Source organism: Canis lupus, chromosome 6 (assembly GCF_048164855.1).
Source record: "Canis lupus baileyi chromosome 6, mCanLup2.hap1, whole genome shotgun sequence".
Lineage (NCBI taxonomy): Eukaryota > Metazoa > Chordata > Mammalia > Carnivora > Canidae > Canis > Canis lupus.
The window spans coordinates 70,137,957-70,416,003 of NC_132843.1; the positions used below are offsets into that span (position 1 = coordinate 70,137,957).

The following is a 278,047-nucleotide window of genomic DNA, read 5'->3' on the forward strand; positions in this document are numbered from 1 at the left end:
GGTGTGTCCTAACCTCTTTTCACCTCTCTGTGCTTCTATCTGGACCTTCAACTCTCCTCTTCAGTGTAGAGCTGACTGAGAAATAACCTTTTAATATTTCATTCTATTTATAATTTTTATAGCCACATAACCAAGGGCTATGCTGCTGAGCGGGTACATGGCAACAACCCAAGGATCTGGCATTACTAGAAAAAAAAATTGTAAGAAAGCAGTTAAGAACCAATTTAAGATTTTCACTAGCCTTGTCTTCCTACAATGTTAGTTTATCAAATTAGTTCACTCTGAGAAACAGAAAGTCCATCATATACTATGGAGCTTAGAACTCACCTACTACTTCATTCTATAGGAGAGGGAATAGATCTAGAATATTGTTATTTGATTAAGGTAAAATGTAGTTACTCACAGAGCTAGGACCAGGCCACCACTCTAAGACTTTCTATTATTTTCCACAACCCTCAAAGAGCGAGCTTGAAATGCCAGTCTTCACTGTATCCAGAGCTTTAGCTATGCTAAAGGCTAAATCAACTATTCTTAAGAAGAAAAATGATCCAGCTTATGCCTTGGCCTTTGCTATAAAGCATTACCCTAAGTGAGCCCAATAAAGATGCTGTAAGGGGTCCCTTGCAAAAGCAAAACGCCTTTCAGTACTATAGTCAGATTTCTTTCTGCTTGGACTCAGAATTACATGAAACTTGAATTCAATGAAGGCTCACTATGTATGGGGTCCTAACATAGTGTTTCTGGCCATAGCATAATTATTATTATTTATAAATTTTATACTCTTCAGTACATGTATTACATGAAAGAAAAACTCGATCACAGTTGACAACAACTGAAATAAGACAGGACAGAAAAAACTTGAGGGTCAAAACACAACAGAAATTGTAGGTGTTTTAAAATGTTTAAAAGGCAGGTTTAAATATGTTATTAAGAGTTCAGTTACTATAAGCAATAAGTTGAAAATTTCTATGTCTCAAAAAGTCTTAACTCATGTAATGCTTAAATTAAAACTCATGTAATGCTTACTCTTAGGGAGTTTAAGTGTTTCTGTGAAACAGAAATAGTAGACTTTCACATCCTTTTGTTAAGATAGATGGCATTATACCACCATGTTACTGACCACCTGGTGGAAAAGCTCCCTTACAAAGAGCACCATAAAAGAACAGTCAATGACACTGGTACTTCCTATAAAAATATAAAATCACATGAGAGTAGGGACTTGAACAGATGTTTATACATCCACGTTCATAACTGCCAAAAGGTAGGAAACACCCCAAAGTCCAGTGAGAGATAAATGGCTAAACAAAATGTGGTCTCTACATACAGTGGAATATTAGTCAACCTTTAAAAAGGAATGAAATTCTGACATATGCTATAATATGGATGAACCCTGAAAACATTATGCTAAGTGAAATAAGCCAGACACAAAAGGACAAATATTATAGGATTCCACTTACATAAGAAACATAGGAGAGTCAAATTCATAGAGACAGAAAATAGAATAGTGCTTACTACGGGCTAGGGGGAAGGGGAATGGGAAGTTAATGTTTAATGGGTATAGAGTTTCAGTTTGGAATAACAAAAAGGTTTTGAGGTGTACAGTGGTGATGGTTCAATAAAAATGGGAAAGTACTTAATGCCACTATATACTTAAAAGTGGTTAAAATGGTCAATTTTATGTTATGTATGTTTTACTTCAATAAAAAAATCAAATGAAAAATGCGAAGTGGCAAGTTCTGTTTTGACTCATAGGACCCATGCTCAAAAAAATAAAAATTAAAAACAAAACAGCAGTATCACTCAGAGCATTAGAAATACTAATATTTTAATATACTTACACATCATCAAATGAAAACAGACTTGGGTTCATCATCCCAAAGCCACATCCTATGTGTTTATTACTATAATAATTCATGTCCACCATGATTGCAAATGATGTATTTACATTAAGTTCCAACCAAATAGAAAGAGGGAACTGAAGCAATGGAACTCTGTCAACACATTGACACAGCAGCCATCTGTTGACATTACTGTCCTGAATCCAAGAAACCAAAATCATGTGGCAGGGCTGGGAGCTTCACCTTAGATGTGAAGGCCCAGTTTCATGTCATAGGGCACTTCTGGAAGGAAGCTCTGCAGTGGCTAGCTCTAAGCACTTGCAGATTTCCTACTGGTCCTACACAGGAAGTCATTCTTTAGTCTCACCTGCACGAGTTCCTGTTATGAGGCCAGGGGGCTGGTGAGTTGAAATCCAGTTCCAGGGAGTGATGTCATCTTGATTGAGCTTTGATCCTGGTGACCTGCTCCCCATCCTGGTGTTGTTGCAGTCCTCCATCTGAGGTTCAGGTTATAAGGGAACCAGAAGGAAAAAGGGGAAGTAGGAAAATAGAAAGAGAAAAAATGCTTGCACATTTCCTTTGTTTCACTAAAGCATTTTCGGCTCCCATTTACTTTGATGGGAAGACCTAGCTGATGGCAGATGGAAGCTGTAAAGATGCTCTTGGAGTAGGAATGGGCTTTCACATAGATCTCAAAAACTTGAAGGATTAAAATATATGGAAAATGTTCATTTTTTCTGATGGCTCCTGACTCCAAAAAAGTGACTTACTCTTTTTTCTTTGGATAAAGTTTAAAAAACAGACATTAATGCTTTAAAAACATTTGTAAATTGTTATAAACAAGGCACAAATGCAAAAGCTATCTTGGCAGCATACAGAAATAACAAACAAACGTTTGGAGATGTGTAAAAACTCATATTCTTTCTACATAATGTCAAGTAGATTAGGAGGTCAAATCTGGAAATCCCATCACTAAGTATAAAATAGGATTGCCATTCAATTCCACTTAGATGAGAACCTTCGGTTCTTATTATACCAAACCAAAAACCTAAGATGAAGTCAAGTATAAGAAACAGCAGAAACTGCTAACATTCCAAGGTGAAAGGCCATTCTAAAACAAAGCAAAACAAAAAAACTTAAGCAATTAAATGAAGCTGAGATTTCAATTTTTATCATGTTTATTTTATAGTCATGATTTCTTAGTCCTTATTAAGTTGATACAATCTGGGGAAATAAATACTCCCTTCCCTTTTTGTTGCATATGTACTTACAAAGGAAGGGGGAAGAAGATATGAGAGAATAGGCAATGGGTGTAGGGAGCAGAAAGATGAACTTGAAGAGAGACAGGGAGTGTTTATATGAACCTTCCGTAGCAGTACCAACCAACAAAGTAGAGGAAATTGGCAACGTGTTTTCTTCTCACGTGGACCTCTGAAAGTATGAATCAACATGGAACCACATTCAACATACATCAATTACATAGCATTGTGGTACATGTTTTCTATCAGACATGATGTATATATTTTTTTCTCACTTTTTAAGCTCCAAAGATGACACGATTCATGAAGCACTTTTAGTGTATTATTCAGTAAATATTAATTATGATCATATAAACTAATCTTGCTTAGATGAAAGCACTATTAGCTGCCATGTAAAGGTCCTCCTTTCAAGTATCACTTAAATGTACAATTGGAGCTTTCAGAGGAAGTTCTTGAAACCCTCTTTCAGTTGGGTTTACAACTCATGTGCAACACTAAATGCGGATAAGATAAAGATCACCCCTTATTTAAAGGTTTGCACAGAAACACCCCTTGCAAATGTAGCCAATATCTTGTCCAGAGAATAGTGGTAAAGGAACTGTTCTCTTTCAGCCTTTTTCTTTCCACATTTTGTCTAAAGGTCTTTATCCCAATGTCTCGGTGCTCCATCGGTGAGTGTGAGGCAGGGCTGCCTCTGTGCCGGAGATGCCTGTCCCCGAGAAGATCGGAACGTGTGCAGATAACCCCATCTTATGCTCATCTCATCAGTTCTGCCCAATCCACAGGGTTAAAAAATGGGTGAGATTTGATATCTTCAACACCAGCAACTCCAGCACCAAGACGCTCCACAGGGTTGAACTGTAAGAGCTAAAAAGAAAGGATTTAGTAAGTAACAGGAATCCAAGTGATGAATCAAAGGAAATCAAAAATATATGAAAGGAAAGAACTGCTCGATTCAACCCTAGTGACAATGGATTTGATTAATAACCAACTGATGAGATGACCTTGAAAAGGGAGCTGTGGGGTGGTGGGGGTATCGGAGTTCATGGCTTTTCAACTGATTTGAAACATGACCTTGAGCAATTCACTTCGGTTCTCTCAAACTCATAGTGTAATAGGACAGTTATACCTATCCATTTCCTGTTCCAAAGCACATCATGACGTTAATTAGATATTGTGCCCAAATCTGAGAGATCCAGTTACTCCTTCATGGGTGTGCTGAAATAATGTGTCTTGAGACGTTCATGCATCCTCAAATTTTGTTTTTAACAGCTTTACTGAGGGGTAATTTATATAGCATAAAATCCATCTGTTTTAAGTATACAATTCAGTATTCTTAGTAAATTTTAAAAGTTGTGAAACCATCACACAATCCAGTCTCAGAACACTTTGATCACCCTAAAAAGTTTGCTCATGCAGTTGGTGTTAATCCTCACTTCCATCCCCAGCCCTAGGCACACACTGATCTGCTTGTTAGTCTCTGTAAAATGTGACCTTTCTGGATATTTCATGTAAATGGACTCATAAAACATGTTGCCTTTTGTAGTTGCCCTCTTTTACTTAGCACAATGTTTTTCAGATTCATCCATGTTATAGCAGGTATCAGCAGCCTGTTACCTTCTATTTCTGAATAGCATTCCATTTGTTGGATATAAAATATTTTGTTAATCTATTCACCAGTTAATAGACATGTAGCGGGCACTGAGGGGGGCACTTGACAGGATGAGCACTGGATATTATACTATATGCCGGCAAATCGAATTTCAAATAAAAAATATACAAAAAAATAAATTAAAAAAATAGACATGTAGATTTTCCAGGTTGAGGCTACAATGAGTAATATTGCTATTAACATTCACATATATGTCTTTGTGTAAGCATATGCCTTCATTTCTCTCACGGACATTCCTGGAAGTAAACTGCTGGGTCATGTGGCAAATTTATGTTTAGCTTTTTAGGAAACTGCCAAACCTTTCTAAAGTAGCTGTACCATTTTACATTCCCACCAGCAATGTAGGAGAGGTTCCAGTCTTTCTACATCCTCACCAATACTTAATACTGTCCATCTTTTGATCACAGCCCTTTTAGTGGGTTTTAGTGGCATCGTACTATGATTTTAATTTGTATTCTCTAGTGAGTAATAATGGTGAGTATCTTTTCATGGCTTTCTAATCCATTCATATAGCTTCCATAGTGAATCTTTGCCCATTTTTATACTGAATTGTTTACTTACCGAGTTATAGGAGTTTTGGTGGGTTTTTTTAGACTTTAAGTAATCCCCCACACCCAATGTGGGGCTTGAATTTACAACCCAGAGATCAAGAGTCATATGTTCTATCAACCTAGCCAGCCAGCAGCCCTGATAAGAGTTCTTTATACATTCTGAATACAAGCCCCTATTAGTTACATGATTTGAAATATTTTCTCCCACTCTGGGGCTTATCTTTTCATTTTTCTTACTGATATCTTCTTAAGTATAAAAGTTTTTATTTTATTTTTATTTTATTTTATAAAAGCCCACATTATCAATTGTTTTCTTTTATGGATGTTTTTGAAGTCATATCTAACAACTCTTTGCCTAACCTGTCATGAAGATTTTCTCCTATGGTTTCTTCTATAATTTTTAATCTCCCATCTATATAAGTCTATGAGCTATTTTGAGTTAATTTTAGGATATGGTATGAAGTAAGGGTCTTTAGTTCATTTCAGTTTTAGCATGTGACTTATTTGATTTTCCCAACACCATCTGCTGAAAAGACTGTTTTTTCACCATCAAATTCTCTCGGCACCTTTCTTGAAAATCAATTGACCATAAATGTAAGGGTTTATTTCTGGATACTCAATTCCAGTCCACTGATCTATATGCCTATCTTTGTTCTAATAACACCATAATTTTCTAGTAATTTTCTAATTTCCTAAGGTGCAAGGTGAGATTTTCATTTGAGACCTTTCTTTTCTCATATAGGTGTTTTTAAGCCATAAATTTTCTGTTATAGGTGTTTATATGCCATAAATTTTCCTCAGGAACTGATTTAGCTACATCTGATAAATTCTGATATATTCTGTGTTTTCATTCTATTAAAAACACTTTCTAGCTTCTTTTGAGATTTGTTTGACATACAGGCTTTGTAGAAACATGTTTAATTTCAAAATATTTGTGGACTTGCCAGATCGCTTTCTGATTTCTAATTAAATTGTTATATAATCAGAGTATGTTGTATGATTTCAATCTGTTTAAACACTGAAGCTTGTTTTGTGGTATAGCATACGATCTTAGAGAATGTTCCTTATATACATAAGGATAAGAATGTATTCTGCAATCATTGTTCCATATATGTCAGAGACATTGGATATTGTTGAAGTCTTCTTAATATCCTTGTTGATTTTCTATTATTTATCAAGAATGGGGTGCTGAAGCCTCCATTTATTTATTAATACTGGATTGTCTTTTTTCCCTTCAATTCAGTCAGATTTTGCATCATACATATACAGGCTGTTATTAGAGCATATACATTTATTGTTATATCTTTGTATGTACTGACCTTTTATCACTGAAATATCTTAGCCGCTCATAAGTCTCTAGGCTTCACATCTATTTTGTTAGGATTTTTTTTTTAATATTTATTTACTTAATTCATGAGAGACACAGAGAGAGAAGCAGAGACATAAGCAGAGGGAGAAGCAGGCTCCCCATGGGGAGCCCAATGCGGGAATCTATCCCAGGACCCAGGGATCATGACCTGAGCCAAAGGCAGATGCTCAACCACTGAGGCACCCAAGTGCCCCTTGTCAGGAATTTAATATAGCCACTTCAGCTCTCTTATGGTTACCATCTGCATGATTGATATTTTCCCATTCTTTTCCTTTCAACCTATTTGCGTCTTTGAATTTAAGGTGTGTCTTAGATAACTGAATCTTTTTTACCCTATTTAATATTAACTGCTTTTTGTTTGGCATGTTTAGACATCCATGTTGAATTGTAATTATTGATGTGGTGGGTTTAAATTTGCCATTTTCTACTTGTTTTCCACCTCTATTGTTTTTTTTTTGTTGTTGTTGTTATTGTTCTTCTATGGCCTTCTTTTGTGTCAATACTTTTTAATACACTACTTTAGTTTCTCTATTGATTTTTATTGTTTTTTTAGTGGTCACTGTAAGGATTACAATAGCATCTTAATTTATCATAATCTACGAGGTATGTGGGTGGCTCAGTCAGTTAAGCATCTGACTCTTGATTTCAACTCAGGTCATGATCTCAGGGTTATGGGATAGAGACCCACGTTAGGCTCTGTGCTGGGCATGGAGCTTGCTTGGGGTTCTCTTTCTCCTTCTGCCCCTGTCCCCATCCCCTTCTCTAAAAAATCAATAAAATTTATCAAAATCCACTTCAGATTAATATTAATTTAATTCCAGTGAAATGTAGAAACCGCTCCACTATAGCTCTGTATCTTCTGCCATCTATTATTGTCATATATGTAATATATTTGTATGTTATAAACTCAACAGCATGTTATAATTACTGTTTCACACAATCCTATGTCTTTTAAAAGAAGTTGAGAAAAAAAAATGAGGGGGAAAAATCTTTTGCATTACTTATATTTTTTATTATTTTTTAAATTTATTTTTTTAAATTTTTTTATTGGAGTTCAATTTGCCAACATATAGCATAATACCCAGTGCTCATCCTACCAAGTGCCCCCCTCAGTGCCCATCACCCAGTCACCCCAATCCCCCGCCCACCTCCCCTTCCACCACCTCTTGTTCATTTCCCAGAGTTAGGTGTCTTTCATGTTTTGTCACCCTCACTGATATTTTCACTTATTTTATCTCCTTTCCCTTTATTCCCTTTCACTAATTTTTATATTCCCCAAATGAATGAGACCATATAATGTTTGTCCTTTTCCGATTGACTTATTTCACTCAGCATAAAGAAGATGTGGTATTGGTATACAATGGAATATTACTCAGCCATTAGAAACAACAAATACCCACCATTTGCTTCGACGTCGATGGACCTGGAAGGTATTATGCTGAGTGCATTACTTATATTTTACCATTCCAGTACTCTTCATTTTCTCCTACAGACTCAAGTTACTAAGTGGATGGTGTCATTTCCTTTCAGGCTGAATTCCTGTATATTTCTTGTAAGGCAAATCTAGCAATGAATTCTCTCACTCTTTATTCAGGAATTTATTTCATCTTCATTTTTGAAGGATAATTTTGCTGGATATAGAATTCTTGGTTGATAGTTCACTTTAGAATTCTTGGTTGATAGTTAACTTCCTTTCAGCACTTTGACCATGTCATTTCACTGTCTTCTGTCTTCCATTGATTTTATCATCATCATCATCATCATCATCATCATCATCATCATTATTGAAGTACAGTTTCAGGTGTACAACTAATGATTCAACAATTTGTACTTTACTCAGCACTTTCCACAGTACATGTAGTCACCATTTGTCACTATACAATATTATTACAATATTACTGATTACATTCCCTACTCAGTAATTTTCATCTTCATGATGTATTTATTTTATAACTGGAAGTGTGTACTGTCTTCCATCATTTTTGATGAAAAGTCAGATATTAAGATTTCCTTGTATAAAGTGAGTGGGTTTTGTTTTGTTTTGTTTTTTGCTGCTTTCAAGATTGTCCTCTTTGTTTTTGTCTTTCAATAATTTGACTAGGTGTATTTTCCTAATTAAGGTCCATTGTGCTTCTTGGATGCTGTCAATATTTGTCATCATATTTGAGGTATTTTTAGCCATTATTTTTTAAAATACTTTTTCCTCCCCTGTTCTCTTTCCTCTCCTTCCTGGTACATTTGATGTTATCTCATAGATTTGTGTAGCCTTGTTCATTTTTAAAAAAATTTTTTTGCCTTTTATTCAGATTTGATCATTTCTATCATTCTATCTTCAAGTTCATTGATTCCTCTCGCACCTATCTCAAAATAGCTGCTGAGATGCTCTAAAGCAATTTCCCCCTAATAAATGCTTCACTTCAATTACTGTATTTTTCAACTTGAGAATTTCTATTTTTTAATATAATTTATATTTCCTTATTGAGAATTTCTACTTGTTGATTCATTATTGTCATACTTTCCTTTAATTCTTTAAACATGGTTTCCTTTAGTTCTTTGAACATATTTATAATAACCACTTTAAAGTCTGTTAAATTCAACCTGGGGACATTCAGAGTTAATTTCTACTGACTGCTTTATGAGTCATACTTTTTGTTTCTGTGTATATCATATAATATTTGCTGAAAATGGGACATTTTGGATGCTATATTTTAGCAACTCTAGCTCCCAACTTTTTTCCCAAGAAGACCATTATCATTGCTATTGGTTGGTTTGTTTTTTGTTTGGTAACTTCTTTCAGCTAGATCTGTAAGTCTGCTCCTTCCATCACTTTGTAGTAATCAGCTATTGCTATCTCTGCTCATTCTTTTTTTGTTTTTATTTTTGAGCTTCACTTCCTAGGGACCATCCTGTGTGTGTACAACTTAGTGGTCAATCTGTGATTGAAAAGAAGTTACAATACACCTCTGCCCCTAAAGCTTCTGTCCTCTGCCAAAGTGAAGGAGAACACATTAAAAATTTAGGTCACTTACAAATCTCCCCTGGTTTTTACTTTCATTTCAAATTGGGATATTTCCCTTTTCCTATATGCATGCACAAAACCTCAGGGTTGGTTCTCGTGGCCTGCTTCAATATGGAAGAAACTTCACACCTGACCAAGCAGAGAAAAGAGAATGGGAGCAGTCCAAGCAAAATTGCCACAGACTACCACTCTTCATTCCCAAAGTTTGGCTGTTTTTCAAGTATAAATACTTTACAGATTGTTGCATCCCTTTGATCAATTTCCAGCCACTGAGATGGTTGTTTTTGCCAATTCTGTCCAATGTTATAACTTCCTTTCTCAAGAAAGAATTTGCCAACTCCCTCATATGGCTATAGCCATTCAAATTTGAGAATATTCCTATAGTAAGTAACTTTTTCCACAGGATTTAGCCAATTGCAACTGAAAGATTTAAATGATTTATTTACATTAATGTTTCTATACATTTAGGAAATCCCACTATTCAAATTCAACCAAAACTTCTGTTTCTTCTCTTTTTACCTTTATTTCTATTTTTTCTTTCATTCACTATTCATTAATTCAATTATTTATATGAAAGATATCAACTGATTTCCTATTGTGTGTCAGTCCACTACTTTTTTAGGCCTTTACACCTCTATCACCAGCAGTTGCCTCACCCACTCTTACTTTAGCAGCCCTATAATTCCACACATGCTTCAGCAAATAAAAATTACTATGTACTATGAATCTTCACCATTGCCCTATCAATAATGATAGAAAACGGGATCCCTGGGTGGCGCAGTGGTTTGGCGCCTGCCTTTGGCCCAGGGGATGATCCTGGAGACCCGGGATCGAATCCCACATCGGGCTCCTGGTGCATGGAGCCTGCTTCTCCCTCTGCCTGTGTCTCTGCCTCTCTCTCTCTGTGACTATCATAAATAAATAAAAATTAAAAAAAAATAATAATAATGATAGAAAACACTGATGTGACACTATGTGCCAGGCATTATTATAGTTTAATTTAATTCACAAAAACTCTATGAATCGTTACTATTCTCTCTATAGATGAGAAAAAAGAGACTCAGAGAAATTAAGTAACTTATTTAAGATCATACAAGTAGTAAGTAGCAAAGACAAGATTTGAATTTAGGCACTGTGGCTCCAGAATCCATGCTCTTAAACATAACATGACACTGCCTTCTGAGTATGTGATCTGCAAATACCAAGAATCTACTACTTCAATATTACCAAATACACAAGGGGTGTGAAGCATATACTTCAAAAGACTGTACTCAATCTTCTCACTTGAAATTGTTATATCTAGTATTCAAAATGACCATTGTTTATTAAAGCTAATTGCTCAAAGAATTTTAATATTAGATATTGGAAAAAGGTGTTAAGTGAAAAGCTGCTATTATAAAACAAACATTGTAAGAATATCCCAAATATATCAAATTCATTTTCAAAATCCGACAATTCACGTCTAACTGATTGAAATGTGGAAGGCATCAATTTAATATAAATTTAAAATATCGAACACTTGTAAGAATTACATATAACTATAGCATATTTTTTAATATTTCAATAAACATATGAACATGTAGTTCTTTCTTTTTCACTGCAATTGGCTTTTCCACCCCTATTTTTTTCCAAAAACATGACCTCATTATGAAATTTCAATAAAGGTTCCTATTTTGACTTTTACTAAAGTCAATTTAATTAGTTCATGGACTTCACTACAAAATGTAAATATAAATCTATAGGCAAAAGTATAATTACGACTACCTTGTTTATCCTGCCATTTTAAATACTATAGCAGGCCTCAAAAAAGACCACACAAAGATTCTACTGCTTAAACAAATGTGTCAGTCAGTGGCAAAACCAAAATAGTCACTGCCAGTATCCCTTCTCCTGAAGAACACTCAGGCAATAAGCTAAACAATGAAGACCCAAAAATTTGTTCTGAAGGTCTATTTTCTCATGTAATATTTTTCAACTGACAAAACAATTGTGTCATAATTAACTAAATATACACCAAAATTAACTAAATGTACAGCATGAAGTATAAACATACATGCTCTGAGGATTTGTAAAATATAAGCATCTTTCTTTTAATTGCATTTAAAATGTAACTATGTCTACTTTAGCACCATTCACATGACTGAGATGACTGAACCGTGGGGACAGGGGATCATGAAATCTAGGAAGAAAGCAAGGAGCTGAAAGACTAAAGGGGGAAATCTTCCCAAAGCAGAATAATTATTTCCATATAAATCATTTTGTGATTTTAAAAAAATGACCCCTATGACCTGTGAGGTAGTGGAAGAGGAAAGTCAAAATGACAAATGGCTAATCATGCCAAGAGACCCCTTTTCCCTTTCCTGATGATGTTTCCTCAACATGAGTGGTAGTTTCCTTAGGCCAATGACAGAATGCTGATTTACTATATAATATATACATATCTGTACTGGAGGATTTAACATACCTTAAGCCAAGATTCCTTTATAACATAATTTCTAATAAGAACAGGAGCAGCGGATCTTTATAAATTAATGTAGGGAATTCTATTCTCAGTATTATATAATAATGACATTAAGGAGAGAAACGAACAACAAAAAAGCACTTGCTAGCCTTCCTCAAATTATTTAACAAAAAAATACTTGGAATTTATCTTGTGCCACAACAAATAAGATGAAATCAAATGACAGCTGTCCTTTTTTCCTATTAGAATGAAATGTATTCTATATCTTTGCATTACCTCTTAATCCTTTTGCAAAGTGCTCAAAGGTATTCTCATCTCATTTCCAACCTGGTTATGTTTCTTTGTTTTACATTCCCCGGGAAAATTGAATCTTCCTGAAGCACAACTCTGATCCTCTTATTTTTCTGCACAAAAACTTCAAATACATTTTTTTTTTTTTTTTTTTTTTTTTACTGAATTAAGTATGATCACTCTTCCCTGGTAATCATGATAACAAAACTCCATAAGAGAACTCCAAGTTACCTTTCCACACCCATCCATGACTATTACTCATTCCTATATCCACCCCTCCACTCCAGAGAAACCAAACTTCTCATTTCTTACTTTATAATACTAATAAATACTAATACTCCTTTCCTTGTTGAAGCTGTTCACCCCACCTAGCTATTCCCCCCAAATCCCACCTTGTCAAGCCAAAATTCTAGGGCTCCACAAAAAATAACATCCGCTACACAAAAACTTTCCTAATGCAATCACTTCATCAATTATAACCCCTCCTTACTTATCTTGACTTGCCAGAGTAGTTTTTAAACCTTTGACAGCTTTGATCAAATGCATCCATAATATAATTATTTGTGAGTCTTACCTTTGTAGCTTACAGCACTATATCTTGCATATATTTGTGCATGTATTTGAATGGAACCCAAATCACTCTTCAAGAAAATACTAGGTAATTCTCTTTTTTTTTTTTTTTTTTTTTTTTTTGGTAATTCTCTTAATATATTCTTCCCTCTCCCTTTTTATTTAAATTTTGTTTTCTCTGATTAAAGAAAATAATTCCGGTTTCATGAAACAAAAATGTTAGTTCTTGATCTTTTTCAAATAATTTTTCCCTTTATGTTTCTCATAAAACTATAAGGATTTGGGGCAGCTGGGTGGCTCAATGGTTGAGCATCTGCCTTTGGTTCAGGTTGTGATCCCAGGGTCTTGGGATTAAGTCCCACAAGGAGGCTGCTTCTCCCTCTGCCTATGTCTCTGCCTCTGTGTCTTTCATGAATAAATAAATAAAATCTTAAAAAAAAAAAAAAAACCTGTAAGGATCCTAGGCATGACAATTCTTGCTGATTTGCTGTTGAGCCTATCACACCTCATTACTGACAACCCTCAGTATACTCTCTCAAACTCACTATTCAAAACTAGAGGAGCATCTTAAATGCAAGGAATCCATTTAAGAAGCTCACTAGAGTTCCAAGCCTATGTCTGGAATACTGAACTTTAATTATCAATAGTCTCTCTAAAACTACTGAAAATGTACTAGCTGACATCAATGCCCAATTTCCATCAGTGGATGAAGCTAGGAGTAATCTAACTTGGCAAGATTTTCTAACACCACTTTTCTCCAAAGCAGCCTAAGTAGCCTATTCCTAAATTTCTAAATATGAATTAAAGATTGAAAATATGGGACCCCTGGGTGGCGCAGCAGTTTGGCGCCTGCCTTTAGCCCAGGGCGCGATCCTGGAGACCCGGGATTGAATCCCACGTCGGGCTCCCAGTACATGGAGCCTGCTTCTCCCTCTGCCTGTGTCTCTGCCTCTCTCTCTCTCTCTCTCTGTGTGTGTGTGTGACTATTATAAATAAATAAAAAATAAATTAAAAAAATGTTTAAAAAAGATTGAAAATATTCGGTCAAAAAAAAAAAAAGAAAGAAACAGTCATCATACATGGTTACAAAATGTATTAGCAGAAATTGAGCAGCTCCAGATAAGCTAAAAACAATACTTAAATCTCACACCTACACAAATACATGGAATGGACTAAACGGTAGCCTGGATTTTTTTTTGGGGAAAAAAAAAGACTTAAACACCAATAAGCTTTAACTGTTCCCTCTGACCTCACTAATACTTAAATAATAGCAGGAGCCTAACCATACACAGTAGTAGTTCTGAATTTGTAATTAGTGATGAGTCTTTCTTGCCCCAAACTAATTTCCTTAAGGTTTTATAACTATGGACTCTGCTAATTTGCATGGTTGATATAGTAGGCCAGTAGGTCAATTAAATTACCTGTTGTATGAGTGAGCGAGCCTCTTCAGAGACACATTCTGGCATGTTCAAAGTAGTATGAGTATTTATTCCTGCTGGATGGCACTCAACCAGAGTCTGAAATAATCAATCAGGTATACTTCTTATCCCAAATAACATCATATTCTGTTCTATCACAAGATTTATGGACAGCAAGACAGAAAGCTCAACAACCATCTTAACTGGAGGTATAGTAATCAACACAGTGTCAGGCTAAGGGCCATGAGACTACAGAATTCTAACTGAAATGAAGGCAATCATCAAAATCACAGCATAAACATAAGCTTAGTTATACAGGGAATGGCTCATAATAGAAAAGTTTACAGATCCTGGAGACCCGGGATCAAATCCCACGTCAGGCTCCTGGTGCATGGAGCCTGCTTCTCCCTCTGCCTATGTCTCTGCCTCTCTCTCTCTGTGTGTGACTATCATAAATAAATAAAAAATTTTTTAAAAAAAGGGGGATCCTTGGGTGGCGCAGCGGTTTAGCGCCTGCCTTTGGCCCAGGGCGCGATCCTGGAGACCCAGGATCGAATCCCACGTCAGGCTCCTAGTGCATGGAGCCTGCTTCTCCCTCTGCCTATGTCTCTGCCTCTCTCTCTCTCTGTGTGACTATCATAAATAAATAAAAAAATTTAAAAAAAAAGAAAAGTTTACACTATACACAAAAACTAAAAAAGGACTTGATACCTCTGAATTGTTTAATATTCTTAAAAATCTAAGTTTAGGATTGGTTAATAATAACACTCTATATTAATAGCACTTTATGTTTTAATTGTACTTTAAGTGGTTTGTAACAATCCACAACAACCTTAAGAGTTCAGTATTACCTACATATTCAAGGTAAATGACTACTTACAAAAGTAGGGCTGCTCATTTCCTCTCTCTTCTTTCCAGGGGGTAATGTGCACCAATAGTCTATTAAAGTCTATTAACCTCAAACATCTTACTTAAAAGTTATTGATCAGAGAGAATACAAATTCTGTCCTTAAGCTAGAACAGATAGGATAAATTTACAGTATTGAGAAAAAAGGTAATGTTACCTTTTAAATCTACATTCATTTGCTAAAATGAGAATTCCCTCCTGCTTTCAAGCAAGATGTTTAAAACATCCAGAGAATTCTAATACATCCTTATATGAACATTACAGATTTAATGCTGTTAAAACTGAATCACAGAAAATGAAGAGAAAGAATGTTTAGTCATACACAGCTAAATACTAACATTATGACATAACAGAATTTTTATTTATTCAATGTAATACAATTCTACTTTTAAAAAAATCTGGAATCTAGATAAACTTGCATTTTTCTGCCTTTTTTTAGATCAAAGATTTTCTTATTTAGTCCCTGATCTAACAACTAAAGGCAAAGGCTAAATGTTCTCAATTTGAAATCAAGGTAGCATCTGGGTAAACTTATTAAATGTCCAGGTCACTGCTTACCTTGCCAGTGAGAAGTTCAAAGAGGACAGCACCCAAACTCCACCAATCACAGGCTTCTGTTTCTTCTGTGATTGCTCCAACCTCTAAACACACCAAAAAAGGTTGATATTAAAATTCCAAAGGTCAATTCAACTTTCAAAATTAACATGTATTAGCAAGGTGACCTTTTTAATGCTGAGAGAGCATATACTAAATACTACTGGGCTTTCAAAATTCCTGAAAGTTACTTATCCTCTTTGGTCACCTACTGTGGTTGCACTTTTTTTTTTTTTGATGCAGTCATATATTAAACTGAGACATTTGTTCTTTAGTTGATAGAGGGACACCTTCAAGAAGCTACACTTAAAAGTTATATGAATCTACTAGATCAGCATTTTGCTTAATTTTTAAAATTCAAGAAAGTATAGCCAACTCTACCTCAGGGGTCATTTTTTGTTTTAGAAATAAAGACTGTAGGTTCAGAAGGAACTTCAAAAATTATTTAAACCAGTAATTATCCTTTTAATTACAGATTAGAAGCCAGAGAGGTGAAATGCCTTATCCAATGTCATATAGTAAATCAGCAGCAGAACTAAAACCTGATTTATAGTACCATCTCTCTCCTATACAATCAATTGCTTTCAAGTAAAGGAGGAGCGTGTGAAATGCAAATTTACCCATTTTGATATTTAGAAGTACAGATAGATATGTTGTTTTAAGCCCTAACTGAAACTACTGGCTAAGATAAGGGTGTTTAGGATATCTACAAATTACAGTCTTATCTGTGTTAGCCCTATCTGTCACCAGCACCAGTTCTCGAAATGCAATATGAGTTTTCAGGTGTCATCTTCCAGGTTTCTCCACAAATCAGCAACACTCATTTTACCAGTTCTTTTAGCCCTTATGTCTGTTTGATGCCTTCTTGTCCTTTCCTAATGATATTCGATTAGTCACTTAAGCCTGTCAATGTCTATCCTTTCAGGTCCATTTGGCTGACATAACACACTTAGTATTTGTGTGCAGGGTAACCCACAAATCATAAAAATAATGTTCAAAAGTTTTTAAGTAGTTAGGTTGGAAATCGGAAATAACTGAAGTGGTGCTCACAAGACCAGCCTTTTAACCAATACTTTGTAAATCTACACCACAGAGGAATTACAAAACTAAGAAAACAGCTTGAGCTTTAAGTCTTGGAGGAAAGGTCAAGTGGACCAGAGAAAGAAAACAAACCCATTCCTATGAAAATACTGAAACTCCTCCTATTCAATATCATCTTCCATATCCTGGCACCTATCCTCTTCTTTTGGAATTCAAGTGGCCTTGAATTATCTCCCTCCACACTAGCCCCTGTCCAGTCTTTCCTCCTGTAGCAGATTGTCTGAAAAACAGAACTACCTGACAAGAGATTTAATTATATATACATTGTGCATATATTTGTGTGTGTATATTTATATGTACCAGTGTGTGTGTTTGTGTGTGTATATATATATATATATATATATATGTGTATGTATATATATATATATATATACATGCCCACGCATCAATATGATGGAATATTACTACCTAAGCACTTTAATTAAAGACTTTATTTACTTATTCATAAGAGACACAGAGAGAGAGAGGCAGAGACATAGACAGAGGGAGAAAAGCAGACTCCCTGCGGGAAGCCTCATGTAGGACTCGATCCCAGGACCCTGGGATCACACCCTGAGCCAAAGGCAGACGCTCAACCACTGAGCCACCGAGGTGTCCCTACATAAGCATTTTAAATGATGTATTTATATAAAGTTTAAGTATAGAAGTAAATGGGTATATTAAAATTTTTAAAAAGCTATAAAACAATAAAATTCCAATTTTAGAAGTATGTATTTAAAAAAAGACTGGTGAGAAAAATGACAAAATATTTTAGTGATTTGCCTCTGAAGGGATGAGATGTTTATTTTCATCCCTTATACTTATGAACCTACATGAATAGCTAAGTGGGGAATTTTAAACAGAGAGTAAGAAGATATGAAACATTTGGGTGTGCTGGAGCAGGAAGATGAAGCTACACTGGCCAATCCTCCCCAAGCATCTGCCTCCATCCTTTCCCTACCAGGTAAATGTGTTACGTATGAGAGAGAGCATTGGGGACTGGAAATCAGGAGGCCTGGGTGAAGAGCCCTGAGGAAACCAGCTGACCTCATCTGTAACAGAGGGTTGTTAGAAGGTTACATCTGAGTGCCTCTTGGTTAAATTTAGCTCTAACTTCTATGATTTTGATACTCAAAGATCTCTGAATGTAGTGATTCTCTTGAAGAACAACTCATTGGCAGCTTTCACTCAAAGTACTCATGTTGCCCTTCCCAGATTCAAATTCACTGCCCCCAATCACCTTCCCCAACCTCTCCATTGAGAGGCACTGTCTCCTTTGGAAGTGTGCTTTAAAAACTTTAGGAATGGTACAAGTTCTTAGAAACTTGAGAAAAGTAAAAATATTGACCATAGTCCAGTCATCAAATGACTTCTTGCACACTTCCTTCCAGCCTAAAGCAAGCAATGGATTATATCACTTTCCTGTTCAAAATTCTGAAATGTTGGGTGCCTGGGTAGCTCAGTGGTTTAGCATCTGACTTTAGCTCAGGTTGTGATTCTGGGGTCCTGGGATCCATTCCCAAGTCAGGCTCCCTGCGTGGAGCCTGCTTCTCCCTCTGCCTATGTCTCTGCCTCTCTCTCTGTCTCTCATGAATAAATAAGTAAATAATCTTTAAAAAAAAAAAAAAAACGACTTCAGAGAAGCTTCAGGATCACATTTTTGCTTGTCCCCTAGGGTACCCATTTCATATCACCTCTACAGTCAAAAGTACTTGGGGAGAAAGTTTGAGAGGCACTTCACGAGACAGACAAGATGTATTTCTTTACTGGTTTCTGTGAACTTGCTCAACTACAGAGGCTAAGAATTAGGTTCTAGGTTCATTGGTTTTACACTGCTTTGAACGTCCTCACAATTTTCTGCCAGCGTCCTTTAACGGGTAGATAATGACCATCATACTGCTTCAAATGTGGATTGCCAGTGTCTGATGGGCCTTATTTTGAGTGAGGCAACACAGGCAATAACAAGAGAACCAAGTAGGCCCTAGAGCCAATTACTTCCCACTCCTCCCTTGGCTTGCTCTCTAGTCTAGGAGGCACCAACTGGCATCTGACATCACCGCTGATTTTCCTCTAGTACTGTTGACATTAGTCTACTTTTTGTGCTCCCCATTTCTTTTTCCATCTTTCCTTGATCTTCCCCTCTTCTTTCTTCCAGTGATAACCATCTTCTTTTCCTCTCCCCTTACTTCCTCTTCCTTCCTCTTGGATGTCAATTGGCTATGCTTTCTGATGGTATTCAGGCTGAAGGAGACTGCTGATCCTAATCTAAGAAAAACTGCTGTGTAATCTAAGAAAAAGTATGAAGGTGCCTAGGCTGAATGCCGTCTATATTCTGACTGGGCCAGTAAAGAAGGATGACAACTTTGAAAAGGTAAATTTTGTTCATGGAAATCTGGAAAAAAGCCTAAAGTTTCAGATCCATCCTCTTAGAATGTAGTTTGAAGCTTTTCAAGATGACTTTATATTAAGCAGGGATTCATTAATTAATGTGAAATTGACATCATAACCCATCGACCTTGATTTTCACAGATGACTCAAAAATACAACAAAGAGTTCTGTATTTAGGTAAGACACACAGAAAAACTTCTTAACGACTAGGAAATTTAAATATTTCAACTGGAGTAACTACTTGTGGAATTTCTTTTAGGATTTTCAAACAGAATTTTCTTTTTCTTTTAATAATCAGAATGAAAGGGAACCCCGGGTGGCTCAGCGGTTTAGCGCCACCTTCAGCCCAGGGCATGATCCTGGAGACCCGGGATCAAGTCCCACATCAGCCTCTCTGTATGGAGCCTGCTTCTCCCTCTGCCTGTGTCTCTGCCTCTCTCTCTCTCTCTCATGAATAAATAAATAAAATCTTAAAAAAAAATAATCAGAATGAAGGATTTTGGTTTTCTTTTTAACATTAAGGACCAATCATTCTTATATTAAAAAGTAATGAAACAAAAAAGTACTGATATGGGGCTAGCGAATGGGTGGCTGAGTCAATTAAGCACCTGACTCTTGATCTCAGCTCAGGTCTTGATCTCAGGGCTGTGATCAAGCCCCACATTGGGCTCCACACTGGGCTTGGAGCCTACTTTAAAAAAAAAAAGATATACTCTGAAATTACATTGCCAAAAAGAAGCCTAAGACTGTGTGGCTGTCAAAACCACTGCTCTACAACTGCTTTACTTACAAAATCTATACAAAACTTAAAGCATAAACCAAGAGTACTAATTTATATACAAAGCTACATGAGGATTGCCCCAAATACTAGGTGAATAGTCATGTATATGTATCTAATGTCAAAAGCAGAGAACATAAAGAAATACCAAATAAGTCTGTGAGACTGTTTTAAAAGTATAACACAGGGAAATTGAGAAATCCCTTTAAACTCCTACCTTGAATTTTGTTAAATCTCTAGGGGAAAAAAAATATTTTAAAGGTTAAATTGATCACTGTTCTGTCCATTTTCAAAATATTTTTCCTATAAAAACCAACGTGCAAAAGCTTCCACACATGCCCTTCCCCTGCTACTACATTCTATATTTGCAATTTCCAGGGTGGTAAAATAGTATCTTTATTCTCCACAAATGCAGCAATACTTACTATAGCATAGGCATTTAAGTGATGGGGGAGAAAAATAAACTATTCTCTAGAAAAACAAATTCTCAGATAATTCCCACAAAAAGTCAAAAAGAGATGGTGTTATCAAACCATCCTAGATTTTTGTGTTTGAATCAAAGAAATGTATTGATGGGGCTCAAGTCGTGCTACTGTTGGATTCTGGCTGAGTATGTCACACTAAGCTTATTCTGAAAATGAGGAGAGCCAGACCTCTAACATTCTTTCTACCTGTTGTTTTATGACCCTGAAAGTGTCTTCAAAAGCACTCATGAGCCTTTCTCAAAATTTCTTCTCCCTCTATTAACCTAAAATGCCCAAAGAGGGATTATGCTAAAATGACTAGCATTCCTCAAACTTCCTTCTTCTCCTTTCTATCCACAGCCACTAGTCCCTTTCCCTAAGAGACCTGGCAGCAAACGAAATGAATCAGTGTCACTCAATCTAATCATTATCATCTTTTAATGTAATAGAGACACAGAATTGGCCCCAGATTAGACTTTAAACCATCTAAAACTTTTTAAGGACATCAAATAGGTGAGAACAGTTTAGTAAAATTCTAGTATTCTCATTTTAGCACTATCAAGTCTCACATTCTAACACAATATAGAATCTTACCAATTCATACTAATGATTCAAACCATCATATTTCACAAGTGAATAAACACGTTTAAATAAAACAATAAAGATATCACAACATAAAATGTGCTTTGCCTATCTTTGTTTTACTCATGTTTAACACCTCATAGAACACATCTCAACAAGCCAAGATATTTTTCAGAAAAATAATGCTGCCTTGGTAACCCATATTGTCAAAGGGCTGACTAAAACGTAGAGTAAGAGAGTTTTACAGTCCTTATGATAATCAATTTGCTAAGTCTCCCTCTTATAGCCAAAAATGATAATGTTAACCTGACCCCAAAACTGTAGCTATAACAATCCTTACTCCTCAAAAATACAGGAGCAAAAAAACTGAAAGCTCGGGCTTAAGAAATCATAAAATGTCTATACCTGCATGAGAAGTGAAGGAAAAGAAGTATACACTTCTCCTTTCAGACAGTATTACTGAAATCATGACATATACTTAAGCACAGGCACAGGCCCTGCCTCTTAGGACTAACTACATAGTTTAAACCACATGGATTTGCCAAAGACATGACTCAAAAATAACCAAAGATAATGATAAAACTATGTTGGAAATTGTACAGAAATTTTAAAAAGCTAGAAAATGTGTGTCAAATTCATACTTTAAAGACCAACCTTTCTACCAAAGCTTTACAAAGATGAATCAACTTGCTTTTTAAGCAATTTGGTACCCTCAACATCCCAAATTCAGAATTTACTTTTCTTTAAGGGTTTGTTATTATTATACTGCTTGATAAATAAGGGCATCTGCTATTCAACATTTAGTTCTTTGATGGATTTGATAAGGCACACTTTCAGACTGATAACACCACTTGCTTCTATTCCTTGGTTTTTCACCAAGGGAGGCCCACACAGATCATCTCATCCTCCCACTTTACCCTTACTAACAGAACAGTTGCCTAGACCCATTGCAAAAATCTCCAGACAACTCCATAACCTCCCCCTGCCAGTATGTTCTGTTGTTGCTATCTTCCTTATAGGATATGGTAGGAAATATAGTAAGTTCAGAATTTTCTTAGAAGAGAATTTCACATATAGAAAAATTCTATTTTCACTTAGGAAAAGTTTTTAAATATTTCTCCCAAACTGTTTTCTACCTACACTTTTTTAAGTAAATAAAATCTTAGAAGCCTCACTTCTTTTCACTCAAAGTTTTAGTAACTGTGAAACAATTAAGAGATCATATAAAACTCAATGAAAAAGCAACAAATGTTGCAAATAAAGTATTTATAGAACAGTCAAATTAAACCAATATTTAGATGGTAGAAGAATTTGTCCCATAAATGATATAGCACTTTATCCAAATATCTGAATGATGGAACAATTTTAAAGGCACAGGTCTATGCAATAAATTAAAATGATAATCTGTAGTAAGTATACTTTGGGGGTTAAGGGGAGATATAGTTTTCTAATGCCATGGAGTTTTTTAAAAAATGATTTTAGGGAATGCGCGGGTGGCTCAGTCAGCTAAGCATCCGCCTTTGTCTCCGGTCATGATTCCAGGATCCTGAGTCCTGCATTGGGCTCCTTGCCCAGCGGGGAGCCTGCTTCCCCTTCTGTGTGCCGCTCACACTCTCTATCACTCCCTCTCTCTCTCTGACAAAATCTTTGTTTAAAAAAAAAATCTAAATATCTGACTTTAAGGATTGCAATTCTCATTTTTGGAAAAGAAACACAAGTAACACAAATATATTAGCTTTTAGAATAAGAGATCTTTGGTGAATAAAACAATATAAAATTAAGCCACAATGGCCTTCGATAGGAATAGAAAAAAGCAAAAAAGAAAAAGAAAATCTGATCTATCATTAGCAACATACTTGGACCAAGGAAAAGAACATCTTTCTTCTGCAATGAGCATTCCATGTCAGCTAGAGCATGGAAACATTAGTACTGTGTTCCTACACAGACAATCTTTCCCTGCAGCATCTGTTGCTAATTGAAAGGGACTAGAATTACAAAATTCTAGTCAATTTCTCTCACCAGCTCTTGCTGTGTATAAAGATTTTCTATGCAGGGGCTGAGCATTAGTCTTCCACTACAGCTGATGACTGAAGAACAAAGAGAAAGTAACACAGAAGAAAGCTTTTTTTTTTTTTTTTAAATCCAACAATATATGGAACTAAATGATGAGAAGAGAAACAACTAAGCACATCTTTTGTTAGTGTGGTAAATTACAATTCTAATAATACAACTATTCACCTATAAATGTCTATTAACATTCTAGGTAACCAATTGTATATACGTCTTCTGTTTGGGTAGTCTCTCTTTTTCTTTTTTAACATAAGTCTTCAAAATTAACTGTCAATACTATACCAATTATGTCTTCTATTTCTAGTTCCTGGGCACAGGGCCTGGGACACAGGAGGCACTTAATATTTGTTGAATAAATACATCCATCTTGTGTTCTGTAGCACTGTTCATTCAAGGCGTTCAAAGCATCTACAAAGGCCTCATCACATTCATTTTCCTTAAGTCCCATTGAGCATTGAGGTCTACATCAAGTCCTTTCACACTTTTATATGTTGTAGGCTAGAAAGTTTCTAACATTATCCAAAGCCCACCCTGGCTGCTGGATGAAACGCAGATTTAAGCCAGGTGAGAAAAGAGGGCAGTCAGTTGATGACTGCACTGGTCCAGGTAAGAGATGCTGGTGGCTTAAAGAGGGTGGATGCCGTCCAATGCTCCCTGCTGCAGAGCACAGTGACCAGTATGGTTTATTCCCACAGGGATGGTGTGTGGCAAGGGGAAACGCTGAACAGCCCTGGCAGCAGGAAGAAGACAGGACTGGGAGGTAACTCAAGGTCGCCTGTGCCCCTGTTCAATGTGAGGAATCCAGGTACAGGGTCGTCTATAAGGTGCTACAAGTGTGTAAGCTGCCTACCATATCCACTGTGAGTCTGGTGGAGGAGGTCATTAGCATCAGTCAGTATTCTTTTTTTTTTTTTTTTTAAGATTTTATTTATTTATTCATGAGAGACACAGAGAGAGAGAGAGGCAGAGACACAGGCAGAGGGGGAAGCAGGCTCCATGCAGGGAGCCCAACGTGGGACTCGATCCCAGGTCTCCAGGATCACGCCCAGGGCTGAAGGCAGCGCAAAACCGCTGAGCCACCCGGGCTGCCCAGTCAGTATTCTTTTAATGTCATCAGACGCAAATTCACTTAAGTACACTGCAGGACCAAATACACTAGTTTCCCAAGGGTATTATTTTAGATATAGAGACAAAATTTTTTTTAAGTTTTCACAAACAAGACACACGTTGCTACTAAATGCAAAACTACAGCCGTTATCAACTAGGAGAGTAAAGTTTCATTTTAATTCCAGGGTTGAATTGTTTCTCTAATACCTATGAACTACATTATCAAAGTTTAGGCATTTAAAGTTTAAAAGTCTGAAGGTACACAAGTGTTCAAGAGGAAGTGTATTTTAAATGAAAGAATCTGGACAGAAGAAATGTAGCTTGCCTAAGGGCTCACATCTCTTAGGCAGATCTTAATCCTCAGAGGGACAGACTGGCTAAAGCCTGAAATTTGCACTTTGTAGGCCATTATTTCAAATGAGCAATTTGCTCCCTTTTTTTTTTTTAAGATTTTATTTATTTATTTATGAGAGATACAGAGTGAGAGAGGCAGAGACACAGGCAGAGGGAGAAGCAGGCTCCATGCAGGGAGCCCGATGTGGGACTCGATCCCGGATCTCCAGGATCACACCCTGGGCCAAAGGCAGGCGCTAAACCGCTGAGCCACCCAGGCTGCCCTGCTCCCTTTTTCCCACATTTTATCCTACTTTAGAAAACGGTGGCTGCCCACTTCTCCATTCTACGTTCCATAAAGTCTTCCAACACGGTACCCAACTGATTATTCAAATACCTTATTTGTTGAGTAAGATGTATGAACTACTTAAAAGTTGCCAGTATCACACTCCTCTCGTTCACTGGAGTATCATCCAGAGAAGGCCAGTGACAGAAGCTAGCACTTTCCAGAGAGAAGAGTCTGCAGCAGCTAGAGCTCTGCTCCACACAGCACCACGAGGTGATGGGAGAACTGTGCCGCTCTACCTCCCTGACATACTTGTCTTCTTGGCTCCTCCCAGGCTTTAGCCTTGCTTCCTACCACCACCTCATTATTAATCCAGATGTTTTTCACATATTTTAATTACCTGAAACTCTGGGCCAGTTGTCTTGTGGGGACTCCAACATCACACTCAGAGAATTTAGGTTAGGCTTGACCAAATACCTAATTCTGCTTTTTTCCCATTATCCTGCTCTGAATTTCTTGTTGTGGGGGTGACCTGGCAACCATATGCTGAGCTTTCCTGCAACTATCTGCATAAGTTGTGTCAAAACTCGATTTAACTTGATTCAGCATTCCAGAGCTAAGGATTACCTGTTCAAGGGAGTTTATAGGTATCATTACTATACCATCTTCTTGTGAGATAAAATAAGAAATGGGTAACCACCATATGACTTCTGGTTGACTGATTATAATTCTGAGCTCTACACAATCTTGCTTACTCTCTCACCCTGCGTTTCTAGTAGGAAAAAAAAAAAAAAAAAACCCAACAGCATGCTCCATTTTCCATTGATCATATCACACAACTCCATTCTGAATAGCCATCGGGTGTCACAGTGTTACCCAACCAAAGCCATTAAAGTTGATTGATGAGAAAAAGGCTAACTGAAAATTGTGAAAATGATGGACGCAGTTCCCACCCCTCTCTCTCCAGTGCTGTTGCTGTGTTAGGCAAGCAGAGCTTCATGCACCACTATTAAAGGAGCTTAAGGAGTCCCATTTGCTTTGTCATCAATTTTTTAAAACCTTAGCATTTTTAAACATTTATTTGAAGGAAGCATTTGTGAATAATTGCTTGGAAGGAGAAAGCCCTGGTTACTTCATGGAGATTCAAACTGACAAGATTTTTTACATGGTATAGAAACTGATGATTTGGTCAAAGTAGCTAGCCAACAGCCCTGGAACATAATGTTTAGGACTCAGCATTACCCCTTCTGCGTTAAACATTAGAGGTAGGAGCACCTGGGTGGCTCAGTGGTTGTGTCTGCCTTTGGCTCAGGGCATGATCCCCAGGTCCTGGGATCAAGTCCCACATCAGGCTCCCTGCATGGAGCATGCTTCTCCCTCTTCCTATGTCTCTGACTCTCTCTGTCTCTCATGAATAAATAAATCTTTAAAAAAAATCAGAGGTAAGAGATAGTTTTCCTCTTTATAACAATATGGTAGTGAGGCCAAGTAATTGAACAGTTGCCAAAAATCAACTTAAGCCTGAAAATCTAGAAGCATTACAATGCAGCTATTACTTAAAACTTTAAGTTATCTAGTCTCATGTTCCTCTTTTAAAAAAGAATCTGTCCAAGATCATAAAGAAAAAAGTTTGGAGTAAATAAGAGGTTAAAACTAACTTCCTTTTAATAATCTAAAGCTTGATATATCTCCAATATATCAGTTATGAAACATACAGAGATCTTGTATTTCACCTCTTCTGCATGAAAATATTTTTAACCGGCTCTTAAAAATGCTCAGTTCTAACAGCTGAAGAATTTCTTCTCTTGAAAAGAGCTAATGTGTTATTCACTAAGATGGCAAATAACAAGGATGGAACACTTTGCTATTACTCTGCCTCATTCCCATCAGTAGGAACAAACCACATTTTGTCCTAATGAGAAGAATAATTTCAGAATGGGTCTATTTCAACATGGAGTGACCTTAATGCAGAGATGAAGATGACTGGCCCATCACTGGGGGATTTGTGAGGGATCCAAGATACATTCTATCGAGGGATGGATCCCAAGGTCCCAGACCTTCAAACTAATATAAAGCAAGTATTTCATCTTTCCATCAGGAGGGACTTGCCTGGACACGGTTATATTTGAGTTGACTTGAAGTTCTTTTTGCTTATCTTCATATAACTCTATATTCCTGGCACAAGCTTCATCAATACACAGAGGTGAAATGCATCAGGGAATTTTCCTCAGTGTAAAATTTTCACTATTCTATGGCAAACTTAATAAGTTACTGGTTCTCCCAAAGAAGATATATATTTGGTCTTTATGACAATAAGAGCTAAAGGCAGAGGATTAAAAGCACTTGCTAATCGTTTATGGAAAACGTTAAAACATCTATCATGTATACGAGAGATACTGGTGGAGTTTTGCTTTAGGATAAATTAAACAAAAGAGTTAGTGTTTGAAAGATAATGTTTAAATATTAACCACAAATATTTTACCCTTTTAAAAATTATTTCTATAGTTCCCTCTTGCCTTTTTCTTCTTTCTCCTTTGGGGAAAAAAAAAGTTTAAAGCCTACACCAGGGATATAGTCATATTTCCTGCTTATACTGTTCTTATTTCAAAATACACATCTATATTCATTTGGTTTCTCTTTGCATTCCTTCATGTTTGGTGAAGTTACCCAGGACCCAAAAATTCTCATATCCAAATGACTCTTTCTTCCTTAAACAATTTTGTTGAGGATCTTGGCAATCAAATTTCACCCTATTCAAAAGGTGTCTTGGCTTTTCCCCTCCAAATGAAAATACTATCCATAAACCCCTCATTTCTACATCATATATATTATGTAAACACTCTATAAATGAGTAAAAATATATATTTAGAAAGTCCTCAAGTGAAGTAATTATTTTCACCCCCCACTAATATTAGATAAGAAATCAGTATTTATCCTTGGGCAAAAAAAATTCTTCCTTAATAAAATGAACTTGAATTCTGACATTTTGTGTAAGAAGTGTATTAGATGACTTGATATCTGGATCTTTTTTATACTCAACAAATCTATTTTACTAGTGATAAGTTAAGGTCTAGAAAGTCTTAAATAACATGCAATGAGTTAACGTCTGATGTAGGACAAATACTAAAGGGTGGTAATTCTCAATTCCACCTTAATATTCTAAATTTTAAACTTATGATGGCCTCATATTTTAAACCATCCATGGTCTGAGTCCTAGATCTAAAGTATCAGATACATAAGTATCATATAGAGCACCACACTTAAAAAGCAACAAATAACATGTAAGACACATTTATGAAAAAGGACAGAGGAGACTACCCTCAAAAAATATATTCATGGACTATTTGATAAAGTCAGGCTAGAAGAGCAAAGAGTGGTAGTAAATAAACGTCATGCTCTAAAACTGAATTTTGCAGATAGTTTTCAGCATGATTTTTCTATGTTTCACTTTTCACTGTCAGCTGTGAGCTGTTTCCAAGTGTGAAATCGCCTAAGAGAGGAAGCAAAGCTGTCATTTGACATCTGGGAGCGTGGAGATTGGACTGCAGTAAAAAGCATTTTGGACTTCTTCAATTTACACACATATTCACCTATAAATTCTCAAGTCTGAAAAGTATTCAACGAGAAATGTCAATGTAAATTTCAAGCATTTATAAAAGGCTCATAATGGAGTGGAAAATAAAGGTGAAGGACACACACTGATAGGATACCATATCAACTTGTGAAGACCAGAATGAGAAACTTAAGTGATTATATTAGCATAATAACGAACATATAAACAATTTTACTCACTTGCCTTAGATAACGTATTAAACTTTCAAATATAGTCTTGTATTTTATATGCTTACTATTAGAGGTTCTATTTTCTAGCTGCTTTTTTATGATGAGAGTCAAGACTTAAGGAAAAAATACTGGTAAAAAAAATACTTTCTTGACACTTTATTCTTCCTTTATACTTAAAACACTGTAACAAAAATTTATTTTATGTTATGATAAATGAATAGTTATGAGACAGCACATAAAATCCTGTGTGTGTGTGCGCATGCGCAGAAATACAAAAATAAAATCAGAGTAGCTACAAGGAAGTCCTCCAGAGAAGAATAATCAAGTTACTCCAATTTTTATTCTATAACTTCTCACAACGAAAAATAGGAGAACCTGTCTCAAAGTCTCTTGATAAAGTATCTAATGGTCTCCTAATATGGAAACTAGACAGTGTTGTGTTTATGTTGTCACGCTAGACAATCTATTCCCACTTTGGAGTCTATTCTTTGCTTTTTCCCTTCCTGAACTCTGTCCTGTGTTTCTCTCGTATGAAAGGAACCCATTTACCATGAATGATGTTTATTTAAAATAAAACCTTTCTAGAGAATCATCCTATATAATCTAAGGATACAAAGTGAAGCTAAAAGGAATGGCTTCTACTTTGAAAACAGGGCTGGGTTTGATCAGTGAATTCGTATTCTCAAGACCCTCTTGATCGGCCAGCAGCTGCAGCCATTTATTTGCTGGCTTTTTCACAGATGTAGACAGAGAAAGCTCCATGGGTTTTGTCTTTTTGTTATCGGACTTGTTTTCTTTACTATAAAAAAGTGGCAACTTTTTAAGAGAGTTCTTCGTGTTGTTGTAGAAACTTGTGAACATCAGATATCCTTGGTAGTACACATTGTTGAAAGGACTGTGACTTTTTAAAATCGGAGATCGCAAAGTTGGCAGAAAGTATACTTAAATAACAGAAGGTGATCATTTGCATTTCAAAATTTATCTATCTTGCTTTTCCCCTCAATTAGACCAAAACATGTTGATTCACAGGTTTCTGTGTGTGTGTTGTTTCTTTTTTAAACTTATTTATAGAGCAGAATAATGGCCCCCCTGCTAGTTTGGCATGTGCTCAGGTTTCTGTCCATGTAAATCGAATCTGTTACTGGAAATTTTTCTCAAAATATAAAGGCACATCATCCACAAGATGAAAAGATACACTGCTGATACTATAAAGTACAGGGCAGGTGGATCATGTTTTTAGGACAAATATGTGATAAGGATTCCCAGGAGGGAGGAGGGGTCGGGGTAGAGGTTGCATGCTGTTTAAACAGAAGTGGATCGTTCTCATCACAATCTTATGACAACTTTACTTTCTAACCAAACATCAGCTGCTTACCATGCTTTAGAGTTACTTGGACAATAATACTAAGGTTAGAGTTGGAAAACGGAAAGGCAGAGGGGATGTGGGAGAGAATTACTGCAACCCTTCAGTGTTTCTAAGGGCAGACCAAAAGATGACTAAGTACTCTCTGTCTCCATGTGTTAATGGATTTGTGACTTTTAGGCAATGAAATATTAGCATATTAGCATTGCACCCACCCTTCGAATAGAAGAGGAGAGCCTACTTACAGTTTTTATCAGTAGTAGGGCTATTCGCTTTTGAAACAAATGGTAATTCACCATTTTTTTGGTCCTAGTTCCCCTTGCATGATAAGCAAGAGGAGGGAGAACATGGACTTAACTGAGTTCTGTAACTCTCTGGGTTTACGATCATCTACATAACAACACCAGCTTTACTTTTCAGTGAAGGCCATTCCTGGTTTTGTTTCTTCCCTCGTTGATAAAACAAATTAATGAGCCCAAAGAATAGAAGAAGAGACTTTCCACATTGTTCAATGCATGCCATAATGCTAGGACACTTTTGCAAATTCACAAAGCTTGAAAGTACAATTCTTTCATGCAAATAATTAAAACAAAGCCCTTCTTCAGATGACAGCTTTTTTCAAACGTTAGTGAAGGGCAACCTGGAAGAGGACAGCAAAAATCCATTAATGGTAGACTGCCACCTGCTGGTAAGGTGTGAGCATTGTGATTTCCGGGGAAAGGCTTAAAAAGGAAAATTTGGAAACTGATCTGGATTAAATTCAGTATTTCAATACACAAAATTAAAAGTATGTATTTGTTGGTGAATGTAGTATAGCTCTGGCCCACATATATTAAAATTCTCTAGATGCTATGAATGCTAAATGTGACTGTATGTTGAAGAAACAATTTGCTAGAATGGCAAAGGATGACCCTATAGTTTTCAATAAAAGAGTGAAAATAAAAATAGTAAATAAGGTGTCAGTTATAAACATTAAACAATGTCTCATAAACATTTGGTTTTGATGTGAGGTTTATATTTTACTTCACTTCTGGATTTAATAGGTTTCATTAAAAAAGAACTCCCGGACTTAATTTTGATCCTAAAACCTCCCAAATTTATTACAATTAATATATGTACTTATGTACATTGGTACCTAAAATGTTATTATCAAATTAGAAAAGGATGTGAGTAAAAAAAAAAAAAAAAAAAAAAGAACCAGATAACCATAACAAAGTGATTTCACTATGAAATGAAATTATTTTTGTTATCCCATTAACTAAATCATACTAATAAGCCTTCAAAAAACAACATAATATTATCTACTTGAGAGAAACAAAAAATGTGGGCATGCTCTATTGCCCCTAGGAAGAAATAAAATCAAATACCCCTAATTTGAGGGAAGAAGAAAGAAAGAATATAATAGTAAGAAAAAATCCAAATCGTTGGTTTCAGGAAATAGTTTTAGGATATTTGCTTCACAGGTTGAAAAACTTCGCTATTCCCCAATACAGATATAATTCTTAACAATGAAGGTTGTAACTAAAAACAATATAGCTCTTTCAATGCTAATTATAATCATTTCCCATTATGCAGGGAAACAATGTTAGCATCAATAATACACTGGTTAGCTAGGAAGCATTAAATACTGTATTAATCAACAACTAAGCAGATCATGTCAACATAATCAGCTTGAACCTCCTTTGAAAGCCAGTGGGGTGACAAGTGAAGCAACTTTGACCATCCAAAGAGGCTGAAAGCTAGGCAAAAGGTGAACGAACTTTGGATTCAAATATAGCCCCATCTGCACTGACAGAGACACTAACTCAAATCCAATTCAGACGCTTAAATGACCTGTAATTATCAGCAAAGGATCTAACACACCCCAGAAAGAAATCTCTAATTTTAAAAAAATAAAGACAATGCCGTAAGAGCAAGAGAAACCTGTTGTGTCAAATATTTGGCTAAGCTGGCTATTTTAAACCAAGAAGAACATGCTTCTTAAAATGTCTGAGATACAGAAAGGACTCTCAAATCTGCTCTACCATGCCAGCTTGACTCATCACTTAAGTCACAATATTGCATTTTTTAAAAATTCCACATTTTGCCAATTTTTATCCTTAGGGATTTTACCTCTTTCATCAACCTCTCATATCTTAATAAAACCATCCATCTAAAGAGGCTTGGGGTATTTAAAGGTCTTTCTAAACAGTAAGAAGTTAAGACATTTCTAAGAACTCACTGTCAGTTCTAAGAGAAGTACAAACCTGTTTAACAACAACAAATATACACACACACACACACACACCTCTATGGAATATATAATGGTTTTATCCCCAAATTTTCTCTTTTGAAGGATTAAAGAGATACTCAAACCCAACACATATGTGAACTGTTAGTGAAAAATACAACTTCTATAAAGAAAGGAAAGCTGCCGAACTACTTTTTCAAGTGAAACATTTTAGGAGATTGCTCTAACCTGGGGCACAGTACATTCTCTCTATGGCATCGCTGTCACAGGAATCTTCAACCTCACTCCACCTGCTAAAATACGTTAGCTGAATGTGTCCTAAAAACAAAACGACAGGAGAAATCAAAACATTTTTCTCTTCCATTTTCTGCAGAAGTGAACTGTAATTACTCCTTTTGTAGCTAAAAACAGTATCATTAAGAATAATGGCATCATTAAGTACTAGAAGCTATTACTGGGGGTGAATTTGCCGCACTGATAATGAAGCTCTAGACAGGAAATGAAGATACTAATTACAAGATAAAACGCCTACTCAGTTAATTGGAAGCAACAGCGAATAAAAAGAAATGCATTTGCAAAAGTTCCTGACCTCTATCATTCAATAAGATGTTGTTTGGGTTCAAATCGCGGCACACAATTCCCTCTCTATGTAAAGCATCAAGGGCTACCACCATTTCAGCTGCCCATCTTTGAATGCAGCCCTCGGGGATGTAAAACCTGGAGTTTAGTGCTAATTTTTTATCAAGGTCCTCAAAAAGCTGATGTATTTCCTTGTCTCCTTCTAGTGCTAATCCACTCTCCCCCTTAGTCACTGAGTCTCTCTGAAATAAAGTCAGTTCCTCTTTAGCCAAATCCTCAGTTTGATCTGTAAACAGCAATACTTCTTCAGTTTTTAAAGTGTCTGTGTTTACATTATATTCATTAGCACCTGAGAGTGGGTTAGAAATACGGAATAAGCTTTCTTCAGTGTTGTTTGCAGTCACTGCCGACTCAACCACTCCAAGTCCTTGGAAGTTAGGATCTGAGCTATGTGACAAAGACATGTCTCCTGAACTACTATGATCAACAGCTGCTACAAATAACATCCCAAGATCCCCCTGTGCATTGTGTTTCTCTGCTATACTATGGGATTTAGGCCTAGAAGGATCACTCAATTCCTCTGTGCCTTCTTCCTCACTTGCTTGGCATTGTTCAGTACTAAGCCTGAGGCATAAAACATCAGGGGCTTCCAATAGTTTACTTTCAATTATGCCTATATTAGTCTGTGTAAACTTAGTAGGTCCCACTGCTGCACCATCTTTGGTTGCCTCCAATTCACCAGGTAGATTTACAAGAAGATCAGGCCTTCCTTCATCAGTGCCAATGACATCATCAAAAGCAGCATCTTTAAAAGAAATAACTGGGACAGAGTCATCTGAGCCCCTGCTAATGGTGTCCTGAGCTATAAACTCTATCTTGCTTTCACTAGTAGTGAAACTCCTGGAAGTGCTGTCTCCATCTGGAAGAGTGAAAAATGGTTTCAAAGGCTCTGACTTTAGACTATACAATTTTTCTCCAAAATCAAGGCCTAGGAGTTCACTAGTGCTATCCTTACTATCTATCCTAAAGAATTCCATGGGACTGTTTTTAGATCTATTAAGGGAATCTGACGTTCCTGGAGAACTAATTGCTTCTACGGCATCATCTCCAGCAAAGAACTTCAGCTCGTGAGCCATCTGCTGGGTGCTGGGGCTGTCACTGTCAGCAGCAAGGTGTGTTGGGAAGCTTTCAATAACTTTGGTATCAACACCATTCCCTCCAATCTTCATGAAAGACTCTTCATTCAATGACCCTGGTTCAATCTTTTCTTGCCCATATTCATTGCATAATGTCAAATAACTAGTAGTGCATTCTTCTTCTGAACTTGAGCCCGAATCTGGCCATTTTGGAGAGCTATCTTGGCCTTCTTCATCTTGGTTGCTATCATCTTGAGAGCTTGGAGTAAGACTAGTCTTCAAAGGCAAAACTTTATGCATGGTTCCACCATCACTTCCTCTGGATTCAAAGCTGCTGCTGTCCTGAGGACTAGAAGTTGGCTGTTGCAGGTGAACTTTAGTAAGTGTAGATTTTTTCACTTCCCCGATGTCAAAGCTTTCTTCAGGGCTTCTGTTTAGAAACTTACTGATATATGACCAGAGTTTGCCACCTGTGAACAAGTATAACCAAAAAAATGTTTAAGATCCCCAAAATAATGGCTACTTATTGAAGCCCTTAGAAAAACAAAGAGTATTCTAATAATCAACCCAAAACAAGTCAATGATATCCATTAATATCAAGTATGCTCTAAAACAAGCATTTTAATGAAATGCTTTCTTGTTATTGCAGACTGGTGAGTATAGTGTTAAACATATCTCCTGATACCAATTATCTTTTAATTGACAACCTATTTCTCCCTTGGAAATTAGTTTAGCAAATACTAGAATGAAATCCCACAGCTAGCACACTGCTTTAAATATGATTTAGATGTTGAAACATCTGATTATGTTCTGGGTTGTCTATGTAATACTTTTTTCAAGCATGGCCCATTGGTCAAGTGGAAATACATAAACAAGTGCTACTTAAAATTGTATGTACTATAGTGGGGGGGAATCAACAATATTATTCCACTTTGAAAATATCCAGTTCAAAAAAAAAAAAAAAAGAAAATATCCAGTTCAAGATTAGAAGGGAGATATGGCATCTTGTTTATAATTATGTCATTGTAAATGATATATTAATAACATTTTTCCCATTTTCCCCCTCACCATACATGTTGTATACTGTATAAAACCAAGTAAAGCAATTGAGGAAAATTAATTGGGCAACCATGAAAGAGGCCAGGTACTATAATTCTGATTTTGTATTCTGATACATATGAGAAACCTATAAAAAAGTAAAATCATAAAAAGCAATTTCAAGGAAAGCATAGAAATCAATTAAACACAAAGGAATCCAATGTTTTAACAGCAATACTTGTTATTTTACCTTCTTTCTCTTTTTTTTTTTTTTTTTAGTTTAAATTCAATTAGCATGTGATGTGATGAGCACTGAGTATTATATGCAACTGAAGAATAACTGAATTCTTTATCTGGAATTAATGATGTACTAAATGTTCACCTTATCTTTCTTGTTTTATATTAACCATTAAAAATTCAACTTGGGGATCCCTGGGTGGTGCAGCGGTTTAGCGCCTGCCTTTGGCCCAGGGCGTGATCCTGGAGACCCGGGATCGAATCCCATGTCAGGCTCCCAGTGCATGGAGCCTGCTTCTCCCTCTGCCTGTGTCTCTGCCTCTCTCTCTCTCTCTGTGACTATCATAAATAAAAATTAAAAAAAAAAAGAAAAAAAAAAAGAAAAATTCAACTTGTTTCGCTCATTAGAATCTTTGAATAAATAACTATAATAAGTATCAAAAACCTACCAAAGCTTTACTGTATTACAAGAAGAATAGTTAAATTTGATCTAGAAATCCTGGAGCACCTGGGCGGCTCAGTGGTTGAGCATCTATCTGCTTTTGGCTCAGGTCATGATCCCAGAGTCCTGGAATTGAATCTGTATTGGGCTCCCTGCAGGGAGCCTGCTTCTCCCTCTGCCTATGTCTCTGCCTCTCTCTCTATGTCTCTCATGAATAAATAAGTAAAATCTTTAGAAAAAAAAAAACTTGACCTAGAAATCTTATAAACAATAATTTATAGATGCATATTTTGTGAAGATATAATAACTGTAGCTTCCAAATATGGGAAATAATGTGTTAAAAATAAATCCTTCTACTAACATGGAGAAGGCAACTTTTTTTCAGCACATTTTTAGTGTCCTTATTAAGTAAGCATCCTATACCAAGGGTAACAATCTCTGACAGTCAATTATATGTATAAAAAGGTCAGTGGATGCATCCCAAAAAATCTTCTTGTACTTTACACTTCATTTCATTTAGAGGAACTCAGTAAATACAAAAAGCACCCAGTACTGTGCCTACTATAGAGTAAGTGCATAATATGGGGTAGTTGTCATAATATTAATCCTAAGATACTCAGACAGCTCCTTTCCCCATGACCCAGTTAACAACCTTCCCCCTCTCCCTTATACTAATAATTAGTAGTATTGGACATTATGGTGTATAACTTTTTCCTCTCATTTTTTCCTAGCTAACTTTGTCCTCACTAGACTATGCCCCATATCATATTCAAATAAAATTTAAGGTTCATATATAGATTTGAAACTCACTCACAAAGGAAGCTATGCATTGATTCCATCTTTTTTTCATCTTTTGACAACAGCCACATTCCTCTTATCACAAATACCCCTGTTGTGGCATGCTAACAATAAAGCCTGAACCTGAAGCTGGAATCCTTGTATAATCCAACTAAAACAACGTGTGTTGTTTTCCATCCTCCTAGATGGGGACTACTGTGAGGACAGGACCGTCTTTTTCATCTTTCTGTATCTACTGTCTAAACAGTGTGCAGGACATGACAGGCATTCAGTCAGTGCTTCTTTAACTCAGGTGATAACTCTTCAGAATGAGATATGCCAACACAAAGTAGACAGTCTCTGCAGTTGCAAAGTTCTAATAACAGCAAGAAACAGAACCTAGAGTAAAGTGCTAAGATAAGTTTCATTCATTCTTAGGCCAATTTCACCTGGATGAACTGCTGAAATCTAAACTTCCATGTGCTTAAATTCTTTCTTTTTCCCCCCAGATCACTTCCTCCTTCTGACCTCCAAGCCATTCTAACACAAAAGCTTTAGATCAAACTTAGATTATTTTTTCTCCCTTGTTCTTTCTGGCAAGTTTCCAAGTCCTATAGGATATGCCCATAATGGTTCACACAGCTTTCCTTTTCTACTGATTCCTCTGGCCAGTCTGCTTCCTGGAATAACTTTATAGCCACAATCAGGTGCCTGCTTTAACTCCTTTCTGCATCATTCTCTCATACTAATTGCTGCCCAATTAATCTTCCATTCTAGCACAGATTTTACATTTTTTCTCCATTCAAGAACCCAATCCCCTCTAGCTACTGAATGACGTACCAGCTCCACAGAGGCATTGAACCCCTCAGGAATACAAAGTGTCAAGCTATGGTTTGGTCCTCCCCCTCCACTCACCAAATAATTCCATCTGAACTGAATGTCTCCAAATATAACCCAGTGAGGGCTTTCACTCAAACTACATCGACCACTTAAAGAATTTTATTAGTTTCTCCAATATCTGCTTGTCAAAATCCTAACCAAATCTGTACAAATATTCTGGTTCCTCAGAATTTATTCTCTCTCTCTCTCTCTCTCTAATTTTAAAAAAGAGAATTTGTTTTCTGCTACCAATTTTTTGACATCCCCCTCAGTGGATATTACTCCTATCTTCTCTGAATCTTTTCTATCACTTAGTCCCTCTTATAACATTTAAAATATTCTGTTTCAAAAAAATAAAAATAAAAATAAAATAAAATATTCTGTTTCATATTAATATTACTTTTATACTTTTATCATCTCCTCTACCAGACTGCAGGGTCTTCATATCAACAAAGGAGAGAATTCTGCCTACATATAAAATAATATGTATTAAGTAAATACTTATGAAATTGGGTTTTAAAAAGATGACATCTTTCCAAGTATTTTGAAAATCTTTTAAGAATAAGGGTCTATAAATATTAATAATGTCATTATTTTGGGTCATGCTTTCTTCCTATTTTAAAACAAATACATGGTTTCATTTAAAAAATGTAAATGCAGAAGAGAAAAATTCAAAACCTACAAATCACCTATAAACACGAATAACTAGGGGCGTCTGGATGGCTCAGTTGGTTAAGCGTCTGACTCTTGATTTTGGCTCAGGTCATGATCTCATAGGTCGTGGGATCCAGCCCTACATCAGGCCACACTCAGTGAGGCGTCTGCTTGGGATTCTCTCTCTCCCCTCTGTCTTTTCCCCTACACGTGTGTGTATACACACACACCCACACACACAAACATACACGCTTTCTTTCTCAGATAAATGGATAAATCTTTTAAAAACACCAATATCAACTATTTGTACATTACATTTATTTTCAGGCTTTTTATTTGTGACTAACATCACATCATAAACATTTTCTAATTTTTATGAGACTATGAACTTCAATGGCTATGTAGCATATCCAAGGGATAGATATTATGAGGTATTTAAATGTTCATCTATTATTACACATTTACATTATTTCCAATCTCCTACTATTAGAATTAAAATAATATGTACTTTTACATGGAAGTACTTTATAACCTTGAAAACTCCAGAAATGAAAATACTAGATCAAAAAGCATGAATATGTTTAATGCTTCTGATATGTGTTACAAAACTGCTTTACAGGAAGGCTGTACCAGAATCCACTCTTATAATCAATGTGTGTTAATGCCATCTTCATAGCAACTTGCCCATATTGGATGTTAGCAAGTTGACCAATTTGATTAATCAAATACGTCTCACTTAATTTCCATTCTTCTCATTATTACATAGAATTTTTAAATGTGATGGTTGGCACTTTCTTTATGACACTTGTTCCTGGCCAAAACAAATGAATTGTAAAAACTGTGTTTTTCACTAGAGAGAACGAAACCATTTTAGCCCTTTTCCATTCTTTGCCCAGTTAAATTTAATGTTTGATACAGAAATATGGATACAAATTTTTTTTCTATCTCATACTTTTTTTCAGTTACAAAATCATGAAAATCACAAAACCTACAAGAACACATTATTTCCTTTGAAATTTCTCACTCACAAAAGCTGAGTGTGTTTTACTTTCTATCGAATTAATATCAGGCCTAATAGACAAGCTTACACAATTACACAACATTATTATTATAACATTAAAAACATTATCCTTGGGCAGCCCCGGTGGCGCAGCAGTTTGGCGCCGCCTGCAGCCTGGGGTGTGATTCTGGAGACACGGGATCGAGTCCCACATCGGGCTCCCTGCATGGAGCCTGCTTCTCCCTCTGCCTGTGTCTCTGTCTCTCTCTGTGTTGCACATGGATAAATAAATAAATTTAAAAAAAATTATCCTTAAAAAAAGCCCATTATTGCTAAATCTGAAAATATAATGTATTTACCTAATGTGTTTACAATTTTTAACTCTTTATAAATATGAATGACATCTTTCTAAGCCCCATAAAGCATATAAAATTTGGAAATACTAGCTATTTTAAGCTATGAAATTAGCAATTCATAAAGTTTAATAAAAATTCTGTCTCTCATTAAATTTTAATTTATTGGTTTTCTGAAAGATCACAAAGAATATCTGTTAAATTTGTTTGACCAGAATTAGGATTTGACTTTAATATATATGACAAATATTGCTGGAATACAATGACCAAAATCATTTTTTGAACCAGCAATTCTATGTCAAAAAACTCATGCTATAAAATTCTTAAAAAAGAAAGCAAAAATACACAAAGATATACAGTAAAAGTACAAGAAACAATTTAAGCACTAATTAATAAGGGAGTAGTTAAATAAGTTATGGTATCTGTACAACCAAATATTCTTTATTCAAAAAAACAACAGCAATATTTGCAAATATTTACATAGTGTTTACCATATGCCAGGCACTATTCTAAGTGCTTTAGATATATCAACTACTTAATCCTCACATCACTGTATGAGGCAGGTAATTATCACCCTTATTTTACAGATAAGGAAATGGAGGCACAAAATGTTAAATACCTTGCTCAAGGTCACACAAACTAACACAGTCTGACTCCAGAATCCTTGTTTTTAATCCCTATAGTGATCTCTCTTAATGCAGACCTATACATACTGATAAGGAAAGTTGTCCAAGGCACATTGTTAAGATGGGAGAAGAAAACAAGCCATAGAACAACATATAAGATCCATTTTATTTAACCAGACAGGTCAGTAGTATATGTTTATACACGTTGGAAAATTTCTCCCTATTTCTAGAGAGAACTGGACATTAAATGACAAGAAAGGGAGAATTTTTATATTTACTTTATATGCTTCTATATATAATTCAAATATATTGCTTTATATAGTTGTTTCATAATTTTTTAAAAAAGAATTCGTTAATAAAAAGAGAATCTTTTCATCCTCTGGGTCCCTAAGTAACTTGAGGCCAAGCCCATTCTCATTCCCCACCTATTTGGTGAATCCACATTTGCAGGCTTTTCCAGTCATTTCCTTCTAATCTAGGCATTTCACCTTTTCTCTGACCTACTCCGTATTCAGTAGTTATACACTGAGCACCTTCTATGTATGAAGTATGCTGCTAAATGCTGGGTTACAGATGATGAAAATGTCATAATCCCTAAGTTTAGGAACTTAAGGTTTTAATAACACACATTGTCTTGACTGAATACAATTATTTTCTCACCTTTTCTTCTCCAGAGTTAAAATAAGGAATTCATTAAGAGGAACAATAAACATTTCAATCCCTCCCCTAAAATCCTGTTTGGTTTATCCAACTGCCTACTCAACATCACCTGGACATTTCAGTAGCATCTCAAACTTCCAAGTCCAAAACTGACCCCTGATTTTTTTCCCTCTAAATCCACCCCTCCCATAGCTTTCTGCACCTTAGTAAAGGGGAACTCCATTCTTTCAATTCTGTAAGCCAAAAACCTTGCAGGTGTATAAAGCAGAATCATGTTAGTTCCATCTTCAAAATAAATTCAAATATCTAATCTAATAACCATTTCTCATGACCTCTACCATCAATGCTTTGTGCAAGCCACAATTATTTTCACCTGGATTGCTGCAAAAACTTCCAAAATTGGTCTCCTGCTTTCGCCTTTGCCCTCCTAGACTACATTTTCCATAGAGAGGCCTCTGTTCAATATCACTCCTCTTTTCAATATCCCTCAACGACTTCCCATCTATGCAGAATAAAAAATCAAGTTCTTGGGGCACCTGGGTGACTCAGTCAGTTAAGGCCCCAATTCTTAATATCAGCTCAGGTCATGATCTCAGGGTTGTGAGATCGAGCCCCACACTGGGCTCCACTCTGGGCATGGAGCTTGTTTAAGATTCTCTCTCCCTCTCCTTCTGCCCCCCATCCCTGCTCATGCTCTCTCTCTCTCTCTCAAAAAAAAAAAAAAAAAAAAATCAAGTTCTTAAAGTGGTGTATTAATACCACAGAGGATCAGAGGATCTCACTGCATTCCACATCTAAGTTCTTCCCATCCTGCTCTAGCCACGTAACCTTGCTGCTTCTTATACCCCAAGTATACTCTTGGTTCCAAGCCTATTTGTTCTCTCTTGCTGAGATGCCCTTCCCTCACATAGTCACAATGCCCCCCCCTCACTTCCTTCAGGTCACTGGCCAAAGTCCCTTTCTTAATTAGGTGACCACTCTAGATAAAATAGTAACCCCCACATCATCCTTTTGGCATTCCCTTTTCCCTTCTTTTATTTAAATTTTCATCATAAAATTTATCTCCATCTGACATATATTTACTTACGTATTTGCTTATTGTCTGTTCTGCCTCTCAGTGTAATAAACTCCATGTAGGCAAAGTCCTCATCAGTTTTGTTCACTGCTGCATTAGAACTAAACCTGTATCCTACTAAGCACCAATATATTTCTGGCTAAATGAATTAAAAATGGAAAGAAAATGAGTCCAAGAGACTTACGTGAATCTTGAACAGTCCTGTAAGCAGAAGGGAGCTAAAGCCACAAATCATAAATATTCAAGCATTCATATTAGAGAAAACAATTGTTCAACACTTATTTTTTCAGGAATAGCTATTTATACATATGAAAGCAATGTGTTTATGATATATCCACAACCTTCTAATTCACAGAGGTAACAAACACCACTAACATGTAAAAGATAGCACACTGCCCATCAAACAGTTAACCTGATTGCCCAAGCTAAAGCCAGAAAGTTCGCCTAGATTCTTTTCTCCCTAACCCAGAATCCATCACAGATCCCATTGAGTCTACTCTTAAAGCATAGCAGCTCTAACCCCAGCGAGCCATGCCACCATCATCTCTAGTCTAGACAATTCCTGCTTGTTTACTATTCCTTGCCTGTTTATATTCCATTTCCTATAGAATAGCCAGAGTGATCTTTTTAAAATGTAAATCAGATCTTGCCACTGCTTTAGATATCCAATGGTTTCCCAATACACTTGAATAAAAGCCAAAGTCCTTACCCTGCAGTATAAAACCCCTACCTATTTCCCCTGTAGCCTCATATATCAGGACTGCCCTGACCTACTACACTTCAACCAAATGGCCTTTCTTTTCATCAGATATTGTTTTTACCTTTGATTTCTTACACTGATTCCTTTACCTAGGATGTGCTTCCTGATTACATCCAAATGGTTACTTCTTTTGTCATTCAAAATTCCTCTTCTATGTCACCTTTGTAGAACAGGCTTCTTTGACTACCTAAAGTGTCCAACCTTGTTCTTTTTTAAAGCTCACTGTGTTAGAGACCAGTGTAGTCCCCATTATTAGTCAATATTATCATACTTTTTTGGTTCTCTGTTTGACTCTTCACAAGAATGTAAGTTTCAAACGGGTAAGCTCTTTTCCTGTCTTGCTCATCTAAGAGAGAGTCTAGTACATAATACATGCTCAATAAATTTGCTGGATATTTAATGAATCTACAGTCCCTACTTGCACTATAATTTAATATCTTTGTGTTATAAAATCTTAAAATTAAGCAATAAACACCTCAAATCAACAGCCAAAAAGAGATCCTCTCCCGGCAAGTTTAAATAATCCGGGACAAATTCAGTATCATGCAGCCATTCAAAGTCAGATGTGGCCAATAATAAAGAAAAAGAAGCTTGGTAAAGATAATCTAAAACAGAGGAAAGCCACAGACATTTGGCTTTCAAACAGATTATAAAGATTTTGTCAGTATTAAAGTAAAATCAGTTGAAATAGCTGAAATAGGAGTATAAGAGAAAGTGAGAAGGTGGCAAAAGAAAAACTGAAGTGTGTTCTGGAGAAGGAAGAAAAAGAGCAAGAAGAAGCTGCAAATAGAAGCAAACTAGAATCGAAAATTTGCCACAGATAATCTCCAACATGAATAATCCACACTGGGTAATAGAATATTGACTATAATTACATTCATCCTACTGACCTTGTTCTAAATTATTATGGATTATTACTACGCAAGTTATTTTGTTCCACACCAGAGGTGGCTGTATTTCGCTATCAGATGACATGACCTCTAATTCAATAATGTCTGTAATGCACTGGTATCCTCAGATAAAAGCTGTCTATAATGTCTGAACAAAGGTGAATTAGTTATCCAATTCACACACGCAATTAACTCTCTTAATACCTGAGAGACCATGGAGCCCCTTCTGAATTTCCTATTAAGTACTACATATGGAGGTCTTCCCTCCATCTGTAGTTATCTTGTGCTGTACTTCATAATAAACAATATTAATAGTTTATTGCCCCCGTCAAAAATCTTGCATTAGTTATCATAAAAAGACCTCATTCCACAAAGCAATGACTCATTTTCCCGGGAAAATGCATTAAATTCAAATGTCATGCCTATTAGTAAAACACAACAGTTCTTTATTCTCAGTAATGTAAAAATAAAAATAACACCTTCATGAAACATGGAAAATAATTTAGATTTTTTTTTTACTATTTTAAAAACACCTCCTAAGGCCAAAAGGCAATATTTATTATGTGGATTTATATTCATATGCTGTATTCAGTCGTTCTAAATAAAAGACTATTTATTTAAATTCAGGTGTTAAAGGGCAAAAACAAATCAAAACATAGTATTTTTTTGCCACCTGTTCCCTCTACCATGAGCTGAGATTTCATAAATAGTTTGAAGGCAGAGCACTATGCCTCTGCTTTGTACCCATATGTGATGCCAATGGCTGTATTCGTAAAAACCCAGATCAGAATAACTAGGTAATGTCAAATGTTAAGCAAATACCCATGCATTCTAAAAAAGGAGGTAATTAATTAATTCTTCAGGGGATGCTTTTTATTTTTGTCATCTAACATTAATGTATCCTTTTAGTAGAGAACAAGAGAACAAAATAAAATCCCAAAAATAAAACCTAGCTCTTTTAGCACACATTCACCTTAAAGTGCTCATCACAGTAGCTCAACTCTAGGAGAAAATAAAGTAGTTATGTATATCTAAGAATGTTACTGTAGTTCAAATGAAATCTGCTGTTCACCTGGGTTTTTATTTTCCCTCACAACTCAAAGAGTGTGGAGGTATGAGGAAACAGTTTCTTACATGTGTTTCGTATGTTTTATCTGCCCATGCAATGACAGAAGTAAAAAGGACATTATAGACACTGAAAAGCTAAGGAGATGACATTCTTTGCTCTGTAAACAATTTAAACCACAAACTAACCTTCCGCGTGCTGCAGCACAAGAAATACGGACTCCTCAGAAACGATGTACTTGTGCAGACACACCATGTTGGGCACGCAGCGGGGGATGATGGTCTTTCTGTTCCTGCTGTATTCACTGCTTTTCCTTAGACCCTGACAGAGAACAAAAAGGTCAGTTGTACCCTCAGTTGCCTTTGGAGCCTGCTGTGCTCTGTGTTTATCAACCAAACTAATCTATCCGAGTTACTCTGGGCTTCAGAGAAACCACTCATCTGCTGCTCTATGCCCCTCAGTCCCTGGAGGCTCTGCTGATGGCATCTGGCGTGAATCCAGAGAACGGAAGATGCCACAAAGCTGCCATTAAAATCAATTACGTGGGTCAGTGTTTTTATTAGAGATGCTCTCAAACTAAGTCATCAGGATGACACACAGTTATTTCTCTATGACCTTTTCTTAAGTTTTATTTTATATATATATACATATACATATATATACACATATATACAGATATATGTGTGTGTGTGTATATATATATATATATATATCTTTAAAGCAGTAGACATGTGAGATCATTCAAATTTCTGAGATACAAAAGGTATTCCTGGATTAAACAGGCGATTTGAAAATTTTATGACAAAAAAATATAAAGATTAAGTCTTCTTCAAAGTAACAAGGTGTATGCAGTGCCTGGTATCATACCCCGGTTTAAAATTCTGGGTAAATGCCAGTGATAAAGTATACACAGAAAGAAATTTGTTTCAGTCTATGTCAATGTGACATACTACCATACTGCCAGTAAAAGAAAAAGTATCTGAAAAAGAAATGTTAAACTAATCTGAAATTAATTCTAGATGCTATAGAAATGATTAAATTAGAATATTTTAGAATATATACTGTCATAATCCATTTCAATTTGAAATTACAAAATCAAGGACTTTTTCTTTCCTCATTCATTTAGTTACAAATTGAGTTATACGGAGAAAAAGAATTGGGTATAGATAAAAAAGGGGACCAGGGATGTAGATTACACTCTCCCCTGAGTGTAATACCTGAAACAGATACTTTAAGGCAAAATTTTAGCTCTTTCCAGCTGTAATCATAATCAAAAGTACAATTGTGTGCAATCTTCACAAACTATACAAAATGTATTAGAGATGTGTTTAAAAGTACTCACTATATAACAGCGGGAAATGAGTCTTCAACTTATCCAAATTATCACTTCCATACTCTATAACCTAAAACTTTTTACATGTACGCTATAACATATTTATCAACTGTGATAAAGAATAGAGAGTAAAATAAATACAGACTACCACAAACATAAGAGAACATCCAAAGACCCAGGAATAAATATTAAATACTTTCTCTTTCAGAAGCATAATTTGAAAATAAGTGCCTAAATTCATTAAACATACAAATTCTACTTACTTTTAAAATGAATGTCTGTTCTGTCCTTGTATCCATTACAAGTAAAACCTACATAAAAGACATGAGTAATAATTTATTCACAGTACAATGAAACACTAACTTGTAACTTTTTGAAACTATACTTTAAGGGTTGAGGGGGGAAGTATTTTTTTCATTTATTAATTTATTTTTTTTAATTTATTTTTATTGGTGTTCAATTTGCCAACATATAGAATAACACCCACTGCTCATCCCATCAAGTGTTGAGGGGGGGAAGTGTTAGAACTGATTCCATCAAAACTGTTAATTTCCAAATAGGTTTTTTTTTTTTTAAGCCACCAAATCACAGGATTAAAACAGTCTTACCTAAAGTAGGTTTTATTATAGTTTCTTTTTCTAAAAATCCCATATTTTAGAAACATTTCTGTTTTCCTAGACTTGTTTTTAAAAATATTGCTTAAAAGGAAAAATTATTTTACACAGAGAAATTTTCCTCATGGAACATACATGGTTAAGAAGAAATTTTTAAAAATCACAAGTATTGTTGAAGTCTCAATTTTCTTCTTAATACCCCTTTATGTAGCAACATGGTATAATGTGATCTCAGTAACTCAGGCTCCAACTTAAGACCCCCTTTTGGTACTATTTCTCCATCCAAGACTCATCCTAGTTTCTCTTTTTCCATCAGTAAATCCTGTCAGCTCTTTGTTCAAAATGTATCCAAAACATGAACTCACTTGCATAGCTATTATCCTGATCCAAAGATTTACCTGGATTAAAACAATGGCGTCCCAACAGATTTCTCTGTTTCCTTATTTGCTGCTCTATGGTTTATTCTCTAAATAGCAGGCAGTGTTTTCTTTTAAAAACGTAAGTTACATCATATCACTCCTCTCATTCAGAAAAAATAAAAATAAAAACCTAAGTCCAAAAAAATCACCTCAAGACCATACATGATCTCATACATCACCCCCTCAAATTCCCCTCTCCCCACACCCATCTTGATGGATAGAATGACTAGAGATAGATATTTATTCTACCATGTTACTATTTTATTATTTTAGAGACTCTAAAGCAGAGGCTAACAAACTTTTTCTATAAAGATGCAAACAGTAAAGATTTTAGGCTTTGCGGGCCCACACAGTTTCCTCTGGAGCTCTTGATCTCCACCCTAGTAGCACAAAAGCAGCCACTACCTGAAATGGGTTCAGAGTATTTACATCACAGAGACCTGTAAACAATGCAAACAGGGCTTTGGGTTCCCCTTCCAGAGAGCTGAGAGTCAAGGATGAAAAAAAGATGTCAAGCTTGGGAAAATGAAAGAATGGTCAGGAGATGCAATACTGGCCTGAGGAGAAGATAATAAATTCCATGTTAGACATGATGAATTTGAAGTGATGGTGACCACTTCCTCTTTGAACTCTCTTACGAGTGTCTCACCTACACTATGTAAGTCTCCACTTAAATTCCATTGAATATTCTCACAGATACCTTCTGAACTTGCCCCTTCCTCTTCCCAAAGCCCTGTCCCTACTAGAAATAAAAACCAGACCGTTTCTCTTCCTGTGGTACTGCGTAACACCACTGTCCATGTACCACCACCACCCCACCAGAAAGCTCCCGTGGTCCCTATGAAGACCCCTGTCCCCTACCTTCATAGCCAGTGACCACCAGTCCACTACCTAAGTATTTCTCCTATCCACCCTCTCCTCTCTTTGCCTACATTGTACTAAGTGTTTACTATGTGCTATGCTTTTGCCATGTTAATTCTCTCAACTACCCCATATAATTTTACCCTTTCTACTCTAAAAGTGAAAACATACATACATATATACATACATAAATGTGAAAACATTAAAACTTCATCTGCAGATGCTATAATGGCAGATAACAGAATCTACCATTTGTGAGAATTTCAGTGAAGTCATCTTATAAAAGTGCTTGGGATAGCCACTTGTTACTATTATTGTTATTGCTGTTATTGCTTCTTCTCCTGACATGTGCCACCACCACCCACCACCACCCCTCATGCCCCACCCCCACTTTATCAAACAAATTCTCATCCTTCTGTATTCCACTCAGGTAACAATGATTCTCTCCGTTCTTTGTTCTTCCACTATATATAGTACCAACCCCTTCGATTTATTTGTTCACTTATGTATTTCCCAACCAGATTTCAAGTTTTTTATGGGCATATTGTAGGCAGAATAATGGTCGCCAAGGATATTCATACCTTAATCTCCAGAACCTATGAATATGTTGTGTTCCTGGCAAAAAGGACTTTGCAGATGTAATTAAGGTACAGACCTTAAAACAGATTATCTTGGATTATCTGAGTGGGCTCAATCAAATCCCATGAACCCTGAAAAGCAGAGAACTATCTCTGGCCAGAAGTGGAAACACAGAAATGATATGGCAGAAAGGGAAATCAGAGAGATTTGAAGTATGAGAGGGATAGACAGTTGCTGGCACTAAGCTACAGATGCCCACATGTCAGCACTGGAGACAGGCCTCTGGGAGCTCACAGGAAGCATAAGAAGGAGCAGACAGCTTCTAGAAGCAAAGCCCAGTCTTTGCTGATAGCCAGTAAGGAAGAGTTCAGTCCAACAACTGCAAAGAAAAGAATTCAACCTACAACCTGAATGAACCTGGACGTGGACTTTTCCCCACTGCCTCCAGTAAGGAACACAGCCCTACCAGCACCTTGATTCTAGCCCACTGCGACCCATGTCAGACCTCTGGTCCAAAGAACTTTGACACAGAGAAAGACAAAAATATCATATGATTTTACTCAGATGTGTAATTTAAAAAACAAAACTGATGAACCTAGGGGAAGGGAAGAAAAAATAAAACAACTCAAAAACAGAGGGAGGCAAACCATAAGAGACTCTTGACAATAGGGAACAAACTAAGGGTTGCCTGAGGGGATGGGAGGATAGGATAACTGGGTGATGGGCGTTAAGGAGGGTACTTGATGTAATAAGAACTGGGTGTTATATGCAACTGATGAATCACTAAATCTACCCCTGAAACTAATAATACACTATATGCTAACTTGAATTTAAATAAAATCTAACAAAACAAAACAAAAACCAAGGAACTTTGGCATAATAGAGTTGTTTTAGGATGCTAAGTTTGTGGTAATTTGTTATGACAGCAATAGAAAACTAATACAGGGCAGAAACTATATTTCCTCCAACATATAACACATCCCTCTGCCACAGTAAATGTTCATAAACACATGTGAACAAATTCAGTTATAAATGTTTAGAAGATGACTGGCAATATGCAAATAGAGCTTAGAAAATAAGTCAGGACTAAAGATTTATATTTGAGCATTCTCCATCAAGAAACAGTGAAAAATATGAGACTGTACCTCCAGTGAAGTGCTTACTTTAAACCAGGTACTAATGCTGGGTTCCAAAGAATTAAATCATATATAACGTGTTCAACAATCCAATGATTATTGGCAAATATTTTTTCCTTTGTGACTGGCTTTTTTTTTTTAATTAAAATATAGTTGACACAATATTATATTAGTTTCAGGTACACAACATAGTGACTCAACAATTATATACATTATGAAATACCACAATAAGTGTAGTTACCATCCATCACCATACAAAGTTATTACAATATTACTGGCCATATTCCCTATGCTGCCCTTTATATTTCTATAATTTATTTTATAACTGGAAGTCTGTATGTCTTAATTCCCTTCACCGATTTCACCTATACCCCCCCCATCACACCTCTTCTCTAGCAACAAGTTTGCATCTCTATAATTAGGAATCTGTTATTAATTTGTTGGTTTGTTTTTAGATTCTACATACAAGTAAATGGTATTTGTCTTTCTGTCTGATTTATTTCAATTAGCATAATATCCTCTAGATCAATCCATCCATGTTATCACAAATTGCAAGATTTCATCCTTTTTGGTGGCTAAGTAATATTCCATTGAGTACATGTACCACATCTTTATCCATTCAACTATACAGACACTTAGGCTGCTTCCATATCTTGGCTATCACAGTAATGTTGCAGCAAACATATGGGGTGCAGGTAATCTCTTCAAATTAGTGTTTCCACTTTCTTCAAGTAAATACCCAGTAATGTAATTACTGAATTGTATAGCATTTCTATTTTTAATTTTTTGAGGAGCTTCCATGCTGTTTTCCACAGATGTACCAATTTACATTCCCACAACAGTACATGAGTATTCCCTTTTCTCTACATCCTCACCAACACTTATTTCTTATCTTCTGGAGATTAGCCATTTTGACTGGTGTGAGGTGATACTTCCCTGTAGTTTTGATTTGCATTTTCATAATGATAAGAGCTGTTGAGCATGTTTTCTTATGTCTGTTGGCCACCTGTCTTCTTGGGGAAAATGTCTATTCAGATCCTCTCCCATTTCTTAATCAGATTTTTTTTTTTTTTTTTGGTGTTGAGTTGTATGAGTTCTTTATATATTTTGGATACTAACCCCTTATCAGATATATCATTTGCAAACATCTTCTTCTATTCAGTAGGCTGCCTTTTCACTGTATTCATGGTCTCCTTCTCTGTGCATAAAATTTTTAGTTTGATGTTGTCTCATTTTGTTCATTTTTACTTTTGTTTCTCTTGCCTGAGGACACAGTTCCAAAAAAATATTACTAAGGCTGATGTCCAAAAACTTATTACCTATGTTTTCTTTTATGAGTTTTATGGTTTCAGGTCTTATATTTAGGGTCTTTAGTCCATTCTGAGTTTAGTTTTCATGTATGGTGTAAAAAAGTGGTCCAGTTTCATTCTTTTGCATGCAATTGTCCAGTTTTCCCAACAGTATTTATTAAAGAGACTTTCTTTTCTCCACTGCAGAGTTTTGCCACTTGTCATAAATTCATAGACCATATAAACATGGTCTTATTTCTGGGCTCTTTATTGTGTTCTATTGATCCATTGTTCTATTGATTGTCTATTCCTTGTGCTAGTACAGCACCATTTTGATTATCACAGCTTTGTAGTATAGCTTGAAACCTGGGACTGTGATACCTCCAGTCTTATTCTTCTTTCTCAAGACTGCTTTGATTATTCAGGGTCCTCTGGGAGTCCATATGTACTTTATAATTATTTGTTCTAGTCCTGTGAAATATACTATTGGTATTTTCATAAGGACTGAATTGAAACTATAGATTTCTTTGGGTAGCATAGAAATCTTAATATTAATTATTGTAATCTTCAGGCAGGGTGTTATCTATCTTTCCATTTATTTATGTCATCTTCGATTTCTTTCATCAGTGTCTTATAGTTTCCAGAATACATGTCTTTCACTTCTTTGGTTAAATTTATCCCCAGGTATTTTATGATGCTTTTTAATGCAACTATAAACAGGATTATTTTCTTAATCTCTCTTTCTGCTAGTTATTAGTGAATAGAAACACAACATATTTCTATATATTCATTTTGTATACTGCAACTTTACTGAATTGATTAGTTCTAATAGTTTCTTGGTGGAGTTGTTAGCATTTCTTATATATAATATCATGTCATCTGCAAACAGTGATGTTTACTTACTCTACCAATTTTGATGCCTTTTATTTCTTTTTCTTGTCTGATTGCTGTGGCCATCTACTACTATGTTGAATTAAAATGGTAAGAGTGGACACCCTTGGGCAGCCCAGGTGGCTCAGCGGTTTAGCACCACCTTCAGTCCAGGGCGTGATCCCGAAGACCTGGGATCAAGTCCCACATCAGGCTCCCTGCATGGAGCCTGCTTCTCCCTCTGCCTGTGTCTCTGCCTCTGTGTGTGTGTGTGTGTGTGTGTGTGTGTGTGTGTGTCTCATGAATAAATAAAATCTTAAAAAAAAAAAAAAAAAAAGAGTGGACATCCTTGTCTTTTTCCTGACCTTAATGGAATAGCTTTTGGCTTTTTACCATTAAGTATGAGGGTAGCTTTGGGTTTTTGTCCTATACAATCTTTATTATGTTGAGGTATTTTCCCTCTAGACCCAGTATGTTGAGAGTTTTTTGATCATGAATGGATACTGAATTTTGTCAAATGATTCTTCAGAAGCATATTTTTTATTAACCAATTTTACAGATGAGGAAATAAACACAAAACTGTTAACCCGTCCATGCTTACAAAGCTAAAAAAAATAGTAGAGATGAAATTTAAACCCCAGCAGCCTATCTCCAGGTTCTTCCTCTGTAACTGCTAAACTATACTTATGTCTAAATTTGAGAATTATACATAGCTGTGATATCTACAGTATATAAGACAACAACTAAAAGTGGAGGGAAAAAAGTACAAAGAAAACCAGAAAATATAATGATTTAGGTGTCAGGGAAAGAGAATGTATAAGATGAGAGTAATCATCTATTCTAAACAACAAAGAGAAGCCACAAACAATAAGGACTGAGAATCAATTACTGCCAAAGACAGTTAGGAAATTGTTGGTAACTTTCAGTACTGCATTGTGCTGTGAAATGGTGGAAGCGAAGCCAGACTGCTCTGAGTTAATGGGTGATAAGAAAATGGAGACATTGTATATAAATTTTTCAATAGAGAAGTATGCCAAAAGAAGAAAAAATACTAAAATGAAAGAATTAATAAGATCATCAAGTTCAAACTATTTTTAGATAGAATAGATCTATCCTCCCCATAATTTCTCTTTGAGCTATACTCATCACCAATGTTGAACCTCCAAAGCATGGAAAAACATTCAAAGAACTTGAACCTTGAGATTTAAATTAACATAAGTTCAAAAATAGGCACTTTGGCCCTTTCTCTGAAAAGGAGGGTTTAATGAACCTCAGTTGAATCTGTGAAGAAAAGTAGTGTTCCTTAAATCCTCTTTTTTATATCAAGTTGTGACTCTTTTAAGCCACTCATCGGAATGCCAATCCTATTTAAATAAGATACATATATATGAAATAGAAAACATTTCACTGGGTAAAAGGTAAGGAACATGTAGAAAGGAAAGAATTTCTTTTTCCTACCACAAACCCCTTAATTGTCCTAACAGAATATACCTACACAAATCAGGAGTGATATCTCTTTGCTGATCTTACTTGGCCATGAAGCATGAAGTGGATCAGATAAAAAGGCCAAATTAAGATCGATAAACATGGCTGGGAAGTACTGCTCTGTTTACATTTACTTTCTTCTCCTACCAAGTTTGTTTGCAACTAGACAACGTTCACATTGAGGCAATAAACACAAGAACATATGTGATTTTTTTTTAAATGTGCCCTTTGACTGTCAATTTCTCCCAAACAGGTGTTGGCTAAATGATTATAAATTGGCCTCTGGATACACCTCTTCAACTGAGCCGTACAGGGCTGGTGATAATATAATTAGACCTAAAAACATCAGGCTGGTGAATGCTTTCCATCTGTTTGGCAATAATGTTTAGTTAACAATAGTCTTTAAAAGAAGCACCTTCAACTTCAGTTCTTAAAGTTATTTATAGAGCCATTCTTAACACACCAGCACTCCTGCTAACAAGAGCTTTAGCCACTTGGAAATTATTAGCCATACGGCTGTATACAAAGAGAAACGACTGCATTTAACATCTGTATCTTTCCAAATTTACACGCTTCAACCTCATTTAAAGTCATTTCTTAATGAACAGTGCTATGGCACTGCATTAATATTATAGTTGCATGCACAAAGATCATAAGGAGCCAAACATTTTTTTAATGCCAACAGTAGGCTAATCTGTAATGAAGCTGTCAGCATAAAGGACAAAATAATAGCTTCTTTAACCCTCAAACAGAATTTGTTCATTTGTGGACTAGAACACATCAATTTAAAAACTGCTCATGGGTTTGCTCACCTTTATAAAGACAAAAATCTAATTTGGTACTAATTTGATACAATTGTCTTTCCAATAAAAGGCTCCTAAAACCATCTTTTATTTCATGATAAAACAAGTACTATAACTAAAACTGTCATGAAATAATTACCTTGGATAGCATACCTTATTGAGAGAATACAATTAATGTATTTCTCCCTTTCATTTTTCACATTCACTTATCAGCACTCTATTAGCATATGGTCTAACAGAAGAGATTATTCCATCTTTGCCCATAATAATATATAGAATGACTGCCTCTAATGGGGGGTGGGGGGGATAAGCAGACAACTTATCCCTTAAGGATTAGCTCATCTGTTCTTCAATTCCACCAGCACAATGAGACTTGCCCACTCTTCTTTCCTAATGATGGTAGGGGAAAACTCCAACTGGTGAAAGTCTGTTTTTTTTTCTAATGATAGAATAAGGAAGGCCTGATATTTAACAAGGTACCACTTTTGGGAAGACAGGAGGGGTGGGGAAATATAACAAAGGCATCCAATGATTTCTTTTAAGAATATGAAGAATAAATTTGGGGAAAAGGGGAAGATGCTACTATCAAGACACTACCATCGTTATGAGGAAGAGTAAAGACTTCCTTCCGGCAGGCGAAGATTAAGTGCCACTTTTGAAACTTTTGACATATTTAAATGCCGATATTCAAAGTATATATAAGTCTCTAAAAATATCTTTTGCTCCAATTCCTTTAAAAAGAAAGATTACATGAGTAATTTGAGGGAACATCTATCTCTAATTCGGTGCCAGTTACTTCACAGGCGTCCACAACAATTAATAAAAGTTTAAAAAATGTTTTAAAAAAAAAGTCTACAGAGGTAATCATATTAGACAAGCACAGCCTTTCCCTTAATGACATCACAGTACTATTCGTGTTTGCTAGATGTAATCTGAATGAACTTCAATTGTGTAAGTTATACTACTGGGAATTCACACATAAATAAACATAAACAGAAAAAAATGGGATCAACATAATAAAGAAGCTAGAGAAAATACAGAAGCCCAATTTTGCAAGTTAGACAGTTTTTCTCAACAGAATTTCATATATTCACTGTACTCTGTTAAAAAACGAACTCACCCATTATTAAGTTATTAACTGAACTCATCTTGGCAGCATTACAGGAGCTATAATGTTACTCTTCTGCAGAAATGGTTTTAAGCAACAAACACAGAGCTCTAAATCTGTTTCCCCCCATCAATACAATATGATGATAATCAAGTTATTGATATTTACTGCTAAAAACCTATTTCATTTTGTATGCTTAATATTCAAACTGTATTTCCACTCTTATTTATTTCAATACCTTATTCTCATGAGAGACCTCTTATAAAATTTCAACTACCAGAAAACAAGGAATAGTACTAGGTGACCTTTAATACCAACAATTCCCCTCAATGGGCCCTAAGTTTCTCCTTCTTTGACACTGGAAGGCTAACAATGTTCCCTGTACCACTGTCCTGCAACTCCAAAAGCAAAAGATGTTGAGACTACAGATTTCGTCCATAAGAAGTTACAGTGTCAAGAGCATCAGCATGAACAGACTGTGTAGAGGCACTTCTCTCATGTTATGTCATTAAACCAATCTGTTCTTGATGATCATATACTCACAAAAGTATTTCACTGATGAGAATTCAAATACAAAGAGTAAAATTTGACATGGATACTTATGAGTCAGGTTTAAAAGGGTATTTTCACTTTACTACACTCAAGGATCTATGTTTAGCAAAGGATAAGAGGTACCCCTAGGATTTAAGGGAAACAAACAAACAAAAATCCTTAAGAGTCTTACCAGTGTTTTACTTGTGCTAGAACTTTCAACATGGCACATTATCATGAAGTGAGTGAACAAACAATCCAAAAAGGATATTGCTTTGTGGATGAATGGCAAAGTCAAAAAAAATCGCCAACTCAGAACACAGTGAAATCTCTTTTTGAGGCAGGCTGAGTTCTTCAGGCCTCTATATAACCTAGAAATCTCTTCAAAGGTAGGAAATGAAAGACCAAATTTACTAGAATTGTATGGAGATAGTACTGAAGATCCACATTTCTTTCTCACTATTAAAATCCAAAATACCATATTTCAAAGTATACTTGAAGTGTTTATAGAAACACATTTAACTCCTAAAAACATCTCCTGTTTCAGTTTATCTACACCCTGTCTTAACTACAGGCAAATTGGGGCAGGAAAAGGGAGAAAAGAAGCCCATTAGCAAATGCAAGCAATACAAACTAAGCTGGTAAATAACTAATTTCTCTATAAGAAAACAACTAATTTTAAATTTCTTTAAATGCCCAGACATTTGCAAAGGTTTTAGTATGCTAATTTTTTAATTAAAAGATATTTCAGCAGTGAAAGCTCTTTCATATGCACTACTGATTCTTCATCAAACGTTAACTTTCCAACTTAACACCAGTATAGCCGGTGGCAGCCTGAAGGTTTACCATCTGCTGCTACCCAAAGTCACTGTGGCCACCTTCAGAACATATGCATCAAAGCCTGAAGATAAGAGACTGCCTAATACTGCCTAAGTCAGCATAAGGGGGATGACGAACCCAGAGGCAGGCAACAGGCAAGCTACCAGAAAATACAGAACATCATGAACCATCAGTCACCCCTTAGAATACCTACCCAAGGTCACAGGGGACTCCAGTGGCTGAACAAAAAACATAAGAAATACTCCCTCTAATGGGATTTACTTAAGTAAATTAAGTCAATGTGATTATTTTTTCCCTTATAAAGGGGAGGGGTGGGTTAGTCATATTTAAAGTCACCCATAATTCTACTCAAAATAAGCATACAATGAATAAAATTAAATATAAAATCTAAAGTGTTTTAATAAGCCTATGAATGATAATAAAGGTATTTTTTTAATGCAGTCATAAAATAAGGTACTTTGTCCTGAAAGGTTGGTTTTCTAGGTACCCTCATACATACCCACAATCCAAATGTTACCCAAGGAAATGTACTTTTTGAGATGAAGTTTAATAATATCTACAAAACAGCAATTTAAAATTCTGATTTCTGGCTACTCAAAAATGTCATTTACTTAAGGTAATGATTCTATCTGCCACAGTACTTCACACGGAAACAAAATACTGTGGCATCTCTTAAAATATTAAAAACAGAATCTAAAAAAAAAAAAACAGAATCTCAAGAACCTAGGCTATATTCAACCACAATACTGGATAACTGGCATATATTAATCTTAAAAGAAATGAACTAATAGGAAGTTTTCCTGTATGTCATCTTTGCTTTCTGGGGTTTCTGGGGTTTTTTCCGTATTTTAAATGCAGTTAGGAGAAAATCAATATAGAAAATATTTTTAAAAAAAATAATACCAAAAGCATCTTTTAATTCTTGGCTTTAAAATGGCAACAAATGCATTTGGTTTATAATAATTCTAATCTTAATCCAGATTTTTAAAAATTCTTCAAAGCTTCCATAGGGAATTAGTTATAAATTAATTTAGAACTAGGGCATTATTAAGCATTTATGTACTATAAGAACTGTCATAATGAAGCCAATTTGTCCCGCTATTTAAACTGAATATAAAAGATTTTAAAAATAAATAAACAGATAAAAATAAACTGAATATAACCCTAATCTGTTGAGTGCAACCATCTCTGGTCTCCATAACCTAATACAACACTGTATTGTGCGTGTATGCCCCATGTGAACTCAATTTACACCTTTGTGTACTTCATAACTTCAATAATAATCATGGTGATTTTTTTTAAGGACCATAGTTTGTCACTGTGATAGCAAAAAATAAACACTACCACAATAACTTTATCTTTGAAGATGTTATGAATATATTATGAATTATAATATTAGAAAAAGAAAATAAGCATACTTTTGGTAGTAGTGAAACAGATTTGTAAATACAAGTAATTTACTCAAAATGTAAAGGCCATTCATTTCTACATGGTTTCATTCCTTCAGGAGGCACGAGATAAGGTTGGCAAAGCTTATTTTCTTTGACAGATCATTATCAAGATCAGAAAAGATAAAAAGGATTCAAAAAATATTTCCCCATTTCCTATCAGAAGTTACTTAGCCAAACCCCTGGATTACTCATCTTTAGGCAAATAGCTAACTCTGGTCCTGCCCAAAAGCAATGCAAAATATATGCTACTCTCTAGAAAATAATCCAGGGAGTAATTATCCCAACCACAAACATGAATTTAAAATCTTTTACATTCCTATTAGCCAAATGTCAATGAATATAAGCCATTCTTCAAAGATGTCTTCTACCAGGAATGTGAGGTTAATGACTTAATGAACAATAAAGTTATCACAAAATATCTTTTATATACATATATTAAAAAGTTTTACTTTGTATAATTTTTTAAATCCCAGGCCTACACATCTATTACTTCAGGAAACCTGGTTCCAAAGGACATGATGTGTCTTTGTAAGAAAACTGGATATAAATATAGCAGAAGACAGAATATAAAAGACAGAAAAAATTGTGTTTAAAACATACATGTTGAAGAGCTAGGAAAAACATCCACTTAGGAGGCTCTTCTCAGATCCAAATGCTTTAAAAGCTAGATCTCTACACCTTTGTCATTCTCATTGTGACTGTCTGTTTTCTGTTTTTGCGAAGCAACTTGCCCAAGGCCACAAAGAGATTATGCAAAAGAGAGGTTAAAACTCTGAAGTTCTGGGTTTTGGGGCCCAAGTTCAGCGCATGCCATTCAATTCAATAATGAAACCATTTATTCTATTTCTCTGGTTTGAATTCTAAAGTTCACTTGGGATAATGTCTTGACACTGTTAAATTTAGATGAAAATTCAATTAAAAGTATAGTCTCTTGTATTTAGCTTTAGATCCTTCTTATTTACATTTGTTAGAAAAACCTAGTACTCTAGTGCTAATATAAACTATATTCGTTCATACTCTATGTTAGTATTTCCATTCTGTTGTCAGATATGCTGGGTATATAAATATACCCAAATCAATTTATAGGCCTTGAAAATTGCAATTAAGAAAGCAAATATGTCTACATAGTTTCTACAAAAGTGTTCAGAATCAGTGCAATATGTACTCAGACTGTTAATAAATCCTATCTTATGATGATAACAGACACAGAGGTGGTGACATCTTCAAGTCAATGAATACATATCCAACTAAATTGCCAATGTCAAAGTAGCCTGATTCCTTTTTTTTTTTTTTTTTTTTTTAAGTAGCCTGATTCCAATTCAAAAGAAAATGCCTCAAGAACAAGGAAGCTTTAAATGCTATTATTTTTAAATATCTGGCGGTGGGGAACAGAGGGAGAAAGAGAATCTTAAGCAGGCTCCACGCCCAGCATTGAGTCATGACCCTGAGATCATGACTTGAGCTAAAATCAAGAGTCAGATGCTCTGACTGAGCCACCCAGACATCCCTTTAAATGTTTTAAATGAGCTGTGTACCTCTGTAGCAGATGGAGCTGAACTTCTAGTACTGATTAAAATTTAACAGTGTTTTCATGTGACCAAGAAAATTTATTTAATATCAGAATACAATGTATCCATGTTCTGAAAATTTCCAAAATATTTTACAGCACTATGAAATACAAAGACACAATACTCATTCTCAAATTGACAATTTCATGGACTGCAACAAAGTACCCTACTAATAGTCTACAGTGTACTCTGGCAGAGAAGGGAAGGGGGAGTGGAGCACGGACAGGAATGTTTTGGCCATTTTCAGCTCAAAAGAACCTGTGATCCTGCAGGTGTGCTATGTTTTGAGGTGCAGATTCACAGAGCATTTGAAATCTTAAAGCACATAAATTGTCTTTGCTCCCTTCACCACTATCCAGCAAGCATTTACTACATCCCTAGGGCATGGACAACATTGTATGTAGTTAGGCATTATCAGAGAAAACAGAGGATTAAGTTTTAGTCCCTGCACTCTAGGTCAGGTTAACAATATATTTAAGGCAACCAAAGTCATAGAGGTGAGGGGCACCTGGGTGGCTCAGTGTCTGGGGGTCTGCCTTTGGCTCAGGGTATGATCCCTGGTGGGGGGGCGGGGGGAAGAGGACTAGCTGAGGACAAGGCACATTGACAAGTCCTTGAAACAGGCACAGGGACAATTCTCTACGGACTCAACTGCCTCGATATTAATACTTTGCTAAGGGCAGAAGGCAATATTAGCCCGATCCCAGGATCCTGTAAGTCTACTTAAACAAATAAAAATTCCTTTAGAAATGTCCTTTATCTCTAAAGCCCCCAAGATGGGGCACCTGGGTGGCTCAGCGGTTTGGTGCCTGCCTTTGGCCCAGGGCGTGATCCTGGAGTCCCAGGATCGAGTCCCACATCAAGCTCCCTGCATGGAGCCTGCTTCTCCCTCTGCCTATGTCTCTGCCTCTCTGTGTGTCTCTCATGAAAAAATAGGTAGAATCTTTAAATAAATAATAAAATAAAAAAATAAATAAAATAAAATAAAATAAAATAAAATAAAATAAAATAAAATAAATAAAGCCTCCAAGATACGTGTTGGCAATCATCCCCCCAGCACATCTGAAGGGTCTCATGACCAAGGTTTTATTAGATGGTAATAAGTGACCTTTTCCCAACAATAGCTAGGCCCCTCAAGGTCCTGGAACCTTGCTTGCAAAATTCCTTAGAGAGTACACTATCCTCAAACCCCTTCCAACTCCCAGGTATATAATCAGCCACCCCTCACAGGCCCAGGGCAGCAGCTCTACCTGCCCATGGGTTCTGTCCCTGTGCTTTAATAAAACCACCATTTTGCACCAAAGATGTCTCAAGAATTCTTTCTTGGTGGTTGGCTCCGGACTTCACCTATATTCCAACACTTCATCAGTAGCATAGAGTCCCACATCAGGCTCCTCACAGGGAGCCTGCTTCTCCCTCTCTCTCTGTGTCTCTCATGAATAAAGAAATAAAATCTTAAAAAAAAAAAAAAAGTCATAGAGGTGAAAATAACATACAACTGAATGCTGAGCTTAATTCAAAGACAGAAAAGATAAGCAGAGAATTAAAGAGTAGGTAAGCTTCAGCCAAGTGTTGAAGATTGAACAAAATTTGGGGGTGGGCAAGAAGGGAAAATTGAAAGGGCTTGAAGAAACCAGAGAAAAAAACATGTTCTTGAAGACTCCCACAGCCATGGATATACTGCTCTTCCTGCAGCCTGGAACACTCCTGTGAACGAAGTCCTTCTTCTTCCTCCTGGCTTTGCTTCTTCAATTCTAAGAAGCCTACAGAGAGCCCCAGGACAGGTAGCCGTCACGTATGTTCTCACATTACCTTAGTGGACTTCCTGCACTTTTCACACTGTGTTTTAACTGCCAGTTTATTTATATTTCTCACTGGATGGTAAACTCTTGAGAGGGCGGAGATAAGGTGTGTTTTGTTAACCATTGTATCTCCGGTGGTATTAGCTAATACCAAACGTGGCACATGGGCAGAAGCTCAATAAATATTTGCTAGATGAATAAATAAGGAAACCGAAACGGGGGCGGGGGGGGGGGGGACAAGCAGAGAAATGCTGAAGAGGCAGGCCAATGAGAATAAATGGTGTCCACTTTTTTGAGATAATGTGAGCAGGGAGGTATCATTCATTCATTGATTTTTCTCAACAATTTTATATATTGAGTATTTGTTATCTGCAAGTCACTACCATATTGACCAAAAATACAAAATTAAATAAAATACAGTTACTAAGCTGATGTTTGACATGTAAGAGACTGATTCTCCAAAGACATGTATCTTGAGCACAGTACTTAAGAGTATCTTTTCTAACAAATGTCTGTAAATACTGTACCAAAATAAAAATGTTAATTTTTTAAAAAAGAAAAATGCTTGTGAGGCATATAAAGTTTTGCTGGAGGCACAGAAATAATATCAAAAGCTACCATACAATATGAATGAATGGGGCAGCCCAGGTGGCTCAGCAGTTTAGCGCCGCCTTCAGCCCAGGGCATGATCCTGGAGTCCCGGGTCAAGTCCCATGTTAGGCTCCCTGCATGGAGCCTGTTTCTCCCTCTGCCTGTATCTCTGCCTCTCTCTGTGTCTCTCGTGAATAAATAAATAAAATCTTTAAAAAAAATACAAATGAATGCTATGACAAATAAGTTCAAGACATTGAAAAGACACAGCAAAAGATATGTAAATCAGACAGTACAGGTAAGCAAAGGAGCCTTCCAAAAGAAGACAATAATCATGAGTGAGATGAAATTAAGAGGAATAAAAGCAAAATTTACTCTAGACAGACAGGTACATCATGAGTGAAACAGGATACCTTATATACCAGCAAGTTCAATAGTGCTAATAATCAGGAGAGCATGTTGTGGTGGTCTGGGGGCCAGTTAGGGGGCAGTGGTGGACAATTTGAGAATCAACAGAGAAAACAGGGGCCAAGTCACAAATGTCTTTGAAGGCTTAGCTAAGAAGTTAAAACTTTCTCCTAAAAACTATATGAAGGTATTGAAGAATTTTAAGCAAGAGGATTTTTAGTTTTAGATCATTTTTCTAAAGTATCAGTTTTATGAATTATTCTGGAAGCAGTGTTAAAGATGAGCTAGAGGAAAATTGGCCTAGAAGCAAACGATAGTACATCTTAAAAGGGTTTTAAAGAAAATAATGTATACCTTTAAACTTACAAATAATTTCGGATTTCTAAATTTTAATTTGAACCACAGCTGAAGATGAATTAGATGTAAACAGCAGTACCCAGAGGCTACAGAGGCAACCTGAAATGATTACTCTAGCTGCATGTCACCCCATGACTTTTTGTCCTATTTTGTTGAAAAAAATTGTTAACAATGTGAAAAAGGTCAACAAAAACATGTTGGTCAAAATTAAAGATGCTATGAGACTTGAGAAGGGTTACATACTGTGTTAAATGTAACTAACACTCTCTTAAATATAGATCACTATCCCCTATAAAAACATCACTAAATAACAGTAAAGAAATTTTTTAATTTTTTAAAGATTTTATTTATTTATTCATGAGAGACACAGAGAGAGAGAATGAGAGGCAGAGACACAGGCAGTGAGAGAAGCAGGCTCCATGCAGGGAACCCAATGTGGGACTCGATCGCAGGTCTCCAGGATCACACCCTAGGCTAAAGGCAGGCGCTAAACCACTGAGCCACCCAAGGATCCCAGTAAAGAAATTTTAAAAGATCCACAATGATGACTGCAAAGAAAACATGAGAGGAGACTGTAGAGGCCAGTTTTTAAAACAAGATTTTTATTTATTTATTCATGAGAGAATGAGAGAGAGAAAGGGGCGGGGGGGGAGCAGAAACAGGCAGAGGGAGAAGCAGGCTCCATGCCCGGAGCCCGACGTGGGACTTGATCCCAGGACTCTAGGAGGCAGGTATTGAACCACTGAGCCACCCAGGGATCCCCCGTAGAGGCCACTTTTATGCTGACAGGCTTAAGCAATGGAATGCAGAAAGGGCCAGAGTGACCACTTGGCTGAATACAGACAGGCCCATCAGTTGACCCACCTCAAAACAGCCGTAGGCCCTAACTAACCAATGGGCCACTTAGAACCAGGCACTGTTCCCCAAAAAGAGAGGATTCCATATGTGCCATACATCCTCATCTTCCCTCTTTAAATCCAGCCTGGCCCACTGCCTGCCTGCAGACAGCCTCTCCTAGGCTGGCCTGCCCACTGTGGTAGATTCAAGAAATTTCTATTTCCTTTGTTCTGCCTCTAGTGAATCCTTTCACCAACAGTTCCATTGGCTTCCACCTGATTATCACTCCACGTTTGGGGGCCCCCATCCCATCAAGAGACACCCCATTTAGGTACCACAGAAATGAGGACAAATGGCAGAATTTTAGATCACAAAAAAAAAAAAAAAAAAGCATGCTAAATGTCTCTACATGGAAAAAACAACAAAAAGCAAGCCAATTCTTACTGCAGAAATCCAGAAATGAGAGGTACGAGGTCTTTCCTGAAAATAAGACTGGGGAAAAGTCTACACACTCTATGTGGCTGCATACCCAGCCAGGCGGCTGCCTCCTCTCTGGCAGAAGACGAGAGGTTTATTTTCTGAAATGTGGAATCAGATACTACAGGTGCTGAAAGTGTAATCGAGGAATAGTGCTGAGAACAAGGGCATTAAGAAAACACTGAATTGGTAAGGCTATCAATCCCCCTTCCACCACTAGGCTCCCAGAATGCTGCTGGCCTTATGCCATCTCTGTCTAGGTAGGAGTTAGTTTAAGGTTCTTTTCTAAGGAAATCAATTGATCTAAAAGATACATGGATATTAACATTCATTAGATCTCCTAACAAAACATCTGGATTGTTACCTAAACTGAAGGTCATCAAATGCCCAGCTCAGCAAATGAAAAAACAAAAAAATCCCACACCAAAACATTGAAACATTGTGAAATTGTGGAATTTTAGAACAGTAGAGGCAAAGAGAAGATTCTACAGACTTCCAGGGAAAGGGGGGGGTGGTCACATACAAGGATCAGGAAGTACCATATAGAAAAATGATGAAGGGAATTCCCAGAATAACAGGAAGCAGAGGTGAGTAATGCCACAGGCCAAAAGACAAACCCTTCCAGACTTGAGCAGAGCAGTGAAGAAATCCAGTAGTCAAGGTTCAGAAAATGATGGATTCGACCGGTTACCTAAGGTGTCTGATTGTATTGAGAGATGTTTTTAAGGTGGTATCAGAGGGCTTAAAGAATAAATGATAGGTATACAGAAAAAAATTAGACAAAAAAAGGAGGTAACTGATCAACCCTAACAAAAAAACAAAAATTTGTACAAGGAAGATCCAAAGACAGAGTGCTAAAGACAGGATCTTTAGACAGGATCCTAAGTTCCTAAATGGAATTTAGGCCATATGCAAGCAAAATAAAACTAGAAGGAATAACATAAAAATAATATCAGTCAGAAAGACAACATAACTATCTTGAAATAGCTAAAAATTGGTTATTGGAGAAAGGCAGTATGAAGACCTAACACAGCCAACAGTATTTGGCTCAAGAGAAACAAGAATCATCTGAGTTTAAACTGTGTAAAATGGAATGACTGGCTTGGAATGGAATGAATAAAGCTCTGCCTTTATTCATGCTTTTTTACAGCACTTTCCATGCTGCTTTAGAATTTACAGACTGACATATCTCTCCTACTAAACCAAAGAGAAAACCCATGTCTGATACAGCATAATATTCCCAGCCTTTAATATAGTGCCTGCCAAGTGACAGCATTTAAAAGAAGTTTGTTAAATTAATAAGTAAAAGGCACATCCTGACACTAACTTCTTTGTATCATCTTCAAAGATGCATAAACTTAACGGATTAAGTAAGATTTAAAACACAATTCTTCTTAAGGTGTGGATCCAAAAAGAGGTATTTCATACTATAACTCATACCATAAGCAAACCTGGAATTGGTAAAATGTTCACAATGTCTGGCCACTATGAAAATGAGGGGTGTAGATCACTAAATGCCACAATACTTGCAAAATCAATGGACTCCTTCAAGTCTATTATAAAAAGACAACTACATTGTATTTAACAACTACATTAAAAAATTGTTGAGTAGCAAATTATGAAAAGCTTTTTCTTTACAACATTAGCAGATTTAGGCTGCTAGAAGAGAGAGTTCAAAGGTGTTTATGGGATCTATTCCAGTATATTCTAACAATGCTAAACTGGGATTACTCAGAATCACTAGCACTGAAAACTAAACTGTGACTGTTGTACCGGAAAAATACAAAGGATACAAAAAGCTCTCTAGTTATTAAAAAGAAATAAACCAACAATACTAAAGGCAAATCATAAAGAAAAAGAATGAGAAGATAACAGAAGAAAATTTACATCATACATAAAATTAAAAAAGCAAATTGATGGGCAGGGGTCTTTTCCCACCACCATCATATATTAAAATTCAACAAATTGACCTATATTTACTGAATGCCCGTTATGTGCAAGCACTGTACTAACCATGAATAAAAGCACAACGAACACACCAAATATGGTCCCTACCCTACAGGACCTTAAAGTTTCACATGGGAAAGAGGCAATTATAAACACTTTACTAAGAACTCTGCTGGAGGACTATGGGTCCAACTGGAATGAAGAACAATATCTAATTCAGACATGGAACCATCAGTAAAATCCTGGAGAATAGCAATGGTGGCAGAAGAACAGGATTTTCTAGTAGACAGATATAGACTCATTCTAAAATTCATATGAGGCAGTAAAGAATCTCAAAAATATTCCTGGGGTGGGGAAGAAAGAGAGAGAGGTCTCACTATGATGTGGGTAAGAGCTAAAAGTCAGTATAATTTAGTTTTAATGTCTTTATGACTTCATTTGAAACCATAAGCTAATGGGGCCTAGGTGTATATATAAACACACACACAAAAAGAGAGGAAGAGTATACATTAAAATATAAAAAGGATTCTCAGCAGGTGGCAGAGTTATGGGTAAACTGTATCTTCTTTATTTTAGCTTATTTATTTTCTTTCTCTACAATGAATAATGCACATGATGAGAAACTTTTTTGTGTAGAAGAAACGTGAAAAAATAACTCCTATATATGTCCAAGACAAAGATGTACAAATCCTTAAAGAAGTCTTAAAAATCACTATGAAAACATAATCTTCTAATTTAAAAAAAATGCAGAAAAAGGAAATGAAACCATTTCATAAACGGAGAAACACAAACAGCCAATAAACGTTTTTAAAAATTCATCCTCATTAGCAATTAAAATTGCATATTAAAATGATAATGAAATCCAAATTTTCATCCAGCAAATGCCATTTGTTGGTAAGGATGTTAGGAAATAAGTCTTCTTATACACTACTAGTAGGAATATATATTAGTATAATATTTCTGGATGTTAACACATACATGAATACTCTTTGACTCATGATCTCCATCTCTGAAAAAGTATACCAAGGAAATCATCATAAGAGATAATTTATCTGTAAGAATATTCATCACAGGGCAGAGAAAAACAGGAAAACAACCTGAAGAGCCAAACAATAGAGAACTGATTAAATAAATTACAGTATATGATAGAATAGTATGAAACCATTAAACAGAATAATTTAGAACAGCATTTCCCAATTGGATCACACAGAGTTTCTGAGGCTCACACTTTAAAGATGGTAATAGTGTGTATTTCAATTTCTAACGCTTTAATCAATAAATATAATAATTATTTCAATATTTTTACCTTTTAAGCTAATGCAGTTTGAAAGCATCAAAGTGTTGATAAAATAAACCATGTACGGTGGTTAGTAAGGATCAAATGAGATGCTGACTCAGACATTCAATTAGTTACAGCAAAACCCCATTAGTCATTATGGAGGTTTTTGATTGCCGTAGTTTTAAAATATGTTATTATTTATTTATATTAATAAAGTACCTTGATTTTTTTTTAAAAAGCAAAACCAAAGGAATAATGCACTGAAATTGATAAGAAGTTGCTAAGGGACATAAATGTTATAATCATCACATAAAATACCATTCTGAATAATTGCAGAGATCTCTGGTTTTGGAAAGAGATGGTCTTCGGGGTCAAACCCTAGCTCTGCTACTCAGTAGTGTCCCTAAACATGCTACTCAACCTCTCTGAGTTCAGGTTCCTTATCTGCAAGAAGTTTGAGAGCATTAAATAGTTTTTGTAGAAAGGTTAGAATAGTGTGTGGTATGGAGGTGGTATAAAATCCTAAGAGTCTGGCTTTTGGAAAACTGAAAGGAATCTAAATAGTTACAGGAATCTGAAGCACATTTGTAATAGTAAACTGGCTGTCAGGACCAGGTGGCTCACAATCACAATCTTCTCCTGTATCTTTTGCAATTTTAATCAACTATTACATAACAATTTTAGGTGAAGGCACGGTTGAAGGTTCCCATAAGCTTTCACCAGACGTGGTCATTACCATGTTGACTTTTTTTCCCTTTTAAATAGACTTCATAACCGCCTTCTTAGCGCAGTGGGCAGCGCGTCAGTCTCATAAATAGACTTCATATTTTAGAACAATTTTAGGTTCATGACGAAATTGAGTAGAAAGAAGAGCTCCCATATAATCTTCTGCCCCCAAACAACCACAGCCTCCCCTACTATGAACATCTTGCACAAGACAGTACATTTGTTGAAGTGATGAACCTACTACAGTGATACATTATTATCATTCAAACTCCACAGTTTACATTAGGGCTCAGTCATGGTGTTGTACATTCTATGGTTTTTAACAAATGTATGACATGTATCCTCCATTATAATATCAGACAAAATAGTTTCACTGCCCCCCAAATCCTGTCTCCACTATTCATCTCTCCCCTCCCAATTATAACCACTGATTTCTTTATAGTCCCATAATTTTGCCTTTCCCAGAATGTCATATAGTTAAAGTCATACAGTATGTAACCCTTTCTAATCATCTTTCACTTAGTAAAATGCATTTAAGGTTCCTCCATGTCTTTTCATGACTTGATAGCTCATTTTCTTATAATCCTGAATAACATTCCATCATCTAGATATAACCCAGTATCTCTATCCATTCACCTACAAAAGAACATCTTGGTTGCTTCCAAGTTTTGGCAATTACGAATAAAACTACTATAAACATCCATGTGCAAAGTCTGGCGTGGACATAAGCTCTGAACTCATTTAAGGCAAATGCCAAGAAGGGATTTGCTGGATCCTATGTTAGGTTAAGACTATGTTTAGTTTTGTAAAATACCACCGAACTGTAAAAAAAAAAAAAGGCAAAAGTTCTGAATAGATGTTTCTTCTTGTGTGAAGAAGAATTCTTCTTGTGTGAAAAAGAATTCTTTTGGCAGATTGTGTCTTTCAAGAAATTGGTCCATTTCACCTAGGTTATTAAATTTGTGGACGTAGAATTGTTCACAATATCCCCTTATTGCCTTTTTAATGTCTGTGTCTGTGGTGATGTCCTCTCTCTCATTTCTGATCTTAGAAATTTATGCCAGCTGTCCTTTTTTCTTACTTAGCCTGGCTAAGGGCTTATTGGTTTTATTTATCTTTTCAAAGAATCAGCTTTTGGTGTTGTTCATTTTCTCTACTGATTCCCTGTTTTCAATTCCATTAACTTCTGCTCTAATTTTTATTATTTCTTTCCTTCTGTTTATTTTAAATTTAATTTGCTCTTCTTTTTCTAGTTTCCTAAGGTCAAAACTTAGATGACTGATTTTAGATCTCTTCATTTTTAACATATCCATTCAATGCTATAAATTTCCCTCTAGTACTGCTTTTGCTGCACCTCACAAACTTTGGTAAGTTGTGTTTTCATTTTCAAAATATTTTAAAATTTCTCTTCAGATTTCTTCTTTGACCTATGTGTTACCTGTGTGTTACTTAATCCCTACATATTTGGGGATTTTCTAGTTTAATTCCACTGTGGTCTAAGAGCAGATATTCCATGATTTCCACCATTTTAAATTTGTCAAGTTGTGTTTTACGACCAAGAATGTGGTCTAATTTGGTGAATGTTCCATGAGAGCTTGAGAAGAATATATTTTCTGCTTTTGTTGGATAAAAAAGTCTACAGATGCCCAGCTATGCCCAAATATGTTGATGGTGCTGAGTTCAACTACGTCCTCAGTGATTTTCTGCCAGCTGGAACTGTCCATTTTAGATACAGAGGTGTTAAAAACTATAATAGCAGATTTACCTATTTCTTCTTCTCCCTGTAGTTTTATCAGTTTTTGCCTCATGCATTTTGATGCTCTGTTGTTAGGCATATACATTCTATAAATTGTTATATTTTCTTGGAGAATGACCCCTTTATCATTATGTAACGTCTCTTTTTATTCCTGATAATTTGCCTTGCTCTGAAGTCTGCTCTGTCTGAAATTATTATAGCTATTCCCACTTTCTTTTTTTTTTTTTTTAAGATTTATTTATTCATGAGACACACAGAGAGAGGCAGAGATACAGGCAGAGGGAGAAGCAGGCTCCATGCAGGGAGCCTGATGTGGGACTCGATCCCGGAGCCCAGGCTCACCCTGGGCCGAAGGCAGGTGCTAAAAACCGCTGAGCCACCCAGGGATCCCCTAAGTGAGTTTCTTATAGACAAATAGTTGGTTCTTGTTTTTGTTTTTATCAACTCTGACAACCTCTGTCTCTTGGTGCATTTGGAGCACTCATGTTTATGATTATTGATATAGTTGGATACTTATCACTTTTTACTGCTTTCTATTCACTGCCTGTTCTCTTTCCTATTTTTTCCTCTCATTCTTTTTCTGCCATTTGTGGCTTCGAGGATTTTATATGATGCCACTTTCTTTTCTTTTTTAGCATATTAATTATACTTTTTTTCACTTTTCTTAGTGGTTGCCCTAGAGTTTGCAGTATACATTTACAGCTAATCCAAATCCACCTTCAAATAACACTATACTGCTTCTCAGGGGGTAAGTACTTGATAATAGCAAAATATTCCTAATTCATCTCTCCTATCCCTTCTATCATTGTTCTTACTTTTTTAAAAAAGATTTTTTATTTATTCATGAGAGACAGGGAGAGAGGAAGAGAGGCAGAGACACAGGCAGAGAGAAAAGCAGACTCCATGCAGTAAGTCCGATGTGGGACTCGATTCCAGGACTCCAGGATCATGCCCTGGGCCGAAGGCAGGAGCCCAACCGCTGAGCCACCCAGGCATCCCTGTTCTTACTCACTTCACTTACACGTAAGTATGTATGAGTATATATACATATACACAACCATACACATACATAAGCATACAGAATTGAACACATTGTTACTATTATTTTAAACAGACTGTTCCTTTTTCTTTCTTCTCCTTCTTCTGGTATTCCCATTCCCAAAAGGTATGTTACACCTTTTGCAGTGATCCCACAGTTCTTGGATGTTCCATATTTTTTTAGTCTTTTTTTCTCTTTACTTTCTAGTTTTGGAAGTTTCTACTGACATATCCTCAAATTGCTAGATTCTTTCCTTAGCACTATCCAGTCTATCAATGAGCCAATCAAAAGCATTCTTCATTTGTTATAGTTTTTTTTCTCTAGCATTTTTTATTCTTTTTAGAAATTCCATCTCTATGCTTACATTACCCATCTGTTCTTACATGTTGTCTACTTTGTCTGTCATAGCACACAGCATATTAATCGTGGTTGTTTTAAATTTATGGTCTAATAATTCCAACATCCTTTCACAGCTGAGTCTGTTTCTGATTCTAGCTGTCCCTTCAAATTGTTGTTGTGGGGTTTTCTGGGGGTGGGGGAGGGTATTTGTTTTGCCATTTAGCATACCTTACAATTTTTTGCTGAAAGTTGTATGTGATGTACTAGGTAAAAGGAACTCCAATAAACAGGCCTTTAGTAATGTGGTAAGATAGATGTTGGAAGAAGGAAAAAATTCTATCGTCCTGTGATTATGTCTCAGTCTTTTAGTAAGCCTGTGGCCATTGGCTATGAACTTCACAAGTTCCTATCAGATTTTCCCCAGCTTTAGGTAGAATTAAATGGTTGAGGGGACTGGAGTTGGATATTTCTCCTTCCTCCCACTGGAAGGTCAGAGGGAGATTAGAACTGGGTATTATTTATTTAACCCAAGGTTAAAGCTGACTGGAACTGGCTATTTCCCTTCCCCAAAGCCAGTTAGGCTCTGATGAAACCTCAGTGGTTAGGCTGTGGTAAAATCATTTCTCTTCAAGACAAGTCTTGTTAAGAATAGAATGCTCTGGAAAAAAAAAAGAATAGAATGCTCTGGTATATTTCAAAATGGTATATTTCAAAATGGCTACTTCTCCCCTCTCTCTAATGAAAGCCTGATGTTTCTCCAATACTCATTAAAAGAACTACCTTGGTAGAGCTTCAAAAGGTAAAACTCAGAGAAGTATGGGGACAACCCCCAGAGTTTTTAACTCTCAGAAGTCCCATTGAGCCTCTGGCAATTTGTCAATTACAGTCTGGTTTTCTACCCAGGTACTAGTTCCCAGGTAGGTTTCTGCTCATGGCTTTCTGCTCTAGCAAGCAGTGATTCTCTGTATCTGTATGTCTGTCTCTCCAATTTTGCAGCAGCCACTTGCCCTATGACTTCACTTCTCTGACGGATCTAAGAAGAGTTGTTGATTTTTCCATTAGTTCAGTGCTTTGCTTCTTGTTAAGATAGAGTGGAAACTTCCAACTTCTTTCCATGTCAGACCAGAAACCAGAAGGTATTACACTGATTTTTAAATGTATTTTTTTTCTTACTACTTAAAAGTAGGCTCCACCATGGGAGCTTAAAGTCACAACTCTGAGATAAAGATGTGAGCTGAGATTAGGAGTGGGATGCTTAATAAACTGACCCACCCAGGTGCCCCAATTCTTAAATGTATTTTTAAGTATTTATAAACATGGGTTTTGGGCACCAAGATTATTAGTAACATGCTATGCACAAAACCACAGTAATAGATTACTTCATTTTAAATATATCTACATCTATCATACTGTTGAATATACTATATAATATATTGAAACTATGGTTATATTGTATTTGCAAGTTCTAATTTGAGAATTTTTACTGTAAACCACTATTTTTAGAATATATTTATATATTTAAGCTAAAAACTAACAATATAGTAGAAGGATATATTGTTTCCTTATTTTTATGACAAACTAATCACGGAAAGGATTTTTTTTTTAAGATTTTTTTATTTATTTATTCATGATAGACACACACACAGAGAGAGAAAGAGAGAGGCAGAGACACAGGCAAAGGGAGAAGCAGGCTCCATGCAGGGAGCCCAATGTGGGACTTGATCCCAGGACTCCAGGATCACACCCTGGGCCAAAGGCAGGCTCTAAACCGCTAAGCCACCCAGGCGTCCCAGGATTTCTTAAAGATTACAACAAAATAAAAATGTTTTTATAAAGATTTTATTTATTCGTGAGAGAGAGAAGGAGAGAGACAGACACATAGGCAGAGGGAGAAGCAGGCTCCCTGCAGGGAGCCCAAAGCAGTGCTCAATCCCAGGACCCCGGGATTACAACCTAAGTCGAAGGCAGACGCTCAACTGCTGAGCCACCCAGGCGCCCAAAATAAAATTTTTCCAAAACTATGGAACATGTTAAATCAGCTCACTCTCACTTTAAATATGTAATCAATAAATTACAGTAATAATTAATCCATATCTACTTTATTAGAATTTCTTTTATGGAGTGCCTGGGTGGCTCAGTCTGCCTTTGGCTTGGGTCATGATCCCAGGGTCCTGGAATCGAGCCCTGCCATCAGGCTCCCTGCTCTGTGGAGAGCCTGCTTCTCCCTCTCCCTCTGCTGCTCTCCCTGCTTGTGCTCTCTCTCATTCTCTGTCAAATAAATAAATAAAATATTTTTTAAAAAGATGTTTTTATATGTCTTCGTCCTATACTACCTCAATTCTTAAATAGAATGAACTATGGGAAATGAAGGAAGAGAAATATTAGTTTGGTCATTTTGAAAATGGTATATATAAATGAAATCATACAGTATATAATTATTAGAGAGTGCCTTTTTTTCCACTCAGAATAATGACCTTCATGCATTCATCCCAGCAGATGCATGCTTCAACAATTCATTCCTTTTTATTGATGAATAATATCACATAGTATATTAATGTACTACAGCTTAACTCTTCATTTATTGTAAGATATTTTGGTTGTTTCCATATTGGGGCTATTACAAAGAAAGTTTTCTAATAGGTGTATAGTGATATCTCTGTGATCTTATTTTGTATTTCTCTAATGACTAGTGATGTTGAACATCTTTTAATGTGCTACTTTGCCATAATTTCATTTGGTAAAATGGTTTTTTGTATCTTTTGGTAATTTTCTAGTTGGATTATTTGGGTTTTTAATGTCAAGTTTCATGAATTCTATATAAATTCTAAATGAGTTTTTTGTAATATACGCAATTTGCAAATAATTTCTCCCAGTCTGTGGCTTTTCAGCCTCTTAATGGGTTTCTTGCAGATCAAAACTTTTTAATCTTGATAGTCTAATATGTCAATTTTTCCTTTTATGGATCACACTATCAGCATCACGTCTAAAATCTCTAAACCCAAGGCTCTAGGTCCTGAAGATTTTCCTATGTTTACTTCTAAAAGTTTTATGTTTTGTATTTAAATGTGTGATCCATTTTGAGCTAATTTGTGTATATGTGTGAGATATAGACCAAAGGTTTAGGTTTTTTAAGGTTTTTATTTTGGGGGGGGGTGGTTCTTGGCAATGGATATCCAATTGCTCTAACACTATTTGTTAAAAAAGACTATCCTTCCTACATTGAACTGCTTTTGTACCTTTGTCAAAAGTCAGCTGGCCATACTTGTAAGCTATTTCTACATTCTATTCTGTCCCAACAGATTTATGTGTCTCTCTACACACCAATACCACTCATTTTTGACTGTTATAGCTATGCAACTCTTGAAATCAAGGAAAATGATTATACCTAGTTTATTTACTCTTTTTACAAAATTGTTTTAGCTATGTTCCTATGGTTTCCCCATATAAATTTATTAATAATCTTGCCTACATCAACACACACAAAAAAACCTTCCTGAGAATCTGATAGGAATTATGTTAAAACTGTGTATCGGTTATGACTATGAAGGGTACTGTATTTTTAATTTCAGTTTCTAGGGACACCTGGGTGGCTCAGTGGTTGAACGTCTGCCTTCAGCCCAGAGCATGATCCTGGAGTCCCAGGATCGAGTCCCACATTGGGCTCCCCGCATGGAGCCTGCTTCTCCCTCTGCCTGTATCTCTACTTCTTTCTCTATGTCTCTCAGGAATAAATAAATAAAATCTTAAAAAAAAAATTCCAGTCTCTATGTGTTCAAGATTAGTATGCAGAAATATAACATTTTGTATGCTGATTTTGTATCTTGCAACCTTGTTGAATTCACTATTTCTGATTTTTTTGTAGATTCCACGGTTTTATATGCGTAAACCATCATGTCCTCTTCAAATACAGACAACTACATTTCTTCCTTTCCAATCCATATGCCTTTTATTTCCTTTTCTTGTTGAATAGCACTTTCTAGAACTTCTATGTTTAATAGAAGTGCTAAGAATCTGCCTTATTCCCGATCTTAAGGGGTAAAGCATCATTCACCATGAAGTATGCTATTAGTTGTTTTTTGTAGCTATTCCTTATCAAGTTGACGAAGTTCCCCTCTATTCCTAGTTTGTTTTTTGTTTTCTGTGTTTTTTTTTTTAGATACAGATTTCTATTTGCTGTATTTTATGAGGATTTCTGTATCTATATTCATGAGAAACATTGTCCTGTAATTTTCTTTTTTATGCTGTTTTTGTTATTAAGGGCAACACTGACCTCATAAAATGAACTAGAAACGATCTCACCTTCTTCTATTTTCTAGAAAAGAATATAGAGAATTGGTGTTAATTCCTTAAAAATTTGGTAGAATTCTCCAGTAAAATCATTTAGGCCTCAAGATTTCATTTTAGGAGTATTTCAGTGATATCTGGGGGAGGAAAATGGGACTCCTAGTTACTGCTGGGTAGGGGTAGGAGCTCAGGCTTCTGCTTGATACCACCCTGCCTGGGAAGAACAGAGGTGCTTCATTAACTGCTCCTCATGTAGCCTTCACTTTACACCATGTGGGAGGTGGCCTCATTGCCACTCGGTAGTGGTCAAAAATCCTGAATATCTACCAGGCCTCTTCTAACACTACCTCAGTGAGGAAAAGTCGAGGAGCCTCTTTACCACCAGCTGGGGCTACAAGTCCAGGCTCCCAAGTAGTCACAACTAATATGTGTCATTTTTGCCCACTAGGGATACAAGTTCCAGATCCCCCCTCTTGGCCATTCCTGATACCACCATGATAGGAGGAATGAACCCCCTCATTGCAGTCTTGCAAGGATGAAAGTACAGGCAACTCACATGGCCTTGCTAGTGGTAGTGGGGTAGTACCAAAGTTCTTCTGTGGTGTTGGATGGAGTAGAGTGGTTATTGTCTAAAAGTTTTCTTACTAATAAGCTGCCCATTTCATAGTCCTTTGGCTAGAAAGAATAGGCTTTTGTTTCTTTGTTTTTGTCTGTTCCTATTAGAGCTTTGCTTCAAGTTGCTCATTTCTTCAACATCCAGTCTGGAATATGTGAGGGGAAAAAACTATAGGGAGTTTACCAGTACGTAGTCATTGGATCCCATGATCATTAGCCAGTCTTCCATCTACTCTCTATTTTCCAGTCTTCTCTTTTTTTTGTTTTCTGTATAATATTCAGAGTTTCAGTTATACTTAGCAGAAAAAATATGGAAAAAGGATCTCTTTTTACAAGAAATTCCATCTTTCTACAAGCCACAGTGCAACAGTTGTAATTTGATATCATTTAGGTAACAGTTTTGCCACACTGTTTAAATAAAGGACAAATTCCTATTAATCCAGTTTAACCCAAACTTCTTTCAATCAATACCCAAATATTGATGCTTCTGTTCCCAATAAGGACATTTTATCTGTATATCATCATAGAAAATATTTAGAAAACTTAGAGGGATGCCTGGGTGGCTCAGTAGTTGAGCATCTGCCTTCAGCTCAGGGTGTGATCCTGGGGTCCTGGGATTGAGTCCTGCATCAGGCCCCCTGTAGGAAGCCTGCTTCTCCCTCTGCCTGTGTCTCTGCCTCTCTCTGTGTGTCTCTCATGAATAAATAAGTAAAATCTTAAAAAGAAAACTTATAAAAAATAAGTACTTATTTTGTACTTTTTTTTTTTTTTTTTTTTTGAGAGAGATAAAGAGAATGGGGTTGGGGGGCAGGGAGGCAGAAGGAAAGAGAGAATCCTAAGCAGGCGCCATGCCCAGCAGAGCCCAAAGGGCAGCTGGATCTCACAACTCCGAGGTCATGACCGGAGCTGAAATTAAGAGTTGGACGCTTAACCAACTGAGCCATCGAGGCACCCCTATACTTATTTTTTAAGGTTCTCTCAATATCTACTCAATTTGAACAATCTATACAAATTTTCTCAAAAATATATTAGCTAAAATTGTATTTTTCCAATGGCAAACCAAACTAAGAATTCTGCCTGGCAAGCCTGAGGTAAAGTTGAGAAGCTACCTTAACTACAAAATGCCAAGGCATTTGATGTAACAAACAGTGATTAGTTTTACAAAGTATGTGGCATCTCATTATCAAGCACCCTACTGAAGTTGTTTTTTAAGGAGAGTGAATTTGAGCAATCCATTCATACTATCTTCAGTCGCTGACCTTGCGAATACTAGACACATACCTACATGCGGGACAACTCTGGCTACACACAACCCTGGACATAAAAGGATCATATCTTGGTATTATTACTCTGCTGTTCAAGTCAGTGTCCTCTAAATCTTTTTTTTTTTTTAACTCTTTTTTAAATGCACAGGAAGTTGCAAAACTAGTGGAGTCCCATGTACCCTTCACCCAGTTTCTCCCAATGGTGATATCTTATATAGCTATAGCACAATATCAAGACCAGGAAACTGCCATTAGTATATTACTATTTATTTTTTTAAGATTTTTATTTATTTATTCATGAGAGACACAGAAAGAGAGAGAGAGAGAGAGAGAATCATGCCAAAGGCAGGCGCTAAACCGCTCAGCCACCCAGGCGTCTCAGTATATTACTATTTATTAGACTATAGACTCCTTTATCCTTTTTGTGTAGGTAAGTTATACAGCAGTGAACTTTTAAAGAAACTCTTCCTACATTTGGGCATTCCACTACCAAATAACCAATCCCAACTTCTAACTCAATTGCAAATTACCTATATATAAACAATCCTTACACACACAATCATATACACACCCTATATATACATACTTCATGCACACAAACACAAAAGTTTGCATGCACATATGTACAAACTTATGTGAAAACAACAGCAATCCATCCTTCTCATTGAAGTATTGGTTTTCTGCTAATTTCTACTTTCCTTTCTTTGCTAATACTACATGAAGACTATGTGTAAGTGAATCTGAGGGCTAAAAGAAATCTTTAGAAGTTATCTAATGTAAAAATCCATCCAGCGCTTGAATTCTTTCAACAATATCTCCACCAATGACCCCTCAGCCTTGAATAACTGATTTGTCTTTGCCTGCCCTTGGTCAATCCTAATTTTTAAAAGGTATCTTTAATCATCAGCTAAAATTTGAAAATTTGTACTCACTTAGTTCTGGCTGTATCCTATGGGGATGTTAATAAGCAAGTCTTATCCTTCACTACCTTTTTTCCAGGAAAATCATACATCCTGGTTGGCCTAAGGTGATTGTAGTTTACACCTCTTGATCTGGGCATAATATTCCCTTCCATCCTCAGGATTTGAACAAAACATCATTTAATCACGTTATCCTGGGTAGCCCTCAAAAATATGTTTTTATCGGGTACATCATAACTCATTGTTTCAGCTATTCTTTGTATATGATTTTGAGGGCCTTCACTAGCCTTATCATTCTTGCTTCTAAATGTACACAAATTTATTTACATTCCAAGAGCCCCAATGCTTAAATTCCTTGCTGCATATATTCTAATGAAGGATTTTGTAACCACAGTTAAAGAAGAAAAAGTCATTTATTTCCCTTTGAAAACAAGACCAAGATATAGCTATGGAATTATTACCTCTCTGGGTACAGATATCTGAGTGTCTTGAACAATGGTACTAGGGAGCAGTCTCACATTATACCAGTAGGTGTCACTCTATATATGATACATTTAAAATTATTTAAGTTTCAATTTATTCCCTCAACAAATATTTATTAGGCACCCATTATGTGCCAAGCATGATTCTAGGCACTGAGATAAAAGAGAACAAGAAAGACAAGACTTGTTCTCATGGAGCTTACAGTCTAGATAATGATGAACAAATTTGTTTTTATTTACTTTCTATTTAAAAGTCTGTAAAAATCTTATTCCTAGGGACATTTTATTTTCCTAAGTTAACAGATAATAACACTCAAAATAACCCATAAAGAACAAATACTGCAATGACACAGAATTAGAGAAACTGTGCTCTGTACAGGCTAAATTAACACATCCTGTGTATTCTCTAGCCATTTTAATGTATTCAACACTGTTCCTCCAAACTTCAAGTTTCCAAAACCCGAATGGAAAAGAATTTCTCTTAAAATAATTCAATTTTTAAAAATCTATTCATGTTTTCACATAGAGCAACTGTTATAATAAATTTTAAAAGATTATTTGCCAAGTTTATTAATTCCCAAATGCATATATCCTTATCTCTACTTAGAAAGTTAAATGTCACCTTCTCAACACCAACACACTTGCCAGGTTAACAAAATAAAGACAGTGGCAAATTGTGCCTCAGCACAGAATTTAAGAATTCCTCCACTGCTGAAAATGGTTGTTTGGATAAACCTATGAGACTCACAGATATTACCAGGACTTCATGGTGACTCACTCATGATTAGAGCATATAGCAATGAAAGGTCATACTTTATCAAAATAAATACATCAAAGAGAAGGAACAGACACTGTACATCAACAAAGCATTTTTGCTTGCACAGAAATCCAAGAACCTAGGAACTATTCAGTTTGTATTTTGCTTCTCTGAACTCTCAAATAGAATGTTTTCAAACTGGAAAAGCTACAGAAAACATGGTTAAAGAAATATTTCAAGCTGAAAAGTACTACTGCTTAGAATTCTTTAAGTCAAAATTCAGTTATATGAATTTGAATTTGAGAAAAATGATGCTTAAAGATTTAATAAGACACTGAGAGCTTCATGTAATATCCAACCTAATGCTCCCTTTGGAATACCTCAAACTATTAGTTCCTATCTAAGTTACTTAAGATATACTGCTTCTTGTTCCGTTTTAGCAACAAATCATATGCATACTTTAGAACACCAGAAGTACTCAATGAACAGTAAGTTACAAATTAACATTAAGGTGCTTCATAAAAGTTAATATTTTAAAAAGCCTAATTTTATAACTTAATATTAAATAAAGCATTTTCTTTTACTCTGAAAGGTAAGGTGGTGGTTGATAAATATATTTAAAACACAGTTTACTCTGTATAGTTTTTAAATTATACTAAGCTCTTGGCCAGTACTGTGAATTTTTGGCATATCTGAGATGTCACCAAATGTGGGGAAACTCAATAGCAGGTATCTCTGTTATCTCTTTATTTTTATTCCAGATACAAAATGTGTCTGTATAAAAGTGCCCCAGGATGCGGGGTGTTGGTGTACTAGGGAAAAAAAATGTTTTGGAGTCACAAAATCTAGGTTTGAATTCCAGTACTACCCTAAATTAGCTATGTGACTTCTGGGCAAGTTACTTATTACCCTGTTCTATCACTTTCCCACCATGATGGAAAAAGCAGGATTGTGGAAAGGACTAAGCAGGTTGTTTTACATGAAATGCCTATTAGATGGCCTGACACATAGTAGGTACTCGGTAAATGGTAGTTCTTAGGAAAGTGCCATTTTTCTTTTGATCATTAGACTGACTCTACCAGTTAATGTTGAAAACTACCAACTAAAAGTCTTTGTAACTAACAAAAAGTGTATCTTTACCCTGCTCCAACAGGTTTATAAAACCAAACCCTGACTCAACTTGAATGCCAACAAATACGCACCTTCTCCTTTAGCGCAAATATATTTTGCATGACCTTACATGAATTGCTTAGATAAAAGCTTTTTCTTTTCTGCTTTTGTTATTTTAAAGTGCAGATGCATTTGAGTCATTTTCTCCTTTTGTTTCATATCCTTAAGATCCAAAGCTTCAAAGACATAATGTCAGCATGCAGTCGATTTATGACTGAACTCTTGAAGAGACGCTGAAGAATTACCTTGTCAATCACCCCAAGGACTCTAAAGGCCTTCAGCTCCTCGGCAGGACTCCTTAGGTTCCAAGGGGGCCTTGAACTTCGTGATCCTGGAGGCTAATGGAAGATATCAAAGATTATACATCAATCAGGGAGGTACTTGAAGGAAGGCTGCCTGCTGAAGCAAATGCCAGGCCAAAGGAAACTAAATTTATCATAAATCAGAGAATGGAAAGATGAAAGGAGGAAGTTTCTGTTTGTCTGTAATGTAAAATAAAAATAAAAAAAAAAGAAAATCAAAAAGAAAGAAAATCAAAAAGAAAAAGCAAGAAAAAAGTTGCAAGTAAATAAATCATGATAACATTGAAAACAAAATTTAAATAGAAAAAATAATGAGCTGGTATAGTTTCTAGAACAATAATTCAATTCAGAACTGTACAGCTATAATGAAACTTTGTAACAAATGGAAAACTGAGCCAACCATCAATCACAGCCTTATATTTACCCCCAGATGGCTCTTGAGTAATTTAGAAGAGGGAGTACTAAAAAACAACGTAATAATCGATAAACTTGGGGAGAGAGGCAACACAAGGCATTCTCTCTCATCATGAAACTACAGTCCTTTAAAGTTACTTTATAAATATATACTATGTATTTTAAGAGGACTGGTAGATTCAAGTTTAACTGAAAGAATTGTCAATAACAGTGAAAAATTAAGAAATTCCATCATATAACCAATAATTGTTACAAGTGAGGTTGTTTAAGCCTAGAAAAGAGATGATTTACAGGAGAAAACAATTTTTTAAAAAATATTTGAACATGGGTGATGTGGAAAACTAGGTCTGTTGACTACAAAAAAGATCAGTAAAAACGGGAGGGATATTTCAGGACCAAACACAATAAAAGAATAACCCTAACTCCCCATCCATCAGTCTTAGTTTTTCCCTATCAGTAAAGTATGACATTAAACTAAATAAACTCCAAAGACACCTCCACTTGGCATTTACAACCAGAAAGCAATGTTCTATTAATCCCCATAGTGAAATGGTAATGCTGCAAAGGATGACAGGAGACACAAAAGTCTTTAATGTATCCTCAAAGCAGACTTGTTGTCAGACATCTATCAGAATATACAGGAAACACTATTCTCCTTGTGGATGGAAGATAAATATTCTGATTAATAAAATGTCACGATTAATAGTTACTGAGATACCACTTTTGATACTTCAAGTCCTTCTGCAGACCAGTATCACTAGACAGGGAGCTCCCTGAGAACAGGAAATACACCTATTCATCTTCATACTCACAATGCCTAGCATGTTAGTTGGAACTAGAGAGGAAAAGAGCGGAAGGAGGAAGAGAGGAGGAATACAAGAGAAAGAGGTAACATAGATAAATAAGCTGTCATTTACAACTAGGAAAACCATCGTTTATGAGATTTTCTAACATCAGCAATTCTAATCGCTTTCAAATTTTTGTTTGTTAGTTTTTAGGTTTAGCAAGCAAAGACTAACTTAAGTGTGCCCCAACTTCTTACTGGATTGCCTGCAGTCTTTCTACTCCATAACACATTGTGATAATTAAAAATTCATCTCCCCTTATGCTATTATGAAGGAAGAGTAAGAGCTGCTTGTGATTTTTGGTAAGAGAAATGTTGAGGAAAAGTTACAGGGGAAAAAAATACCGTAAATGATAATTTATCCATTATATTTCTCTTTTAAAATATGGCCAAATGGGTCTAACATCCCTATCTCCTATCTATCTATCTATCTATCTATCTATCATCTATCTATCTATAAGTAGGCTCCAAGCCCAGCACGGAGCCTGACACAGGGCTTGAATGCATGACCCAGAGGTCATAACCTAAGCTGAGATTAAGAATCAGACGCTTAACTGACAGCCACCCAGGTGCCCCCCATCTCCTACTTCTACCTTATACCTTCATATTCACTGATGTCATTGGATCTTTCAGTTTCCAAAGAAACATTTTGGTTCACTGTAGCAATCTCAACAACAAAGATAACAAACTATGAAATCTCTCTACTGTGAAAATCTCTCTACCTTTCAGTGAATAATGGCTGTGTGCCCATTATGTGCATTTTAACTGAAGAGAACAGAAACCACCAAAAGGCATGATCCCTAGCTTGATGAAGTTTATAATTTACTTGAGGAGGTAAGACAAATACATAAGAAACTAAGTAACAACAAAAGAGTTTTTAAAAGTACAAGACAATAGAGATAAGCCAGAAGTCCATATATGATAAATCATAGTCTCAGAAAGAAGTGGAACTACATATGATTTTAAATGCTTTGTTGAAATCAGGTTAGAAAACGGATATTAAATATAGGATTGGAAGGAAACTAGCCTGGTGGGAAAAAAACTGTTCACGTTGTAGAACAAAGGAAAATAAAATTACAAACTTAGGGTCAGTGAGTTTTCACAGGCCTTGAATGCCAGCTCTGGACCATATTCTCCAGAGTCTAGGAAACAAGTTTTTGTATGAGAAACAATCCAATGAAAACAGTGATTTAGTAAGGTTACTTCTGCAAAGATGGGAATGGTGAAATTGTAATGGGGAAAGACCAAAGGCAAAGTGATCATTAAAGTTCTCTTTCCACTTTAACCATCTATAAAAGTTTAAGATCAGAGAAATGAACAAAGAAAGATCATGAAATAAAATCATCAATAAAAAAATCCTGTATTCCTTATACGCAGCGTTTAAATTGGGTAGAATCCCTATAGATCTATTCCTTTTTTCAGATGGCAAAAGGAAACATAAATCCACAGAATTTTAAGAACAGAAAGAGACAGAGATCAAGTCCAACATTCTGTCTCTTTTTTTTTTTTTCAGATGAGAAAACTGAGAAGCGGCAAGGTTAAGCAATTTGTCTAAGATGACAAAACTAGATAATAGTTAGAGGGGATTAAATACTTAAAAAATAATATAACATTGTTTGGATATTCCAGCCAATGCTAAGGGAATGAGGGATGAGAGTATACAGTATATTTCTAGGAAACGTGACTGATTTCCTTAATAAAAATGTAAAATTTTTCACTTACATATATTAACTACTGTAACAGAAGATGCCTAGAGAAGCAAGGAACAGGTATATTCATCTATACCAAAACAAAACACAGGAGGTAAAGAGGAGGGAGAGGATACATGATGGATCATATAAGAAAGTATAATGATTCAACTATCTTCAAAACCAAAGATGGCAAATACTTATCACTCTACTGCTCAAGCCCTTGACAGGTATCTCTGTTAATCTCACACTCTGTCTCATAATACAGTGTTTCTGGCTGCTATTACAAGAGGATTAGAATAAACACACCAATAAAATCTGTTTACTATTTCTGTTCTATATTCTCTAAATGGCTGAGTGATGCTTACCTGTGTTTTTGTTGGTTTCTTTAAAGTTGCTGTTTATCCTGTCCAGTCTTCTTCACTTGATATTATTCCCTGTTCTCACTGAAATCTACCTCCATTCTTACCAATCTGTGAGTGTGGTACTTCTCAAACTTTAATGTGTTTGCACATCACCTGAGGATCTTATTCAAATGGAGATCATCAGTCTGAGAGAAGGTACGATTCTGCATTTCCAACAAACTAATAGGTGATGCTGATGCTGCTGGTCACCAACCACATTTGAAACAGGTTTAGCTACCTGTCCTTAAGTAACTTAAGAGAAAGTCACAGTTGAAGGGGGTGGGGGCGGTGGGGAGTAGGGTAAAAGGAAAGCACTACAAAAAATATATCAAGAACCCACACTCCAAAACCTGATGGCTAATTATACTAGTTTCTGAACTTGGCTTCATCTGTAAAATTTTGGCTTTGCCAAGAGTGTCACTAGCCACTTACCCTCAAACCTGGTTTCCTAAGCCTCTCTTAGATCACATTCAAGGATGTCTCTTCATTGCAGTCCTATTGCTGATGTGGATTGCCCCTGACTGCCATCACTATTTTTATCTCTGTCTCACTAAGGGAGACACAATTTTAAAATATTTTCTAAGGGAAAATTGAGAGATATCAATAGTACTAGTTAACAAAATGCACAACAGAAAAATATTTTCCATATTATAATAATTATACTCAAAATCTACAAATATTCAGGAAAGGCATGCATTCTACAATTAATTTTCCTTCACACCTTGTTTAACTGCAGGACAAGAAATTTATTCATACTTTAGAAACTATACAATATTTTACGTCCTAAACTTAGACCATTTACTGTCTTTTTCTAAATTTCAATGATCTTGGTTTAAAATTCCTAGAGTTAAAAAGAGCAAAAAAGTTATTCCAAGTCTTTTCCAGGAAAACCCTCTTTTAATGTTAATTCTTAAATCATCCAAAGTCATCTCCAATTTTTAAAAAATGAAAAGGAAGAGAGAAAGAACTCTGTCTCTGTCACATAAGACTTCACCTTTACTTCAAAGTTCACTTCCTTTTTTTCCTGAATCCTGCCCCTTAAGTTTTCTTTGAATCTATTAATAATGAAGTAATGAAGAAAACAAAGAGTGCTTTTGCTCCTTTCTGTCCTTTTTTAAAAAGAATATTACCATGAATGACTGGGAAGTTCACAACTTTTATATTTACCACAAAAGAGTCTCATAAATAAATTCAATAAAGCAAAAGCTTTAAATCATCACAGAAAATGCGGGTGGAATGAGTCATGACCTGGACTGCGCCAATGGGGGAAAACAATAATCAACACAAAATTTTAAAACCAGAAGGAATTCCTTTATTTTCCTAATCAGCCAGGCTAGAAAGAAATGTTTGCACATGGATTCTAGAGAGAAATAATATCTACTTTGCAGAGAATTTAAGAGCTAAAAAGGGCCTTAGAAATCATTTATATTGATCCTCTCATTGTGTTGGCTGAAATTGAGGACCAACAAGGGCTAAAGAAGGAAATAACGAAATCACCAAACTCATTAAGAACCTCTAGAAGATATTTAAGTTAAACAATAAATAAGAAAATAATTGGGCATGCCCCTGACCTAAGGGCCAGGTTTTACAGCATAAAATACAGAAGTGAAATAAAAAACAAATACTAACAACAAAAGAAAAACATCTTGTTCTAGCAAGAAGAACGGTCCTCTAGCCTCCTTGCCTAAGAGTTGAAAAAATCCTAGCATCTCAAATCTGATTCATGGGGTAATCCTTTTCATCCTTTCTAATACAAGTTCCCATTATTCTAAATGACTCTTACCATTCTAACTTTTGTTTCCTCAATGAGGTACATATACTACATAAGGTTTGCAAAAGCAGAGACTGTGTTATTAATCTTTTATATAACTTCAAAGTATATCTAGTCTGGTACTGTATATATATATAGTCTTAACCAATGTTTAGTGAATTAATATATAATCTAATACAACCAGTTCTCCTGTATTAAATCTCCTTTGTTTTATTTTCATTAGAAGTTATGCTTGAAGGGAATTTCTGACTAATGTACTTCATGGTTCCTTTCTCCAAGTCAAAAGCCATACAGCAGGCTTTATATATTTACTTGCTTAATAAATTAGTGTTCACAAAGTAGTAATGGGAAACTAAAATGGGGGCTGCGTAAGAGGGAGCTTGAAGGAGTAAGAAATAGGTAGCACATTCAAAGTTAACGTTAATGGAAAGAATAGAACACTAGTAATTTTCGAAAACTTTTAGAATATTTATATACAAGGAGAATTTTTTTTTAATATACAAGGAGAATTAGTAAAACAGGTAAGTTCATAGAGGCCCATCCTATTTAATACTTTTATAATTGTCCCTCAAAATGGAATTGAGAATGGACACATCAGGATTAGACACAAGGAAGGCTGTCAACCCCACAGAAAATAACCCCACCAGCGCCTTTGGCTCAGGGTATGATCCTGGATTCCCGGGTTCAAGTCCCATATCGGGCTCCTCTGCCTGTGTCTCTCACTCTCTGTGTCTCTCATGAATAAATAAATAAAATCTTAAAAAGTAAAACAAAATAAAAATAACAAAATAGTAAGGAGTTTAAAAAGTAAACTTAATACAATCAAAACAACGACAGAAAATAGGAAAAGATCAGCAAATAGAACACAGAATAATAATCTGAAAATCAAACAGCAGATATCTTATTTAAAACATATTCATTATACAAGAACAAGCAATAAAAGTCAGACTATAATTTTTTAATTCCTAAAAGTAATGGTCAGGGGTGCTGGGGTGGCTGATTTGGTTAAGTGCCTGACTCTTGATTTCAGCTCAAGTCATGTTCTCAGCCCACATTGGGCTCTGTGCTGGGCATGCATGCAGCCTTCTTAAGATTCAATCTCTCCCTCTGCCTCTCCACACACCCCCATCTCCACAAGCACTCTCTCTAAGAAAAAAAAAAAAAAGGAAATGGTCACTTAACATTGAAAATTCTCACTAATAAGTATTTGTTTGATAATTGCATGTTTTAAAAGGTCACACACAAAATGAAAAGGATTCAGAAAATCAGCAACAAAAAGTCTAATGGTCCAACAAATCAACGATTAAGTATTGGGCTATTTTTAAAACTAGAAAACTGAAACACATTATAATTGTCAAAAAGTATAAAAGCATTAAAAAATATGGAAAAAATTATACAAAGCAATCTGTGACAGAGGAAGAAAAATAGGGCTAAAACTTATTAAGCTACTCTTGTAAGCTTAGCTAATAGGTGGTCTTTTGATGAGGAAAGCACTTGATTTGCAGTATTGGTGTGGCTATGTGTGCACCTATATAAAAATGAGTAATTTAAAAAAAAATAAAAATAAAAATGAGTAATTTTTTTAAAAACTCATTTAATCCTTAACAATAACCCAGAAAGGAATTACTATTATCATTTTTCAGATGTAGAAACTGGAGCTAAGACTGCCCAATCTTCCATGGCTTCAAATGATACAGTTGGGATATGAGCAAGCCCACATGCATCTTAGATCAATTAAAAAAATAAGCATTTTCTCCCATCTCTAGAAGATATAATACTTAAATCATATCAGAAAAAAACTTAGTTTAGGGGATCCCTGGGTGGCGCAGCGGTTTAGCGCCTGCCTTTGGCCCAGGGCGCGATCCTGGAGACCCGGGATCGAATCCCACGTCGGGCTCCTGGTGCATGGAGCCTGCTTCTCCCTCTGCCTGTGTCTCTGCCTCTCTCTCTCTCTCTCTCTCTCTCTGTGACTATCATAAATAAATAAACTAATTAATTTAAAAAAAAGAAAAAAACTCAGTTTATATAAAGAAAAAAAAAGTTACTTCTTGATATGTGCCAAGTCCAGATAGATATGACATAAAAACAATAATAAACCACAGTGTTTCAAATGTTTTAAGCATTCACCTACTTTCAAGACCAGACTAAGGATAGTCCCAGATAATCTAAATAACCCTGTTAGAATTATGCCTTTATAATTTTAAGTGGTCAACAGAGCTACTTGAAGGACTTATGCTTAAATAATTAGTTTTAGCATGAGTCAACAAAACTGTACATGAATTATACAAAAACCATTAGTTAACCTTAACATTTTTTCAAATAAAATTTGGTACAAATTATTGTCATTTTACACATGGAGTTTTAGGGGTAAAAGACAAAGGGCCGAAAAAGAAGAGAAAGCAAGTCCCGTTTTATTCCACGTTTGGTGGTTTGCTTTAATGCTTTTCTTTTCACCAATAACTTGTTAGAAAAATATTGATAAAATTCAAAAGACCAAAATTCTTAAACATTCTAATTATAAAGAAAGCCAGGAGACAATTCAGTAAAAATGGCTAAAGAAAATATAAAATGTGGGATGCCTGGCTGGCTCAGCAGCTGAGTGTCTGCCTTCGGCTCAGGCTATGATCCTAGAGTCCCAGAATCGAGTCCCACATCAGGCTCCTTGCATGGAGCCTGCTTCTCTGTCTATGTCTCTGCCTCTGTCTCTCATGAATAAATAAATAGACTCTTTAAAAAAAAAAAACTAAAGAAAAGAAAAGAAAAAATGTAAAATGAAACATACCTGGGATACATCATCAAGTTGAGGTTTTCCATAAAGGCTGGATAGATTCTCTGCTCGCATGAGATACTCTGCTGTTTTTCTCTTCACAGCTTCTCGACGTGTAGGGCTTGACTCTCCTAAAAGGAGAAAACAAAGCCAGGACATGTGAAAAATAAATAAACTTTCTTTTATCCAGTCTGAAGATTAACTTCTTTTTTATCCAGTTCACCACTTGCTCACATTTGTAACTAAAAAGAAGAGAGATTCAAAATTAGAACAGACATCAAAGTTAGCAAGTTCTAAATATCACCACCAAAAATGTTTATACAAATTTGGAAATTTTCCTATTTAAATAGAGAGAATTTGATACCTTTTTAAGAAGCGTTGACAGACAAAAAATGTCATATAAAAAGTTCTGCAGGGCAGCCCCGGTGGCTCAGCGGTTTGGCTCAGTGGTTTAGCGCTGCCTTCAGTCCAGGGCGTGATCCTGGAGACCCGGGATCGAGTCCCATGTCAGGCTCCCCACATGGAGCCTCCTTCTCTCTCTGCCTGTGTCTCTGTCTGCCTCTCTCTCTCTCTCTGTCTCATAAATAAGTAAATAAAAACATCTTAAAAAAAAAAGAAAGAGGAAAAAAAAGTAAAAAAAAATAAAAAGCTCTGCAGACATAAGACTAGCCTAGTTCAGGTAGTATGCAATTGTCCAACTCAACAAATTGGGACTAAATGCAGTAGGTGTGTAGAAAGAGCCATGACATGGATTTGATATGCTCTATAAGTACCACCAAACTGGAGAATAAAATTATTTAGGGTAAATCTGAATTCACTATTGAGTTTTGTAAGCTTTTCCTGGTTTTTTCATTAACAACAAATTGTCACCCACCTTATAACAAAAATAAGAATGTAATTCAAATGTATGTTAACCAATGGGAATTAAAATAATAACTTTAAAGAAAAGAAGAAGAATATAACTCAGATCCCTGTAATATACAATTATATGAAAATGAACAAGTCATTACCCTGTCTGGCTCTGTTTCTCCAAATAAAGGATAACCAAAGAACTCAAGATCTCAAAAAAGAGGTGGTCCATGGGCAGCCCGGGTGGCTCAGCGGTTTAGTGCTGCCTTCAGCCCAGGGCCTGATCCTGAAGACCGCAGATCGAGTCCCATGTCAGACTCCCTGCATGGAGCCTGCTTCACCCTCTGCCTGTGTCTCTGCCTCTCTCTCTCTATCATGAATAAATAAATAAAATCTTAAAAAAAAAAAAAAAAAGAGGTGGTCCAGCCCATGAAGGAAATACTGGGCTCTCTCCTCTCAAGAGTGGAATGATCCTAAGCTTTTTATCCTTTTTATAGACCTGACGGTGATATAACATTTCATCTGAAGAAAAGATTCCATGACTGAAAATTTAAAAGTTTGAAAACCACTATACTATAGGATTACTAAGGCTCCTCTGATAAATAATATTCTACATATTCATGATTCATTTTTTTTCAGAGCACTTCATACATAGTACTTTTTAAAAATAATTCATCCTATGCATCTTCTGAATGAAATTAACCAAAAAACAAGTATCAAATAGTGGAAATTGCCCTTGAGTACGTTCTGGAAACCCTGGTTATCTAAATTCTGGCTCTGCCTCACTAGTCATGTGACCAATGATAAATCATCTCAACTCTCTGACCCTCCTTCTCATTCTCTAAGACAGAAACAGATACTTCAAATGACTGCAGAGATTAAAGGAGACAATATACATAAAAGACACTACAACAAAGACAGCTGTATACAGGAAGCACTAAATTGTAAAGGCTTTCAATCTTGGTTTCTCTCTAGACCAAGTCCTACAAAATAACATTCCTGTGTCACTGAAGTGAACTGATCTGAATTATAGGAAAGCAGGCATTTTCTCCCAAAAGCCTAGTAGTAGAAAAACCTTATTTCTGCTTAGAATAGCATCTTCTTTTTCTTCTGGGGAATGGCCCTTTCTCCTCTCCTTCATGGCCTCTACTTCTCTCCGACCAATAGCATCCTCCTAACAAGGGGTTTGAATGAAAGCTGCAGTCGTGTTTCAGATCTCTGCCCCTCTGCCCCTTACTAGTTAGTCAAGGGTGAGCCCTCTGTCACAAGCTGGGCCACTGACAGAGCCCCACCCTCTTGGCCACAGTGGGAGAAGGGAGGAATTGGCCCAACACAAACTGGGCCAATCAGTCCCTCTCGGCTATTGATGCTGGAAATCAGAGGACTTGGTACTGCCAGCAGCCTTAGTTTCTGCCAATGCAAAAAGAACCAATCAGAAAGAAGGAATTTAACAGAGAGAAGCAGTTATGAGAGACAAAAAAAAAAAAAAAAAAAGGAATCCTGGTGTGACTGGGGTCCCAGATTTCAGCTGAAGCTACATTCCTGCCATTCTTTGCCTACTGTAGTTCAAATGTGGATTTTTTCACATACAAACCAAAGATTCCTGACTGAATAGAGCATTCAAAGAAAAACAGCAACCAAATTGGGATTGCAATTTTGCTAAAAAAAAACCTTCCTTTCATATCTTTTACTTTACTGTTCTATCTCTTCTCTCCTTCATGAGTAGTTCAAAAATATAACTAGTCTTGGGGGTGGGGAGAATCTCTATCACTTCTTAACCACAGAACAGTCTACATTTATTAACTCACCAACTCCTCAAACTTCAATTCAAATATCAATGATTCCTGCCCTTAAAATTTACTGAGTTTCTAAACCCGTTTTTATTTTCATATATCTGTGAAAGGTACCTAATTGAAACATGTTGTGAAGCTAATGTGTGCCCATAAATAAGTAACATTCACTATTTCTACTCATTACTCGACCTTTAGTTTTGAATTTACTGTTCATAGAACTGCTACTTCCATCATTATGAGAGCTTCTCATTTCAGGTTCTACCTTTCATGCCCTAATTTAAATCCCTCATTTAAAATTTCTAATTCAGCATAGGCTAAGCTGTTTAAAAAAAAAAAAAAAAAAACTTAGTTTTTTAACTCAGTGTGATTACAAGCTTTCAGACAACTTCAAAATTTGCTTTATTCAAAAAAATCAGTTTGTCTTCCCAAATAATTTGAGATTCAAAACTGCCAAGCCTATAGAGCACCTAATTCAAGCTAGAGGTAATACCACAGTTTGTAATCAAATCATTGTTTTTTAAACTTTTGGTATCTCTGCTGCTTTCTAGGCAGTCTCCATAGTAACAGAGAAACAAGAACCGGAAGCCAGCAGTTGAAATGGACTCCTGCTGCTGACAGTGGTTCTGCTTCCATGGAAACAACAATGAAGTGATGGAATACTGGAAGGCTTTTTAAACATAACCTTAAATATACATACTATGACTCGTTCCCTACCAGCCCCTTAAAAGTAGGTCACAACCACTGCTGATCAATAGTAGCGGCCAAGGATGAAAATCACCTCTTGCAGGCAGGTTTCTACTGCTGGACACTTACTGAGGTTTGTGAAGTACTAAGAAGAAAAGATTAATTATGGATTTCCAGAATAATTTTAACTGATCAAATTACTGATAAATGACTTTAAACAGGTATTAACTGATTAAAATCAGCTGTAACCTTAATTTCTTAATCTTCATGTTAAGACACATACACAAAGCCCATAATAATTATTTTTCAAGGAAAACTAGGTTATCTGGAATTTAACTTTTAATCCCATATTGGGTCATGTAGCCATTATTTCTTCAGTATTATATCCAGGTAGACACTTAATAAATGCTTTTAAATATGGATACATATTTTACATTCCATCTAAAGATAAACCAGTATCTTCACTAAGTTTCTCTACATTTCTGTTAATAATTTGGATACAGTAAGAATTTCCACTGGGCATTCGAAAGAAAAAATCTACTCCCATTATTTACTAAACTTTATGTCAAAAAGTTCCACTGTACCAGAGAAAAATGTCTTATGTATGTCTTTACCTTATCAATTGCTGATCAAGAGAGAGGATGGATATAAGATTACAGAGTATAACCTGTGAAAGAATAGGGTGTAGATGAATAGAAATGAGGAGAAAGTCCAAAGTTGTCCCTGAAATTTTTAGAAACACTGCACTGCCTATCCTACATGTCTCAGAGCACCAACTCTGACTTAATTTACTAAGTTTATTGAAGGCACAGTCTATAGATGATGGAATCGCAGAATTCTAATTTATTCAAGAAGCCATCACCATTTGGGCATTCCTTCATTATATTAAATCCTATTCAAAAGATATCTCTTTTGATACTATATCCAGTATCTTCCTTATACAACTAAGGAACTTAAGGCTCAGAGATGTGGAATGTCTTCCGCAGTTGAAAAGTTAATATATGAGACTAAACTGAAACCAGGTCTTATGCTATCCCACGCTTCAGGTGACTGAATTTGAAGTGAATCATGCTGTTACTGAGTGGAACAAAAAAAAAAATACAGAGCATGGGACAAGTACGAGTGAGTATGGGAACAAAGACGAAGAGAAAATAAGCATAAGAGTTAAGCCAGGAGCCTATCAGACAACATAGTAGAATACAATTGGACAGAAATAGACTAAAGATGACAGACAAGGACACAGGACAATTAGAGTGACAAAGAGGTATAAATTTCACACTGTGTTAAAGAGAATGGGCCTTTTTGAGAAAAAGTGGTCTCTCAAAACATCCTGGTTATCCAAGGATTCTTTGGAAAACCTGGGCCTTTTCTCATTTACCCATAAAAAAACCAAAAGGGCATTTTTATTCACAGAACTAGTGAATATCAGTTTCACAAACTAGAATAAAAAGCAGTTTTTCCAATTCTGTTATTCTACCCTAACTTACCAAGAAGAATATAGCTAATGCCTCATCATTGGTTCAACAAAAGAAAAGCAATGCTGAAGGAAAAACTAGCCATGTTAAACTACTTGAAAGATAGTATATCTACATCTGTATTTTATGAAAAATTTTAAGGAGTTTTTAAGAGTATTTTGGCCATACCTGATTTTTGCCACAGGCATAGAATTCAATCCCCACATAAGACTCTACTTAGGCACATCTTATATTCTTATCTCTATTTCTCTACTCCAACAAACGCTGTCGAATAGCCCCTATGCCACTGTATTCTTGGCTAAATATGCTGGTTTTTAACTCAGACTTATCACATTAGAAAGAACATTCACATCAACCTGAGTTTGAAGGAATGAGTTTTTATTGGTGCTTTTTTTTTTTTTAACAATGTTAGTAACAAAAAAAAAAAATATGCCTGTTTGAGATGGCCTTGGTGGTTACAGTTGCTTTTTTTTTTCTTAGTGCTGATTTATTATAGTTAATGGGTTTTTTGTTCTTTTCAGGTATAGCCTACCATTTCTGACTTACGCTAAGTGTTCTGACAACAAAAGGCAACCTTGAGAAAAACAGTAATTTATGGTTCTACGTGTCTACCACAACTGGAGCCATCAGCCTCTCCGTATAGAACAAAACCTGGTCAGTCAGGGAATCTGCTTCCCATTTGCATTTAACCAACCCCATATTAATGTCTTTTCAAAACCAAGTGTTATGTGACCCCTAGAAGTTCAAAGAGTCATCAAAGAATAGTAAAAGCAAAAGTCATAATAATATTCATCTCCAGGCATTGCCTTGGTTATGACTGCCTTCAATGCTGTTTAGCAGTTTTTCTATCAGTTAATACTGAATGAAAACTAACACATCATTAAATCAGTCTTTAAATGCCTAAAGACAGTCTTATCTTAGATTCAACTATTTTTTTCCTGCTTTCTAACCCATTTTTCGTTTTGCAATTTTAAAAGGTAGTACCCAAAACATTAATTATTCAATCCATTCATATCAACATTGCCTGGCCAGTCTCTTTGTGACAATAAACTCTTGTCCAGATAGATGGACAGATACCTAGGTAATGAATCCCCAAAGTGTCCCTTATATTGTAATCAATGGCTTCTAAAAGACTAAGATAAAAAGTTTTAAAAGAACAAGAGATATATTAAAGGAAAAGGAATGAAGAATTAAAAATTAGGAGCTAAATTTTTGCCTTCTGAAATGGAATAAAAATAAGGGAAAATAGGGGATCCCTGAGTGGCGCAGGGGGATCCCTGAGTGGCGCAGCGGTTTGGCGCCTGCCTTTGGCCCAGAGCGCGATCCTGGAGACCCAGGATCGAATCCCACATCAGGCTCCCGGTGCATGGAGCCTGCTTCTCCCTCTGCCTGTGTCTCTGCCTCTCTTTCTCTCTGTAACTATCATAAATAAATAAAAAAAAAAATTAAAAAAAAAATAAATAAGGGAAAATAATGAAAATAAAAGTTCTAAGTTCTTAGGTTATGTCAACAAAGCTCTTGTTCATTTCTTTTACTGTTAGAGACATCTTAAGAAGTAGAAAATCCATAGAAGACTCTCAAGTCCAACAACTGTTTTTCTTGATGTCATGATATTCGATCACATATTTTCCTTTGAGATGATGTCAAGTGATCAACAGAATTACTGATTATAAGCAGTTAACTCTTCTGAATGCTAGAGGTTTCACAGCCTCCTCTAGTGCATTCTCACCTTAAAAAATTAAACTTAGTGTGTATCAGAATTAGAAGAGACTCCATTCCATCTCCAAATTTATTTAACATGATATTAAATATCTCCACATTTAAGCAATTCAAAGAATGTGTCAAGCAATACACCCACAATACATCACATTTGATGCCCATTTCAGGATAACAAGAAAATCCTCCCCAGGAAGTAATAAGTAAGCCACCATAGTGAAAAAGTTCTCCATAACCACATATTCCTGTTCCTCCTATCATTTTCAGAAGTAAAGATGCCTTATAGTTACTGAGCATCTAGTATGTTCCCAACACAGTTACCTCAATGTTTACAGTCATTTCGGTGTTGTCACAGAACATCACATACAGAAGACTCAATAAAATTTTGTTAAATAAATGAATGGAAAACCAAATGAATGATTTTGTACCAATACTACATGGTCTGATAACAATACCTTCATGCCTAGAGACACTCTAATTACCTCTTTCTATAACTTAGTACCTTTGTTGAACTTAAACAGTTAAAATAAATGCATTTCAGAAAATGTCTGCGATTACTGTCTTTATCTTGTGTGTAAGTGAAATCATAAGAAAGGAATATGGAGGAACACAGCATAGAAGTGGTATAGTTGGACTAAAAGGACAATCTACATTTTTATTTAGTTTTATGAAAAATTGCCATGACAGCATCAACGAGGAAACATAAGCACAGATATTCTACATAATTGTAAACCATTGTGTAAAACAGAATGAAGTCTATGAACTTTTTATTGCTTGACAATTAAAATTTTGGAAAATCTGTTTCTTTACAGCTTGTAAGAGTACAATATGCCTGTACAACAATCTGGTTTTTCCAATGAAACACACTTTGAGACCACTAATGGCAACACAGTAAGCTTCTGAGAAAAAGCAGACTTACGTTTTCAATACTTTCTAAAAGAGAAGAGATAAACTGAACTTCTGTGTAATATACACAAAACTCAATGTTTAATTACTAAGATTGACTTAAGCTGTAAGTTATATAAAACTATGCAACTCAAGTAATTATGAAATAATGATTGACTCCACAAGTGCCTAATACCGGCTAGTATTGAAACAGCAGTTTTCGATTTAGGGTTTTTAGTTTTGTTTGGTTCACTTGAAAATACTCATAGATATCCATATTTCTTTTGAGCAGAATTAAGGTTTTTTTTTTCAGTAATCAAAGGAACAAAATCAACCCTCTCATTTTAATGTTTTTAAACTGTGTTGCTAAAGATATAAAAATGCGGGGATACTGATGACCGAGACCATCTAGTAAAAAACCCTTCGAGAATCCTCATCTCTCTCTCTCTGCGTTTGCAATAGAGCAGCTGTGCCTCACACAGATTCACATGAATGAAAATATTTAGACGAGAAACCACCCACTTAGTTTATTTTCCATACGACTTTCCTGTAATTATTTTGTAAACTGTTCACACAACAATACATAAAAACATCTGCAAAAACAGGTAATTAATGTGTCAAGCCAAACTAATGCATTTTTTATGGTGTCCATGCTTCGTCAACTGTAATTATAACTCTTTTTTAAGCAAATGATGATGTGTTTGTTGCAATGTGCAAGTGGTTATTTTAGATGCTCTGTTTACTGTTCATACAATCTGAATATAAAACTCCACAGCTACTTTACCCTACATCAATGTTTTACCTAGCTTTTTTTTTTTTTTTGTAGAAGCAGGAAAGCAGTTCTCTTTTCCAAGCTATAATTTCCAGTAAACATGTTTGTCATTAAAACACAAAACTCTCAACATAAAAGTTGACACAAAGTAACCAACAATTCAAGAAAATCTGACAGAAAACAATTCACCCAGACTTTCTTCCTGCAGTTGTAAACCTATGAGAAATACAGCACTTTATGCCCATCAGCTGCAGGATTCCAAGTCTCTTGAACATCAAGTTTAGAAGACTCATTATGGTTTTTAATGTATAATATCTATTCCATTTTTTTTAAGATTTTATTTATTTATTCATGAGAGACAGAGAAAGAGAGAGGCAGAGACACAGGCAGAGGGAGAAGCAGGCTCCATGCAGGAAGCCCAACGTGGGACTCGATCCCGGGTCTCCAAGATCACGCCCTGGGCTGAAGGTGGCACTAAACCGTTGAGCAACCCAGGCTGCCCATATCTATTGCATTTAGACCCACCAGACACATATATCTTTGACATGAGACCAACAAATGAAGAAGCAAATCCTGATCAAAATATATGACTTCATATTAATACACTTTGGTTCTAACTATAAAAAAGATCATCATCATTACTATTACTATTATGCACTAACTAATACTGCACACCAATAATCATCCTCAAATGGACAGTCCTGAAGGCCCAAGGTTTCTGGTCTCCAGAGCTAATAAAATCTAAAATCAAGGAAGCAGCACAAGCCTTTAATTTTTTTTAAGGTTCTTTCTCTTTCTAAAAAAAGCCAATTTTTAAAACGTCTATGATGATTACCTATAGTACAGATAAACTCTGATAATAAGAACTCTTAGTAAACAGTGCTTTCTGTTTATTTTCACAACCACAGTTTTTAGAAATAGTGTAGAATTAACCCTTCTGCGTCCAAGCTTATAGAACTCTTTTTTTCATACAAATATTTCTAAACTGATCTACTTTGTTCTTCCCTTAAAAATTAGCTACTGTGACATGCTAAAAGTGCCTATCTATCCCCACCTTGTTCCCAATAAGAACATAAGGAAGTATTACAGCAAATCAAATAACAGTTTCCTAGCTGCCAAGCTTTAATTTTAGATCAAATGCTCATTTTGCAGAATTTGGGATTGGGTCTAATCAAAACAGAATAAAGCTCCTGTTCAAAGGATGCTGGAATAGGAAAGTCATGACTCAGACAAGGTAAAGGAATAGGACAGAAGCTTATTTATTAAAGCTAGAAACCAAACTCAGGGTCAAACAAGGAATAAGTCTCAATGCTGAGTTCCACTACTTATATTGATTACTACAAATAAAATAATTATAATAATAAATACAATTAATGCGGGGTGCCTGGGTGGTTCAGTCAGTGGAACGTCTGACTCTTGGGTTTCACAGCTAGGGTCATGATCTTGCACAGTCACAGAATCGAGCCCCAAGCTGGGTTCTGCCCTTAGCAGAGTCCGCTTTGGATTCTCTCCCCCTCCTACTCTCCCTTGCTTGCTTCTCCTCCCACACACGCTTTCTCTCTCTAAAACAAATAAATAAATGAAACCTTTTTAAAAAACACAATGCGGGCAGCCCCGGTGGCGCAGTGGTTTAGCGCCGCCTGCAGCCTGGGGTGTGATCCTGGAGGCCCCGGGATCGAGTCCCACATCCGGCTTCCTGCATGGGGCCTGCTTCTCCCTCTGCCTGTGTCTCTGCCTCTCTCTTCGCTCTCCCTGAATGAATAAATAAATAAATCTTTAAAAAAATAAAATAAAATAAAAAAATAAAAAAATAAAAAACACAATGCCATTTCAAATGGTTGAATTCTACACATCGTCAAACCTTTGGGACAAATATACTGATGTCTGTGCAGAGTATTGATATACTAGATAGAAGGCATTTTAAACCTATTTGGTATATTCAAAAGCTACTTTCTTGCATCTTGGCTGTTTACTACACATTCTTTGGAATTCAACTCATTACCTCCTACTAAAGCCTTCCCTGTAAGCCTCCTTTTCCCTGGTCAAATGTCCATTTATATGTATTTATAGAATCATTCTCATTCAAAATATTTATAGAGAATTTCCTATGTAACAGGCACTGTGCTAGAAAATACAATGAGAAAATGACTTGCCTTCAAGGATATTACAAATAAATAAAAATATATTCACTCAATAAGTAATTGCACAAATAATTATTTCATTGTAAATATGGTAAGTACTTGAAGCAAAACAGTGTGCAATGACAACGAAGTTCAGGAAGTCTACTCTGATGTGAATAGAGGTGAGGAAAACTTCCTTTGAGGAACTACCATTGATCCTGAGACTTGATGAGTGATGAGGAAATATCAATTGAAAAAGTACATTATAAAGCACTCACACAGACTCTAGCTTATGTGAAAGTTTGAACATGGGAAAGGCCATGCTGCCGTCAAGAGGTTAAAAAAAAAGGCCACTGTGACTAAAAAAGAATAAGTTAATAAGGCTGGTTCAGTATGAGCCTGGAGAGAAAGACAGAAGCCAAATCATTCATAGCCTGAGTGATCACACTATCTTTGGATTGTATCCTCAAAGTAATGAGTTTAATGCATGAAAGTGACATGATGAGAATCCATTTTCAAAAGATCAGTTAGGCTATTGATAAAGACAGAATGGTTTAGAATCAAGGAAGGAAGATAAGGGCAGCCTGGGTGGCTCAGTGGTTTAGCGCCGCCTTCAGCCCAGGGTGGGATCCTGGAGACCCAGGATCGAGTCCCACATCGGGCTCCCTTCATGGAGCCTGCTTCTCCCTTTGCCTATGTCTCTGCCTCTCTCTATTTGTCATGAATAAATAAATAAAATCTTTTTAAAAAAAATAAAAAAGGAAGGAAGATAATGAATCATCAAATACATTTTAACAATAAAAACACAGAATCGAAAAAAAACAAATAGAAATTCTGGAATTAAAAATTACTCAACTGCACACTGAGTTAACAGAAAAAAAGAATCCGCAAATTTAAAGATCGAGCAATATACATTATCCACTCTGAATAAAATTAAACAATAAAAAAGGGAGGGAGGACCAGACTAAGACACCTGTAAATACCATCAAGCACACCAACATATACATAATGCAGTCCACGAAATAGAAAAGAGGGAAAAAAGGGATAGAACATGGCAAAAAAAAAAAAAATTGATGAACATTGATCTACATATCCAAGAAGATCATCAAATGCAAAGAATACAACAAACACCAAGAAGGATAAACTCAAAGAGATCTACACCTAAACACACAATAGCCAATCAAAAGCCAAAACAGACAATCTTAAAACGAAAAGATAACATTTCTTCTCTAAACTGATTTAAAGGATAAGTCCAATTAAACAATAATTATACGTGTAGAGCTTACATAAATATGTAACACATACAATAATACTAGCAAAAAGATGGGTAGGAAGGGAAGAGAGCTATACTGAAGTAAAGTTTTCTATATATTACTAGAATTATGGTAATTTTACTCTAAAGTACAATATTTTAAGTTAAAGTGGTTATTACTATAATCTTCAGAAAAGCCACTATGGAAAATAAAAAACCCAAAGTGACATAGTCTACCAAAAGAGAGAAAGACAGAGAGACAGAGAGAGAATAAATGATACAGTAGAAAAAAAAAAGGTATTTATCAAAGAAGGCAGTAAAAAACAAAAAAGATAAGAGTCATAGAGAAAAACAGCAAAACGCCAAACATAAATCCAATCACACTATTAAATATATTAAATGTATATGGATTAAACATGCCAATCAAAATGCAGAGATTATAAAGCTAGATTTTTTTTTTAAAAAAAATGATCCAACTGTATATTGTGTCTACAGAAGACACGCTTTGATTCGGAGAAACAAACATATGGAAAGTAAACAGCCTTACTAATATCCAACAAAATAGATTTTAAGAAAAATGTTACTAGAGACAAAAAGACACTTGGTAATGTTAAAAGTTTAATTAATCAAAAAGATATAACTGTTATAAATATGCATGCATCTAATAAGAGTCCTAAAACAGATTAAGCAAAAACAGACAGAAATAAAAGAAGAATTTCAAGCTGAATAAAACTGTAAACAACATAATTACAATTTCTGAGATGTAGCAAAAGCAGTACTCAGAAGGACTTTATAGCTTTAAAGACCTATGTTGAAAAGACCTCAAATCAGTAACCTAGTCTTCCAGCCCTCAAGATGAAGCGAATCTAAACGAAGAGCAAATCACACGAAAAAAGAGCAGAGGAAGCAGAAACCGATTAAATAGAAAATTGAAAAACAGAGAAAACAAATAAAATCAAAAGTTAGTTCTTTGAAAAGATCAAATTAATATTTAATTAGGCCAACCAAAAAAAATTAAGATACCACAATCTAAATAATGAACATATCATATCCATCACTCTCAATTAACAATTCTTTTTTAAGTAGGCTCCATATCCAATGTGGGGCTTGAACTCACAACCCCAAGATCAAGAGTCACATGCTCTACCAACTCAGTCCACCAGGCACCCTACAGTTAATAATTCTTTATTTTCCCTTCATTTTTGAAATAGATTTCCACTAGGTACAGAATTCACTTGACTTTTTTTTCTATATATGTTAAAGGTGTTAATAAACAGTCTTCTTGTTTGCATTGTTTCTAACAAGAAATCTGACATCATTCCCATCTTTGTTCTTCTGTGTCTGCCTCCTTTTAATTTAAAGATTTTCTCTTTAACACTTTAAAGGAAATGTGATTTGAGCAATGTGATTAGAATGTGCCTGGGTATAGGTTTTCATGTTTCTTATGCCTTAGGTTTGTTGAGTTTCTTGGACTTGTGGAATATTTGCATCAAATTTGGAAAGCTTTCAGGCATTAATCATTCAAATAATAGTCCCTCTTCCCTTCATTGTTCAGGGGCTCTAATTACACAGAAACAAATTTTTTCATAGCTTACTGATGTTATATTAATTTTGCTTTATTTTTTCATCTCTGTTTCACTTGGATAGTATCTATTGCCATGTCCTCCACTCCATTACTCCTTTCTTCTGCAATATCTAATTTGCCACTATTTTTCATTTCCCATATTGTAGCTTTCATCTCTAGAAGTTCAATTTGGGTCTTTAGTAAATCTTCCATTGCTCTACTTAACTCTACGTATGAATATATTTCTATTAAGTTTGAAGTCCTTATCATTTTATTCTAACATCTGTGTCAATTCTGGGTAGTTCTGAATGACTGATTTTTTTCTTCACTACAGGTCATATGTTTCCTGTTTCTTTGAATAAATGGTAATTTTTTTATTAGATGCCAGCCATTGTGGGTTTTCCCTTATTAGGTGGTAGATATCTCCTTATTCTTACAAATATTATTGAGCTTTGTTCTGGAATACAGCTATGCTTCTTGAAAGCAGCTTGATCTTTTGGTTCTTTTTTCTGAGATTTGTTAGGGCAGGTCTGGAGCAAAATATTATGCCATACTAATGGGGTACGACTCTTGAATATTCTACCCAGTGCTCCATGAAAGAGGTTTGCAAGACTACTTGTTAGGAATAGACATTATTCCCAGTCCTGTGTGAGCACCAAGAATGTTGTTCCTAACCCTTTCAGTGGATCCTTCTCTTGCCTTGGATAGTTTCTCCACAGCCATCACTAATCAGTACTCTGCTAAGTATTCCAGGGGATATTTTGCAAATCTCTGTATAGCCATCTCCTCTCTAGATAAAATACTAGACATTAAGCGATGGTCCTGCAAACTCTGTGAACTCTGCTTTAGTCTTGCTGGACTCAGCCCCATCTCAACTCAAAGGTTTTGCCACAATTCGTCTGTCTTCCTTCTTCCTGAGCTACAACCTGAAGACTCAAGATGGTAAGCTGAGCAATCTTAAGACTCATCATATCTGTTTTGTCTCTCTCAAAAGCCACTGTCCTTCACTGTCTAATGTCCAGTGTCTTGAAAACCACAGATACCCATACTTTGTCTGGTTTTTTAGTTTCTTCGGGAAGTAGGGTGAATACAGTCCCCCTACCCACCCTCCCCTCTGTTAAGCATCTGTTTGTTAGCTATATAATAGAGTCTGGTTTGGGGATTGTCTTTTTTCCCTTTGTTCTTTTTTCTTAAATTCCACATATGAGTAAGTGAAAGTCCTAGTTTTAATGTGGCTACTGGAAATTTTTTAAATTATATATGTGTGTCACATTATATTTCTATGACACAGTGTTATTTTACATAGCCACTGAAATTATATAATGTTGAAATCCCCTAAGAAAGTAGGGTAAGGAGACTAAGAAGGTTGACAACCAAGTCTCAATAAACTTCAATATTTAAAGGTCAAATGGGCAAGAGGGAGCTGGCAAAGTAGACTTAAAAAGGTTAACCTAAGAATTAGAAAATGAAGAAAAGCATGGTGTCATTTGAAGTCAATTTAGGAAAGCAGAGGTTGTATAAAATAGACACTGATGATTATATATACATAAGTTAACAAAGAACATTAAGGATAAGAAGTATTATTGAGATTCCAGTTAAGATTAATAACAATGAATTCATTTTAGTTACCAATCTGTCCAGAAGGTGTGGTTTCTTCCAATAGCACTCAGCTGCCCAGTTTTCCATCTCTATAAACCAGAAATCATGGAAAATGGATACTACAAAACAAACGGATAAATTAATCCAGGACTAGGGTTTGGCCGGGTAAATGTGATAAAAGATCAGAAGTAAGGAGGGTTAAGGTGTGCCAAAAGACTTTTTTGAAATGACGTATCATTAAAACTAAGATAGAGAAATGGAAGAGTTGAGAGATGCTAAAGAGAAAAATGGAGGAAAGTACAAAATAATGGCACTTTTTAAATTGTTTACCACTCTCTCCCCTCGATAACTTGTAAGCTGCTCATTGATTTTAGTGAGCATAATAGTCATCCATTAAAGTTTAGTTAAATAGAACAAAATTGTGGATTCGTACTGTGAATCTTTCTAGATCCACAGTACGAATTCTACAGTCTATCTCATATGTCACTGATCACTTCATTTAAAGGGATTATTACATGTACTGATGTCACATCTACGCTTCTTATTATTTATTCCTTCTAATCCTGCTTCTAGTTGTTTGGGCAAAGACAGGCCTTTCATTAATAGTACAAGTCAGGGCATTACCCCTATTCTAGCAAATACCACACCGATCAACTACAACAAAAAATTCAATTTGGAGGGTATTTTTTCTAATCACTGCTTTTATCTGCCCTGGTTACTCAACGTCTTTGTTCTTTATTGACCTAGAGTATACTTTTCTTTTGTAGGAGAATGAGTGAGTTATCATTGATCTAGACTCAATCAAAATATGATTTGACTATATTTGTGAGGTTTTCATAGACAGCCAATAAAATAGGTATGTTTTCATTAATCAGGGAATAATTTAATAACATCTCATACAGATCAAAATAATTTAATAACATCTCATACAGATCAAAAATCAATTTAATCATAAGTAGTAATGACTATTCAGCAATATAGACTGACTGACTACTCTGTAATGATTGGTTAACTACGCAAAAGACAGAGACTATCAGAAAGTAAGATAATGACCTACAAACAAAAGATCACCACGTAATAAAAAGTATCGTGAAATCTTCAATTAATTTTTTGACTGTAGCAAGCATTCCCATTTCAAGGCACTATATTAAAATGATTAAACAGGAAGGGTGGCTTGGCCATAAATAAACCATCAACAAATTTCAAAACACTGAAATCATTCAAAGTTCTTTGAACACCATGGAATTGAACTATAAATCTGTAACAAAAAGATAACTAGAAAAATCTCAACTGCTGAGAGATTAATTAGTATACTTATGATACTTAGAAATATATTACATAGGAGTAATTCCCAGGTACAGCAGACAGACTAATGGACCCCTAAAAATGTTCATGTCCTAACCCAGGAACCTGTAAATAAATTATTTAACTTGGCTAAAGTGACTTTACAAATGATTAAGGTTAAGAACCTTCAGATAGGGCAATTACCCTGGATTGTAAGGGTAGGCCCAACCAAATCACAAAGGTCCTTAAAATCAGACAACCTTTCCTTGCTGAGAATCAGAGTGAGATATAACTAGGAAAGAAAGGTCAAAGGGATATAACTCTGCTGACTTAGAAGATGGAGGTAGGGATGCAGGCAGCCTCTAGAAGCTGGAAAAGGCAATGAAACAGATTCTCCCCTAAAGTCTCTGGAAAGGAATATAGTCCTGCCCATACCTTGATTTATAGCTGAGATTCATAGCATATTTCTAATCCACAAAATAATAATTTGTGTTGTAAATTTATGGTCATTTGTTAGAGCAGCCATAGAAAACTAATGAGACAAAATAAATATTTTGAACTGATAACAGTGAAGATCTGATGTATCTAAACGTGTGGAGTGTAGCTAAAGCAGTACTTAGTGGGAAATTTATAAACTTAAACATATATAGAAAAAATGGCCAAATTCAAAGATGTAAGCTCCTAACTCAAAAAGTAAACACCAGACCTAAAGTTAAGTAGGAGAAAAAGAAACAGAAATACATAAAATAGAAAACAATGTATAAATATTATAACATTAATAAAACTGGTAAATCCTTAATATGACTGATAATGAAAATATTATACCAACATCAGGAAAGATCCAACAGATACCAAAAAGATAAAAAGATACTATAATTCTACCATCAATAAATTTGAGGGTTTCATGCCAAAAGCCAAGGCAACAAAAGCAAAAATAAATGAGACATCAAAATGAAAAGCTTCTGCAGAGCAAAGGAAACCATCAACAAAATGAAAAGGCAACATACCAAATGGGAGAAAATACCTACAAACCATAAAAGGGATTAATATCCAAAATATCTAAGGTATTCATCCAACTCTCTAACAAAAAATTTAAAAATGGGCAGAATCAGGGATCCCTGGGTGGCTCCGCAGTTTAGCGCCTGCCTTCAGCCCAGGAAATGATCCTGGAGACCTGGGATCGAGTCCCACATCGGGCTCCCTGCATGGAGCCTGCTTCTGCCTCTGCCTGTGTCTCTGCCCCCCCGCCCCCCGTCTCTCATGAATAAATAAATAATCAAATAAATAAATAATAAAGATTAAAATGGGCAGAATCTATATAAAGGTTTTCCCAAAGGTATACCGATGGCCAATAGATACGTCAAAAGATGCTCCATACCACTAATCATCAGAAAAATGCAAATCAAAACCACAACGAGAAATCACCTCACACCTGTTAGAGTGACTGTTATCAAAGAGATAACAGGAGTTCGCAAGGATGTGAAGAACAAGAAACCCTTGTGCATTGTTGGTGGGAATATAAATCGGTGCTACCACTACAGAAAACAATATGGAGGCTCTTCAAAAAATTAAAAATAGAACTCCTACATGTTCCAGCAATTCCAGGTATTTACTCAAAGAAAACAAAAACACTTAAAAAGATATCTGCAACCCCAGTTCACTGTAGCATTATTTACAATAGCAAAAACAGAAACAACCAAAGTGTCCATCAATGGATGAATGAAGAAAATGTGGTATACACATATACACACAGGAATATTATTCAGCCATAATAAGAACGGAATCCTGCCATTTACAACAATATGGATGAACCTTAAAGGCATTATACTAAGTGAAATAGTTACACAGAAAAAGTAAATACCGTGTGATCTCACTTACATGTAGAATCTCCTTTTTAAAAAAAGCTCAGAGCCACAGAAAACAGACTCACGGTTGCCAGATGAGTGAAGGGGTTCAAAAAATACAAAGTTCTTCCAGTTATAAACTAAATAAATCCCAGAGGTATAATGTACAACATGGTGTCAATAGTTAATAATACTGTATTGTATATTTGAAAGTTGTGTAGAGAATATATCTTAAAAGTTCTCATCACAAAAAAAAGAAAATTGCAATGGTGTGGGGATGGATGTTAGCAAGACTTATTACTATGATCATTTTGCAATATATACATATATCAAATCATTGTGCTATACACCTAAAACTAACATAATGTTATACGTCAATTATATCTCAATAAGAATAATAAAATAAAGCAAAAGAGCAGAGAAAAAAAACTAACTTGACCATTTGTATGAAACATATTCTTTGAAAAATACAACTTACCAGTTAGTTGATAAAAGAAGAAATATATACAATTTTAACAGTTGGATATCTATTAAAGAAATTAAATCCAGTATTAAAATCCTTTCCCTAAAATTGCTCTTAAATTTGTTAAGTATGATATTTACACTGTGGATATGTAAAAGAATGACCTTATTTTCTGGAAATGTCTTTTACATACAGGTCAAAGCCATGATGTCTATAATTTACTTTTGATTCAGTAAATATATTTGTAATACATATATAGATTTATGAATATATTTGTATATATAGATAAGACAATAAACATGAAAAATAAAAACACACAAAAATCTTGAATAAATAATAGCAACGAACCTCAGTGATATATAAAAAAAGACACATTGCAACTGAGTAGGTTTATTTCAGGAATGCAAAAGTTACTGAAAATTTTATTTTTTTATTTTTTTATTTTTTTATTTTTTTGAAAATTTTAAATAATAGTAAGTGTAGCATCTCAAGTCTGGAAGATAATGAAAACCACCCATTTTCAAATCTCCCCACATAATCTCTCAAAACAAAAAACAAAACAAATTAAAAATTTGAGGGATAAATAAAACCACATATGACCCACACCTTCAGCATTCCTAAGAAAAGAATACCATGACTTTTAGATTATCTGTAAATAGAGAAATAAACCAAATTACAACAGAGCTCCAAAGGCCCCACTATTGCAGGCACATGAATGCAGAAACCAGGGGAGAGAGAGATTAACAGATCCCTTAAAAAAGTAGACAAGGGTACACAGGACTTAAAGAACAGTAGAAAAACAAAATGAAACATAAACACCCCCAGAAAAAAAAGTCCAATTAAATGCCAAAATATGAAACATAAACTGGGACTTGGCAGTTTGAAAACACAGCCTATAAATGTAAAGACAGACTTGAAAGTGAGTGGAACCCAAAGTGAGAGCCTTAGTAAAGCTTTTCTTCTGGGGAAGAAACAGACCCTAAAGAAAAGGGTATGATGGGGGCACCTGGGTAGCTCAGTCGGTTAAGCGTCTGCCTTAGGCTCAGGTCATGATCCCAGGATCCGTCTCTGCTCTGCAAGGAGCCTGCTTCTCCTTCTCCCTCTGTCTGCTGCTCCCCCGCTTGTGCTCTTTCTCTCTGTGTCAAATAAATAAATAAATAAAATCTTGAAAGAAAGAAAGAAAGAGAGGGAGGGATAATGTAACAGTAAAGGGGTGTAGAGAATAATGGAAAGGAGAAGACAAAGATAAGGGGCCTATAAAAACAAAAGAGAAACACCAATCACTCCCCCATCCTCATCGATAAAAGAAACTACACAGAAGAGGGGTGGACGTACAGAAGAGGACATAAACTGGAACAGTACCCTCACAAGAGGTAAGAATAGAAAAAGGCAGATCTCATGCAATCAGTGCTCTTTAGAGATCAAGATAGCAATCACTTCTGGGGAGGTAGTAATTGGAAAGGAACATACGGATGCCTCAAGAGTACTGGTCAAGTTCTACTTGTTAATCCAGGTACCAGTAGCATAAGTGTGCTCCACGGGTGAAAATATATCAAGCTATATACTTACAATATGTAGTTTTCTGTAAATTCAATTCAATTAAAAGTTAAAAAAATAGATATGATGCTTGTTCCCTAGAAAATCTAAGAAACATGTATGAGAAAACATATAAACAAACATTTTTTAACAGGGAAGGGGGAGAAAGCATATTAAGGGTCAGTGTGGGGTCAGGAAGGGTTAAGTAGAGGGTGACATTTTCATTTTATTTTGTTTCTGCCTAATAATCCTTTCTCATTTTGGTCCACTCCCCTCATATTCTACAGCTATGCTGTTTAGTTTGTATGGTTCATGAGGGATAGTTCTGCCCACCTTTGAAGGGAGGAGTAAATAACCTATACCTAATTAGGTTATTCCCTAGCTAGAAAAATGAGGTAAAGGCATGTGACCCATGCTTGTACAGGAGCTAGAGGGAAAACACCCTCTTCCTCTAGAACTCAGAGGAAAAAAACCTCTGTAAACTTACAGCTGCCCAGGGATGGGATGAGGAGGTTATCTTTCACACCACCCAGAGATCAAAGTAAGCGGGAGAAAGGGGACTAAAAGGACAGGCCATGTATAAAGATGAGCAAACAAGCATAGAAACCCTGTGACAGTTCTTCAACACCTGAATCTAGCCAGATGTGACCACTCATTTATGTGGGCTACACCACTTTCTACGTGAGCTTCTTTGAGCTAGTTTTGTTTACCAATAACTAAAAGAGTCCAGTATAACACAAAATTTGATAGGACTGATCTGAGTACAGGATAATTTAAAAAGCAACTGTCTCTCCATTTGTGAACATCACAACCAGAGAATCTAAAGTCTTCTCTTAGTTTCATTCTGGCTGTAAGAACAGAATACCATGGAACTTATAAACAAAAATGCACCTCTCACAGGACTAGAGGCTCAAAGGCCGAGAGCAAGATTCCAACAGATCTGCTATCTGGTGCTGGCTTCCTTGTCCATTGATGGCTACCGTCTCACTATGCCTTCTCACTATGCCTTCTCACGTGGTGAAAGGAGCAAAGCAGCTTTCTGAGGTCTCCAATGGGCACTAATCCCACTCATGAGGGCAGAACCCTCAAGGCCTAATCATCTCTCAAAGGCCGCACCTCCAAATACCATCACTCTGGGGATTAGGTTTCAATATGAATTTTGGGAAGACACATTCAGTCTACGGCATCTTTTCCCTGAACCTATGAAATAGTTCCTTCTAAGAACACTGCATTGGTACCTGGTTTTTCCTGTTACAGACACTTCCTAGATAATTAAAGGAAACACACACACACACACACACACATACACACACGGTAATGATGGGGACAGGAAAACAGAATAGGCAACATAAAAACGACTTTCAAATCTCTATTTTTAAAATCTGAGTTTTACCGTTTTAAAATGCTTTCATCTAGCCAGTTTCAAAACAGTTAAGATCTAAAAATTCCTCAGCTAAAGCAATTTATTGAATCATAATTTATTTATTCAATTTATTGAATTATAGAGAAGAGCACATGTTTTATTTTAAAACAGAAAAGAAAAAAAACAGAAAAGGTAGTGGAAAGCTTTAATTAAAAAGAATTCTATGTTTGTTTAGTACTGCTCTCTGAAAAGTAAAATTGCGATTTACAGATTAAAATGGACAAGCAGGTTCATACTTCAACGAGCAGCCCATATTTTCCAACTATATTACAATGATGAACCAAATATACAAGAGATATTAAGAGCACAATCAGGTTTAAATATAAGGTAAAAAATCTCTGTGGCATGTGGGATTTACTCCAGCAATGCAAAGGTAAAGAAAATCAATGTAATATACCATACATTAATAGAACGAAGGGCAGGGGTGTGGGGGGAGATACATGATCATCTCAACTGAAGTAGAAAAAGCATTTGACAGAATCTAGCACTCTTTCATAATAAAAGCATCCAGAAAGCTAGGAATAGAAGGGAATTTCTTCAACATGATACAGGGTACATATGAAAAATAACTAACATCATACTCAAAGGAGGGGTGCCTGGGTGGTTCAGTTGGTTAAGCATCGGACCCTTGGTTTCAGCCCAGGTCATGATCCCAGGGTCATGGTGGAGCTCCACGCTCAGAGGGGAATCAGATTCTCTCCCTCTCCCCCTCGGCCCCTCCCTCACTCTCTCTTTCTCAAATAAATAAATCTTTTTTTAAAAAATATATCATACTCAATAATAAAAGATGGAAAGGTTTCCCCCTGAAATCCAGAACAAGCCAAGGATGACTCGCTCCTTTGCAGGGATGAATAAATAACCTATACCTAATTAGGTTATTCCCTAGCTAGAAAAATGAGGTGAAGGCATGTGATTCATGCTTTTACTGGAGCTATTAAACATTTCACTGGAAGTCCTAACCAGAGCATTAGGCAAGAAGAAGAGGTTTTTTAAAAAGGCATCCAAATTGAAAAGGAACAAGCAAAACTGCATCTATTCACAGAGAACATAATCTTATAGAAATCCCAAAGAATCTACCAAAAAACTACTACAGCTAATAAATGAATTCAGCAAGCTGCCACATACAAGATAAAAATACAAAATCAGTTGTGTTTATAATGCCAGGAATGAACAATCCAAAAAGAAAATTAATGAAACAATTCTAATTACAATAACATCAAAAGAATAAATACCTAGGAATAGATTTAACCAAGAAAGTGAAGAACATACACTGAAAATTACAAAACATTACAAAACATTCCTGAAAGAAATTAAAGATCTAAATAAATGGGAAGACATCCAGTGTGTTCATGGATTAGAATATACTTTTAAGATGGTAATACTCTCCATATTTATTTACAAATCTAATGAAATCCCTATCAAAATTCAAACAGCCTTTTTTGCAGAAACAGAAAACCTGATTTTCTAAAAGAAAAAATTAAAAAGTAAATAAAATCAACTTTAGCTCATTTTTTTAAAATGGTGATTTTCAATTTATATAGAGTTGTAAGGGGACCCAATCAAAATAATATTGAAAAAGAACAAAGTTCCCACAGAAGATCATAAATCAAAACAGCTAAGAGCCAATGCATTAGAAGACAGTATGATTATACCACCACTGCCTATTAAAATTACAGCTTTCAGTGTTGTTAGCCTTATACTATACCATACTTTGTAGTTAAGTGGACAATCCCTAAAATTAAGTGGACTAGACAATACTTTCATAATATCTTCAGAGTTATCCCACTGGTCAAAAATATCCACAAGAACAATCATAGAAAACTTACATATCAACAGCATCCAGGAATACTTTTCAATGTGAGATTTATAATATATGCAGAAAATTTAAAAAGAAACAGAAAAGAGATCTTATTTTGAAGGGTCATCATTCAATTCTATATTTAAAAACCATTTTATAGTCACTATCACAACACCCAGTACATACCTATTGAAACTTCAATTGGATGAATAGATGGCTGAATAAGCAAATAATCAAAGGAAGGAAAAGAATGAATTTCAAAATAAAGTTTATAAATATTTGATACTCTCTGAAGACTTGTTTCTTCTCCATTTTAAAAAGCTACTATAATTAGAGAAGAAATGTTTAAGAAGTAACATGGCACAGTGGAAACAAGATAAGATTTGAACTCAGAAAGACCCAGATTTAAAACTGAAACTCTTAGTGGCTTGTATTAATGGAGCAAATTGCTTGCTTTATACAAGTCTTAGTTTTCTCCACCTATTAAATGGGGATTACAGTATCTACCTTACAAACAAATAAGCCAGCAATTTTGGCACCTAGAACAAACCAAACAAAACCAGTTCTCAAATCAACTCTGTAATTCATAATGTAGCCCACAGATGGGTGTTACTAACAATGCTCGCCATCTGGTAGCTTCCTGTTTTAAATAATTATTCTTGCTAACTAGGTGCCAAGCTTCTAGAATCATTACATTAAATGTTTGCACCCTCTAAATTTTGGTGTCCTTAGACAAAGCCCAGTATGACCAGTCATAGTTCAGCTTATAGGCTTGTTCCGAGGGTTAAAAATATGTTAAGAAAAACCCCTTGTACAATGACAGGCATCTAATAGACAATAAATTATTGCTGTTATTTAAATATTTTATTAATGCCTTTATGTCATCCATTTGCCATTCTACATTCCCATAATTATTCTAGAAAACCAACACTCAGAATATAGATTAATCATACCAGGCCATTGCAAAAACAAACAAGACAGAAGTGAAAGGAAATGTATTGGAAACATTCTCTTCAAAGATTCAAGTTGATTCCTTCAATCTTGATTTTTGGATTTTCTGTCTTAAGCACATAAAGACCTGATACTTAGAAGAGCAGAAGGCACCTTAATTTTAAGAGCCATTCCTAGATTGAGGAAATAAGTGTCAGATTCAAAAGGAGAATTCAAAGTTACCAGTATCGGGGTATGCTCCTTCTCTCCTGGATGGGCAAACAGAACTGGTGCTATTGCGTTCTGCCTCTAGTCTCAGCTGTGCAAACACCAGTTAAGTAAAAAAAACATTAAGCCATCTTTATCAGATCTACAAACAACGCAGATAACCTCCTTTAGGATGAATACTTTAATTAGGATGAATAGTTAGTATTTAGAATAACAAAATTTGCCAAATCATAAGAACCTTGTATAAAGCACTCCTACTTAGCTCTGAAAGATCATTCTCTCTAGATTATCAGATATCCAGAAATAATAAATTTATTATAAAGCATATCAAACCAAACCAAGGTCACAGATAACAATTCTATTTTTTTTTCCTAACAGGTAACCATTCTTATAGCAAGAATTAAATTAAAATGATGCATAGGCATTATGGTTATAGCGATGTTTCAGTAACAACTTTACCCTACTAAAACGAACTTTCCTGAAGAAAATATCTCTTCTACCCAAACATCAAGTCAGTTCACAAGCTAGAGCCCCCAATTTCCCCACAAATTAAAGAATAAATCCATCATACTCAACATTACACTCGATGGTAAATAGCTGAAAGCTTTTCCTCTAAGATCAGGAACAACACAACGATGCTCATTCCCACCACTTAATTCAACATGGTACTACAAAAGTCCTAGTCATAGCAATCAGACAAGAAAAAGAAATAAAAGGCATACAAATCAGAAAGGAAGAAGTAAAACTGTCTCTATTTGCAGGTAGTATGATATTATATACGAAAAACCCTACACCAAAAAAACTGTTAGAATTAATAACATGAAATCTGTTACAAATCATTGATAAAAGAAATTGAAGGCAAAAATAAATGGAAAGATATCCCATGCTCATGGATTGAAAGAACTAATATTGTTAAAATGTCCATACTACCCAATCCAATCTATAGCTTCCCTATCAATGCAATTCCTACCAAAATTCATCCCTAGCAAAATTCCACCCAAGTAGGAAATAACATTTTTCACCTAAGTAGGAAAAAAAAAATCCTAAAATTTGTACGGAACCACAAAAGACCCCAAATATTGAAAGCAATCTGTGAATAAAGAACAAAGCTGGAAGCATCACATTTCCTGATTTCAAACTACATTACAAAGCTACAGGAGTCAAAACAGTATGGTACTGGCCACCTAGATCAATGGGACAAAATACAGAGCACAGAAATAAAGCCACACATATACAGTCAATTAATTTCTGACAAAGGAACCAAAAATATACACTAGGGAGGATAATATTTTCAATAAATGGTATTGACAAAAATGAACAGCTACCTGCAAAAAAGTAACACTAAGCCCCTATTTTACACCACACACAAAAAATTAACTCAAAATTAAAGACCTGAACATCTGCATAAAATTCACAGACCTTAAAATTAAAGACCTGAACATAAGACCTGAAACCATTAAATTCCAGAAAAAAAAACAATATATGTGTGTGTGTCCATACACACACACAGAAACATTATTCAGCCATAAAAAAGAAGGAAATCCTGCCATTAGTGAAATGAATGGACCTTGAGGTCATTATGCTAAGTAAAATACCTCTGAGAAACAAATATTATACAATCTCACTTATGGTAGAATCTAAAAAGAACCAAACTTATAGAAAAGATTGGTAGGTTACCAGAGGCAGGAATAGGGGTGTGAGAAAAGTAGAAGAAGGTAGTCAAAAGGTGCGAACTTCCATTTACAAGATTAACGAGTCCCATGATGTAATATACAACATTGGGACTATAGTTTAAAAATACCTTATCACATATTTGAAAATTGCTAAAAGAGTAGATCTTAAAAATTCTTGTCATAAGAAGAAAAAAAATTGTTACTTTGTGAGGGGAAGGATGCTAATTAACTAAACTCATTATGGTAATCATTTCATAATATATATATAGGTATCAAATCATGTACACCTTTAGTGCAATGTTATATGTCAATTGTATCTCAATAAAACGGGGGGGGGAAGTTTAACCAATAATGTCTATATGTCTGTTAGGTGGTGACTTACATACCAACCAAAAGCACTGCCCTGACATTACATGTGACACATAGTTTAAAACATAAGCATAAGAACTAAAGCAAAGGGGGGATCCCTGGGTGGCTCGGCGGTTTGGCGCCCGCCTTAGGCCCAGGGCCCGATCCTGGAATCCCGGGATTGAGTCCCGAGTCGGGCTCCCAGCGTGGAGCCTGCTTCTCCCTCTGCCTGTGTCTCTGCCTCTCTCTCTCTCTCTCTCTCTCTCACTCTCATAAATAAATAAAAATAAAATCTTAAAAAAAAAAAAAGAACTAAAGCAAAGGTTATTTTACATATTGACTAAAAATTAGAATTCTGTGATTGTGGTTCCCACAGTTTGTATAAAGAAATTGATCACAGAATGAATAAATAACAAAAGGCTAAAAGCAATTAGTCAAGTATAATTTTTTGGATTTGATGGCACAAGAACAACTAAAACCAATCCATGGCTGGAACAGATACTGTGCTTTCAGAAAGACAGGGATATGTTAAATAGGAAAAACATATATAAATGGTAACATTCCTTGAGACAGAGGTCTAGTAGATTTGGTATCAAGTTCTAGTGAGAAATAATTCACCATATAATCACAAAGTAAATATCTTAAATGATATTTGTTATTTGCTGATATATATATCCATAATTCTCATTTTGAAGTAAAGATTTTTATTTTTCTGGTGCCATCAAGTGGTAACATTATGAAGTGCTCGAAGTTTAAATGCAAATAACTAAGACAGAAAAATATCACGCTGATATATCCGTGTCAGTTAAACACAAGTGAATTTTTAGCACAAAATGATCTAAAAAGAAAAGGGAAAATATTAAAGCTAAATGCAACTCAACCCGATTTTAAACTGTCAACCCGAAATGAGGTAAGACAAAGAAAAACGTGTAGATCTTTAAAGACCAGAATGCTCTACTAGCAAACAAAAAACCCTATGACATTACTTGAGAAACAAAAATTTGTATCAAAATGACGTATCAGTCAAACCATGAGAAGTGCTCTCTCTTGAAACTCCATTAACGTGGCAGTAAAAGACTTATTTTTAAGGCAAAAGCCCAAAAGGACAAAGAGATTAAGAGAGAAAACTGCAGCAACATTTTACAAGCTAGGTAACAGACAGATGAATGGTTATTGACTTGGGAAACTCAAAGAAAATTGCCTAATATTACACTGTAAATCTCCCAAAGTTTGGGAACTGGTAGCACTAGGTAGCTATGGAAATCAGAGTAAGGGCTAAAAACAAGAGAATTAGTCAAAATTCTGGCTAAAAAGCAATGATGCCACTACACCCACTTCCCTTTTCTAGTCCACGTAGCCAAGTACTCATTTTTTACCACATTAGAAGATCGAACGTCCATACTCTAATAAAACAGAAGGCTCTGTACTACAGGACACCAAGCACAGTGAGGGTGGAAAAGAGTTAGTGCTACAGGAGATTATAGTAATCTGAACAGCACTAACAAGTCAAAGCTCATAGAACCACAGGAAAAATGATGATTTTGTAGAAAGCAAACCATTGGAAGAAGGTCCTATCAACGTCTGATTATTGTGTCCAGAAAATCATGAAACTGCAGTATGCTTCACACTCTTTCTATAAGGAAAAGACAAATGACTATAAACAAAAATCTGATGCTTAAAAAAAAAAAGCTAAGTCCTAGTTACAGACATTCAGAAACATTCAGCTTTTAATGTCCCAATTCACCCTAGTAATTAGCTGAGAATTTATGGCAACTAACAAAGAACAGAACAGTAGGCAAATCAAGAACCTTTACATTTCATCCCCTCTCTTCAGGCGAGCAAGAGTAAATGCACTAAAGAATCTCTGTGAATACTCCTGAGAGAGGTGAAGGCTCGTGATCACTAGCCACATCATAAAAAATAGATTATTATTCATACAAGAGATGTGGAGATTTGATTTTTTTTTAAGACCTGTTTTTGTTGGTTAATTGATCAAAGTAGAGAGTTAAGCAGCTCTGATACTGTCTTCCATTCATGTAATTAAAAGTATACACCCAGGGGCACCTCGGTGGCTCAGTCGATTAAGTACCTGCCTTTGGCTCAGGTCATGAACTCAGGATCTTGAGATCCAGCCCTATGTCAGGCTCCCCGCTCAGCAGGAAACCTGCTTCTCCTTCTCCCTCTGCCATTCCCACTGCTTGTGCTCTTTGGCTCTCTGTCAAATAAATAAATAAATAAATAAATCTTAAAAAAAAAAAAAAAAGAAGAAGAAGGTATATACCCAAATATAGGTCTTTTTTTTTTTGAGAGAGAGAGAGAGAAAGAGAGAGAATGCACATGAATGGGCCTAGGAGGTGAGGGAGAGAGGGCAAGACAGGATCCTAAGTAGACTCCATGCCCAGCATGGATGGGGGCTCCATTTCACGACACCAAGGTCCTACATGACCTAAGCTGAAATCAAGAGTCAGAGGTTACTGACTGAGCCATCCAGGTGCCCCCCAAAGGTAGGCCATTTAATCTTCAGTATTTTCTCATTTTCAGTCTTAATTTTACATGGGACTTTACACAAGTTATAGTTATATGTATATACTTTTCTTTCCAGGCACCAACATAACATTCCAAAACATATTAATACAGATAAAATGGTACCTTGAACACCTTCTAGGAGTAAATCAACTCCTTTCCTATAAAAATTGGAAGCAGCTTCATAGTCATCTTCTTCTTCTTTTTTTAAAGCCAGCTTTATTAATTCTCCGGCTTTCTCCAAATAATCTCTCTTGCCAAGCTTAGATTTTAAACTGCCAGGGAAGAGGCTGCGACTTTCTCGTTCTTCTTCTGGTTTGTTCTGTTCACTGTCAGAAGCAACAGCCCCTAGTGCTGAAGGATCCGAAGAAAGATTGAGACCAAAAGTTCTAACGGGAGAATTTTGATTGGAAGCCATTCCATCATCTAACTCAGCAAGAGAATCCACGTCAACAGTAAGAGATATCAGATCACTGTCACTGGAGAAACCTAGAAATATGATCACAATAGTAAATAGATATTAAATTAAGGATTATCCAAAAAGAATGTAAATCACACTATTCATTTGTTCATACTATCCAAGTCGATTAGGAAGGCTGTCATTGCCTGATAGAGATCAGGGCCTGGCAATTTGTTTCTGCTTACTTCGTTCATTTCTGCATTCAATGTAGCTCTAGAAACCAATCTCCTTTGCCTTAATTATCACACTAAAACCAAAGGCAAGTCTTTATCTAGTCTTCTTGTAAAAAAGAAGTGGCTTTACCACATGTCTTGTAACAACATCATTATGATAAAGGGAAAAGTATAAGAGCTTCAGGGTAAGACAAAACCAAGTGCTTGGATCCCAGCTCTTAAAACTTACTATGTGACCAACAGTGAGTCACTTAATAATATTACTTATTATGTACGACTTTAGAAATAGAGTTAATGCATATAAAGCATAATAGACTATCATTCAATTACAACTATTATAGTAATTATATAATCATTATTTAACTATTATACGATGTACCCTCAGAGGTGTGCTTTTAGATAATCATCCATATCTGGAAAATGTATGCCATTTAGTTGTGTTTTTTTTTTAAAAGGACTAAATTTTTAGAAATCTTTGTTTCAATCTCTTCTACATGTTTTTGGAGAGAGGTTTGGTCTATATTTGCCTCTTAGTTTTCTGACAGAAAATTAATAAATAGGTGGTATTGAAATATTGAGCAATGAAAATTCTTTCTCCCATTTCATAGAACTGACTTCATGGTAAATGAGCATGAGGTCTTGGGACCTCCCTTTACCTTCTTTAAATAATTGAGAACCTCAAAAAACTTTTGTTTTTGTGGATTATACCTGTAAAATTTACCACTCTTAATAATTAGACTAAAATTTTTTAAACACTGAAGTCCATTACATATTAATATCATTTTTTTTAAAGATTTTATCCATTTGACACATGCAGACAGAGTGCATAAACAGGGGGAGTTGCAGGCAGAGAGCAAGGGAAAAGCAGACTCATCGCTGAGCACGGAGCCCGATGCAGGACTCAATCCCAGACCCCAGGACCATGATCAGAGACAAAGGTAGATGCTCAACCGACTGAGCCACTCAGGCACTCCATTAATATAATTTTTATTAAAAATAACTACTTTCTTGGGGTGCCTGCATGGCTCAGTCAGTTGAGCCTCTGCCTTTAGCTCAGGTCATGATCTCTGGGTCCTGGGATCAAGCCCCATGTTAGGCTCCCTGCTCAGCAGAGAGTTTGCTTCTCTCTCTCCCTGTGCCTCTCCTCAACCTCACCCCACCTCGTGCTCTTTCTCTCTCTCAAATGAAATAAAATCTTTTAAAAAAACAAAAAAACTATATTCTCAGAAACAAAGTATTTAGTGAGAGAAGTGACATTGTTTTACATTTTTACAAATCTTTTTAACAGAAGGTGCCTAGATTCCCACATCTGATCCTGCCCTCAATCTGTTGTCATGTTGTTCTGGTTGAAAGGTGTGAGGAGGGATGCCTGGGTGATTCAGCAGTTGACCGTTTGTCTTTGCATCATTCGTGCAAATGTCAACACAGTGAAAAAGGCAAATAATTTCCTAGACTATTATGAAGACAATTTCTGCCTTGGGGACCTCCTGAAAAGATCTCCCAGATACCCAGGGGTCGAAGACCATACTTTGAGAATTACTGATCTATATCATTCAATACGGTTGACAATAGAGTTATGTAAAAATTAAGTTTGGGAACAACTATGTGATCTGTATCACCACTGAATATTGACTTTCAAGTTTCTCAGAAAAGAAAATTATTTCTTCAGGATCATATACAAAGTCAAACTTAAAGGTAGATTAGACTACACATGCTAGATCAGGGATCAGCAAACTTTTTTTTCTGAGGGCCAGGGAATATTTCAGGCTTTGTGGGCCATATGATCTATGTCATAACTAATCAACTCTTCTATTGTAGTACAAAAGCAGCCACAGATAATATGTAAATGAATAAGTATGGCTGTGTTCCAGTAACACTTTATTTACGGATGCTGAAATTTGAATTCCATATAATTTTCACATGCCACAAAACAATATTCTCTTGAATTCTGCCAACCATTTTAAAACATAAAAACCATTCTTAGCTAGTAGGTCATATAAAAACAGGTGGTAGGTCGGATTTGGCCCACAGGCCATAGTTTGTCAACCCTTATTATAGACTCAAATTGCTTACTTCATATCAAATAAAATAAGTTAGGGTAAAAACATGTTACTGGCAGCTAAACTCAAATTTCAAATCAGCTTCAGACACTACTTTGGCACCCTGTCAACATATCCTGTTTTCAGGGTTTTTTTTTTTCAAATCCTTAGAATGTCCATAAAGAGCTCATTTCATTCCCTAAAAGCAAAAGACTTCATTAAATCCAAAATCTGAGATGAGATTCAGACCTAGTGGAAATCTTTTCAATCTCTGACATTTCAGCTATACAGACAGCTTTCAAAATCCAAATCTTTTACAGCAATCTACAAAATTATTTATCCGAGAAACATACAAACCTTATGAGATTTCTTTAAGTGATTCAAAAATATTTCATATATTTCAATGCACATTTATTTCCTTAAATGGGGGCATTATATAAGCTGGTCCATTGATATTAATAAACAAATATACAAAGTTTAAAAAAAATAAGTTCTGGTTTATACAGCTAATCAGAAAAGAAAGGAAATGTTGTTATAGATATTTTGTCTGCTCTCCAGTGTCTTGCCACTATAACCTTTACATCATCTATCACATTGTACTGTTTCATGTTTTGCCTGATTTTCCTTTCTAACAAGAACAATAATACCAAAGGGCAAAGGGGTAAAATTATGTGTACTCAGTTTCTTGGCTTTTGACCACAAAAATCTAGTGACATAGTTTTATTTCCTCTCTTACCTTTCCAATCGTATTTTGTTAGCAAGGGAAATCATGCTTAAATAAAATTAGATCAGAAGAGTAAGACTATCAAAATACCTAGAAAAAAAGTCAGATAATAAAACAAAATAATAATATTCAAATTGTTTCCTTTTCAAATTCTACCCAATTCTAAATGAAGAATCTTTCAAAGTAAGCAAAGTAAGAAAAACTAGCAGGTTAGGTGAGGAATTTTTCTGGTTCAACTAGAAGCAAAGGGAAGCAAAAAGACTTGTGATTTAATCTTTCTAGAGGACAATTTGACAATGCATATCAGATGTAAAAAACGCTAATATCTTTTACCCAGAAACTCATCAACTTATACCAAAAACAATCAGAGATATGATAAAAAAAATCTATACATAAGAATATCCATCACAAAATTTAGTGAAAATTTGGAAATAACAAATTCCTAACAATAGGAGATTATGGTCCATCCCTTTGAGAAAACATTATACAGCTATTAAAAATTATATTATAGAAGAATGTTTAATGCTAAGGTATTCATTATCTATTATGCAAAACCAACAAACTGTAAAGCAGTATATGCATATACTATAATTCTAATTTTAAAACAAAAACACAGGAAAAAAGGCTAGAGAAGTATATTAAACACTGACAGTAATTTTCCCTGTATGGTGGGATTACAGGTGACTCTTACCACATTTCTTATATGTGTATGGCAAGTTCTTAAGCCTCAGTACTTGAAGGATACCAAAGCAGCAGCAAGGGCTAAAACTGGGAATTTGCTTGTAAATAAATCTATATTATATAGACAAAATTTATGAAATATAGGCCCGTATGAATCACCCAGCAGCCGGTGCCTAGGAATTCCTAACTTGAGAGAAGACCAAAATGATTATAGACAGATCTGTTTGAAGCAGACTAACCCTTGACACTTCTTCCTTACCTGTCTTCTTCCTTTAATTCTCCTCCTAAGATGCACCCTACCAGATGTGAAAAGCCTAACTATCTTATCGCAACCATACACTGCAACTAATCATCTTCCAGCACTCTCCGAAATCTTTCCCTTCTGTATTTAAGCAATTTCAAAACCCCCTTCTTCTCCATGAAGTATTCCCCAACCAACTCAAGAACACTCCCCTTTCACCACCGCAGCAATGAACCATTATTTACACACGGACTCAGTACCAGCTCTTTCATCCTATATGCTTAATACATAATAAAGTGCTAGCCCAATGTCTTGAAATCATGGACCTGTCATTCAACCTGTTTTATATGAAGCTACATATAAACATCGCATGAAGTGGAGATAAGCTTCCTAAAACCCAGAAAGAAAGGGAATAGGATACAGAGAGCAGCAAACAAGCTAGAGGTTCTCAGTTGGGCCGAGTAGGAAGAACGTTGTGGATAAGGCAGGGCAACAATTGACAATTCAGAGACTCTTTGTCAAAAGTGAAACCAACCTGAAGTCAATCCATGTTTAAAGGGGCCCTCTGGAGCCATCATGAGAGTAAAAGGTACATGCTTCACCAACACCATCAAGACAAAAACCTAAGCCTTTTTGGGAAGAGATGGGAGGGGGAAGAGTCAAAGGTTCTATGAAAGCGTTCTGCCTCCAGGTTCATATCACAGAGATTCAAGTCTCAGGGCTATTAGAGGGCCCCAGGTGACCGGTTAAAAAGCAGCTACAGACATGAGGGGTTTATATAGCATCCCAGTTCACCTACCTACCCTCACCTTCTGTGCTTTGAACTGCTCAGAGTAGGGCAGTCTAGTGAAATCTGTCTAGGACACCACCTCTGAAAGACAGGCACCAGGGGAAAAGGTTGAGTTGCTATAGAATAAATCTTTATACTATAAACTATCAGAAATCTGTATTTGAAGACCATCTGCAAAAAGAGATCAGTTTCCTTTAGAACAACAGGTGGTCTGTCATGGTCAACTATATATAAAATACATGGCCTCATTATTATTAGCTGATAGCTTTCACTGAGCACTGAGGTTCAGTCAACGAAAGGGAATTTCTACTTTTCCTAGTAGCAATGACTCATGCTTCACACACAAAGCAAAATATCTAGCCAGCAGAACAAAGGTCACCCTGAGGTAGAAGACATACATATCAATCTCCATTAAGAAACAAGCCCTTATAAATATGATTTTAGATGACTATCTAAATCTAAAACTTGATGCTAATTAAGACTCCAGTATTTGATTACCAACTTATCATTTAGAAATAACTGCTATTATGAAAAAGTACCATTCCTTTGATGTTTCACATTTTTATAATGTCCTGAGGACAAGTCTTTGCTTCACCCTTAAAAATGTTATGAAAAGAGCATCAGAATATCTACTGCATGTTTGGTGAAAAACAGAATAACCTCAGAAAACAACACATCAATCAAAATTACAACCCTAATACTGTTATCAACAACAAAGATCCCTGAGTTGGCTTCCCTTTCTACCTAATGAACTTTTTATGTTGCTACTCTCCATAATCTCCTCTGCAAATCAAACCTGCTACCCAGCACTCAAGTAGCTCATACTGAGCTTTCTATAACAAATAGGTATTCTCATTGCTTCCCTCTCCATAAAATTAAATCTCCCCTTTCAAAATATACTTGCTGCTGAATAGTTGGAGTGCTTGGACCACCTTAGGCACACGGCTTTACTTCTCTGAAATTCCAATTTTTAATTGTAGAGTAAGGGATTTATCTATATCATTCTTTCTACTCTAAAACACTTTCCGGGATCCCTGGGTGGCGCAGCAGTTTAGCGCCTGCCTTTGGCCCAGGGCGCGATCCTGGAGACCCAGGATCGAATCCCACGTCGGGCTCCCGGTGCATGGAGCCTGCTTCTCCCTCTGCCTATGTCTCTGCCTCTCTCTCTCTCTCTATCTCTGTGTGACTATCATAAATAAATAAAAATAAAAAAAAACAAAAACAAAAACAAAAAAATAAAAATAAATAAAACACTTTCCATGACATATTATGATTTTTTTATTCCCCCCCAGCCCTAAAATCCTAATACACAACATTATCCTCAATAGCCCTAGGGTTTTTAAGAGTCAATATTTATAATTTGTATCATTTGTTTTACATGCACACTTAGAATGACACATTCTCATTTGTGTTTATCTTGAGAATAATGATCCGTTCCTTTTTCCCTATTTAAGCTCCCTCACCAAATAAAATTCAACTAATAAGGGACAATGAATAACAGTTAAGTAGATAAGCACTTAAGAGAAAAAAGAACTTCAAAGTGAATAAGCCTTCTCTCATAATATAGGAGGGCCTAAAATAATCAGAGTAACTAGATTTAGAGTTCTCATGGTGCCACCTAGTGGACATTCACATTAAATTCTACTTTAAATTTAAATGACTTTTAATTAGGCTTTCTAGATTTTGTCATTTTACACTACTCCATGTAGTGGGTAGACTTTAAGTTCGTCTGAAAAATAGATTTAGGCTATTAAGTAGCCAATCTACTGAAGAATATTCCTTTTTTAAATGATCCCAATTCAAAGCATCAACTTTAAATCAACTAAACAAAAATAATACAAATAACAAAAAAAATCATAATTATGAAATGGTACATTGATACAGATGATTTTCTTCAAACTTAAATAACTATACACCCTTCCAATTAGTCTCCCCTAAGAGTTTAAAACTCATCAACATTATTCAATTTAATACAGTTTAACTCTAATCTTCATGCTTTAACGAATTCCCCCATCAAATAAAAACACAAATCTTGAACTGAAGGCGATTTTAGAGATCCTTTACACAGACCAGCAATAGATGCTATTATCAAAATGTACATTTCATTTACTCTAAAATGGCTACTTCAAGACAACTTAATAGATCCTTTCTTGTGTCTACAATTGCCACAAGTGAGCCCCATGGAGCTCTTAATCCACAATTTACTACCAAAAAAAAAAAAAAGTAGATCTGGCTATTCCAGGAGACATTTAAGAACATTCGCTCTTAAGATCTACATACAAGAAGCTGATCTCTCAATTTGTATTTGTGGTTATGATCACCTAATTATTTTCTCTTGTTTGCTGCATACACCTGGAAAATGTCCCTCCCATAACTGCAAAGGAAGTCAAGCAACGTATTAGGAAGAGGAAATGACACAGGTTACCAGATGAGAGTCTACCAACATCAAAGGCTCCAATATAAAGGCCAGCATGGCAGTAAAGCAACTACATCCTTCAAACAGGCCAACAGATGAGAGAAACATGTCAAGAAGCTCAATTCCCATGCACCATTTTGGCCAGATTTCCACAAATGTCATAGTAACTTCATAGCTAAGTTTAATCAAATGAAAAGATGCAAGTTTAAAAAGGAAATAAGATGTTAACAATCAAGTCAATCTTCTTTCATCTTTAAAAATATATGTAGTTTAATTTCTCCGGACAAAGGAGATAAAGAGTGACCACTTCATTTTAAAAACATAAAACAATATTAACTTTTTTATCTAAAAACCTACTGAATAATTTTATAATTTTCAATTTCATATTAGATAAAATATATTTACCAGTTAATTACCAAATTATTGGTTTTATGAAACCTTAAAGGAGTTTTCTCTATCCCACTATCAAATAATGATAATTAAAAAAAAAAAAAAAACATTAATCCAGCTCTTTATGTTTTCCTCAGAAAACTTTCCTTCAAGGTAAATTAAGACCTGTTGATTGCATTTTTATGGTACTAATAAAAATAATGATCATTTAGCCTCTACATCTGTTCTCTGAGAGGTGATATACTTGCCATGTCATTCTAACTACTGAAGGACCTTGAAACAGCAGACTATATATTAAGATTTGCCCCTCTGGCTCATTGCACTGGCAAACTAAATCACAAGTATGAAAAATGAATACACCTTTGAAACATCATTTAAAATACTGCACTCAGAGGAGTTGTTATAGAGTGAATCACTTCCTCACATTTTGGCTCTAAATCCAAACCACAAGCACTTGCCACCACAATCCCTCTACAACCCTCCATTTCACTGTGTACCTGTGGGGCTTGGCCGGCTGCCAGCTTTTCTGCTCTTTTGCTAGGAGAGGCCCTCTCCCTTTGCTATCTCAGGGGCTTGCAGACCTTTTGGTAGGAAAGTGTATCTTCCACTTCCCCAGTATGCCAGACAATCTCATGATATTTAAAAGTCATTTCCCCTCTCAAAAAACAATGAATTTGCAAGCTGACACTGTGATCTGTATTAGTCAACAAGGTGTCTTTCAGCAGGATTAATTAGTCAGGCAAAAAGGCTTTTAAAGGGAGGGAGTAAAAAACATAACCATTAACAGCTTTTCTAGTTCCACATTTTGCATTCTTCATGGATCACAGCATGTTCCAGAGATGGTAATGCAGTTAGAAAACTGAACTATGCGCTGAAAGGATAAAATGTCAGTATTACTTTTAGGTAGCATAAGTCTTTTCTAGGTTTTTTTTTTTTTTTAAGATTTTATTTATTAATTCATGAGACACAGAGAGAGAGAGGCAGAGACACAGGCAGAGGGTAAAGCAGGCAGAGGGAGAAGCAGGCTCCATGCACGGAGCCCGACATGGGACTCGATCCCAGGTCCCCAGGATCACACCCCAGGCTGAAGGCGGCGCTAAACCGCTGAGCCACCCAGGCTGTCCTTTTCTGGGGTTTTTAACAAAAAAAAAGTTGCCCCCAATTTCTCTCATAAAAGCATATTCCTAAAAGATAAATCCTTCCAAGGAAAATGCATCTTTTGGAAACTTCAAAGGTAAACCCTGGAACAACTGCTTTAGGTAGGGAGGCCCATACCATCCCACTGTGCCAGAGGCAGCCCCGGTCTTGCTATACTTATTAAAGCATCCTCTTTACTTCTCAGAAGTGTGAGATCCAGTTTGGACAATAAATTACAAACTCATCCTAGTTTTAGGTAATATCTTTTCTTTTTTTTACCACATTTTTACCCTGAACAGCTTTCCAGATTCTAGAACACTATCCGAAGAAAACACATTCCTAATAATAATGCTCCTCCCCTTCTTTTCCAGATGATAACAAAAGACCTCTGTATCATTCCATTCGTGATGACCTAACACTAAAATAGGTTCTCAGACATACATCTCCTACCATAGCTGATTCACACCTAGTTAAAAAGGCTTATTGGGCAGTCCGGGTGGCTCAGTGGTTTAGCGCTGCCTTCAGCTCAGGGTGTGATCCTGGAGACCCAGGATCGAATCCCACATCGGGCTCCCTGCATGGAGCCTGCTTCTCTCTCTGCCTGTGTCTCTGCCTCTCTCTCTCTGTCTTTCATGAATAAATAAATAAAATATTTTTAAAAAATAAAGAAAGAATAAAAAGGCTTATTGATATCAAAAGAATATAACCATTCCCAAGTCATGCAACCTTATATTCCTATAACAAAACACAAAAGAAGAGGAATTAAGAAGCATTCTACAATTTCCAAGAACTGTACTCTTCACTGAACACTCTCCTACAAATCTTTCTAACTCATTTGTCCATTATTGGATGTCACCAAATTAGCACATTTACAGGCAAAAGATACCCTTCCCCTCCTTTCTCAGGAAAAGAGTATCTCGGAGGTATTGGCCAGATCAGATTATCCCAAATAAAGTTACCTTCCAAGGAAACTGGCTCTAGAAACAATCACATTGGGATCCCAAGCAGGGACCAGATTTTCCAAAGCCTGGCAAGGATCTGCAGATCAAAACAGGTTATAGGGAACAGGTACTTTTCCCCCCAAGACAAAATGGATTGTAAACTAAAATTACTGTCAGCAATGTTTTTTATGACCTTGGCTGATTCAGTATGGAGCCAAAGGTATTGAGGACCTAATGGAAACCCCTGGGCCTGAGGTTCCCATACATTACGCAAAACACTAGGTATAAATGAATGGACTTTGTTTTTAAGTCAATGGGAGCCACCACAAAAAAAAAAAAAAAAAAAAAAACCATGAAGAGCCAATCATGTCTCAATGCAGTGGCAACAAAAGAGAAATAAATTTTATGAGACTGACATGCTACCTACTGTGCTAACAAGGCACCTGGAAACAAATTTTAAATGCTTCAGCCTACACAATGGATGGGAACTTGCTGCTCCTACCAAATTAAGATGGGAACTTACTGCAATAAACCTATATCAATGTGTCTGCTGATATATAATATCACTGAAATGAGATTATGGCCTCCATATTAAGCATCCTCCTCTACCATAACCTATAATCCTCGAAGAAGATCAAGAAATATCTAGTCTATGATTTTACTTTTATATAAGCCTCCTCAAATAAATCTAATTACCTATTTTTAAAAACTCTCCCTCCCTGTCTCCAAATCTCTTTTTCTTAATTCCAAAATCTTCCCTGCAAGAAAACTAGCTAAGGAAATTTAAAGAATAAAATGTATGGATTTTAACTCTTCATAAAAATTCAAGGATGGCTCAACTAGAGAATAAAACAAGAGATTAAGCACCTTTTAATTAAAATGATTAAAATTTCAAAAATTGCACTGGTTTAGATTCACATTATTATAAAACATACTAAAAACACTAAAACTGCTTAGGTTTATTCTTTCTCGGAACATGACTAAATTTTTAAAACCAGTTTTGAGGGGATCCCTGGGTGGCTCAGCGGTTTAGCGCCTGCCTTTGGCCCAAGGCGCAATCCTGGAGTCCCGAGATCGAGTCCCGCTTCGGGCTCCCAGCATGGAGCCTGCTTCTCCCTCCTCCTGTGTCTCTGCCTCTCTCTCTCTCTCTCTCTATGTCTATCATGAATAAATAAATAAATAAATCTTTTTAAAAATTAAAAATAAAAAAAAATAAAACCAGTTTTGAAATTGTCTAAAAGTCAGACGCTACTAAATAAATTTTAGCAAAATATTCTTAACACCAGACAATACAAATTGTGAACATTCATTGTACCACATTTCACTAAATCCAATATGCTGTTAATTGTAGGATAAATCATTACTTTATATTTCACTAAGAAAGAAAAAAGGCTGTCAATTAAATGTAAGATATCATCGACCCAATATCACTTGCTCAGTATCAGTGATATTGAAGGAAAAATAGTATCTTAGAATTGGTGAAATACTCTCAAATTCCTATAGCCATCTATTCTTTTGCAATTCAAATATGATTTATAGTTTTCTGCAATCAAAATCATGAAATGAAAAAAATATCAAAATATCATACCTTCTGTACTACACTCAGGAAAGCTATCAACGAGGGAATCAGAATAAGCTTCAGCAGGACCAATCAATTCAGAACCATCATTAATTATTCCACCCTAAAAAGAGGAGAGTAATTGTGTTTCATTGTTAATAAGAGTATTTTTAAAATGAGTAATAAATGAATAGTTATCTCAACTTTACGTAAGGATTACAGAAACTATTCATCTGTTAAACTAGATAATAACTGCTTTAAAAAATCAATAGGAATATCAGTATTGTTCATCAATTTTTACAAATGTACCACACCAATACAAAGTATTAACAATAGGGGAATCTCTGTGAAGGGGAAAGGGGTATATAGAAAAGGACTATACTTTCTTCTTCTTCTTTTTTTTTTTTTTTTTTTTGGAGTTTTAGTTATTTATTTGAGGGAGAGAGGGCACACACATACAGGGGAAGAGGCAGAGGGAGAAAAAAACTTAAACAGACTCTGAGCTGAGTGTGGGGCCCAATATGGAGCTTGAGCTCATCACCCTGAGATCAGGACCTAATAAGCCAAAATCAAGAGTCAGAAGCTTAGCCAACTGCATCACCCAGGCATGCCTGAAAGCACTCTACCTTTATTTTTTAGCACTATACTTTTTGCACAATTTTTCTGTAAACTAAATTGCTGTAAAAAAAATCTTTAATTAAAATCTATTTTAATATATTAAAATTCAAAGAAATATTATAATATCGTATGGCTTTTTATAAAAGTATATTTTTTAAAACTCTATAAAAAATACTCAAACACAAGAAAAATGAAACATCCACCAACTAAAAACCATTATTCAGCATCCTTAGTGACTGGTCATTCGAATTAGTAATAAATATTGGGACTCCATTAGAAGCCATTTAATTTTATCAAATTAAAAACTACAATATGGGACACCTGGGTGGCTCAGTGGTTTAGCGCCTGCCTTCAGTCCAGGGCATGATCCTGGAGTCCCGGGATCAAGTCCCACATTGGGCTCCCTGCATGGAGCCTGCTTCTCCCTCTACCTATGTCTCTGCCTCTCTCTTTCTGTGTCTCTCATGAATAAATAAATAAAAATCTTTTTTAAATAAATAAAAATTTAAAAATAAAATAAAAACTACAATATATCACACAGTACCTCAGTGATTCCAGAAGTACCTTAAATTTGAAAATCATTTAGACATAATAATGTATATAAAACTAAAATTAAACAAATTTAAGATATTTGTATTATTTAATAAATACAAAATGGATTTTTCCATATGACCATTATTTTAATTCTGTATTTAGGTTTGCAAATTAAACTATTAAAAAACTGTTTTCTTCCCCCCCCCCCAAAAAAAAAAACTGTTTTCTCTTATTCTATGTGCAACTAGAGAATCTTACTCCATGTGCAGCTAGAGAATGTACTTAGCAGGTAAGCAGTGGTGGTGTGATTTTGTGCTGTGGTTTTGTAGACAGTTCCAATCACAGGTATAAAGGCTTATAATCCTTAAATAATTATAACTAATTAAAAAATAGCTTTCCTGCTCCTTAACATCTTTCCTTCTACCTTCCACCAATAGTTCCATGCCCCCAAACACTCCTATCGGGATAGCAAAACCTAAGAGAAACATAAGACCTCTATTTCCTCTCTTCTTCAGCACAAAGAATTCAACAACTCTCTTTACATAACCAAAATTCTCCCTTCCCGCTTATCTTTAAGAGAAATTAGAAATGGTCCCTCTCAAATTACCAACTTTTACTTCCAAGAGTGTTAAGTGAACTAAAACTTTAAAACAATTATTCTCTTTAGAGGCAAGAATTTATATGACTTAGTTCTATTTGTTTATTAAAATATTCAAATCACAGTTTATATCTGAATTTTTCTCCAAAACATTAGTCTCTACTTCAGACTAAGCCATCCAAACCAAATCTTAAAAAAATCTGCAAATATCTCAAGAATTTTAATAGACAAAGCTGATTTTATTTACAATCTTACTTAACAGAAAGTGCCCTTCAACTACTATCTCTTCGACCACCAGGTGTGTAAGTTTAAGTTACTTATCTATGAAATGAAAACATTATCTATAACTCAAGTTGTTAGGACTACAAGATTTCATACACATAAAGTACTTAGAACAACATAAACACTCAATAAATTTTTGTTAATATTAGCTGATACAAGATCTGTTTATCAGATTAAAAAAATACTAAAGAATGCAAAAAACATTTAGCTCAGAATTCCAGAGAAATTATATTTACCTAATTTAACAAACAATATTATACAAAGTAAATAATAAAGAGTAAATCTTTAATTAAACAAAATAATAAAAACTGTTCCATAGGAACTCAAGGGAAGTAGTGGGAAAATAAGCCACAATTCTATTTTAATCTCTACATTAAATCTCTAGATTAGTTGCTATTTTGATCTCTGGACCAAAAACAGTAACCATTTGGTGTTCTTCATTACACAGTAGACAGAAACTCTTATTATACAGCATCTAAGTTTTTTTGTTAATGAAATGTCAATCTGGGGAGTGATGGAGTTCAGGTATGATGGAATAAATAGATTAGCAAATGCTCTCCCCAAAAGGCAATGATGTAACTAGAGAAAAACGTCAGGATGACCATTTGAGGGCTCTGGAAATTGACCAATAGCCTGGGGTTGCTCCCACCTTCGTCCCAGCTGGGTTGCCATGGTAATTATACAAGGGCAAGACAAGTCTTGAAATTCAGCGGGTTCACTTGCAGAGGAGGCTGGCATGATTTGTATTGAAGCAGAGAAAAAAGTCCTTACCAAACAGTAATATCAGTAATAGTAATAATCTCAGTGCCAAAGCACAGTGGCTCAGCAAAACATGAAGTTGCAGCAAGCGAAGAACCAGCATATTAGCCAGACATTTCGCAGGGAGATACAGGAAATACACAGCCATTTAGGTTCTTAATAAGCTCTCTACCCATCCATGCAGAAGATCAGAGAGAAATGGAGCTATCTGGGGGAACCCGGGTGGCTCAGTGGTTGAATGTCTGCTTTTGGCTCAGGGCGTGATCCCAGGGTCCTGGGATGGAGTCCCACATCAGGCTCCCCATAGGGAGCCTGCTTCTCTCTCTGCCTATGTCTCTGCCTCTTTCTGTGTCTCTCATGAATAAATAAATAAAATCTCCAAAAAAAAAAAAAGAAAAGAAAAGAAATGGAGCTATCTACAAGTCCCTGGCAAACCATGATGTGTACACACACACACAGAGGAAATCCAAGAGATCCCAAAAGAAAGCAAAAGCCAGTACAAACTTAAAAACTGCTCAAACTCTGAAAATACACCAGGAATCATCAGCATGTGGAAGCAGCATATAATGGAAAAAAATGTTTAAATACAAGCAAAGACGAATCACTGGCTGACCATTAAGCTATGCTGATACAGGACTAATCCCTGGTTAGCAATAGGGATTAGTTTAAAAATACAATAGAAATTAAAAATTGAGCAGAGATAGATATCAGCATACACTACCCACTAAACAGACTGCACAGATTCAGTGTAGACATGTTACTACACACACTAACAAAACAACACTAACAATCCTCAGGGCAAAAACTGGAACTCTGATCTGCTATGTTACCCAAAACTTCCAGTTTTCAACACAAAAAATCACAAGACATTCAAAGAAATTAGAAAGTGTGTGCACCATACATGGCAGATAAGGAGGAGAAGCAATCAATAGGCACTAACTCCAGGGGGCAAAGACATTGGACTTAAAAGGCCAAGACTTCAAAGCAGCTATTTATAGAAGTTAAATAATCGAAGAAAGTTGCAATTAAAGAATTTTTTTAAAGATTTTTATTTATTCATTTGAGACAGAGAGATGATACCAAGAGGAACATGAGCAGGGGGGAGGGGCAGAAGGAGAGAGAGAAGCAGGCTTCCAGCTCAGTGGGGACATGGGGCTCGATCCCAGGACACCAGGATCATGACCCAAGCCAAAGGCACACTCAACCATGTGAGCCACCCAGGTGCCCCTAAAGAATTTTTTAAAGTATGATATTTTAAAAATAAATAAATAAAGTATGATATTTATGACTCATGAAATAACAAATATAATTAAATATAAATTATAAAAATGAACCAAATGCAACATTATTCATAAGATCCAAAAGTAGAGATAATTCAAATGTCTGTCAACTGATTCATAGATAAAGTATGGCATATTCATATCCATCTAATGGAGTATTATTCAGCCATATAAAGCAATGAAGCACTGACACACACTACAACATGGATGAATCTTGAAAACATTAAGCTAGGTGGGTAAAAGAAGTCAGATGCAAAAGGTCACATATTATATAATTCCATTCACATGAAATGTCCAGAACAGATAAATCCTCAAGACGGAAAATATATTAGTGGTTGCTAGGAGTTAGGGCAAGTGGGGAAGGAAGAGTTAAGTGCTAATGGGCACAGGATTTCGATATGGGGTGATGAAAATATTCTGGAATTAAACAATGATAATGGTGGCACAACCCTGTGAATATACTAAATGCCACTAAACTTTATACTTTAAAATGGTGAATTTTATGTTACGTGAATCTCAATTCTAAAAAAAGAACCAGATAGAAATCATAGTAACAAAATGCAACTGATTTGAGAAAGATGAATAATAAATGAACTTAAAGATCAATAGAAACTCTCCAAAATGAAAATCATAGGAAAGAAACACCTAGTAAGAGAATCGGAGAGCTGTAAGGATAATAGTAAGCATACCAACTTACATGTACCAGACAAGGGAGAGAAAAAAGTTGGAAAAAATATTTGAAAAGATGAGGTAGAAAACTTTCAAGCTTTGATGAAAAATAATCATCTACCAATATAGGAAGACAAATTAAACCCCAAATGGATAAACAGAAAAAGATGAACACCTTGAGTCACACTACTAAAAGACAAAGACAAAATTCTGAAAGCAGCAAACAGAAAAATACTTCTATATCAGAGCTACAGTAAAAAAATAACAAACAACTTCTCATAAAGAACAGTGGAGGGGATCCCTGGGTGCCTCAGTGGTTTAGCACCTGCCTTCGGTCCAGGGCGTAATCCTAGGGTCACAGGATCGAGTCCCGCATCAGGCTCCCTGCATGGAGCCTGCTTCTCCCTCTACCTATGTCTCTGCCTCTCTCTCTCTGTCTCTCACGAATAAATAAATAAAACCTTTAAAAAAAAGAAAAAACAGTGGAAAACAAAAGGTACTGAAATTACAAATTCAAAATACTAAAAGAAACACTGTTCATCAATAATTCTATATATCCAGAAAAACTACTCCTTTAAAATGAAGGGTAAACAAAAACACTTCCAAAGACTAATAAGAAAATCTGTTTCTAGCAAGCCCACCTTACAAACACAAAAAAAGAAACTGACAACAAATGGTAATTTAAATCTACCTGGACAAATAAAGAACACCAAAAAAAGATAACTATGTGGGTAAATATAAATGACTACATAAATATAGGTTCTTCTCTTTTCATCTCCTTAATTTCTTTAAAAGACATCCAATCATAACACTATATTGTTGGGGGTATAATATATTTGAGATATACATGATAATAACACAAAAAAAGGAGGATTGACTACAGCTTTATGAGCAAACTTTTTCTATTTTACTGGAATTAAGTTAATATTAATCTCAAGAAAATTGGCATAAATTAAAATGCATTATTTTAATCCCTAGAACAACCATTAAGAATATAAATTAGGGAACACCTGGGTAGCTCAGTGGGTTAACCATCTAACTCTTTTGATTTAGGCTCAGGTCATCTCAGGGTAGTGAGATTCAGCCCTGTATCAGGTTTACTCTCAGCAGGGAGTCTGCTTGATATTTTTTCTCACCCTCTTAACTTAAAAAAGCATAAAAGGGGAATTTAAATGGTACAATAAAAAGTATCTAATGCAAAAAATGACATAAAGGAGAAACAAAAGAACAAAAAGCATATGAGATATATAACATTTGGCAAAATAGCATATTTAAATATAAAAGAATAAATATGCCAATTGACAACAGCAATTTTGAGACTGGATAAAAAAAATAAGATCAAACTACATAGTGCATGTAAGAAATATCCTTTGGATTCAATAACACAAATAGATTGAAAGCAAAAGAATAAAAACAGAGGTTCCATACAAAAAGGTACCTAGATGGTCTTTATTAAAGAGTGATTTATATTAAAATCACACAAAATAGATCTTAAGACAATAAATATTACTCAAGATAAAGAGGGACATTTCATAAGGCTAAGAAAATCAACTTAGCAGGAAGTTATAACCACTATAAATAAATACACATGCACATGCCAACAGAGCCCCAAAATAAATAAACATTAACAACTGAAAAGACAAACAGAAAATTCAACAATAATAACTGGAGGCTTCAATACCTCACTCAAAATAATTGATAGAACTAGACAGAAAATCAGCAAAGATACAGAAGGCTTAAACATCACTAGCAACTAATTTGAACTAACTACAATTTACATAAAATTCCACCTGATAACAGAACATGTATTCCTTTCAAGCACACATGGAACATTCTCTAGGACAGGTGGTATACTAAGAAATAAATCAAACCTCACTAAATTTAAAAGAACTGAAATCATACAACACATGTTTTCTGACCACAACCATTAGAAAACAAAACTAGATATCAACAGTAAAAGAAATTTTAGGGGGAACACCTCGCTGGCTCAGTGGGTGAGCATCTGCCTTCGGCTTAGGGCATGATCCCAATCCTTGGATCGAGGCCCACATCGGACTCCACTCAAGGAGCCTGCTTCTCCGTCTACCTGTGTCTCTGCCTCTCTCTGTGTGTCTCTCATAGATAAATAGGTAAAATCTTAAAAAAAAAAAAAAAATTAGGAAATCAACAAATATTTGGAAATTAAAAGAACAGTCTTCTAAATAACCAATGGGTTCACAGAACAATCACAGAAGAAATTTTTAAAAATGCATTGAACTGAATAAAAATGATAAACAGCAAAGTAAATCCAAGCAAGCAAAAGGAAGGAAATAAAGTTTAGAGTAGAAATCAATAAAAGGAAATATAGAAAAGAGAGGAAAATGAAATAGAGAAAAATCAACAAAACCAGGTTAGGTTTTTTTTTTTAAAAGATTTTATTTATTCAATTGAAAGAGAGAGAGCAGGGGAAGGGCAAAGGGAGAAGAAGTAGGCTTCGCTCTGAGCATGGAGCCCAATATGAAACTATTTCAGGACCCTGAGATCATGATCTGGGCCAATTCAGATGCTTAATCAATGGAGAGCCACCCAGGCACCCCAACCAGGTTAGTCTTTTGAAAAAAAATCAACAGTATCAAACTTTTAGCTAGACTGACCAAGAAAAAAATAAATAATATACAATTACCAAAATCATGAATGAAAGAAGGGACATCACTACCATCCCTACAGAAACCAAAGGCATTATACGGAAATACTATGAACAATTTACACTAATAAATTACACAGTTTAGATGAAAATTCCTGGGAAGGGACAAATTATCAAAACCAATTCAAGAAGAAAGAGAATATCATAATAAACCTATAACAAGCAAATAAATTGAATTAAAATTTGAGATCCTCCCAGATTAATTCTAATATCAGGTATGTACCTATGAGAAATGAAAAGATATGCCCACATGAAAAACTTATATGCCAATATTTACAACAGCATCATTAATAATAGCAAAAAGGGAGAGACAACCCAAATGTGCTCAACTGATGAATGGATAAACAAAATGAAGTAAATCCACAGATCCATACAAAGGAATACTATATAGCCACAAAGAGAGAGAAATATTGATATATGCTACAACATGTATTAAACCTTTAAAACATAATGCTAATAACTAAAAACACAATTCTGTTCACAAAGGTATCAAAAGAATAAAATGTTTATAGTAATTTTAACGAGGCGCAGACTTATCCACTGAAAATTGCAAAACACTGCTGAGACTAATTAAATACATGGAGAGTTATTTCATGTTCATGGATTGTAAGACAATATTGTTAAGAAACAATTTTCCCTAAAATGAACTATAGATTTAATAGAATTCCAATCAAACTCCCATCAGGATTTTTTGTTCATATGGACAAGTTGATGCTAAAATTTTTTATGGAAATTCAAAGGACTCAAAATTGCCATAATAATTCTGAAAAAATGATGAATAAAGTGGGACAACTTACACTATCTGATTTCAAAACTTATTATAAAGCTACAATAATGAAGTCAATACAGTACTGTTATAAGAACAAGCACATAAATCAATAGAACACATCAAAAGTCAAGAAATAAACCATCATGGGACGCCTGGGTGGCTTAGTAGTTGAGCATCTGCCTTTGGCTCAGGTCATGATCCCGGGGTCCGGGATCAAGTCCCATATCAGGCTCCCTGTGAGGAGCCTACTTCTCCCTCTGCCTGTGTCTGCCCCTCTCTCTGTATCTCTGATGAATAAATAAATAAAATCTTTAAAAAAAAAAAAAAAAAGAAGGAAACCATTATATTTACATTCAATTCATTTTCAGCAACAATGCCAAGGTAATTCAATGGGGAAAGGATGGCCTTTTCAACATACAGTGCTGAGACTATTAGATATTCATGTTCCAAAAGATGAATTTAGACTGTTACTTCACACTGTATACAAAAATTAATTGAAAATGGATCACAGACCTAAATCTAAGACCAAAACTTTTAGAAAAGATCACAGAAGACTTTGGGCTAATTAATCCAAGTTCTTGGATATGACCAAAAAAGCGTGATTCAAAAAAAAGAAATAAAATTGATAAACTAGACCATTAAAACTAAAAATTGGTCCAGTGACCTGACCTATAAGACGTAAGAAGGACTACTTCTAAGTAGAATTTCTAGGAAAGCTTTTAAAAACTGGCATGCATGCATGCATGCATGTATTCATTCATTCATCAGCCCTTTTCCTTTCACACCCCAAACCAGGAACCTAAGGCTTTGATGACATCATTAAGGTCTGTACCAATCTTGTCCCGTCTTCCTCATTCAACTTCTTGTTGTATGAAACAATAAACCCTTTTCTTATTTCAGCTAATATGGTAAGCTTTTTTGTTTTTTGCTTGCAGCTAAATAACCCTCAAGGATCGTATTTTCATATCTTTATTTAGAGACTAACTACCACTGTTGTAATTTTTTTTAAGATTATATTTATTTATTTATTCATGAGAGACAGAGAGAGAGAGAGAGAGGCAGAGACACAGGCAGAGGGAGAAGCAGACTCCATGCAGGGAGCCTGACATCGGACTCGATCCTGGGTCTCCAGGATCAGGCCCTGGGCTGAAAGTGGCGCTAAACTGCTGAGCCACCTGGGCTGCCCTACTGTTGTAATATTATTAAATCAGTATCTCTCTCCTGACCAACACACTACTTAAGGTATTTCTAATATATTTTCTAAGATTGGCTTGACTTCCCTTAAAGTGACCAATGTCTTCCTTCTTTTCTTCTTTCTCTCATTTCACAAAGCCTAAAAAGTGTTATTCAGCAGCAGTTACAATCAGGAATTCTCATATCCAAAAGAAACAGAATGAACAAGTAACATATTTAAATGGTTCAAAGTCAGGGGGTACCTGGGTGGTGCAGTTAAGCACAGGGCTCTTGGTTTCAGCTCAGGTCATGATCTCAGGGTCGTGAGATTGAGTTCCATGTCAGGCTCCATACTCAGTGCAGTCTGCTTAGGACTGTCTCTGCCTTTCCCTCTGCTCCTCCACCCACCCTACCCTACGCACACTCTCTCAAATAAATAAATAAATCTCTAAAAATAAATAAATAAATTGTTCGAAGTCTAAGATCTGACTTCCATAGTCCCAGATTGATTTTTTTAGCCCTTGGCATGTGTTAATTTGCATGACTGCCTTTCACAATTTCTACAAAACCATACCCTTCTTTTTTAGTAATGCTGCCTTTTTCTCTTTTTTTTTTTTTTTTAAGATTTATTAATTTGAGAGAGAGAGAGAGAGAGCACATGTGTGCATGAGAGTGAGTGGAGGGGGGGCAAGCGGGAGAATCTCAAGCAGATTCCCCACTGAGCACAGAGCCCAATGAAGATCTGGCTCTTATGATTCAGAGATTATGATCTGATCTAAAATCAAAATCAGATGCTTAACTAACTGAGCCACCCAGGCGCCCCTAATGCTTCCTTTTTCTTTAAGCATAGACTGTTTGCCATATAGATAGGGTTGTAACTAAGAGTAGCAAAGAACTGTATCAATTTGGTTTGGCATTTTATCCTAAAGATCTGCGGTATGTCATAAGCAGAGCCACATTCATCATTTCAGCCTTGTTTACACAATGATGGAAAATTAAGCAATGAAGTCCATCTCTAGAAATCTTATTGGTACTATAAACTTTTCTATTACTATTTGTATTTCTATTAGTGTAAAGTCATAAGTTTAGACTATCTTTCAAAGGATCAACTGTCTTCAGTAAGTTAAAATAGGTCATAAAAAATAATTTCCTGGGATCCCCGGGTGGCTCAGCAGTTTGGCGCCTGCCTTTGGCCCAAGGTGTGATCCTGGAGTCCCAGGATCAAGTCCCACGTGGGGCTCCTGGCATGGAGCCTGCTTCTCCCTCTGCCTCTCTCTCTCTCTCTCTCTCTCTCTCTCTGTCTATCGTGAATAAATAAATAAAATCTTAAAAAAAAAACTTTTAAAAACTAATTTCCTTTTGTAGATCCACTGGCATCAAGAAAATTAAAAATCGCACTACTCATATAGTATTCATATACTTCATATATTCTAACAATTACATTTATACAAATGAGTATATATTTAAAGAAGAGGAAAAACAAGTATGGAACAATCACCTAGCTTTTTGTAGAAGTCTAAAGGCAACAGGAAAACTGTGGTCATTTTTTTTTTTAACTGTGGTCATTAAAGACATTGATATCAAATAACAACTGTACAGGTTCAATGCAAAATAAATTAGAAAATTATTATTTAAAATGACAAAGAACTTTGGGGCACCTGAGTGGCTCAGCTGGTTGTGTCTGACTCTTAATTTTGGCTCAAGTCATGAGATGAAGCCCTGCATCAGGCTCTGCACTCAGTGCAGAGTCCACTTGGGATTCTCTCCCTCTATCTCCCTCTGCTTCCCTACCCCCCTACTGGCACTCTCTTTCTTTAAATAAATAAAAAAATCTTTAAAAAAAATTAAAACAAAATTCTAAAGAACTCAGAACTGAAAACCTTATATATCAAGAAACTGAAAACACTAATATCTAATGATTCTGATCACATAATTTGTATTAGCCTATCTCTCTAAAATTGTATAGTGACTACTTTTGTTCTATCTCCTACACAAATTAGTACAATAATAACAAAGTGAAAACAAACTTATAGTGGTTTCTATCCTAAAAAGTCTACCACTGAAAGACACCTCAAAAAGTGAAGGCAACAACTAGAATTTCATGATACTTATATTTTTTAAAAATGTGCTTCAATTATAATGTGGAGTGAATGAGATCATCTCTAAGCCCTTTGCATCAATATTTTTAAATCTATGAATCAAAAATCTTACACATTTCTACACTAAAAACAAGATATGTCAAAGACATTGTTTAGCAACTAACTTCTTATTTTAGTGAATGAAATTCAATAGTAAATTATATTTTCTGTTAAATAACAACTTGAATCCTGCATTACTACAAATTAGAAAACAAAAATATTTAATACAGTACAAAATATTTCAGAAAGACTATCAAACCTTGAAAAAATCTTCAAGTTGTTTACTGTTATAAAGAGCAGGGATATTGGCAGAGAACTGTAGCAAATCTTCAGCACACTGTCTTCTCTCTTCAATGACAGTTTCATCAAATCGTCCTAGAATCAAATAAGAATCAAGACTTAAGGAAGGAAGGAAGGTTAATAAAGGAGCAAGACCTAAAAAAAAAAAAAAAAGAAGGAAGGAAGAAGGTAGGTTGGTTTTTTGAGAGTTTACATTCACAGATCAGAAAGAAGCAGCAGGCCTATCTGCCTTACTACACAATCCTCTAAAGTCAAGTCTGCACTGTTGGAATCAGCGGTACTCTCCCCCCAAAAGACAATAATGTTTCTGATACAAGACACAGAGGTATGAACTGATAAATTAGTGGTGCAGCCATACTCAAAGAAATTCAACATTTAAGAAGCTGGTATGATTTGAAACTCAAGTTGAAAAGCGAATTATAAAGAATTCAAATGGTTTTCCCTAGTAATTTAATACTGTAATTACCCATATAATTTTCTCTTTCCCACTCTTTTTGATTTATAAAGAGGCTGAAGAGAGGAAATTGTGAGAACATCTGTATATCAGTGGGGTCAAAAACCTCAGCTTGAAGCAAAAAAGCTTTTAAGCCAAACTCCATGTGTGCCGCTGTCAACGTGCGTGACAGCATGCTTGTGAGAAAAAAGACAGTACACACAGTACCAGTGAGCTGTGATTTACAAGGTGATCGAAAGGTGGTTTCCATAGAATTTTTTTTAATGCTATATACAATTTGAATGCTGGTAAGACATTTTAAAATATTACCATTTTGTACTACTTAGATCAGACTACTGGTTGGCATTTGTCACATGCCATGTAGAACACTGATGGCAATACAGGCTTAAAAAATACAAAATCAAAAGAGGAACATCATCACATAAACATTTTAAACCACTATGCAAAATGTTAACAGAAAACTGAGGCACAAAGAGATCCCTAGCTATATAACCCAAGACAAGATTTTGAAACTGAATCACTAAAAACTCTCAGCTCAAGGTCTCATGCTTATGGTGAAGCACCTACTTCAAACTAAAAGAAATGGTTTTAGAGTTAGACCCGGTGTAACTAGCTCTACCATCCACTAGCTATAAAATCTTAGATAATTTCTTCATTTATAAAATGGAGAAAATGAACAATGTACTCAGGACTCCAGTTTCATGACAGGCACATAGTTAGCACTTAATAAATTAATGATGATGCCTTTGAATGTTCAAGTATCATCACAGTGTCTAGCACGCAGAGCATGTTAATTAACTCATGCTTGACTGTATGCGTGAATCGTGGAAATTCAGAAAATTTTTCAAAAAAGAACAGTCTTAACAGTGGAACAGTCCATCATCTTAGAAAACAGCCATCTTTCATTAATAAAAGATCTTAACACGGTCCACTCAGCATAATGGATGGGTTCCAGAGACAACGGTCCTACAAAATTCTATGCATGTGTCCACAGGTAGGTTTTTCTAGGGAACGAGTCTATAACTTTTATCAACCCAGGGCCCAATAAAGGTTAACAGCCCAAAGGGAATCCATTAGAGGATCCCAGACATTCAAAACACTGCTTTATTTATACTACACAACAGGGTGCCAGTTGCTAACCCAGTGTCTGTTTTCACCTTCTTCCTTAGTAAAATAATTTCTAATTAACATTATTTCTAAAATAATTAGGAAAATAATTTCCCGATTTCTAACCAAGGACATAGTAATCCAGAAAAAAAGAAAAAGAAAAAAAAAAAAAAACCACTACATTTGTAGTTTGCTTTGCAGTTACATGTGGGCCACGGACTAAATTCTGATCAATAACATATAAACAAAAATTATACTGTGGCTTCCTAAAAAACCTCTTTGAGAGATAGCCTTTTCTTCTTTCTCCTTGCCCCTTCTCAGAAAGGACTGTGACATGGCAGGTTAAGAGTGACAGAGCCGGGATCCCTGGGTGGCGCAGCGGTTTGGCGCCTGCCTTTGGCCCAGGGCACGATCCTGGAGACCCAGGATCGAATCCCACATCGGGCTCCCGGTACATGGAGTCTGCTTCTCCCTCTGCCTATGTCTCTGCCTCTCTCTCTCTCTCTCTCTCTCTGTGACTATCATAAATAAATAAAAAAAAAAAAAAAAAAAGAGTGACAGAGCCAACAAGTCAGGAGCTTGGATTTCTGATCACTGTGGAGCCATCCTGCCTAAAGCTACCTTCAGGTCTCATACCATGAGAAGGAAATTGACTTCTACCAGGTTTTAAGGTTTATCACAAGAAACCAAACCTAATACCATTATGGTAAATCTATGTTTCTATTATTTCCCAGGTCGTATGCAACAATTCAATTAAACTCAATTCTCCTGATAAGAATCTAAAATGATGTGCTAGCTTACACCTATCAGTAATATTATCTGGAAACAAACTTCCAAGAGCCCCTCCCTACCTGTAAAGCAAATTTTCTGACCTGACAACAATGTAAGTTATTCAGTCTTGGGGAAAACTCACTGGCCAAATAGGTTAAAATTACAGCTAATTGTCCATTATTCCTTCTCTTATCTAAATAAGAAATTAAGTATACACTGGTACTTATGATTATTAGTCCAATATGCTTATCCTTTAAATAAAACTTAATTCCAGGGCCTGTGAATTAATATTAATAATTTTACGAACATTTATAATCTCAGAACAAAAAAATCTAGAAAATGCACAAAATACTACACTATGTTTCAACCCACAAAACCAACTGAAGTTATCTTTAAATGCATTAACTACTTGTCAAGAAATTTTAATGGAAAACTCAATAATATTTAATGACACACTAAGAAATCTCGTTTTGTAGCTAAAACAAATACATATTAATATGGGAGCTTCAACCCTAACTGTAACCAGGGATTCATCCCACCTCCCTATAAAGCTAGTTAAGCAATGAGTACATCAACTTCTAAAGAGAACAAAACACATCTTTATGAATTTCCATTCCACTAAACTTGGACAAACGGAGAGGAATTAAAATATTTTTCAGAATGGAGCAAGCACAACCAAAAATAAAGGCTTATATAGTAAAGGGTTCAATTACACTGAATCCTATCATCAGAACAAATAGATGACAGAACATGCTCACTTTTTTGTTCCCAAGATATTTCAGAATAACAATAACAACAAAAATAGTATTTGTAGCATAAACAAAAGAGAAGCAGATGAATTTTAATCCAATAACTACTGGCCTTAGTATATTCAACAAAGCTACATAATTTTAAATTAAAAAAAGAAAGTAGCAAGATTCAACATTCATCCTAACAGTAGCCAACAACCTTAGTGGGGGCTGTTCTCTAGTAGACAGTCCTTTAGAAGCACCTAAACCTCACTTGACAACAGAAACAACGACAGATCATAAACAGGAGCTTATCACTGCATTAAATTTCCATTCACAGGGTCATTGTTTTCCTGTGAACAGAATAGAAGAATTATAGGTCATTTCCAAAAGAAAATGCAAAACATATTTTTCATAAGAAAATTTATTATGTGGGATTATATGCTATATATGATATTATTTGTGTGTGTGTATATATATATATTATATATATAATTATATATATATTATATATAAGCCAGCCTCCCACCTCCAATTACCCAATGATGCTTTCTTTATTAAAAGCTATGGGAGGAAGGATGCCTGGGTGGCTTAGCAGTTGAGCGTCTGCCTTTGGCCCAAGGCATGATCCCAGAGTCCCAGGATCAAGTCCCACATTGGGCTCCCTGCATGGAGCCTGCTTCTCTCTCTGCCTGTGTCTGCCTCTCTCTCTTTGTGTGTCTCTCATGAATAAATAAAATCCTTAAAAAAAAAAAAAAGCTGTGGGACGAAAAACTAAATACAAATATTCTAATAAGCTGATAAATCAATGGAAATAAAGTCTCTCTCTCTCTCTTTCCCTCTGTTTATAAGCTGTCTTTGAGATAGTCTTTTTTTTTTTTTTTAACGTGGAACAACATCTAGATATCAGAGCAGTGACAACTTTTTAAAAATGCAAATGTCAATGATCAAAAGCTGGCTATACGAAACTAAAAGCTGCCCTTGACCAGTAAAAAACTAGCTAGAAAAGCCTGATGCTGATTCTTAACTGAAACAAAAATTCATTCAAAATAAAAACAAAGACAGGCCAAGGTTTTTGGGTGTGAATTCTTTCCAGTCAACAGTAACAAGAACATACCTCTAAATGAACAAGTTGGATTTATTACTCCTTGCAACAAGAGAAAATGTATAGTATTAGGAATCTTGGGACATTTCAAAGGTGTTAGAATGGACTTATCGGATTTGGACTTGCATGTTAGGTACTTCTGGGAAAGGTTTAAAAAAGTGAGGGCTTTGCCCTGGTTTTGATGCTGTCGGGAAGTGGGGATAATTCTATGGTTCTATGAGCTCTATCTAATTCTATGATTCTACGATTTTAATAAATCTTACTATGAGGCAAAAAGAATGAAGACAGGCTAAGGCCATGATTTATATAAAGAAGCTGCAGTCCCTTATGGTGGCCAGGATGAAGATGTGCTTGATCATTTTTATGACTTTAACAATGTTCATGTTTTTGTCTGTACTCAGACACAATTCAAAGTGGTCTTGTTTTTGTCTTGATCCAAGGATACAGAGTGGCCTTACCTAATGTCCCTGTTGTGTGAAACTGCTTATGTTCAACAGGAGAACACAGCCTAGATGTGAATACCAGCCCAACTCTAGGAAATAAAAAGGTCGAAGGAATAGGCCGTGCAAAGCCAGTTCTTTCTTAACTGCCAGCAGCTGCTTTTCTCTTTCTCCTAGGAAATCAAAGTGTGACAGCAGATCCAATAAAACAAGTAAAACAATGATCTAATCCTGAGAAAGCAATCAGACAGGAAAAAGATTTTGAAACCTACAAAACTTTACACATTTTAAAAATGTCAGTGTCATGAAAGACAAAAAAAAAGAAAAAATGCATGAGGAATACTCTAGATTAACCTACAGGCATGATCCTAAATCCAAAAACAAACAAACCTAAAAGGGACATTTTTAGAACTGAGGAAATAAGAATATGGATGGCATTTTTGATCATACTATTGTCATCAGTTAAATTTCTTAGGTGTGATATGGGATTGTGGTTATGGGGGAAATATGAAGCACAGGCGTGAAATGTCACAATATCTGCAACTTATTGTCAAGTGGTTCCAAGAAAATGAGATAGATAGTAATAAAAAATGCAGCAAACTGTTAATGATCAATGAACTTGGGCGAAAGGTATAAAAGCATTTATCACTCTTTTGTGGTTTTTTCCTGTACACTTAAAAGTTTTGCAATTTAAAAAAAATGGAAAAAATAAGTTAGATACTATACTGGTAAGATGTAAAACAGAGGGAAAGCAACAAACTTAGCCTAAAGAAAACAGAAAACTTCCTAGAAAAGGAGACATCTGAAAGTCTGAAAGGCTAACAAAGTTCACAGTGGAGCAGTGCAACGTTGAAGTCACAGACACAAGAGAATATGGTACATCAGTGGTAACTGAGCAACAAAGGATAGCTAACGGTAGCAGATATGTGTCAAGCACTGAGCTAGACACACTGCAGATGTAATCCACAGAACAGGAAGGTATTATCCCTATCTTACCAATAATAAAACAGACTCAGATGTTAATTTGTTCAAGATCACATGGCTAGTAAATCATGGATGGAAGATTTGGGCCTAAGGCCATCTGATTTCAAAAGGCATGTTATTTTCACTCTATTGCCAGACTAGTAACTACATTTTTGATGGTTGTGTAAATTACAATAGGATTCACTATTGCTGCTGAGATTTACATACTAAAAATGTGAGAGTAGTTAAAAAGATGGATGATTAAAAAAGAAGTCCCTCCACACAAGCACAGCTGCAGCCTGCAGGGTTCACTGCAGTTATCAAGTATTACAAATGGACTGTACCATTTACTGAGAGAGATAAATTGCTTACTTACCAAGATTAATAAGAAACTTTCATTCTATAATATGCAAGGATGTGGAGAAAAGGTGAAGATAACTTTTTAGCAATATCAATAATAGCTACAAATCTCAACTAATTTAGAAACCATTCCCTTTCACCCAGTGACAAGCTTATTGTTTAAAAAGCTGGGCTGTGGGGATCCCTGGGTGGCGCAGCGGTTTGGCGCCTGCCTTTGGCCCAGGGCGCGATCCTGGAGACCCGGGATCGAATCCCACATTGGGCTCCTGGTGCATGGAGCCTGCTTCTCCCTCTGCCTGTGTCTCTGCCTCTCTCTCTCTGTGTGTGACTATCATAAATAAATAAAAATTTAAAAAAAAAATTTTTTTTTAAAAATAAAAAGCTGGGCTGTGTATCCCCCAATATTAAAGATATATGGATAGAGTTAAATTCCATAGTACAAAAGGTATAAAATAAAGAGTAGGGGATCCCTGGGTGGCTCAGTGGTCTAGCGCCTGCCTTCAGCCCAGGGTGTGATCCTGGAGTCCTGGGATCAAGTCCCACCTCGGGCTCCCTGCATGGAGCCTGCTTCTCTCTCTGCCTGTGTCTCTGCCTCTCTCTGTCTCTCATGAATAAACAAATAAAATCTTTAAAAAATAAAAATAATAAAAATAAAGAGGAAAAACATCCCTCTCCCCACATCCTGAGAAGGTACACACACTATATAAATGTGTGTCGTCATATCCTCACACAATTACGTATATCTATTCAAACACAGATATAATCTTACTAATAAACATTTTGCTGTGCAACATTTGTTCTCTGTGTCTTAAAAAAAATATGGCTTGGAACTGGCACAAAAAACAGACACATAGATCAATGGAACAAAATAGAGAACCCAGAAAGGGATCTTCAACTATATGGTCAACTAATCTTCAACAAAGCAGGAAAGAACATCCAATGGGGGAAAAAAGTCTCTTCAACAAATGGTGTTGGGCAAATTGGACAGCCACATGCAGCAGAATGAAACTGGACCATTTCCTTTTACCATATACAAAACAAAGGCTCAAAATGAATCAAAGACCTAAATAAATGTGAGACAGAAATCCATCAAAATTCTAGAGAACACAGGCAGCAACCTCTGTGACCTCAGCCATAGCAACGTCTTACTAGACACAACTCCAAAGGCAAGGGAAACAAGGCAAAAATGAACTATTGGGACTTCATAAGATAAAAAGCTTTTGCATAGTCAACAAAACCAAAAGACAATCTATAGGATGGGAGAAGATATTTGCAAATGTCTTTTATCAAATAAAGGGCTAGTATCCAAAATCTATAAAGAACTTATCAGGAACGCCTGGGTGGCTCAGCAGTTGAGCATCTGCCTTCGACCCAGGGCGTGATCCTGGAGACCCAGGATCGAGTCCCACATCGGGCTCCCTGCATGGACCCTGCTTCTCCATCTGCCTGTGTCTTTGCCTGCCTCTCTCTCTGTGTCTCTCATAAATAAATAAATAAAATCTTTAAAAAAAAAAAAAAAAAGCTTATCAAACTCGGGGCACCTGGGTGGTTCAGTAGGTTGGGCATCTGCCTTTGGCCCAGGGCATGATCCTGGGGTCCTGGGATGGAGTCCCACATCAGATTCCCCAGAGGGAACCTGCTTCTCCCTCTGCCTATATCTCTGACTCACTCTCTCTGTCTCTCATGAATAAATAAATAAGATCTTTAAAAAAAATAAACTTATTGAACTCAACAACACCCAAAGAACAGATAATCCAATCAAGAAATGGGCAGAAGACATGAACAGACATTTCTTCAAAGAAGCCATACAAATGGCCAACAGGCACATGAAAAAATGTTCAACATCACTCAGCATCAGGAAAATACAAATCAAAACCATGACGAGATGCCACCTCACACTGGTCAGAATGGCTAAAATTGGCTAAGAATGGCTAAGTTCAGAAATGACAGATGTTGGAGAGGATGTGGAGAAAGGGGAACCCTCTTACGTTGGTAGAAATGCTTACTGGTATAGCCACTCTGGAAAACAGTATGGAGGTTCCTCCACAAAAGTTGAAAATAGAGCTATCCTACAACCCGACTCCTGTGCTACTAGGTATTTACCCCAAAAATACAAATGTAGTGATCCGAAGGGGCACCTGACCCCAACATTTATAGCAGCAATGTCCACAATAGCCAAACTATGGAAAGAGCCCAGATATTCACTGACCAATGAATGGATAAAGATGATACAAACGGAATATCACTCAGCCATCAAAAAATGCAATGATGTGGATGGAACTAGAGGGTGTTATGCTAACAAAATAAGTCAAGGAAAGACAACCATCATATAATTTCACTCATAGGTAGAATTTAAGAAAGAAAAAAAAAAAACAGAGCATCATAGAGGAAGGGAGGGAAAATAAATCAAGATGAAATCAAAGAGGGAAATAAACCATAAGAGACTCTTAATCTTGGGAAACAAACTGAGGGTCGATAGAGGGTGGGGGGGTGAAACAATGGGGTGATTGGGTGATGGACATTAAGGAGTACTGTGTATTACATAAGACTGATGAATCATGAACTCTATCTCTGAAATTAATAATACACTATAAATTAATTAACAATTTAAATTTAAAAAAAAATTTTAAATATAGCCTGGGTATCTTACCACAGCAGTATATTTCAAATAGCTAAAGAATTCTATTAATTGGCTAAATTATGGCATATCTGTACAATCATATAATGAAAAAAATCCAGTTTTTGTTCAGTTTTCTTCTACTGCAAAGAACACTCATATTTATCACTCATATTTATGTTTGTGTGTGTGTGTGTATGTATGCATTCTCAAAATGTGACCTGCCAACTTGCTGGGGGTTCCCAAGGGCCTCACAAGGGATCAACAAGGTCAAAACCATTTTCATAATAATACTAAGACAGTAGTTGCATTTTTCACTGCATTGACATCTACATTGATCACCTAAAAGCAATGACAGTAAAACTGCAAACCTCAAAAAAAAAAAAACTGCAAACCTCTTAGTATGAATCAAGACAATGGCACCAAACTATTCTTACTTGTAATCACCATATTCCTGACTGCCACTTACTCATATTAAAAAAATGTTTAAATGTCAGTTTCATTTAAGAATGTCTTTGATGGGGAATTCCTGGATGGCTCAGTGGTTTGAGAGTCTGCCTTTGGTTCAGGGTGTGATTCCTGGGGTCCTGGGATGAGGCTCCCTGCAGGGATTTTTTAATTTTTAAGATTTAAATAAAATCTTAAAAAAAAAAAAAAAAAAAGAATATCTTTGATGAAGCAATAAAAATTACTAACTTTATTGAATTTCAATCCTTGAGACCACTTCTTTTTTTTTTTTTTTTAAATTTTATGTATTTATGAGAGACAGAGAGAGAGAGAGAGAGAGAGAGGCAGAGACACAGGCAGAAGGAGAAGCAGGTTCTCTGTGGGGAGGAGCCTGACATAAGACTCAATTCCAGGACCCCAGGACCATGACCGAAGCCAAAGGCAGATGTTCAACCACTGAGCCACGCAAGTGCCCCAAGACCACTTATTTCAAAAGTCTGTGGGGGAAAAAAACTATAACCATTCATATTTAGGTATCTGGTAGAAACTCCCCACAAAACACAAAACAAACATAAAGTGAGCCCAACAACTCAAAGAAAACTACGATAGCATTGGGGTTTTTTGGTTTCTTTGGGGGGGGGAGGGTTATTTATTTATTTGACAGAGAGAAAGAGAGAGAGAGAGAAAAGCAGGGGGAGTAGCAGGCAGAGGAAAAGGGAGAAGCAGGCTCCCTGATAAGCAAGGAGCCCTATCAGCGGCACAATCCTGGGATCATGACCCAAGCTGAAGGCAGTCGCTTAACCAACTGAGCCACCCAGGTGCCCCCCACAGCATTGCTATCAGTGGTGAAATTCAAGTCATCAAGTCACTGTGAGCCTGACAGCTTCTTAACATTTAAAATATTTTCATTAGAGATATGTGATGATATTAACTATTTTTTATATTGATATAATGAAATAGGTCAACATATCAAAGATCTGCATAACTCTGGGAACCAATATTTTTCACATGACCAACATGATGTTATAAGTTCATGCATAGATTAAAAAATCCATTCAAATTTAAGACAGACTAATGAATTTTAATAAAACAAAGTACCAAAGGTTTGTTGATAGGATTTCATATTCCATAATGCAATTAAACTTTTAAGAAACTACCCCTTACTAAATTTTGGTGTATAAGATGATTATCTTCAATTGTCTGAAAAGCTATTAAAATGCTCCTCCCTTTTTCAACTAAATCATCTGTGTGATTCTGAATTTTCTTCATATACTTGAATCAAAACAATCTATCATCACAGATTAGATCTAGAAGCAGATATGAAAATCTAGCTGTTTTCTCTTAATGCCAGCATTGGAGATTCACAAATGTAAATCAATACCACACTTCTGACAATTATTTTCCATAGCAATATAATATTTAATATACCTTTTATTTTTATTTAATACATATTTCTAAACTTTTAGAATGGTAAATATTAATAGGTATAAGTACATCAATAGTTCTTTGAGATGTCAAGAAAGGAGACTTCTGAGACTAAAACATCTAATAATCATTGCTAAATATCTCCTATGCAAGGAAAATAGGTGTGTAGTAAAACTTACTAAAAAAAAGAATTTTTAGGAAAAGGCATATTTTTTTTCCCTAGGAAAAAGCATATTTTATTTTTTAAAGATTTTACTTATTTATTCATGAGACACAGAGAGAGAGAGGCAGAGACAGGCAGAGGGAGAAGCAGACTGGCTCCTCACAGGGACCCCGATTCAGGACTAGATCTCCAGACCAGGATCGCACCATAAGCCAAAGGCCGACCATCAACTGCTGAGCCACCCAGGTGTCCCAGAAAGGTATATTTTAAATTGATCTCCAAAAACTGTGAATTTATACTCTTCCTGCTGCACATCTATATCCCTATAGTAAGTATAATCAAACTTTATTTTTGCCTTGATATTGACTTTGATGACATCATTGCCTATAACTACTCTGTCTCTTAAATTTTAACTCATTCTTTCTTTCTTTTCAACTAATTTCTTAGGCATTTTATATGTCAGGCATGGTTCTACATACTAAAGATATAGCCACAAGTAAGAATAAAGCAGTCTCTAATCACACAATCATGTTAAAAAATCAGAGAAAAATTAGGAGGAAAAGACAGTTAAGTGTGAGGGAGGTTTCTTTTTATTTTTTTAAGATTTAATTTATTTATTTGACAGAGAAAGCACACGAGCAGGGGGAGCAGGGGAAGTAAGAGAGGGAGAAGCTGGTTCCCTGCTGAGCTGGGAGCCTGATGCAGGGCTCAATCCAGGACTCTGGGATCATGACCTGAGCAGAAGGCAGACCCTTAACCAACTGAGCCACCCAGGCACCATGGTTTCTTATTTTTAGAATATAAAAGAATACTTTCTGCGTTTAGAAGCATGATTCTTAAAATTCCTCAGAGTGGGGGTACCTGGGTCGTTCGGTCAGTTAAGATTCTGACTTCATTCAGCTCAGGTCACAATTTCAGGATTCTGGGAAGGAGCCCCCGTGTCAGGCTCCCTGCTTAGCAGGGAGGCTGCTCCTCCCTCTCCCTCTGTCCCTCCTCCCTTCATGAACAAGGTTTTCTTTCTCTCAAATAAATAAATAAAATATTAAAAAAAAAAAACACTCCTAGACTGGTTAGTTTTAATTATTTGCATCTTCACAGTTAAAATAGAGTGTCACTGGGGTTAGTATCCCAAATAGATAAAGAACTCACACAACTCAACACCAAAAAATCAAATGATCCGGTTAAAAAAGTGAGTAGAGGATCTAAATAAGCATATTTCTAAGAAGGACAAACAGATGGCCAACAGACACATGAAAAGATGCTCTACATCACTAGCTATCAGGGAAACACAAATCAAAACCACACTGAGATATCACCTCACATCGGTCAGAATGGGTAGGCTCAAAAAGACAAGAAATAACAAGTGTTGGCAAGGACGGAGAGAAAAGGGAATCCTCTTGCAACTTTTGGTGGAAATGTAAACTGGTGCAGTCACTGGAAAACACTAAGGTGGCTCTCCAAAACATTAAAATAGAACTACCATAAGATCCAGCAATTCCACTTCTAGGTATTTATCTGAAGAAAATGAAGCCACTAATTCAAAAAGATATATGCATCCCTATGTTTATTTCAATTTCAATATGGAAGCCACCTAAGTGTCTTTCAACAGATGAATTGATAAAGAAGATATGGTATATACACACATACATATACACACAATGGTATATTATTCAGCCACAAAAAGGAATGAAATATTGTCATTGTGACAAGGATAGACCTAGAGATATTATATAAGTGAAATAAGTCAAACAGAGAAAGACAAATACAGTACAATCTCACTTACATATGGAATCTAAAATGCAAAAGAGATGAACAAACAAAAGAGAAACAAAATGGTGGTTGGGGTGAAGGGGATAAAGAGGTACCAACTTCCAGTTATAAAATAAATAAGTCACAGGGAAGTAAAATATAACATAGGGAATATAGTCAATAATATTGCGATAACTTTGTATGGTGATAGACGGTAACTAGCCTCATTATATTGATTTTATAATGTACGTAAATGTTTAATCACTATGTTGTACACCTGAAACATCGTATTATATGTCAACTATACTTCAATAAAAAAATCTTTAAAAAAAAGTAGAGTGTCACAAAACTTAAAAACTTGACAGTAAGGATGTCATATCAAAGCACTTCCCTTTACAGAACTTCTAGATCATGATGCTTATTTCAGCTATACAAGACTCTAAGATTCTCAGAAGACAGAGGCTGAATCACCATACCCACAGTGCCTATTTTTAAAATATTTCTTGAATTAAATGTGTTATAAAATTTCTGGATAATTATGGTTGGACTCTATTAATAGCAGCAGAACCACGATCAAATGAGGCAGTAGATTCAATGACATAAAGTAACTACAACTTTAATAAGAAAAAGTGTCAAGGAAAAAAAGTAAGGATAACAATGAACAGAAGGCACCAGAAATGTGAATACCATGGAATGTCTGAGCTCAAAGGCCAAAGCATGCAAAGATTAACAAGAGTTTACGGATCCCCCAATGCTTCATAGGGGAACAAAATGAATTGATGGTACCATCAAAACTAATGGGTTCTACTGCTACTAACCTGTTGTCCACATCCCTCACTTGTTTTTCACCTAAGAAAATACAAATGCTTTCCTCTGTAATTATGAACCCAAGATACCTCTCAACATTACTTAAATTTCAAGATATCATTATATATCATAAATTGTTAATATTAAGTATTTGTTAAAATTAAAGAATTATAGCAACAAGCTTTTGAGGGCCACTTCATTCTGGCATAAATGCCATTGATATTACTATACTATCATGCATCTGTTTTTTTTTTTTTAAGATTTTTTTTTTTTTTATGAGAGAGAGAGAGAGAGAGAGAGAGAGAGAGAGAGAGGCAGAGACACAGGCAGAGGGAGAAGCAGGCTCCATGCAGCCTGATGTGGGACTCGACCCCAGGTCTCCAGGATCACGCCCTGGGCTAAAGGCAGCGCTAAACCGCTGAGCCACGGGGGCTGTTTCTTGTCCCCAGATCTCAAGATGTTGTGAAACATGCGAAATATCCTAAGGAAACAAGTGTAAAGCTCAGGGAATACCGTGATGCTGCAATCAGACTGAAGAAATCACTATTCCAGGTAAACTACAAGCTGGTGGAGATTGGATAATTTCAAATCACCCATAATTCTTCCTCAATTAAAGAGAGCATCAATAGGGTTCAGTCCAGAGATCAAATCCACATGGTAATTTGAGCAAGGAAAGCTTAATACAAAGACTATTCAACAACAGTTAACTTATAAATTCTAAGGAATACCCCCAGGGTAAAAGAAAGTGCCAAAGGAACAACCTGGAAGAGGGAACCCCTCCCCAAAGTTGGGATTGGGATCTTCCTGGAGAAGATGTGGTTGTAACCACTGGATGGGAGAGAAGTTAGATGGGTTCCCTAGGCCAGAGGCGGCCTATGGTTGCCAGGAAAGAGAGAAAAACCCCCACAGAGTTCAAAAGGACAAGACTATCAGGCAAGCAACAAGAGGGAATCACAGTGCTGGGAGCCCACTCATAAGCAAGGCAACACCAGGCCTTGGGTACACAATGTGTTACGAAAGCTGTTTAGGGGTAAAGGCAGGCCAGGGCTGGCAGACAGGCATGCAGAGAAGACAGGGCATCAGGAGCCTTTTCACCTGCAGGGCAATGAGGTCTGGGGTCTACAGTGTCCCCAGGGCACAGGAAACAACCTTCAGGCAGTTAGAGGGTCAGAAGCCCAGTCCACTAGGGCTGTGGTGCCTTGGTGTACTCAGCCAAGTGGCTACCAAACTGGCTAGGGATGCAAGCTTGTCAGTAGACTGTATTTAGATGTGTGGCTGAGGCACATGCCTCTAGCAACAGTGTAGTAGGAACAAAAAGAAAACTAAAACCATAGCACACTGGAAGGAAGAAGAGAAGCCCCTTACCCTCCTGCAATGCCCCTCCTCCAGCAAGCTCTACTGTGAACAGCATACTCACTGTAAAGGAAAAATACTTAGAATACAATCCGTTAATGAGTAAAAGAAAATGAAAGGGACTTGAAGCAAAGTGGCAATAGATGGGTAACTGGAGTGGCTTCTCAGAATTACCAATGTAAAAGCTCCAGGAATTACAGGCCTATCTTAAAAGGCAGCAATTTCTCCAGTGTCAATGAGAAATACAACTGATATCAGAACATACTCTCTAAAGCCATTGCACAAAAACCAACATGACATAGAAATAGGTATTACTATAAGAATAAATAAATGCCATAAAAGAACTTTAAATTAGTGGCAATGTATAAAAAGTTAATACATAATGAAGATGGTATTGGGAACCTGGGTGGCTCACCGGTTGAGCATCTGCCTTTGGCTCAGGGCGTGATTCTGGAGTCCCAGGATTGAGTCCTGCATCAGGCTTCCTGCATGGAGCCTGCTTCTCCCTCTGCCTGCCTCTCTCTCTCTCCCTCTCTCTCTCATCCTCTCTCTCTCTGTCTCTCATGAATAAATAAATAAAATCTTTTTTAAAAAAAGATGGTATCAATTTCATTGGGAAAACATGACTTAATAAATATCCTGGAATAGATGTCTATCCATCCGAAAGAAACATAAAATGAAGTATCATCCTGCATCCCATTCAAATATAAATTCCACATGGGTATTAAGAAGAATTTTTTTAAGCTCTAAAAATCATCTTAGAACTTCCTCAAAAATGAGGAACTAGAAGACATTTCTTTTTTTTTTTTTTTTAAGATTTTATTTATTTATTCATAGAGACCCAGAGAGAGAGAGAGGCAGAGACACAGGCAGAGGGAGAAGCAAGCTCCATGCAGGGAGCCCGACGTGGGACTCGATCCCGGGTCTCCAGGATCACACCCCGGGCTGCTGGCAACGCCAAACCGCTGCGCCACCGGGGCAGCCCTAGAAGACATTTCTAATCAAGAACAGAAACCCAAAATCTTAGGGGGAAGAGGGGGCAGGAATAGAACTGAATATAAAAAATTTGTTTGGCGGGGATCCCTGGGTGGCTCAGCAGTTTAGCGCCTGCCTTTGGCCCAGGGCGTGATCCTGGAGTCCTGGGATCGAGTCCCACGTCGGGCTCCCGGCATGGAGCCTACTTCTCCCTCCTCCTATGTCTCTGCCTCTCTCTCTCTCTCTATGTCTATCATAAATAAATAAATAAATAACTCTTTTAAAAAAAATATTTGTTTGGCAAAAGCTATTATAAGCAATTCTAAAATATAGTAGATGTACTATATATAAAGGTATAAATCACAAAAATATGTATGTATGCAAATGTATATATGGGTGGAAGTATAATGTACCCAATGTGCAGAAATGTATCATGTTTCCTAACACTAGCTGCTGAAACTATGTTAGAAGCAACTTGCAATGAGCCTATCTACTGCCCAGATAGTGGTCTTTGTGGCAGCCTGGGTCCAGCCAGAAAATGGAGTCCACAGAGCAGTTTGTACAGGGAAAGTCTTATAAAGACTTATTAGAGCACCTAGGTGGCTCAGTGGTTGAGCACCTGCCTTTGGCTCAGGTCGTGATCCCGGGGTCCTGAGATCAAGTCCCCATCAGGCTCCCCAAAAGGAGCCTGCTTCTCCCTCTGCCTCTGTGTGTCTCTCATGAATAAATAAAATCTTAAAAAAAAAAAAAGAATTATTAACTATTTGCACAGGATTAACTACTAAGAGGCAAGAGCAGAGAACTCTATGAAATATCCCATGTTGAGGGAGAGAAACAAAGGCAATTGTTGGAAGGGGCACCTCCTTCCCAAGGCTAGAGTTTACATCTCACTGGAGATAGTGTGGGTCTGGTACACTAAATGAGAGAAGTTAGCTGGGTTACTCCAGCCAAAGCTGTTCTATAACAGAAAGGCCAAAGTTGATGGACAAGAACCTGCAGGCCAGGAACGATAAGCAGGAAACTCTCTACTATGGTGCCAGCATGCCAAGAGTAGAAGGCAGAAAGCTGCAGATAGGAACTGGCAACAAAATCTGCTAGAGGGTGAGGTACACACACATACACACACACACACACACACACACACACTGCTGGCAGCACAGAGCAAGCAGAGCAGAGTACCAGGAATCTCTGTGACTCAGTTTTCTGTTAAAATTTTGTGAAGCCATGAATCGAACAGTTGTGACTCAATCAATAACATATCCAGAACACCACTCTAAAATGTCTGCATCTGGCCTGGCTGTGTGCCTCAAACTATAACCATTCATATTATAAGGAAGGTGTCAGAAAAAAATGTAACTTTTAAAAATCCCCAAATTTCAGAACTATAAGAATAATTCAATATCATCTCATCATCATGTCCTACATTTTGGGGGTTTTTTAATTTGCTTGACTGGCTGGAGTTGAAGTTGTGCTGTTTCACAGAAGGGAAGAGTAAATGCATTCAGAATTAACAAACCTACACCAGGAACATGAAAAAACAACTTCAAGTGCTTGCTGCATGATGTGAATGATCTTAATAAGTGCACCTGACTTCATTGTACAGTACTTCAGGGTTCAGCATATACACACAATTAGCCAAACAGCACTTTTTAAAATCACAATTTCAAAATAATCACTTACCAAACACTATTCCTTTAGCAAATGGAGGAAACAATTCTGAATGTCGGAATAAGTTTTTGTGAATTTGCCATAGTTCTTTGTGTAGTTTCTTAAAGTCACTGTATCTCTTCCATACGATTATCTAAAGAAAAAGAAAAATCAAATGTGTATCTCGTAGTGAAACTACGTAGGTTCAGATATCTGAATAACAAAAAATATTTTCATAAAAGTGCCCAAAATTGTCATGCAAAGGCAAATAAATATATGTTCTAACCAATATGGCTAACTGTCTGAGATTAAATAATAATATTTATTTTAAAAATAAAAAGCAGCAACTCTTTCTCTAAGTTTTCTGTTTTGCTTATTAAATTTCATTTCACACAAATACTGTTTTCTTGGAAAAATATTCAACCTGGTACAAAGAAGGTCTATACCACCTAAACCGCCACTTAACCTCTTCAAAAATCAATTATGATTGGCCTGGAAATGAGCTAGATGTCAAAATACATATTCTACTTCAGAAATAGCATATTTATAAATGCAAATTAATTTAGACAATTTTTTTTTTTAGAGAAAAAGAGGACATGCACAAGTCCAGGGTGGGGCGGGGGGGTGCGGGACACATAGAAGGAGAGGGAGAGAGAGAATCCAAGCTGACTCCACCCAGAGCACACAGCCCAATGCAGAGCCTGATCTTACCACCCTGAGATCATGACCTGAGCTGAAATCAAGAATCAGATGCTTAACTGACTGAGCCATGTAGGCACTCCTAAACAACTTTTAAACATAAAGTACCTACACAGCTTTTGCCTAAAAGGATAAACTAAATAATACTGAAGAAGAAATGTCTATGTAGCAATTAACCTTAACATTTCATAAATCTTATTTCACAAATCTTAGTTTAAAGTAATAATAAGTATTTAAGACAAGATGAATCCTAAATACCGGTAAAACTAGTGTATTTCAAACAGAAAATAAGTCATCTAGATTATATAATACATAAAAGTTTACATCCATTAATTTGAATTACTTTTTTCTTTTCAAGATTTTATTTATTTATTCATGAGAGACACAGACACAGGCAGAGGGAGAAGCAGGCTCCATGCAGGGAGCCAGAACTTGAGATTCGATCCCGGGTCTCCAGGATCACGCCCTGGGCCAAAGGTGGTGCTAAACCACTGAGCCACCCAGGCTGCCCAATTTGAATTACTTTTTAACCTTAATCAGATTAAATTAGAAAAAAAAACTTTTATAAAGAAAACAGACTTGACACATGACTGTGATATCATTGATTCAGCCCCTTAGTCTCCACAAAATAGGGTAAAACTGAGTTTTAAATTCATTACCTGGTATACTAGGGCCTCTGCTTCTAAAAAAAACCTAATTGCCTCACTTAACAAACTCAATAGAATGTCTGCTAACAATAATAAGCAAATCTTAGGCCAAGCAGGTAATCTAGTGGGATTTAAGGGACTCTTGTCAAAAAATTTACTCTCTGGATATAAGAAATCGTTCACTAAACTTTATCATACTACCAAAAATTCTACCATGATGAGCTTTTTGTTTTTACTACAGTTACAATTCTAGGAGACTAAAAAGATTATAACATGAATTAATTTAAACTGCTTCCTTCTGATGCTTCCTTTTATTCATTTACTCAACAACAAAAATAATCACCAAAACAAGTATTTTCATGTCTCTATTCTGTGCCAGGCTCTGTGTTAGCACAAAGGATGAAGAAATGAGAAACACAGCCCCTGCCTTCCATGACTTCCAGTCTGGTTGGGCAGGACAAGCCAACACAATAACAACTGCATCACAAGATGGTATGATTAATACAGACAAGGGAAGCCCAAGGGTGTTATGAAAGGAGCACCTATACTGAAGGCAAGTAATGATTAGACCAACAAAAAGAGAGAGAGACAAGACTGGGGATGAAGTTTTTAAAAGGAGAGTGAGATGCCAAATATAATCACTAGAAGTTGGGCTTTTGCAATTGGACAAATGGCGGTGCCCATTCTCTAAGGTAAAGAAAGAGGGAAAGGAAACTTTTAAGAACAAAATTCAATTTTAGACCTATCTGACACAGATTTGGAGTTAAAGAGTGAGAACTAAGCAAGATGTATTATTCATTTGGGAATCATCACAGAGAGGTGGCAATCACTCAAGAAAGCTCTCTTAGCATTTGTAGCAAGGCAAGGAGTCTAAGGACAAAATGATGGGGAACCTTAATGCTGAGAGGTCAGCCAGAAGTAAGAAGAGGAAACCAAGTGCAAAGTAAGTGTTTAAGAAGCTCGGTTGTGCCATGAGACAGACCACCTGGATGGAAGAAAAGACTTTATTTTAAAATGGAAGTGAATGAAACAAAAGCTGGTAACAAAGAACCAACAGTCCCAGCAAAAGAGCAAAAAGAATGAATAACTAAGAAAGCCAAACCAACACCTGAAAAGTAAACATTCTCAAGACAAGTGAGATTACAAATGACCTGAATTTTCATATTTTTTGTTTCTTTATAATATTTAATTTTGATACATGACAATAATTCTGTCATGGGAGAAAAAAAGTGCTATTTTTATATTTCTAAAATAGATCAAATAGTGGTGGTACCTCGCTGCCAAAGGCTTAAGGAAGAAATGGGTGATGGGCTTGTGAAAGTAACCTTACATAAGATAAACGCCACTCTTAAAACCATTATAAACTAGACATGAGAGCTATTCAAAAGACTGTAGCTCATGGAAACAAATCTGCAGATAAAATTTCTAGTTAAGGTCATTTTTAAATAAAGGCAGAGTAACTTAAGGGAAAAAAGTCAGTAACTTAATCACAATAATAACAACATGGTCTATAAACTAGTATATAGTATGTCAGAGTAAGAATTAGAGCCTCCAAGGTAAAACTTTTTCATCATGCCTAATTTATTCACTCACATTCTCTTTATTCTCAACACAAGAACTACAGAATCAAATATCTAAGAATAAACATAAACCCTTAAGAAATGCAGGAAACCAAAGCATCACCAAGTGTCACCATCTATTGCCTCCTTTTCTTTGTACTCCTTTAACCTTGGACATTTCTAGAAATCTTCAAAATGGAAAAGTAAACAAAAGCACACTTCCATTACATTAGCAGTACCAATGTTTATAACTGGACTATATACAAAGTCCCAAAAGACGCATGCAGAAATTCTCGGGTAATTCTTTCCTATTAGAAAAAAAAGTTGTATAACTACTGTTCCGTTGAACCAATCCCTGCAGAAATTTCATATTCATTAAAGTTACTCTGTATAGAATTCCTCAATTAAAAATTAATTCAGGGATCCCTGGGTGGCGCAGCGGTTTAGCGCCTGCCTTTGGCCCAGGGCGTGATCCTGGAGACCTGGGATCGAATCCCACGTCGGGCTCCTGGTGCATGGAGCCTGCTTCTCCCTCTGCCTATGTCTCTGCCTCTCTCTCTCTCTGTGTGTGACTATCATAAATAAAAAATAAAAAATAAATTAAAAAAAATTCAGTGACAATCATATATGTATTTAGTAAAAGCTTAACTTTCATTAAAAACATCCTTAAATAATTTTTGCAAAAAATGTTCTTTTCAGATAATTTCACTTAATGATAGCAAAAACCTTCAGATCCCATAAGCAAAACCAATTAATTCAATTAAATTTGTCCTCTCATACAGTATTTTAAAATTGCTGGATCATCTTTTCTTATACCAAGCATCACTACCATATTTGCTTACATATTTTCTTTCTCCCTTTTCCAAGAGCCTTTTCTTTATCTTGACACATTTTAAGTGTTCTCAAATGGTTTTTATCAAACTATTTTATTTATGAAATGACTTAACAGATTTCTGACATGATACATAGAAAAGTTCTATTTCAGTTCTTCTCCTTTTCCCAAATTCCATCAGTGAAATCTACTACCTATAGAGAAACAGAGTTATAGGTTATTTTTCTAAAAAGGTACAGGACGGAGGGCACAACATCTCTAGTTCTTTCTTTGCCCTTCTTCAGGTGTTCATGCTTTAGAAAATCTACTGAACGAAAGACCACATTAACTGCTGCTGTTCCCCTCAGAGTTTCCTATGTATGCTGCTCTTTTTTTTTTTTTTTTTAAGATTTTATTAATTTATTTGACAGAGAGAGCACAAGCAGTGGGAGCAGCAGAGGAAGAGGGAGAAGTAGGCTCTCTACTAAACAGGGAGCCTGATGCTGGGCTTGATGCCAAGACCCTGAGATTATGACCTGAGCCAAAGGCAGATGCTTAACCAACTGAGCCACACAGGCACCCCACCCCATGCTGCTCTTAATAAATAAAAATTTAAAGGGAATTTCTAAGGATAAAATTTTGTAAAAGAAATTCTGGATAATTTTAAATTATTTACTCCATGTGAGTATTTCAGCATTCTTAGGAAGAAAACACTGCTACTTGGTAGCATGCGTCAAGGTGTTCAAACATATCTATAAAAGAAAACCAGCAAAACATCTCTGGTTTTATAAGGATAGCATATTATTAGCCCTATATTTGGTTAAACTAACATGACATCTTTAATCCTCAATAGCTCTTGGGAAGCCTGACTAAATTCTAAAGCAGTACCTAAATGAATCTGTTAACAGGAGAAAGAAAGGAAAAGGAAAAGGAAACAGAAACAAATCCTAGGTAGCAAATTTCTCTCCTAAATGAGAATTCCCATGTTTGAATGAAATACATGAGAAGCTAGAGTATTACAATTTCAAGGTTATTCTATATTTCAAGAAGCTGGTGAGACAGAAGACATTTTTTAAAATCTTTATACCATTTCTAACAAAGGACCATGCAATCATCTAGCTAAAGGACACTTACAAGAGTTTTCTGATGAATGGTTCACCAACAGTTGTTATTATAAAAGAGTTTTCCCCAAAAAAGGATTAAGGAAATGGCAGAGAGTATGTTCATGGATAGGTTGGTTCAGGATTCTCCCTGGAAAACGGGAACATCAAGCTACAAACTGCAGCAGAGCAATCAGACAATGTATTCAAAGGAAACACAACCCATCTTTAATTTAACAGCACAACAGCCTGTACTGACTGTACAACATACTTAGAAGAATTCTAAAGAAAGTTCATACTAACCAATAGACACTTAAGTAGAAAGAGTACTTTATACATTGGTGCAAATTATTTTCACTTCCATTTGGGAAAGATACAGATACAAAAATAGATATATCCTTTTCTTTCCAAATAACTATATTACAATATTCTCTTCCTGGTTATTGAGAAGGAAAAATGAAATATCTTAAAGCCCCTGAGAAAAACAGTACGAAATCTTTTAAAATTGTGTTTCACTGAATTCAAATATTGGATCAAATATAGCAGAAATGCTAATGTATAAAAGTTCAAATATGGTCTAAACTTGATGTCACACACTCAAACCAACCAGTACCAAACAATCAATTTAAATGTATGGATCAAGCCAGGTTTATTAAATAAAGAGTAGTGGGGCTTGTTAGAAAATACATACTCCACCTAAAGACGTTAAAATTCAAATGGGGGAAAAAACTGTTGCAGAATCAAGACTGTCAATTTACGTCTTTTAAAACACTTTTAGTAAGAAAAAAAAATCCCCAACACATATCCTTCTAATCTTGATGTAAATGAGCAGGTACCAACATGAAAGTAAATCAAAAAACGTTAAAACAAGCAAGCTCCTCAGTTAGGATTCCCAAAGGTATATAACAAGCACAAAGTAATTACAAATAAAGAATTCCATAGTTTCAAGCAAAAACACGATAAGCTGGTATCATTTTAGAGAGAAAGAGTCTGAAAAGAACTACAAATTTAGAAAAGAAACAGACATTTATAGCCAAAACAGTTTTCCAAAGTGTCAACATGTCAACTCAATATAAAAGTGAGAGTAGACAGGAATCCAAAATTTATTATTATGGCCTTTAAAATTAATACTAGTTACCAAATACTTTTCATTTTTTATTAAAGTTATCATGATTTTGAAATAGATAAGAACTCTTAATACTAAAATCTTACAAATGTTAGTTATCAAAAACATTATCACATTATTAAACAGCACTATAATTCCTTAAATTCTTCTTTGTATAACTTAACACATACTAAAACTTAACATGTACTTAGTAAGTCTGAAATAAGAAACTTACACTACTGTCTTGTGAGCTAAGGATAACCTCCAAACACATAAACACAAAGACAGACATACTAACAATTTAGTTTTCTCAACAAAGCATTTATTAAATTTTTGTCAAATATATAAAATAAAATTTTCATATGTGTAAACATGTTACCTCCTGGACATCCTCTGGATTTCTTCGTGAAACAACCTAAAACAAAACATACACAGAAATATTTCATCATTACCAAAATTTAAGATTCCACCTTTGTATAATTACTTTCAATTTTCAAAGAAACACTGAATCATATCACCTACAAAGAACTCAGCTATATAATAACTTCACCACCATCTGAAACACATGCTAAAAATTTAAGAAAAAAGCAGCTTAAAAAAAAAAAAGCCCACATACTAAAGTTCATGGATTACATTCACAAGAGAATGCCCTGGCTTCACTCTTTTCTTTTTTTTTTTATTTTTTTATTTTTTATTTATTTGTTCATGAGAGACAGAGAGAGAGAGAGAGAGGCAGAGACACAGGCAGAGGGAGAAGCAGGCTCCATGCAGGGAGCCGATGTGGGACTCGATCCCAGGTCTCCAGGATCAGGCCCTGGGCTGAAGGTGGTACTAAACCGCTGAGCCACCCGGGCTGCCCTTACTTGACATTTCTAACAAGCTTGTCTATCGCCCTTCCCAGCCTATATATAAAAGTAGAAGCAAAAAAAAGGAGCTGTACCCAAACAAAGTATACAAAGGATGACTCTGTATTATGTCTTACAACTGTATGTGAGTCTACAATTGGCTCAATAAAAAATTTCAATTCAAAAAAAAAGCAGCCACAATGCTCAGACACACCAATATCTGTGAGAAGTAATCACTGACCACCAAATGGTAAAGAAAAAAACAAATGTAACTTAGAATCACATACAGCATTCAGGGACAAATAATCCTATCAATATTTCCTGAGCAAAAAGAAAGATGGGGAATTGTTTCAGACCTCTCTAATTACAAAGCCAAAAAGTATTAACACCATAAGGAAGATTTCTTCACAAAACTTATGAAAAGAAGAAGGCTAGGTGTTTAAATCATCAAACAGCTTTGAAAAGTGGGAAAATCTCACATTAGACACATAATACCATCTATGTAAATGTAAAATTCATGAACTGGATGATACAATATGCATTTTGTAAAGACAAAAGATATATCAAACACATTAAAATATTTGCCTATGGGTGAGAGGAAGAAAAATGTCTTTACTGACTGGTAACAGATTGATGAACTGAAGATTATGATCCAATCAACACTACTCCTGAGGTCCAAGACAAAAACAAAAAATATACGATTTAGAGTCAGACAAATCTGGGATCAAATTCCAGTTCCTCCACTTACAGGCTTGATCTCCTCTACAATATGGGGAATAAAATGCCCTGCCTGACTGGCTCTGATGGACATCAAATCAGAACACGGCAAGAACTTCATAATAAAAAGTTCATTCCTTTTCTCCCTTATCAGAGAATTTAACTATCTTGAGAGGTCCCACCTAAGAATTCCAGACAGGTAAGGTTTCCAATTTCTTACCACTTTATTCTCCAGTTTTCAAGATATATAAATTTGGTGAAATCTCTTGGTACTTTTCATTAATTTAGAATAGTGTTGCTGTCCAACAGAACTTTCTTTGATCATGGAAAGAAAGAAATGTTCCTTATCTGCAGTGTTCAACACAGTACCCTTGGCCACATGCATGTGCATTGCTACTGAACCTGAAACATGACTAATGCAACTGAAGAACTGAATTTTTTATTCTATTTCACTTAAATTAATTTAAATAAAAATAGCCACATGATTGATCCTTACTGTATTAGACAACACAGATTTAGAATAAAAGGCTAGAACTAATGACCATAAAATTATTCAAATACTGAATTTTATTTTTTTTAATATTTTATTTATCTATTTGACAGAGAGAGAGCACAGCAGAAGGAGGGGAAGAGGGAGAAGCAGGCTCCCCAAGGAGCAGGGAGCCCAATACGGGATTTGATCCCAGGACCCCCGGATCATGACCTGAGCTGAAGGCAGATGCTTAACAGACTGAGCCACCCAGGCACCCTCAAATACTGAATTTTAGCTATTACTTTCAAATACTAACACCCCCAATATCACACATACCTTTCTAAAACTATGATAGTGTTTCACATAATTAATGATTTAATTTTGGTTACTATGAGTTTTTCTTAAATTTTTGTAAAATATGCTAATGAGAAGTCAGAAATAATCAATCCACTAATAATCCACCCACCAATAACAGTCAACATATGATCACTGGCAACAAAGTTTATTCAGGTGCACTTGGCATTCTACAAGTTTTCTTTTGTGGAAAATTGGTAAGATTTACTAATTTACAACTCAATCACTTTGTAAACATATGAAGATATCTTACTATTTTAAATATTCTTCCTCTACACATGCAAATGATCTTTTTGTGGCCAAAGAATTATTTCCTGATTTGGAGTGCAATTAGAAGTATCACATTTTGGATTTTCTTCAGGTAAGCCATTCCTGGAAATCAAATATAAGTATATTGCATAAGCAAAAATACATTAGCCATCCCTAACAATATCCAAAAATTTTCTTAAGTTTATTTATTTTTAGTAATCTCTTCACCCAACGTGGGGCTCAAACCCATAACTGCAAGATCAAGAGTTGCACACTCTTCTGACTGAGCCAGCCAGGTGGCCATACCCACAATTTTAAAATCATCTTATCGGAAATAACCAATTTGATTATGATTTGTCATCTGTAGTCTCAGTGGCTCATGAAGTTCTCTGTGCGGCTGCTACAATGGTGAGCAAAGCCCCTGCCTTCACATCTTCCCGGAGTGCACAGTCTTACAAAATGTGTAACTGGGGGTTACCTGGGAGGGGCAAGGAGGAAATGCAGAGTGGAGAAGAGAAGGAGGGTTGTATTTCCCAAATTTCTAGTATATCAAACAACAGCAGTATGCTAAGCAGTGGGTTGGGAAGCACTTTATCCTAGACCCTTTCCTGACACTGGAGGCTTGCTATCCACACCACAGTGGCATCCCTGAAGCCGTCAAGAACAGCTGAGGGACTTTTAATGTTTTCATGAAAATCAATTATTCACAGTATAGAAAATTCAGAAAACCAAAGCTTAAGTATTCTTAAACTACCTAAGTGAAGGTCTTTAATTTAAGCTTATAAGAACTTCTCTTCACCCTCAAATACTTCTCATGTGAAGGGGGTGGGGGATCTACTCAGGCGGAGTTCAGAAAATTAAATCAAAAACTATTTGCTGAGTATTAACTATCCCTTTCCCAAAGAGTATAAGCAAAACTTAGTGAAAATTATGTCTGGAAAGTATAAAACTATACCTTCCTGATTCTCCTCTTTCCTCCTTGGTCTTTGCTTCTCTTTTGCAGGTTCCTCTTCCTCCTCCTATCCCCCAACAATCTGTGAGCACTCCAAGAATCAGTCCTGGACTGTGCTGTTTACTCTCCTTTTCAGTATGAAAAGAGAAAATCTATACCAGTACTGTGCTAGGCATAGAGAGGGGGAAAAAATCTGATTTTGTAGATTTATAATTGCAAAGCATTTTCTTAATGATTCATTTTATTCCCTCAACAACTTATGAACTAGGCAGGAGTGGTTATTATGAGTCCCCCTTTTACCAATGAGAAAACAAGATCTAGAGACTTGTATAAGGTCCCATGACTATCCGCCTTTAGATCTGGAATTAGAACTTGGATTTCTGACTCCTGGTCCAGTGTTCTTTCCACTGTACTATACTGTATCCTTCAAATTATCTGTAATATTTTCAGTAATAATTAAGTTTACTTACCTCCACAAGCCCTATCACCATTAGGTTTTATTTATTCTTCCACTTATTCATTCAACAAATATTAGTGCCTATTCCACTTCTGCATATTGAACTATAAATAGAAAATACAACTGGGTCTGATTTCTACACCACTATATTATAAAAATATAATCACCTGGCAAATACATTATAGCAAGTTCAACCACGTGGCGCCCCACTATAAGAGATTCAGTATTTCCACATGTGTAACCTTCTTTAAATAGTTAGGAATGTGTCCTCTGAGATGGAAACCAAAAAACACAAAAGGGTTTTAGTTAGAATAACATGAGCCCAAATATCCAACTCTTTCTATGTAATTCTGTTCATGAGGAACATAGAATTAGTGAGAAACAAGAATATCAATCAGAAATCTAAAGAAAGAACATGATTATAATGAAAATGAACAAACTGAGTGCTCAGACCCAGATTTTTATAACTTATAAAGCTCTATTAATAATCATCTCAACAATTAAAAAAATAAAACCACTATAAATTCCCTCTGATATAGGTTGCTAACTATCATTTAGTCACTTTTCTGGGGGTGAATTTTAATATTTTGTCATAAGATGTAGCCAATAAATGCCACAAAGGATGGAATTTAAAGCAGTATTCCTGGGCAGCCCCAGGAATACTGGGCAGTGTGGCTCTGTGGTTTAGTGCCGCCTTCGGCCCAGGGCGTGATCTTGGAGACCCGGGATCAAGTCCCACGTCAGGCTCCCTGCATGGAGCCTGCTTCTCTCCCTCTGCCTATGTCTCTGTCTGTCTGTCTGTCTCTCTCTCTCTCTCGTGGATAAATAAATAAAATCTTTTTAAAAATTTAAAAAAATAAAGCAGTATTCCTTTTGTTTAAATTTCATAAATTTCCACTGTAAGCATTACCTATCACTAGTATGATACTATACATGTATCTCTCAGAGCCTCTTGGTATAGAGAATTCTATTACCAAGTGATCTTCAAAATTATTACCCTAAAGCAGTGCTTCACAAATCGTGCTGTATGGAATATCAATATTCTCTAAAATCAGTGCTTTCAAAGGAAAGGCTTAAGGACCAATTCAGTTTATCTTTGTTTACAAAAGAAACATTTTTTACAGAATTTCTCAAGCCCTTTAATATATTATCATGCATAGTAAATCTCGAAAAGGAAGATGCAGTATCTATCCACTTGACTTTTTATGTCCATCATAGGTTATCTATTATTTTATTTATTTAGTGCAACACCCACTAAATGTGGAATACAGTTGGGAAACACTGCTGCAATGCTTGTAGTCTATCTGCCCCTGTTAATGCCAACAGTAAGTTCTGAGTTTAGGAAAACAAATAAAGGCTTACAGTGAAGGTCACTATCTCTTACTGTGCTAAGAAATTAAGTCCTCTACTTCATTTAATCACCACAACAATCCTGCCTGGTAGGATGAGATAACCAAGCCCAAGAGCACACAGTAACATACTAATACTAATCATATTAATCAGTTACAGGCAAGACTGGATCTCAAAACTCCATGATTCCAAACAAAGTACTCCTAGGACACAAATAAATCAGCCCTCCTAAAGATTAAAATTCCAAGTATGCAAGTAATATTCCTGATGCCTGTTAGATGAACCCATTCTGTCTTTTACAGAGAAATGTAAGTTGACCAAAAATAGCAGCTAAAGAAGTGCTTTGACAGAAGAGAAGGAGCTACAAAGAAAGGAGTTTGATTACAGTCCTTGAAAAAGCCATGAACTGCTTTTTGCCAGTTTAGTGATAAACCAAAGAGAAAGCAACCATAAAACAAGCCCTCTTTCCTATCTATAAAACAAAGACCTGAGATTAGGGCTTGCCCTATCTCAGACCCATAATAATCAACAGATCATATAGTCATTAGGTCCTCTAGATCCTTTTCAGAGTGCTAACTTATTTTATCCACCTCTTTAAAAAAAAGATTTTATTTATTTATTCATGAGAGACAGAGAAGCAGAGACATGGGCAGAGGTAGAAGCAGGCTCCATGCAGGGAGCCCGATGCGGGACTCAATCCTGGACCCCAGGATCACGCCCTGAGCTGAAGGCAGATGCTCAACCGCTGAGCCACTGAGGCGTTCCTTTATCTACCTCTTAATAAGTATTTCCAACTTCCCTTAAAAGTCAAGTCTAAAATACTCATTTATCTAATTACCATCATAATTATGACTTGAAATAACCCTCTTAACTCAATCCCACACAAAAGAATTGTCTTCTTCATAAGATTGAAAGATAGCTTCTGGAAAACAGAACTACAAAAATCAGTCAAATCTATTATATCGCCTACAAAAATGGACCACAAAATAAGTCCCTTTAGAACCAAGTAGAAATGAGTTAAATATAGATCTTAAGAAGCTACTTTTATGAAAAACTTATTATAGTCAAATCTTCTGATGGCTGTTCAGCTACCAGCTTGGTAAATGAGCTAAGAGGATAAAGGGTTAGCAAAAGTAACATTAAAAAAAACTAAGTGTCAAGATACAAATAATCAAACATGAAAAAAGGGCGGGGAGGGGCGAGCCACATGCCCACTCTTCATCTCTCAAAGATACGACTCTCCAAATGTGGGATGGGAATAATTGGATATACAAAAATGTAAGGCTACACTACACTGAACATTTCCCATTGTGGTGATTAGGTAAACCAAATGGCACATTCATCAATGCAATGTACACAATCCTGACTTTCAGGCATTTGACTTTCATAAAATCCATAGTTTCATATAAACATACTGACACCTTTAAGCTGCATTTCATACATACACACACACCCCTCTGGCAAGAATAGTAGGTACCTCATAGCACCCAGCTCACATAGGCAAGTGTCCTCTTACCAAATTCAACCTCCCTCCCACCCCATCACCTGCATCTAGTTCCTCTCTCCCTCTTTTCCCTGCAGAGCTGCAGGTGTCACTGGTTGGCAGGAATGTTTGGATTGGTTAATCACCCACCAACCAGGCAGTCTGGACCCAAGAGACAGCACCTGCACAATCCATAATTAGACATTTTATAACACTGTTTATTTAGTTCTCTGGAATGAAAGAACTTCCGCACAAGATAGATAAGTCAATGGGAAAAAAAATTAGACATTCCACTTTCTAACAAGTTTTAACAACAGTTGGGACACCTGGGTGGCTCAGCGGCTGAGCATCTGCCTTAGGCTCAGGGCATAATCCCAGGTTCTAGGATCAAGTCCCACATTAGGCTCCCTGTGAGGAGCCTGCTTCTCCCTCTGTCTATGCCTCTGCCTCTCTCTGTGTGTCTTTCATGAATAAATAAAATCTTTTTTTAAAAAAGTTTTAACAAAAGTAATACATTGAAAGGAATAATTGCTTTCTATACCATTCAAATCCCAAAATCTAATGAGAGAATTAAGAAACAGTAACAGCAAGTTACCTTTGGATACTCAATAAATGTTGCTTTTCTCACTTCAAATTTACCAACTATAATGGCACCACTCTAAGGTAAACTATTTTCTAATCTAATTTTGAGGAAAATAAAAAATCATTAAAATCTTAATATCTGAGCATATAAGTTGTCAATAAACAGAATGAAAACAGGATTGGGGGATCCCTGGGTGGCGCAGCGGTTTGGCGCCTGCCTTTGGCCCAGGGCGAGATCCTGGAGACCCGGGATCAAATCCCACATCGGGCTCCCGCTGCATGGAGCCTGCTTCTCCCTCTGCCTATGTCTCTGCCTCTCTCTCTTTCTCTCTCTGAATATCATAAATAAATAAAAATAAAAAAATAAAAAAAATAAAAAAAAAAAAAAACAGGATTGGTTTACATTTTTTAAGACCTGCTTACTAGGGGGCACCTGGGTGGCTCAGTTATTAAGCGTCGGACCTGATTTGGGCTCAGGTCAGGATCTCAGGGTCATGCTCAGTCTAGAGTTCACTTGAGATTCTCTTTGTCTCTGTTCCTCTGCCTCTCCCCCTGTTCACATTCTCTCTAAATAAATAAATAAAATCTTTCTTTTTAAAATTCTGCTTACTAAAGTTTTCTGAATATGAGATAGTTTTCTACTAAACAGAATTAAGTAAAAAACAAAGGAAAAGTAGAATAAAACAAGGTGCTTAAAAAACTGAACAATTTGAGAGCCATGAGTTTTTAAAAATTTTAATCATAAATACATTTTTTCAACAAATTAATCTCCCTCCCTACCCTTGTAACTACTCCATTTGCTGAAAATATTTCCAAAGTAAGCCAACACCAACTATTTTTTCAAGAAACCTTCATGGTGCTACTGACTTAACTAAAAACTATTAATTCGCACTGCTTTGACATTAGACATTTGTAATAATGTAAGCAGTTAAGGGTTTAAAATTTAGTAGGCTTTTATTCCCTTATAGTGACTTAAAGTTTTACTTGAAATGTTTATGAATATACAATACTTTCAAAATAAAAAGCTATTAAAACCAAAAATTAAAACTCCACAGTGAATATCATACTTAAAAGACTGAATGCTTTCCTCCTAAGATCAAGAACAAGGCAAAGATGTCCACTTTCATCACTCCTATTCAACACTGGACTAGAAGTCCTAGCTAGAACAATAAGGCAAGAAAAAGAAAAGACATACTGGTTGGAAGGAAGAAATAAAACTATTCCTTTTGGCAAACGTGTATTGTCTATGTAGAAAAAAATGAAAACTGCCAAAAACTCCTAAAACAAATAACTTTGGAAAAGTCATAGGATATAACACAAAAATAAACCCAAATGTCTTAATACTAGCAATGAAAAATTGAAAATAAAATTTTTTTAAAGTTTTTTTTTAATCTACTGATTCCAGAAAGATAAGGAGCTCAAGAGAGAGCACAAGCAAGGGGAAGGGCAGAGGGAGAGGGAGAAGCAAGCTCCTTGCAGAGCAGGGAGCCTGACTCAGGGCTGGATCCCAGGACCCAACTAGCACAACCTGAGCTGAAGATAGACGTTTAGCAACTGAGCCACCCAGACACCTCCAAATCAAATTTTTAATGCCATTCACAGTAGCTACAAAAAGATGAAATACTAAGGAATATATCTAACAATAATGCCCAGAATCTGTATACTGAAAATTATAAAACACTGATGAAAGAAATCAAAGAACACCTAAAGTGATGCCAAGACATACTGTGTTCATTCACAGATGTGCAAATTCAACAGAGTAAAGATGTCAATTCTCCCCCAAAATTGACTCACAGATTTAGTAGAATTCTAATCAAAATGCCAACAGGATTTCTTATAGATATAGAGACCTGATCCTAAAATTGACATAGAAACACAAAGGAACTAGAATAGCCAAAACAATTTTGAAAAGAATAAAGTTGGAGGAATTGTATGGAATTGTATCCAATTTTAAGACTTTGTATAAACATAAACCTACAATAATGAAGACAGGGTGGTATGAAACAAAATAGAGAAACCAGAAACAAATCCACACATATATTGCTGATTGATTTTTGACAGAGATGCAAAAGCAATTAAATTTTTAAAAAGGTTTAGTCTCTTAAAGTGTTTTGTTGCAAGTGAACATCCATATGCAAAAACGAACCTCAGCCTAATCCTCACACCATATACAAAAATAAACTCAAAATGGAAATGTTAAATGCAAAACACTAAAACTTCTAGAATAAATCACTGGGGGGTGTGGGGGGGGGATTGGTGACCTGGAATTATAAAGAGTTTTTAGATATAATACTAAAAAGCACACTTCATACAAGAAAAAAAAATGAGACTTCACCAGAAGTAAAACTTTTTGGTTTATGAAAGACATGGTTAAGATCATGAAAAGATATGCCACACACTGGGAGAAAATATTTGCAATCACATATCTGACAAAAAAAACCCTTACATCCAAAACAAATACAGAATCTCAAAATTCAACAGTTAGAATACAAACCCAGTGAAAAAATGGGAAAAGACCATCTCAAAAGGTTAAAAACTGGATGATTCTATTTATACGACATTCTGAGAAAGGCAGAAGTAGAGTAGTAGGGAGCATATGGTCACCAAGGGGCTAAGAGGTGGGGAGAAGAGTCTGTAAAGGGGATAGCATGAGGGAGTATTAGGGGATAATGGAACTGTTCTGTTTCCAATGAAAATGGTGGGTATTTGACTCTATTGTGTAAAAATTCATAGAATTATATAAGTAAATTATATATAAATATATATATAAATTATATAAGTAAATTATATATCAATTTAAAAAGGAACACTTAAAAAAGAAAAATATTGCCTCTTTTCAGCCTTCTCTCAAATTCCTGCTATCATCCAGCTCTGTGCTAGGCACCATGAATACAAAAAGGCAGTCTGCCCTCAGAGAAGGAAGCAAACATTATGATAAAGGCTTTAATGGAGGAATACACAATACACATGGAGTTCTAGAACTAAGAAAGGCTTCCTGGAAAACATAGGGTAGAAGCTGACACTTTAGATGAGCAGGGATGGCAAAACAAAAGGGAAGAGCATTCTAGACATAGTAAACAGCATCTAACATAAAAAATATGTGAGAAAAGTGCTAACATACTTGGGAAGCTACAAATAATTCCTGTCTCTAGCACAAGCAGGCCTTACAAGAATACGGTCAGGAGTTGAAAGCAGGTTCCCTCCAACCAATACAAATAGTGTTTCCATTTAAAGCCTCGGGAATGGCAATTTTCAGATTCAAATCAAGCAAGCTAAGTATTTCTTCCATTCATTCTCTACTCCTCTTTGTTCACATTATCACAGTCACTGTATTCTCCATGTATCCGTCACTTTTGCCAAAGGCCCTGTGGGGACACACAGGCATCCCCAAACATGCACCCACAATATCTAATGAAATGTGTTTTATATAGGTATTCAACAGCACAGGTCTGGGATAAAAGCACTGTGACTGGGGCCAGTATACCTGTGTTCAAATCTAGATTCCACTATAGCCTAGCCATGTGACCCCAGGTAAGTTGCTTAACATCTCTGTGCTTTAATTTCCTCATTGAAAATGTGAGAATAATAATAGCACCTACTCATTGGCCTGCTGTGGAAAATGTGCTAATTTATATAAAGTGCTTAGAACAATGCTTGAGTCATAATTAGCACCATATAAGTGTTTGTTCTATAAAATGTGGACTAAATTGTGTGCTATCAAGAAAAATGAAAGGACCACCTGGGTGACTCAGTGGTTGAGCATCTGCCTTTGGCTCAGGTTGTGATCCTGGAGTCCCAGGATCGAATCCAACATCAGGCTCCCCACAGGAAGCCTGCTTCTCCATCTGCCTGTGTCTCTACCTCTCTCTCTGTGTGTCTCTTGTGAATAAGTAAAATGTTTTTTAAAAAAAGAAAAGAAAGAAAGGAAAAAGAAAAAAATGAAAGCAAATGTCCATACAAATACTTCTCAATAAATGTTCATGATAACTATATTCATAATAGCCAAATAACTCTAGTATAACCATACAATGAAATAAATACTGGGCAGCACACAACATAGATGAGCCTCAAGTAGTCATGTTGAGTTAAGAAGCCAAACCAAGAAACAATGTGCATAGGGTATAATTCCATTTATATCAAATTCTAGAAAATACAACCTACAGTGACAGAAAACTGACCAGTGGTTGCCTAGGGATAGGGGGTGGGGAGGAGGAACTGAATGCAAAGGAGCATGAGGGAACTTCTCCAGCGAGGACTGTGGCAGCGATTACACAACTATACACATTTGTCACAACTCATCAAACCATACGCTTAAAATTGATGAGCTCGATTGTACATAAAGTATGCCTCGGTTTAAACAAAATATAGTCATAAGACAACACTGCCGTTTAAAAATAAAAGCATACCGCTTGCTTTCCATACTCATGGAAAAAATACGGGCAAAAATTACCATTCACTTAATGTTGTTGGGAAATCTATATTACAATAAGAGTTTTGTAAACATAGCATGATGAAACAACCAAAAACGTTGCTAATGGCTCTTTTATATCTGTCTTCTTTAACTAAAGAAACAAAGGAAATCTATAAAAGAATTTTCCAATTCTTAATTGAAATATTTTAGATAGAAATTCATAAACAACACAGAATTTAACTAGGAAATCTGTTAGCAAGCCTGTAACTGGCCAAAGGTTATCCAACCCTGCTAGGTTCCAGAGAATTGCAAAACAAAATGTCAAGGAGTTTTTAAAAGATGAGAGAGTTCTTATGCTACCTAAAATTTAATAATGGTACTTCCCTCATTCTAATTCTACTTTCACATAAAGTACCCTGTAAGGATCAAGAACATAGGGACTGTTCCCTAAAGCTACAAGTAAAGTAGTAGTAGAAAACACTGAGCAGACATCCCTAATATTTATCTCATGAAGTTCTCTCAGGGGAGCACTACTTACTTGGTTAATTCTCCTGAGGAAAGATGTTTTTCTCCCTAAGTCTCAAAAAATAATAAGTATTTTACTTGTTTTATAATATTAAGCAGTTATTTTTTAAAAGTCTATCTCCTTGTTGACCCTCAAGCCTTAAAATTAAAAAAACAGGAGCAGTTCAGTCAGTTAAGCAACTAACTTTTGATTTTAAATCAGGTCATGATCTCTGAATCATAACATAAGATCCAGTGCTTCAGTGGGTTAAGCGGCTGCCTTAGGCTCAGATCATGATCCCAGGATCCTGGGATAGAGCCCCACATTGGGCTCCCTGCTCAGCAGGGAGTCTGCTTCTCCCTTTCCCCCCTGCTTATGCACTCCCTCGTGCTCTCTCTCTCTCAAATAATTAAAAATTTTTAAATCTTTTTAAAAAATTAAAAAAACAAACTTTGTAACATAAGCAAAAAATGAGGAAATAGCCATTTACAAGGAGAAAAAAGACAGCGTAAGCAATTTCCAAGTTCGAAAAACCACAGTGAAAAAAAAAAAAAAAAACCACAGTAATATGCAGCATGCATATTATACAGAGTTGGTTACTTTTTTTCTTTTCTTTAAAGATTTTTTATTTATTTATTCATGAGACACACAGAGAGAGGCAGAGTCATAGGCAGAAGGAGAAGCAGGACCCCACAAGGAACCTGATGTGGGACTCGATCCCAGCATGCTGGGATCCCAGCACGCAGAGCCAAAGGCAGATACTTAACTACTGAGCCACCCAGGCATCCCCAGACTTGGTTACTTCTAAGGCATTGTGCTACTTCAGGTTCTAACTTATGTTGTCATAAGTTAACTGTTATCATAAAAATTAGCGCACAGCTTAAGAAAAGATATTTGAGATGTAAATTAGGCTAACCTTTCCTTCTATGAAGACTACAAGTAGTAATCATACTCAGTATTTCCTGTTCAAGTTCCACACACACGCACACCTCCAGGCCTTCATGTGCTCTATTCCTCCTATTCACCCATCTACTTACGATGCCCTCTCCTTTTATCCCACCTGTCTGGATTCTTTCCGTATTTCACCTTCTTAACTGGTACATATTCCCTGATCCCTTGAGACAAAGCAATCTCTGTCGTCTGAAATCCCAGAGCTCTTCTCTAAAGTCACTTACATCATTTAACATTTTACATCTTATACTACACTCCTTTAAGCCCAGTTAACTTTTTCTACTATAAGCATCCTTGAAAGAAATGCACGTGCTTTATTCAGCCTTGTATCCCTCATAGCATTTAGTGCCTGGAACTAAACATTGATTGGATGTGCTGCCTAGAATGGGGAAGAAAACATTCAACAATATTTTTTTCAACATTGTGTGCCATACATTGCCTTGGGTGATATAAAAGGAAACAAATACAATGCTATAGACCTACCATAAATCTACTAAGAAACACAGACATGTAAACAGATAGATATAAGTGTGGTGTTATCATAAGGGATGAATAGGGTGCTGTGAAAGGAACATTATGTACGTTGAAAATTGTTCTAATTCCATAAAGAATGTTAGAAAACTATAGACTTTGAAGGGCCCGATAACTAGAAAGGTTTCAAGAATGGGATAATAAAGATCCCTTCATTTTAACCTGAAAAAATTTCTTAACCTGGAACACTCCCACCTATGCAACAACCTTACTTGCATAGCCGGAAGAGTAACAAATTTCACTCTATTCCCAGTATACTCCTCTGAGATAACCAGGCCTGGTCTTATCTTTAAACAAATTTGCAGGCGCACCTGGGTGGTTCAGTTAAATGTCTGCCTTCAGCTTAGGTCATGATCCTGGAGTCTTATGATCCAGCACCCCCCCCCCCTCCAGCTCCCTGCTCAGTGGGGAGTCTGTTTCTCCCTCTCCCCCGCTCCTCCCCCCACTGTGTGCTCTCGCTCTCTCTCTCAAATAAATAAAATCTTTTAAAAAAATTTTGCTCCTCTCATCTTCTCACATTTGTCTGAATTGTGGACCCCTTCCATAAACCATGTACCACTTACATGCCCCGAACTTTGTTTATATACCTATCCTTTAAGGTTCTTCTCAAATTCTATTTCCTGAGCTCTCCAACACACAGGATTATGCTATCTTCCAAATGTATATTGTGCTATTACTATTATCTTGTACCTTTTAAAGATTTTATTTATTTATTCACTAGAGACACACAGAGAGAGAGAAGCAGAGACACAGGCAGAGGGAGAAGCAGGCTCCATGCAGGAAACCTGATGCAGGACTCGATCCCAGGACTCCAGGATCATGCCCTGGGCCAAAGGCAGTGCTAAACCACTGAGCCACTGGGGCTGCCCTGTGCCTCTCTTTTTTTAACAACTAATAATAATGATAAAATCAATTCTTAACTTTTTATATAACTTGGAATTAAGCAGAACTGGTCTCAAATCCCAACGCGCACCTGCTTTATGATGTGAAGTTGGTCAAGTTATGAAACTTCCTTGAACCTCAGTTTCTTCATCATTAACATTAGGATTCAATTGGGTAATGTGTACAACATGCCTGATATACACAGATACCCATACATACGTACATCACATACATTCAGACTTATTTTTGTTGTCATTCTTTTCCAACAAGGGAGATGCAAACTCTCTTTAAAACCCAAGGCAGGGGCAGCCCGGGTGGCTCAGTGGTTTAGTGCTGCCTTCAGCCCAGGGCCTGATCCTGGAGACCCGGGATCGAGTCCCACATCAGGGTCCCTGCATGGAGCCTGCTTCTCCCTCTGCCTGTGCCTCTGCCTCTGTGTGTGTGTGTGTGTCTCATGAATGAATAAATAAAATAAAATAAAATAAAATAAAATAAAATAAAATAAAATAAAACCAAGGCAAAGGCAATAAAACACAAAGTGGAAATAAATAAATAAATAAATAAATAAATAAAACACAAAGTGTGTACTAAAAATTGTTTAGCTAAAAAATAAATAAAATAAAATTGTTTAGCTGATGTAAATAAAGGAGCTTCACAACTTTTACACAGGCCCTCGAAACAACTCACACAGACACTCCCAGTGGAATTTTTATGTCTCCTTCTACTGCAAATCATGGAAAAACTCACGAAAAAAAAAAAAAAAAAAGCCAGACATAGAGGGCCTAGACTGCTGACCCTCACAGTGACATCCTTCTCAAGAGTCTGTCTGCCTACAAAGCTGACACTGTCTAAAACGTCAACGTGAAGAAATAATATTTTATTACATAAATCAGATTAAATTAGTTTTTCAATCTACACGATCTCGGGGAAGCCAGCAAAACCACTTCTGCAGATTTCAGCCTTAGGAAAAGAAAAGTACCAATGGGATAGGGTCTGAGTCATCCACTGAAAGCATCAGCGCCTGCCCCACCCTGGAAGGAAGGCACCGCGGCGACCTTCCAGGGCACAGCCTGGAGCATCCGCCGCCCAGCCTCCACCCCAGTCTTCCAGGGGTCCCCACCTCCCACGCAGGGCCGGGCACCCGGCGCACCCAGTCCCGCGCCAGGCTCTGACCCAGGGTCAAGCACCCCCCCCCCCCAGGGTCCATACCCTGGGTCCCTCGCGCCCCCAATTCGGGGTTCTCCGCCCTCCCGACACCCGCACTCACCCGGGCGGTGACCTTATACACCGTGTAGCCCCTGGGATGTCGCTGGGGCTCGGTGACAGTGTAGAAACGGGCCAGGTCGCCACCCCGCTCCCGGGGAGAGGTCATCCTCCCGCCGTCGAGGCCGCCGAGGCCGCCGGCCGGGGACCATGAGGGCAACCCGGCGCCGCCGCGGACCCGGATCCCCCCGCAAACAGCGGGCGACGCGGCGAGGGGGCGGTGGCTGCTCGGCGGCACTCCGCCGCGCGCCTCTGCTTCCGGGTCGCCAGAGAAGCTTCCGGGTCAGGCCCGTTCCAGCGTCCTGGGGGAGGGGAGACTCCACGCGAGGCGCTGGCCGGCGCGTCCCAGCGTGGGTCCCGCAGGTGGCCGCGGATGATGAGGTCGTCGCACCGCCGCTCGGGTCGCTGCGGAACCCGCGACTTCTCCACTAAATCTCGATGCGCTAGCTCCGGAAACCTCCTAGATTTTACGAGCGCTGTTAGAGCCAGGACACACAGGTGAGACCTGGGTGCTCCGCGCCCCCGCCCCGCCCGTGGGCACCTTACCTGGAGTCGTGAAGGGGCGGAGGGATCGCCCAGCCTAGCATCGTCTTTCCTTACTTACTCACGGCCTGTCGTTGGAAATACCCACAGCAACACCTGAACTCTAGCAGGCACAGCGCTTCTACCTAAGACAAACCCCGTCCACGTGTGCACCTGTCCCCCCATCTCCACAGCAGCCCTCAACCCTCTATCAATCTTAGAATTCAGCCCTTCGGGTTCTAAAAGCTGGAACCTGCGTCTAACTGGAAAAAACAAAAACAAAAAATCACACGACCTCTGAAAACTCCTATGAAGATAGTTTTTCCATGCATTTGGTTGCTATCCAGTGTTTGGCAATTCCTTTACCTTTGCTTGGTCAGGGTTTTCTCATTTCCCTATTAACATTCTTTCCAAGTCTTTGCCATTGTCCTCAATTCTCTGTTCCTCTTAGTCTTGCTCCTTCCTCCATCGTTTGTCCCTGCCCTTCTTGAAGGGGAAGGAAAGAGGAGTCCTTCCTACCTTCATCTTCTCACATTTCTATTCTGATAGAAGATGCAGGCATATCCTTTCCATTTTTTTTTTTTTTGAAAGATTTTATTTATTCATGAGAGACACACACAGAATGAGGCAGAGACACAGGCAGAAGGAGAAGCAGACTCCCCACAGGGAGCCGGATGTGGGACTCAATCCTGGAACTTGAGAATCATGCCCTGAACGGAAGGCCGACACCCAACCGCTGAGCCACCCAGGCGACCCTCCTTTCCATTTTTTAAGACTCATCACTCTACCTCTGTACTGAAACCCACCCCCTTTGGCAGACCTAAAGACATTGATCCATCAGCGACATCTCAACTCTGCTTTCTGTACCTTTAATCTCTTCCTCACCACTGACTCCTTCTTCCCAACCTCGATATGTCTAAATCTATCTTTCATTTATTAAACCTGAATTCACATACTTTGTGCCAGACAACATGCTAATTAGACACTGGAGTTACAAAAAGAGTCCCTGCTGTCAAGTACCATCTAGTAGGAGAAAACAGAGAACAATTAAAACATATTGTTATAAGTACCGTGACAAATGTATTTATGCTGTGCTGTAGAGGACATCAAATTCAGAATGGAGGGTCTTCTGATAGAGGGGAAACTATGGTTGAATCTTGAAAGAGAGAGAGGAATTATGAGGCTGAGTTGAGGGTAAAGGACGACATCACTTTCTCCTTCCCTTTATTGTCAAGACTGCATAAATTGTTTTTAAAGTAATCTGCCTCAGGGGCACCTGGGTGGCTCAATCAGTTAAGCATCTGACTTCACCCCGGGTCATGACTTCAGGGTCCTGGGATTGAGCCCCATGTCTGGCTCTGCACTCAGCAAGGAGTTGGCTTGCCCCTCTCCCTCTGTCCCCCACCTCCACCCCATACTGATGATCTCTCTCTCAAGTAAATACATTAAAAATCTTTTTAAAAAATTAAGTAATCTGCATCATTATTCACACATCACACATTTATACATTCATGAATATCACACATTCATTACCATACTCCTTTCAATCTGCCTTCACTACTACAATTCTACTATTACTATTTTGAAAAAAAAAAAATCTAATGAGCAGTATTTTCAGAATTTGAACATTTCTGGCAATTTCTACCTTTTTTTTTTTTAATTTCTACCTTTTTAAAAATCCTCCATGTCCTTATATATGAGTCAGCATTCTCTTTGCTTTTTCTTTTACACTGCATCATTCACTCCTTTTCAGCCTCCTTTGCTGATTTCTCCTTTTAGGAAGATCTAGTGTTCCTGCTGTTCAGGATTTTGCCTTTGATCCTTTGTTCTTTATTCCCATTGATTTACAAATCTATATTCCCAAGCATATCTTTCTTCTAGGACTTGAGTCATGTTACCTACATCTTTACCTGTGTATCCTACTACCACTGAAAACAAAACAGATTAAAATCTGAAGTTTTATTTTCTTCATAAACCTGTCCAATCTCAATGACTGATTTTATTCTCCACTTAGTTACATTAGCCAAGTCTGGGAATCATGCTTAGCAACTCCCTCTCCCACTTTCTCCAAATTTGTTTGATTCAGTAAATGTCATTGGTTGAAACTAAAAGAATGGAACAAGATATACCATGAAAACACTGCTCATAATACTCAACAAGATATATTATCAAAGATAATATATCAAGATTTACAAAACTTAGTAATAAAGAGTTCAATTAATCAAGAAGGTATAAGGATACCTGGGTGGATCAGGGATTGAGCGTCTACCTTTGGCCCAGGTTGTGATCCCGGGGTCCTGGGACTGAGTCCTGCATCAGGTTCACCACAGGGAGCCTGCTTCTCCCTCTGACTATGTCTGCCTCTCTCTGTATCTCTCATGAATAAATAATTTTTTAAAAATCCAGAAAATATAACAATTGTAAATGTGCATGTACCTAATAACAACTTAAAAATGTACAAAACAAAAACTATTCTTGTCTTTTCTATAGTAATTAATAAAACAAGTAAATAAATTAGTAAGGATGTAGAAGGCCTGAAATGCTCTATCAACCAACCCCACCTGATTGACATTTACAGAACACTCTACTCAATAGTAGCAGAACATATTTCTTTCAAGTGCACACAAGATATTCATCAAGTCAGAATAAATCCTGGGCTATAAAATAAACATCACAAATTTTAAAAGATCACTATAAATTACATATGCTCTGTGGCCTCAAGGAATTAAATAAAAGTTAATAACAAAATTACCTGTAAAATTCCTGAATATTTGGAAAGTAAATAAAATAATCTAAAAACCCAAGGGTTAAAACCCATGACAACAAACCGTTAAAAATATTTGGAATTTGGGCAGCCCTGGTGGTGCAGCGGTTTAGCGCCTCCTACAGCCTGGGGTATGATCCTGGAGACCCAGGATCGAGTCCCACGTCAGGCTTCCTGCATGGAGCCTGCTTCTCCCTCTGCCTGTGTCTCTGCCTCTCTCTGAATAAATAAATCTTGAAAAATAAAAATATTTGGAATTCAGGCAGCCCTGGTGGCCCAGCGGTTTAGTACCGCCTTCAGCCTGGGGTGTGATCCTGGAGACCCAGGATCAAGTCCCATGTTGGGCTCCCTGCATGGAGCCTGCTTCTCCTTCTGCCTGTGTCTTTGCCTCTCTCTTTTTCTCTCTCTCTCTCTGTCTGTCATGAATAAATCAATAAAATATTTAAATATATATATATTTGGAGTTGAATGAAAATTGGAACATATCAGAAATTTGAGGGACACAACTAAAACAGTGCACAGAGGTAAATGTATAGCCTTTAAGGACCTATAATAGAAAAGTCAGAAGAACTCTGAAATAGAAAAGAGAAAAACAAACCAAAAAAAAAAAAAAAAAAAGAAGAAGAAGAAGAAAAAAACAATGGAAAACAATCAATAAAACCAAAAACTGATTCTTCAGGGGAAAAGTCTAGAAAATGTATAAACTTCTAGCCAAAAGACTCAAGAAAAAAGAAAAAACAAATTACAGGTGTCGAGAATGAGAGAAAATACACTTCATATCCTATAGTCATTAAAAGGAAAATGATTTATGTGAACAGCTGTATGCTAATAAATTTGATGACTTATGTGAAATGAATAAATTTAGTAAGAGACACAAACTACCGAAGTTCATTAATAAAAAGAAAACTTGAATAGCTCTATCTCTATCAAAGAACATCTATTCTTCATTTAAAACAAAACTCCAAGCCAATGTAACTTCAGTGATTTCTACCAAGCATTTCAGGAGAAAAGAATATCAATTCTGCCAAAAAGTCATCCAAAAATAGAACAGGGAACATTTACCACTTATTTTGTGAAACCAGCTTTACCCTGAAACAAAGACATTTCAAGAAAAGAATACTATAGACCAATACCCTACATGAGCTTAAGTGGAAAATCCTTTAAAAGTATTAAATCAAATCCAGCAATATATAAAAAGGATTATACATCATGACCAAATGAGGTTTATCCTAGGAATTCAAGGTTGGATCTACATTCAGGGGTAGTGGGTGGGGAATATTCAGGAGACACAAAAGCATCTCATCTCAATAGACAGAAAGGATCTGAGGGGAGTGAGGTTAAATAGGTGATAGGGATTCAGGAGTACACTTGTGATGAGCACAGGATGATGTATGGAAGTGTTGAATTACTATACTGTACACCTGAAATTGATATAATACTATATGTTAACTAACTGAAATTAAGATAAAAACCTTTTTTAAAAAGCATTTTAAAAATGAGATTTAGGGATCCCTGGGTGGCGCAGCGGTTTGGCGCCTGCCTTTGGCCCAGGGCGCGATCCTGGAGACCCGGGATCGAATCCCACATCGGGCTCCCTGCATGGAGCCTGCTTCTCCCTCTGCCTATGTCTCTGCCTCTCTCTCTCTCTGTGTGACTATCATGAATAAATAAATAAAATCTTTTAAAAAAATAAAATAAAAATGAGATTTAAAAAAGGCATAAAGAAAAATCCATCCATTCATGATTTAACTAGGAATAGAGGAAACTTCATAAGCCTTATGAAAGGCATCTACAAAGAAGGTAACACTACTGTCATACTTCATGTTAAGAGATGAATGCTTTCCTACTAAGATTGGGAAGGAGGCAGGCTTATGCACTTTCATCACTTCTATTCAGCATTGTATGGGAGGGTCCATAAAGTACAAACATAAATTTTTTTAAATTAAGGTTATAGTTTGAAAAGGAAGAAATAAATTTGCCTTTATTTGCAAAGGGCATGATCACTTACATAGAAAATCCAGAGGAATCCACAAAAAAACTAATAGAATTAATAAGTAAATTTAGCAAAACCACAAGATTCAAAGTAAATATAGAAAAAGTCATTTATTTCTCTATTCTAGCAACAAAAATGGAAAACTAGAATTAAACCAAAAATTTATGCTAAATTTAACAAATTATGTGCAAGACCACATAGAAAATGGAAAACATTGCTAACTGAAATTAAAGTAGAGCAAAATAAATGGAGAATATACTGTGTTCATGGATTGGGAGATTCAGTATTGTTAATATGTCAAACCCAAACCTCCTAAAATTGGTCTAAAGCTTCAGTGCAATCCCAGTTAAAATCTCAGCAGTTTTTCTTATAGAAATTTTAAAATCTCACTCTAAAATTTATATAGAGAAACAAAAGACCTAGAATATCCAGAACAAATTTGAAAAAGAAAACAGAGAACTCCTACTGCCTGATTTCAAAATTTAGTGTAAAGCTACAGTTATCAAAATAGTGTGGTATTGGCATAAGGATAAACATATAAATCAATGAAAGAATAGAGTCTTCAGAAATAAATCCACACATATATGACCATTTGATTTTTGACAACACACCAATGTTATTCAATGGGAGAAAGGATAATTTTTTCAACAAAAGATGATGGGACATTTGGACATCCATATGTAAAATGAAAGAGAAAAGAAAAGAAAAAAGGAAGAATAACAGGCTCCAACCATTACCTTGCATCATTTACAAATAGCGACTTAATGTGGATCATTGCCATAAATGCAAAACCTAAAACTATAAATGTTCTAGAAGGAAATAGAAATTAATCTTTGTAACTTTGGGTTAAACAAATGATTCTTAGGAAACAAAAAAGTTAAATTATAAAAGAAAAAAATTGGTGAATTGGACTTCATCAAAATTAAAAATTTCTTCACTGTGAAAGATATCATTAAGGAATGAAAACAAGCCACAGATTGGGAAAAAATATATACAAAACATATATCTGATAAAGGATTTGTACCCAAAATATATAAAGGGCTGCAATTCAATAGTAAAAAAGAGCCAGTTCAATTGTTTTAATATGCAAAAGAATTAAATGTACATTTCACCAAAAATGATACACAGAGGGCAAGTAAGCACATGTTATACCTCATTCATCTTTAAAGAAATAGCTATTAAAACCACAATGAGGGAAATGGTGAAGTAAGGAAGTCCAAAAGCCCACTTCTCCATCTGAGCAATGAAAAAAGCTGGCAGGGCAGCCCGGGGGGCTCAGCAGTTTAGCGCCACCTTTGGTCCAGGGTGTGATCCTGGAGACCCGGGATCAAGTCCCATGTTGGTCTCCCTGCATGGAGCCTGCTTCTCCCTCTGCCTGTATCTCTGCCTCTCTCTCTCTCTCTCTCTCTATCATAAATAAATCAATAAATCTTAAAAAAAAAAAAAAAGAAACAGAAAACCTGAATAGAACATAATAAGTAATGATACTGAATCAGTAATCAAAAAACTTCAACAAAATAAAATTCCAGGATCAGATAGCTTAACTGGTGATTTCTACCAAATGTTTAAAAAAAAGAATTAACACAAATCTTTCTTAAGCTCATTCAAAAAATAGAAGATGAGTAAATTCTTACTAACTCATTTTATGAGGCCAGTATTATCTCAATACCAAGGCCAAAGGTATCTCAATACCTTTCCACAAGAAAGGAAAACTGCAGGCCAATATCCCTTATGAATAAATACAAACCTCTTCAACTAAATGCTAGCAAAGCAAATCCTATTAAAAATATTAAATACTAATATATATATATATATATTAATATATATATATAAAATACTATGACCAAATGGAATAAATACCAAAAATGCAAGGTAGGTTTAACATATGAAAATAAGTCAATGTGATGGGCCATAATAATGGAATAAAGGGGATTATTTCAGTAAATGCAGAAAAGTATTTGACAAAATCCAACACTCTTTCGTGATAAAAGCACAAAACAAAAACAAACAAAACACAAAACAAACTAGAAATAGAAAGTAAATTCTTCAACCTGACAAATGACATTGATGGAAAAATTATAGCTAATATATTCAATAGTGAAAGACTGAAAGCTTTCTCCCTAAGATCAGTAACAAGATAAGGATGTATACTCTTTTCACATCTGGAATTTCTACTAGGGCAATTAGACAAGATAGAGAAACTAAAATTATTCAGATTATAAAGACAGAAATAAAGCTCTTTATTTGCAGGTGACATGATCTCATACTTAGAAAATTCCAAAGAATACGTATCAAGCAAACAAAAAAGTGTGAAAGCTAATAAACAAGTTCAGCAGAATTGCAGGATATAAGATCATTATACAAAAATCAATTTTATTTCTAGACAATAGCAGTGAATAATCTGAAAATGAAATTAAGAAAATAATTCTAGGGAAACCTAAGTGGCTTAGTGGTTGAGCATCTGCCTTTGGCTTGGCATGGCTCCAGAGTTCTGGGATTGAGTACCACATCAGGTTCCCTGTGAAGAGCCTACTTCTCCCTCTGCCTATGTCTCTGTCTCTCTCTGTGTCTTTCATGAATAAATAAATAAAATCGTTTAAAAATAATAATAATAATTCTAGGGGCACCTGGGTGGCTCAGTTGATTAAGCATCTGCCTTCAGCTTGGGTCATGATCCCAGGGTTCTGGGATTGAACCCCTGCTGAGCAGAGAACCTGCTTCTGCTTTTCCCTCTCCCTCTGCCCCTCCCCCCAGCTCATGCTCTCACTCCCTGTTTCTGTCTCAAATAAAAAAATAAAATCTTTTTAAGAAAATTCTATGTACAATATCATCAAAAATAAAACACTTGGGAATAAATTTAACCAAAGAAATGCAAGGCTTGTACACTGAAAATTCTAAAACATTGCTGAGAGAAATTTAAGAAAACCAAAGTAAATAGAAAGTCATCCCATGTTCATGGATTGGAATATTGTTAATATGGCAGTACTCTCCAAATTGATCTATAGATCTAATGTAATCCCTATTAAAATTGTAACTACCTTTTTTTCCAGAAATGGACAAGCTGATCCTAAAACTCATGTGAAATGCAAAAGCCTTTGAATAGCCAAAACAATTTTAAAAAAACAAAATTGAAGGACTCAGACTTCCTGATTTCAAAACTTACTACAAACTTAGAGTTACCCAGGCAGTGTGGTCGTGGCATAAAGGTAAACATATAAATAAATGGCATAAAGAGTTGAGAATTCATAAATACAGCAATACATTACAGACAAATGATTTTCAACAAGAATTCCAATGGCTACTCAATGGCTTGGGAGGTGGAGGGGTACGGGGTGATGGCGGATAGTCTTTTCAACAAGTGGTGTTGGAAAAATGATATCCACATGAAAAAGAATAAATCTGGACTCCTACCTAGCACCATATACCAAAATTAACCCAAAGTGTATCAAAGACTTAAATGTAAGAACTAAAGCTATAAAACTCCTAGAAGGAAACATAGGTATATCACCTTTGTGGATTAGGAAATGGTTTCTTAGCTATGACACTAAAAACACAAGCAACCAAACAAAAAATAAATAAATTTCATCAAAATTAAATGTGTTGGGATCCCTGGGTGGTGCAGCGGTTTGGCACCTGCCTTTGGCCCAGGGCACGATCCTGGAGACCCGGGATCGAATCCCACATCGGGCTCCCGGTGCATGAAGCCTGCTTCTCCTTCTGCCTATGTCTCTGCCTCTCTCTCTCTCTCTCTCTCTCTCTCTGTGACTATCATAAATAAATAATTAATTAATTAATTAAAAAATTTAAGTGTGTTGTGCATCAAAGGACACTATGAAGAAAGTGAAAAGACAGCCCACAGAATGGGAAAAAATATATGCAAATCGTGTATCTGAAAGGGTCTAGTATACAAAATAATCCAACTCAACAATAAAGAACAAATTACCCCATTTAAAAATAAGCAAAGGATTTGAATACACATTGCTCCAAATTAGATATACGAATGACAAATAAGCACATGAAAATATGTCATCAGGAATGCATATCAAAACCACAATCAGATAAAACTTCACCACCATTAGGATGGTGACATGGGCCGATTTATGTCCCCCCAAATTCCATATGTTGAAGTTCTAACCTATCTTACCTCAAAATATAACTGTATTTGGAGGAAGGGCCTTAAAAAGTGGCAATCACGGTAAAGTGAGATCATGAGTGGGTTCTAATTTAATATGATTCATGTTTTCATATGAGGAGATTAAGACACATGCAGAGGAGGGACACCTGGGTATTACAGTTAGTTAACTGAGTATCCCATTCTTAGTTTCAGCTGAGGTCATGATCTCACGGTCATGGGATTGAGCCCCAAATTGGGCCCTGTGCTCAGCACGGAGTCTGCTTGGGACTTTCCCTCTCCCTCTGCCTCTCCTCTCCCCCATGCTCACATGTGCTCTCTCTTTCTTGTTCTCTTTCTCTCTCTCTCAAATAAATGGATAATCTTTGGTGGGGGAAAGAAAAAGACATAGAGAGATGGCTATTTACAAGCCAAGGAGAAAAGCCCTCAGAAAAAACTAATTCTGCCAACACCTTGATGTACTTCTAGACTCCAGAATTGTACAAAAAAATATATAAAGTTCTATGTTCAAGCCCCCCAGTCTGTGATACTTTGTTATGTTAGCCTTAACAAACTAATGCAGAGTGCTATTTTTTAAAATAGACAATAAGTGTTACTGAAGATGTAGAATAATTTGACCCTCATACATTGCTGGTGAGAATTTAAAATTATGCAGTTCCTATGGAAAAAATTTTTGCAGTTTCTCCAAAACATAGACCCAGAAATGACCCAGAAATTCCACTCCCAACCATATGCCACCCAAGGGAATTGAAAATATGTCTACACAAAACTTGTACACAAATGTTAATGGCAATATTATACATAGTAGTCAAAAAGTGGGAATAACCCAAGTGTCCACTAACTAATGAAAAGACAGACAAAATACAGTATATCCGATACAATTGAGAATTATTCAGCCATGAAAAAGAATGAAGTACTGATACTACAACATGGATGAACTGTGAAAACATTATGCTATGTAAAAGAAGCCAGACAGAAAAGTCAAAATATTGCATAATTTACTTATATATATCCCAGAAATCTCACTCCTAGGTATTTTACCCAAGAGAAATAAATATCTATGTCCACAAGAAGACCTACACATGAATATAGCAGCTTTACTTATAATAGAAATGGAAATGAAAACAACCCAAATATCCACCTAACAGATTGTCATCTCAGAATGACTAAAGGTAAAAATACTGATAATAGGTGTTTTATTCTTGGATATATACCCAAGAAAAGTGAGTGGATTTATCCATTTAAAAAGACATACATAAAGACATTTGTAAACTCTTCAGAAGGTCCCAAAATTTGGCAGAACCCAAGTGTCAATTATCAGTAAAATGGGTAAGTTAAACGTGATTTTGTATGAAATTTACACAATTAGAAAGAATGAACTCCTGCTACATGTGTTAACAAGGATGAACGTACACACATAATGTTGAACAAAAGAAACTAGACATAAGAGTACATATTCTACAATTCCATTCATATAAAACCCAAGTACCACTAAAACTATTCTATGGTGATAGAAGTCAGAATAGTGGCTATCCACAGAGGGTGGAGGTGGGAGGTGAAAGATCAATTGAGTATTGCCTGAGGAGCACATAAAAGACTCTTCTGGAACACTGGACAGTTCATGATCTGGTTAGCAGTTACATAAGTATGTACACATGAAAACGTTTATCAAGCTGAACATTTAAGTTTTATGTACTTTGTATGTATGTTGTACCCAATTATAAGTTTCTTAAATCTTTTTAAAAAATTTTTTAAGATTTTATTATTTTATATATTTACTTGCAAGAGACAGCATGAGTGGGTGCAGGGGCAGAGGGAAAGGGAGCAGCAGGCAATAGAAAGCCTGATGCAGGGCTCAATCCCAGGACCGTGGGATCATGACCTGAGCTGAAGGCAGACGCTTAACCAACTGAGCCACCAGTTGCTCCATTTCTTAAATCTTTAAAGAAATAAAAACTACCCTGGTCTTCCTATCTCCCTCCAATTCATCCTTGATAGTCCCATTAAAATTATCCATTTAAAAGAATGTCATTATGTCACTCCTCTGTAAAATGTCAGTGGGTCCTGTCACCATGATTTTTCTGTCATGATTTTTGGATCCATCATGTCTGGTCCCTGCTCACCTGTTATCTGATTTCTCTGGGTTTCATCCAAACCCTCCAGATCATCCCACCAGCTGTTTCTTTTGAAATTCTCACCTCCCACCATCTCCAACCAGTCTTCAGGTATCAGCTCAGACAAGGTCTAGTATCTCCCTGAAGTGAAGCCCTCTTTCACAGCCTCTTTCAAGGAGAATTAGGTGCTTTTTTCTCTCTGCTACAGCATCTCTATTCCACATCTCTACTACAACACCTATTACAGAGTAGTTATATGTCATTTAGCTAATTTAGAGCAGACATGTTTTTATTCCACTACACTGTGAGCTCCTTAAAGGTAAAGGGCTCTTCTTTCTTTCTATTTGTAACTCTAGTATCTATTGCAGTGGCTAAAAGATAAGAGGTATTTGCTAAATGCATGAGCTCTAAAGCTCTACAGATTTTTTTTTCCTGCCAAGCTAATTAAAATATGTTGAGTTACAATTATTTGGTTTCCTTCTTTGCCAAAGTCACAAATAACTACTGATCTGAGCTTTTGACTGGATGAAAGAACAAATAAATATCCCCATATTAAGCTCAGTCAAAAGCAAAGCAACTTGAGGGTTTGGTAAACTTTTGCTTCCTTGTTGCAGAATTCTCTTCAATTTCTAGGAGATTTTCCAAAATGTTATAATAACTCAAAGATTCCCTTAAATATTTTTTTTGACATCCATGATCCCAGATTTCCCAAGCATAAGCTAACTATTTATGAACTAAAAATGCATTAAAGAGAGTTAATACTTAGGGCGCCTGGGTGTCTCAGTTGCCTTCGGCTTGGGTCATGATCTTGGGGTTCTGGGATCAAGCCCCGCATCAGGCTCCCTGCTTAGCTGGGAGCCAGCTTCTCCCACTCCCTCAACCCTGCTCATGCTGTCTCTTCTCTCTCTCTCTCTCTCTCTCTCTCTCTCTCTCGCTATCTCTGCCTCTCTCATAAATAAACAAATGAATGAATGAATAAATAAATAAATAAAATCTTTATGAAAAAAGAAAGTTAATACCTACCTTACACTTTGATGTTAGCCTTCACGAAGCACTCCTCCCAGCTGAATGTCTAGTTTGGGCATGGGGCGGAGTCAAAATACTTGATTAAGTCACCACCAGATAGCCATTGATTTATTCATTATTTAGACAAACAAAAGACATACATGGTTTATCTCCTCAAATAGGTATCAAACAGCCAGAGTGTGTTTTTTTGCTCTTTCTTACGTGCAGCTTTCTCATGCTCTCCTCTGACGCTCCATTGAATCAGTCTTTTCATTTTCTGAGTCCAAGGAACCTGAGCTGAGGTCTGCTCTCACTCCTTAATACCTTCCGAGAAAGATAACTCTAGGAGCCCTAAAACAAACCAAGCCAGGCAGCAAGATCATTTGTCAGAGGTGAGCTCAATTCCATAACATCCACAAATCTCTGCACTCACAACTCTGCAAAGTCCCCATTCAGGACAGAGAGATGGAAATAAGAAAGGGTTTGGGGTAGAGAAGAGAAAAAAGCTAACCTGAATTTCGTGTCCTGACTACAAATTTCTATAATCATACCTCTGTTTTAAAAAGCCTAGACATCAAGAGTTCTTAATTTCATCAGCCCGTATGTTAGGAAAGAAATTCTAGCAAGAGCTGAGTGCTGTAATGTTTTCATCAAAGACTACTGTAGAATATATATTGATGGAGGATTCTGTCAGCTTTCTAGACTAATTTACCAATTATTATAAGACCATTATTTAAATTTTCCCTATTTCAAATTAAATCTTTAGTTTGCCACCATTCTAGCAGGCTAAGATGTAATGAGTTTGGAAAAATGAGAAACAGTATGAAAGAAAATATTCCACAACCATAAAGAACTAGGAAACCACTGCACCAGACTACAAGGTTCTGCAGGGAAAGAACTATGTCACCATGACAACCCGGGATATTTTTATTGAGAGAGTTGATAAGCTATACAGAAACATTTTTCAGAATTTGGAGGTTGAAAGTGATGTATAAGAACATGTGTGGGAGTTGAGAGACATTTCAAATTTGGGTTTTCATCTTTTCTTTTCTTTTTTTTTATCTTTTCCTTGCAAATCCACATGTTGCCAAATCTTGTTTTTTAAGGGCAAAGGGGTAAAAGTCATTTTTACATCCCATATTTATATGTGAATGTTATGTACATGTATGGATATGTAATTCACTAGTGAGGAAGTTTTCATTAACAAACTTTCTTAAAAAAAAAAAACTTTCTTGACAAGCATGAGAAATTTTATCAGCTATATATTATAATTTTTATATTATATCTACTTTATAAATTGCCTAAAAAGAGGTTGTTAAATACATTAGCATACCCATCTTTGGGTTAAAAATCTGAAAGTATCAGATGGATATTTCTTTTTTTTTTTTTAAGATTTTATTTATTTATTCATAGACACACACAGAGAGAGAGAGAGAGAGAGAAAGGCAGAGATACAGGCAGAGGGAGAAGCAGGCTCCATGCAGGGAGCCCGACGTGGGACTCGATCCCGGGTCTCCAGGATCACACCCCAGGCTGCAGGCGGTGCCAAACCGCTACGCCACCGGGGCTGCCCCCAGATGGATATTTCTTTTTCTATAAGATTTATTTGTTTGAGAGAGAGAGTACATGCACGCATGTGCACCGGCTGGGGGAGGGGGAGAGAAAGAGAATCCTCAAGCGGACTCCCACTGAGCGTGGAGTCTGATACGGGGCTCAATCCCAGAACCTGAGATCATGACCTGAGCTGAAATTAAGAGCTGGATGAGCCATCCCTCAGATGGATATTTCTATTATCTATTAAATACATACAATGTTACTTTTCTTTTTTTTTTTTTAAATTTTTATTTATTTATGATAGTCACAGAGAGAGAAAGAGAGAGAGGCAGAGACATAGGCAGAGGGAGAAGCAGGCTCCATGCACCGGAAGCCCGATGTGGGATTCGATCCCGTGTCTCCAGGATCGCGCCCTGGGCCAAAGGCAGGCGCCAAACCGCTGCGCCACCCAGGGATCCCACAATGTTACTTTTCATTTGACTTTATAACATTTTTATCTTCTATTTGTAATTTCCTTGGTACTATTTCCCAAAGAATTTGCATAAAGTTCTGTTATATGTGTATTATCTACTCAGTATACGCTAGTTTACTTAATCAAGTTTATGTGTTCAAGTTTATTTTGCCTACAAAGTTGAAGCAAATGAAACAAAACATTTCTACCCCTCTGTGTCTTATAACAGATACTTCACAGTTATCATTTTATTTAAGTTTCACGATATTTCATAGGCATTATCATTTCCATTTTAGGGGTGAGATAACTGTTTTAAGGAGATAATATATTTACTAATTCCACAGCTGGAAAGTATCAGAGTCTGTGTTTAAATCCAGGTCTATCTTTTTAAGGTTTTATTTATTTATTAATGAGAGACACAGAGAGGCAGAGACACAGGCAGAGGGAGAACCAGGCTTTCTGCAGAAAGCCTAATGTGAGACTCGATCCCAGGACCCCGGGATCAAGACCTGAGCCAAAGGCAGACACTCAAACACTGGGCCACCCAGGTGCCCCAATTTGACTCTTAACAGTCTTCCCACTTCTGTTACACTGAATCTCAACGTCCTCATAATTCTTGAGGCACAGATTTTGCACTTATAAATTGTTTCAGGACCATAATACAATATATAATGCAATATATTTGTACTTCCAACTAAGATACCTTGTAAGTTCTTGCATTGAAAACATCCTCTGCTCCAAACACATAGCAATGAGACATACAATATAAAAAGAGAAATTAAAAACAAACAAACAAACAGAAAGCCATGATCATGCTGGGAACCAATATAAACTTCTCTAAGGCCCAGAACACCAAAGCTGAGGCCTGCTAGGCTCCCCATCTAGGAATTTTGTTCTGCTGGGAACAGGGACCAAAAGTCCTTCCAAGGAAAGGAAGGATGGATTCAGGCTCACTGCTGAAACTAGGGACTTCTTCACCCCCCCCAAAAAGTCAAAAAAGGCCACAGTAACTGCTTCCAGAGCCATAGCTTCAGGAGACAAGTGAAATCAAGTGGAAATCCCACACATCCAGGCCCTGGGCCAAGCTGTCTACTAGTTCAGAGAGGGATCTGCAATATCTCTTAATAGCATAGCCAGACAAGAATAAACCAGCAAACTAGCCTGGGAGTCCCTTGGGGAAAATGGAGGCAACTAAGAGAGAAAAAGGGGGGGTGGGGATTCCTAACCAGGATGTCTGCATATCAAAATCCCAAAACATTGAGGAAATTCATATTCAGAAGAGTGACCAACAAAATCAAAAGAAAGGAGATAAAGGGATCCCTGGGTGGCGCAGCGGTTTGGCGCCTGCCTTTGGCCCAGGGCGCGATCCCGGAGACCCGGGATGGAATCCCACGTCGGGCTCCCGGGGCATGGAGCCTGCTTCTCCCTCTGCCTGTGTCTCTGCCTCTCTCTCTCTCTGTGACTATCATAAATAAATAAATAATTAAAAAGAAAAGAAAAGAAAAGAAAGCTATAAAAAAAAAAAAAAAGAAAGGAGATAAATTCTTTCCAGATGAAATGGACATAAGAGAATGATCTAAAGATCAGTTTAAATAAGCGTGCTTTGTATTCTTTGGGAGAGTTAAAAGAAAAAAATACAAGGAATTATAAAAGCAAGGAGAAATAAAAAGGGTTGAGGTGGAAAAGCATCTACTAGAAATCCTGGAAATAACAAAATATAGTCATTGAAATAAACACAAACACTGAACAGACAAAATACACTCTAGAGTGGTCTCGGTTGAAGAAAAAATTAGAAAATTAATAGAATTGAGAATTCACCCAGATATCAGCATAGAGAGATAAGATGAAAGGAAGGAGAAGAGAGAGAAGGAGGAGGACAGGAGTTGTTAAGAGTAGTCAGAAGACAAAAGAATTAAAAAGGTTTTAATAATGATCTAATAGGAATTCCAGAAAAAGATAATAGAGGGACTGGTGGAAAAACAATATTCACAGAGATAATGGGGTCAGCATTTCTAAACTGAAGAAATTAATCTTTACATGAGATTACGCTCTGATGCCCATCAGAATAAATACAATTCTATATCTACAAAGTAGATTTTAAAAATTTTTTTATTTAAATTCAATTTAATTAATTTAATTAATATATACTGTGTTATTAATTTCAGAGGTAGAATTTAGTGGTTCATTAGTTGCATACAACAGTGCTCATAACTTCAAGTGCCCTCTAGTTCCATCCGCGTCATTGGAAATGGCAAGATTTCATTCTTTATATATACAAAGTAGATTTTAAAAACTAACAGGGCAAAGGACAGTTTAGCTGCAATAGAATGACATTTAGACTTTAGCAGACTTTTAATCAGCAACAATAGGTGTTAGAACACAATGAGTAATTAAGAGTACTATGGTAAAATAATAACTGGATTTAAAAGTATATCAAAGCCTTGGCAGTTTCAGTGGAAGAGAGAGGCAGTCTTACCTACTTTAGTTTTGGGTAGGAAGAACAATGTTCATAGATCAAGAGTAAACACAGACACACAAAAACTCACCAGTGTAGATATTAAAGAGTTGTGCCCTTTCCCAGTGGGCACAGAATACTTGAGAGTCCCCACATCATAGAAATGTGGGATTTGGGGATGCCTTGGTGGCTCAGTGGTTGAGCGTCTGCCTTTGGCTCAGGATGTGATCCCCGGGTCCTAGGATCAACTCTCACCTGGGGCTCCTTGTGTGGAGCCTGCTTCTCCTTCTGCCTATGTCTCTGCCTCTTTTTCTCTGTGCCTCTCATGAATAAATAAATAAAATCTTAAAAAAAAAAAAAAAAAGAAATGTGGGATTTCAAGCACTCCCACTATCTTTTAAATATCAGTCCCTCTGGGTGAGGTTTATTAAATCGCACTTACTGCCATATTTGCTACTCACACCCCAACCCACTCAATTCAATATCCTGAGTTCTTAAGCAGTCCCTTTAGTAGCAGATAAATATCTGTATGCTTGTCCAAAGAAACTTAATTTCCCTTTTGTGTAGAGACCTCAGACCCTGAGTTTTTCTTGACTACCTTTCTTCACGGTCTCAATCCCTGGCTATCTGTGCAATTATGATGGGATAGTATTTTGTAACATCAATCAGTGTCTCTACCCATTTCTTGTTAGCATTAAACTATTTCAAGAAAGAAATCACCTGCTCACTAGAGATTGACCTGAATTATATAAACTTTGATTCTTAAAACATTTCTGATTAGTTTCTATAAGAATAATATATTTTTATTTAAATACATCACAGTTAAAGTTTTTCTATTTCTTTTTTTCAGGTAATTTTAGGAATTAAATTTATAGAAGTGCTGGGGCACCTGGCTGGCTCAGTTGGGGGAGCATGGAATGCTTGATCTCGAGGTTGTGGGTTCGAGCTCCACATTGAATCTAGAGATTACTTAAAAATAAAATCTTTTAAAAAATTTATAGAAGTGCTAGGGACGCCTGGGTGGCTCAGTGATTGAGCGCCTCCCTTCCGTCCAGAGCATGATCCTGGAGTCACAGGATGGAGTCCCACATGGGGCTCCCTGCATGGAGCCTACTTTTCTCTCTGCCTGTGTCTCTGCCTCTCTCTCTCTGTCTCTCATGAATAAATAAAAATCTTTAAAAAAAATTTATAGAAGTGCTAATTTACCCCTATAAGCCAATCAGCTCCTTTAATAAAATAAACTTTATAATTTAACTTATTAATATCTTCCAGATGTAGGACATCTCATATTTATATAATGAGAAATAAAGACCTCCATGAATAACAGACATATGGAGAGTTTATGGCTTTGATTCTACAGTTTCAGCTATGGGTCAAGAGTCAACACAGAATCACATAAACTCGCTAGTCCTGATACCAAAGAGCTGTTTTTCCCAGTGGGCACAGAATTCTTGAGCTCAAGATAGACAGAGAAATAAGACTAACAAACCAGACTTTCTGCTCTCACTCAATAGAAAATAGATCTCTAGAAGCTATTAATCCTTTTACAGAGATCACCAAATGGTCAGACCATACTACCAAATTGCTAATTACTACTGCCACTGGAGGGACATAATCTATTGTCCATATACTAACCCAAACACAAAACTGGTGGAGAAGAAAATTTAAATTAGGAAAACAAATTTTTAAAAAATTCTGTTGAGGGGCACCTGGGTGGCTCAGTTGATTGAGCCTCAAATTCTTGATTGGGTCTTGATCACAGGGTTGTGAGTTAGAGCCCTGCATTGGGCTCTGCACTAGGCGTGGAGCCTACTTAAAAAAAATTCATTAAAAAATTCTGTTGTGCTTCAGATTTACCTCTGGGAGCAAGAAAAGAAACACCTAGACTTGACAATCCATGAGGTGTACCTCTTTGGTCATAAGTTCATCTGTTTCTGTCAGATGAATATGTTGGGCATCTTGGTGGGAACTGCAAAACTGCTAAAGGAGACTCTCAAAAAAAAGTTATGCAGGGATCCCTGGGTGGCACAGCGGTTTACCGCCTGCCTTTGGCCTGGGGTGTGATCTTGGAGACCCGGGATCGATTCCCACGTCGGGCTCCTGGTGCATGGAGCCTGCTTCTCCCTCTGCCTATGTCTCTGCCTCTCTCTCTCTCTCTCTCTGTGACTATCATAAATAAATAAAAATTTAAAAAAAAGTTATGCAAAATTATTTTTATTTAACTTACTGAATAAGGAAACCAGAGAGATGTTACAGTCTGTTCCAGGAGAATCCAAAAAAGCAGACACTTTATAGGTTAGTAATATTGACCTTGCAAATGGATGCAAAACTGGCTTTTCTACAGAGGAGGAGAGTTCTCCCCTCCCATTGGGTAGAATTCATTCACATGTTCATAGATAATAATCATTTGTATTGCCATCAGTTCTCGACAAGTTAACATTAATCACTACAGAATTCTAAAATAGTCTCATTCAAGATAAAGGTGAATATCTTTTAGGATCAGACAATCCTCCAAATTCCAGCATTCCAACATCCATTAATCTCTTTTACTTATTTCAAGGTGCTACATTTCTCCTTACATATCACAAACCAGAGGTTATAGGATGTACTAGAGGGAGAAATTTCTGCTCATTCACAGATTTGCTCTAATTCTGGTCCTGTGTTAACCATTCACTCAGAAATATCTACATTCTATTGTGTACTTAGTGCAGCACTAGGTGGGGTAAATTTTGAAAATAATGATCTTGTTACAGAGATAAAACATACAAGATACCAGTCAATAGATTTAAAAAACAGCAAAATTTTGAGTACAACCAGAAAATAGGGCTGTATAAAATAGAAATACATCTGACCATCACTATTCATGCATTATGTATTTGCAGATTTTGCCTAACTACTAAAATTTATCTGTAACTCCAAAATCAATACTTGCAAGTGCCTTTTTTTTTGAGAGAGAGAGAGAATCTTAAGCAGGCTACACCCTCAGCATAGAGGTCCAGGATGGAGGATGGGGGCTTGATCTCACAACTCTGAGATCATGGCCTGAGCCCAAATCAAGAGTCTGATGCTTAACCCACAGAGCCACCCAGGTGCCCCACAGGTGCTTTTCAATCATTCACGGACATATGCAGAGTGGGGGAAAGTTGACTTATCCAACCTGCATGTACCCAGGAGAGGCTAAAGGAAACAAACCTTGCATTCTTGTTTCAGCGCTCACACTATACATGAGTGTCCTCTGCAACAGTTTATTTCGTACCACGTTTTTCCCATTTTTGTGCTTTTTGTGGGTGATTTTGCTGTTTAAAATCAAGTGCACTGCTTAAGTGCTGTCTCGCGTACCTAAGCACATGAAAAGACATGGGTGATAAGCTTCACTGGTGCCTGAGTTATAGTGCTACCGGCCTCGATTTCAATGTTGGTGAGTCAAAAGTGTATACTCTAAATGAGGTGACTTGAAGCAGAAACACACATAAAACAATGTTTGTTTGTTTTTTTTAAAGATTTTATTTATTTATTCATGATAGTCACACAGAGAGAGAGAGAGGCAGAGACACAGGCAGAGGGAGAAGCAGGCTCCATGCAGGGAGCCCGACGTGGGATTCGATCCCGGGTCTCCAGGATCGCGCCCCGGGCCAAAGGCAGGCGCCAAACCGCTGCGCCACCCAGGGATCCCTGTTTGTTTTTCTTTAATCAATGTGACCAGAGGCTCACGGGAACCCCTCCCTGTATTTCCACTAGAGGCAACACAGAATCACAAAAACTCACTCACTAGTCCTGACACCAAAGAGCTGTTTTTCCCAGTGGGCACAGAATTCTTGAGCTCAAGATAGAGAAATAAGACTAACAAACCAGACTTCCTGCTCTCTCTCACTCAATAGAAAATAGATCTAAAGTTCAGTATTCCTTAATTCAGCGTGGGCAGTCACTTTAGAGAACACAACTACAACAAATGATGGCAACCAACTGTATTTATAGAGGGAAACTGTCTTTCAAATGTACCTGATTCCTCATTAACAAACCAGATAACATACATGCCTTCCCGATAAATTACTCCACTGCTCTCCCTACAAAAGCAGTGAATCTGCCTTCCAGGATCCTGCCCCCCCCCCCCGCCCCACTTTATTCTTCTTCCTCAGTTTCTCTCTCTGTGTCTCTCTGAAGAGTCTCCACTTAAATAATGCTTTCCAGGGCAACGCTGTCGGGACCCCTCACCCCCCTCTCTTTTTTTAAAGATTTATTTATTTATTCATGAAAAACAGAGAGAGACAGGCAGAGACATAGGCAGAGGGAGAAGCAGGCTCCTCGCAGAGAGCCTGATGTGGGACGCGATCCTGGATCCTGGTATCACCCCCTGAGCTGAAGGCAGATGCTAAACCACTGAGCCACCCAGGCACCCCGGGACCCCTCTCTTTTGAGAGCTTTCTCTTAATAAACTTCTATTGCTTTGCTAAAAAAAAAAAAAAAAAAAAAGCTTTCCAATAATCTAGAATCTACTAAATTTGGGAAAGACACACACACCTAAAAGTGACCCCTGCAGATGTGCTCCCACAAAATTAACTGCAAAAATCCCCGGTGCCACTGTTCCACGGGAACACAGAGAAGGGTATTCGGGCATCCGCCTTATGAATCTCCCAAGGACATCATAAAAATACGCTAACACATGTTTTTTGGGTTTTTTTGTTTTTTCTTCTTAGCTCTCACGCTGTCACCTCCCCGGGACCCTCCCGTAGGCCTTCACAGAGCTGTTCGGCCCGCGGCTCAGCTCCTGTTTCTTTAAGACAAAGGTCGGGTGTGTGCCCTGTTCCAAAATGGCTGCGCAGGCTTCCGCACGCTCTGCGCACGCTAACCTGAACGCAAGTCGGGGTTGAAGCAATTCGGGGACTTTCGCGGCGCAAGATGGGGACTTGGCGGCAGGCGAGCCGGAGGCTCCCAGCATGCCTTGCAGCCGGGCCCGGAGTCCCGACGTCTAGGGATGGGGAAGCCCTGGCGCTCTCGGCCGCCGAGTCGCGTGTAGAGGTTGAGGTTGAGCCCCGGGCCTGGGAACCGGACGCCCGCAGAGGGGAAGATGGAAGCGTGGCGCTGTGTGAGGAGGGGCTACGGCCGCTGTGTGGTGGGGAGAGGCCGGTCAGTAGGGCTGGGTGGCGGGAGGGAGGAGGGAGGGGCGGGCGCGGGCGGCCCGGGTCAGCCCGGGGCGGGGCGGGAGGAAGGCGGAGGAAGAGGGTCCGGGCGGCGCTGCCGCCGGGACGAGCGTCCGGAGACCCCGAGGGATAGGTAAACCCGGCGCGCAGCCGGCGGGGCGCTCGGAGGCCGGGGGCCGGCCGGGCCGGGCCGGACCGGGCCGGGGCGAGCGGCCGCCGGCGGGCTCGTGCCTTCCCCACCTGGCTGCGCCCCAGCCCCGCCCCCGGGTCGCCGGCCTCCTCGCGGGCCTCCGCACCCGCGGGGGCTGAGCTCCGGGCGACGCGGCGGGGCGCGGTGGGTCCCGGGCGGCCTGGCCCCGGCGGAGGCGCGCGAGCCGCACGCCCGCCCAGATGTTTGTCGTAGAATTCTCGTTCCGCACTTGGGTGTGCTACATTTTTTTTTTTTTTTTGAAATTGATTCTTTTTTTGGGAGGAAAAAAAAAAAAAAAAAAAAGCACTTCTGCTGCCCCTATTATGGTGCCCCCTCAGCAGTATGCACGAAATCTTGCATTCGATGTACTCGTGATGGGTTTTGTTTGTTTTGTTTTGTTTGTGATAAAGACTTAGATGCGGAAAGTCAAAAAAATGTAATTGTGTGCTGCATGGAACGGACGGGTGTGCCGCACCTGGAAAACACAACACTGTATTAATTATCGTATAAGTTCTGGGGATCTGGTTTTAATCACCTGCCGTCCGGGGCTTGGTGACCATTCAGCCCAACTCTGTTTTCCTGAGTACCAGCTGTGTGCCAGGCACTGTGCTAGGCACTGGGGGCACGGACCGGGATTCAAACGAGTAAGAGAAGCTCTGGCCTTGAAGGAGCTCATCATCTGGAGAAAAAGACGTCTATATAAGTAACTACACATATAGAGAATAAGTGTTGCAGCCTAGGAATTGTATTTCAGTACGGTAGCTTTTTAGGGTAGAAAAGGAATGGAGCAAGCACCTAAATCTCTGGCTTTCAGAGTTGTCACAAAGCAGAATAGTCCGCCCATGTCTTGCCCTTAAAGATGTACAATTAAGTCGAATTTAGAGAACAATTTGAGAATGCATAAACAACAAAAGTATATAATAAAAAACCTAAATGCCTTTAAAATGAAATATATATATATATATAAATATATATATATATATAAACATCAAATACAGTTTAAGTAAAATTTCTTTGGTGGTAGAAGTGGACATTAATAACCATATCTTGGAAGTGTACCTTTAATGAATTCTGGGAAAGGATAGAAGTCCTCTGAATTTGAAAATTTTGCCACAATAGTGGCAAATGGTAAGAAGATGGTGCTTAGGTGGCATTGTTTCTTTCTTAAGGGAGCTGGAGGGCAACGTTATCTATTCAAGTTAATGATAACACTACTTTGGAGAGATTTTGGATCATCAGTAAATTGGTGCTGTTGGGTTTGAGGTATTGGTGAATTATTAATAAGTAATCGCTGTCCCATTTCATTTCCCTCAAAGAGAAGCATGCCTTAAAAAAAAAAAAAAGATGGAAAACTCCATTTTCTACCTACTGATTAGCAAGAGAGGTAGTTTTGTGAAATTGTGATAGGTTTTTGTTTTCTTAGCTATACATATGTTTGGAAAATGTAATCTTGGTTTAAAAAAAAAAAAAAAAAAACTGTTCAAAAACATGGTTTTACTCCAAACCCAAGTTGGAGGAGTGGTTCGCTTTAATTGTACTCAGCTAAAGTGTTCCCTATTGAATCAAGTATTATGTTTGCTGTGGATTTTATTTATCCATAGAGTTTATTAGATACTAGAAAGCTACTGTGAAAACTGGTTTGATGGTTGATTAATCTCTCAGGTGGTTGATTAATCTCTCAAGTGAACTAAGGGCATTTTGAAGTGTGTGGTATTTTGGGAGCCTGCTAGATTCTATATTATTTCAAATACATTCGTAGGTGTTTAGGGAGAGTTTTGAGATGTTGCTACTAATAATTAAATCATGGCTCTTCCCCTCTCCCCCTCCTTCATAGATTCAGAAGTCAGATTTTAAATGTTAGACATTATCTTCCCTTGAGGAAACGGATTTGGATTTTGGGTGTCAGAGCTGAACAAACAGTGGTACCTCAAGGAGTGTATTTATTTCTTTTAGATACCCCATGTTACCCCATCACCAGAAGAGTCTGGGCAGAGATTGGACGACACCGTGGGAGAATCTGCAAAGGTGTTGCTGGAACAGACATATTTCTAGTTGTATGAGGTGGCCTGGACATTATTCTCGTGCTCCTTACCCATACTTCAGTAGTAGGCATTTTTCACTAAATTGGAGACCACCTTGTTTGTTTGAGTCTAGAACTCCGTTTCAGTACTGGAACTGGAGACCTGACAACCTGAGCCAGACCTCTTTGATTCATCTCTCTAGTTACATCATGAACTCTGAGGGAGATGAACCTTCATCAAAACGAAGAAAACACCAAGGTAAAGGTGACGTTTATCTTGGTGCAGAAAGACAGAAGCCATAGAATTACTGAAACTTTCCTATCTGATAATCCGTAAGACCTCCTCCAGGTTTTGGAGGGGTGTAGCATTTATTTTCAGCCAGTAGTTTTCCGTTAGGAAAAAGGAAATTGTTTTTTAAAAATTAAGTCTTTATTTATATCTATTTTTATCTTTTATTGTGTATTTCTGGTAATAAATATAGAAGAAAGTATATATAGAGAGAGAATAGGTTGCAAAAGAATGTAGGACTAGATTAAAACATTAATAATAATTATGAAATCCATTGTTTTTAAAACAGAGGTCCTTAGACTTCCTAATTGGTATATGTTCTTGGGAGTCCACATATCTATTAAAAAATTAAATTTCATTTTTTAAGTTTTTTTGAAGATTTTATTTATTTATTTATGAGAGACAGCCAGAGAGGCAGAGACACACAGGCAGAGGGAGGAGAAACAGGCTCCATGCCAGGAGCCCGATGTGAAACTCAATCTCGGGACTCTGGGATCATGCCCTGAGCCAAAGGCAGACGCTCAACCACTGAACCACCCAGGTGTCCCATGAAGATTTTATTTTTAAGTAATGTCCACACCCAACATGGGACTCAAACAACCCTGAGATCAAGAGTTGCATGAACCAACTGAACCAACTGAACCAACCACTTTAATGCTAACTTTTTTATGTAAGACAAAAAGATATTCTTAAGTAGACACAATCATAAATGAAAGATATTTTCTTACAAAATAAGATTTTAGCTTATTCAATGTATTTCTCATAGTAAATTTTTTTTTTCTCATAGTAAATTCTATTGATAAAATCTTGAGAGTCTGTGAGGAGTTTTATCTTTTACTAAGGGGACCATGTCTTATTCAATTTTGAGAAATATTTTTCTAAGTATGTTGATAATTTCTAGTTTTGTCATATTCTTTTTACTCCAAATAATTCGCGAGACTCCCTTTGTGCTGCCAGCCCCGCCTCCTCCCCCAAAGTATATATGAATTATCTAAGTAGAATTTCGAGTTGTCTTTCTTACTAAGCTGTGGTTTTCGGTGAAGATAATTCCTCTGAAGGTATTCGGAAATAGACTTGTAGGTGTTAAGGTATAGGGAGCTAACATAAGTTTGTCAAAGGAAAACATTCAGAGTGAGTCTCACTTGGAAGTCAGAGTTAGAAGATTAGTGTTCTTTTAAGTAGAAATTCTACTATACATTTGAGTAGAAATTTTAAGCACTGAAAGTGAAAATCTGTTTGTATAGTACTTGACCACAGCATGTGTTCATCAACAAATACTCATTTGAATGAATGAAAGGTGTACTTAGAGGGATTAAAATTAGGTTCCTGAGAACAATCAATCTATAACCTATAAATCTAGGGCTGTATGATGACATAAGATTGCTTTTCATTCCTGTATTCATTGTTCATCAGGTCAGCACACTGCTCTCTTGTTTAGCCTTTTGTAAATCTGGTGTGCTCTCAGGTGGAATTGCGGCATACTGACCTAAGTGTGCGGTCAGGAACCCCCCCTGTTCTCATTCTGCTCCACCACTTATTGTGTGAACCTGGACAGGTTATGGAACCTCTCTGCTCTTTGATTTCCTAGTGTGAAGTAATGCCTACTTTGAAAGCCTGTTGAGGATGAAATGAGATATATCAAAGTGCCTAATACACTGTTGGCTTCATAGGAGGTACTCAGAAAATCGTGGTGTTGTTGTTTTCCCTTTAATGAATGGGGGATTACATTTACGTACTGATAAACTTTGATTGCGACCTGACTCTTTATATGTCCATTCTTCCTAGGTATTGTGAATAAGGAAAATGCTCTTCGTTAAGCCATATTTGTGACTTCTGATAATTCACTAATACTTTTCCATCAAGAGAACAGCCTTCTAACTTGCCTATCACTTTAAAGTGGCATTTGAAGGATTTGTGTGACACAATTATGACTTTTTAATTAGGCACCCTAAAAACCTGATCAGGCCTATTGCTTACTTTCTTTGATTCATCTGTCTTCTCTGCTGTGATCACCTTGTTCCTCCTGACATGGAAGGTATATAAGCTTTTGTAGTGTGACTTTATGTTGTGAAGTATATGAAGGCCAAAGACTGTCATCTCTATCAGTCCTCTTCAAATTGTCTTCCATGGAACCCTAGCGTTCAAACACATTTCTGTATGTTTATTTAAAGCAAATGTGCTCAGGAGAAAGTATGTATTTACCCCATCATCCCAGCCCCAGTATACCAGGAGTTGATGGTCATGACATGAAAAGTAATGCCAAAGAGTTGTACAAGATCTAGAAGTTTGAAAGTCACTCCATTAATTACATAAGCTTATGGTTTCAGTTACTTCAGAAATGGAATTGCAAAAAGAGCTGGCTTACCAATGCTTGTCAGGACAATACAGTCTCAATGCATTTATATGCCCTTACATATACATATTTTATAAGAAAATATGAACAACTTTTTTTGGACCTTCATCGTTCCTATTTTAATGTGGTGGTGACACTAGGGTAGTGCTGCAAATTTGTGATGGTAGCTTGCATTTTGTTTGCATGACTAGAGCCCTTTGCATCTCTCATACGTATGAAGACTGATTTATGGCTAAAACCATTATAGACAGTCCCCAATTTATGAATAAATTGTGTTTTAGGTAATTTGTTCTTGAGAATCAGTTGTCGACCATCCACTTCTGTTTTCCCCATAGAAACTGTTAAAATCTCAGAGGAGTCCTGCAGAGTCAGTGCAATTAGCTCTAGTTCTGGGCCTTTGCAGATAGGATTCTCCATATTCAGTGAAGGATACATACAGAAGGGGATAGTTTCCGTACCTTTCCTGGGTATGGGACAAGCTCCAGGCTAAGTTCTGTAATCCTGGAAGGCTTTTGATTTTCTTTCCATCCACCTTTTTTCCCTTTATCCTTCTCCTCATGCTCTTAGTACCTTCATGATATCCTGTCTCCAACACCCCTGTTCCATCCAGACCTCACTATTCATAAAAAGGATCTTCCTCTTGTAGCCTCTGGTCAAAATGTCTATTCCCTCAAGTACAACCGCAGTCAACATTTAGATTTTGAGGAAAGCAGTCTTACTAAACTCACTCACTAGAGGGCATTTTAAATTCCACTTTATTGACATTTTCATAGAGTATATTGATATTCTGATTGTGAGTATATCATCATTGTGGAAGATTTAGAAAAATTAGCCACAGTCCTTCCACTCAGAGATAACTGCTCTTAAAAATACTGGTGCATTTCCTTTTGATCTTTTTCCCTCCTATGTATAGAATATTTTTCCTCAATTTAATTTTTAATTGGTAGAATCTTAGGCATTGTAATCCAGTAGAGTAAGAACCTTCATGCAGTGAAAGGGAGATACTCTAAGACTGAGATTTTTCCTATAAACTTAATCATGCTTGAAAAACTTATCTCCAAATCTGTTTTCCCAAGTGCTTCCCATTTCTTGTTTTCCCCTTCTGTTGAGTTCATAGAATCTCTAAAAGTTCTACATTTTTCTTCATGAATTCCATGGCAATAAGAGTATCCTCCATGGTGGGGTGAGGGAGACAAGATCAGAGGGGGCGTATGTATGTATATTTGTGTGTGTGTGTATGTTGCTAGGTCATTTATTTCTAAGTCAAGGACCTATAATTGTAAAATCTCATGCTTTTTGATTCTCCATCACTGTGTCAGGGTCATTGTGTCTTTGTAGAATGTGAACCATCACACATTACTGGTTGCTGCATGCTAGGTTCTTCAACCAGTCCTTGTCGCTTACTTGCATTCTGTAACTATGTTACCTTTAACTTCTGCTTTAGTGTGCATTAAAAAGATTTCTTTTGTTCATTTTGTCTGTGTTGTTCCACTAAATACCGCTTCCATATATTGCCATCATACACCCTCATTCGTGTCTAAACCAGAATTCTGAGATGAGTTATTTCTAGAACTTAATCATTTGATGATCTTATCTTACTAATAGGAAATAAACCACAGTGTGAAATCATCTTACTGAAAACTCAACTGTGACATACAAATGCAGTTGACCCTTGAACAACACTCGACCTTTTTGATAAGTACAGTACTATAAATGTATTTTCTTGATGATTTTCTTAATAGTTTTTCTTCAACTTACTTTATTGTAAGAACACATTATAAAACACATATAACATATACAAAGTACATGTTAATCTACCGTCAATGGTATTGGTAAGGTTTCTAGTCAGCAGTAGGCTATTAGTAGTTAAGTTTTGAGGTAGTCAAAAGTTTTATGCAAATTTTCAACTGCTTGGTGCCTTAACCCACCCCTCAACCCCTGCATTGTTCAAAGGTCAACTGTGTATTATCATGGTTATGAAGTTGCTGGCCATATCTGACAGAGGCACTTCCTAACCATAAGCGAGAAGCTCTACACAGTCTTAGCCTTATTAATAACACTCTGTCTCCAAAATGACTTGCTAGATCCTTTTAAATTTTATACCTGTTGGTCAGTCATTATATCATTTTACTGCCTTTGTACTCAATTTGATGACAACTTCTAGTTACCTAAAGCTGTATTGCCATTTCCTAGGGAAAAACATTCTGTTCATTGCCTGTAAGAATTTTTAAAAGGCAAGAAAAAACTTACATACAGGAAAATATATAGTCTGTTTTTCATTAATTCTTTATATTTTGTTCAATATATTTCAACAGGCACAATACAACGACATTGGGAATATATATGTAACCATAATAAAGACAAGACGAAGATCCTAGGAGACCAAAATGTTGACCCCACATGTGAAGACAGTGATAACAAGTTTGACTTTTCAGTGATGTCCTATAATATACTTTCACAAGATTTATTGGAAGACAATTCACACCTCTATAGACACTGCCGGCGGCCAGTTTTACACTGGAGCTTTAGGTTTCCCAATATTCTGAAAGAAATTAAACACTTTGATGCAGATGTAAGTGCAGAATATCATCAAAATTCCTCACATAAGAAAAGTTCATTTGTGAACTAAATGGTTTTATCCTTTTTTGTTTGTGGGGTAAGAAGGGAAGATAGTTTTAAATACAGTGATAGAACAGTTTTTAACAGCGTATCATGACTTCCAAAGAGTCATTTGCTAATGGTTATTGGTATGAATAATCATTAAATTTTCAAAAAAGATCCAAAAAGTTCTGCTTATCAGTTAGTTTTGAGACAGGGACTGGCAGTGTGTTAAATATTCTGTAATTATTTCCTTTGATTTGAAATGTAAGTCATTCTTGTAAAAATCTAGATGCATTCAAAGAAATCATCTTGATAAAGGACTAGAAGAATTTAGTGCTAATAAACATTTTAATTCAGTAAAAATATCCCAGCATGTAAATTAAAAATATTTCTTTTGGGAAATACCAGTTTGGGATAGTAAGAGACAGAGCTTCATGTAAGTAAAGGCCAGATGTTTGGGGACTAATCAGATTTGGAAATGTTAATTTAATAGTTTCAAGAAAAAAGGATTATGTCTTTTTATTTAAACTTTTATTAGGCTTTTAGAATTTTAGAAGTCTGTTTTTTTAAAGATGAAAGCATCAGAAAATTCATGTTTGCTCTCTGTTTTAATTCAAGCCATTTTTTTCTTCCAAGGTACTTTGTTTGCAAGAAGTTCAAGAAGATCATTATGGAGCAGAGATCAGGCCAAGTTTGGAATCTTTGGGTACATTGTAACTTCTATTTTAGCCAGATTTGTTTTAAAAGACTCCCATGTTGTTAAAGTATAAGTTGCTAACAAAGATGTGTGATATTTTGGGCAAAAAAAATGTTAATTTTGAAAAAACTTAATACCCATTTCAAAAGGTAGGTATTTGGTATTTCAAGTGGGAGCTTTCAGGTTGATATATAATTTTATTTTTTATAATTTTTTAAAGATTTATTTCTTTTTGGTGGGAGAAGGGCAGAGGGAGAGAGAATCTTAAGCAGGCTGATGTGAGCTCAATCCCACAATCCTAAGATCACGACATGAGCCAAAACCAAGAGTTAGACTCTCAACTGACTGTACCACCCAGATTCCCCTTGAATTGTAATTTTAATTCACACAGAAAATACTAAGAATCTCTTAATAGATTCCTTGCCAGGGGTTGCTCTACCCACCACTAGACCTCTAGGTTTCTGAGTTCCATATCAGGGACCATTGTGTCTGGTTCATCATTGTAACACCAGTGTCTACCAGTAACTAGTGGGTACAAGCTAAAAACTTGTTTGATGAATGAACACTTCTCAAAACAGTTCATCTATTTAAGAAATGCCTACTTTGCATTCATTCCTCAGTAAATACTTTTTTTACTGTCTCCTATATCCTATGCAGTATTCTGGGCCGTGGTGACATGGCAGTGAGCCAAATAGATAAAAAGTCTCTGTCCTTGGAGCCCACATTTCTGGTGGAGAAAGGCCAACAGTATACCAAATAAATACTTAAATAGCACATTAGGTAATGATAATTTTGGAGAAAAGCAAGAAAGTAGAATGGGGTCAGGTTTCAATTTTAAACAGTCAGAGAAGGTAACACATTTGAGCAAAGACTTGAAGAAGATGAAGGAATAAGCCATGCCTAGAGCCTTTCAGACAATAGGAATACCAAAGCAAAGGCCCTGAGATAGAGGTGCCTGAAGGCAGGTGGTGAGGTGTGTGAGGGGTGGAGCAAACAGGGAAGAGTTGGAGGCAGAAAGGTCATAGATGGGTTGCTGGGTCAAGGGGGTGTAAACTATCATAAGGCCCTACTGTCTTTGTCACAACATTTACTAGGACAGAAATGAGAGTATGATAATGCACATTAACATATTTAATACTGAAGTCTACCTGTAAGGAGACCCATTCCTAGTACCTAGACCCAGTCCCAAACTTAACATCCTACATTATTAATGCTTTGCAGATTACTCTTCAGTGAATGTTGTTCAGATATATTAGGTGAGCTGTGTTTTGCCATATATATGTAATATTTGGGAGTCCTTGTGTTAAACTTCTTTCTTCCTCATAGGTTATCACTGTGAATACAAGATGCGGACAGGAAGGAAACCTGATGGCTGTGCCATCTGCTTCAAACATTCCAAATTTGCACTCTTATCAGTGAACCCTGTGGAATTCTATCGCCGTGACGTTCCTCTGTTGGACAGAGACAATGTTGGATTAGTGTTACTCTTGCAGCCCAAAATTCCAAGTGCTGCCTCTCCTGTGATCTGTGTAGCTAACACACATCTGTTGTATAATCCAAGGCGAGGTGATATTAAGCTGACCCAGTTGGCAATGCTTCTGGCAGAGATTTCCAGTGTTGCCCATCAGAAAGATGGCAGCTTCTGCCCTATTGTTATGTGTGGTGACTTTAATTCTGTTCCTGGTTCTCCGCTCTATAGTTTTATAAAGGAAGGAAAATTGAATTATGAAGGACTTGCCATCGGCAAGGTAAGTGCCTGGTTCCTCATTATTAGGAGGTGGACTTAGTCTCTTTGTTCACTGTAATGTGAGGAGAGCCATCACGTGGCTGTTTGAAAACCTGATGACCTTGTACCCTCACTCTACCAGGCTATGATGATGTTCCCCAGCTACTAATAAGTAATGATCCTCACTCGGTGGAATTTCATCTTTCCCATCTTAACGCAGGGAACATTCTATTTGGAGGAATTGGCAGGCAGAAAAAAATCCAAAATGGGAGAGAAGAAGAAAAATAAAAGCATTGATAGACATTAATACTTCGTAAATAGGGAACTACTCATAAAGAGGCCTGATAGAAGTTTGAATGCTGGATGTGGGCAATATAGTTGGCCAAACAGTAATCTAATATTTCTTTATTATGTACGTTTTTTAATTTCTTAGCTGACTATATCCCATGTTTCTTGCATGTTTAATCTTCATTGTACTTTCTGTTGCTTACTTCAGATCATTTGGTCTTCCAGATTTGAACCAAAGTAAACTCTTCACCACTAAGTTTTGAGTGATAGTTTTAAATTTTTGTAAGAATTGATCCCTTAGTATTTCATATAATAATTATATAAAATATGTAATATTTTATATTAATATAATTGCACAAAGCAAAAAAGGAGAGGCATCCTAAAAAAAAAAAAAAGGAGAGGCAGTATTAGTCCTAAGTTAGAGATCATATAGATGTCCCAATTAGAGTAACATGTACGGGAAACAGAAATATTGCCATTTTTATGTAAATCGTAACTGCTTTCTGGATTGTATTTGAATAAGATTTCATAAGCACAAATAATCACTTACTATGATGAATAAGGGTAATATTTATCATTCTTGGGCTTCCTCTTATTTAAGACATAAACTTTTCAATACATAAATTATTTAAAATCTTTTCACTTAAGATACCTGTTGAAATTTTGTTTAGGTATCTGGCCAGGAACAGTCTTCACGGGGACAAAGAATTTTATCTATTCCAATTTGGCCCCCAAACCTAGGTATCTCACAGAACTGTGTGTATGAGGTACAGCAGTTACCAAAAGTAGAAAAGACAGGTAAGTGTTTGCAGTACATTTTGGCAGTCTCCCTTGATAATAGTGTTCCCTTTGAAGACCTCAAACTAAATTTTTTAAGGGATGACATCTAGGGATGAATATTCATATATAAAAACATAGTACTTACTTGCTTTTTCCTTTTTTTAATGAACTCTAAAGTTACCATTTTAAGTTGACCTTCCAAAATTATCAGCATGAATTACTTGCATGTTGCTTTGGAAATGTTTGCATTTCAGTTTTGCTAATTATGGAGACCATCAAGACCTAGATTCCCAGTTAGAACATCTAACTAGGCATCTGTCTAAACTAGACACGTCTTGAATATCATCCTAGAGTAAGAGGACTATTCTATGGCAAACTAGAACCGAACAGTATACTGATAGTTTAACGTATTTCTTTTTGTTCTTACAGACAGTGATCTGACACAGACAGAGCTGGACAAAACAGAGGTCCTAGTGACAGCTGAAAAGTGAGTTCTGCAAAGTAACAGTAGACATTTACTATTTCATTTCTCGGGGTGCCCGGGGTGCCTGGGTGGCTCAGTCAGTGAAGCGTCTGCCTTCAGCTCAGGTCCTGATCCCAGGGTCCTGAGATCGAGCCCCACATTGGGCTCCCTGCTCAGTGGGGAGCCTGCTTCTCCCTCTCCCTCTGCCTACTGCTGGCCCTGCTTTTGTGCTCCCTCTTATCAAATAAATAAATAAAATCTTTAAAAAAATTATTTCTTAAAAATCACTTGGATAAAAATGAAAAGGATGTTTTTCCATGCTGGTGAAGAATGCTGGCTCCTTTTTTTTTTTTAAGATTTTATTTATTTATTTATTCATGAGAGACACACAGAGAGGCAGAGACACAGGCAGAAGGAGAAGCAGGCTCCCCATGAGGAGCCCGATGTGGGACTCGATCCCAGGACTCCAGGATCATGCCCTGGACCAAAGGCAGGTGCCCAACCACTAAGCCACTCAGGCCTCCCCAGAATGCTAGCTCCTAAGTCAAGGAGACCTGAGTATTACCTATGCTTCATTTTAGCTGTGTGATTGTGAGCAAGAAACTCACCATCTCTGAGATTCAGTTTCCATATTTATACTTTGGGTAGTTGGGAGGATTACATGAGACAAAGCATGGAAAGCTAATGTTTAATTCATAGTAAGTAAAGGCTTAAGCAGTGTTAGTTAAAGCAAATAGAGTACTATTTGGTACGTCAGCTGAAGTATAGAGTACTTCAGCTAGTACTCTGAAATTTTTTGCTATTACATATTTAAACAAAGGTCAAGGTCACAGGAAAATACCTTTCAGATTTCAAGAGGTTGCTTAACTTCCTTTGACTTACTAGATCTCTATAGGAAAATTGATTGAAAGAAGATATGCCAGTATAAATAGTTTACATAGATACTTATATCTCTTGAACTACAGAGGAAAGTTATCGAAGGTGGAGGGATGAAGATAACTGGATTCCTTATTATTAAAGAAGCATGAATATTTAGGGCTGTTGAGAAATAGATGGAGACTTAAATCTCATCTCTTTGGGAGATTCTTGAAATGTCTTGATTTGGGATCCCTGGGTGGCGCAGCGGTTTGGCGCCTGCCTTTGGCCCAGGGCGTGATCCTGGAGACCTGGGATCGAATCCCACGTCGGGCTCCCGGTGCATGGAGCCCGCTTCTCCCTCTGCCTATGTCTCTGCCTCTCTCTCTCTCTCTGTGTGACTATCATAAATAAATAAAGAAAAAAATATTTAAAAAAAAAAAAAAAGAAAAAAAAAGAAATGTCTTGATTTTATATTGTGGCTCTTTTATTAGTTATAATTTTTGTTTTAACATTTGCATTTAGGGACTGAATTAGAATCTCCTCTTACTCATTTTATCTACTTTCTTCTTGGTCTTATTTTACTTTGTATGCTTTGTATTGAGAAAATACTATCTCATATAAGAACCTAGTAAGATACGAAGCAACATTTTTTGAATTTTTAAAAAAGCATATTTAAAAAGTCATGACTTAACCCTTCAAATATAGTAAAAACTTCTGTAAGATTAACAAAAGGACAACTCTAACAAGTACTTGGTTTTGAGTAATTCTAAAATCTTTTTATAACAAAATGAGGTATAAGAAAAGATACTTTTAAGTATATATAAATATAGTGTGCTTATATGCAGAGCTTATATCTATAAATCAAAAAATTGATAGAGAAGTTTACAGGGAACCTATTTTATATTTGATGATACTGTAAATATAAGTCTTAGAGATAAAATGTTGCTAAAACTTGAAAGTAAGGGCATCTTGGAAGAATAACCTTTGTTCCTTGACACTGAGCTCTTCAAAAAGCAGGGCAGCATCTTTTTATGTGTATCTTAAGCACCTAAGATAGTGCCTAGAACTTAGATGTTTGTTAAATGTTAAATTTTTAAAAGTTTTATAACTTTTTTCACAGTATAAAAGGTCTTTAAACTTCAAGATGTATTTATTGGAAATGATTTTTAAACCCTTTGTTACATCACATGTATTTGTAACATGGGATAAATATTAACCATTATTAGAAGCTGTTTTAAGATGCAGTACAAAATTACCTAATATATACATAGTAAGAATAATCATAGAAAAATATAGTTCTTCTGACATCAAAAGTCTGGTGGGTTATACATAACATTCATAAAGGCCACATTTTCTTTCTTAAAGACACAACAACTTACAGTTTTAGAATGCATATTTATTAGGAAGTGCAGGCTCTCAGATATGTTATAATTAATAAGTGACATTAATATGTTAATTATTGAGCTTTTACCCACTTGTTACTGGCTTTTGGATATCACCACATGAGTAAATGAATGCCAAATTGTGGTGTGGTCTGTTTTTTTTATTTATTTTTATTTTTTGGTGTCTGTTTAAATAAAGCTTGTCTGAATGTCTAACATTGTCTGGAAATTAAACCAGAGAGTACTTTAAATAGGAGGGATACTAAAAAGAAAAACTTGATGGATGCTAAGCAATTTTTCTTCTCAATTTAGATTATCTTCAAATTTACAGCACCATTTCAGCTTGTCATCTGTTTATTCACATTATTTTCCTGACACTGGAATTCCAGAAGTGACCACTTGTCATTCCCGAAGTGCCATAACTGTGGATTATATTTTCTATTCTGCTGAAAAGGAAGATGTTGCTGAGCAGCCAGGTAAAGAATGCATGTATCTTACGTTGTACTTGAGAATACAGTTAACTCCAACCTCAGCGTTGAGGTGCTAAACATCTAGGTGAAGTTTTAAATTAAAAAGTTAAAAATTGGGACTCCTGGGTGGCTCAGCGGTTGAGCACAAGGTGTGATCCCGGAGTGCTGGGATCGAGTCCCACATCGGCTCCCCCACAGGGAGCCTGCTTCTCCCTTTGCCTATGTCTCTGCCTCTCTCTGTGTGTGTCTCATGAATAAATAAATAAAATCTTTAAATTTTTTTTTAATTAAATAAAAAGTTTAAAAGATTTTCAAATTGGTAATGTAATTGTGTAAATCTGTCAATCACTTGTAAAACATGGAGGCAGTGAAGCACCTCAAAGCAAATTACTGCCTAAGAATTATATCCTTAGCACCCTCTTCTAGTTCCAATCAACTTCTGAGTTATGGGTCTCTCATATTGCCCTTTGGTTTTACTTGCGATAAATTTACTGGGGTTTTTTTTGTGTGTGTATATGATAGCAACATCAGATAATTTTGTACTTAAATTTTACCAAGGCATACTGCCTTCATCGCAGGACCTTGCTTATGTTGCCAACTATTGAGTTTTGTCATGTTGACTCTGGAATGTTGGATCTTTCTGGAAAGAGTTCATTATATGAATATGGGGTTTCAAAAAGTGAAGATAAAACATTTTCCTTCTATGATTCAGTGAAAGTAGGGTTTTAAATATTAACCAAAGGATTTAATGTGGCTAAGAAAATGCATTTTAAAATGACTGGAAGTCAGAAAATGACATCCCAAAAACTTCCCAACTCCAAAATCTGGGCAGCTGTTTGGTCTTTTCTGATTTTCTCTTTTGTGTGTATGTGCTACTTTTCTATTCTCTTTTTTTTTTCTATTTCTCCTCTTCTGTGTTTTCCTCCCTATTGATGATAAAACCTTATTAGTAATACTCAGGAGATGGCTTATCCCTCCTCCCTAGATCAGGTCTGGCAGTTGTCATTCTGTAAGTGTTCAGTAGGTGGCGGGAGTGTGCCATGGACCAGCATCTCAAAGGATAGTTAGCAGGTCCTCTTAACTCTACTGTGGGCCCTGACTGTGGGACCAAAGTATACTAATTTATTCTCCAATCACCTGATAAACTTCCTACTCAGCTGTAGCTGGGTCTATTTTATATATAGTTGATGAATTTCTCATGTAGTTGTCAATCTCAAATTACATTTTTAAAAAAATATTTATTTTATTTTATTTTTTTTTTTTTAATTTTTTTTTAATTTATTTATGATAGTCACACAGAGAGAGAGAGATTGAGAGAGAGAGAGAGAGGCAGAGACATAGGCAGAGGGAGAAGCAGGCTCCATGCACCGGGAGCCTGACGTGGGATTCGATCCCGGGTCTCCAGGATCACGCCCTGGGCCAGAGGCAGGCGCTAAACCGCTGCGCCACCCAGGGATCCCAAAAATATTTATTTTAGAGGGAGGGAGTGTATGTGAGCATACTCTGCACTGAGCTCAGAGCCCATCATGGGGCTGATCCCACAATCCGCAATCCCAAGAGATCATGACCTGAGCCTACACCAACAATTAGACGCTCAACAAACTGGGCCTCCCAGGCACTCCTCAAATTACTTTTAACATACTTATGTATTACACACTGGTATTTTCTTCTAAAGATTATTTGCAGAACTCAAAACAAAAAATCTGAACCAGAAAAAGAAACAAACATCAAAAACTGCTTTGTGCCTGAGAACTATAATTAGGTTATAACTCAGTATGAAATTTAATCATATTCTAAAAGCTGTTTCCCATTAGACTCCAGAGAATTCTGAAGTTCTATATATCATCGTTTAAAAAAGGACTTGGGGATGCCTGGGTGGCTCAGTGGTTGAATGTCTGCCTTTGGCTCAGGATGCGATCCGTGGGTCTGGAATCAAGTTCCGCATTGGGCTCCCTGTGGGGAGCCTGCTTCTCCCTCTGCTTATGTCTCTGCCCCTCTCCGTGTTTCTAATGAATAAATAAAATAAATAAAATCTTTAAAAAATAATAAAAATGAAAAAGGACTTGTGTGATTAATTTATGATTATGATTTAATTTTTTTAATGACCTGTTGATACAGTTCCACTGAATATGTGTTTTCCTTGATATAGGATCTGAAGTTGCTCTGGTTGGTGGCTTGAAACTTCTGGCCAGACTATCACTCCTTACGGAACAAGACTTATGGACTGTTAATGGACTTCCAAATGAAAATAACTCTTCAGATCATCTGCCTTTATTGGCTAAGTTCAGACTTGAACTCTGACTCTTTGATTACATATATACTTTTCTTTCCAATTTATATTCTTTTCAAAGAATGTAAAATATTTCTTGAGAGTCTGCATGTTTATTTTTGCGCCATGGAGTTTCTGAAGAGGTTATGTGAAATGCTTGAAACAGATGTCAGAAGAAACAAGTTTACAACAATTTTCTTTGTAATACGAAAAAATATTTTCCTGACAAGTGAGGTCTAAACACTCCTTATTGTAAAAGAGTTGTAAATATTTTTTATTCTAAATCCCAGTAAAATTGACGGTGATTTTTAAATATAGTGCATCCTCTTTAGTTAGTAAAGAATCTCAGTTGATGTTTTTTGCAAGCTTTATGGTGGATCCAAAGTACCTTTGAGTTCTTGCAAACCACAACTCATTTCCCTTCCAGAAGGCCTGATTTCATTGTGAGGACTGTTTGTTGAGTCCTAATTAGTTCATCTCAGAAATCATTAGATTGCTCACAAGTGTCCAACCAACCATTTTAGTTTGGTTTTGAGGGGTCTTGATAATGTTTTCTAAAATTGTACAAATTACTTAATCTACCTTATTATTCTCCTAGGCCATGTAATATTGTCTGCATTTTGTTGGGAGATGTAGGTCACCATAACTAGTGGGTGAGATGCTTTACACGTGCCCTCTTTCCATCTTGTGACAGAGCATTCCAGCATGCCTGAGAGAGGCAGAGACTAGGTTAGAACACCTTTGTTTCCCTGGCAGTTTTTTTTTTTCTCTTCAGTTTCAAGAAGAGATCCCTAGGCTGGGGGAGAGACTTTATTCTGTGGAAATTTATTAGGAAACTTGTCTTTACAACAAAGTGGCAGCTATAAGATTATTTTGGTTTTGCCTCAGAGGTTTAGGAAGCCCACAGAACTAGCAGGGAGATACCAGCTTGGAGACTTAATACTCTTAAGTAGTAATTTTAACTGTCTTAGTGGTTTTGTTTCTAAGATGTCACTTTTATCATGAGGCAGCAAGTGTGAGGTGGTGCTGACATTTTTTTTTGTAAAGTGGTTAAGAGCAGGCCTAGAAAGTCCCACTGTTGGCACTATGTGAATGTTTGGATAAAAAATTTTAAAACAAAAAAAGTGAACATGTCCTCTTTTTAGACATTAAGATCAAAAAAGTATGTGCATTTTTACTAAGTAGTAATTTTGTATTATACTAAATTATAAAAGTTTTTACAGTGGATATTCCTCATAGAATGCCTCAAATTAGAAAGCAGTAGTTACTCCATGTCCTGGACTTTAAAGGTTTTTCTACTAAAATATATTTACTACAGTTATTTTTTAAGAAAATAAATGACTACCTGAACAAGGCATGTGTGTTAAAAGGATTTACTAAAAATCATAATAAGTATTTTTAAATGTTTAATTTCTCACTTTTTTGGATTTTTACTTACAGTATTAACTCTAGTTCAAAAATTTTCCACATTTTCTAGTAAGTTTGCAGAATATTGTATGTTCTAATTAGTAGATGTTGTCGTCATCAAATAATAATTGTATAATCACCCCTTTTAATATTGGGGAAAAATGAAAATTCATTAATTACTGCTTTGTGTTATGTGAGTTTACTAACAGATAACTTTGTGTATAGGTTATTGTTGCTAAACTAACATCTCTGAAAATCTCTGTGAAAGTGTAATTTTTTATGTCCTGATTAATGCATTGATTTTAGGCCCTTTACATGTGCTTCACTTTGTAGAGTTAATCCATAAAAATGCTTTCTACTTAAGCGTATAGGACATAGTATTTTGCAGACCAGAGGCCAAAGGGTCAATATAGCCTCACAAGTCTTTAAAGCTCCACTAAAATGAACTATCCACTTGTCTTTACTTTTTTTGGTCAGAAAATTGGTAACTCTGTTGGAGCCCTGTATTTACCTGCCCAAACATTTAAATCTGGTTAATTGCTGAAGCCAAATTTCCCCCAATCTCAAGTGTTCTACTGGCCAAGTGTTAAAATGGAAAGAGATGCCGTGGGGTAAGAAGTGTTGGTTTTACTTTACCTTTTGATATCAAGAAAACATGCATGTTTGAAATCTTGTCCTTTTTTTGGAATTTAACACCTGTTTGCTTTTAACCCTCTGGTTTCCTAAAAAGCCAAGTTAGAAATCCAGAGAGTTCAAGGGATTGGGGAAACAGAGAAGTCAAGTTATTGGCACTTTGTCTTAGTGAATCACCTAATAAATTATTACTCTAGTGTGTCTGTGCCTGGAGATTTTGTGGTAGATGTGCTAAGTGTGTATGCTGGGCTGTTGCCCCTTCTACACTATTTCATTACCGTCTTAGGGTGATACTAAGGAAGTGAATGAAGATGCGCAAAACGATAGTGTTGAGTGTAAAGTCTGAAAACTGGAAGAAGACAGGGATGAGGGAGTGATAAATGAGTTTACTAGGACAAGTATGTAGTAAAAGGACAAGAAAAAATAAATCACACCATCTTACATTTTTGGAAGAAAAACAATCCTTAAGTTTCCAGGGTGGTTTTATTAAAGTTCCATGCTGTGTATAAACATACAAGTGATGAGAAAAACATTAACTTGAAACATGCACTTATCTGGCATTCTCTAAAATACCATTATACAAGTTTTCCTTTACTTAGAAAAATACCCACTAAAACAATCACAGTTTTCCTTAAAGATTTAAAAAAAAATGTATTGGCCAGAACAAAGTCCAAGAGAATAAACAAGATTCTGAATTGTGTGTCAAAAAAACTGTACAAGGTTGTACATAAAACTATAGCTTACAAAAGCCTCAGGTATAGTAAGAATACGGAATTAAGATTTCCAAAGTTCTATTTACCAATATCTATTAATAAAATCCTTATGAAATAATTGACTTAGAAAAAGTGAAATGCTCATGATTTCAAAGTGTATAGAAAATACTAAAAATACTAAATATCACTTTCTGAAATAAAGTGTACTCAAAACAGCACAACATGGAGTCTAAAATCAAGATTTCTGTCATCTGATTTAAACTTTGCATATAACCCCATAATGGCTTAAGCATAAAATTTCTCTTGCATTAAGAATTTTAAAAACTAGATTCAAATCATAGTTTAATTTTTTCTTTTGAATAACAGCCAGTTTTAAAATCATTTGGGGGGTTATGTCATGGCTTTTTGTTTTATTTTTTATTTTTTGCCTTAATATCATTTTAATTGAATTCCTGCACTAGAATTTAAGAGTTTGGTGCCTTTCTCAAATCTTTTAGAAATTAGCATAATTCCATAGCTAATAAAAACAGAATGAAAACTAAGAGGATTTTAAATTAATTTTCATGTTTCTGTGACTAACCCTTGCTTTGGGGGAATAAATCTTAAAATTAAGAAGTGAGTGGAAAAAAATCAGATTACTAATTGAATCACCAAACCAGCTGGTAGTTTTAAGGCTTATACATCAGAATATTAGAATAGTTCGTGTTCCTATTCTTTAACGCTTTTTTTGTGGGAAACGAGGCTATGCAACTACTGACATTCTGTATTTTGGATGGGACAGTACTTAACTAATACTTGGAAAATCCTATTCCAAGCTCTTAGAATTGATTGCAGTGTAGAAGTTGTATACTTATTGGAGATAATAAAGTTTCAGATTGATACACATAAGATACATATAGCTTGGGGATCCCTGGGTGGCGCAGCGGTTTGGCTCCTGCCGTTGGCCCAGGGCGCGATCCTGGAGACCCGGGATCGAATCCCACGTCGGGCTCCCGGTGCATGGAGCCTGCTTCTCCCTCTGCCTATGTCTCTGCCTCTCTCTCTCTCTGTGTGTGACTATCATAAATAAAAATTAAAAAAAAAGATACATATAGCTTGTTTTTCATAGAGCTAAGTCAGTATTATTTTGAGAATGAGTTGATTAATTCAAATATTTAAATGAGTTTGCCTTATGAAGATACACAAAGATGCTTCATCTTAAACTCTGATAATATTGTTAAAAACAGTGATTAAGTTCAGAATTTTTAACTTCTGTATTTTAACCTAATTGACATGTACACTTATTTGGTCCTTTTCATGTAAAGAACACTAAACTTCCTTCTTTTTCAAGAAAATGATAATATTAATGGAAACACTAATACCGTTGAGTTGCAGCGTAAAGTGAGCTCATGTGCATGTGGCCAAAGGACAAAGTCCCCTCCAGTGGTTTTACTGGTAGAGAATCTCAATAAGCAGATTCTTATTTTTCTATTCCCCTTTCTAAAATCACCTTCAGTCATTTCTTTGACTGAGAGGGAGCACTGACAACTGAAATAACACTTCCGTTGACCAGCAGACCCCACTTAAGTATGCATGGTAGTCTCACGAGCGGGCATGGTCGCCGAGCTGAAACAGATGAAACAGAAGCATACTCTTGATGTTGATAACGTACAGACTTGGCGGCTGGAGTCACTCTGTGTGGTCTGCAGTCAGAAGTTACACAGATTCTCACGCTGTACTTCACGGACTAAATCCCGCTCTCCAGCCTAACACTGTACTTGAAGACTTCCATTTAAGAAAAGGTTCTGCATCTCATTGCATTTTCCTATACCAGTTCCTAAATGTCATGAAGTGGTACCTAAAAGCAAGGGACTGGAAAGTGACCACATCCTGCCACATTTGGTCTTAATATAAGACATCAGAGCACCTCTCTGACAACAGCGAGGCCTTCAGAACAAGGCCTGACTCAGAGGTTAGGAATCAGATGGAACGAGAACAGAAAGGTTACCCAGCTCTCAAGACTCCCACTGATTCACTCCTGGCCTCTGCCTCTCTGAGTGCGTGATTGTTGGAGGTAATTGCAATACTGCTAAATTTGTATAACACTGCCATGACCCCTTGTGCTTTTTTTTTCCCCTTTTTTTTTTTTTTTTTGCTGGAGTTTGCAAAGTTTAAATATTAATGACAGAACATAGACTGCCTTCTGCACGTGCTTTCTGTTGTGTTTTGAAAGAACAGAAACCCTTGTCAGTGAATGCTTTAAGAAACATTAAGAAAGAAGTAACTCCAAGGTCCTGAAAATAGTTTCCCGTATTGCCAGAAGAATTGCAGTGCTTTTTTAGTAAAACACTTGATATAATACCTTAAATCCTATTCGGTGTGCACCAAGGAAAAATTCCAAACTTTGTGGAGGTCCCCATTTGGAAATACTGGGGAAACAATACAAATAGAATATAAAACAAAAACCCAAAACTCCATTAAGTTTGCATATCTGATGTCAAGATGCTGAGGTAATATTTGACTGCTTAGAAAAAAAAGAAATCCCACCGATCTCTGCCTCTGTTATTGCTGAAAAAGACATGACTACTGGCTGAGTTACCTTACTGTACCTGGAGTGGGAGGGAGGGTTTCGGCCACATTTACTACTGGTGAGGCATCGTGTTCAAAAGCAAGTAAACAAAAGTAGGTAAATGGGAAGATAGAAAAAACACAGTTACGAATTACCCTTTCTATCTGCAGTCCAACCCCTGTGGGGTTTCTTAACTTCAGCCTTTCTGGGTTGCCCCTTCGTGAATTTCTTCAGAGTTCATTGTCACCACCCACTCAGATTCCACGTCCAAGGGAATCCTTAAAAATAAAATTCACAGGTTCTCAATAAATAGTTGCAGTTCCTCCTGAAGATGCTGCGGTAAAGTGCAGAGAGAAGCACCACGGAAGCCCTCTTGCTGGCTGATATGGCTTGCCTAGATCCGGATTTGGTAGCCCACCTCGTTCAGCGTGCCGAGGTCAGTCACCTTCTTCTCAGGCAGTGCAGGCCTAAGGGTCAAAGGAAGGTGGGGAGAGACAGAAAGATGACTCAGTATTTGATTCAGGAGGCTCGACTTGGTTCTCCTAACCCTTCCGAGGCTTGCCCGGCTCCCACCCCACCCCGCCAGCCCCGGTCCCCAGCTCCCCCTCCGTGTCCTCAAGGCCACTTTGATGAGATTTTGGGAACATTTTCATGGGCTTCCAACGTAGGGTTCAAAAGGCCTGACAGGTTGCCAAATGAGTTTGTCCAACTCGAAGCTGAATTTGGTCACACTAACTTCTGGAAAACCTTGCAAGGGTCTAAAAAAATTACACGCAGTACAACAGAACAAACACCTCAGCCACAGTCTCCTTGAAACCTTGGCCTCCTGGTGCTCGTGCCCTGGGGGGAAGCCCAGCAACTACAGGACCTCTCAGGCAGCAGTTTCCCACGGAGAGATGCTCGCCTATCTTCGATAGAGGGTTACTCTTCCAGGGGCCCGTGGGTGGCTCAGTGGGTGAAGCATCTGCCTTCGCTCAGGTCCTGATCCCAGGGTCCTGGGATGGAGCCCCATGTAGGGCTCCCTGCCCAGCCAGGTGTCTGTCCCTCTCTCGGCTCCTCTCTCCACTCAAACTCCCTCAAATTTGTCTCTCACTCTTTCTCCCTCAAATTAAATAAATAAAAATCTTAAAAAAAAAAAAAAGTCACTTCTTTCAGGCCTCAATGCGTAAAATTGGGGTAAATCCTTTACAATCCATCTGAAAAAGCCTGTCAGTGGGGTAAGTCATCCCATGGCAAATCACTTCTCCTTCCTGAATACATTTTCTAAAGTACTAATAAGCATTTAAGTGAAGTCATGTCAGACAGCACTTCAAGCTGGAAAAAGAAAATCTGTAAGCACATCCCCTGTCTTCATTGAAGACATTTTCCTCAATGACTTCCCGCTACAAAATTCCGCCCAAGCATGCTCCCGGCTTCTCTCAGTTTTTCCATCACTTAGTGAACCTCCTACCTTCTCTGATGAGAGGGAACCGAGCTTATGAACCAGCTTAGCGTGTTCAGTATCACTAGAGAGTTCTAATTCAAAAGTTTCACAGGTAGCCATTGTTACCGGAAGACTGAAGATATTCTTTTTAAACTTTATTTATTTATTTATTTATTTATTTATTTATTTATTTATTTATTTATTTATTTATTTATTTATTTATGACTGAAGATATTCTTAGGCCACACGTGATCCTCGTTTTCAGCGTTTGAAGAAAAGAGACCAAGATGAAAATAGAACTGTTTAAAAGTTTCTTGGTTTCTCCTTTGAAGGGTTTCCTAACAGTCTTCCCCTGGTACGAACATGCTCCAACTCCTTTGGGGTTAACAAATCAACGGCTTGCAAACGTCAAGAGGGGGCTGCATAAGGACATGAGGCTCAAATTTTGGCAACAAGTTCTAGCGCCCTACAAATGCTCATTCTCTCTCTCTCTCTCTCTCTCTACCCACCTCCGTCTCCTCCCCCTTCCTCTTTACCCCTCCCTCCCTTTCTCTCAACAGCCTGTGAACATCCCCTCTGGACCTGATTATTCAAAGTGGTCAAGAAACCCTCCCCGACTTGCTAGCTGGCATTACCAAGGAGCCTGTGGACGGCCTTGCCTCTGTGCTGCCCGAGCCTGGTTTCTCAGCGTGACCACATGCCCTGCTTTACTGGTCAGGAGTCCTGTGCCCGGTGCCCATGGTGCCCCAGGTACACAGACGGTGCCGACAAATACGGGTGACAGTGGACAGAAGTCCCAGCGCTTCCTTGCATGTAGACCCCTGCTCACTGTACCAAAGAGCTCAAGGCCTCTGCCCTTCAGGGTGATGGTGTCCTCCAGCCATATATACCCTAGAGATCGGCCATTCCCTATAAATCGATCCTACGGGGGCCCCTGTGAGGACCATTCCTGAGTTGACAGCTGAAGGGAGCACACTTTCACCTGAGGGTTCAAACTTAAATGTGCCTCTCTGCCCTCAGCCCTCAGCCCTCAGGCCACTGACACCCAGAGAACCAGGGCTCTTGCAGACCAGTCTGGTTCACAGTCCACTTGTACCTGGTTCACTTTCTCAAAGAGCCTGCAACAGAGTCTCTGTTTTGTTTGCTTGCCTGAGGCGGGTCATCCTTTCAAACAGCTAATATGGGATTTTCTCCTTCAGGCAGACCCCCTAAAGTGAGCATCACCCTGAGGCCAGTGTGGTTTGAAAGGCAAATCTACTTCTGCCCTCCTCAACATGCCCCAATTTCAGAAAATCCAGCAATCAAAAAAAAAAAAAAAATCATTCGCCACAGGATGAGCTTGAAGTATCCCTGTGCATTCGTCGCTTTACAAAAGGATTACGTGGGGGTCATTTCCTAGAGCAATTAAAATATAATCTCCACGCTCCCTTTCCTGGTTGTAGAACTACACGAGCATACTTTCCCTATCCAGATATAAGTCCCATTTGGGGACGCCCGGGTGGCTCAGCAGGTGAGCATCTACCTTCGGCTCAGGGAGTGATCCTGGGGTCCTGGGATCGAGTCCCGCATCGGGCTCCCTGCATGTCTTGTCATCCCTTCAAGGTCCAACCCAAACACTTCTCCCATGAAGCATTTTCTGACTTCTTCCCTCGCAATGCATTACTCCTTGCCCCCTATATGCTAGGGCATTTTCTCGGGCACATCTGCTAAAGAATCCTGCAGGTTCATAATCCTTAGGCCTGCCTCAGGGACTGGACAAATTGAGCACAGAGATCAAGTCAAATTCAGCTACGAAGCCCTACTGTTTAATAGCCTGTACTTCTCAATAAACTTGGGTCAAGTTCTCACTAGCATGTAAATGGCTGATAGGGGGCTCATTATGTTACCCTTATCATGGGCTATTTTAAACAAAGCACTAAGGCAGGAATTCAAGTCACCCCCATGACATTCCAAGCACTAACAAGTAGGAAGAAAAAAAATTTTTTTTTTTGGTCTGTACAGGAGAGGCTTTACCTAACCTCTGAAAGCCACTCGGGGAAGCTGCCTCTTTGAAAAGCTAAATGTGGCCCCGGAACAACAGAAAGCTTGAGGGCTTCCGAAGGAGAGGGACTAGATTGTCCCCTTCCTTGGTAGCCCCCTCTCTCCACTCCTCCTAGGTATCCAGAACCAAGGGAAGAACGAAAGGTTAATACTGGCAGAAAAGGAGTTCAACTGAGAGCCCCAGTGAACTGCCTGAAAGAGGAAACCCTTTTCTCTCACCGCGATACTGCCTACAATTTCCTGGCCTGGTGAAGGGCAGAAGGGGATTATCACATCCTGCCACCTGCCGGTGGACCCCAGCCAGAAATCCTGTTCCCTCCCGGCCAGCTTGTCTCAGGGCCAGAGCTGGGTGAGCCTGCGTGTGGAGAGACCTCTTCCAAGTGCTCCCCTGGCTATAATTAGAATTCTGCAAAAGGATTTATTTTTAAGAGACACAAGCACCGGGATGATGATTCAGCTGGATCTGCACTTGCCCAGAACCTCTCATCGGATCACGGTTATTACTTTAGACTGAACAATATATTTCTCTGAACCCCTCCCCAGTCCAGAACAAAGGGAAGATCACAGAGGATCTTCCTATTGAAGGATGTTCCTATCCTCAGCCCACCTTCTGTTTTAGGGGCAGCAGGGTCGGGGACTTGAAGGGGACTCTGTGGATGGAAGGAGGGGGCACTTCTCTCCACACACAAATGAATAATCCCAGCCTCGTCTGTTGTCGTGTAAACATATCCAGGGTGACTTAGGGTGACGGCTTGATGGCCTGGTCCCAGGTGTCCCCTTAACCCCAACCTCAGGCCTACATTCCTAGAGCCAACTACAGCAGAGGGGAGGTAGGTTGAGGAAGACAGGATGGTGGCTCCATAGAGAAGATATTCTGTAGCAGGGAAACCTTGTTTTCCATCCTTATGCCACATGGTGGAAATTCACCCTCTGGATTTGTGGCTTTTTTTTTTTTTAAGTAATCTCGACTCCCCACGTGGGACTTGAACTCACGACCCTAGATCAAGAGTCCCATGCTGTACCAAGTGAGCCAGCCAGAGGCCTCACACTCTAGATTTTCAATGTGATCTTTGGTTCTAGGCAGCTGGGGGGAGACAGGGGTCTCTGAGTGTTGCAGTTTGTCTCCATTTTATAAGGCTTGTGATTCATCGACTTGACCCAAATGTACATATATAAAAAACTAGTAGTATTCGCCACTGCTTCCTAAACCTTGACGGTCTGGGGAGAGCAAACTCTCCTAGGTGTGCCACGTGGCACCTCGAGTCTCGCAGACACCCCGAGGCAGCCTCCGTGCCCAGGAGGAGCGTGGCTAGGTTCTAGGTTGGTGTCAGTGAAGCCATAAGGAGCCTCAGAACCCGAGGGCTCACGGCAGCATGTGGAGGACCAAAGTGGGGACAGCACGTGCTAGGGCTGAACATACCAGCTGCTGTGTCTGTGTGAGACTGGGTTTAAGAGAGGAAGCAGTAAAGTGGAGGGAAAGCCTACAGGGCTCCCCATCAGCCCCCCATCCCTTTTCTGCACCTCTGACTATGGCCCGCGTCTGGCACACCTCCTGCCCCCACCCCAAGCAGTTGCTGGGGAGCAGAGATCAGGGGCCTGAGCAGCAGCCGGGAGAACAAAACGCCTGCAACTTGCTTTCTACTTACTCACCCAAAACAATTTGTTAAATAACACTTTGTGCCAAGTACCTTGTAGGTCTTGGGGTTATACCAGGACAAACAGCAGCTCCTGCTCTAACTGGACCCAAAGTCCATTCCCTTTCTTCTGATGGATGTTTAACTCTTGCTTCTCCCGAATGAGTAGGAGATACTTTGGGGGACGCAGCCCATCTGTGTCCAGTTCAGGGCTGCCTGATTGGGAGGCATGGGCCACCGGCCTATTCACGCTTCTTACTCCTGTCCCCCTGAGGTCACGGCCCCTTGGGGTGGGCAGTGCATTGCCCATGGGTTCACCCACTCACCAGCACACACAAGCACACCCACAGGGACCAGTTTAGCTATATTCCTTGTGGACTTGGGGTTCTAGAAAGGGATATGCAGTAAGGGTGCAACTCTAACACTGACTGCTCGGTCCTCAGTACTAAGGGTGTGGAACAGATTAAATCAGGCATGGGGCCGGCCCAGCATTTACAAGTTCAGGCAAAGACCCTGGACCCTTCTCTCCTGTCTAGTCTGGCAGGAAGTGGGTCAGGCTGGGCACTGATTTAGGACTTAGGACCTGTCTCGGTAGGCCTCAGCTGGAGGGCCACAGGAGGAGGGACGATTTCTTCCCACTTGTCACCCTCATTCCAAGCCAGTCCTGCTCCCTGTGCATATTCCCTACTTCCTAGGACAGCAGGAACCCTGCTGGCAGTTGCCAGATGGTGGGGGGGAGGGGGTTGGGGGGGGGTGGGAAGACAGCTGAAGTTGCTGTGTAAGCAGACAGGCCTCAGCCCAAGAGAATGGGCTCAGAGGAGATTCTCCAGGCCCTGCCCCTTCTGGCAAGACCTCCCTAGATAGGAGGCTCTGGCCAGAGCCGGAGAGCCACAGGCCACTGTTGGAGATTCCAGGGCACAGCTTCCTGTCCTTGCTGAGAACCTCTCTAGGACCTCCAAGAGGCTCTTGCTCCCTCGGGTCATGTTGTCTTTGCTGATAAGGCTCATCATCCGTCCTGGTTTTTACAAGCATCCCCAGGGATCCCAGACCCTATAAAAATCCCAGGGAAGCTAAACTGAGTTGGAAACTACTTTGTGGGATGCCTGGGTGGCTCAGTGGTTGAGCAACTGCCTTGGGCCCGGGGCATGATCCTGGAATCCCAGGATCAAGTCCCACATCGGGCTCCCCGCATGGGACCTGCTTTTCTCTCTGCCTGGGTCTCTGCTTCTCTCTGTGTGTGTCTCTCATGAATAAATAAAATATTTTAAAAAAGAAAAAGAAAAAAAAAAAAAGAAACTACTTTGTCTGAGCTTCTAGAAGGAAATTCCCCATCATCCAGGAGGGCTTACTTCTCTCTCTCTCCTTCCACAGTCATCCTTTTATTTCCTTTTATTTTTTTATTTTTATCTCTATCTCTATCTCTCTATCTATCTATCATCTATCTATCTATCTTTTGCTTCCCCTCTACTTCCTTGCTAAGGAAATTACCTCCTTTTCACCTTTGGGGACATTTTGTCATCTAGGATCAAAGGAGAATGGAATGCCTTCTTGATCCTCATTCAAAATATCTTCCACGGGATTAGGCCACGGAATCAAATGGATTCTCTATGACTTCATCATGACTTCCTGGCCTCACTCCGGAGCAATTGCCCGGAGGCATCATTGCAATCCTTCAAGACAGAATGGAGCAGGAACTCCTTTGTCTAGCTTGGGGCCAGCAGTGAAAGGAGACCTTATCTTAAGATGGGGCTTAGTAACCTCTGTGACCCTGAGGGTCTCCAGCAGGGTGAGGAAAGGCCCCTAAAGCCACAAACCACCACAGGGACAGATGACCAAGACGGGGAATCAGAGAGGAAGAAAAAGGAAGGAAGAGAATCATAAATAGCCAAGAAGAGCAGAGGAGGGTCAAGAAGGGGGAAAGAGGAGTCCAAAAGCGGAGGGAGAACAAAGACTTCCCAGGGGTCCTTAGGGACTCTTGCCCCACTTGCGAAGAATGTTCCACGTAGTCACTCCAAGTGGCATGAGCGGCTTTCATGCTGACACAGGCAGCCCAGCCAGAAAACCACTGTCCGCTCAAGCCTACGCTCCCAGATCGAGGCCAACACTGTAAGCCAAGAGGTGTGGACTGTCAGAGACAAAAAGGACCCCAAGGAGCATCGGTGGTTCTCAGCAGGGGAACTGTTGGCATTTTAGGTGGAAAGGTTCTTAATGGGGGAGCACGAGCTTTGCAGGGGGTTTACCATCCCTGGCACCCCCTCTGGGACCGGTCATGGTTATTAGCAAAAACTTGCCCCCCTACTTCATTTCTAACCCTTGTGCCCCGAGGATGTCCTTCCTGGCTGCCGTGGAGAAGCACTGCGACCGCCCTCAGCCAAGAGCTGCAAGGGGACCCAGGCCCGGCATCGGGAAGCAACCGGTAGAGGTTCACAGCAGGTCTTTTCAATGTAGACCTCAACCTCGGTCTCCCTGTCTCTTTTAGAACCACACGGAACAATGTGACTGCTCTGTGTGGAGGGGGCTTCAGGGAGGGGAGCAGAGTATGACATAGGACTGTGGGCGGAGGGTGGGAGAGTCCCTGCTTCCCTCTTGAAACCTTGCCTTGGCTGACACTAGGGCAGGCTCTGCTGCTTGCCCTCCCTCCCAGCTGACTCTTCTGTCAACCCAGTGACACCGATCCTCCTTTCCAGAAGGATTATTCAGACAAGTGCAAAAATGGAGAGGAATGCAGGGCTACAAGTAGCTCCGGCTGTAGGCATGAGGTTGACAGGGATAAAAAGCCACTAAAATTATCCCGGCACAGAAAGGGGCTGGGACCCCACAGCTGCTGGGCCTCTTGCCTGTTATGGTAATATTCCACCCTCTGGGCCACTCCCAAGCTTCATTATGGCACCCAACACATTTAGAAATGATTTGATGGTCTTGTGTAATGCTGGAAAAATAACACGGTGACAGGGCCACCAAACCCTCCCTAGTCCCTGGCCATTCTACCGTACGATGCCCAGAATTTTAGTGGAGTTATTGGGTCACAACCAGATGTGTCCCTTTCTTGTTTCCTCATCAAGTCAAGAGTACCTAGAGAACAGCCTGCTTGGTGAAGGCCATGGGTAGCTGAGAAGCTGCTCCTCTCCAGACATACCTCTAGGAACCAGGGTGTCTTGGTTTCTAGTCTATGGCAATGGTGGGACCTGGGATCTGGAGGGGGAGGGAGGGCTCGGAGCTTCCGTCCTTTCTGTACCCCTTCCTCACGCAGCCCTCCATTTAACTTTCCACCCTTGCCTCTCTGGCCCCTCTGGTCCCTGTAATCCCTTACCCAGACCTGCAACCCAGAAGGTGGGGTTTAGGAGGAATCAGGGACACCTTGTAACACCTCAGTTCACTTGAAACTTCAGCCAAGATGCCCGCCCTCTAGATTCCCCTCCTGACCTCGAAACTGGGAAAAGAAGTGGTAGGGGCTTCGACTACCAAGGATGGTTATGGTCTTCCTGGATTGGCTCATGTCAAGTGGTCCGCAGAAACCTGAAAGCCACCTGGGCTCCCTTGATGGTTAAACTCTTCCAAAGCCACCCTCCCCCCGTTGTGAAAAAGAAAATCCCTGACCCACTAGGGGGAGCTGATAGAGGAAGACTCCTGGGAACCAGTGCTGTGCCCAGGAGAAAGGGCTGTGGGGACAGGATAAGGGTCTGGGGGGTTCCGGAACTGGTTGCAACTACTCTTCGCCATTTTGGAGAAGTTTATGTTTTCACTGAACCACAAGCTGTCATCACCTCTGTGCTCCTGGGGCCTGCCTGCTGGGGCTGGGATCAACTTCGGGGCGTGGAGGGAAGTGGGGGGTGGCACTGAACCCCCATCTTCCTGCAGGTCTTTCTTCCTGACCCCTCCGGTGATGACTGCCCTCTCCCTACTGACTTTCTCCCCATCCCCAGGCCTACTTCATGCCTCTGGGCCGACAGGAGGGGCAAGGGCCCATGGGGACCTGGCACTAGAAGGTGGCTTTGGACTCACAACTGCGGCAGTTTAAGAGCTGTCCTCTGCAGGCGCAGGCGTGGTCGCTTGCCTTGGCTGTGACAAAGTAGCCAGAGATTAGGGTATGGACATGGCCTGGCGGGAACTGAAAACCAGTTTCTCTGCTTGGCCCCTAGAAGGACCAGACAGGCCCTTCCCAGAGTGTCTTCGGTGGAGCCCAACCATGGCAGTGAGGCCAGGGTCACAGCCTTCACCTCAGCACCTCGGTCTCCAGAGGCCCAGGCAGGCTGGGCAGAGCTGAGGCCCGGAATCACACTCAGCCTCATCTGCCCCCCTCAGCAGACTGGGGTGCCTGCACCCTGACATTCTGCTGCTGTTTTTAGAGCCAACCCCCAAATCAGTTCTCGTATCCTGACTGAGCAAACTGTGGCTCTCCAAGAGTGGTCCCTGGACCAGCAGCATCTGCATCACCTGGGAACTTGCCAGAAGAGCAGGTTCTGGAGCCCCATCCAGATCTGCTGAATCACAAACACTGGGGGAAGGGGCCCCGCAGTCTGTTTTAACAAGCCCTCTGAGGGTTCTGTGCTTGCTCAACTTTGAGAACAGGGCGTAGGATCCTTCCATCTGTCCTCAGATGGGCCTTCAGACTGCATGCAGCCCCTTCTCCACCCTGCGCGGAAAACCCACCCGCTCTTCCTCACTCCTACCTCACGGCGCACCTCCTTCCCCCGCAGGATAAATGCCACGTAATGCCTTTTCTACCCTCTTCTACATGACCTTAAACTCTCCCTTATTTTCCTCCTTCCTTTGCTCCTTTGATCTTAACAGCTGGCTCCTGCAGGTGCAGACGCCCCTTCACACTCCTGGTCCATCGTCTCCGCCTATTCCTTCCCCGTCTCCTGTTCTGGTCCTTCTTCCTCTGGGCTACTCAGGGCCTGCCAGCGCTTCCTTCCTTCCTCACCGACTTAGCCAGCTATGGCTCCAACTGTCACTTCTAAGTAGATGGCTCTAATGTCATTATCTCTATTCCTCAAACTCAGCTCTGCATTCTCAGCTGCTTGTAGGACGCTCGCCTGGGATGCCGGACAAGTGGCTCAAATCCCACAGACCAGGCTCAAATGCACTTTCTTCCTCTACTGTTCTCAGACCACCACCACCTAGTGTGGCATCTGATTTCTGTCTCCATGACCCGTGTCTGAGATCCTGCTGGCTTTGCCATCTCTGGACACTCACGGTTAACTTTTTCTGGTTAAAAACTTAACATGCGGGATCCCTGGGTGGCGCAGCGGTTTGGCGCCTGCTTTTGGCCCAGGGCGCGATCCTGGAGACCCGGGATCGAATCCCACATCAGGCTCCCAGTGCATGGAGCCTGCTTCTCCCTCTGCCTGTGTCTTTGCCTCTCTCTCTCTCTCTGTGACTATCATAAATAAATAAAAATTAAAAAAAAAAAAAAACCTAACATGCCTTGGACTGCAAAGTTCCTGGGGATGCAAGTAAAATGCATGTAACAAGCATGGTCCGAATAACCCACACTGCCATTCCGTGCATAAATCCATCGGGTGGCATGCTCAGGACTTTAGGGTTTAGAGGGAAAAGCAAGGCTTTATGGACCGCTCAATGTCTGCGGCAGACTGGGAGCTCCTAAGGAAGACTTAACCTCCTGGGACAGGAAAGCTAACAAACCAGAGAAAAGGGCCCCTCCTCTGCTTTTTGAGTAACCAGATTCCTACTTCTGGGTCACTGGCTCTATGCTCCGTGACCCTCTGGGAAGGGTTCACATGTGCGCAGCCCTCTGAGACAACTGCTACTTTGTTCAGGGATGCCAATGAATGGATGACTGCATCAGAGTGGGGGAGAGATAGGGTTGGGGAAGGGCAGTAGTCAGCAGCAGAGGCAGGATTAGGGTCAGGGGCATGTACAAAAGATCCAAAGCCATCTCGCTCCCTGAAAGGACAAAGCCATGCTGAAGCCCCCATGTTTTCCAGCTTCTCTTGTTGCAGGAGCTCCCAACACCCCCCCTCTACCCTTTTCTCCCCTCCCCTTTCAAAGCCTGGACCCCAGTTATCTCAGCCAATACCTTCTGGCTGTAAGTTCTGCACCCTGGGTTTGGGAGTGGGAAAGAGGGTGGAGACAACAGGGAATCTTCCTCAGAACGCACAACACTTGGTCCTGTCCTATTCTTCCAAAACCAGAATCCACACTTCCCTCCCCCGCCACCTTCCCAGAGCCAGGAGACCTGCGTTCCAGCCCCTGTCCCATCACTGACCAGATACAAGACAACACAAGATAACAAGACTTGTGTTCTGGTTTCTTCCTTTGAAAGTGAAGACTCGGGATCCCTGGGTGGCACAGCGGTTTAGCGCCTGCCTTTGGCCCAGGGCGCAATCCTGGAGACCCGGGATCGAATCTCACGTCGGGCTCCCGGTGCATGGAGCCTGCTTCTCCCTCTGCCTGTGTCTCTGCCTCTCTCTCTCTCTCTCTCTCTCTCTCTCTGTGTGTGACTATCATAAATAAATAAATAAATAAATAAATAAATAAATAAATAAATAGATAGATAGATAGATAGATAAATAAATAAATAAATAAAATCAATCTTGAAAGTGAAGACTCAAACTCTCCTTCCTTAGTCTACAGGATTGATGTGACAACAATAACATGCGTGTGAAAAGCAGTTCACCAAGAGCTAATCGCCCTCACTACATCTTCTAAGTTGATCTTACGGCTCCTTGAGAGACAGGCAGGGAAAGCATTCTTGTCCTCTTTGACGGAGGAGCAAACTAAGGTTCCTAAAAGCTTTGCCCAGGCCACAAAGCTAACATGGGCGGCAGAGCCGGGCTCACCCTAGGCCTCCGTCCACTGAACCCCACGGTCCTTGGCAGGGCGAGAGCCTACTGTGACCCAGCATGTTGCTGGTATGAAGAAAAGTGGTGTTTTTTCCCCTGTATAATTATGGCCCAAATATTTGCCAGGGGATTATCACTGGTTACTCTGGGCTTCCTCAGTTTCTCCAATCTGTCATTTCCCAAGCGGTTCATTTTGACCTTCAAAAGTAGGTGTGGAATCACCAGCCTCAGAGCTAAGACAGAGATAGGAGAGTCAACAAGGAAGAGGATGAGCCTGTGGGTATTTCTGATGCCATGACCCAAAGAATGGTCATGATTTCTGCTGATTTCTGCACAGAGGGCTACAGGGTTTTAGGGAAGTTTCATCAGTTCTAACCATCCCATCTTCTGGCTAAGGGAACGTAAGCCTAACATCATGTAGCTCACAAGGACCCGACCCAGTTCCAGACCCAGGCTTCCTAATTCTAAATCCACTGTTCCTCCCACACTGCCAGGATTTGGGGATATCCTTCAATCTCTTGCAGTCCGGAGCTTGTCCCTTGATCTGAGTCCATAACTGGCAGCGGTGGTGTCAGAGCAAGGGGGGTCACGTGCATAGTGGATCCTTCTCCACAGGGATGCCCCCTGAATGCAGGCCGGTCCTCTTAGAGAGCTCCGTCTGCTTCAGATGCCATGCCCAGGACAGAGGTTTGTCCCCTCGGGCCAGGACAACCCCCCCGGATATGTGCGTTGGGCCTTTAGCTGGGGAAGAGGTAACACTACTCACGATTTGTCTCTCCTGCCGAGCCGTCTCGGGGGGCTCGCCTGTCTCCTTCGGGGGGACAGGGATTTCCCCCGGCTTCTCACTTGGGTTGGAGAATGGGCACTTGCAGGTTTCAGGATCTGAAAGAGATGTGGGGAGTTACCACACCGGCTCCGCAAGGGAACCACTCCCACATCCTCCTACAGCATCTCAGCCCCCCACCTGCCATGACTGCAGGGCTTAGATGGTACCGAGTTGGAAGACTTCAAGGGGGATCGCTCGGTCTGCACCTGCAAGGAGCAAAGTACCCCCTCCCAGAGGCTGCAATGATGACTTTGTGCCCCCCTTCCACAGCAGAGGAGCAGAGCCCGATGCCTCAGCCACCTGGGGCTGCATCTGGGGCCCGGTGCTATCCCATGAAGGCAAAGCCCCATCTATATTGCCCCCAGTAACCAGCTCGTCTCCCTCTGACCCTCCCACCCCACCCACAGGCACAGAGTGCTTTCAATGGTCAAGAATTTCCTCTCCAGGTCCCTCACGGTGAAGAGGACAAGTCTCCAGGAGCTAAACAGAACCAAGGCTGAGGTCAGCAAAATCTCTTTCCCTGGTGGTCCTCAGGGTACACATAGGTTTTCTCTCAGTGACTCCATAAGGCCTAGAGGGACGAGGACAAGCAGCCATCATATCACCATGGCAGTGACATGATAGAAGGAAGAAGGGCTTATGAGTACAGTTTATATGAAGCCAACACAGTGAATGCTTCTTTGTTATTTTGACACCAGGTCAGAATTTCATGCCAAAATGCATTGCAATTCAGAGATATAAGGTGACTCAGTGAAAGATTAGAAAGCAGGGTGACCCGCTCCCCCTCGTGTGCCCAGGGCCTTCTTGTTTTTTTGTTTTTGTTTTTGTTTTTTTTTCTTCTTGGTTTTAAGTGCCAAAAATTGCATGGCCTAGGAAACCCCCCCGATTCAGGCAAACTGGGAGGACCGGTCACCCTATTATAAACACTAAAACAAAACAAGACTAGAGCCTTAATCTAAAATGAGTAAGTAACATTTTAGATTTGATTTCATAGGAGGAAGTAGAGGCCAAGACATTGCTTTAACGATAACATCTAAATTGACTTTAGTTCGTTTTTGAAGCAGTACATACAAAGAGAAGCTTTAATTGTCCATGTCAAATAGCAGATGATTTACATTTTTTTGTTTTAATAGGGTGGCTACGAAGCAAGATAACCTCAAGAGGCTTTTTTGACCATCCCAGAAACGTGGGGCACGAGGCAAGAGGGAGACAGAGAGGGTGGGAATGGAACACTCTTGTGTCACTCATTCGCCCTCCTAGCACCTACCTTCATTCTCATGTCCCTGGCATATTTCTCCAGCTCCTTCCTTATGTCGGCCCTCAACATCTTTGAGACATTGAGGACTAGCTGCTTCCACTCTATGGGCTGGAAGCTATGAGGCTCGTGGGGGACATACAGCCCAATCTTGACCTTCTTGACTGTGTGCAGGTACTTCTTGTAGGAGTCTTCAAAGTCAAAGATGAGGTCACTGAGAGTCCGAAAGGTCAACGGCTTGTCCATCAGCTCAGCCCTTCGGCTCATGCCCAGTGAGCCATAGCGGCCATTGCAATAAATCCCCAGCACAACATGGTGAAAGTAGTTTCCTGAGAAGTAGGTTTTAAAGCTGATGGGGAATCGCTCGATGGAAGGCTGTCCATTGGTTAGGTATCTTAGACCATCTGAGTCAAGGAAGAGAAAGGAGGCCTTGAAAATTCAGAGCTTGGACCCCTCCCAGGAAGGGAAGTGGCCCATATGGGCAAAGTAAGTGTCCCTCTATCTCTGAGCAGGCCCATATCTTACCTTTCCAGACTAATCCTTTTAAAAATGATTCACTCTGGGGCAGCCCAGGTGGCTTAGTGGTTTAGTGCCGCCTTCAGCCCGGGGCCTGATCCTGGAGACCGGGATCGAGTCCCATGTCAGGCTCCCTGCATGGAGCCTGCTTCTCCCTCTGCCTGTGTCTCTGCCTCTCTATGTGTGTCTCTCATGAATAAATAAATAAAAATCTTTTTTAAATAAATAGATAGATAGATAAATAAGTAAATAAATAAATAAAAATTATTCACTCAGTATCTTTGAGTACCTTATTATACGGTGCATGCTGAAGCCAAATTAAAACAGGGCAATGAGAAAAACTTGCCTTCCACTTTAGTAATTAGATAAATGCAAAACAAAACAATGACCTTTACCCCTCCCTTGGTTTTCTACAGGGCATGTGAGTATTAAAGGCTTTTTTTCTGTAATCAGAATGATGTTCTCAGACATTTAATTCTGGCGGGCATTTGTGGGACAGAGCAGAAATTGAAGGTTTCTGCGATGTTCCAGGAGAGAAATGAAAACCAGAATCAAGGCAAGGCAGTGAGCCATAAAAGAAATAGACTGGCTGATTATCTGGATGGGAAGGCATCAGAACAAGTCACGTCTGTCCCTCATCTGCTCCTCTCATGGGTCCCAGCACACCCATGCCAACAGCCATGGGTACCACACAGAAAGCTGCCTCCAACACCCAAACCTCATTCCCCAATGCACCTGGTATTAAGATTGGCTTTCTCTACCTATCAGCCCATTTGGATTGGGCAACCTCGTCTCTCACTGTCATATTGGTTAGGGACCAGCAATCCCACAGGGGGCAGTATCAAGTAACTACCCCCACAGACTCCACATGCTGGAGGGATGGACAAGAAGTACCACAAGCTCAAGCCCATCTCAAAATCCCAGGATACTCCAGCAAGGAGCCAGTATTTCTGGAGAGAGATGCTGAAAACTCATGGTGTCACTTTTCTGCTACAAACCATTGGTGACTCCAGGGTGTTTCTAAGGTAAATCATAATCCAGGCGCTCCACGAGGTGGTTTGTACATGGTAAGTACTTGGTCAGTAGGTACGGTTCTCTACTCTCTGAGAGTGTCTTCGCTATTTCTTGCCCCACTCCAATGTACTTTCCACACAAACGCCTGAATGTTTTATTCAAGCCCGAATTTGGCATGTGTCAACTCTTCTGCTTCAGTTTTCACTGTCTCTCATCTTCTCCAGACTTGGTCCAAATCCCTTACCAAAGTCCTGCCACCATTCAGCCCCTGCTCATTATTCCTTTGTCCAGTTTCATTAAACCCATACCCGGGACTAGCCCATGGACCTACAGTCAACCCAAGACATTTTTGAAGGCTATTCCAAGACCATAAAGAATCCACACTTGTACCCTTGGCACATATATTCCCTCATAGTGTGAAGTCACATATAAGTGAAAGTCTCAAATGACTTTTAAGTAACCTTTACATTACAAAACTGAGAGACCAAGTGACCTACGAAACTTTCAACAAAATGCCACTAAATGCCCTCTGTGCACTACACGATGCCCCCTATTGTAGTATGACTTCTTTTATGGCTTCACTCACACAGAAGCCTTCTGATGCAGGGGAGTCAAACCTGGCAAAGATCTTTGGGGTCTCGTAAAAATCATGAGTGAGAAGGATGTTGTGGGCTTATCTTCTAATGGGCGGCACCCTGGCTGGAACAGCCTCAGTGCCATCCCCTCCCCCCTTACCCCCTTCCCTGACCTTTCTCAGTATGAGTTAAGGACCTCCCTCCACCACCCAAGAATCCCTGTAGTACTTGGTGTTTAATCATCCAGTATTGTAATTATTTGTTTGCATCTCGTAAGGGTGGGAGTGGCATCCTGCCAGCTGGCGTCCGTGGGCGTTGCACAGGCCTGGCACACAGAAGTGCTTTGCCAATGCTTGCTGCAGGGATGAACTCCAGGTGAACATACCTTCCTTACACTTAACAAGACTGCCTCGGTGGGGGCCAATCCAGTACCCTTAAAAAAACGCTAAAGAAGCCAGCCTGCCGCCTCGAGGTCAGCCTTGTCCTCTGCCCTTAATTTAAGCACAGATAGCTCTTCTCTATAAAAAGTTACCTGTTTTCTCTTCACTTCTTCATGTGAGATTAACCAGCAGTAAGGGAATGAAATCACAACCTTCTGAGTCCTCTTACATCAATTCTTGCTTGTTTTGGGGGGCTGAGTTCTCTGGGGCTGGAACAATGGGAATCTTTAATTATAACAAACACTTAAACAGGGTGCATATCTCCTGTGCCAGACCGCCTACCAGTAGGGCCGTGGAGCCAAAGATGAAGAACGCAACCCTTCTCTGGAAGCCTGTTGGGGAGACAGACCTCAACATGGACACAGTATGAACAGAATGGTAGTTCCTCAAAAAATAAAAAAAATTAAAAAAAAGGAAAAGAAAGAAAGAAAAGAAACAAACACAGAGTTGCCATATGATCCAGCAACTGCACTTCTAGGTATGTACCCCCAAAAATTAAAAGCAGGGACTCGAACAGATATTTCTTGTTCACAAGAGCCAAATGGGGAAAGCAACACACGTGCTGTGGATGGATGAATGGATAAACAGAATGTGGTGTATACATACAATGGAATGTTATTAGCCTTAAAAAGTAAGGAAATTATGACATGTGCTACCACATGAATGAACCTTGAGGATATTAGGCTTAGCGGAATAAGCCAGTCACAAGAGGGCAAATACTATATGATTTCACTCTATGAGGTATCTGGAGTAGTCAAATTCATGGAGACCAAAGTAGAATGGTGGTTGCCAGGGGTGGAGGTGGGGGGAATGGGGAAATAGTGCTCACTGGGCACGGCATTTCAGCTGGGGAAGACAAAGCATGGTGCCCATGCTTACAGAACGTGAATGTTCTCACTCAACTGTACTCAACTGTACACTGAGAAATCATGAAAATGGTAAATTTATGGTATGAATACTTCACTGAAAAACACCACACTCACACACAATATGTGTAGGTCAAGCCATTATGCCGCTCACCTTCAACTTACACAGCGTGTACATCGGTGGTGTTTGATGAAACTGAAAAGAACCACCTCAGTGTGGTGTGTGCTGTACAAGAGGCAAGCCAGCATCCTGAAGGAAAGCAGAGAAGAGGCCACGGGGTGCCCATACCGACATTTGTCTTGTGGGACAAGTAGTGTCAGCCACATGGTGAAGATGGGTGGGGGGAGAGACCACTGGTCCATCCTGACACAAGTCACCATCACTAAGATTGGCTCCATCTTTATGGCTATCAGGAAAGCCTTGGGACCTGGAGCAAATGGGCACGGAGAGGGAGGGGACAAGGAAGTGCAGAGAAGGGCAGGGAAGTGGCCTGAACTTTTCTAGGGAGGAGGGGGTAGCTGGCCAAGCTCCTCGAAGATCCACCCAGCATCTACTTCTAACAACAAATCCATCACTTGAATGCGCCATGACACTTTAGTACCCTGATTAACTCCCTTCAGGGTCAGTGAGGCCCCCAGAATTGCGGTCAGGATTCTGAAGGTGACTTGGAACCAAAGGTCTCTGTTGTCGGCAGCACATGAAAGTATGCAAAGCAAGAGCAAAAGAAGGGGCTCTTCGTGAGCGAATCCTGAACCCTGGACTAGCATCAAACGGGAGAAAAAAAGGGAGGGGACAAGACAGGGGACATGGGCTTCCAAGCAGCAGCTGAGCTGACCTGCTTCAAAGTTGCTGAGGTGCCATTTGTTTCCCAGGACCTGCAGAGGGGCCTGTGGGAGACACGGACCAATGGGCCAAGTCATGCCCTTCACTGGGCTCGGGGGGAAAAGCAGGCCACAGGGATGCTGACAAAGAGCAAAGAGAAAAGACAAAGATGCTGTAACTTTCAGAATCTGGGTTGGTGTTTCTGGTCTGTGCCCAAGCGTCAAATTTCCCTGCGTTCAGCAGTGTGAGCCACATTCCTCCACCCTTCCCCACCTCCCCTGCACTTCCCTAAAGGGTCATACGACTAAGAACGTCCTCTGATTTGGACCAGCCCAGAGGCCAGTCACAGGTGTAGCCCTCAGATCCCACGTAAAGCAAGATGGCCCAGGTGCACCCAGACATCCGTCAGCAGTCTGCAGGTCGCTGGTCCACCCAGGGAAGGACCTGTGCTGGGGCTCTCCCTCACTGACTGCCTCCCCCCCAGCAACTGTTCACCCCCATTAACCTTGCAGGAGGCTCTGCCCAACGGCTGTGGCTGACTCCTGCCACAGAAGCCCCCGCTCCCCGCAGCTACCTGCTGCCTTCACCCGGTCCTGCCCTCTGGCTGGGCTCCCCAGGCACACATCTCCTCTCCTTTGGGAGGAGCAGGGAAGAGGGGAGGAGGGAGGACAGAACTTTGGGGAAGGACCACGATAAGGCTCAAGTTCCCATCTCTCAAGCCTGGGCACCTGTGGACGATCTCATTTCAGAGGAGGCCCGCCAGCACCAGCAGATGGCCAGAAACGCCTTCCCGTGAACGTGTGCAGGAGGCCAAGCCAACAGACGGCACCGTCCCACTGTCCCCAGTCTGATTCTGAGCCCCCGGTCCTTCCGCTGACTTCATGCTGCCCTCTTTCTCTGGGGTTTCCTTCCGCCTCTCTTGACTTTCCTTCTTTGTCTCTGTCATGGGCTCACCGTGTCCAATGAAACCAAAAAAGGTTGATTTCATCCTTATCTTTATCCCTTCTTGCTCCCTGAACACTCGCAGCTCCCCAATTTCTATTTCCAGTGAGGAGCCCCCTCCTGAGTATCACGCCCTGAACACCCCACCCTGACCTCCTCCAGGCCTCTCAAATTGAACACACTCGAATCTGAACTCGGCTCCCCATAAATCTGACTCTCCCCGCTGAGTCCTTCAGCAGGCTGCAGGGCAGTTAGCCGACCAGCCAGTTTCCCAAGGCGGACACGTGGGCTCCTTGCCGGTCTCCTCTCTGACAGCTCACCAGCCCACAGCGGGCATCAATGACCCCCCAGCTCCTTCCTCCACCTTCATGGCTTTGAGGCCGAAATATGTCACCTCTCAGTCACCCTCATCGCTCCAGCCTGTCCTCCGCAGGCTGTCACCCAATCCAGAACGCTGTCTTGGTTGACTCCTTCCTCATCAACTTGTCACTCAGCTGGCCTCCGCGTCCTGGAGATTCTATGTCCTAGATGTCCCCTCACATCCACTCCTCACATCCACCAGGACCATGGTTCGAGCATCACCATTCCCTCACGGAGCAGCTCCTAACCAGCTTTGCAGACCCGGCTCCTTCTCCAGTCTGCCCTTCAATCTGCCTGCAGAACCACCTCTCTAACATGCACGCCTGACGGTGTCGTGCCTCTGCTCCAGAGAGCTCATGGGGCTGCCCGTTGCCTCCTGAAGGAAGGTCACACTTCTCAGCACAGCACTCAAGGACCCAACTGGTCTTTCCTGGGACCACCACCCACCACGTTCATGTCTTGCTGTGTTGCCTTGGGCACTGCCCCTTCTGGCCATCCACCCCAAAGGACTGCAAGTTTCTTTGCTCTCCTAACACATTGTATTCTATTGCCATCAGCACCAAGTCAGTGCCATCACAGCTGTTCTGGACCATATTCCCCTCAGGTTGAGGAGCCAAGAGTCAGGCAGAAAATGGAACAGAAAGTATGGGAGAGACCAGACCCTTGTTTCAGCTCTAGGTTCTGCAGAGTCAAGCCTCTACACCACTGCTTGGTCTCCTTCACCATCTACTCTTAGAATTTTCCCCAGAGGTGCGTTTGGCTAATGCCATTTCCCCTTGAGTGTCTATCCTGTTGCAATGCCAGATAAATGCACAAAATAATGAATCACGCTCTCTCTGTAGGGTCTCTAAGTTGGAATTCTCCTTGTGACTAGTGGATCTGGCCTGAGAGCTGGCCCTAATGCAGGACTCAGCTAACAGGTTACACTGACGATGATCTAAGGAGCCCAACTCTGTTGGTTCAATTCCAGAAGATGAAAGTTAAAGAGAAGACACTCTCTCACAAGGAGACAACGGGCATCTTCTCTGTGAGTCTAGGACAAATGAAGGCATAGTCAACCCCAAAGTGAGGCCACCAACTATGGAGTGAACTAGAGCAAACATAACTTCAAGGATACATGCCCAGGATGACAGCTTCAAGGCATTTGATAGGCAAGGATTCCCGGGTCATTTCTTTCGCTGTTTCCATTAACCTGTGGGGTAGAGCACAGCAAAGCATCTCAGGAGTTTTTTAATTATGAAGTCTGTCCGTCAGTCCAACAGCATGCCTGTCTCCACACTAGGTGCCATGCAGGATTATGGGGGGAAAGGGGAGAGCTCGCTGTGCAGGATGGAACCAAAGCACATCTAGACCCAGCAGAACTCAATTCTTCACTCCCCTCTCCAAGAGTTAGTTCCTGGAGGTTAGTGCCTATACTCCACAGCACCCTCCCATTGCCCGAGGACAAAGGGCATTATAAGGAGCAAGTAAAGGAGGCCACATAAAACAAACTTCAGGGGTGCCTGGGTGGCTCAATCATTTAAGCGTTCGACTCCTGATCCCAGCTCAGGTCTTGATCTCAGGGTCATGAGTTCAAGCCCTGCACTGGGCTCTGCGCTGGGCATGGAAGCTATTTTTAAACCAATATACTCTGAAATTGCATTGCCAAAAAGAAGCCTGAAACTGTGTGATGCTGGGAGTGGAGCCTACTCAAAAAACAAAACAAAAAACAACTTCACAGGCTTCCTGCATTCCTGTTGAGAGCTAGTCTCCCCCATGGAGCTTAGCTGTCAGAGTGGCCCAGCCCCTAAGCCCAAGCCAACCTGGCCCTGGGGCACCCCTCACCCCCAACCCTTATAGACCAGGATGTTTGAGCAGGGGATACAGGGAGAAAGGGTGGGAGAGGGAGTTGGCAGCTTTCAAGTAGGAGAGACGACCCTTGGCCCACAGATCATGCACCACTTACCCACTCAGCGGTCTCATTTTCCTAATTTCAAAGAACTGGGTCCCTGTATGATTATATCTGTGTGAAGTATGTAAAGGGAAAGTGACAGAAAATTCCAAAGGTCCCAGTGATTCAGCAGAGGAAGCTAGGCATTGATTTCTCAAAGGGATGAGGAGTGAGGAGGGGCTTTCCAGAAAGTTCAGTGGCCAGAAGATAGCCGAGAGCCTCTTACTCCTCACTGACCTGCCTTGAAAATCTAATTTCTAACTTAAGCTCCCAAACGCCTTGGACCTTTATAATAGCTACTTTCAATCTGCTCTGTATTCTGTTTAGTTGAATACATGTCTTAATTCATTTTATTAGACTATAAGCTCTTTGGGAATTAGGACCATTTATTTATTATCTTTCTATCACTCACAAGCCTGGCAAAAGTCCAACATATTCGTTAGCAAATATTATTAAATGAATGAGAAATAAATGAATAGATGAATGGATAAATGGGTGATTGGTGGAAGGGTGGATAGATGAATGGAAGGAAGGAAGAATGAATGGATACATGGAATGGAAAGGTGGGTGGATAGATGGATAGATGGATGGCTGATGGATGGAAAGAATGAATAGAATGGAAGGGCAATGGATTGGAAGGGTGCATGGATGGATAGAAGAGGTGGATGAGTGGACGGAAGGAGTAGATGGAATGGAAGGGTGGATGGATATGTGGGTAAGTAGGCAGGTGGGTGGCTGTTGGACAGATGTATGGATAGATGGAATGGAAAGATGGAAGAATTGTGGGTAGAAGGGTAGGTGGATGGCAGTAGGGCTTCTCACTAGTGCACAGTCTCTGCAGCTAAGCTTACTATGGAGACATCATCTTCATTTCACTGGACTGACGCTAGACAAGGATTACTAAGCCTGAGAAGATGACACTATTGCCCACAGCTTGGAATTTAGCTGGTTGCCCAGAAAGTGTCAGGGACTGGCAAGCCTGCACCAGGTCATGCTGAGAGAGAACAAAGATTCCCTGATGGCATGCTGAGACTAGAGCTTAATTTTTTCAGAGCCTAAAGAAAAGTTGCTTTACACGTTTCTCTTTCCTGCCTCAAACAAAATCCTATAGAAAAAAGTGCATGTTGGGAAGGTGCCAATGAATCAAGGACTTGTAACCCCGACAGGGTGTATGAGATTAGATGTGTGGCCCTACAGTGGTACAGGCAGTGGCAGAAGGTGGGGCTGAGCACCTAAAGGCACTGCACACCCTCCTGAGGAGGGTCAGGATTCCCCTCCTCCGACACAAGCACATATAACAACTAGTAGGGAGGCAAGGGCTCATTATAAGCAGATTCTGGGCTCCACCCCTGGAGATTCCGATCTCAGGTCATGGTCTTAACCCTAGATGTCATTCAGAGACACCCTGCCTTGGACTGTTGTGTTGAGATTCCAGGGTGAGAGCCAGAAGATGATTTTAACAATCTCACCAAGCTGGAAATTATCAGCACAAGCCATAAGAATAGCCCATAACAGTATATAGGCTTGCCCAGCCTTTGAAAAATGCAATATAAAAAACCTTAGAGGGAAAAGAAAAAGATTGAGGGGCTACATGACTTCATTATAAAGTGACTCTTTCACTTTACCAAAGATCTCATTCAAACAGTGAGATGCCTGGTATATTTAAAGTAGAATTCAACAGGCAAAAATTCTCTCTGTATGCCTAACTTTCTCCCTGTTCATTGATCTAGTCTATATACTTTGTGTGTAAAGTGAGACAAACCCATAATAAATAAAATATCAAAAAATTGCCTGGCATTCCTTTCTCAGGTCCTTAAAGTTATGAGCCCCAGAAAGTGAGTTGGGGGCAGGGGGGAAGCCTCTTGTAAGCATTGCCTTCAGAGTAAGACTGACTGAGCCCAAGCTGACCCTCAGAAGGCCTCTCCCCATGCAGCAGAGCTCAGGGTGCACCTGTCTTTCCAGAAGCCCATGCACCATCAGCTGACACTCTGAAGCTGTCAGAAGGGAAGGAAGGATTCATTTTTCATATCCCCACATGAGCATGTCTGTAGTCAGGGCTGGCCTGGTAGGATGTGCTACTGTGTCCAGGACAAAGCAGGGGGACGTCCCAACAACCTAAACACAGGCGTTACTCATTTCATTGCCCTTTGGTTTACTGCCCTTAGCAGGTACTGTGCAGGTTTTAGTTTAGTTTTTTTTTTTTTTTTTTTTTTTTTAACAAACCAAACGTTTGTGGCAACCCTGCATCAAGCAAGTCTGTTGGCACCATTTTTCCAATAGCATTTGCTCTCTCTGTGTCTCTGTGTCACATTTTGGTAATTCTCATATTTCAAATTGTTTCATTATTATAATTTCTTATCATAACCTGTGATCAATGATTATGATTCACTGAGAGCTCAGATGATGGTCAGCATTACTTGACAATAAAACCTTTTAAGTTAAGGTATGTAGGGGCACCCGGGTGCCTGTAGTGGTTCAGCGTCAGCCTTCAGCTCGGGGCGTGATCTCGGGGTCCTGGGATCGAGTTCCACTTCAGGCTCCCCACAGGGAGCCTGCTTCTCCCTCTGTCTATGTCTCTGCCTCTCTCCCTGTGTCTCTCATGAATAAATAAAATCTTTAAAGATAAATAAATAAAATTAATTAAGATATGTAGCTTGTTATCTTTGATATGTTATTGCATGCTTTCGACACGTTATTTTAGATACGTTATAGGGTCGTGTAAACATAACTTTATATGCACTGGGAATACATTTGATCTGCTTTATTGCCACATTTGCTCTATTGCAGTGGTCTGGAACCAAACCTGCAATGTCTCTGAGGTATGCCTGTAAAAGTCTGGTCAGAAGAGAAAACAAAGAGATCACACTCTGCCTTCTTTGTGTGGTGGCTCCAATGGTTAGGTGACCAGGAGCACGATCCCAGCAGCCTGCAGTGCTTTCCCTCTTCCGGCCTTCTCTGCAGTCAGTGATCTAGGTCAGTGACCATCATAATGGGTCAGAGAAGAGAATAAAAAAGCAGATCCTTCAGGCAAACTATGAAAACTTGGCTGAGAATGTGCTGCAAGGTTTATGGGAGAATGAGCAAATGAGATGTAAAGCACATGCAAATTCGCCCGTCAGGGCATCCTGAGCCAGGCTTATTCTCTTTAATCTCTGGCTGCATGATCCTTGTGAAGATCATATCCTACACAGAAGTGGGGAGCCAGGGATGCCTGGGTGGCTCAGTGGTTGAGCGTCTGCCTTTGGCTCAGGGCGTGGTCCTGGGGTCCTGCGATCGAGTTCCGCATCAGGCTCCCCACTGGAGCCTGCTTCTCCCTCTGCCTGTGTCTCTGCCTCTCTCTGTGTGTCTCTCATGAATAAATAAGTACAATCTTAAAAAAAAAAAAAAAGAAGAAGTGGGGAGCCTTTCTAATTCCTGTCACCTTCTGGAATGTTCTACGAGAAGTCCGTCACACCCAGGAAGGCTTGGCTCTTGGGGTCCAAGGCTACCCTGGCAGAAGCTGATGCTCTGGACCACATGAACTCCCTAGGGATCCCACTTTGGGGATTGGCACCAATAGCAGATAGTGTGCTCAGGGTTAGGGCTGTCCTGTCCGCCTCATCCCTGGAGGCTGGTGCCACTTGCCCCTCTACTATTGCTTCAGGATTCCACTGGGAAGATGCCATGCAGGGGAGTTCATCCTCTGTGAAGTGGGAACTGAGAGGCTAACGAAGTAGTCTCCCTGCCCAAATGAGCAGAAATTGGTGTTATTCCCCTCTGGTATGCCCTTCCCTTCAGAAAAGACACAAAAATCCACAGGAAAGATTCTTGCATATAGCACAGAGAGGAAGGGCCTCTTCTGGGGCACGTGGGACATGTGTGCAGTGCCCCATGAAATCCTTTCTGCTGAATTCTTCTTTCGGGACAAAGGACAGAGGTCAGCAGAGAACTGACCTCCTGGACAACGTGCTGGGGACGAGGGTGCTGACAGCTGCCTCGGGGGGTTGGGTGGGGTCTGATACTGGCTTAGCTCTGCGATGCTTGCTGTTGGCGGGCAAACGGTCTGTCCCTCTCATAGATGCCTCTGTCAGCCCAGCTCCCATCTGATTCCCATCCCTGAAAAAAATACCAGCAGCAGCCAGTGAACCACCCGCCTCTGCCCCTTTGTTCTCACAGTGTTGCTGCTGCTGCTACGGCCCGCAGAACAGATCTAATCCTGGCTACAAACAACCCGAGGACATTGGCGGACAGAAAGACTGAAGTCTGGCTGGTCTGGATCCAGCCTGCACCCACAGGGCTCCTCCACGCTTCTCCAAACTCACATGAGGGGAGAGGACCATTTATTCTTGTGGAAGGGAGCAAGGCCGCCGGTCTGGGGCATCTGAGGAGCCAAAGGCAGCACGAGGTGGGCCTCTTACAGACTGTGAGTGGTCAAAATGAAGGCAGAAAGGTGAGAAAGGAGAGGAAAAGAGCAGAAAGAGGCCCAGGAGGGAAGGGGAGAAAGACAGTAGAGGAAGAGGGGAGGGAGACAAAGATGACCCAGAAGGGGAGAGAGAGGAGGGTGGAAGGAAGAGGGCTCCAGGTGGCCACTGCTGCCTCACTGCACCTTGCTGTCCCGGCCCGCACCTCCCTGAAGGGGGAAGGCTCTGATCACAGCAAGTACATCCTCTAGCATCATGCCTTCTGGACTCACACTGGGGCATCCCTCTAGGCCCGGCCTCACCAACCTTAGAGAGCATTTGCGGAGCAGCCGGGGCCAGACCTGCCAGCAGGCTCGAGATCACCATGCCTGTCCCCTGGCTGCGTCCGCCCAGACCCTGGTTGGAAGGATACTGTAGTGTCTTCATATAGTTCTGGATTGCCTGGAGCCAGTCTGGGATGGTCATCGACAGCCTGTAGTTTGGAACCTGGGGTACTGAAGGCTGCAAAGAAGTAGAGAGAGAGCTCATTATCAAGGAGGTGCCCCAGGGCCCAAGGTCTGAAGGCAGGCACTGGGCTGAGAGCACCAGAGAGCTGCTCCTGACAGCAGACGGCCACCTGCACAAGGTCTCCCCAGACCAGGTGGTCCCCTTGTTGAAATTTTGCTTCTCTGTGTTCCCTCCATACACACTCTGCCCTGGGGCAGCACAGCTCTCTATGGCCCTCTGTGTGTTGTGAATGTGAACGCAGCCAGCCTCCCCCTGGGAGCCTCAGCGTCTCCCTGAAACCAAGGACCATGTCTTATAGCGTCCCCCACTGAGCCTGGCCCAGGATGTTCACAGAGGTGCCCCACTGACCCTCACATTTTTTCTGCATGACTAACCTCTCATTACATGGCTGGTGTGACCCATTATACTCCAAGGCACCACTGAACACAAGATGAATGGTGCCCTGAAGAAATGCAACGTGGTGCCACACGTGCCATCTCTCCTCAACCACACACCCATGGTACCCATGAGCCACCTCCCTGAGTTTGGCCCCAGTGGATTAGGAAAGATTCCCCCCTTGGCATGACTCCAGGTAAGTGCAGCCCCTCTGACTCATGAGCCATCTTACCCTTTCACCCCTCCCAGCTGCCCAGGAGCCCCTTCCTTTCCTCTCCTGCCCCTGAGTCAACACTCACCAAGTGTCTATAACTGAGGGCATGAAGTTCTAAGCACAGCTGGGAAGAGAAAGGAGCAACAGCAGGTGAGGACTGGAAATAGGGAGGTAAGGGGCGCCTGGGTGGCTCAGTCGGTGAAGCGTCATGATCTCAGGGTCCTGGGATCGAGCCCCACGTCAGGCCCCCTGCTCAGCAGGGAGTCTGCTTTTCCCTCTGCCTCTGCACTTGCCATAGTTCTATCTCTCACTGTCTCTCTAATAAATAAAGTCTTAACAAGAGGAAGGAAAGGGGGAGATAAGTGCCTCTTCTCAGGAATTTTGAGCTAAGATACCAGCTCTGAGACACGGGGCAGCTCTGAGCGCCCCTGCCAACGAGGCCAGGAATAAAAACAAGCAGGGGCGGCCAATCCAGCCACTCCTGGGAGGCAAGGGACGGTGTGCACCTTCTTCCCCCATACGCTTCTCACTCTGTTCAGCTTGGCCTCTGGTGAGGCGGGGCTGTTGGTGACAGAGACTGGTGGCCCACGTGAGCCTGTGGCTCCGGCAGGGCTGCCGCCAGGAAGGAAAGAAAAGGCTCCTCCAGGCTTAAGCCACTTAGGGAGGAGCAGAAGGGGCTGCAGGACGGATTAGTTCATCCTGGAGAAAAGAGGGAATGGGAGGCCCTGGGGATTTAGCGCTCAGCTGCTGGAAGGTGAAGCGGCTGGTGGAGAGATCCAGGCACCCACGGGGGAGGCTGGCTGGGCCCCAGGGACGGACACCGTCGAAGGACCCAGCTCTCTCCCTGCTGTGCACGCTCAGGCACGGCAGGGACGCTGGAGGGGTGCGCTGCCCTGTGGCCTGCAGCAGGGCCTGTTCCAGACTCCCGCACCTTCCACACCTTCTACACCTTTAGTGGCATTTGCGGCATTTACTTAAAACGCCACCTGACATTCTTTTCCTCTCGGAGCTTCTCTTTCCTCTTGGCTTTGCAACTTTTGTACTTCGCAGCAATTGCCCCTTCAGCAGAAAGGAAACTTGTCACGCGTCCTATTTCACAGCCAAGGTGCTGAGTGTGTGTGAATGTGAGGGTGTGTGTGTGTGTACACGCACGCACAGCGGTTCTGCAAACCGCTGTTTACAACACATCAAAAATCTTATTTCTGTCTTGGAGAATAATTTTAGGGAGTAAAATGTGCCCACTTGGCCACTGGCTTCCATGACCCTCCCACGTGGGCAGCTGTGCGCATGCACACACAGGCACACAGAGATTAAATGTATATATTATGTATTATGTACATGTATATATTACGTATCCTTGTATTTCTGCCCTTACAAAGGCTAAGCGAAGCCTCAATCTTGTTTATTCGCAGTAACATCCACTGATCTACCCGTACCTGGAAGTCTGCGTAAGAACGTGCCAGAGATTTCACAGAGAAGTGAGGAGAGAAGGGGAGATGTGAACAGACATCTCTTTAGCACCTGCCACGTTCCAAGCTCAAGGGGGAGGGAATGCAGAGACGGAGGAAGGATGGAGGGAAATTATGCAGCATTAAGGCACGAGTGTATTTCTACTCAGAAAAGTGTTAACACAAAAGATGGTAGGCATGGATAAATGTCCCCAAAGAATCACTGGCCACCTAAGGGATACTTAGATGGGTGTCCCTTGGCCAGAGCCCTGCCATAGCCAGAGAGACTTGTTTCAGAGGTGTCTCTAGAGGCCAACCACCAAATCATTTCAACTTCCCCAAGCTCAACAGAGCCCACAAAAGCCAGATGATGGTAGGGGGGGTGGGGGGAGCCAGGCAGCAGCTGGTCCTCAGAATAGCAGCCCCCTGGCGCCCAAGGGCTTTTGAAAACAGCTGCCTGGTTACCTCAGTCCAGGCTGAGAGAATGCAGGAGCTGTGGCCACATTCCACAAGCCCCAGCTGGGGATCAGGGCTGCAGTGGGGAGAGGAACTGAGACAGCTGAGGGGCTGATGTCATCAGGCTACAACTCACCCCGCTGTCTGGGAGAGCTGGCTGGGGCTCAGGCTGGGGGCAGGCTCCCAACCAGCTCCTCAGGCCAGCATTGCCCCCACCGGAGGATGGACTATATAATAAACCAGACGGGCTCCTTGGCCGGTAATTATGAGACAAAGATCTGAGTTCCTGCTCCGTCACCTACTCACAGTGGACCCTGGTCAAGCTCCATGACCTCTCTAAGCTTCTGTTTCTCTCCTGATAAAATAGGAGACTATCACCTACTTCAAACCTCCTGGGCCAGTTGTAAGGGTTGGAGGACCTTATGTATAAAGCAGGCAACTTGGGATCAGCCCTCGGAAGTCTGGAAGGGTTGGCTATGTTATTATTCATCAACGACGTGACGTGTTTTTAGGATCTAGACCAGGGAAGCATGAATGGTCTTCACTTTTCTACAACTAGAAGACAGATTCTGTGTAGAACATCACAAGGATGCCTTCTCAGCCTAATGGAAGAGAACATATCCACTTCCCCATGGGGACACGTCTTGACCATGAGCTAATAACCTTTATTCATGAAGACCTCCAACAAAATTATAAGAAAACTCTTCAGGGGCACCTGGCTGTCTCAGAGGGCACAGCATGCGACTCTTGATCTAGGGATCATGAGTTCCAGCCTCACACGGGGTGTAGAGATTACTTAAAATAATACAAAATACAAGAAAATTCTTCAGGCCTCAATGAAAAAAAAAAAAAAGGCCTAAAAGGTCGAAGCAACCCAATGTCCACTGACAGGTGAATGGACAAACAGACAAACAGAATGTGGTATCAGCGCCCCTGGCTGGCCCAGTCAGTAAAGCATGTGACTACTGACCTCAAGGATGGGGAGTTTGAGCCCCACGCTGGGTGTACCTTATTCTTTAAAATGTACTAAGTACATACAGTGGCCTTAAAAAAGGACATTTTGACACAAGCTGCGACATGGATGAACCTCGAGAACATTATAAGTGAAATAAGCCACACACAAAAGGACAAATATTATATGATACCTCTCATCAGCAGTCGCCCTTTATCCATAGGGCATCCATTCTGAGATCCCCCCCCAACAGATGCCTAAAACTGCAGATAGTACCAAAACCCTATATATACCATGTTTTTTTCCCCATGCATACATACCTATGATAAGGTTTAATTTATAAATTAGGCACGTTAAGGAGATTAAAATGATAATCAACAATAAAAAAGAACAAGGATAACCATATACTCTAGTGAAAATTAGGAGTATGATCTTTCTCAAAATCTCTTTATTGTACTCACCCTTCTTGAGATATGAGGTGATAAAATGCCTACATAATGAAATGAAATGAGGAGAATGAGGTACATTGTGACGTAGCATTAGGCTACTATTGGCCTTTTGATCACAGATTCAGAAAGAGGATCATCTGCTTCCAGATGGCAGGGGACACTGGGTGACAGAACCCATGGAAAGCGAAGCAGTGGACAAGGGGGGACAACTGTATGAGGCTCCTACAGTCATCAAGTTCATATCGACAGCAGAAAGGTGGTTGTCAGGGACCGATGGGAGGGAGGGAAGTTTCAGCGAGGGAAGTTTCAGCAAGGGAAGAAGGAAAAGTTCTGGAGATGGAACAGTGTTGGTGTACAACCGTGTGATTATTTCATGCACAGAACCGTACACTTAGAGGTGGTTAAGATGGCAAACTATATGTTATGTACATTTTACCACAATTTTTTAATTGAAAAGACAATTCCCAAAGGAAGTGAATAAAGATTTGAAAAAAAATATTCAAGCTCACTGATCATTTAAGAAATATCAAATGCCACTTTCACCTCCAATTAGCAGAGATATTCTGAAATGTGGACGCTAATGCTGTCAGGGATGCTCTTTATAAAGCATGACAGAAACATAAATTAGTAACAACCTTTTTATGCCCATAGCACACTCCTTTTTTTTTTTTTTCTTCCTGACAGGTCCTAAGAGTCCCTCCTGGTGTTATTTCCCTGCCCTGTTTCACCCGAAACCCCAGCCTAGACCTTCCATGGTCCTTCCTCTCAAGGTTCCTGCTGCCTGCCCCCAGCCCCTCACGTCACAGCCCAGGTGATCAAGATGGAATCCAGAAGGAAGATCTACACAGGCACTGCGCTTATGGTCTGGAGTTGGGGGACCCCGGGAGGTGGGGGGCAGGAGGTAGGAGCGAGCAGGGTAGACGGAAAGACAGTTGTTCAAGAAACACGAAACAAACTACAGGCAAAGGCTTTTGTGGCCAGGCTCTCTCTCATCCCGTTCGTGGCAAACGTAATTACCTGTCCAAAGAATGCAGGGAGGGATGTGAACGGACACAGGTGTGGAACTGGCATCCCCACAAGCAAGAGAAGGGGGAAGCCAGAAAAGGAACCGGTGAGGCAAGCCAGAATGGGCACCAGGAATCTTCAACATGAAAGAACACAGAGAAAGCAAAGCCTTTTGCTGTCCCTGTTCTGGAAAATACAGGTGCCTGTGCAGACACCAGGCTGAAGAGTCTTCTCTGGCAACTTGGAAAAGCAGCATGGAACATCCACTCATGAGCCCAGGATGGACGCCCCAGGCCTCCGCATCGGAGGCAGCCAGGAACCTGCTGGTGGTGGCCTGGTACAGAGCTCTGGGGGAGGGGGGTGCTCAACCTTGGGCCAAGCAGGAAGGACAGACCATGGTTCTGAATCCAGGACAGAGGCCGGAGTGGGCTCAACCTGTGTGAGCTTGTGGGGAGTGGGGGGCAGCAGCAGGGTCCTGACTTACACATCTCCACTCAGGCTCACACTTCTTTACTCAGGCAAAGCTGAGCGCCCCCTAAAAGTGAATTATTTCCCTATTTATTTATTTACTTACTTACTTACTTAATTTAATTTCCCAATTTAGAATCAACATGAGGATTAGGCACAACAACATGGGATCTCTAAGAAACCACTGCTGTTTCCTACTGAGTCCATTCTGGTCACCCCTTGGAGAGTCCAGCTCAGCCGATACAGGAGCAGGAGGAGCTATTTCCTAGCACACCTCGCTGTTTTTTCTGGGCCATCCACTGTCTCTGCCTCTCCCCTCTCTTCCTCTATCATCTTCCAACTGACTCTGCTGCTTTTTCATACTTTCCCTGAAAAGCCCTGGCCTCCACCTAGTCAGCTGCTACCTTGGACCCAGTAACCACCTGGGGACAGGCCTGAAGCCACACATTTAAAAGGAGGTTTGCAGAAACAGTAGCTGCCTCCCCTTCCCCAGCCCAGGTAGGGGTACCTGGACCCCAGGCAGAGGTACCTGGACCTGTGGGCAGAACTTCCCATGGCTGCTAACAAAATGTCCTGCAAAGAAGTGTCATTCAGTTCTCCTCTTAAACTCTGGTATCTTCCCTCGTCACCTTTTGCTTCTTAGTCTATATTTAATTGCCAAAAAAGGTTAGTCTCCCTGAAACTCTCCAATCCTTTACTACCTCCGCCCCAGCCCGCTTCTGTACAAAGTCCTCAGCAAGACACCGGTTAAAGGAGAAAAGGACATGGGCCCAAAGGGAGAAGTGTGCCAAGCTGAGTGCATGAACAGCCCTTGGACCAGAGAGGAGTGACCCCCTGGAACCAGGAGCTGTTTTGAAGCTGTTCCCATCTCAGGACCTAGGTAGGGGTCTGGGAATGTCAGGACCTGGGGGACGGGGACGCCTAGGGAAGAGCTGGAGGTGCAGGACCAGCTATTATGATGCAATGTAAAAGAAATGTTAAAGGTCTTTTCTTTATTTAGGGTCAAAGTGCCAAGGCCTATGCTTGGCCAGGGTTTTTCCTGGCTTGGCAGGAATTCTCATGTGACTTCAGGTCACTGTGAAAATATAATACGGTGTGACTGCTATACAGAAAAGGGAACTGGTTTGTTTTGTTTTTTTTCTTTAGGAACACAGTATTCAGCCACAATAATGGAAGCATCAGGTACAGGCCTCAGGGAGTAGTAATCTGTGTTCGAAACTGCTCAGGCAACATTTTGAATATAGTGTTTCACATGTGCTTGTTTTGGAGGTGACAAACTAGCCAGGGTCCTAGAATGAGGAGGGGTGCCTGGGTGGCTCAGTTGGCTAAGCATCTGCCTTCGGCTCAGGTCATGATTCCAGGGTCCTGGGATCAAACCCCACATGAGGCTCCCTGCTCAGTGGGGATGCTGCATCTCCCTCTCCCTCTCCCTCTGTTCACTCATGCTCAGTCATGTTCTCTTTCACTCTCTCGCTCTCTATCTCAAATAAAGAAATAAAATCTTAAAAAAAATATTAAAAAAAAGAGGATGAGGAGAGTGCTTTGATCTGGGGACTGTGACACTACGACACAGTGAAAGGAGTTACAAGTGTGAACAAAGAACTAAAGGAATATTCAGAATGAGGGAAGGTGACAGTTCTGAGGACTTGTCCCAAGTCAACTCTGTTGTCACACAGATCAGCACAGGAAACCTGGAGACGCATGGGTCATATCTCCCCAAGGGACTGGAGAGCTGGAAAGAACTTGACATGAAATCTGGTCTACTCCCATTGTATGGATGAGAAAACTAAGGCCAGAGATTTTAAATGAGTGGCTGAGGCCACAAAGCTAGAGGGAGCACAACCAGGACTAGAATTCAGGCCCTTGATTTTTACTCCACATCCCTTCCTTACTCCCAGGGCGTCGGGTCCTAACATTCTAGGGAGCTGAGAGCTGTGTGCTCAAAGGAGGTCGACGACATGTGCTGCCCCGATTCAAAGGGCAGCATGAGAATCAGTGGGGACATGGGGCTAAAGGTGAAGAAGGGGAGTTTCCGTTCCAACTAAGAGTTTCCCAACCACCAAGACCTAAATCTGGCCAGGCCCCAGGGCCAGCTGCCCGGGAGGTGGCAAGCCCCCTAGCCCTAACAAGGTCTTTGGAAAGAAGGGATTGTGCTGAGAGGTGGGAGATGGCTCTCCACCAAAACAAACATCCCCTGATTCCTGTGGGGAAAAGGGGTTCCCCCCCACACACACACACACACAAGGCCAGGAGGAAGATGACATCACAGTTAGAAGCAGGGTCAAGTGCTCAGGAGGCTCAATGAGAATGGCAGCATGGGACAGCAGGAACAGGCCTGTGGCCCCTGTGGCCACCTCTTTTCCAGGTTTAAAGGGTCCCCGGGTCCTCCCTAAGCAAAGCAAGGCTCACTCACGTTAGCATGAGATCTGAAGTCAGAACAACCAGCCAGGACCAGTGTCATTCTCATGCTCAAGGAAAACCCAGTAAGAGTGATCGCAGCTTGACACTGAGGCAGGACAGAGCCTCATGGGGCATAACGGAGAGCTCCTCGACCTGCTGGTAATAAAACACTAACAGGCTGCAGCAGGAAGCTCACTGGGCTCCGTCACTTCCCCAAGGGCACACACCGCTTTCCAGCCTGCAGGGCTCAGATGCTCAGGTCACCGGATGCTCTAGGTTGGGCATTCAGCCAGATGGCCTTTCAGGTCTCAGGTCTGGAATTCCTAGACCAGCTCAGGAATCTTCTCAGCCACACCAGTGTTCCCGGGAGGGAAACGGAAACCATCTGCAGCATTTCTCCGCAGCCTGCATTTTGATGTCTCATATAGTGACCACCGCACATCTCCTTCCCTCCCTTCGTCTTACTAACTATATCCTTGGCCACCAAACTCAGTCGGCTGGCTGGCTTCTCTCCAAGGTAGAAAGAGTTTCACTCCTGAGCCTCTTTCTCTATCCAGTGAGACTAATGCATCATGTGTCCTGGAAAGTCCCTTTTAAGCCATAGCCAAAACTCTTCCTTTTTTTTTTTTTTTCCTTACGAGGAGCCCAGATAAGCTGGGAAAAGAAATCGTTCACTGCTTTGCAAGTTTCAGAGGTGAAAGTCACCCCCATGAAAAAAAAAATTGGCAAAAAGTCTAGAAATGATTCACGCTGAGAAGTCTGACTGGTTGATTGCAAAATTCATTCACAGCCTGATAAATCATTTGCAAGGGAGAGACAGGGGGGGCTTAGAGTCTCCAAAGAGGAAAAGCAGGGTGGGATCCTTGGGGGGGGGGCGTTCTTAGCACCCCTGGTGTTACCTGGCGGCTACAGCTTTCGCTGGAGGAGGATATACTCGGGGTGGTGAGTACACGGAGTTCGGCTGGAGATTCAAAGGGACCTTGGCACAACCAGCCCACACAGTCCCAGGACAGCAAGCCCGCTACCTCTCCCTCCCCCATTTCTAAGGCTTCCAAGACAAACGTCTCAATTAAGCGAAGGGGGTGGGGGCTGGTCGGAAGAATGGGGAGTATAAAGGAGTTCATGGCGGGACCAGGAAAATGGACATCACCTGTACCTGCTACGTACGGACTCAGGTGTTCCCATCACTGCCCGCCCCGCCCCGTCCATCGAAGCCTCAAGCCTCTGACCTTTGCCAAGAAGGCGGCGTTCCGGATGGCGCCCACCATCTCTCCCCCCTTGGGGTGCACCTTGGCCACGTGCATCCACATGCGCTCCCAGGTGTGGCTGTCGATGGGGAAGCCGCTCTTGTTCACGTGAAACAGCACCCCGCCGTCTTTGTCCTCCTCCTCCGAGCCCCCGCTGGTGGCGAGGCTCACGGGCCGCGCGTGGCTGCTCCGGGACCGGGTGCCTTTGGCGCCTTTGGGGTGGGGGCAGCGGTGAGTGTCGGCCGCGGAGCCGGTCATGGTGGGGCCGGGGCGGGGCCGCGGGGGCGCGGGGGCGCGGGGATCAGCGCCCCGCGGGGACGGCCTTCTCCATGCCTCAGGCTGCCGCAGGGCGCGCGAACCGGGAGCGCGGCTGGAGCTCGCTTACGGGCCGGGTCTGCAGTGGTGGAGACACAGCACACGCCACCGTGAGCGGACCCCGGGGGCACCGAGGCGGGGCCGGGGCCGGGGCCGGGGGCGGGGGCGGGGCCCCGGGGTGGTCCGGGCGCGTCACTCCCGGCTCCCGGCTCCCGGCTCCCCGCTCCCCGCGCGCGCCGGGAATCGCACCCGAGCTTGCAGCCCTGCAATTCCGCGGAGGGCGCCCCGCACCTGGCCCCAGAGCTTCAGGCCCCGGGGACCCAAGGGGCGTGGAGGGTGCGGGGCGCGCGGCGGGAAGGCAGCGGGGGCCCCGCGGTGCAGGGCGCCCCCCTCCGCCCGGAGGCCCTCCCGCCCCTGACCGAGTCGCGGCGCCCCGGGGACCGGCCGCGGGCGGGGCGCGAGGCGGGCGGCCGCAGCCCCCGACCCTACCTCATGGCCGCGGAGCCTCTGCGGGCGGCGGCGGCGGCGGCGGCGGCCGGGCCTGGGGCGGCGCGGGCTGCGCGGGCTGCAGCGGCCGTCGCCTCATTCCATGTCCCATCCTCGAATGTTATCCTGTGACATGGACCCGAGTCACCCGGGCGGCCGCCGACGTTCCGAACGCGTCCATTGGCCACCGCAACAAAGAGGGGCGGGCCCCGCGCTCGGGACTCCGCGGCCGCGAGCTCCGCGCGCTCTGATTGGCTCCGCGGGTTCCCGGGCCGGAGGGGCGGGGCGCGGGGGGAGCCCGGCGGCCGCGCGGAGTCCGGGGGTGGCGTGTCCTGGCGGCCCCCGCGGGGCGGAGCGCTGGTCCCGGGGCCTGAGGCCGGGAGCGGGGCGCTGCGAGGGTCTGCAGGTGTGCAGCGCAGGGCGGAAACGAAGCCGCCCCCAGGTAGTGGAGGGCTTGTCCTTAGAACTTGGTTCCCTCGGGAGGGCTGGACACAGTCACCTGCCCCCGGCAGGGAGTGAGGGGCGGTTTAGGCCGGGGCTGTCACACGAAGGCACCCAATTCACAGATTTTCCGAAACCAACAAAGGGGGCACAGCGTGTACCCTCTGACATTAGTCGTGATTAATAAATTCCTTTTAAACCCAAGCTCATATGCGACACTAAGATCCAGGAGGTCAGCCAGGCCCCAACTCTTCTATCACAGCTAGAGTTAGAGAAGGGGCTGGAGAGATGCTTGAAAGCCATGGGGAAGTGGGAGCCTTTCCGCACTGTCCACGACACACTTTGGCCTTAAAGGCACCTTCTCTCTCTCCCTCTCTCTCTCTCTCTCTCTCTCTCTAAGGATTTTATTTTTGAGGGCAGAAGGAGCAGAGGGAGAGGGACAAGCAGACTCCACGCTGAGCACAGAGCCAGATGTGGAGCTTGATCCCACAACGCTGAGATCATGACCTGAGAGGAAATCAAGAGTCCATCACTCAACTGACTGAGCCACCCAGGCATCCCCTTCCCCTTTTTTCCCTTAAGAAAAAGAAAACTGAGATGGGAAGAGCACCCGATTACTGACCTAGGGGCTGGCTTTAAGTCCAGGGTTATCACTCGGCTAAGCTGTGTGACCCAGGACAAGCCACTTGCCTGTTCTAGGCTTTAATTTCTCGGTCTGAAAAGAACAGATCCCACCCCCCACCCCACCCCCACCCAGTTCTGTTCTGGCTCTAAGGTTCTGTGATTCTCTGACTTCCTCTCTCAGGGACACTCAGGAGCCTGGCCATAATGTCCTTTCTCTTTAAACTCCATGCCAGCTTTGAGAGGGTAAGCAGTTGTGAGAGCAATGCCAAGTTAACCTGGAGTTTAGAACATGATCATCAAACAGCCGCTGATGATGGAGGGCATGGTAAGCAGCCAGGGCCAGCAGAGGCCCTGGAGCACAGCTGAGAGCCGGGGCCTGGGCAGGGAGACCTGCGTTCTGGACAATGAGAACAATAACTTAAGTCCATTCAGACAACAAAAAATGGGCTGACTCAGGAAATTCTGTGAATGATGCAAATGAAACAGCACCCCTGAAAAAAATCAAGAAACTGAAAGAAAATGATCCTCTCACCATATAATTGCCTCAGGTTTTATTTCTCAATTGAAAGAAAACATGCCTCAGTGAGTGATCTGTTTTCTCACCGTGAACATCCTTCCTCTCTGCTCATTCGTCTCTCCAATCTGCCCCCCTCTCCTTAGTTTCAAGGAGAAACTTCCTCCTAGTTTCAAGCCCAAGAGGCGAGGATACCAGGATGAAGACCTGTAGGCATGGGATGAGAATTTGGCCTCACAATCCCACAGGAGAAAATTGAGCTCTCAAAGCTCAAGTGATCAGTTGGCGAACGTCAAAGAATGTCTGGCAAGTTTCACCTTCCTTGGCATCAATTCCCAGTGTCCCACTCAGGCCAAGTCCAAACAAGTATAATTACCCTGTTATACCAGGGCCTGGATCCTGCTACCTGAATCAAATCCTATGGTCCAGAGAAGGTTATCAGCTCACGTTCCTGCTCTAGGCCCCCCAGAACTCCCTGAAAAGATTTTGTTGTTCATCTCCAAAATCCCAACTGTCTGTTCTCTTCTCTGGGGGCGGGGTACGGTAGGGACCCAGGTAACATAGCATAGGAAGAGAGCTAGGAGATTTACCTACTTTTCCTGAAAGGTGGTAAGAAGGCTTCTGAAGTGAACTGTGCTGTCCCAATGAAGGGCGGAGAGACAAGGGGCCCTTTTGTTGAGAATTCTTTTGCATTAGAGAACTGTGCTCATTGCATAGACCAGCCAACTCTATTCTTCATTTTCTTGTGTATTTAGTGTTACGTAACATTGAACCCAGGCCAGACAGATTATGGGTTTTGAAAGTTCAAATAGTAAGAGTGATGTAGCCACATATATATCCACACAGTGGGACAGAGCCAACTTTTGATTTGAACAGGGACACGTGGTGACTAGATGCTCGACCTCTGAGAGCACGGTCAATTTCATTTGTTGACATAATGACTAGAATAGCAGAGATGTGTAGTGGAAGGTGTGGAACAAGAAAAATGGGTCGAAATAGTATCTTATTTTTCAAGTGTCAGCTGCTGGGTCTCAAAGAGACTTCAGACAAAATCTGACCTGGATGGATTTCTAGCTCCACCACTTGTTGATGTTAATAACCTACCAAAGTGTGTATCAAACAAGCTTGGCTAAACCTCACCTTTCTCCTGGCTCTACAGCTACCTCCACAGCCAACTAGATCTGTGCAGGTCAGCCACCGGAGCTGACTAAGCACTTGCCCCAGGCAAGTCCCTCTTGGCTGCTGCTCCACAGCCAGGCTGGCCAACCACATGTGCGGAGTCTCTGACTCCCCCACTACTTCTAGACTCAGAGGAAATGCCACACTGCAGGATGTGGCTTCTGAGCAGCCATGTGAGGGGCTGGATGATGCATCTTAAGGAATCAATTCCCTGTGGGGAGCCTCTTGATCAATGAGAAACAGGAGGTGAGAGGGAGCTGGACAGATAAGGTCACTTTCCTTCCTTCCTTCTGTGGACAATTCGGGGTCATGATTTTTCAACATAGCCTGTCTGGAGACGTCCTGTGTGGCTGAGCAGAGACATGCCTGTTGACTGGCCATGGCTCTCTGCAGCTGGTCGGGAAGCAGTTACTGGCATGATAACATACCACCTTGCATTGCTTCTCATCCTATCCTATCCCCTTTCCCTTTTTTCTCACCCTTGCTGCCTTCTTAGTCAGATTTCATCTTTGCTTCAGATTCTGCTTTCTAGAGAAACAGCTAAAACAATTGGTTCCACAAATGGTTTCTATAGAGCAAATGCTCAGGATGGACTTCCAGTTGCCTACCTGTCTGAAGTCAGTGGAACCCTTTGCTGGTGATAAGAGGAAAGGTAGTAACTCTGATACACAAGAGCACCGCAGCTTTCACTTGTGTTTAATTGGGGTGAATTGGGTGGAGAGCAAGACATTAGGAGATCAAGTGGCTGTGGCACTCAATCAGTTTGGAAACAATGATAATTATAAGGTATGAAAGACCTTGGAAACAGAAAATGACAGGCTCAGAGCAGTTAATTACCAGCTCATGGAATGCTCTGAAAGCCAGAGAGCCTCCACGGCAAGTTTAAGAGTTTTATTTCCTATAACCATAGGATAGACTCTTAAAATCAAGCCCAGGACCTGATCACACAGTAGCAGAACTGCAAAGGATACTAAATACGAGGACTTCGCTGGCTTCCGTGTCATAGTCAGAGCCCCGATAGGGGAAGAGTGGGACCCGGGGTCCTGGTATAGGGCTGTCTCAGTGGATGAGGGTTCTTGACTCTTCAAATCCCTTGTGAATGCTCCTGCCCACCTTCTCCATGATTTGTTCTCCTCAAGACCACTTCTTGCCTCCACCAATACCCAGAGTCAAGTGCTAGCATGGCCCACACTGGAAAGAAGAAGCCCCACTCGGGCAGCCCGGGTGGCTCAGCGGTTTAGCGCCACGTTCAGCCTAGGGCGTGACCCTGGAGACCCGGGATCGAGTCCCACATCGGGCTCCTTGCATGGAGCTTGCTTCTCCCTCTGCCTGTGTCTCTGCCTCTCTCTGTGTGTGTCTCTCATGAATAAAATAAAATCTTTAAAAAAAAAAAAGAAGAAGAAGAAGCCCCACTCCAGGGAGAAAAAGCTACCAGCCAAAGATATTGTAGGGCTTGGCTAATGTGTCCTGGCAGGAACTGTGGAAAAGTGTGTAGATCCTGAAGATGTTCTATTTGGGGGTAGTGTGTGGGGGTGGGAAGCAGAGCTCAATGGAAACAATTCACTGCTTTGGGGTTACTCATACAGAACTCAGCATTCAATGTTTTAGCAAGGATGCCTGGAGCTTGTTCTCATCCCCTTGTTGGCTTGGATGGGTCTTTGAAGCCTGGTCTCCATAATAAGCAAAGTGGGAAAAGCAGACTTCCTTGTGTAATATAGAGGAAGCTATCAGAAGAGTCAGGAAGGAGGGAATATTAGAAGGTTTTATTTTTTTTTTTAATTTTTATTTATTTATGATAGTCACAGAGAGAGAGAGAGAGAGAGGCAGAGACACAGGCAGAGGGAGAAGCAGGCTCCATGCACCGGGAGCCTGACGTGGGATTCGATCCCGGGTCTCCAGGATCGCGCCCTGGGCCAAAGGCAGGCGCTAAACCACTGCGCCACCCAGGGATCCCTAGAAGGTTTTATTAAGCAAGGCTCAAGAACCGGTCACAGGACTAGTTCCCTGGGCTAGCCCCTAGGACGCTCACTTCACTAAAGGCCATAAAGGATGCACTGCTAAGGAGGCACTTGGGAGCGGCTGTCCTTGTAGTCCAGGGATGATGGTAGGGGGAAGGGTGCTGTGTAAGTGGGTGGTCTACTATTAGCAAAGATGACAAAAATCCCCAAATTGCAGAGGTGAGCAGAGAGCACTTAATCATAAAAGACAAGGTGAACATATCACAACAGACAACAGAGGAGAAGAGTGATCCATGAGACTCTGCGTGGACTCATGCTGGCTAATAGATCATGGTGTCCCTAAGGGACGGGTATTCATAGAACTTACTTTCCACATTGAGCTTCTTTCGAGAGTGAAAAGGTGTGCTAGTAATGATTACATGGGGACCATCCCAGTCAAACTGACGCCTGTGGTCACCCTACTGAGGCTGAGACAGAGAAGCAGCCATTCAGGCTATTGCTTGATTTGTAGAACCAGAAAAAATAGCTGGTGAGCAGAAGGCTGACTGTGGTCACCATAGGGAAAGATCATAGATCCTCACCTCATTTCCAAATCTAAGTCACATCTGGCCCAAAGCTATTGCCATTGTTGAGTGAGCCCAAATGGCCGATCAGAGAGACTGATGCCAAGCACTCAGTCTCACAACATTGCTCAGATGGCCACCTGGGAGCAGATAAATTTATATGGACTTTCTACCTTGGAGGGGACAGTGAGTGGACTTTACCACAATCAATATAAACATCCACTGCCTTCCCTGCCCACAGGGCTTCAGGCAGTACCACCATCTGAAAGCTTCCAGAATACCTTATCTATTGACATGTTACCTTATACAACAACATTTCTTTCTTTCTTTCTTTCTTTCTTTCTTTCTTTCTTTCTTTCTTTCTTTCTTTCTTTCTTTCTTTCTTTCTTTTCTTTTCTTTTTTTTTTTTTACAACAACATTTCCTCAGAGCAAGAGACCCATTTTATGGTGAAAAATGGGGCAATGATGAGCTCATGACCATAATCTACTGGTCTTACCACAAATCCCACACCCAGAAACAGCTGACCCCATAATATAGCGAAAAAGCCTATTGAAAATCAGTTCAGGCAAAGCTAGCGTATAACACTTTGCAGAGTTGTGGTACGTCCTCCAGGTTGTGATGTGCTTTCAGCTAACGACCATCGACCATCGAATGGCACTTAATCCTCAATAGCTAGAAAGAATGCATCCCAGAACCAAGGGATGGAAGTACAAGTGGCACGTTTCACCATTACAGCCCATGACCCACTTGAGGAATTTGGGCTCTTTGTCCCTGAAACTTCGGAGTCTGTTAGGTAAGAGGTTCTGGTTTCCAGGGAGATAGCTCTGCCAGGGTACACAGTAAGATTCCACTGCCCTGGAAGCAGTGACTGCTACCTGGCTGCTTTGGCCACTTCAGGCCACAGGGCAAAGAAAGGAGTTACAGTATTGTGATTCTGATCACCTCAAGGGGCCTGGATTGCTTCTCCTGGATTACAGGGAACTCTAGGGACTCACTAGAGTACCTCCAGGGAAAGCAATAATTTTGCAGGAATAGCAATTAAACTCATTAAAGGCAGTCCCATTAAAAGCATTAGACCTGGGACACCTGGGTGGCTCAGCGGTTGAGCATCTGCCTTCGGCTCAGGTCGTGATCCCAGAGTTCCATATCAAGTCCATATCAAGCTCCCTGCAGGGAGCCTGCTTCTTCCTCCACTTATGTCTCTGCCTCTCTCTGAGTGTCTCTCATGAATAAATAAATAAAATAATTCTTAAAAAAGAAAAAAAGAGTGTTAGACCTTCTCCCACGTATGAAGATGACTCAATCAGGTAACCAATCCAGATAAAGCAGCTGAAGCATTAGACAAAAGTGAAGGAAGTCTAGAGTGGGTGGGTCATGGGGAAGGGAGATGATAAATATTAATCCCAGCCTTAGAATGAGCTATAGTAGCTTGAATCCAACTAACTGTAGCTCTACTCATGACTCTCTTCCCTTAGATGATCTTGGAGATGGTAATTTGCCACAACCTTGAAGGAAACTTCATGACTGAAGAGATTTGTATCTTTCTTGGAAAAAGGGTAAATCCCCAAATCTGGACTATTCACCCACCCTCACCAGCAAAACAGATATTTAGTGCAGAGCTTCTGTCTTCCTCTGTCTTGTTGGAAATCAAGATTTCATGTTGGTTGAATGTAGTAAGTGTCACTGGTGGAACCCAAGTCACCACTTTATGCCCTACCTGCAAGGAAAATAGGAGAGGGGGCTTTCCAGATTTCACCTTGAGAAAGAAGATTCACATGGTAGAAAATCCCCCAGACATAACCAGCATGTTCAAAAGAGGCTGCAAAATTCTGAAACTATTTGAGATGTCTGATAGGATTAAGCAGACGAGTCTCTGCCCTGAAAGTGTTGGGAGACAGTGTCCTCATATGGAAGAGGGAACAGCATGGGATGGGGAGAAGCAAAGAAGGACCATGTGGGATGAACTAGAGTTAGAGGTATTGATGGGAACTCAGTCTTTCTAAATCCATAGCACAAATCTAATCAAGAACAAGCATCAGGGGATCCCTGGGAGGCTCAGTGGTTTAGCGCCTGCCTTCGGCCCAGGACATGATCCTGGGATCCCAGGATCAAGTCCCACATCAGGCTCCCTGCATGGAACCTGCTTCTACCTCTGTCTGTGTCTCTGCCTCTCTCTGTCTCTCTCATGAATAAATAAAACCTTTAGGGCAGCCCCGGTGGCGTAGCGGTTTAGCGCCGCCTGCAGCCCAGGGCGTGATCCTGGAGACCCTGGATCGAGTCCCACGTCAGGCTCTCTGTATGGAGCCTGCTTCTCCCTCTGCCTGTGTCTCTGCCTCTCTCTCTCTCTCTCTGTCTCTATGAATAAATAAATAAAATCTTTAAAAAAAATTAAAAAAAAAATAAAACCTTTAAAAAAATAAAAAATAAAATAAATAAAAAAGAACAAGCATTAGGGCAGCCCGGGTGGCTCAGCAGTTTAGCGCCTGCCTTCAGACCAGGACGTGATCCTAGGGTCCTGGGATCGAGTCCCACATCAGGCTCCCTGCATGGAGCCTGCTCCTCCCTCTGCCTGTGTCTCTGCCTCTCTGTGTCTCTCATGAACAAATAAATAAAATCTTAAAAAAAAAAAAAAAAAGAACAAGCATCAGACCGACCCAAAATAAGGAGCATTCTGTTTTTAAAACTGTCAGTGTAGTAAATGACAACATCTGTGGAAATGTTCCATATTTAAGAAGACCAAAGAGACATGGCAACTAAGTGTGACATCTGACCAAAAACTAGCTCTTGACCTGCAGGGAAATAAATGATGTGAATGAAATTATTGGACAAAGTGATAAAATAGTAATATAGATGTATGATTAGATAAAAGTATTGTGTCTATGTTGAGGGACACCTGGGTGAGCCATCTGCCTGTCTTTGGCTCAGATCATGATCTCAGGATCCTGGGATCGAGTCCCGAGTCTGGCTCCTTGCTCAGTGAGGAGTCTGCTTCTCCCTCTCCCTCTGCCCCTTCCTTTGCATGTGTTCTCTCTCTCTCAAATAAGTAAAATCTTTTTTTAAAAAAAGTATGCATTTAACTTTACTGAAGTTGATAAACTCTACCCTAGTGATGTCCAGGGACTATCCCGATTCTCATTCTTGGGAAACACACATCGAGGCATAGAGAAGGAAAGGGCCACTGACTCTCAAGTGGTTCAGAAACAAAAGCACCGTTGTCTGTGTGTGCACATGTGTGCACACTTGTGTGTGTGCATATTGCCATGCATATGTACAGAGAAAAAGTGAGAGAGGAAATAAGGCAAAATGTTAACAGTAGATGAATCTGGGTAAAAGGTATATGGACATTCTTTGCACTGTTCCTATACTCACCATTTTCCCGTAAGTTCAAAGTTATTTCCAAGTAAAACATTTTAAAAAGCAGGGGAACTGAATAACCCCTGAGAACAGAGTAAATGTCTACTATAATAAGCCTGTGGGAAAAAAAAAAATAAGCCTGTGAGATAGGTGGTATTATTTCCATTTTACAAAGGAAGCAGCCGAGGCTTTAGAAGGTTAGGTAACTTGCACAAGATGATAAAATTAGTAAGTGTCAGAACTGGGAATTACACTTAGATCCTCCTGATCCAGTGCTTTTCTTTTTCCTTCTTTTCACTTTTTTTTTTTTTTAACAGCAGGAAGAACATGGACTTAAGTGGTAATCACAGATAATTCCCAGATGTCCTTATGACCGAAAAGTTTACCTGTCCTGATGCTTCAAACTTTTACCTCATGGGGAGTCCCTTGAATTTCAAGCTTATTTATTTTTTCTAATATCCCCTGAAGAGAGGGTACCAGAGGGTGGGGAGCCTGAGGAGAATGAGAAACAGGATGAGCAAGACCAGGGGAGCCACCAGGGAAAGGATGGTGCTGGGGCCTGACTAGGCCACTGGCAGCACGGGGATCCTGGACAATGGTCCTTCCAACCAGGTTGAGGGTTGTGAGGTCCTTTGAGGACATTTGGCCCAAGGGAGCAGAAATTTAAGACTTCCTTGGATTACAGCTACTTTTCACCCAGAGAATAAGAGAATCATCTGCTGTAAAATTACTGCCTTCTGTCACAATGGCCGCTTTCAGAGGAGAAACCTGTTGTCCCATTCCAGACAGTGCAGCTGAAGGCTCTGTGCCTACCCCTTAACAAAAATACCATAGGTTGCATTGCTTTTCAACAACAAACATTCGTTTCTCATAGTTCCAGAGTCTGGGAAGTCCAACATCAAGGCGCTGGCAGATTCAAGGAGCTGCTGGTTGAGGACCTGCTTCCTGGCCCTCATAGGTACCATCTTCTCCCTGTGTCCTCATGTGGTGGAAGTGACAAAGGAACTCCTTGGGACCTCTTTTATAAGGGTGCTGATCCCTTCCACGAGGGCACCACTCTTATGACCTCCTCCCCTCCCTGAGGTCCCAGCTCCTGATACCATCACATTGGGGGTTAGGATTTCACGAATGAATTTCAGAGGGACACAAACATTCACTCTGCAGCAGCAGTCCTCTTACCAATACTTGGATTTGGCTCCTGTGGGGTTTTCCTGAGATTCACACAGAGAGGACCAGTTGCTCACATGCTATGGGATGGTTAGGCTATGTGAGAAAGCTCTTTTTTTAAAAAAGGCTATTTATTTATTTATTTATTTATTTATTTATTTATTTGAGAGAGCACATGAGCAGGGGGGAGGAAGAGAGGGAGAGGGAGAAGCAGGCTTCCCGCTGAGCAGGGAACCCCATGCAGGGCTGGATCCCAGGACTTTGTGATCATGACCTGAGCCAAAGGCAGAAGCTTAACCCATTGAGCCACCCAGCCGCCCCAAGAAAGCTCTCCTTTTGATTCTTGGGTACTTTAGGAAGGTGAAAATGAAGTAAGCTGAACAATATAGCCTCTGTGTCCCAAAGGAAAATGGGAACGCACTGACCCAGGCTTGCCCCGCTGATGAATGAGACCTAAAGCAGTTACTACAGAGGCACAGGATTGATGTCATACAGGAGCTACCCGGGGGGGGGGGGCGGGTTCTGACGGTCCAGGAACCCTCTGGGATGTGAGAGGCACACCACCTGCTAATCTTAGTTCTGCTTGGAACATCCTGGGTGAGGCAGGAAGCCACTTCTTGGTGTGTAGGGAACGCCTCAAGATGAATATTATGAATATCCTGGGAAATTGGAGTCGGACAACCTTCCCTGAAGACATTGCATGCAAACCCTATCACGCCTGGCCACTGAGAAGTTTCTCTGGATTCAGATCTCTGTTCTGTCCCCTGAAAAACTATGTGCAGATCTGGTTCCTCCTGTATCAGTCAGAGACGAGTGAGAAACAAGTGGAAGTCTCAAGAAGGCTTAAGTGAGGGGCACCTGGGTGGCTCAGCGGTTGAGCATCTGCCTTTGGCCCAGGTTGTGATCCCGGGCTCCTGGGATCGAGTCCCACATCAGCCTCCCCGCAGGGAGTCTGCTTCTCCCTTTGCCTGTGTCTCTGCCTCTCTCTCTGTGTGTCTAGTGAATAAATAAATCAAAAAAATTTTTGAAAGGTTTATGTGTAATAAAGCTTTTGAAGGGCCTGTTGACAGAGTCACCGACAAGATGGGGGGAATCATTGAGGATCTGAGGAGCCCGGAGCTGGTCCCTGCCCTGGGCCTGAAGGAGCCTGGGGGAGCAGGAGACAGGAGCGCGGTGCGCCCAGGGCAGCCTCCAGGGCAGAGGGCAGAGCGGAAAGCAGATTGGGGGTGAACGGAGGTGACCCCTGGCCTCGGTCTTCAGGACCCAGGCAGAGGCCCAGCGCCTCCCGGGGACCCTCACACCCGTGGAGACGCAGGACAAGGGCAGGTAAGATGGAACGAGGATTTAACTAAACACGCGTAGCCAGACCATGGATAAGCACGTTCCGAGGCCGAAGGCCTTCCTGGATGTGCTGAAGAAAGAACATGGGCTCAGCACTGTGAGGAGGTGGCTGGGCTTGCCCTGAGGAGAGCACCCTGGCATCTCGCGTTGAGCAGCCCCCTTGGTGCTCCCTGAGTATCCCATTCGAGGAAGGGGGTCTGCCTGAGAAACGTGCCAGCACGTCTTCCTTTCTTAATTCTAACACTCTCCTTGGCTTTTATGGAAGATAACTGGGAAGCAGAGAGGGTGCCCATGATGACGTAGCTTTTGGCAGAAGGAGCCCTACAGAATGCCGGAGGAAGCCCTCACCCTCAATATTTTTATCATATATTATTGCTAATATTTACCCAAAACGTACTATGTGCCAGATGCTGTTTTGAGTGCTCTTCAAGCCTGGACTCATCCCACCCTCACACAACAACCCTAGGAAGTGGGCGTCGTTGTCATGGAGTGAATGTTGGTGTTGCCCTAAAGTCGTATGTTGAAGGCCTAACCCCCCAGGGTGGCTTTCTTCAGACATGGGGCCTCTAAGGGAGTAATTATGGTTAAGTGAGCGCCTAAAGGTGGGGTCCTGATCCGAAAGGGTCAGTGTCCTCATAAGGATAGACACCAGAGAGCTTGCCCCCGCCCCTTCAAGTGCTCAGTCTGAGGAAAAGCCAGGTGAGGACACAGCAAGAAGGCCATGGTCTACAAGACCAGGAAGGGAACTCTCACCAGAATCCAAATTTGCTGGCACCTTGATGATTTCAGCCTCCAGAACCATGAGAAAATGAACACACACACACACACACACACCAGTCTGGGGTATTTTTGTTATGGTGGCCTGAGCTGACTGAGACAGAACTATCAATATTATTCCCATTTTATAGATGAGGAAATTGCAGCACAGGGAAGCTAAGTGGTCTTCTTAAGGTCACCCCATTTACCTATGACTCTAGTCTCTTCACCTCTCGAGGTCCTGCTTCTCCTGTAGGAAGGGGGCAGGTGGAAACCGATCAGGAGCCATAAACTCATATGTCAACAGGGGTCAGATGAGAGAAACAAGGGCAGTTGGCTGAGGGGTCCCGTTGTGAACTGAAGAGGGCAGGCCCCTTTAGGGAGGGCAGCTGCCCGTCAACTTCAACAACTTGTTGGCCAAATGGCTGGTGTGCTCAGATCTATAATTTTCAAGATACACCTGGAAGTCTGAATCTTTTTTAGGAAATACAATTTCTGGGCAGCCCAGGTGGCTCAGCGGTTTAGTGCCATCTTCGGTCCAGGGCCTGATCCTGGGGACCTGGGATCGAGTCCCACATCGGGCTCCCTGCATGGAGCCTGCTTCTCCCTCTGCCTGTCTCTGCCTCTCTCTGTGTGTCTCTCATGAATAAATAAATAAAATCTTTAAAATAAATAATAAAAAAAATTTTTTAAAGGAAATCCGATTTCTCCCACATTCCACCATGAACCAGTGTGCAGGCTTATTAAGACCTATCTATGAGCCATGCAGTAGTACCATGTCCAGGCTGCCCCCCTCGGAACTAGATGATTTTTCTACACACTTTTCTCCTCCTGCCTCTTCACTTGGCCATGACTCTTTGCCTCTGGCAGTATTCCACCCCGTGGGCAGACTCTAAGCCCCCTGCCTTTAGGAAAATGAGTCCCACCATGATCCAGAAAACATTTGAAGGTACAGTCAGTGCACAGAGCACTATGGAGACTTGGTTGAGCCATGTGACTCCCAGCCCATTTCCTCTTCTGAAAATTGATCCAATAATACCTACTTCACGGGGGTTCTGGAAGGATTACATAAGACGAGGTGTGACGAAGCAGGTAGTGTGTTGGAGCTCCTTACGTATAGGAGACTTGGGCTCCGGTGGCTGTAACATGCTTGAAGTAGAAACGATTGGCCAAGTTCTAAAAGAGCAGAGGGTGTTCTGGAGAGGCCAGGGGCATGGCTGGGAGGTGGAGGAGGAATTGTCAAGGATGAGAGCCGCAGAGATTCCAGCCCTGGAAGACAGGAACAGAACAGCCTCCTCTGCTCTTGAGCGGGTTTGGAGGCATAATTAGTAAGAGTGTTTGTAATAATGCTCTGGAAGTTTGGCTCAGGCTTAATAGCTGCCTGTAAAAATTCCAGTAGGTCCATTTTTAGTTGGGGCTAATGAGGGTTAAAAACTCACCAGACAGCCCAAAATACTCTCAGCGAGGCCCCCCAGGAGGGGGTTTATTTACTGCACCACTGATTAAGGAACAGTTTATCTACTCTGGATCATCTTTCACCAAAGCCTTTATCAGTGTTTTTTTGACTACTGGTGTTTGGGGGGTTTTTTGTTTTGTTTTGTTTTGTTTGTTTTTTAAACAAATGAGAGCAGATTATGTGAGTTCCAAGGCTATGACTCAAGTTAGCTGTTTGCCAGCTGTGTGCAGGGTCTTCTGGGGCCAACCCTCCTTTTGCAGGGCTGGGAGGGAGGGGGTAGTCGCCAATGAAAAGGATGGGGAAAAAAGGAGAACTCCCTTTCTTCTTCTAGGTCTTGCCAGGGAGCAGCTCAGTGAGGGTGGGATGCTCTGGGGAGGAGTTTAACCAGCAAAAGAATGAGTGGGTTCAAGGCAGCTGAGGTGGAGGAAGAAAGAGCAGAGAGGAACTGGCCAGGGAAGGTGAGTGGAACAAGAGATGCTCCAGGGGAGGGGTGCTGGAGACTGCCCAAGAAGCTGAGGAGCTGGGACGCCTGGGGGGCTCAGCGGTTGAGCACCTGCCTTCAACCCAGGGCATGATCCCTGGGTCCCAGGATCGAATCCCACATCGGGCTCCCTGCATGGAGCCTGCTTCTCCCTCTGCCTGTGTCTCTGTCTCTGTCTCTCTGTGTCTTTCATGAATAAATAAATAAAATCTTAAAAAAAAAAAAAAAAGAAGCCAAGGAACTGACACACGTTGGTTGTAAAGGGAGGGCAGCACAGAGCAGGAAGGAGGATAGAGTAGAGGTGTATTTTGGGGCTGCATTGAAACTCTGGGTCAAATCTAAATCCACTCTGATGAAGAAAGGCTTAAAATGTGTGACCTTGGGGGGTGTCTGGGTGGCTCAGTTGGTTCAGCATCTGACTCTTGGTTTCGGCTCAGTCATGATCTCATGGGTCATGAGATCCAACCCCTGCCACACACATCCCCCCCGTAGGGGCTCAGGCTCAGGCTCCGGACTCAGTGTGGAGTCGGCTTGAGATCCTCTCCCTCTTCTGCTCCTTCTCCTCCCCACTCACACACACTCCCTGTTTTCTCTCTAAAATAAATAAATATATCTTGAAAAAAAGAAAAGAAAAATAAGTAACAGGCGTGACCTTGGGAAGGGCATCCTGCTACAAGAGCCAGGAGGTCCTAAATGAATTTTTAAGAGCACTCATTGGATTTGGGGCTCAAGCCTACCAGGAACTGGCTGAATAATCCTAGGCACTCCTTCTACCCCCCTCTTCTCAGACTTAGTAAAATGAGGGGGCTGGACTGGTTTCCTAGTTCTAAACCTTTGCTGCACATTAGAACCACCTGGGGGCTGCAGCCCAGACCAATGAAATTGGAATCTTTGGCAGCGGGTCCAGGCATCAGTATCCCCCACAATCGGGAATACTGTACACAGCCAAGTTTGAGACCCTCGGGGCCAGGTGGTCCCTAAAGGTCTCTTTCAGCCCTGCCATTCATTAAGACTTTAAGGAGGGAGAAGATGATTGGCAGGCAGTCCTCAGTAGAAGCAAGGTGTGGACCAAATGGCCTCTCAAGAGTTCCACTGCCCATAAGATTCCAGGATTTGAGACTCCAAGGGGAGGGATAGACTCTCGGTGCCAAGTGCCAGCCAGCTGTGTTTCTGGCTTCCTTAGTTCGTTCCAGAAGTATTTATTGAGCACCTGCGATGTGCCTGGCACTGTTCTAGGTACTGGGGATACAACAGTGGAACAGACTATTTCCTGTGTTCAACTCTTGGGACAGATCTGGAACCACAAGCTGGGGAGGGTGCAGGATGGTGCAAAGAGCCGGAAAGGAAGGGAAGTTTGGGAATGTGATGAGTCATGCAGAGTTCCCCACTCTTACACATCATTTCATCCAGCTGAGTAATGAAGTTACTGGGATCTTTCCTGTCGCCTTAATCCCACCTCCCTTTCCTCCTTCCCCTTCCACTGTGGAGTCAGTGGTCTCTGCATCTAGCAAGTCAGTTCTGGCACCCAATTCCAACATGTGGGGTGGGGGATGATGACCAACACCACCAGGCAGCTCTCTGACACCAGCAGGCTGTGCTATAATATAACTCGACTCTGACAGTATCTACCTGGAGATAGGGTCAATTCCTCTAGGTTAAGGGCTCAGTCCCAGAAGACTGTGCCTCCATCCCCACTTCAGATACAAGTTCCAAGTCCAAGTGGTTCCATGTACTTCTGACCAACTGGCTAGAAATCTCAGAGCTTCCCATGATCCCTGTTTGGGTTTGATTAGTTTGCCCCAGTGAGGGATGCTTGGGTGGCTCCGTCGGTTAAGTGTCTGCCTTTGGCTCAGGTCATGATCCCAGAGTCCCAGATCCAGCCCCTGTGTCTGGCTCCCTGCTCAGCAGGGAGTCTGCTTCTCCCTCTCCCTCTGCCTCCTCCCTGTCCATGCTCGTTCTCAATCACTTACTCTATTTTTCAAATAAATAAATCTTTTTTTAAAAAATTGCTACAGTGGCTCACAAAACCTAGAGAAACATTTCAGTTACTAGATTACCAGTTTATTATAAAAGGATATAACTCAGGAACAATCATATGGAAGAGACTGTGGGGTAGGGTGTGAGGAAAGGGCTTGGAGCTTCCATGCCCCCTCCAAGTACAATACTCTCCCTGAATCTCTGTGTGCTCACCAACCCAAAGCTCTCAGAACCCAGTCCTATTGGGGTTTGATGGAGGCTGCATTACATAGGCATGATTGATTAAATCACTGGCCATTGGCATTTGATTCAACCTCCACCCCCTCTTCCCTTCCTAGAGGTAGGGGTGTGTGTGTGTGTGGTGGGGGGTGAGCCCAAAAGTTCTATCCTTCTAATCACATGGCTTGTCCCTGTGGCAATCAGTTCCCATCTTTAGGTAATTTCCAAAAGTCTCTAATTACCATAACCAGAGACACTTTATCGCGCTTATCACAGGAAATTCCAAGGGCTTGGGGATTGGGTGCCAGAAACAGTGACTGAAGACCAAATATTTATTTCTTATTATAGATCACGATATCCCAGCAAGCAACCCAAAGGTCAGAAAAATTCTGACTCCCAAATTCATGTTCCCCGGTCTACATCATGTTTTCCCAATCCAGCTTAAGCTCCTCACAGCTGAGGACTGGGCCCTGAGTCCTTGGGGGAGCAGATGGTGCAGTTTAGAATGTGTGTGGGCTATAGACAGATATCCTGGATTTGGATCTTAGCTCTGCCTCTTGCCTGAAGCTATCAGGATGTGATCTGGGCACCATACCTAACAACACCCCAACCGCCCCCCTCAGATTTACACCTTCAAAATGGGGACTATAATAGCATCACCTGTCACACTGCTGTGAGAAGTAATGAATTCATGAAGGCAAAGCAGTGTCTGGCACCTGACAACACTCAGCAGGTGGTGACTGTTACTGTCCTAGAGCCATTCTGATCAGGCTCATGGAGAGACCAGCAAGGTTGTATGTTGTAGTGACATCTTCTCTCTTTCTCATTTCTCAGCAGGGCAGGCATCGGATACATTGGTCAAGAGGATGCTAGCTGTTGTAACAGGGAGATCCTGAAATCACAGCCGCTTAATTCAGTAAGACTTCACGCTTCTGTCACGTAGTCTAACAGCATGGGGACGGAGGTGGAGTGCTGTGCTCTACGCAATGACGTAGGATGCCAAAGGCTCTGTCACCCTCGAGGAAGGCCAGGACTTTGACATCCAACTGGCACACATGCTGGGAGAGTGGAGGATCACAGGGGAGTCTTTCATGGGCCAGGTCAGGAATGGCATCACTTAGCACCCATTCCACTGGCCAGAACTTAGCACCCATGACACGAGGGGGCCTCTAGTGCCTGGCCTCCAGGGGTCTTCTTAGCTGGCAAGGTCTGTCTCCTGGTCTCAGGCCCCCAGAACCTATGGGGGTTATCCCGTTTGGGATGGGCCCTGGGACTACTACACATGTGTAGGGCTCCCCCCTCTTGTCTCCTTCCTCTCTGACCTTCTCCAGTTACTTTCCTCCAATTCCTGTTCTCTCTCCAGTGGCTCCTAGACTCTGTTGAATTCCTGCGGTTGGAGAAAGGTTAATTGTTTGGCCATTGAGGGCTTTGGTGGAGAGGTGCTCTAGGGATTCAGTGACAAAGGATGTTGGGGGCGGGGGGTGTCAGCAGAGGAGCCTTCCAGCGAGAGCTGTGGCCACCTCCACCTGCTTCCTGAAATCGGAGAGTTTTATCCCAGGCCACTGGGTTCCCAGGGACCTGAGAGAGCTCTGAGTCCCGGACTGTCCCCTGAAACAGCAGCAACCATATCACCTAGGAACCTGTTAGAAATGCTCCTCAGCCCCTACCTTAGACCTGCTAAACCAGAAAACAGCTCAGAAAGATTGGTAACCTACCCAAAGTCACACAGCTAGTAAGAAGCAGGACCAAAATGTTTGAACAAGCCTTCGGGTGATTCTGGTGCACACAAGTCTGAGAATCCCGGCTGCGGGATGCAGCAGCAGGACGCTGCAGGTAGGAGAGTGTCACACTGTCACCCAGTGGCTGCAGAACAAACAGCAGCCCAGCCTCCATCTCTGGACCAACTCTGGCTGAGGACACAGCAGTGCTAATATGTCGATCAAGAAGCAAGTTCTGGAAAGCACAGGGGAATCCACAGGTGTAGCAAGGGCCTCACCGAAGTCTAGCCTCACGGATGGTTGTTAAGACTTAGCCTAGAGTCCAGGCCAGAGCCAAACCCAAATTCTGTTGCTAGAAGGCCAAACCCACCTGCATTTATATTTCATGGGGACCAGGCATAGCTGGCTGGAGAGGCCTCTATGGCCAAACTGATGACCCCATCAGGGGC

The 278,047-nt window shown here is 39.1% G+C and overlaps 3 protein-coding genes and 2 long non-coding RNA genes across 25 annotated transcripts; 3 read left to right on the forward strand and 2 right to left on the reverse strand.

Annotated features, from left to right (window-relative positions):
- Nucleotides 1-2,998: 2,998 nt before the first annotated feature.
- On the reverse strand, nucleotides 2,999-180,123 carry RPS6KC1 (ribosomal protein S6 kinase C1). 10 transcript variants are annotated; one of them, XM_072831088.1, is made up of 16 exons: nucleotides 179,866-180,078; nucleotides 166,499-166,617; nucleotides 164,237-164,272; nucleotides 157,970-158,090; nucleotides 140,785-140,900; nucleotides 129,053-129,146; nucleotides 117,599-117,961; nucleotides 88,729-88,844; nucleotides 80,769-80,861; nucleotides 46,182-46,229; nucleotides 44,774-44,906; nucleotides 33,003-34,598; nucleotides 32,642-32,731; nucleotides 15,914-15,996; nucleotides 14,452-14,547; nucleotides 2,999-3,964 (listed from the first exon to the last, which is right to left on the reverse strand). In XM_072831088.1, the coding sequence occupies exons 2-16, from the start codon at nucleotides 166,523-166,525 to the stop codon at nucleotides 3,854-3,856; spliced, it is 3,123 nt and encodes a 1,040-aa protein (XP_072687189.1). In that variant the 5' UTR covers nucleotides 166,526-166,617; nucleotides 179,866-180,078; the 3' UTR covers nucleotides 2,999-3,853. The 10 variants fall into 10 exon arrangements, with proteins under 10 accessions (XP_072687189.1, XP_072687188.1, XP_072687191.1 ...); XM_072831087.1 differs by lacking the exon at nucleotides 166,499-166,617 and having other exon boundaries at nucleotides 179,866-180,123; XM_072831090.1 differs by lacking the exons at nucleotides 117,599-117,961; nucleotides 166,499-166,617 and having other exon boundaries at nucleotides 179,866-180,123.
- LOC140635848 (uncharacterized) lies at nucleotides 91,942-94,594 on the forward strand. Its single transcript, XR_012033166.1, has 2 exons — nucleotides 91,942-92,172; nucleotides 94,036-94,594. It is a non-coding gene; the product is annotated as an uncharacterized lncRNA (long non-coding RNA).
- Nucleotides 180,124-201,719: 21,596 nt separating the features above from the next.
- ANGEL2 (angel homolog 2) lies at nucleotides 201,720-220,616 on the forward strand. Of its 9 annotated transcripts, none has more exons than XM_072831098.1 (9): nucleotides 201,723-201,975; nucleotides 204,133-204,458; nucleotides 209,157-209,413; nucleotides 210,079-210,148; nucleotides 211,466-211,887; nucleotides 212,825-212,951; nucleotides 213,363-213,420; nucleotides 215,949-216,112; nucleotides 218,256-220,616. In XM_072831098.1, the coding sequence occupies exons 1-9, from the start codon at nucleotides 201,917-201,919 to the stop codon at nucleotides 218,405-218,407; spliced, it is 1,635 nt and encodes a 544-aa protein (XP_072687199.1). In that variant the 5' UTR covers nucleotides 201,723-201,916; the 3' UTR covers nucleotides 218,408-220,616. The 9 variants fall into 9 exon arrangements, with proteins under 9 accessions (XP_072687204.1, XP_072687199.1, XP_072687207.1 ...); XM_072831100.1 differs by having other exon boundaries at nucleotides 201,795-201,934; XM_072831099.1 differs by lacking the exon at nucleotides 201,723-201,975 and adding an exon at nucleotides 202,021-202,122.
- A 263-nt stretch (nucleotides 220,617-220,879) lies between these two features.
- Nucleotides 220,880-259,999, reverse strand: VASH2 (vasohibin 2). Of its 4 annotated transcripts, none has more exons than XM_072831109.1 (8): nucleotides 259,852-259,997; nucleotides 259,090-259,441; nucleotides 249,939-250,027; nucleotides 245,142-245,198; nucleotides 244,314-244,388; nucleotides 237,673-238,054; nucleotides 236,346-236,461; nucleotides 220,880-224,143 (listed from the first exon to the last, which is right to left on the reverse strand). In XM_072831109.1, exons 2-8 carry the CDS (start codon nucleotides 259,303-259,305, stop codon nucleotides 224,071-224,073), a joined length of 1,008 nt encoding a protein of 335 aa, XP_072687210.1. In that variant the 5' UTR covers nucleotides 259,306-259,441; nucleotides 259,852-259,997; the 3' UTR covers nucleotides 220,880-224,070. The 4 variants fall into 4 exon arrangements, with proteins under 4 accessions (XP_072687210.1, XP_072687209.1, XP_072687212.1 ...); XM_072831108.1 differs by having other exon boundaries at nucleotides 259,030-259,441; nucleotides 259,852-259,995; XM_072831111.1 differs by lacking the exons at nucleotides 244,314-244,388; nucleotides 245,142-245,198 and having other exon boundaries at nucleotides 259,852-259,999.
- Nucleotides 260,000-260,129: 130 nt separating this feature from the next.
- Nucleotides 260,130-261,932, forward strand: LOC140635851 (uncharacterized). The gene is made up of 2 exons (XR_012033167.1): nucleotides 260,130-260,290; nucleotides 261,095-261,932. It is a non-coding gene; the product is annotated as an uncharacterized lncRNA (long non-coding RNA).
- The last annotated feature ends 16,115 nt before the right edge of the window (nucleotides 261,933-278,047 follow it).

Excerpts from the sequence above, each read along its gene's own strand:
- RPS6KC1 (XM_072831087.1), bottom strand. The coding sequence starts at position 179,970 with ATGACCTCTCCCCGGGAGCGGGGTGGCGACCTGGCCCGTTTCTACACT. Across the intron at positions 117,962-129,052 it reads TCCTGAGTGTAGTACAGAAG|GTTTCTCCAGTGACAGTGAT; the intron begins GTATGATATTTT and ends TCATATTTCTAG. Across the intron at positions 44,907-46,181 it reads AACAGACATTCATTTTAAAA|GGTCTAAGGAAAAGCAGTGA; the intron begins GTAAGTAGAATT and ends GTTCTCTGTCAG.
- ANGEL2 (XM_072831098.1), top strand. The coding sequence starts at position 201,917 with ATGGAAGCGTGGCGCTGTGTGAGGAGGGGCTACGGCCGCTGTGTGGTG. Across the intron at positions 201,976-204,132 it reads TGTGTGGTGGGGAGAGGCCG|ATACCCCATGTTACCCCATC; the intron begins GTCAGTAGGGCT and ends TATTTCTTTTAG. Across the intron at positions 211,888-212,824 it reads AAGGACTTGCCATCGGCAAG|GTATCTGGCCAGGAACAGTC; the intron begins GTAAGTGCCTGG and ends AATTTTGTTTAG.
- VASH2 (XM_072831108.1), bottom strand. The coding sequence starts at position 259,305 with ATGACCGGCTCCGCGGCCGACACTCACCGCTGCCCCCACCCCAAAGGC. Across the intron at positions 245,199-249,938 it reads AACTATATGAAGACACTACA|ATATAATCATACAGGGACCC; the intron begins GTATCCTTCCAA and ends TACTTCACACAG. Across the intron at positions 236,462-237,672 it reads CCAGGGACATGAGAATGAAG|ATCCTGAAACCTGCAAGTGC; the intron begins GTAGGTGCTAGG and ends CATCTCTTTCAG.